Source organism: Gorilla gorilla, chromosome 12, assembly GCF_029281585.2.
Source record: "Gorilla gorilla gorilla isolate KB3781 chromosome 12, NHGRI_mGorGor1-v2.1_pri, whole genome shotgun sequence".
Lineage (NCBI taxonomy): Eukaryota > Metazoa > Chordata > Mammalia > Primates > Hominidae > Gorilla > Gorilla gorilla.
Genome location: NC_073236.2, coordinates 113,751,141 through 114,039,498, shown reverse-complemented (window position 1 = coordinate 114,039,498; position 288,358 = coordinate 113,751,141). Strand labels below are relative to the sequence as shown.

Below are 288,358 nucleotides of genomic sequence, written 5' to 3'. Positions count from 1 at the left end.
TATATGGGGGGTGGGGTGTGTGTGTGTACGTGTGTGTATGTGTATCTGTAGTTGATGCTGTGATGTGCCACCTAGCTGCCCTTTCAAGACTGAAGGACTTATTTCCCTAGCTTCTAGGGGTACTGTTGAAGAAAACTACCTTATCCAAGGTCATGCTACATTCCTGTGACAGCCTGTGTCCAATGACTGATGGATATGGAGAATATAAAGGCCTGGCCCCTCTGCCCCACTGTAGGACAATAACAGTGAGCCATCCCAGTTTCAGAGCTCTCAGTGGAGAAGAATGAGGCCTTTGTTGATACTGCATCAGACCTCAAATTCCCCTTCTGCCCAAATTTACTTCCTTTCCTTCCCCCACAAGTGTTGCTCCTGAGAGAACTCTCCAGTAAGTTTCCTGTACACTGACCTTCATTTTAGAGTCTGCTTCTTGAAAACCCAGTATGTCATCATGGCTTTATTAGAGTGGGGGCATATGTTGGTCATATGGAGTCCTGGTCCAGCTCTGACTCATAGTGAATCCACAGTTGGGTCCACCTGGTAACTGTTTCTCCTGCAGCAGCCAAAAGAGTAAATCAAAACAAGATCCCAACCCAGGGAAAATGGCATCCCTAAAGACCTAAAGTATTCACGGGTCTAGTCCTCACCATGTTTCTGTTTAATTCATTCACCTTGCCCCTACAAAAGCCCAGTGGATGCTGAAAGATGACAGTAGACTACCTCGAATTGAATTCATTAGTAATTTCAGTTGCCACATATGGTGAAAAATAATACACTTTTGGAGAAAATAGCTCCTGGCATAATATTAAGCCCTAGTATAGATGGAGCACTTGACCATGCAACTAGAAAACTGTACCATGAGCTTATTTCTGTCAGTCATCTCCACCAAATCATAAGGTCAGATGGGCTCACTAGCAACCCATTGTAAGATGGAAGTGGTACATCTGGAACTGTGCACAAGCAGGCCAGAGAGCACTAGAAAGCTGCATCAACAGATGATCCAGTTCCCATTTCATGCTCCACTGTCACCTCGACGCCTCTCCTTCAGCTCACGTTATGGCTGCATGGGAGATTTTCCTATGACCAACTAACAGAGGAGAAGAAAAGCCAAGCTTGATTCATGGATAGGTCATCTTGGTATGTAGGTGTGATATGGTTTGGATTTGTGTCCCCACCAAAATCTCATGCTGAATTGTAATTCCCACTGTTGGAAGAGGGACCTTGTGGGACGTGATTGGATCACGGAGGTGGATTTCCCCCTTGCTGTTCTCATGATAGTGAGTGAGTTCTCATGAGATCTGGTTGTTTAAAAGTGTGTAGTTGGCCGGGCACAGTGGCTCACGCCTGTAATCCCAGCACTTTGGGTGGCTGAGGCAGGCGGATCACTTGAGGTCAGGAGTGGTCTGGGACCAGCCTGGCCAACATGGTGAAATCCCGTCTCTACTAAAAATACAAAAATTAGCAGTGCGTGGTGGCGGGCGCCTGTAATCCCAGCTACTCGGGAGGCTGAGGCAGGAGAATTGCTTGAACCTGGGAGGCGGAGGTGCAATGAGCCGAGATCTCGTCATTGCACTCCAGCCTGGATGACAGAGTGAGACTCCGTCTCTTAAAAAAAAAAAAAAAAAAAAAGGTAGTACCAGGGGGTGGGGGGCTAAGGGAGGGATACCATTAAGAGAAATACCTAATGTAGATGACAGGTTGATGGGTGCAGCAAACCACCATGGCATGTGTATACCTATCTAACAAACCTGCACATTCTGCACATGTATCCCAGAACTTAAAGTGTAATAAAAAAATTAAATTTCTTTTAAAAAGTGTATAGCACCTTCCCCTTCACTCTCTTTTCCTCCTGCTCCAACCATGTAAGAGGTGCCTGCTTCCCTTTCACCTTCCACCTTGATTGTAAGTTTCCTGAGGCCTCCCCAGCCATACTTCCTGTACAGCCTGTGGAACCATGAGACAATTAAACCAATTTTCTTTATAAATGACCCAGTTTCAGGAATTTCTTTATAGCACTGTGAGAACAGATTAATACAAGGTGCAAGATGAAAATGGACTTCACCAGCCTTACAGTCCCATTCAAGAATAGCTTTGAACAACAGGAATGAAGGGACAGCCTTCCAATGTGCAGAAGTTCAGGCAGTGTACTGGATTATCTACTTTGTGTGGAAAGAGAAATGGCCCAAGGTCAGAATATAAACGGATTCATGGTAGGTGGAGAATAGCTCAGCTAAGTGGTCAGGGTCATGGAACAAAACAGACTATAAGATCAGAGGTAATGAGGTTGGGATAGAGATATGTGGATGGACCTATGAACACAAAATATGAAGATCTCATGTTTAATGCTCATATTAATACTCACCAGAAAGCGTAGAATAACATTGGCTGAGTATGGTGGCTCACACCTGTAATACCAGCACTTTGAAAGGCTGAGGTGGGAGGATCACTTGATGCCAGTAGTTTAAGACCAGCTTGGGCAACATAGCAAGACCCTGTGTCTACAGAAAATAATGTGGTTTTTTTCTTTTTTTTTTTTTCTTTGAGACAGAGTCTCGCTCTGTCGCCCAAGCTGGAGTGCAATGGCGTGATTTTGGCTCACTGCAACTTCTGCCTCCTGGGTTCAAGCGATTCTCCTGCCTCAACCTCCTGAGTAGCTAGGATTACAGGTGCATGCCACCATGCCTGGCTAATTTTTGTATTTTTAGTAGAGACGGGGTTTCACTGTATTGGTCAGGCTGGTCTTAAACTCCTGACCTCATGATCTGCCCGCCTCAGTCTCCCAAAGTGCTGGGATTACAGGTGTGAGCCACTGTGCCCAGCCGAAAATAATGTTTTAAAAATTATCTGGGCGTGGTGGCATGCGCCTGTAGTCCCCACTACTCAGGAAACTGAGGCAGGAGGATCAGTTGAGCCCAGAAGGGTGAGGCTGCAGTGAGCCATGATCACACCACTGCATACCAGCCTGGCTGACAGAGTAAGACCCTGTCTCAAAAAAAAAAAAAAAAAAAGCATAGAAGAAGCATGAAGCACTAAGCAAACAAATAGGCAGAATGACTCAGTCAGTTGACATCAGGCAGACTCTGTCACTGACCACTGCGGTGGTACACAATTCATCTGTGAACATAGTAGACATGGTGGCAGGAATGGAGGCTACGAATGGACCCAACACCGTGGGTTCCCACTCACCACTGAACTTTTACCTACTACTGCTACTGAATGTCCAATCTGCCAGCAAGAAAGATGAAAGCCAACCCCCTGATTTGACACCATCCCTCAAGTACACCAATCAGCCACTTGGAGGTAAGTTGCCTACAGTGGACCCCTTCACCTTACAAGGGGCAGCAATTCATTTTAACTGGAATATGCATCTATTTCAGGTATGAGTTTGCCTTTCCTACTAATAGAGCCTCAAAGTGTGCTCAGCCAGCACCACTTTCAAGAGCTTACAAAATATTTGCTCCATTGATATGGGATCTCGTATAACAGTGCATCAAAACAAAGAGCCCTTTTTTTTTTTTTTGAGACGGAGTTTTGCTCTTGTTGCCCAGGCTGGAGTGCAATGGCACGAACTCGGCTCACTGCAACCTCTGCCTCCAAGGTTCAAGCGATTCTCCTGCCTCAGCCTCCCTAATAGCTGGGATTACAGGTGCATGCCACCATCCCCAGCTAATCTTCTGTATTTTTAGTAGAGACAGGGTTTCACTATGTTGGCCAGGCTGGTCTCAAACTCCTGACCTCAGGTGATCTGCCTGCATCCGCCTCCCAAAGTGCTGGGATTACAGGTGTGAGCCACCGCTCCTGGCCATAAAGAGCCCATTTTATTTATTTATTTATTTATTTATTTATTAATGATTAATAGACTATTTAGGCAGGAATACATATAGTCATCATTGCCAGACTTAATATGAAAGGTTAAATGTTCCATCCAATTTTCCTTCCCGGATAAGTTTTTCTTTCCTATCTCTGTCAGTTTTGAAAACATAATACCAGAAGAAGAGGGGCCTAAATCCACACAGAGTTCCCAAGAGTGAGTTTTTAGGAGTGGGTCTGAAATTTGGATAGACATTTGCTGATCTTGGATAGGTCCAACGAATCAAGGCAGGATCTTCGATGACCCCTCGGCAGTTGGGTTCGTTGTACCGAAAGCAGGTACTCTCATTTCAGCTGGGAAAGAGCCCATTTTATAACAAAGAAGATATGGCAGTGGACACATGACTTTGGGATCTTCTGGTCCCAGAGGCTTTATTTTTCAAAAAGTATATAATTCTTCAAGTCATGTAGCTATTGAAGATACTAATTGAATTTACAGTAGTCTACTGTCATCCTAACTACGCAGAAACTTTTGGCCTGATTGAGCAATGCCATGGCCCACTCATGGCGCACTGAGAAACCAGGGCAGAGATGTACCCTGTGAGGACAGACACCACCCTCAAAAACACATTTAGCCGCTCTAAATCAATGACCAACCTGTGGTGTTTTGTCCCTAATAGGTAGAATACATGGGTCTGGAAACAAAGGGGTGGAAAAAGAAATGGCTCAGCTTTATGCATCCCATCCCCTCAGCTCTGGGCTCTGTGAGTTTAGAAATTCTGATTTCCAAGGGGACTGTTTCCACCAAGAGGCACAGCAAGAGTCTCACTGAACTTTACGGTTGCTGCCTGAGCACTTCAGACTCCTGTGTCAAAGGACCAGACAACATAAAGAGAAGTCACCACGTTGTCGGGGTAATTGATCCTGATCATCAGGAGGAAGTAGGAGCCATGCATGGTGACTCATCCATGTAATCCCAGAACTTTGGGAGGCCAAGGTGGGCAGATCACTTGAAGTCAGGAGTTCAAGACCTCATGGCCAACATAGTGAAACCCCATCTCTACCAAAAATACAAAAACTAGCCAAGCGTGGTGATACATGCCTGTAGTCCTAGCTACTCAGGAGGGTGAGGTGGGAGGATCACTTCAGCACAGGAGGCAGAGGTTGCAGTGAGCTGAGATTTTGCCACTGCCCTCCCGCCTGGGCAACAGAGCAAGACCCTGTCTCAATACAGAACAAAACAAAGAAACAACAAAAGAGGAAGTTCAGATTCTGTTAAACCATGGAAGCTGAAAGGACCCTGTTAGCTGTCCTGAAGGGATCCCCTGAAGGGATCCTCTTAGCTGTCCCTGAGTACTATCTTACCCAATTTTGTTAGTAAATGGTACATCAGCCATAGCTTTAACAAGGATTGTTGACCAGGCACGGTGGCTCACACCTGTAATCCCAGCACTTTGGGAGGCTGAGGTAGGTGGATTGCTTGAGGTCAGGAGTTCGAGACCAGCCTGGCCAACCTAGTGAAACCCCATCTCTACTTAAAATACAAAAATTAGCTGGGCGTGGTGGCGAGCGCCAGCTAGTTGGGAGGCTGAGGCAAGAGAATTGCTTGAGCCCAGGAGGCAGAGGTTACAGTGAGCCGAGATCGCGCCACTGCACTCCATGATTGTTAGCAGGTGCTTAGGCCCTTTGGGCATGAAAGTCTGGGCTGTATCACCAAGTAGGCCACCTAGACCAGCAGAGGCACTAACAGGGGAAGAGGAATCTGCATTTGGGTAGTAGAGGAGGGAGACAATGAGTAGAGTTGCAACCTTGCGATCAACTGCAGTGGTGGAGGCTGTCTTTCCCCCACTCTCCTCTCCTTATAAACTTCCCTCAGGGGAAGAGGCCCACCAGAATCCAGGAGGAGCTGCTCCCAGAACCCACACAATAAGTGGTTCCAAGTGGACTATATGTAAAACTCGGATTCACTTCCCATCCTCCCCTTCAGGACTGAAATACTTACTCCCCCAGCTGTTGGGAATTTTCTCTGAGACTTTCCTCAGCTGAAGAGAGCCATTCTGCTCAGGTTCACTTCTGAGGGCAGCTTGTATCCAATATGTTGGGGTATAAAGGCCTGGCCACCTCACCTTGACTCAGGATGACCCTGAGGTGCTAGCCTGGCTTCAGAGCTCCCATGGAGTTGGCTGAAACATTTGCTGAAAGTGTAGCAGAGTCCACCTTCTCCATCTGCTCAATCCTGCTTCCTTCACTTCCTCCACAGGTGTTGATCCTGAAGGCATCTCTAATGAACTTCCCACATGCTAGCGTACTCTGCAACCATGCTGGTGGGTACAAATAAAATTTCTGGAAGGATACACAAAATAATGTTAAAAGTAAGTATCTAAGGGTAGTGGGACTGGAGTTTGGAATTATGAAAAGAAGACTCTTTCTTTCTTTTTTTTTGAGACGGAGTCTCACTCTGTCTCCCAGGCTGGAGTGCAGTTGCACAATCTCTGCTCACTGAAACCTCCACCTCCCAAGTTCAAGTGATTCTTCTGCCATAGCCTCCCGAGTAGCTGGGGCTACAGGCGCATGCCACCACGCCTGGCTAATTTTTTTTGTATTTTTAGTAGAGATGGGGTTTCACCATCTTGGTCAGGTTAATCTCGAACTCCTGACCTCGTGATCCACCCACCTTGGTCTCCCAAAGTGCTGGGATTACAGGCATGAGCCACCACACCCGACAGTGATGGTCAATTTTGTTATATACTTTTTTACCACGATTAAAGGTTTTTTTTAAAAAAAACTTTTTAAAGGCCAGACGCAGTGGCTCACGCCTGTAATCCCAGCACTTTGGAAGGCCGAGGCGGGCGGATCACCTGAGGTCAGGAGTTCGAGACCAGCCTGACCAACATGGACAAACCCCATTTCAACTAAAAATACAAAAAATTAGCCAGGCGTGGTGGCACATGCCAGTAATCCTAGCTACTAGTGAGGCTGAGGCAGGAGAATCACTTGAACCGGGAGGCAGAGGTTGCGGTAAGCTGAGATCGTGCCATTGTACTCTAGCCTGGGCAACAGGAGTGAAACTCCATCTCAAAACAACAACAACAACGACAACAACAAAAACCTTTTTAAACATTTTTAAGTATACAGTTCAATAGCATGAAGTATATTCACATTGTTGTACAATAGATCTCCAGAAGTTTTTCATTTTGCAAAACTGAAACTCTGTATCCATTAAAGAACAACTTTCCATCTTCCCCTCTCCTCAGCCCCTGGTAACTTATATCATTCTATTTTCCATTCCATGAGCAATTTTTTGATCGGTGATTAGTAATGCTTACTTGAGACCTTGGCAGTCTTAGAGCCTATTTTGTGAGGGCAACATAGCTCCCATAGAAGTCCATTTTCTCACATTCACAATCAAGATGAAGCACAGTACCTATTTTGTAGTTTGGCTCCCGTTTGGATTCAAGGCTGGTATCCATTGCCAGCATTCAAGATTAGGATGCTATATTACTCACCATTGTCTTTTTAGGTCAGTGAAGAATACCTGGCACAGTGGTCCACAAACTTCTGGATGTTATGGACAAATTAATTCTTTTTTTTTTTTTTTAGTCAGTAGTAGTGATGTGTGCCTGGAGGCCCAGCTACTCAGGAGGCTGAGGTGGGAGGATCTCTTGGGGCTAGGAGTTTGAGGGTGTAGTGCATTATAATCATGGCTGTGAATAGCCACTGCACTCTAGCCTAGGCAACATAGCAAGACTCTGGCTCTAAAAAAAAAAAAAAAATACACACAAACACAATTTTTTTAAACAGATGACTGACATAAGATGTTCAACTCTTTATACATATAAGTAAGCATATTTTTTGTTTGGTTTGTTTCATTTTGAGACAGGGTCTCACTCTGTCACCCAGACTGGAATGCAGTGACACAATCAGAGCTCACTGAAGCCTCGAACTTCTGGGCTCAAGTCATCCTCCCACCTCAGCCTCCCGAGTAGCTGGGACTACAGGTGAATGTCACCACACCCAGCTAATTTTCTAATTTTTTTGTAGAGATGGGGTCTCACTGTGTTGCCCAGGCTGGTCTCAAAATCGTGGCCTCAAGTGATCCTCCTGCCTCAACCTCCCAAAGTGCTGGGATTATAGGTGTGAACTACAGCACCTAGCCAGTAAACACATTTTAAAAAATTGACTCCTATCTATGATCTTCATAATTTTAGGAAAGGAAAGACATTTAACAGCAACAAGCTAGAATAAAAGTTAGAAGAACATAAGCTCAGACCAAAAGACAATATGTTGTTTTTTCTCCCCTTCTCTCTCCAATTCTGTCTCATGGCATTGCAAAGACAATTTCTTTTTTAAGGAAAATTCTGTACCCTCACAGATAGTAGAACCAGTATCAATTCCAGGGGGACATTGATTGTTTTAAAAATGCGATATTGGACGGGCGTGGTGGCTCAAGCCGGTAATCTCAGCACTTTGGGAGGCCGAGGCGGGCGGATCGCCTGAGGTCGGGAGTTCGAGACCAGCCTGGCCAGCAAGGCGAAACCCTGTCTCTACTAAAAATACAAAAATTAGCCGGGCGTGGTGGCAGGCACCTGTAATCCCAGCTACTTGGGAAGCTGAGGCAGGAGAATCGCTTGAACCAGGGAGGCAGAGGTTGCAGTGAGCCGAGATCGCGCCACTACACTCCAGCCTGGGCAACAGAGGGAGACTCCATCTCGGAAAAAAACAAAACAAAACACAATTTAGATGGATGCGATGGCTCACACCAGTAATCTTAGCACTTTGGGAGGGTTAGGCAGATGAATTGCTCGAGCTCAGGAGTTCAAGACCAGCCTCCTATTTAATAATAAATAAATAAGCAATATTAAGTGGCATAATATGAATATGCCAGAGCACAGGGCTGCTGAGGCCCTCATTAACTCTGCCCTGGCCACAGACTTTAGCTTTGACCAGTTTACCATCTCATTTCCGTCTTAAGTTATGTCATGACCAGGAGACAGGCTATAGGTGGGCCCCATTCAAAGTCCTTGTATCTGATCTCCTATGGGTCAATAGCAGTGACCACACAGAGTAAGAGGTGCTAGAATCCAACTGCCTGGACTGCAATTCCTCCACGTGAGTATATTCTACCTACGAAAACTTGGGCAAACCGCTTCTTTCTTCCTTTATTTTATTTTATACAGGGTCTCACTCTGTTGCCCAGGCTGGAGTGCTGTGGTGTGAACACAGCTTACTGCAGCCTCAACCTCCTGGCCTCAAGTAATTCTCCCACTTCAGTCTCCCAAGTAGCTGTGACCACAGGTGCATGCTACCACACCTGGCTAATTTTTTAATTTTTTGTAGAGACAAGGTCTCATCATGTTGTCCAGGGTGGTCTGAAACTCCTGGGCTCAAGTGATCCTCCCATTTTGGCCTCCCAAAGTACTGAGGTTACAGGCATGAGCCACCACACGTGGCCTTACCTAACTTCTTTAAATCTCAGTTTCCAGCCAGGCACGGTAGCTCATGCTTGTAATCCCAGCACTTTGGGAGGCCGAGGCGGGCGGATCACCTGAGGTCCGGAGTTCGAGGCCAGCCTGGCCAACATGGAGAAACCCCGTCTCTACTAAAACTACAAAATTAGCCGGGCTGGTGGCACATACCTATAATCCCAGCTACTAGGGAGGCTGAGGAAGGAGAATCACTTGAACCTGGGAGGCGGAGGTTGCAGTGAGCCAAGATCGTGCCATTGCACTCCAGCCTGGGCAAAAAAAAAAAAAAAAAAATTCTCAGTTTCCTCTGCTAAGTTTATGATGATGTCTGGATGAGGTACTACATGTAAAGTGTTTGGAATAGTGCCTGGTATATTGTAAGCCATTGATAAATGTTCGCTATTGTATTTTTGTTGTGGTTGCTGTTGTTTGTTTTTTGAGGCAGAGTCTCGTTCTGTCACCCAGGCTAGAATGCAGTGGTGCAGTCTCGGCTCACTGCAACCTCTGCCTCTTGGGTTCAAGCAATTCTCGTTCCTCAGCCTCCCAAGTAGGTTGGATTACAGGCAAGTGCCACCATGCCCAGCTAATTTTTGTATTTTTAGTAGAGATGGAGTTTTGCCATAATGACCAGGCTGGTCTCAAACTCTTGACCTCAGGTGATCTGCCTGCCTCGGCCTTCCAAAGTGCTGGGATTACAGACGTGAGCTACTGCGTCTGGCCTGCTATTGTATTTTGTATATTATACATGGACAGTAAAGAAGGCAGAAGTAGACCTTCTCTTCTTCCCTCCTGCAGAATGTTTGAATACCTGGCTGTCACCATTTCTCTACTAAACTGTTATCATTCCTCCACTTTTTAATTTTGTATTAATTTTTTTTCTTTTTTAGAGATGGGGTCTTGCTATGTTGCCCAGACTGGTCTGAAACCCCTGGGCCCAAGCATGCTCCTGCTTCAGCCTCTTGAATACCTGAGATTACAGGCATGTGCCACCAAACCTGGCCATTTTTGTACTAAATGCAACAAGATTTAGCTTACTTGGTGACCTGGCCGGCAGAAGCCTAGAGGAAAAGAGAAGAAAGCAATTAACTCCTGATTGCCTGGCATATACCAGACAATTTATATGAGGACATGAAAATTGAGGAACTTCTCAAGAAACATTTCCTTTAGGGACAATTTCTCCCAACTAGTACGATGACCTTGAAATAATCAAATCAAGTCAATTAAACAGATTAATTTAGTATCTTTCAACCTTAAGCTAAATACCAAAGACCAGAAAGGAGTATAAGATTGCAAAGCGGTGGCCAGGTGCGGTGGCGCACACCTGTAATCCTAGCACTATGGGAGGCCAAGGCGGGCGGATCATGAGGTCAGGAGTTCAAGACCAGCCTGACCAACATGGTGAAACCCTGTCTCTACTAAAAATACAAAAATTAGCCAGGCATGGTGGCACACACCTATAATCCCAGCTACTCAGGAGGCTGAGGCAGGAGAATGGCTTGAACCCGGGAAGTGCAGGCTGCAGTGAACCAAGATTGTACCACTGCACTCCAGTCTGGGCAACAGAGTGAGACTCAATCTCAAAAAAAAAAAAAAAAAAAAAAAGACTGCAAAGCAGTAGGTGTAGGGACAGTGTCTGCCATGTTCATTATTGTATTTGCAGTGCATCTTGTGATACTTGCTTTTTTTTTTTTTTTTTTTTTTTTTTTGAGATCTGTCTCTCCAGCCTGGGCGACAGAGCAGACAAAACCTCTTCTCTACCAAAAACACAAAAATTATCCAAGCATGGTGGCGCATACCTGTAATCCCAGCTTGGGTGGCTAAGGCTGGAGAATCGCTTGAACCCGGGAATTGGAGGTTCAGTGAGCTGAGATCATGCCATTGTACCTCAGCCTGGATGACAAGAGTGAGACTCCATCTCAAAACAAAACAAAACAAAACAAAACAAAAAAGCAAGGTCTCCCTCTGTTGCCCAGGCTGTAGTGCAGTGGTGCAATCTTGGCTCACTGCAGCCTTGACCTCCCAGGTTCAAGCAACCCTTCCACCTCAGCCTCCCAAGTAGCTTGGGACTACAGGTGTGCATCACTATGCTGGGCTAATTATTGTATTTTTTATAAAAATCTTGTCTCCTTATGTTGCCCAGGCCGATCTCGAACTCCTGGGCTCAAGCAGTTGGCCTGCCTCAGCCTCCCAAACAAAGCTCAGGGATTACAGGTGTGAGCCACCATGCCTGGCCTCCTGCATTCTTATTGAACGCTATTGGCAGACATGAACTAGTCCGCCTCATGGGCATGAAGGGAAAATCAGAGGCTGTCTGAAACTGTACTACAGTGCACGTGGCCAAAGGTTCAGAGACTGCAGGAAACAGGAGGGAAGGCAGAGGAGTTGGAGGCCAGCCAGGAGCAAGCTGGGAACAGCCAGGCCGTGCTGCTCCTTAGTTACTGCGGGCTTTGTCCTGCCAGATGTCCTCAGCATCTCCTTGGTTTTTGGCCTGAGGAATTTGACTATTCATCCTGAAGTTGTCTTACATGCTCTTCACATTCACAAATACTCTTCAGAGGCCAAATCCATTTTTATATAAATGGGGATATAGCCTGGACCTAAATAGACTTAGGTTTATTCCAACTTTGTTATTTACTAGCTGAGTGAACTTATGCAATTTATTTGGATTCTCTGATCTTCAGTTTGGGAATAATTTACTTAATAAATCTTTTTTTGTTTGTTTTTGAGATGGAGTCGCCCTCTGCAACCTCTGCCTCCCAGGGTCAGGCAATTCTTGTGCTTCAGCTTCCAGAGTAGCTGGGACTACGAACACATGCCACCATGCCTGGCTACTTTTTGTATTTTTAGTAGAGACGGGGGTTTCACCATGTTGACCAGGCTGGTTTCCACCTCCTGACCTCAGGTGATCTGCCTTCTTCAGCTTCCCAGAGCGCTAGGATTACAGGCATGAGCCACCATGCCTGGCCAATAAATCTTTATTCTTGTATGCCTACTATGTGACAGACTCAGACTTGGGTGTTGAGAATACAGAATTAAATCGGGTAAGGGAGGCCCTGCTGTCACGGAGCTTGCTTTTTTTTTTTTTCTTTTTTTTTGAGACAGGGTATTGCCCTGTTGCCCAGGCTGGTCTCCAACTCCTGGGCTCAAGTGATCCTCCCCACCTTGGCCTCCCAAAGTGCTAGGATTATAGGCATGAGCCACTGTGCCCAGCCTGTCATGGAGCTTTATTCAAGTAGAGATGAGAGAGAAATAAATAGACAAGACAATATGGGATATTTATAAATTCTAGGAAGACAGTAAAACAAGCTGATGTGAAAGACAATGACTGGGTGGAGGCATTGTTAGATGACAAGAAAAGCCTCTCTGAGAATTTGATATTTGAGCTGAGACAGAAGTAAGGAAGACAAAAAGCAACTAGCCCTCTAAGGATCAGGGTATGGAGCATTCCAATGAGAGGGAAGGGGAGTTTCAAAAGCCATAAGGCAGAGGAGAGAGTTTGGAATGTCAACAGAACCTAACAAAGATCTAGAATGGAGTGAAGCGGAGAGGGATCTGGGAAGATGTGGGAGAGGTAGGCAGGACTGAGGAAGTGGAGGAGGAGGTGGGAGATTTGCAGAGAGAGAGAATGTGTGAAAAAGTTGCTTTGGAGAATGGAGGAAAGAATGTATTGGGGAAGTGTAGTGGGACTGCTTGGCAGCGTTGACAGTCCTTTTGAGATGTGTGGTCCTGAATTTAAACTAGAACTAATTGGCATAGTAGATGTTCTGAGGATTAGGTAAAATGAACGGGAGGTTTGGATTCATAGCTGATGCTCAAAAATGTTAACTATCATAAGATGTAGAATATATTAGAATGAAGGAGAGGAAACCAACCCATTTATTTTTGCTACCATTTGCAACTCAGGAAAGGTAGATAACACGCTGTGTGTTCTGATCTTAGATTTAAGACTAACTTTTTCTTCTAAAGTGAGATTTTTGCTTCTGGATTTTTATTTTATTTTATTGATTTTTTTTTACAGAATCTTGCTCTGTCACCCAGGCTGGAGTGCAGTGGTGCAATCTCAGCTCACTGCAACCTCCGCCTGCCTCCTGGGTTCAAGCAATTCTCATGCCTCAGCCTCCCAAGTAGTTGGGACCACAGGCACGCGCCGCCACACCCAGCTTATTTATTTATTTATTTATTTATTTATTTATTTATTTATTTATTTATTTATTTTTGAGAGAGAGTCTTACTGTGTCACCCAGGCTGGAGCGCTGGAGTGCAATGGCGCGATCTCGGCTCACTGCAACCTCCACTCACTTGAACCTCCCGGGTTCAAGCAATTTTCCTGCCTCAGCCTCCTGAGTAGCTGGGATTACAGGCACGTGCCACCACACCTGGGTAATTTTTGTATTTTTAGTAGAGACGGGGTTCCACCATGTTAGCCAGGCTTGTCTCAAACTCCTGACCTTGTGATCCGCCCACCTTGGCCTCCCTAAGTGCTGGGATTACAGGCATGAACCACCGCGCCCGGCCTAATTTTTTTTGTTGTTGTTTGTTTCTGAAGACAGAGTCTTGCTCTGTCGCCCAGGCTGGAGTGCAGTGGTGTGATCTCGGCTCACTGCAACCTCCACCACCCGGATTCAAGTGATTCTCCTGCCTCAGCCTCCCGAGTAGATGAAACTACAGGCACGTGCCACCATGCCCGGCTAATTTTTTTATTTTTAGTAGAGACGGGGTTTCACCATATTGGTCATGCTGGTCTCGAACTCCTGACCTCGTAATCCACCCGCCTCGGCTTCCCAAAGTGCTGGGATTACAGGCATAAGCCACTGTACCTGGCCTTAATTTTTGTTTTTTTGTTTGTTTGTTTTTGAGACAGAGTCTCGCTGTCGCCCAGGCTGGAGTGCAGTGGCGCGATCTCGGCTCACTGCAAGCTCCGCCTCCCAGGTCCACGCCATTCTCCTGCCTCAGCCTCCCAAGTAGCTGGGACTACAGGCGCCTGCCACCACGCCCGGCTATTTTTTGTATTTTTAGTAGAGACAGGGTTTCACCATGTTAGCCAGGATGATCTCGGTCTCCTGACCTCGTGATCCGCCCACCTCGGCCTCCCAAAGTGCTGGGATTACAGGCGTGAGCCACCGCGCCTGGCCGTAATTTTTGTATTTTTAGTAGAGACAGGTTTTTGTCATGTTGGCCAGGCTGGTCTTGAACTCCTGGCCTCAAGCAGTCCACCCACTTCAGCCTCCCAAAATGCTGGGACTACAGGAGTGAGCCACCTCACCCTGCCTGCTTCTGGATATTTTTAACCTGGGTGTTTTTACATACTTAATGCAAAATGCTATGATTTTTGTTCTTGTGGTCTTAATAAACGGGAAGTGAGTATCTTTTTTTTTTTCTTTTTTTTTGAAATAGGATCTCTCTATGTCACCCAGGCTGGAGTGCAGTGTTGTAACCTTAGCTCACGACAACCTCAAAGTCCTAATCTCAAGAGATCCTCCCACTTCAGCCTCCTGAGTAGTTGGGACTACAGTCGTGCACCACCATGCCTGCTAATTTTTTATAATTTTTTTTTTTTTTTCGAGACAGACTCTTGCTTTGTCTCCCAAGCTAGAGTGCAGTGGCAGGATCTCAGCTCACTGCAACTTCCGCCTCCTGTGTTCAAGCAATTCTCCTGCCTCAGCATCCCGAGAAGCTGGGACTACTGGCGCCCACTACCACACCAAGCTAAATTTTGTATTTTTAGTAGAGACAGGGTTTCACCATATTGGCCAGGCTGGTCTTGAACTCCTGACCTTGTGATCCACCCGCCTCGGCCTCCCAAAATGGTGGGATTACAGGCGTGAGCCACCGTGCCCGGCCTTAATTTTTTATAATTTTTGTAGAGACAAGGCATTACTTTGTTGCCCAGGCTGGCCTTGAATTCCTGAGCTCAAGGAATCCTCCCACCTCAGCCTCCCAAAGTACTGGGATTACAGGCATGAGCCACTGCACCCAGCTTGGAAGTGAATTTCTTTGATCAGTCCTTTGTAGAACTAGTTCCTTGTATTCCAAATACAGGAACTTGTTTCATTTTAGTATATACACGAAATTTGCTTCTCTAGCTTTTTCAGTGCTCAGACAAAATAAAGATGTCTGCTGGTAAACTTCTAAGATGTTGTAAAATGTTAATTCACAACATTTGGTACCTGGGAACAACTCTGCAGCCTAGGATATCACATCTATTACAACTTTAAATATAATCTCCTTCACAATGCAGTAATAGAAAAAAATCACACCTGAGATTTCCTGTAATTTCATCTCACTGATGAGATCTTTTTGGACAAACCCCTTTTTGAACCTCCTTAAGGTTTAATAGTTGTGATTTCAGAAAAGCACTTCTTATGGAGCAGAAAAGCAGAATGAACGAGAGTTGAACAGAACAGGATCTGGAGAAAGCCTTAAGGATAGGATGTTTTATCACTGGGGACCTAGGGAAGAGGGGCTGGGAGACAGCTAGGTGCTGAGAGGTGAGAATGACAACTGGTTGGCAGGAGGCTAGTGAGGAGTTCAGCAAGGGATAAGTGGGTACACCAACCAGAGGGCAACAGGCAATGGCGAGGAACCTGAGAGCAAGAAATGTGTGGGATTCTAGACACAGAGTCTGACAGCAGCGCTTAGACAGTTCCAGAGGTTGAGATGAATAAGGAAGGCCCCCACTGGGCATGGCGGCTTACGCCTGTAATTCCTAGCACTTTGGGAGGCCGAGGCGGGTACATCACCTGAGGCCAGGAGTTCAAGACCAGCCTGACCAACATGGTGAAACCCTGTGTCTACTAAAAATACAAAAATTAGCCGCACGTGGTGGTGCACGCCGGTAATCCTGTCTACTCAGGAGGCTAAGGCACAAGAATTGCTTGAACTCAGGAGGCAGAGGTTGCAGTGAGCTGAGATTGTGCCACTGCATTCCAGCCTGAGTGACAAAGGGAGACTCAGTCTCAAAAAAAAAAAAAAGGTAGGCCCCCAATTTCAGAGTCTCTGATAGCCCCACCTCTGTGTTCTGCAAACTCTTCCCCTAGGTGGTATTGCCTCTCAGAGGCACCATCCACTCCAAAATTCTTGCTTCCTCACAAAAACCTCCTTTCCATCTCCCCCACCTCCACCCCACATAATATTTATAAATCGGAGAAAAAGAGGTTCTGACGTTGTAGCAAATGCTGCTGTCCCCTGTTGTATCCGCCCAGCACTCGCTGTTTCTATATATGCTGACAGCTTCTTCCTGCAAGTGTCTGGGACTCTCTGCCTGGGAGTTTTCCCTGATCACTGGAGCAGGCTTGACTCATGAGCAGGGCAGGCCAGAAAAGCCAGGGTTTTCACGTCCCCAGGAGCGACTGCCAAACAATGATTGACTGGAGTTGGTGTATATTATTAATATATGCATTTCAGTTGCCTATTGCTGGTAACAAACCACTCCAAAATCCTGTGGCTTAAGACACCAACGATTTGTTATTTCTCATGATTCTGTGGGTAGGCTGGGTGGTTCCCCTTTGGTCTTGTCTTGGCTCACTCATGGAGCTGTTGCATTCAACTGCAGAGTGGCTATGCTGAGAGGTCCAAGCTGGTATTGCTCGCATGTCTTGCAGTTGATGCTGGCTGTTGGCTTGGGACTCTTTTTTTTTTTCAGACGGAGTCTCGCTCTGTTGCCCAGCCTGGAGTGCAGTGGCACAATCTCGGCTCACAGCAACTTCTAACTCCAGGGTTCAAATGATTCTCCTGCCTCAGCCTCCCAAGTAGCTGGGATTATAGACACATGCCATCACGCCCAGCTAATTTTTGTATTTTTAGTAGAGATGGGGTTTTACCATGTTGGCCAGGCTGATCTCGAACTCCTGGCCTCAAGTGATCCTCCCGCCTTGGCCTCCCAAAGTGCTGGGATTACAGGCATGAGCCACCACACCCGGCCCACTTCGGTATTCCTCCACATTGCCTTTTATCCTTTACGAGGCTAGTCCTGCTTCCTTATGTGGCGATCTGCACATTATCCTTACGTGGAGGCTGCAAGGCATCTCAAGGCCCAGGCTCTAAAGCTGTTACAATATCACTTCTGCCATTTTTACTGGTCAGAGCAAGTCACAAGATCATCCTAGAGACAACTTCCATTAACTCACCTCTATTAGTTTTGTTTAGATATTGTCACTGGCTACCACCTTGAAGAGTCAGTAACATAATGGACTTAATGTGGGATACAAGTAGATCAGAGTGGAACAAGGTATATTGTACCCTGCACACCTTCCCTTGGCATAGGACTCCTTACTCTCATGCCTTTTTCCTGCCAGCACCTATAATCCTTTGCCTGGTGGCTTTCTGTGGCCATAAGTACTTTTTTTTTTTTTTTGAGACAGAGTTTTACTGTTGTTGCCCAGGCTGGAGTGCAATGGCACAATCTCGGTTCACCACAACCTCCGCCTCCTGTGATTCTCCTGCCTCAGTCTACTGAGTAGCTGGGATTACAGGCATGTGCCACCATGGCCGGCTGATTTTCCTTTTTTGTAGAGATGGGGTTTCTCCATGTTGGTCAGGCTGGTCTCCAACTCCCAACCTCAGGTGATCCACCCGCCTCGGCCTCCCAAAGTGTTGGGATTACAGGCGTGAGCCACTGAACCCAGCCGGCCATAGGTACATATTTAGCCCACACTTGAGGCAGACTGCAATCACCATGATGTTAATGTACTCAGAAGGAACTTTCCACCAATAGCTAAAAGGAGTTGGTGTATAGTAAATACCCCAACTTATTTATTTTTTGAGACAATGTCTCACTCTGTCCCCCAGTGTAGAGTGCAGTGGCACAATATCAGTTCACTGCAACCTCTGCGTCCTGGGTTCAAGCAATTCTCCTGCCTCAGCCTCCTGAGTAGCTGGGATTACAGGTGTGCACCACCACGCCCAGCTAATTTTTTGTATTTTTAGTAGACATGGGGTTTTGCCATGTTGGCCAGGCTGGTCTCGAACTCCTGGCCTCAGGTGATCTGCCCGCCTCGGCTTCCCAAGTTCATTCTGGGATTACAGGCATGAACCTCTGTGCCCAGCCTATATATTTTTTACAGTTTTTAAAAATCCTGTTCTATTTCTTTAGTGATGTAGATTATTAAAAATGGCTCCTAATAATTTGAACAATAAAATAAATAACTCAAAGCATAAAATAAATATCCATTAGTCCATACTGATATAAATGACTGAAAAATAAATAAATGGGAGAAGAGACAAATTTCCTGTGAAAAATAATTCCAGATAATTTATTAGATGATCCTTCACCCTTAAGGAGATGGAGCATATCTCCCACTGCTTGTGTGGTCTCCTCATACTGGCTTCCTTCCAAAGAGCACAGTAAAGAAAGTAAAAAAGAATAACTTTCAGCCAGGCGCGGTGGCTCACGCCTATAATCTCAGCGCTTTGGGAGGCCGAGGCAGGTGAATCACGAGGTCAGGAGTTTGAGACCAACCTGACCAACATGGTGAAACCCCATTTCTACTAAAAATTAGCCGGGCATGGTGGCAGGCGCCTGTAATCCCAGCTACTCGGAAAGCTGAGGCGGGAGAATCGCTTGAATCTGGGAGGCGGAGGTTACAGTGAGCTGAGATTGCAGCACTGCACTCCAGCCTAGGCGACAGAGCGACATTCCGTCTCAAAAAAAAAAAAAAAAAAAAGAACTTTCCAGTGGAGAAACCTAACAATCACTACCCTCAGCCAGGTGCTCAAGGTCAACATCAACAGTGATAAGTCATGTTGATAGTATGTATATGATGTGATGAAAATGGCACTTTGGGGAAGAAGACCTCTGTGGTCTTCTTCCCAAAAACCTATAATGTAATCATGAAAAAAACATCAGCTAAAGCCCAATAGGAAGAACTTTTTTTTTTTTTTTTCCTGGAGTCTCACTCTCTCTCCCAGGCTAGAGGGCAGTTGTGGGGTCTCAGCTCACTGCAACCTCCACCTCCCAAGTTCAAGCAATTCTCCTGCCTCACTCTCCTAAGTAGTTGTGATTACAGGTGCACACCACCACCCCTAGCTAATTTTTTGTATTTTTAGTAGAGTTGGGGTTTCACCATGTTGGCCAGGCTGTCTTGAACTCCTGACCTCAGATGAGCCACTCACCTCAGCCTCCCAAAGTGCTGGGATTGTAGGCATGAGCCACCACACCCGGCCAGAAAGATATCTGGCCAGTACCCCTCAAAACTGTGAAGGTCATCAAAAACAAAGAAAGTCTGAGAAACTGTGACAGTCAAAAAGAGCCCAAGGAGGCGTGCCAACTATATGGAATGCAATATTCTGAATGGGATCCTACAACACAAAAAAGACATTAGGTAAAATCTAAGGAAATTTGAATAAAGTATGGCCTTTAGTTAATCACAATGTGGTTAATTCATTGCGACAGATACACCACACTAATATAAGATGTTAATATGGGGGGACTGAATGTGGCATATGGGAACTCTCTGAACTATCTGCACAATTGTTCTGAATATCTAAAACTGTTTTATATGTGTATGTTATATATACATATATACATATACATACATTTATTATATTTATATATATATATATATATATATATATATATATAAAGGATATATATCCTTTTTTTTTTTCCAAGAGATGGGTCTCACTATATTGCTCAGGCTAGACTCAAACTCCTGGGCTTAAGTGATCCTCACACCTCAACCTCCCAAGTAGCTCAGCCTCATCACTACACCCAGCCTTAAAGTTTTTTTAAAAAGAAAGAAAAATGGCTCCCTGTGTTCATACTTCTTTATAATATATCTTGCCCTCCTCTCATCAAAAAAGAATCTGTTTTTCTCGCTGCTTAAATATAAGCTGGCCTTGTGAATTGGTTTAGCCAACAGAACGTGGTGGAATTGATGTTCTGAGACTCCTACGTCCAGGTCTTAAAAGGCTCTATAGCTTCCAGTTTCATTCTTGGAAGCCTGCTGCTATGTAAGGAGTCCAGCTAACCTAAGATCGCCATGCTGTGAGGAAGTCCAAGCAAGCCAGAGGCAGAGGCCATGGGGAAGCAAGGCACCCCAGCATGTAGCTGAATGCAATTGTCTGAGTGACTCCAGACAAGACAAGAACCACCTAGGCAACCTACAGAACCATAAGAACTAATAAAGTTTTGGGGGTAGCCTGTCATACAGCAATACTTCACTGAAACACTTAGGGAGGAACTTTATTCTGGGAGTTAAAAAGCCTAAGTTCAAGCCCCAGAGTAGCTATTAGACCTTGGTGGGTCGGTGGGGGAGGAATGAAAAAAATACTAATCACTAATGTAGAGGCTTGTTATGAGGACTGCATGTGATAAGGCAAATGAAAATGTTTTGTAAACTTCCAAATGTCACACAAATTTAAGAGACATTATGGCTGGGCGTGGTGGCTCACGCCTGTAATGCTAACACTTTGGGAGGCCTTCATCTTAGACTTCCCAGCCTCCAGAACCATGAGCAATACATTTCTTTTCTTTTCTTTTTCTTTTTTTTTTGAGACGGACTTTCACTTTTGTTGCCCAGGCTGGAGTGCAATGGCGTGATCTCCGCTCACTGCAACCTCTGCCTTCGGGTTCAAACGATTCTCCTGCCTCAGCCTCTCAAGTAGCTGGAATTACAGACATGTGTCACCACACCCAGCTAATTCTGTGTTTTTAGTAGAGATGGGATTTCTCCATGTTGGTCAGCCTGGTCTCGACCTCCTGACCTCAGGCGATCCGCCCACCTCTGCCTCTCAAAATGCTGGGATTACAGGCGTGAGCCACCGTGCCCAGCCTACATTTCTATTATTATTATTATTATCATCATCATCATTATTTGAGACAGGTTCTCTGTTACTCAGGCTGGAGTGCAGTGGTGCTATCTCAGCTTACTGAAACCTCCGCTTCCTGGGCTCAAGCCACCTTCTGGAGTACCTGGGACTACAGACACACACGGCACCACGCCCAGCTAATCTTTTGTATTTTTTTGTGGAGATAGGGTTTTTCCATGTTGCCTGAAATTAATAGAAATAGTAATTTCTATTATTTGTAAATTACCCAGTTGATGGTATTTTATTATAGCAGCAGGAACAGACTAAGACAGAGAAAGGTCAACCCTGAGGAGGCTGAATTTTATGCCCTCTGTGAGTCTAAGGGTTGGAGCCACAGCTCAGCCCTTATCAAGTATATCTCATCTGTCAGGCTGGCCTTCAGGATTCCTGGGAGATAAACTGGTGCACATTTTGGGGGCCAAGAGCCCCTCCCGTGCAAATCCATAGTGAAAGGCTACTCTTGTGTCTTTGCTTCAAACTGTGGGTAACACAGTACCCCCCAGGAAGCAGGGCTCAGCCTAGGAAAAGCATCAGGTGGCTCACTCAGCTTTTCCCTCCAGCTTGTGTCTGTGAGTGGTGTGGTGATCAAATCTAATGACACATCAAAGAAAGCCAGAAAAAAAAATGAATGCTTGTTATAATGGTAGCTACTGTTCTAGGCAGTGTTTCTCTTTCTCTTTCTCTCTCTCTCAACCTTTCCTTATTAAAAGTTCCAAATATAGGCCAGGCACGGTGGCTCACGCCTATAATGCCAGCACTTTGGGAGGTCAAGGCAGATGGATCACGAGGTCAGCTGTTCGAGACCAGCCTGGCTAACATGATGAAATCCTATCTCTACTAAAAATAACAAAAATTAGCCGGGAATGGTGGTGCATGCCTGTAATCTCAGCTACTCAGGAGGCTGAGGCAGGAGAATCACCTGAACCCGGGAGGTGGAGGTTGCAGTGGGCCGAGATCGTACCACTGCACTCCAGCCTGGACAGCAGAGCGAGACTCCATCTCAAAAAAAAAAAAAAGTTCCCAACTACATACAGAAGTATAAAAAGTAGTATAATGGGCCAGGCATGGTGGCTCACGTCTCTAATCCCACCACTTTGGGAGGTCAAGGCAGGTGGATCACCTGAGGTCAGGAGTTCAAGACCAGCCTGGCCAACCCATCTCTACTAAAAATACAAAAATTAGCCAGGTGTGGTGGCATGCGCCTGTAGTCCTAGCTACTCGGGAGGCTGAAGCAGGAGAATTGCTTGAACCTGGGAGGTGGAAGTTGCAGTGAGCTGAGATTGCACCACCACACTCCAGCCTGGGCAAAAGAGTGAGACTCCATCTCAAAAAAAAAAAAAGAAAAAAAGTATAATGACTTCCCATATATCATTACCCAGTTTCTTTCTTTTTTTTTTTTTAATTAAAAAGTAAACTTTAATGTCAAAAATGCAAACTTGGGGAAGGAAGGCAGAAAGATCACACACAAGGCTGTCACTTCACACTTGGAGGGCATTACCCAGTTTCAACAAGTATTCATACATTCATGACCACCCTGATTTTATTTTTATCTCTGCCCTCTCCTGCCCCCTCTATATTATATATATGTATGTATGTGTGTGTGTGTGTATGTATATATATATATATATATATATATATATTTTTTTTTTTTTTTTAGATGGAGTCTCACTCCGTTGCCCAGGGTGGAGTACAGTGGTTCAATCTCAGCTCACTGCAGCCTCCACCTCCTGGGCTCAGGTGATTCTCTGCCTCAGCCTCTCAAGTAGCTGGGATTACAGGCGCACGGCCAGCTAATTTTGTATTTTTAGTAGAGACGGGGTTCACCATGTTGGCCAGGCTGGTCTCAAACTCCTGACCTCAGGTGATCTGCCCGTCTCAGCCTCCCAGACTGCTGGGATTACAGGAGTGAGCCACCATGCCTGGCCCCCCTCCATATTATATTGAAGCAAATTCCAGATAATCATCATTTTACCCAGAAATAATATTTCAGTATGTATCTCCAAAAGATAAGGACTCTTACAACATAACCACAATGTCGTTAACATATCTTTTAAAACTAACAATAATTCCTTAATCTCATCAAATAGCCAGTCAGTATTCAAATTTTCCTAATGTGTATTTATATAGATATATATATACTATATATATGTGTGTATATGTGTATATAAATTCATCACTTCTCTTAACCATTTTTTGAACCCATCCTTACCCTTTTACATCTCTGTGCTTTTCAATTTGTCATCCCTTCTGCCTAGATTGTCCTTCCGTTCATGCCTAACTGACAAGACACAGCCTTCCAGATCTGTTCAAGTATCACCTCCTCCAGGAATCTTTCCCTAGCAAAACTCAGGAGTTACTCATTCCTACAGCACTAGCACTCTGCACTCTGCGCTGGGTATTTGTGTATATGTTTATCTGTTCTCCAGATTGTGAGCTCCTTGGAGACTTGAGCCATATTCTTGTGGCTTTCGAGAACCCCAGGTACCTAGCATGGTGCCTGGCCCACACTATTTGCTTCAAGCCAACATATTATTTCTAAGGAGGGGCTCCCACGGCCTCTTCCGTTGTTCTTGGTGTTGATTTATCCTTTTCTAAAATTCAATGTCTTTTGCAAAGATAATGTCCTCTCCACTTTTCCTATTTGAGCTGGGAGTTGACCCAATGTTTTCAATCTGAAAGCTTTTAGAAGCCACTGGAGGCAGAATTAATTGGTTCAGAGGTGGTGTTTTTGTTGTTGTTTTTTTCTTTTTTAAGATCCCAGGATTGATATAAAGCAGAAAGACTGAGAAAGAGAAAGCCACTTTGTCAGTCAGCAGTCACTCTGGTATTAATGTAGTAAGAGCTGTCCAGAATTTAAAAGAAAAAAAAAATTGTCCTTATCCTCTAATTGAATACAATCCACAAACCTTCTGGTTCTCTGAGGAGGACCTTGGAATGTGCTTGCAGTATCCAAACTTTAATTAATAACAGTTTAAATCATAGTTTTCAAGTGTTTCTTTTACATCAGAACCCCTTCCTCAGTTTTATCTGCCTGGAAAATCTGTTACACAGATAAAAGCTCTGGTGGGGCCAGTGGCACATGCCCGTAGTCTCTGCTATTTTTTTTTTTTTTTTTTTTTTTTTTTGAGGCAGAGTCTTGCTCTGTCATCCAGGCTGGAGTGCAGTGGCGCCATCTTGGCTCACTGCAACCTCCACCTCCCAGGTTCAAGCGATTCTCCTGCCTCAGCCTCCTGAGTAGCTGGGATTACCAGCATGAGCCACCACACCTGATAAATGTTTGTGTGTTTGGTAGAGATGGGGTTTCACCATGCTGGCCAGGCTGGTCTCGAACTCCTGACCTCAGGTGATTCGCCCACCTTGGCCTCCCAAAGTGCTGGGACTACAGGTCTGAGCCACCACGCCTGGCCTAGTCTCTGCTATTTCACAGGCTAAGGTGGGAGGATTGCTTGAGCCCAGGAGTTCAAGTTTGAGGCTATAGTGCACTCTGTCTGTGCCTGTCAATAACCATTGTACTCCATCCTAGGCAACATAGCCAGACTGTGGTGGAAAGGTGGTAGACAGGTCCCTGGGACTCAGTTTTATTGGACTGTCTGACACAGATCCCAGAGCAGTTGCTCGATCATTCATCAGTCTCTCAATTTTCCTCCATACAGCGATTTTTAGAGTGCCTGCTATGTGTGGTGTTGGAGGGACTGTACTGAACAAGACAGATGACTTCAATTTTCTTGGAGTTTACATTCTAGGGCAGTCATGAGAGAGAGAAGAAATAATCACTGTAAACCACTGCTATGGTTTGAATATGTCCTCCAGAAGTTCATGTGTTGAAAACTTAATTATTATTGTAACAATATTAAGAGGTAGGGCCTTTCAGAGGTGATTATCAGGCGAGGAGTGCTCTCCCCTCATGCATGAATTAATGCTATTATTGAGGAAGTGGGTTACTTATCATGGGAGTGGACTCTTGATAAAAAGGAAAAGTGTGGCCCAATTTCTGCACTGTCTGTTTCACATGTTCACTTGCCCTTCTGCCTTCTGCCATGGGGTGACCCTCTTCAAATGTCAGTGCCATGCTTTTAGACTTCCCAGTCTCTAGAACTGTGAGCCACGTAAACATCTATTTTTTATAAATTACCCAGTCTGTGGTATTCTGATGTCACCGCAGAAAATGGACTAAGAGTAGCTCATGGCTGTAATCCTAGCACTTGGGGAGGCCGAGGTGGGCGGATCACAAGGTCAGGAGATTGAAACCAGCCATGGCCAATATGGTGAAACCCCATCTCTACTAAAAATACAAAAATTAGGCTGGGCACAGTGGCTCACGCCTGTAATCCCAGGACTTTGGGAAGCCGAGGTGGGCAGATCACGAGGTCAGGAGATCGAGACCATCCTGGCTAACACAGTGAAACCCCGTCTCTACTAAAAATACAAAAAAATTAGCCGGGCATGGTGGTGGCTACCATGTAGTTCCAGCTACTCGGGAGGCTGAGGCAGGAGAATGGCGTGAACCCGGGAGGCGGAGCTTGCAGTAAGCTGGGATTGTGCCACTACACTCCAGCCTGGGTGACAGAGCGAGACTCTGTCCCCCCCAAAAAATAAAATTAGCTGGGCGTGGTGGTGTGTGCCTATAATCCCAGCCACTCGGGAGGCTGAGGCAGAATAGCTTGAATCCAGGAGGCAGAGGTTGCAGGGAGAGAGATTGCGCCACTGCACTCCAGCCTGGGTGACCGAGTAAGATTCCGTCTCAAAAAAAAAAAAAGGAAAAAAAAGAAAAGAAAAATAAAATGGACTAAGAGTGCCAGTGGTTGCCAAACTTTAATTTTCATCAACATCATGTGGAGAATTTGTTACACACAGATCTTTGGATCCCATGTTCACAATTTCTGATTCAATAGGTCTAGAGTAGGGCCTGAGAATATGCAGTTAGAACAAGTTCCCAGGTGATGCTAATACTGCTGGTCCCAGGACCACACATTGAGAGCTACTAAGGTAAACAATCAAGTAAGTAAAATATCTTCAGACACAGGTAAGTGCTATGCTTTTAGAAAATCAAATAGGGTAACAGAATAGGAAGTGATCTGGTGGTGGATAGCTACTTTAGGTCGGGTAGCCAGGGAAAGACTCTCTGAGGCGACATTTGATCTGAGCAGGCCACCTAAAAATCTGAGGGAAGGGCATTCTATGAAAAGGACATAGCAAGTGGCTGGGTGCGGTGGCTCACGCCTGTAATCTCAACACTTTGGGAGGCTGAGGCAGGCAGATCCCCTGAGGCCAGGAGTTCGAGACTAGCCTGGCTAACATGGCAAAACCCCATCTCTACTAAAAATACAAAAATTAGCTGGGTGTGGTGGTGCACACCTGTAGTCCCAGCTACTCAGGAGGCCGAGGCAGGAGAATCGCTTAAACCCAGGAGGCAGAGGTTGCAGTGAGCTGAGATCATGCCACTGCACTACAGCCTGAATGACAGAGCGAGACTCTGTCTCAGAAAAAAGAAAAAAGAAAAAAAAAAAAAGGCTGGGTGCAGTAGCTCACACCTGTAATCCCAGCACTTTGGGAGGCCAAGGCAGGCGGATCACAAGGTCAGGAGTTCCAGACCAGCCTGGCCAACATAGTGAAACCCCATCTCTACTAAAAACACAAAAAATTAGCTGGGCGTGGGGGTGGGTGCCTGTAATCCCAGCTACTCAGGAGGCTGAGGCAGGAGAATTGCTTGAACCTGGGAGGCAGAGGTTGCAGTGAGCTGAGATCTCATCACTGTACTTCAGCCCGGGCAACAGTGTGAGACTCCATCTCAAAAAAAAAAAAAAAAAGGAAAGGACATAGCAAGTGCAAAAGCCCTAAGCAGAAAACAAGCACAGCATATTTAAGAAACAAAATAAGACATTCAAAGTGCCAGGACAGCTGCAGAGGCTTTGTTTTGTTTTGTTTTTGAGACGGAGTTTCGCTCTTGTTGCCCAGGCTGAAGTACAATGGTACAATCTCGGCTCACTGCAACCTCTACCTCCCGGGTTCAAGCAATTCTCCTGCCTCAGCCTCCTAAGTAGCTGGGATTACAGGCATGTACCACCATACCTAGCTAATTTTGTATTTTTAGTAGAGATGGGGTTTCACCACGTTGGTCAGGCTGTTCTCGAACATCTGACCTCAGGTGATCCATCCTCCTTGGCCTCCCAAAGTGCTGGGATTACAGGCATGAGCCACTGCGCCCAGCCACATATTCTGAAGAGCAAAGGGTAACACAAGATTGTCATAGAAAAAGAAAAGGGCCAGGTACGTGGCTGACACCTGTAATCCTAGCAATTTGGGAGGCCAAGGGAGGAGAGTTGCTTGAAGCCAGGAGTTTGAAGCCAGCCTGGGCAACATAGAGAGACTCCCATCTCTTTTTTTCTTTTAGACAGAGTTTCACTCTTGTTGCCCAGGCTGGAGTGCAATGGCGCGATCTCAGCTCACTGCAACCTTCAAGAGAGGCAACCCCATCTCTACAGAAGAAAAATTTAAAAATTAGCTGGGTATGATGGCACGTGCCTGTAGTCCCAGCTACTTGGGGACTGAGGCAGGAGGATCACTGGAGCCTCCTTGAGCCCAGGAGTTGGGGGCTGCAGTGAGCCATCATTGCACCACAGCACTCCAACCTGGGTGACAGAGTGAGACCCTGTCTAAAAAGAAAAAAAAAAAGTAGAAAGAAATCTGATCGTGGAAAATCTTGTAGGCCACTGTAAAAATTGAGCTTTTACGGTACAATGTAAGACCACTGGAGGGTTTTAAGCAGGGCACACATATGACCTTATTTTACATTTTATTTATTTATTATTAATTTATTTATTTTTGAGGCAAGGTCTTGCTCTGTTGCCCAGGCTGGAGTAGGGTGGCATAATCACAGCTCACTGTAGCCTCTACCTCCTGGGCTCAAGTGATCCTCCCACCACAGCCTCCTGAGTGTCTGGGACTACAGGCACATGCCACCATGGCTGGCTAATTTTTTGTATTTTTTTGTAGAGACAGGGTCTCGCCATGTTGCCCAGGCTGGTCTTGAACTCCTGGGCTCAAGCAATCCTCCTGCCATGGCCTCCCAAAATGCTCAGATTACAGGCATGAACCATTGTGTTCTTATTTTACTTTTTTTTTTTTTTGAAACGGAGTCTTGCTCTGTTGCCCAGGCTGGAGTTCAGTGGCCCGATCTCAGCTCACTGCAACCTCTACCTTCCGGGTTCAAGTGATTCTCCTGCCTCAACCTCCTGAGTAGCTGGGATTACAGGGCCCCCCCACCCCAACTGGCTAAGTTTTGTATTTTTTGCAGAGATGGGGTTTCACCATGTTGGCCAGGCTGATTTCCAACTCCTGACCTCAAGTGATCCGCCCGCCTCGGCCTTCCAAAGTGCTGAGATTACAGGCATGAGCCACTACACCCGGCTTTATTTTACATTTTAAATATGAATTATTTGCTATAAAATATCTTTCTGGCTACTGTGTGGAGAGTGTACCATGGAGGATGGTGGTGTTGAGGGTGGCAGGGTGTATGTGAAAGCAACCAGAGAAACTGAGAGACCAGTTAGGAGGCTCTTGCAGTATCCTGGGCAAGATTTGATGAGGGGAGGGGAAGTAGCAATGGACATGGTGAGAAATGGTCAGTTCCGCAGCAGTGAGGGCTTGCTAATGAGAACAACATTTAGCATAACATCTTGCACGTTGTAGGTATTCAGCTAACAGTCATTGAATGAATGAATGAATGAATGAAGCCCCCTTCCTTTCTGAGATGCATGATTATAATCCTTCACTTTACTGATAAAGTGAAGAATATTGTCAATTATTCTCCAAACTGGATTCCATTTTCTCGTTGGTAACAGTGGTTTTGTATAGGTGTGGGTGGGTGGGTGTGCCTGTGTTACTTGAATTTTTGGGGATATAATATTCCCCTCCACCCTCTAGCTCACTTATTAAATATTTCACTCCTACCCTTTCCCTTTTTTTCAGATACAATGCAGGTTTCCAACAGCTTGCTAAGAGTTATTTTCCCTTTGTAAAGCAAATTGAGTGGGGGTGGCTCCAGAGCTCGGCAATTCTCTTGGGAGGTGGCAGGGGTTGGTTGGTCTCCAGGGGCTCTGGTTGCTGGGAGAGGTGAATTGTGAGTGCTGGGAGTGACGAGCAACTCTTCCTAGTGCACTGAGGGCTATAAGCAAGTTATTCCTTTAAGACTATTTCAGGGAAGTGTTTTTATTATTTCCACGGTATTTCATCCCTACTGTAACCAAAGGCAATCAACATATGTGTTTAATTTGACAAGGGGAAAGGGCCACAAACAACTGTAAATTGTCAAAACTGTGGCAGATGACAGCCCTGATCTCTGCAGTAACAAAGATGAGCCAAGCAGCCTGCTTTTGCACATCAGAGGAAGCTGTCACACTGCTCAACTGACGATGCTGGTTAGGTGTGGAAGAAAATATTTCAAACACAAGTCATCTCATGGAAGGCTAGCAAGATGTTTAGAATTCCCCTGGGGAAATAAACCATTGTTTTAGCACAAGTTTCAAAAATTAAACAATAATAAAAGCAGAAAATCTGCTTTTTTCTTTGCAGAGATGACATTGAAATCCTTCCACCAGCCAAGAGGATTCCAAGGTCGGTTTTAACTTGCTTTCCTGCCGGGGCCCTGGAGGTCTGTGGAGCGTAATGAGCCTCCTCCTGAGCCTCTTCTCAGTCTCTCAGCCACTCTATTTCTCCCTGCGCATTTCCTTTCTGAATACTGTTTTCTTTCTTTCTTCCTTTCTTTCACAGGGTCTTGCTCTGTTGCCCAGGCTGGAGTGTGGTGGTCCAGTACTGTGGGACCACAGGCGCATGTGCCACCATGTCCGGCTAATTTAATGTTTTTATAGAGATGGGGGTCTTACCGTGTTGCCCAGGCTGGTCTCAAACCCCTGGGTTCATGTGATCCGCCCGCCTCAGCCTCTCAAAGTGCTGGGATTACAGGAGTGAGCCACCGCGCCTGGCCTCGGAATGCCATTTTCTAGGTGATGTCTCAGGATAGGTTTCTCACTTATGTCTTTCTTTCTTTATCGCTTTCCTGCAAACCCATTTATTCTCTCTCCCCCTTGTATACATATGCGTTATATATCTTAAATAGCACAATATAAAACTAGCCAAGTTGCACAACTGAAGTTTTTTTTTTTTTTGAGATGGAGTCTCGCTCGCTCTGTTGCCCAGGCTGGAGTGCAGTGGTGTGATCTCGGCTCACTTCAACCTCCGCCTTCCTGGTTCAAGCAATTCTCCCACCTCAGCCTCCCTAGTAGCTGGAACTAGGCGCACACCACCACGCCCAGCTAATTTTTGTTGTTGTTATTGTTGTTTGAGATGGAGTCTTGCTCTGTCGCCCGGGGTGGAGTGCAGTGGCACCATCTCAGCTCACTGCAACTTCCGCCTCCCGGGTTCAAGTGATTCTCCTGTCTCAGTCTCCTGAGTAGCTGGAATTACAGGCGCACACCACCATGCCCGGCTAATTTTTGTATTTTTAGTAGAGATGGGGGTTTCACCATGTTGGTCAGGCTGGTGTCAACCTCCTGACCTCAGGTGATCCACCCGCCTCGGCCTCCCAAAGTGCTGGGATTACAGGCGTGAGCCACTGCGCCTGGCCTAATTTTTTGTATTTTTGGTAGAGACGGGGTTTCACCATGTTGGCCAGGATGGACTCGAACTCCTGACCTCAAGTGATCTAAGTGCTGGGATTACAACTGTGCCCAGCCATTATGCTTTTTTTTTTGTTTTTTAAATGGAATTTCGCTTTGTTGTCCAGGCTGGAGTGCAATGGCACAATCTCAGCTCATTGCAACCTCTGCCTCCTGGGTTCAAGCGATTCTCCTGCCTCAGCCTCCCGAGTAGCTGGGATTACAGGCGCATGCCACCACGCCCAGCTAATTTTTGTTATTTTGGTAGAGACAGGGTTTCACCTTGTTGGCCAGGCCGATCTTGAACTCCTGACCTCAAGTGATCCACCTGCCTCAGCCTCCCAAAGTGCTGGGATTACAGGTATCAGGCACCATGCCTGGCCTACCCATTCTTAATAGTCCCAAAAATACACGAATCAAAATATTGAAATTATTTGTCTGGGTATTGTTTAATTTACTATGTTTTAATATATTTTTTAGTATTTATAGGTATATTTTTTTTAATTTCAAAATTTTTGACTTGGCATATCTTACAATTATTATTATTATTATTTTTGAGACAGGGTCTAGCTGTTTCCCAGGCTAGAGTGCAGTGGCACAATCATGATTCACTGTAGCCCGACCTCCCAGGCTCAAATGATCCTCCCACCTCAGCCTCCCAATTAGCTGGGACCACAGATGGTTGCTACTGAGAGGTGACAGCGTGCTGGCAGTCCTCGCAGCCCTCGCTCGCTCTCGGCGCCTCCTCTGCCTGGGCTCCCACTTTGGCGGCACTTGAGGAGCCCTTCAGCCCGCCACTGCACTGTGGGAGCCCCTTTCTGGGCTGGCCAAAGCCGGAGCCGGCCCCCTCAGCTTGCGGGTAGGTGTGGAGGGAGAGGCGCAGGCGGGAACCGGGGCTGCACGCGGTGCTTGCGGGCCAGCGCGAGTTCCGGGTGGGCGTGGACCCGGCGGACCCTGCACTCAGAGCAGCCGGCCGCGGGCCCTGCTGGCCCGGGCAACGAGAGGCTTAGCACCTGGGCCAGCAGCTGCTGTGCTCAATTTCTCGCCGGGCCTTAGCTGCCTTCCCGCGGGGCAGGGCTCGGGACCTGCAGCCCACCATGCCTGAGCCTCCCCGCTACTCCGTGGGCTCCTGTGCGGCCCGAGCCTCCCCGATGAGCACCGCCTCCTGCTCCAGGGCGCCCAGTCCCATCGACCATCCAAGGGCTGAGGAGTGCAGGCGCACGGCACGGGACTCGCAGGCAGCTCCACCTGCAGCCCCCGTGGGGGATCCACTGGGTGAAGCCAGCTGGGCTCCTGGGTCTGGTGGGGACGTGGAGAACTTTTATGTCTAGCTAAGGGATTGTAAATACACCAATCGGCACTCTGTATCTAGCTCAAGGTTTGTAAACACACCAGTCAGCACCCTGTGTCTAGCTCAGGGTTTGTGAATGCACCAATCCACACTCTGTATCTAGCTACTCTGGTGGGGACTTGGAGAACCTTTGTGTCCACACTCTGTATCTAGCTAATCTGGTGGGGACATGGAGAACTTTTGTGTCTAGCTCAGGGATTGTAAATGCACCAATCAGCGCCCTGTCAAAACACACTACTTGGCTCTACCGATCAGCAGGATGTGGTGGGGCCAGGTAAGAGAATAAAAGCAGGCTGCCCAAGCCAGCAGTGGCAAGTGCTTGGGCCCCCTTCCATGCTGTGGAAGCTTTGTTCTTTCTCTCTTTGCAATAAATCTTGCTGCTGCTCACTCTTTGGGTCCACACTGCCTTTATGAGCTGTAACACTCACCGCGAAAGTCTGCAGCTTCACCCCTGAAGCCAGGGAGACCACGAACCCACCGGGAGGAACGAACAACTCCAGACGCGCCGCTTTAAGTGCTGTAACACTCACCGCGAAAGTCTGCAGCTTCACTCCTGAGCCAGCGAAACCACGAACCCACCAGAAGGAAGAAACTCCGAACACATCCGAACATCAGAAGGAACAAACTGCGAACACGCCGCCTTTAAGAACTGTAACACTCACCGCGAGGGTCCGCGGCTTCATTCTTGAAGTCAGTGAGACCAAGAACCCACCAATTCCGGACACACGACCACACCTGGCTAATTTTTGTATTTTTTGTGGAGACTGGCTATTGCCATGTTGCCCAGGCTAGTTTCCAACTCCTGAGCTCAAGCAATTTGCCCACCTCATCCTCTGGAAGTACTGGGATTAAAGGCATAAGCCACCATGTCTGGCCTATGCCCCCCTCTCTCTCTCTATACATAAAAATATATATATATACACACACACATATATATACACACACATATATATATACACATATGTATACACACATATATATACACACATATATATATATACACATATATGTATATATATATATATTTTTTTAAGAGACAGGTTCTCGGCCAGGTGCAGTGGCTCATGCCTGTAATCCCAGCACTTTGGGAGGCTGAGGCAGGTGGATCACCTGAGGTCAGGAGTGCGAGACCAGTCTGGCCGACATGGAGAAACCCCGTCTCTACTAAAAATACAAAAAATTAGCTGGGCGTGGTGGCGGGCACCTGTGATCCCAGCTACTTGGGAGGCTGAGGCAGGACAATTGCTTGAACCTGGGAAGTGGAGGTTGCAGTGAACCGAGATCATGCCACTGCATTCCAGCTTGGGCAACAGAGCGAGACTCCGTCACAAAAACAAAAACAACAACAAAAACAACCAGATTCTCGCTCTGTTGCCCAGGCTGGAGTGCAGTGGTTTGATCCTAGCTCACTGACGCCTCGAACTTCTGGTCTTAAGTGATTTTCTCACGTCAGCCTCCTGAGTAGCTGGGACCACAGGAATGTGCCTCCACACCATGTTTCGTCATGTTGGCCAGGCTGGTCTCAAACTCCTGGTTTCAAGTGATCTACCTGCCTCAGCCTCCCAAAGTGCTGAGATTACAGATGTGAGCCACTGTGCCCAGCCTGCATATTTCTTACATTTTTTTTCTCAAAACATGTCTTTTCTCAGTTATATGCCTAATTTTGTTTCATAATTTTTATCCTTTTGCTTAATGAGAGTCCCTCCCTGGTACCCCTTCCCCCAAGTCCCACAAACCTTGGCTCTGCTCCTGGCTGAGACGCTTGGACTTTGCAAAGAGACCAGAGCCTAAGGAATACAGAGCATGCACTGTGAACAGGAACAGGGCCAGTGCATACAGCTGTGGCTAGAAGGCACAGGCTAAAGTGTAGTGGTGCTATCGCAGCTTGCTGCAGCCTTGGCCTCATGAGCTGAGGCAATCCTTCCACCTCAGCCTCCTGAGTAGCTGGGATATCAGGCCTGTGCCACCACACCCAGCTAATTTTTTTATTTTTAGTAGAGATGGGGGTTTCACCATGTTGACCACACTGGTCTTGAACTCCTGACCTCAGGTGATCCACCAGCCTCGGCCTCCCAAAGTGCTGGGTGCTGGGATTACAGGTATGAGCCGCCACACCCGACTGATATAAATTATTATTATTGCCAGGCGCCATGGCTTATGCCTGTAATCCCAGCACTTTGGGAGGCCGAGGCGGGCGGATCACCTGAGGTTGGGAGTTCGAGACCACCCTGACCAATATGAGAAACCCCGTCTCTACTAAAAATACAAAATTAGCTGGGCATGGTGGCTCATGCCTATAATCCCAGCTACTCGGGAGGCTGAGGCAAGAGAATCGCTTGAACCTTGGAGGCGGAGGTTGCAGTGAGCCAAGATCGTGCCATTGCACTCCAGGCTGGGCAACAAGAGTGAAACACCGTCTCAAAAAAAAAATTATTATTATTTTGAGATGGAGTCTTGCTCTGTTGCTCAGATTAGAGTACAGTGGCACGATCTTGGCTCACTGCAACCTCCACCTCCCAGGTTCAAGCGATTCTCCTGTTTCAGTCTCCCAAGTAGCTGGGATTACAGGTGTGTACCACCACGCCCGGCTAATTTTTGTATTTTTAGTAGAGACAGGGTTTTGCCGTGTTGGCCAGGCTGGTGTCAAACTCCTGACCTCAGGTGATCTGCCCGCTTTGGCCTCCCAAAATGCTGGGATTACAGATGTGAGCCACCCTGCCCAGTCCATAAATTCTTTAACAAATAAGGAGAAGAGAAAGTTGTTGCCAGGCGCCGTGGCTCATGCCTGTAATCCCAACACTTTGGGAGGCTGAGGTGGGCAGAACACCTGAGGCCAGGAGTTCAAGACCAGCCTGGCCAACATGGCAAACCCCGTCTCTACTAAAAATGCAAAACTTAGCCAGGTGTAGTGGCCGGTGCCTGTAGTCCCAGCCAGTTCGGAGGCTGAGGCAGGAGAATTGCTTGAACCAGGAGGCGGAGGCTGCAGTTAGCGGAGATCGTGCCACTGCACTCCAGACTGGGCAACAGAGGGAGACTATGTCTCAAAAAAAAAAAAGAAAGAAAAGAAAAAGTTGCTTCTCACAAGTTAATGCCAATGAATATGTGTAGAAAAAATAACGGAATTTAAAAGCCACCGTTTGGCAATCATCATAGCAGTAATTAATTCATGCAAGAAACATCAATGAATGTTAAAACTAGTGGGTGAAATTCAGAGGATGAGTGGGGATATTTACATAGTTTCATAGTATCTCCTCACAAAATGCTTATTAATTAAAAGAGACAAATAGTAACTGTATAATAGGGAATCCTGGCAGACACCATCTTAATCAAGTGCTGAAAGTTAACATTGCCAATAATGGTTCAAGGCAATGTCATCACGGGCACCTGGTGGGATACCGTGAAAAGACCACAGCATTAGTCCTGTGCACCACCTGAATCTAATCATAAGGAGACAGTAGACAAACCTGGATTGAAAGAGTGTCTACAGGTTAACTAGCCTGTAATACTAAAGAATGTATTGTGGAACTTTATATAGGAGACTAAAGAGATATGACAATTAAGTGCAACCTATGATCCTGAGTTGGATCCTTTTGCTGTAAAGGTCATTCTTAGGATAGTTGGCAAAACTTGAATGAGGTCTCTAGATGAAGAGTATATGCAAGTTCTTAGTGCAGTATGATTCTTGCAACTGTTCTGTGAGTTTTATTTATTTATTTATTTGTTTTTGAGATGGAGTCTCACTCTGTCACCCAGGCTAGAGTACAGTGGCACGATCTCGGCTCACTGCAACCTCCGCCTCCCAGGTTCAAGCGATTCTCCTGCTTCAGTCTCCCAAGTAGCTGGGATTACAGGCACGTGCCACCACGCCCAGCTAATTTGTGTATTCTTAGTAGAGACGGGGTTTCACCATGTTGGCCAGGCTGGTCTTGAACTCTTGACCTTGTGATCCGCCCGCCTCAGCCTCCCAAAGTGCTGGGATTACAGGCATGAGCCACCGCACTCAGCCCTGTTCTGTGAGTTTTAAATTATTTTAAAAATAAACACTCGGCCAGGCGTGGTGGCTCACACCTGGAATCCTAGCACTTTGGGAGGCCGAGGCGGGTGGATTGCCTGAGGTCGGGAGTTTGAGACCAGCCTGGCCAATATGGTAAAACCCAGTCTCTACTAAAAATACAAAAATTAGCCGGGTGTGGTGGCAGGAGCCTGTAATCTAAACTACTCCGGAAGCTGAGGCAGGAGAATCACTTGAACCTGGGAGGTGGAAATTGCAGTGAGCTGAGATTGCGCCATTGCACTCCAGCCTGGGCAACAGAGCGAGACTTCATCTCAGAAAGAATAACAATAAAGTAAAATAAAATAAACACACAACAAAAACGATAAACAGTGCGTCTGACTCATCAGTCCTCATGCCTTCCAGGCCCATCTCGCCTGCTAACCATTTGTGTGACTTTTCAGAATCACTTTCCTTTTCTTGGCCTACTTTTCCTTATTGCAAAATAAAAGCTTTGGATATTAACAAATAATCACTTTAGGCCAGCATGGTAGATCATGCCTGTCACCCCAGCATTTTGGGAGGCTGAGATGGGGAGATTGCTTGAGGCCAGGAGTTTGAGACCAGCCTGAGCAACATAGCAAGACCCCATCTCTACAAAAAATACAAAAATTAGTTGGGCATGGTGGCATGCACCTCAGTCCCAGCTACTTGGGAGGCTGAGGTAGGAGGATCGCTTGAGCCCAGGAGTTGGAGGTTATAGCTTATAGCTATGATCGCTTCACTGCACTCCAGCCTGGGTGACAGAGGGAGACCTTGTCTCAAAATTAATAACAATAATAATCATCATCATCACTTTGGTTTCCTAGCCCAAAGAGGGAAGCACCCCGCCTCTCCCCCTACCCTGTTGCGAAGAAGGGAAAAGTGGCTGAGCACTGGGGTGCCTTAGAGCGGCTTTGTGCCCTCTTTGTGCTCTACTACCCAGGAGCCCAATCCTGGTGTCACACAAACAGCCGGCCCCAGCGCTGGGCCTGTCGAAGAGCAGGCCCGCTGTGAGGATGGCTCTGAATAACAAAGGGCTGGGACTGAGATTCTCACACGTTAGTGAGTGTTCATAGAAATCATCTGGTGGGGGCTTGCTGCGGTGGCTCACGCCTTTAATCCCAGCACTTTGGGAGGCCGAGGCAGACAGTTCACTTTGAGGTCAGAAGTTTGAGACCAGCCTGGCCAACATTGTGAAACCCTGTCTCTGCTAAAAAAAAAAATATACAAAAATTAGCCTGGCTCCCAGCTACTGGGGAGGCTGAGGCAGGAGAATCCCTTGAACTGAGGAAGTGGAGGTTGCAGTGAGCCAAGATCTTACCACTACACTCCAGCCTGTGCAACAAGAGCGAAACTCTATCTCAAAAAAAAAAAAAAGAAAGGAAGGAAGGAATCACCATCCAGGCGTGTGGCTCATGCCTGTAATCCCAGCTACCCGGGAGGCTGAGGCTCCTCATGAAGTCAGGAGTTCGAGACCAGCCAGGCCAATATGGTGAAACCCCATCTCTACTAAAAATACAAAAATTAGCCAGGTGTGGTGAGGTGAGCCTGTAATCCCAGCTACCCGGGAGGCTGAGGCAGGAGAATTGCTTGAACCCAGGAGGTGGAGGTTGGAGTGAGCCAAGACCGCACACTGCACTCCAGCCTGGGCAACAGAGTGAGACTACGTCTCAAAAAAAAAAAAAAAAAAAAAAAGAGGAAAAAAAAGAAAGAGAAAGAAAAAAAAAAGAAGTCATCTGGAGGTGCTCATTTAAGTTCAAGGTTGCAGTGAGCTATGATTGCACTACTGCACTCCAGCCGGGGTGACAGAGCAAGACTCTGTCACAAAAGAAAAAAAAAAGCACTTATTATCCAACATGCAATATGTTTTCTTGATTAAAGTCTTTCTCCCAACCCTAGAATGTAGGCACCATGAGGACAGGGACTTTTTTTTTTTTTTTTTTGAGACAGTCTCACTCTGTCACCCAGGCTAGAAGGCAGCGATCTTGGCTCACTGCAACCTCTGCCTCCCGGGTTCAAGTGATTCTCCTGCCTCAGCTCTCCAAAGTAGCTGGGATTACAGGTGCACACCACCATGCCCAGCTAATTTTTTTGGTATTTTTAGTAGGGATGACGTTTCGTCATGTTGGCTAAGCTGGTCTTGAACTGCTAGCCTCAAGTGATCCACCTGCCTAAGCCTCCCAAAGTGCTGGGATTACAGACATGAGTCACCACACCCAGCCACGGATTGTCTTTTCTGTTCATTGCTGTATTCCCAGCACTTAGAACATTACCTGGAACATATAGTTAATGAGTGCTTAATAAATACTTGTCAAATGAATGAATGAATGCACTTGCAAGAGGTGCGTTTGAGTTCCAGGCAGGAAGAAGAAAACAGAAGAGGAGAAAAGGATGATATCTATATCAGGAAAGCAAAAACTTTTCCAGAAATCCCTAGCAGATTTCTACTTAAATCTCCTAGCCAAAACCATGTCACATGGCAACCCATTGCTGTAAAAGAGTCTGGGAATATGAATATTTTTACCTGGGCACACTGCCCTTCTTGAACAAAATTATCTTTTAAGCAAGGAGGAAGGGAAGAATGGATATTGGAAAGGCAACCTGTAGTGTCTACCAGTGGGTTTATCCTGGACCTGATCAAGCAGAATCTGAAGATGGTAATTTTTTTTTTTTTTTTTTTTTGAGATGGAGTTTCACCCTTGTCACCCAGGCTGGAGTACAGTGGCACAATCTAGGCTCACTGCAACCTCCGCCTCCTGGATGCAAGCTATTCCCCTGCTTGTAGCTGGGATTACAGGTGCCCACCACCACATCCGTCTAATTTTTGTATTTTTAATAGAGACCGGGATTTCACCATGTTATCCAGGCTGGTCTCGAACTCCTGATCTCAGGTGATCTGCCTGCCTTGGCCTCCCGAAGTGCTGGGATTACAAGTGTGAGCTACTGTGCCCAGCCAAGGATAGTAATTTTGATCCAGGTAACTCTTGGACCACATTGTAAGAAAAATGGCCAGGGTAGACCGGGCATTGTGGCTCACGCCTGTAATCCCAGCACTTTGAGAGGCTGAGGCAGGTGGATCACCTGAGGTCAGGAGTTCAAGACCAGCCTGGCCAAGATGGTAAAACTCTGTCTCTACTGAAAAAATACAAAAATTAGCTGGGTGTGGTGGAGGGTGCCTGTGATCCTAGCTACTCGGGAGGTTGAGGCAGGAGAATTGCTTGAACCTGGGAGGGGGAGGTTGCAGTGAGCCGAGATAGCGCCACTGCACACCAGCCTGGGTGACAGAGCAAGACTCTTGTCTCAAAAAAAAAAAAAAAAAAAAAAAGAAAAGGAAAAAGAAAAATGGCCGGGGTAATAAAATGAGCCCAGATTGAAATTTTCTTTCTTTTTTACTTTTTCTCTCTTTTTTTTGAGGCGGTGTCTCATTATGTTGCCCAGTCTGATCTTGAATTCCCAGGCTTAAGCGATCCTCCTGCCTTTAGCCTCCTGAGTAGCTGGGATTTCAGGCGTGTGCCACCATGCCCGGCTCCAGATTAAAATTTTCTAAAGCCATCCTCCTGGGTGATGGACACACTGGCAAAGAACATCTGTTGTGCTGGCTGCCCAGAGCCCATTCGACTCCACTCCTACTTCCATCATCTTTTTTGAGAAATACTTTTATTTCTACCTCATCCCTCCCCCACATCTGCATGGTTACAGCCTTGGGACTCTTGGAGGTTTTGTTCGTACATCATATTCCCACCTACCTGACCCAAACTGCTAAATCAGAGTCCCATTCCCATAAATTTGGCATTGGGACCAAGATGCTAACTCTCTCCGGATGGCTGGATCATGTACCCAGAGAGCTGCTAGCAGATGTGTTTCCTACATCACGAACTGGAGCAGCTGAGGACAGAGTGTGAACCCCACACAGAAGGAAGTGTGGTGAAACAGAGAGGGTCTTTGTGGTGTTTGAGTTCCTGGTACTAGGTCATTCCTGAGGCCTGGGTCTTTCCTTGCCTTTGTGTGCCACAGCACGCCTCTGGGTCAGGCCAGCTTAAATGATTTTTTAGTGGTAGCCAAGAGTTCTAACTCACACTCACCCCATCCATCCTAAGCCAAGGGGACAAGGACAAAGGGTAGTGTTTTCTACACCCCAGCTCTAGGTTCTGAGAACAAAAAGAAGTAACTCTGTGGAGAGCAGGTGTCCAGTTTTGGAAGAAGAAGTGAAACATGGCAGTTTCCTTATCAATGAACTGTCTATCAACAAAAGACCAGAGGCCTGGGTCAAGGGAGAATTTCTACCCCCTGGCTGTTTCTGTGGGGCTCAAGAAAACCACCTGCTGTACAGGTGATCCCACTGCTAACGGAGGAATGAGCGGTTTTGTGTTGTTGTTGTTTTTTTTTTTTTGAGATGGAGTCTCACTCTGTTGCCAAGGCTGGAGTGCAGTGGCACCATGTCGGCTCACTGCAACCTCCGTCTCCCGGGTTTAAGCAATTCTCCTGCCTCAGCCTCCCAAGTAGCTGGGATTACAGGCACCCACCACCGCGCCCGGCTAGTTTTTAAAATATTTTTAGTAGAGATGGGGTTTCACCATGTTGGCCAGTCTGGTCTTGAACTCCTGACCTCAGGTGATCCACCTGCCTCGGTCTCCCGAAGCGCTGGGATTGCAGGCGTGAGCCACCGCACCTGTCCTGAATGACTGGTTTTACAATAGGACCTCTAGGCAAGGGTCTGCAGATCTGGTCTGATGCCGAACCTTGCCCATTGGGATAAATCACTCTGTCCTCTGTCCCTTGCTGTCACCACTTGGGAACCATGTATAGTGCCTGTCAGTTTTCCTGAGGTACACATGGGCTAGAGAAGTAGTGTGGCAAAGAGGGCAAAACATGGGTTCTAGAGTCTGCAAGTCCAGCTTCATCACGTACTGGGTCTTTAGCCAGTTAGTTAATTTCGCTTACTTCCATCTCTCAATCAGTCACCATAATCCTCTCACTAGGAGAATGAAATGAGTGTGAGTGTGTGTGTCTGTGTGTGTAAAGCACCTTACACAATACCTAGCAAACGCCCCCGAAGCAGCAGAGCCACTCCAGCCCTGGAACCCTGTTAGAGATCAGGGTGAGAGCCTGGCACAGAGACAGGACATCCCTCTAAGAAAACTCTCAGTGCCAAAATAGTTGGTTTACTGCCTGATTTTTGCAGCAGACAAACTTCAGTTTTTGACCCCTAGGAGTCAGGGTTCAAAGCTTTATGTTTGTTTGTTTTTTAGCAGTAACTAATTTTCATTTCCTGTAAGACCTCCACACTACAGAGAGCTAGTGGCTAGAACCCAGCAGGAGGGAAAATAGGTCCTGAGAAGAGAGGATAAGGGAAGCTAGTCTTTTCTTTTTTTTTTTTGAGACAGAGTTTCGCTCTTGTTGGCTAGGCTGGAGTGCAATGCCACAATCTCAGCTCACCGCAACTTCTGCCTCCTGTGTTCAAGTGATTCTCCTGCCTCAGCCTCCCAAGTAGCTGGGACTACAGGCGTGCACCACCATGCCTGGCTAATTTTTGTATTTTTAGTAAAGACAGAGTTTCACCATGTTGGCCAGGCTGGTCTCGAACTCCTGACCTCAGAGATCCACCTGCCTCAGCCTCCCAGAGTGCTGGGATTACAGGCGTGAGCCACCGCACTCGGCCTAGACTTTCAAGTTATTGTAATTCAGCACCCATCAGGCCCAGGCACATCTGTGTGGTTTACATGCATTCTTTCCTCCTTTAACCCCTTTGGTGGATCAATGAGGGCACAGGGAGTATGACAGTGACAGCTAATCTGGACACCACTGAGGCAGTTCTGAAATCTGCTAGTCACTCAGAATTAACTGGTTGGGGACGACCAGCCTAGAACACAAACAGCTGCTGCCATAGTCCCGGCACAGACTTCCGACTAGTGCCTGGGACCTGTTCCCCAGCCCTATTGGGCAAACAGATCTCCATTTATTAAGCAACCAGTTCTTTTCCAAAGTGCTGATAACTGCAGCTGGAATCCATATGCTCTTTTTATTTTTTTTTTGGGACGGAGTCTTGCTCTGTCGCCCAGGCTAGAGTGCAGTGGCACAATCTCAGCTCACTACAACCTCTGCCTCCAGGGTTCAAGTGATTCTCCTGCCTCAGCCTCCAGAGTAGCTGAGATTACAGGTGTGTGCCACCACACCAGGCTAACTGTTGTATATTTAGTAGAGATGGGGTTTCACCATGTTGGCCAGGGTGGTCTCAAACTCCTGACCTCAGGTGATCTGCCTGCCTGGGCCTCCCAAAGTGCTGGGATTACAGGTGTGAGCCACCACGTCTGGCTGATATACTCTTGAGCCCCTACTGGAAAAACATGGAAGAGAGAGAAAGGAGAAAATGAAACAGGGAGGGAGTAAAAGTAGGAAGAAACAAAGGGAAGAGAAGTAAGGCAGTCAACTCCGTGACGATACTCATTCCTTTATTGTCAACTGCGTTGATTGGAACAGGGCTGGGGCCTGCAAGCTGCTGGCAGCACCCAGCTGCAGGTGCATTTCAGCTCAACAGAAAGGCCTCCATCCTAAGCCAAGGGGACGGAGGGGAATGTTTTATATATATATTTATATATTACATATGTCCCGTATAGTCATATGTGTAGAGTGACAAGAATGGGCCACTGCATTGTTAACTGTTGTCCTAAATAAAGACCATAGCAACACACGAGAATTTGGTCCTAATCAAGGCCCTTACTTTGTCAATCAAATATTTGATACACCAAAAGGAAAAGGAGAGAAAGAGAGACAGAGAGACTGAGATCCAGCCACTCCTGGTGGCCCTGTTCCCAGCAGATCTTACACTGAGTGTAGAGTGTCCCCTGTGGAGGTAAACACGCACACAAACACGCACACACATACACACGTACACAAAACCGCAGGCAGGAGCTCCTCCTCCGACCATACCTTGGGCCCAGCCCTCGGACTGGGGGTGCTGATTTGGGTATATTGTGCTATAAGACTGTGAGGGAGGTGTGACAAGACAATGCAAAGGCGATGTGTCCAAGTGATGAATGAGGTGATACGTGCTGCTTTGTCCACAAACGAGAAAGAGGTCAGTGGCAGAGGCTGCTCAACGCAGCCCTGGAGGTCCCCCTGCGCTCAGGCCACCTGGTGAATTTCTACACACAACTCCTGTCCCAGCCACAGTCGAACCTCTGATCTGAATCCTGAGTCTCAAATAATCTCTTGGGCTCTGATGAAAATTGTGATTTCCTGGAAGGACAGGAGCAAATGGCAAGTGGGTGGCTCAACCCTCTAGTCCAGTAATGAAGCAGAAATGACAGTGTCGCTGAGTTAAATCAGACCCAAGCTTGATCCTCAGAGCAGAACTTGAATGATGTAAGAAGGGTTCATTTCCCGAAGGAAAGAGAATAACCCCCGCCACCACCTCCCACACCCCCCATTTCAGGCAGGTCTGTCAGTCTCACGGTTTCACCCCAACGACAGCACTCTTCATATTCTAGGAACTGGAGACTCGCACTATTAGGGCACTTTGAAATCCTAATTCACTCGCTTGCTTTCGTTATTACCTCTTCACCCGTCCACCAAAATATACACTTAAAAAGCCAGTCAATGAACATTAACCATTTTTTTTTGTAGAAATTTACTTATCACTTGAGATACCTAGAGACATTTTGGGCCATCACAAAGGAAGGTAAGGAGTATCCCCCTAGGAACCAATTTGCGTAACTAGTGAATAAAGGATCGATTTTCAACAAAATAATACCTTAAAGATGCAATTCAGAAACAAGGGTAACAGGCAAAGCTGGAAAAGATTGTGCCTGGGCTTCTGTTTCCTGTGACAGATGAAGGGAAAAAGCAATAGATGTTAATATCTTCGTTTAGCCAGGGGTAGAATGACATTGACTCCTCCCACTGAGAACGGGGCCTAGGCAGGTGCAGGGAGAAATGATCGAAGCAGGCAGGAGCAGCCTCTTGAAAATGGGGAGTTGCCTTGAGTGCCTGTCGACCAAAATGACTCCTCGGAGGGGACAGAAACAAAGGAATCCAGTGGAGAGACTTCCGTTGATGACTGTTCAAGTTGTCCCAATTGCTGTTCCATTTCCTGCAGGTTCCAAGGTGATGGTAATTGGTTGGTCCACAGTTCCCATCCAAGGTGGGCAGAAAGCAGAGTTTGGGAAGCCGTGAGTTCTTGTCAAAGCTGAAGGGCATGAGCTATGTTGGTGAGGTTATTAATGTCCTTGAAAAGGAGCCCAAGAGGCTGAATGAGGTTGTCTGAGGCTCAGAAAGTGGAGAGTGGGGCTGTGTCCATGGGGAGCAGATGCCCAACACTGTCAGGATGTCTCTTGTCCTCAGGGAACACCAAGCAGTCTCCCAGTCCCAGAAAGTGCTCAGGGGCTGCTCGCCATCAGTGTGGGAGAAGATGGAGGTTATGGAGTGCGGTGGGTAGAAAAGGGACTGTCTTCTCAGGCACTGGCTACCTTCCCTTCTGGAGGCAGCTGACAGGGGGACAAGCCTGAGATCTGACTGGGGGAGCTCTCAAGTCAGAAGAAAAAGAGGCTACGCAGTGACCACGGTAGTACCAGACGGCTCAGGCGAGGGCATCTCCCCAACACGAACTGAGCTCCGCGAATAAATAACATGAATTAAATAAAGGAGGCGAAGAAGAGCAGGCAGAGGCACCATCTGCCAGATTCTCACCCCTGCACACACGCACACGCACATGCACGCACACGCACACGCACCAAGCGGCAGATGAGATGAGCCAGGGTTGGCTGCCCCATCCCAGGAGTCTATTGGATGGGCAGCCTGACGTGATGGTTGTCACTCATGGTCCGCCACTGTCGCGGGGCGCAGAGAAGCAGAGGCCAGGGAGGCATGTGTGGTGGAAGGTGGAGGCTGCTGAGGACTCTGGCACCTGCAGGGGAGATGAGGCAGGCGAAAGGGGAGGTTAGGGAAATACAGGAAACAGGAAAGTGAGTCCTCTCCTTTGCCCCATCCTGTTGCTGCAGGAATCCCTCTGACATCCCCAGTCACCCCTTGCCCTTCCTGCCCGTCGGGTACCAGCAAAACCCTCTTTAGCATCACCCAGCCCCTGCAGTTCCCCTGCCTCCTGGGTCCAGTGCGCCTTGGACCATGGAGGTACTGACCAGGATCTGGACTTTCGGACTTTAGACGTGGAAGGTCTTTCCAGAAAGCTGTCCAATCGCATGAGCCTCTCCATGTGTAGCGCACGAGGGTCTTGTTCTTGGTCATGAGAGAATTCCATCTCAAAGACAGCTGGAGGGGACACATCCAACTCCAGAAACATTATGTTTTCAGCCTGTGGTGGGAATATCATGCCAGGCTTGAACAGTGCCCGGTCACTGTGCCTTCTAGGGACTCAGCCAGTCTTGGGTGTAGCAGGGATGATGAGGTGGTTAGGGGAAGCAGAGGCTGTGAGCATCCCCTCCCATAAGCTCTTTTTTTTTTTTCTTCTGAGACGGAGTCTCACTCTGTTGCCCGGGCTGGAGTGCAGTGGTGTAATCTCGGCTCACTGCAACCTCCACCTCCCAGGTTCAAGCAATTCTCCTGCCTCAGCCTCCCAAGTAGCTGGGACTATAGGCACCCATCACCATGCCTGGCTAATTTTTGTATTTTTAGTAGACACGGGGATTCACCATGTTGACCAGGCTGGTCTCGAACTCCTGACCTCAGGTGCTCCACCCGCCTCGGCCTCCCACAGTGCTGGGATTACAGGTGTGAGCCACCTCGCCCGGCCTCCCTCCCATAGGCTCTTTCTCCCCTCTCCGCTTCTTACCCTGTACCTGGGGTGGGACCCCATTGCCATGGCAACCCGAGCATACTGGCTGATAGGCCTCTTGTAGCCCACTGCAGATGTTGGCCGCTTCTTCATCTGGCTGTTACTGCTGTAGGGAAGAGGCTATATTAGAAAGGATTTCTGTGGAACACAAACAGCAAATGACATCATGAGGACCTAAATATCATTCAGGTAGCTAGGAGGCCCTGCAGACTGCAAGTTCTGGAATTTTCTTCTCCTTGCTCTAATACAGCTTGACAACTGAAGCTAGTGCAGTTGTCCCCCTCATCCGTGGTTTCGCTTTCCACAGTCTCAGTTACTGTGGTCTGAAAATAGGCAAGTACAGTACAATCAGATGTTTCGAGAGACAGACACCACACCTGCATCACTTCTATTAGAGTATATTGTGTTTTTGTTGTTGTTTTGAGATGGAGTCTCACTCTGTCACCCAGACTGGAGTGCAGTGGCACAATCTCAGCTCGCTGCAGCCTCCACCTCCCAGGTTCAAGCAATTCTCCTGCATCAGCCTCCCGAGTAGCTGGGATTACAGGCATGCACCACGACACCTGGCTAATTTTACTTTATTTTTTCTTTTTTTGAGATGAAGTTTTGCTCTTATTGCCCAGGCTGGAGTGCAATGGCATGATCTTGGCTCACCACAACCTCCGCCTCCCGGGTTCAAGTGATTCTTCTGTCTCAGCCTCCTGAGTAGCTTGGATTATAGGCATGTGGCACCATGCCTGGCTAATTTTTTGTATTTTTAGCGGGGTTTCTCCATGTTGGTCAGGCTGATCTCGAACTCCCAACCTCAGGTGATCCACCCACCTCAGCCTCCCGATGTACTGGAATTACAGGCGTGAGCCACCATGCCTGGCCTAACACCCGGCTAATTTTTGTATTTTTAGTAGAGATGGGGTTTTACCACGTTGGCCAAGCTGGTCTCAAACTCCTGACCTCAAGTGATCTGCCTGCCTTGGCCTCCCAAAGATCTGAGATTATAGGCATGAGCCACTGCACCCGGCCTTATTAGAGTATAGTGTTATAATTGTTTTGTCTTATACATCTCATGTACCCCATAAACATATACACCTGCTATGTACCCACAACAATTTAAAAAAATTAATAAAATTTAAAATAAACCTCATAGCATATATAGGGTTTGGTACTAGCTGCAGTTTCAGGCATCCACTAGAGGTCTTAAAACGTATCCCCTGCCAGGTGCAGTGGCTCACACCTGTAATCCCAGCACTTTGGGAGGCTGAGACGGGTAGATCACCTGAGGTCAGTAGTTCGAGACCAGCCTGACCAACATGAAGACACCCTGTCTCTACTAAAAATGCAAAAAATTAGCTGGGCATGGTGGTGCATGCCTGTAATCCCATCTACTCAGGAGAGTGAAGCAGGAGAATTGCTTGAACCTGGGAGGCGGAGGTTGTGGTGAGCCAAGATCACGCCATTGCACTCCAGCCTGGGCAACAAGAGCAAAACTCTGTCTCAAAAACAAACAAACAAACAAACAAACAAAAAACAAAACAAAAAAAGTATCCCCCGTGGATAAGTGGAGACTACTGTGTAACACAAAGAGGTACATATTAATATTTCTTCATTCCTGTTGCTTTAAATTGTTTCTGCAGTAGAAAGGACTGATTGAAGGCTGAAGTGAAATCCAGTCTCACTTTAGCTTGTAGCTTTATATACTTTTTTTTTTCAAAGTCTTGCTCTGTCACCCAGGCTGGAGTGCAGTGGTGCGATCTCAGTTCACTGCAACCTCCGCCTCCTGAGTTCAAGCGATTCTTGTGCCTCAGCCTCCTGAGCAGCTGAGATTACAGGCAAACACCACCACACCCGGCTAATTTTTGTATTTTCAGTAGAGGACAGGGTTTCACCATGTTGGCTGGTCTCGAACTCCTGACCTCAAGTGATCTCCCTGCCTCGGCCTCCCAAAGTGCTGGGATTATAGGCATGAGCCACTCCACCCAGCCTATTTTTCTTCATAGGAGTTAGCATAATAAAATGGTTAAAAACTCAGGCTTGAAATGAAAAGGAACAAAGTTAGAAGCCTCACATTTCTCAGTTTCAAAACTTATTACAAAGCGCCAGGTGCAGTGGCTCACGCCTGTAATCCCAGCACTTTGGGAGGCCGAGGCAGGCGGATCACCTGAGGTCAGGAGTTTGAGACCAGCCTGGCCAACATGGTGAAACCCTGTCTTTACTAAAAATACAAAAACTAGCTGGGTGTGGTGGCACACACCTGTAGTCCCAGCTACTCGGGAGGCTGAGGCAGGAGAATTGCTTGAACCCGGGAGGCAGAGGTTGCAGTGAGCTGAGATCTGGCTACTGCACTCCAGCCTGGGCGCCAGAGTGAGACTCCATCTCAAAAACAAAACAAAACAAAACAAAACAAAACTTATTACAAAGCTATAGGAACCAAGATACTATAGAACTTGCATAAGACGAACATATAGATTAATGAAACAGAACTGAAACTCCAGGGCCAGGCACCATGGCTCATGCCTGTAATCCCAGCACTTTGGGAGCCCAAGGCAGGTAGACTGCCTGAGCTTAGGAGTTTGAGACCAGCCTGGGCAACATGGTGAAACCCCGTCTCTAGTAAAATACAAAAAATTAGCCAGGCGTGGCAGCATGTATCTGTAATTCCAGCTACTTGGGAGGCTGAGACAGGAGAATTGCTTGAACCTGGGAGGCAGAGGTTGCAGTAGGCCAAGATCACGCCATTGCACTCTAGCCTGGGTGACAGAGTGAGACTCTGCGAGACTCCGTTTCAAAAAAAAAAAAGGGCAAAGGATCTCAATAGATATTTCTCAGAAGATATACAAATGGTTGATAAGCACATGAAAAGATGCTCAACATTATTAGTCATATAGGGAAATCTAAATCAAAACCACAATGGTGGCTGGGTGTAGTGGCTCACACCTGTAATCCCACCACTTTGGGAGGCTGAGGCATGTGGATCCCTTGAGCCCAGAAATTTGAGTCCAGCCTGGGCAACATAGCAATACCCTGTCTCTACAAAAAATACAAAAAAAAATTAGCAGGGTATGGTAGCACACACCTGTAATCCCAGCTACTCGAGAGGCTGAGGTGGGAGGATCACCTGAGCCTGGGAGGTCAAGGCTGCAGTGAGCCGTGATCATGTCACTGCACTCCAGCCTGGGTGACAGGGTTAAGACCTTGTCTCAAAAGAAAAAAAAAAACCACAATGGATACCAGTTCAGATCCACTAGGATGACTATAATTTAAAGACAGACAGTAACACATGTTGGTGAGGATGTAGACAAAATGGAACCCTCATACACTATTAGTGAGAATGTAAAAAAAAAAGTTAAACATAGACTTACCATATAACCCAGCACTTCCACTACTAGGCATATATACTCAAGAGAACTGAAAACATGTATTCATATGAAAACTTGTACACAAATGATCATAGCAGCGTTATTTATAATAGCCAAAAAGCGGAAATTACCGAAATGTCCACCAACTGATGTGTTGATAAACCAAATGTGGTATATTCATAGAGTGGAATATTACTCACCAATACAAAGGAATGAAGTACTGATGAGTGTTCCAACATGGACGAACCTTGAAAATATTTTGCTAAGTGGAAGAACTCAGTCACAACGGACTACATATTGTGTGATTCCATTTACATAAAATATCTGGAATAGGTAAAGCCATAGAAACAGAAAGTAGATTGGCAGTGGTCTAGGTCTGGGGAAAGGGGTTTTGAGGAGAATGAGGAGTAACTGCTAATTGGTTCAGGGTTTCTTTTTGGAGTGATGAAAATGTTCTGGAATTAGGCTGGGCGTGGTGGCTCATGCCTATAAACCCAGCACTTTGGGAGGCCAAAGTGGGCAGATCACTTGAGGTCAGGAGTTCGAGACCAGCGTGACCAACATGGTGAGACCCTTTCCCTGATAAAAATACAAAAATTAGCCAGGGGTGGTGGTGGTGCATGCCTGTAATTCCAGCTATTAAGGAGGCTGAGGCAGGAGAATTGCTTGAACCCGGGAGGCAGAGGTTGCAGTGAGCCGAGTCGCACCCCACTGCACTCCAGCCTGGGAGACAGAGCGAGACTCCATCTCGAAAAAAAGAAAAAGAAAGAAAATGTTCTGGAATTAGATAGTGGTGACGGTTGTACAACTCTGAGTATACTAAAATCCACTACATTATTAAGCAGTAGAGCTAAAAAAAAATCCACTGAATTGTACACTTTAAAATGGTGAACTTATGATAGGTCAACTACATCTCAACAGAGCTGTTATTTAAACAATGAACAAACAGGCCAGCCTCAGAGACTCATGCTTGTAATCCCCACGCTTTGGGAGGCCGAGGTGGGAGGATCATTTGAGGCCAGGAGTCTGAGGCTGTAGCGTGCTATGATTGTGCCAATGAATAGTCACTGCACTCCAACCTGGGCTACAGAGCGAAGATCCCAGCTCTAATTTAAAAAAAAAAAAAAGTTTATGGCCAGGCGCAGTGGCTCATGCCTATAATCCCAGCACTTTGGGAGGCCGAGGTGGGTGGATCACCTGAGGTCAGGAGTTCGAGACCAGCCTAGCCAACATGGTGAAACCCCGTCTCTACAGAAAATACAAAAATTAGCCGGGCACGGTGGCTCACACCTGTAGTCCCAGCTACTTGGGAAGCTGAGGCATAAGAATCACTTGAACCTGGGAGGCAGAGGTTGCAGTAAGCTGAGATCACACTGCTGTACTCCAGCCTGGACAACAGAGTGAGACTCAGTCTTAAAAAAAAATAAATAATAAATTTTTAAATGCATATTCTTTGACCCAAATTTCTCCTCCTAGGAACTTCACTAAGCAAATAATCAGAGGTAAAGAGAAAAATTTACATGCAGGGGTATTTGCTGAAGCCTTTTTTTTTTCTATAGACAGAGTCTTGCTCTGTCACCTAAGCTGGAGTATGATGGCAACATCATAGCTCACTGCAGCCTCAAATTCCTGGGCTCAAATAGTCTTCCTGCCTCAGCCTCCTGAGTAGATAGGACTACAGGCAGGTGCCACCACACCTGGCTAATTTTGTTGTTTTTTTGACAGGGTCTCACTATGTTGCCCAGGCTGGTTTTGAACTCCTTGCCTCAAGCTATCCTTCCACCTCAGCCTCCCAAAGTGCTGGGACTTTAAGTGTGAGCCACTGTGCCTGGCCCTGAAGCATTATTTACAACTGCAAAAAATTAGAAACAACCAAAATGGGGTTGGTTAAATTATTAGGACCCAGTTACATTACTATTCAGTCCTATGAAGGAACTTTATGTAGTCAATAAAATTTTTATGTGGCTTGGCTGGGTGCAGTGGCTCACGCCTGTAATCCCAGCACTTTGGGAGGCCAAGGTGGGTGGATCACGAGGTCAGGAGATTGAGACCATCCTGGCTAAGATGGTGAAACCCCATCTCTACTAAAAACAAATAAAAAAAAAAAAATTAGCCAGGCATGCTGGCACGCACCTGTAGTCCCAGCTACTCGGGAGGCTGAGACTGGAGAATCGCTTGAACCCGGGAAGCGGAGGTTGTAGTGAGCCAAGATCACGCCACTACACTCCAGCCTGGGCAACAGAGTGAGACTCAGTCTCAAAAAAAAAAAAAAAAAAAAAAAAAACCAAACCAAAACAAAAAAATTTGTGTGTGGCTCTACATACATGCAGAAAGACTGCCACAATATATTAATAAAAGAGCAAATAAAAAGATGAAGTTTTGTTGGTATTTTTAAATTTTTTGTAGAGATGGGGTCTCGCTATGTTGTCCAGGCTGGTCTCAAACTCCTGGCCTCAACTGATCCCCCAGCCTCAGTGTCCCCAAATGTTGGGATTACAGGCATAAGCCAGCATACCTGGCCAGTTTTAAGGAAATGCGTGTGTGTGTGTCTGCTTAGGAAAAAGTCTAGATATTCAACAAAATGTTGACAGTTATAATCTTTGAATTGTGTGATTATGGGTGATTTTTATTTTCTCTCTGCCTTTCTGCAATGTCTCAAAAAATTTTTGCAATGAATATTTATAACTTTATAGTAATTAATTAGTTCAAACATCCACAGGAAATATGTATCTGTACGCCTGCCATCCAGTTTTGTAAAGAATGCTGCTGTGAACATTTCTAAAGGTATTTTCATGCTTATATTTAACATTTTCCCTGTGGTATGGATCCAGGAATGGAAGTGCTGCATTGCAGGGTATGTGGATTTTCAGCTTTACTTGATATTGTCAATTGCTTTTCAAAGTGGTTACACTTAGAAAGTTTCCATTGGTCTACATCCTAGAGAGCTCATTGAGTGCTTTTCACTTTCAGCAATTTGGTGAGTGTGATGGATTATTAAAATACTTTTACTACGCTGAACAAAAACAAACAGAAAAAAGAAAGGAAAGAAAACAAGAAAGCTACTTCCATTTAAAAAAATAAAAGAACACAGGTTTTGGAGTAAGGCAGACCTGGGTTTGAATGCTGGCTCTGCCCCTTCAAGCTCTTTTACTTGGGGAAGTGGCTTACTATCTCTGAGCCTCAGATATATCATCCCTATCATACAGAATTTCTGAGATTAAACAAGACAAGCACTTCGCACAGTACGCCCGCCACAGGGCTTAACACATGGCAGCTGTGATTATGATTTATTTTCAATTCCACTTGCTAATTTCACATGGGGATACAAATGAAATGAGCAAGGATAAAAGTCAAAGGGCGACAGTTGGAAGAGGAGAAGAAACAGGCTGAGTAACTCAAAGCTTAGGACATTCTGTCCTTGAACAGCAGAACAAGCTGTGCAGGGGCCCACAGAACAATGGCTGCCTTCTGCAGCTGGCAGTGATGGGAAATAACATTCTTGTGGTTTAGTTTATGATGCATATAAAAAGGTGCCGTACCCCATTAGTGGTCCCTGCTGACCCTCTCTATAGATGAAAACAAGGAAAGATAAGGCTCCAGAAGCCCCAGCTGGGTCTGCAGCTGAGCTTACAGGATGCTGGGAGGCGTGCCCGTGAGGAGAGGCAGCCTCAGTGGCAGTGGCAGCAAGGAGACAGTCCTGCTGCAGACGCTGCTGGAAATGCAGAGCCATCCCCTCTAAGAGGGGAGTGGGAAAATTAGGAAAATGGCAACTTATTTACAACGTGCTTCTACACAGTTCATCTGAACTTAACAACCTCCAGAGGTGTGGATAGAGCAAAGAAGACTGAGGCTCAGGGAGGTGCAGCGCCTTTTGTGTCCAAGGTCATGCAATTAGGGAGAGACTAGGAATCTGAATCTTCCCATATACTCCTTTTAAAATTATTATTGGCCAGGCGCGGAGGCTCACGGCACGCCTGTAATCCCACACTTTGGGAGGCTGAGGCAGGTGGATTACCTGAGGTCAGGAGTTCAAGACCAGCCTGGCCAACATGGTGAAACCCTGACTCTACTAAAAATATAAAAATTAGCTGGGTGTGGTAGCATGCACCTGTAGTCCCAGCTATTCAGGATGCTGAGGTGAGAGAATCACTTCAACCCGGGAGGCGGAGGTTGAGTGAACCGAGATCATGCCACTGCACTCCAGCCTGGGTGACAGAGCGAGACTCTGTCTCAAAAAAAAAAAATTATTATTATTTTGTGGCTGGGCACAGTGGCTCACACCTGTAATCCCAACACTTTAGGAGGACAAGACAGGTGGATCACCTGAGGTCAGGAGTTCAAGACCAGCCTGGCCAATTTGGTAAAACCCCCTCTCTACCAAAAATACAAAAATTAGCTGAGCATGGCACATACATGTAACCCCAGCTACTGAGGAGGTTACTCAGAGAATTGCTTGAACCTGGGAGATGGAGGTTTCAGTGAGCTGAGATCGTGCCACTGCATTTCAGCCTGGGCGACAGAGTGAGTCTGAGTCTCAAAAAAAAAAAAAAAATTATTTTGTGAAATTTTTGAATCGGGCAACACCTCATTCTATGCCACAGGATGGGGGTTCCCCCCAAGGACTCTAGTATCATCTCTCAGGAGGACACTGGGCCAGAACAGATGGGCCAGTGAGTGCCTTTGAAAGCTCAGGCGCTGGGAACAGGACAGAGGGACAGGGCTGGGTGAGCAGAGGATCAGCGCAAATTGGCAGCCTGACCCAATAAAGATGCCAGGGCTATTCTGGGTGGCATGTGGGAGAGAAGGGTTGGGGGAAGGGAGTCTGTAATTGGGGCACCGAGCTTCCCATCGGCTCCCTCTTCTGCCCCAGGCCTACTTTCCATGATTGATCCTCTGTAGGAAGCAGGTTTTGGCAGCCTGGAGCTGAGGCCTGGGTCTGCGTTTATGCACCCCTCCCTTTAAGCACCCCTCCCAGCAGGGCCCCACAACCACAGTTATCCTGCGTGCAGTACATCTGACGCGTTCTCCTAGGACCCTCCCTCCGTAATTGGCTACTATCATTTTTTCCCCTTTAATATTAAAAAGTCATCTCTCAGCTCCATCTCAGGGGTTGATATCATTCTCTTTCCTGGCTGTTTGATCACTTCCTTTCCCCTCTCCTTCCTCTCCTTCCTTCCTGCTCTCCCTCTCTCCCTCCCTTCCTCACTCTGTCACCCAGGCTGGAGTGCTGTGGCAAGATCTTGGCACACTGCAACCTCTGCCTCCCAGATTCAAGTAGCTGGGATTACAGGTGAGAGCCATCACATCTGGCTAATTTTTGTATTTTTAGTAGAGACGGGGTTTTGCCATGTTGGCCAGGCTGGTCTCGAACTCCTGGACTGAAGTGATCCACCTGCCTTGGCCTCCCAAAGTGCTGGGATTACAGGTGTGAGCCACCGCGGCTGGCCTCCCCCTCTTGTTCTGAAAGCAGGCATCCGACATCATCGGGTGTGTTTCCTTCTAGTTCTTTCCTGTGCATTCAACACTTACAATCAGGCTTTCCTCTTCGATCTGGCTGCTTTCTCCTGGCAGGCCATCTGTCCACCTTGTTCCACTGCCCTGCTTGTCTGAACTCTCAGCCTTCCCATTTCCCCTCCATGCTGTCCCCGACCCGCCTGGGAAGCTGCAACTGCTCCCTGCTTCACACTGTCTTCAATTCTCACAGGTCTGTGAAGAAATCCAGGGACTCAACGCAGAGCTAGGAATGTTCTTACTGGGGTGAACTTTGCCTCTGTGACAAAACCAGTTTAACTTTCTTTCCTGATTCTATTTATAGCAAGAAACACTCTCTTTAAACCCAGAGGCAGAGCCTGGGCGAGGTGGCTTACACCTGTAAGCCCAGCACTTTTGGGAGGCCGAGGCAGATGGATTACCTGAGGTCAGGAGTTCAAGACCAGCCTGGCCAACAATGAAACCCTGCCTCTACCAAAATACAAAAATTAGCTGGGCATGGTGGTGCACCCCTATAATCCCAGCTACTCAGGAGGCTGAGGCACAAGAATCGCTTGAACCTGTGAGGTGGAGGTTGCAGTGAGCCGAGATCGTGCCACTGTACTCCAGCCCGGGTGACAGAGTAAAACTCTGTCTCAAAAAAATAAAAATGAAAATAAATAAATAAATAAAATAAACCCAGAGGCAGTTTAACAAAAAATCAACATCTAAAACAAAAACAAAAAGTCAAACTGCCTTTGTAGGGCACTTCTAAGGGATAGAGCAGGCCGGTTTCTCCAGAGTCCCCATAATTAGAATATTGGTTTATCAGTATGAGTGCAACTCTTCATTGATCATCTCCTCCGCACCAGGCACAGGCCTGGAACCTTACATTATTTCATTTCAACCTTGACAGTCCTGCAAGGGACATATTGTTATCCCCACTTTACAGATGAAAAAATTTGGGTTCAGAGAGGTTAAAAAACTTACTCAAGGCCAGGCGCATGGTGGCTCACGCCTGTAATCCTAGCAGTTTGGGAGGCTGAGGTGGGTGGATAACCTGAGGTCAGGGGTTTGAGACCAGCCTGGCCAACATGTTGAAACCCCATCTCTACTAAAAATACAAAAATTAGCCAGGCGTGATGGCGTATGCCTGTAATCCCAGCTACTCTGGGGGCTGAGGCAGGAGAATCACTTGAACCCAGGAGTGGGGGGTTGCAGTGAGCTGAGATCACGCCACCGTACTCTAGCCTGGGCGACAGAGTGAGACTCCATCTCAAAAAACAAAAAAAACAACAGAAAAAAACTTACTCAAGGCCACTAGTAAGTAGCAGAGCAGGGGCTAGAATTCAGAATGTTCTTTTTTTTTTTTTTTTGAGTCTCGCTCTGTTGCTCAGGCTGGAGTGCAGTGGTGCGATCTCAGCTCACTGCAACCCCCGCCTCCCAGGTTCAAGCGATTCTCCTCCTACCTCAGCCTCTGGGTAGCTGGGATTACAGGCGCCCACTACCACACACGGCTAGTTTTTGTATTTTTAGTAGAGACGGGGTTTCACCATGTTGGCCAGGCTGGCCTCAAACTCCTGACCTCAGGTGATCTGCCCGTCTCAGCCTCCCAAAGTGCTGGGATTACAGGCGTGGGCCACCACACCCGGCCAAATTCAGAATGTTCTAAATCCAAAGTCTAGTCTCTCTCTACTGCACCACGATGCCTTTAAAAAGAATCTAGGGGCTGGGCACAGTGGCTTACGCTTGTAACCCAGCACTTTGGGAGGAGTTCACTTGAGCTCAGGAGTTCAAGACCAGCCTAGGCAACATAGTGAGACCCCCGTCTCTACTAAAAATGAAAGTAAATTAGCTGAGTATGGTGGTCCATGTCTGTACTGTGGTCTAAGCTACTCGGGAAGTTGAAGCAGGAGGACACTTGAGCCCAGAAGGTCAAGGCTGTAGTGAGCCATGATTGTGCCACTGCATTCCAGCCTGGGCAACAGAGTGAGACCCTGTCTCAAAAAAACAAAGAAAAGAAACAAAGAAAAGAATCTAGGGTGGCTGGGGTTACAAAGGTCAAAGGGCTAAAGTTGCAATGGAATTTTGTGTACCATAAACCACAGGGTATGGATACTGTCACATATATAACCCTTTAGAAGACAATTTTGTGGGGCTGGCTCACACCTGCAATCCCAGGCTGAGGTGGGTGAACTGCTTGACATCAGGAGTTGGAGACCAGCCTGGGCAACATAGTGAAACCCTGTCTCTATTTAAAAAAAAAAAAGAAGAAGACAATTTTACCTAAACACAATTAAAAATAAAGTCTAGGCCAGGTGTGGTGGCTCACGCTTGTAATCTCAATACTTTGGGAGGCTGAGATGGGGGTATCACTTGAGTCCAGGAGTTCAAGACCAGCCTGGGCAATGTAGTGAGACCTCATCTCTAAAATAAATAAAAAATTAGTCAGGCATGGTGGCACAACCCTGAGGTCCCAGCTACCCAGGAGGCTGAGGTGGGAGGATCACTTGAGCCAAGAAGGTGAGCCAAGATTGTGCCACTGCACTCTAGCCTGGGCAACAGAGTGAGACCTTGTCTCAAAAAATTAAATTAACTGGGCCTGGTGGCATGTACCTGTGGTCCCAGCTACTCAGGGGGCTGAGATGTGAGGATTGCTTGAGCCTGGGAGGCAGAAGTTTCAGTGAGCCAAGATGATGCCATTGCACCCTAGCCTGGGTGACAGAGTGAGACCCTGTCTCAAAAAAATAGATAAAAATTAAATAAAATTTAAAAATCTAGGTTGGGCACAGTGGCTCATGCCTATAATCCCAGGACTTTGGGATGCCGAGACAGGCGGATCACCTGAGGTCAGCAGTTCGAGACCAGCCTGGCCAGCATGGAGAAACCCTGTCTCTACTAAAAATACAAAAATTAGCTGGGCGTGGTGGCACATGCCTATAATCCCAGCTACTCGGGAGGCTGAGGCAGGAGAATAGCTTGAGCCTGGGAGGCGGAGGTTGCAGTGAGCTGAGATCACGCCATTGCACTCCAGCCTAGGCGACAGTCTATTATGAGAAACTAAAAATGAAAGGTTGTACTTGTAAAATATTTATTGCTAGACCTAGTTGCAAAAAAAAAAAAAAATTTTTTTTTTTTGAGATGGAGTTTCGCTCTTGTTGCCCAGGCTGGAGTGCAATAGCATGATCTTGCCTCACTGAAACCTCTGCCTCCTGGGTTCAAGCGATTCTCCTGCCTCAGCCTCCCAAGTAGCTGGAATTACAGGCATATGCCACCACACCTGGCTAATTTTGTATTTTTAGTAGAGACAGGGTTTCTCCATGTTGGTCAGGCTGGTCTCGAACTCCCGACCTCAGGTGATCTGCCCGCCTTGGCCTCCCAAAGTGCTGGGATTACAGGCGTGAGCCACCGCGCCAGTGCAAAAATGTTTTTTAAAGTAACTTTAATATTATACAAGATTATGACTGTGGAAGGCACCTCACCTTATATTATTTTATATCAAATGATGGCTACATGGAGATGGTAGAGAAAAAAAAGAAAGGGCTAAACTTCCAAAATAAGTTGATTAGGAATACTTCTCAAGAGTTGCCTGACAACTCCTTGTTTGAGAGAGAGGCACCGGTCAGAGGGTGGGATGGATGCTTAGAGCTGGAGTAGGTGGAGGAAGAATGTTTTTTGAACAGAAGCTTTCTAATGGGACAGCATGACTTCAGGTAATTTCTTACAAACAATGTTTTTTCCTCTCACTTCGAGCAGCTGTTAGTGTTCTCATCCCCAGAATACCACAGGCCGAAATAAAGCAAAATATTCCACACTTGAGTTGAGCAAACGGAACAACGCCCTAATTAGTTAAATATGCTTTGGAGAGAAATAACTTTTCTGTTTGTTCTTTAGCCCTAATTAAGTGATGCGGCAAGTGGTGGGATCCAATGCTGAAGAAAGGACCTTTTCTCTGGGGAGTGGAGAAGTTTGCTTCACAGCTGCAGCCTCAGACCCCATGGTTCCTGAAATGAGGAAAGCTGCCTTGTTCAAGGACCTCCCTGCCCTCAACCTTCTGTGGTGAAATGAGGGACATGGGGCAGATGACCTCAGAGATCCAGGCCAGCAGCTCCCTGCCCCCTACTGTGCCCCACCAGGCTCTCTCTGCTAAGTCAGAATCACAACTGGGATTTCAATTACCGTGGAATTGTTTTTACTTTATTCTAACCATCTTATCTTGGCTTTAAAAAGAGTAATTTTAAAAACTTGTTTCATATAAAAAATCCTAGAACTGGCCGGGCACGGGGCTCACGCCTGTAATACTAGCACTTTGGGAGGCCGAGGTGGGTGGATCACCTGAGGTCGGGAGTTCGAGACCAGCCTGACCAACAGGCTGGAGATGGAGAGTAGAGATGGAGAAACCCCGTCTCTACTAAAATTACAAAATTTGCCAGGCGTGGTGGCACATGCCTGTAATCCCAGCTACTCGGGAGGCGGAGGCAAGAGAATCACTTGAACCTGGGAGGCAGAGGTAGGGGTGATCCAAGATCGCGCAATTGCACTTTAGCATGGGCAACAACAGCAAAATTCTATCTAAAAAAAAAAAAAATCCTAGAACCATTTTTTACTTGCCTTTTCTATTTTTGTATTTTTTAAAGTTCTGAAATAAATATTAAATACTGCAAATTGCAGTCATCAGACATAGCAAAGTGGACAGTGACAAAAAAATGAAAAAGAAAAAGAAAAGAATATATTCATGATTACCTGATATTTCTTTCTTTCTTTTTTTTTTCATAGGTATGTAGTCTTGCTCTGTGGCCCAGGCTGGAGTGCAATGGCATGATCTCGGCTCACTGCAACTTCTGTCTCCCAGGTTCAAGCGATTCCCCTGCCTCAGCCTCCCAAGTAGCTGGGATTACAGGTGTGATCCACCGTGCCCAGCTACCTGATATTTCTTAATAACTGTTTTAAAGTAATTTATTTCTTGGAATTCTTTATTATATTAGAGCATTCTGTAATTACTGTTCATATAATTTGTATTTAAGTGTAGTAGAGAACATTGGTAAATCATAATTGCCTTTTTTTTTTTTTTTTTTGAGACAGGGTCTCACTCTGTTGACCAGGCCAGATGGAGTGAAGTGGTATAATCACAGCTCAGTGAAGCCTCAACCTCCTAGGTTCAAGCAATCCTCCCACCTCAGCCTCCCAAGTAGCTGGGAGTACAGGCATGTGCTAATGCCTGGCTAACTTTTTGTATTTTTTTGTAGAGATGGGGCCTCGCTATGTTGCCCAGGCTGGTTTCAAACGCCTAGGCTCAAGCCATCTACCTGCTTCAGTCTCCTAAAGTGCTGGGATTACAGGCATGAGCCACTGTACCCAGCCTATAATTGCCTTTTACCCTACCCAGATGTATTTGCATATTTTCTTCACATATGTTGTACTTGGTCTTTATTCTGAACAGGTACAAACATATTCTGTATAAAATAGCATGGTTAAGTTATGAATATACTTAACCATAATTTCGGAAAACCTTGTAAATCTATTTATAGCTTTAAATTTTCAATATAAGAATTTCAGGGAGGCCGGGCACTGTGGCTCACGCCTGTAATCCCAGCACTTTGGGAGGCTGAGGTGAGTGGATCACCTGAGGTCAGGAGTTCAAGATCAGCCTGGCCAACATGGCGAAACCCCGTCTCTTCTAAAAATGCAAAAATTAGCCAGGCATGGTGGCGGGCACCTGTAATCCCAGCTACTCAGGAGGCTGAGGCAGGAGAATCACTTGAACCCGGGAGGTGGAGGTTGCAGTGAACCGAGATCACACCATTGCACTCCAGCTTGGGCAACAAGAGCAAAACTCCATCTCAAAAAAAACAAAAAACTTAAGGGAACACTGTCCAATTGGTGTTCATTTAGAAGAGTTGCCAACACAAACTTACAAATGCAAAGTGGAAACAACTATATGCAGATTTAAATTAATGGGTATAATGAGTGTGTGTTAGGACTAATTCTTTGCAAGAATCTTGGAAAAGAAAACACTATAAAAGCTGCTCTACTTTATAGTCTGGTAGTTAAAATCCTGTCCTTTCACAGCTGCAGACTGGGTTCAATTCTTGGTCTGGGTAGTCCCTTTACAAAGGATAAAACTAAGGCCAGGTTCGGTGGCTCAAGCCTGTAATCCCAGCTACTTGGGAGGCTGAGGCATGAGAATTGCTTGAACCCAGGAGGCGGAGGTTGCAGTGAGCCAAGATAGTGTCACCGCACTCCAGCCTGGGTGACAGAGTGAGAATATCTCAAAAAAAAAAAAAAAAAAAAGAATAAAATTTAAGGCCAGTTGCATGCAGTGGCTCCTGCCTGTAATCCCAGCACTTTGGGAAGCTGAGGTGGGAGGATTGGCGTGAAGCCAGGAGTTCAAGACCAGCCCAGGCAACACTGAGCTATCATGGTGCCAGTGCACCGCAGCCTGGGTGACAGACGAGACTCCATCTCAACAACAACAGCAAAATAATACAACTTAACACTATGGAGGTAAATTTAAAGCAAATAGTCTTTGGATGTGCGCAGTGGCTCACGCCTGTAAATCCTAGCACTTTGGGAGGCCGAGGCAGGAAGATCACTTGAGGTCAGGAGTTCAAAACCAGCCTAGCCAACATGGCGAAACTCCATCTCTACCAAAAATACAAACAAATTAGCCGGGCATGGTGGTGGGTGCCTGTAATCCCAGCTACTCAGGAGGCTGAGGCAGGAGAATTGCTTCAACCTGGGAGGCAGAGGTTGCAGTGAGCTGAGATCATGCCACTGCACTACAGCCTGGGTGACATAGCGAGATTCCGTATCAAAAAATAAATAAAATAAAATAAAATAAAATAAATAAAAATAAAGCAAATAGCTTCTGAGGAAAAATCAGAGTTTTCCAGTTTTCCACTGGCAAAGAACTGACTCTCTTTTCACAACTTTCCCTGCTCAAGGACAGTGGGAAGAATCACAGAGAGGAAAGGTGGGGGCCAGGTGAGGTGGCTTGTGCCTATAATCCCAGCACTTTGGGAGGCCGAGGTGGGCGGATCACTTGAGATCAGGAGTTCCAGACCAGCCTGGCCAACATGGTAAAACCCCGTCTCTAGTAAAAATATAAAAACTGGCCGGGCACGGTGGCTCACGCCTGTAATCCCAGCACTTTGGTGGGCGAGGTGGGCGGATCACAAGGTCAGGAGTTTGAGACCATCCTGGCCAACATGGTGAAACCCAGTCCCTACTAAAAATACAAAAATTAGCTGGGCGTGGAGGCACATGCCTGTAATCCCGGTTACTCAGGAGGCTGAGACTGGAGAATCGCTTGAACCCGGGAGGCGGAGGTTGCAGTGAGCCAAGAGTGCACCACTGCACTCCAGCCTGACGACAGAGCTAGACTCCATCTCAAAAACAAAAAACAAAAAATTGGCTGGGTGTCGTGGTGTGCACCTGTAATCCCAGCTACTCGGGAGGCTGAAGCTAGAGAATTACATGAGTCTGGGAGGTGGAGGTTGCAGTGAGCCGAGATCGCGCCACTGCACTCTAGCCCAGGGACAGAGCGAGACTCCATCTCAAAAAAAAAAAGAAATAAGGCTGGGCGCAGTAGCTCACGCCTGTATCCCAGCACTTCGGGAGGCCGAGGTAGGCAGATCACCTGAGATCAGGAGTTCAAGACCAGCCTGGCCAACATGGTGAAACCCTGTCTCTACTAAAAATACAAAAAAATTTAACCAAGTGTGGTAGTGGGCGCCTGTAATCCCAGCTACTGGGGAGGCTGAGGCAGGAGAATTGCTTGAATCTGGGAGGTGGATGTTGCAATGAGCCGAGATTGTGCCATTGCACTCCAGCCTGGGCAACAAGAGCAGAGAGCTTTTGGAGACATACATTAGAACCCTTTAATAAAGAGCACAAACTTGCCTTTAAAGCAGAAGATCAGGGTAAAAAAGACAATGGGCTAGAAATTGGCAACATTTACACAGTAAAGAAAGATCTGTATTCTAGCAAGCTTCTTTCTTTTTAAAAAGTTACTACAGGGGCCCGGCGCAGTGGCTTGCGCCTGTAATCCCAGCACTTTGGGAGGCCGGGGCAGGCAGATCATGAGGTCAGAAGATCAAGACCATCCTGGCTAACATGGTGAAACCCTGTCTTTACTAAAACTACAAAAAATTAGCTGGGTGTGGTGGCAAGCACCTGTAGTCCCAGCTACTCGGGAGGCTGAGGCAGGAGAATGGCGTGAACCCGGGATGTGCAGCTTGCAGTGAGCCGAGATAGCGCCACTACACTCCAGCCTGGGTGACAGAGCAAGACTCTGTCTCAAAAAAAAAAAAAAGTTATTATAGGTATTGCTGTAAAAATTAATTAAAGTATGCTGTTTTAAGGTAGCTATTTTAATTTTTAAAATCTGTGAATGGTTTTTTTCAGCATATACAAACCATTTTAACTCTCAAAAAGGAGAAAAGTTTATGTATAAAAAAAGAAAAGATGGTGGAAAGTTCATATCCAATTGTTAGTAAACACTACTACTAGCTAGATGGAATTTTCATTCTTTCTATGTTTATTTAAATTTTCCATAATGAAAACATTGTTTGCAATTGAAGTAAGGGTTACTTAAAAGGAAGAAAGTAAATTTAAAAAATTTTTTTAGAGATGAGGTCTCATTCTGTCGCCCAGGCTAGAGTACAGTGGCATGATCCTAGCTTACAATAGCCTGGGCTCAAGCAATCTTTCTGCCTCAGCCCCCAGAGTAGCTAGGATTACAGGCATGAACACCTGGTGGAAGAAAGCAAACTTTTAAAAAACATTTAAGAAAAAATGAGCTGGCCATGGTGGCGACTGCTTGCTGGTTCAAGCTACTTGGGAGGCTGAGTGGGAGGATCACTTGAGCCCAGGAGGTCAAGGCTGCAGTGAGCTGTGATCACACCACTGCACTCTAGCCTGAGTGCAGACAGAGCTAGACTCTGTCTCAAAAATAATACAAATAAATAAATAACATAAATAAGGAGGGGAAGTCCAGGCTGGGTGGGGTGGCTCATGCCTGTGATCCCAACCCTGGGAGGCAGTAGGAGGGGGATCGGTTAAGCCCAGGACTTCACGACCAGCCTAGGCAACAAAGTGAGACCCTGTGTCTACAAAAGATAAAAAATTTAGCTGGTGTGGTGGTGCATGCCTGTGGCCCCAGCTACTCAGAAGGCTGAGGCAGGAGGATCACTTGAGCCCAGGAGCCCGAAGCTGCAGTGAGTTATATACTCCAGCCTGCGTGACAGAGTGAGACTCAAGAAAAAAGAAAGCAAGAAAGCAAGCAAGGAAGTAAGGAAGAAAATAAAGAAAGGGAGAAAGAGAAAGAAAGAAAGAGAGAGAAAGAGAGACAAAGAGAAAGAGAGAAAGAGAGAGAGAAAGAAAGAAAGGAAGGAAAGAAGGAAGGAAGGAAGGGAAAGAAAGAAGAAAGGGAAGGAATGAAGGGAGGGACGGAGGGAGGGAAGGAAATTCATAATCATTATGCAGAAAGCTCATTCTAACTTCAGGTAAAGCACCCGCCACACTTTGAGTCTGGATCATGTGCTTGAGGCAGTCAAGTCAAAATTGCAGAGTGTTTTGAGAAATGAATAAATTCCTCTGAAGCAAGAAACTGCTAAACTCAAGTCAAAATCCCTTCTCAGTTCCACATTAAAGACCAAAGGGTCATGACAATTAAATGAAATGCATGACTGCAGGTGGGGAGGGAGGGAAATCATCATAAAGGACACTGGCAAATTTTAATATTGCCTATATAATAATATTGTGACAATACAAAATTTCCTGAGTTTGATCACTGCACTGTGGAACACGAATGTTCTCATTCTTCGGAAGTACAGGTAAAAGGTCAAAATGTCTGCAACTTAATCTCAAGTGGTTGGGGGAAAGTTAAGGCAAGATATGGCAAAATGTTAATAATCTGGTGAAGGGTATATGAGAATTCTTTATACTATTCTTGCAATTCTTGTTGTCAAAATAAAAAGCTGACGTGGCCAGGCGCAGTGGCTCACGCCTGTAATCCTAGAACTTTGAGAGGACAAGGCAGGCAGATCGCTTCAGCCCAGGAGCTCGAGATCAGCCTGGGTAACATGGCAAAACCCTGTCTCTACACAAAATACCAAAAAAAAAAAAAGAAAAAAAAATTAGCTGGGAGGAGGATCACATGAGCCTGGGGAGGCTGAGGTTGCAGTGAGCTGTGATTACACCACTGCACTCCAGCCAGCGTGACAGAGTGAGACCCTGTCTCAAACAACAACAACAACAAAAGTTAATGCACACCTTCTCAAAGCCTCTCCCATCCCACAACTAGTTGAGCACATTGTTGGCACTACTACATCCAATGTAAAGAAATTCCTTCACCTGCAAACTTTAAACTCAAGAACTTTTCTAAGGACTGGTGCAGTGGCTCATGCCTATAATTCCAGCATTTTGGGAGGCCGAGGCGGGTGGATCACTTGAGCTCAGGAGTTCGAGACCAGCCTGGCCAACATGGTGAAACCCCGTCTCTACTAAAAATACAAAAAATTAGCCAGGCGTGGTAGCACGCACCTGCAATCCCAGCTACTGGGGAGGCTGAGGCTCGAGAATCGTTTGAACCCAGGAAGCGGAGGTTGCAGTGAGCCAAGATCACACCACTGCACTCCAGCCTGGGTGAAAGAGCAAGTTTCACTGCAACCTCTGCCCCCTGGGTTCAAGCGATTCTCTTGCCTCAGCTTCCCCAGGAGCTGAGACTGCAGGTGCATGCCACCACACCCGGCTAATTTTTTGTATTTTTAGTAGAGACGGGGTTTCACCACGTTGGCCAGGCTGGTCTCAAACTCCTGACGCCAAGTGATCCACCCGCCTCGGCCTCCCAAAGTGCTGGGATTACAGGATTACAGGCATGAGCCACCACGCCCGGCAGAAAGACCTTTTCTTTTCTTTTCTTTTCTTTTTTTTTTTTTTTTGAGACGGAGTCTTGCTCTTGTTGCCCAGGCTGGAGCGCAATGGCGTGATCTTGGCTCACTGCAACCTCCACCTCCCGAGTTCAAGCGATTCTCCTGCCTCAGCCTCCCTAGTAGCTGGGATTACAGACGCCTGCCACCACGCCCAGCTAATTTTTTTTTGTATTTTTAGTAGAGATGGGGTTTCACTATGTTGGTCAGGCTGGTCTCAAATTCCTGACCTCAGGCCATCCACCTGCCTCAGCCTCCCAAAGTGCTGAGATTACAGACTTGAGCCACCACGCCCGGCTAGAAAGAACTTTCCTAAGCATAAGATAACCCTTCAGAGTGAAGCCTCGCCAGCATCCAACTCCGGCAAATGTCATTGGAGCAGTGGTTTTCTAGCCTGGCTTCAAATGCAGAATCACAAAACCTAAGACCTGGGACCCTTTAAATCAGACTCTCTGCAGGCATTCTAGCTCCAGCCAGGGTGGAAAACCTCTATGACAGCTGACGTACTGTTGAGAATCTCTACCTAGATTGGAAAGGTGGATTGTAGGTGCAAAGTAATACCATTGAAAAGTCCTCTATTCATGTGCTTGCCACTTACAAACTTATGTGGTATCACCTTAAGTAAAACCAGCCTTTAAGAAAGATCAAATAGGCATCTAAGCTATAGTTGTTAAAAAAAAAAAAAAAGAAGAAAAGAAAAGGAAGAAAGGAAAAAAAATAACCAAGTAGGCATCTGATGCTTCAGTGAGAAACAGTAGACCTCTTGCTAGCTTCCCATCCCAGATTTAGGGAGACTCTTGCCCTATTTTAACATTAATATTCTAGAGAGAGCAAATAATCTCCAGGAAGGTGCATTGGTGTCCAGCCTCCTAAGCACCTCTCTATATATATTTGCAATTAAGGGCCCATGGTTCAGCCGGGCAAGGCCTCACTCTGTTGGGATGTTCTTCACGGCCACCAGCAGAGGGAGCCACACACCCAGCCAATGGCCGCAGCTGCACCCAAGGGCTAGGACATGGAAACAGGTGGAAATGCTGAAATCACCCGGATGAGCGAGCACACTGAGATTGGATCACAGTTCTATCACATCATGATCTGATTACTTATTTCCCACTGGACTGTGAGCTCGGACCATGTCTAATTTATCTTCTGTCTCCTGAGTCTTGCACAGCATCCGGCACACAGTAGCGCTTGGCAAATATTAACTGTGGTTGCTATTTCGGGCATCTGACAAATGAATATTCACCAGACCTGGCCAGATGTTAGCATTCGCTAGGATTGTCAAGAGACTGAGATGCTCTTCCTCCCTCCCGAGATCCCTCATAAGGTATTTTCTGCATCCCAGGCCAATGAGACACTTTTTTTCCCAGAACACCCTTCCATCATAGAGTCCCCTACAATTAGATCCTGAGAAATTCATCCCCCATTGGCATCCTCCCCATCTTTTCCCCAATCCACAAAACATCTGTCTCCCTGCAGGCAAGGCCTCAGGCCCCTCACCAGCCCCGACCTGGAGTGGACCCACAAGTCCCCCAGCCCAGACAACTGGGTTAGAGACTCACACGCCGGCTGGCACCAGTGGCTGGAACTTCCACTGCTCCTCCTCACAGTCCAGGAAAAGCCGGTTCATGATCTTGTTCTTCTCCTCTGGTGGGATGAAGTTCTCGATGATTAGGTACCTGGGAGCAGGAATGAAGGAGTGATGGGAAAATGGGTGAGCGAGAGACCACGCGGTGCATGTGAGGGTTGAAGGATTAGAAGCAACAAGCCAAGAGGCAGAGGTGGCCGGGCGCGGTGGCTCACGCCTGTAATCCCAGCACTTTGGGAGACCAAGGCGGGCGGATCACAAGCTCAGGAGATCAAGACCATCCTGGCTAACACAGTGAAACACCATCTCCGTCTCTACTAAAAATACAAAAAAAAAATTAGCCAGGCGTGGTGGTGGGCACCTGTAGTCCCAAGCTACTCGGGAGGCTGAGGCAGGAGAATGGCATGAACCTGGGAGGCAGAGCTTGCAGTAAGCTTAGATCACACCACTGCACTCCAGCCTGGGCGACAGAGCAAGACTCCGTCTCAAAAAAAATAAGTTAATTAATTATTTATTTATTTTAAAAAAAGAGGCAGAGGCAATGTGGAGGTGGGGAAAATAAAGAAGTTAAGGGGAAAGGATCCCTACAGAAATACTGCAGCTTGAAAAATCACTGCTTCTAATAAGTACACAAAAATAGAAAAATGAATAAATACTTTTATTTGATAGCACAATAGGGTGACTATAGTCAATAACTTAATTGTATATATATGTGTGTATGTGTGTGTGTATATATATATATATTTTTTTTTGAGTCAGTTTTGCACTTGTTGCTCAGGCTGGAGTGCAATGGCGCGATCTTGGCTCACTGCAACCTCCACCTCCTGGGTTCAAGTGATTCTTCTGCCTCAGCCTCCTGAGTAGCTGGGATTACAGGCACACGCCACCATGCCCGGCTAATTTTTGTATTTTTAGTAGAGATGGGGTTTCACCACGTTGGCCAGGCTGGTCTCAAACTCCTGACCTCCGGTGATCCACCTGCCTCGGCCTCCCAAAGTGCTGGGATTACAGGTATAAGCCGGCAAATTGTATATTTTAAAATAACTTAAAGAGTGTAACTGGATTATTGTAACTTGAAGGATAAATGTTTGAGGGGATGGATACCCCATTCTCCATGATGTGCTTAGTTCACATTGCACACCTGTATCAAAACATCTCATGTGGCCAGGCGAGGTGGCTCATGCCTGTAATCCCAGCCCTTTGGGAGGCCGAGGAGGACAGATCACCTGAGGCCAGGAGTTTGAGACCACCCTGGCCAACATGGCGAAACTCCATCTCTACTAAAAATGCAAACATTAGTCAGGTGTGGTGGCGGGCGCCTGTAGTCCCAGCTACTCAGGAGGCTGAGGCAGGAGGACCGCTTGAACTTGGGAGGTGGAGGCTGCAGTGAGCCAAGACTGCACCACTGCACTCCAGGGTGGATGATAGAGCAATATTCCATCTCCAAAAAAAAAAATCGAATGTATCCCATCAATATTAATATATGCACCTACTATATACACACATTTTTAAAAATAATTTTTTAAAACAAATTTAAAAATAATTTTTTTTTTGAGACAGAATCTTGCTCTGTCGCCCAGGCTGGAGTGCAGTGGCTCCATCTCAGCTCACTGCAAGCTCTGCCACCCAGGTTCACACCATTCTCCTGCCTCAGCCTCCCAAGTAGCTGGGACTACAGGCGCCTGCCACCATTCCCGGCTAATTTTTTATATTTTTAGTAGAGGCGGGGTTTCTCCGTGTTAGCCAGGATAGTCTCGATCTCCTGACCTCGTGATCCACCTGCCTCAGCCTCCCAAAGTGCTGGGATTACAGGCATGAGCCACTGCGCCCGGCTTTTTTTTTTTTTTTTTTTTTTTGAGACGTTGTCTCGCTCTGTCGCCCAGGCTGGATTGCAGTGGCATGATCTCGGCTCACTGCCACCTCCACCTCCCAGGTTCAAGCAATTCTGCCTCAGCCTCCTGAGTAGCTGGGATTACAAGTGCGCGCCACCATGCCCGGCTAATTTTTGTATTTTTAGTAGAGATGGGGTTTCACCATGTTGATCAGGCTGGTCTCGAAATCCTGACCTCAGGTGATCCACCTGCCTCGGCCTCCCAAAGTGCTGGGATTACAGGCATGAGCCACTGCGCCCGGCACTAAAAATAATTTTTAAAAAATTTAAAATCACTGATTCTTATGCAAAGATGGTAGCCTCAGGGCCTTCGGAGTTACTTTTGGCCAGCACCTAGCGTCCATTTTGAGGGGTTCATCAAATACAGGCAGAGGAGGTAGAAGAAACTCCAGCACGTGGGCCCATCCCTCAGCCCTCAGACGCATTTTATTCCTAAAGGACTCATGGGAGAGGAGACAGTCAGGATGAGGCCTTAGGGGAGGAGAGGCCTGAGTAATGATGGCTGGCTGTGGGGACCCGGGAGGAAAAGAGCTGCGGGCCCTACTTGAGCTTGAGTTCGCGGGTCTGCTCGTTCTGCGCCTCCTCCAGGTCCTGCCGCACGCGGATGTACTCATCATGCTGGTCCTGGATCTCCGCCTTCACCGCCTGCAGCTTGGCGTAGAGCTGGGTGGGGACAGGTGCCACTCAGAGGCTGCTTGGTGTGGCAACGAGGCCCCAGTCACCCAGCCTGGGCCGCAGGGCTGCAGGCTCAGAGTCTACCGACTCAGTCCAGGATGAGGCTGGGGGTCCTTTTCTGAACTCCCCGCTGTGCCCAACCCACCACGAATTGGGCTGGGCTATTTAAAGTAGTGCCCCGCCCTCCTTCACTGAGGCCTGTGACCATTGCCTGCTCTTTCTCAGCTGCTATCAGCATCGTGGAATGTTCAAACGGGAGGGGACCCCAGGGACCTTTTGGTCCAATACCCTCCTTTCATAGTTGAGGAAGCCAGGCACAGACTTGCTCAAGGTCACACAACCAGCCAATAGAAGAGCCGGAACTAGGACCCGGGGCTCATTTGGAGACCCAGCTCAGGAAGCAGGAAGCCTGAACGAGTTTGGAAGGTGACCCCTCCCACTCCAGTCTCTTCAGGGGCTCTCAAATGTGGGGTGTGGAGGTAGCATGGCCATCCTGCTCCTCTCCAAAGCCACTGAGGGCTGGGTCCGTGGTAACTGCCACAGTGGCAGTGCCTCTGCCAGGCCTGCCCCTGGGCAGCCACATCACCCACCCCGAAGGGCCTCCAGGTTTTTCCCAGAATCCAAGCTAGAGCTTTGCTGCTTCCTGCCCTAGACCCCCCTCACATGTACATGTCTTTCCCTTGCCACGGGCTTTGCAGGGTTCTGGTGAGCGGCTATTCTCATCCCTTGACATGTCCTTGAGGGCCTTACGCTCCCCACCTGAGCTTCCCGGGGTTCCAGTCTCCTCCTCAGCCTCTCTGTATTCCCCTGGCCCTGCTCCAGGCCCAGCTATCCCAACTGTGACTCACTGCTGACACTGAACGGGGTAATCACCCAGGACCATGAAGATGGTAACGCTGGATACTGCAAGTGACAGAGTTGCAGCCTGTCATAGCCCACCCTGGCCCAGGAGAAAAGGCTCTACTCCACCCCCAGCCCCCGCCTCCTGCCTCCCCCTGTTGCTCACCCCCGAGGCCAAGCCATGTCACTAAGGGGTTCAGCAGTTCCAGCCAAATGGGGAGGAGTCCCTGAAGCACACACCCCTTGGGCAGAGACTGCTGGGCCTCCAGCACACCATAACCGGTCCTGCTGCAGCGTCTCACCTTCTTGAGTTTCTTGGTTTTGACCTCCACCTCCTGCTGCAGGGATGTGTAGGTGCCCCGGAGCTCCATGGTCTCCTCGTCCCGGAGCATCATCTCCTGCTGCATCTCCCGCTCACGACGTTTCTAGGCCAAGGACGGGCAGTGTGGCTCAAAGGAGCAGTGCATACTTGGGAGGGCCAGGAAAGCTCAGGGGACTGGCTCACTCTGCCTGTCTCGGGACCTGGCTTCACCATGGCCCATGGCCCACATCCACTGCTCCCACCCAATCCTGCAGAGCCCCTGGGAACCCTCCTCTCAGTTCCCAGGGCCATGCCTTTGCCAGGCTCTGCCCCATGTGGATGGAGACTCCAGCCCCTAAGAGCTGGCCTACTCCAGAGGAGGCACATCACACTGCCTTCCAAGCTGCCTCACCCTCTCCCCAGGTAGTGTAATGGTTGATCGGTAAGACCAACAAATTGTGGTTCTTGATGATTTAGGGAAACAGTCATACAGTTGGCAAAGAACTCACACCACCTTGTGGAAGGCCCAGGAATTAGTACCAGGTGGCTTGTGGAGGCTGATGTTATGGAGAGCTATCACGTCCTCTCGCCCACCAGCTGGCAGTGCCCCTGCCAAAGGGAAGACCCTGGGCTAGTAGACCTGTGGGACCCAGGGTGGCATGTCTGAGATTCTCAGCACTGTAATTCCAGAGATCCAGAGTCCACCATGGTTTACGGCCCTGCACCTCCCACACAAGAGCTGCAGGCCACACTCTCCAAGGGGACCTGGCACCTGGAGGCCCTACCTGCTCGGCAATCTCCTGCCTCTTCAGTTCCAACATCTTCTGCTGTTCGTTGGTGTGATCCATGATGTTCCTGCCCCCGATGAGGAGCTTGCTCTCCATGGCCTGGGGACACAGAGGGGTTGGGAGGTGGGCTTTGCAAAGGGTCCACAACATTGCTAGCTGGAGAGATTTTGCTTCCCTGCTCTGTGGTCCTTCTGGGAGTGGACACAAGATGTGTCCCAGATGGGGCCTTGTGGCTTTCAGGGAGAATGGAGTTTTCCCCTCTAGTGTCTCAGGTCCCAGCACAAGGCTCTTATTGTCAGCAGGAACACTAGGGAGGCAGAGAGGGTGCCCCTCGGGGAATCTAGGGCAACTGATCTGTTTGCTTTGGGTACACAGGAAAGGTTGGTTCACCAGGGCTAGGAGGAGGATGGGGGTGGCAACCTAATCCTGGCAACCAGGACCCAGCTGGTGTTGAGGATTGGGAAAGATAAGATACAGTCACCAGGTAGCCCAGCCTTTAGCTAACTGGCTTCCAACTCAGGAAGACAGCTCTCAACACAGGCAGCAGGAAAGGGTCTAAATCTTCAGCTGATGTGGAAAGCAGAAGAAAAGCCAAAGGGAGCAGACTGCACAGCAAGAAGGAACAGCACGGGCCCAGCACAGCAGGAGCTTTGGAGAGGGCCGGGAAGACTTGGTTCTACCCACTTACCTCGAGGCTTTGGGCAAATTAATCCCTTCAGGTCTGTCATCTACAATATTGGAACACCGCCTATGTTCCAGGATGGCTGGCAAACATTTGCGGAGCGCTAAGTATCTATTAGATGCTGAGCTAAGCCTTTAACACCATGGTTTCCATCCCCCCCTAAGAGGGACTATTCTCCTCCCCATTTAATAAATGAAGACATTGAGAATGACCAGCCCAAGGCCATGCAGCTACTGAGTAGCAAAGAGGAGAGATTTGAACCTCGCACCCCCAGTCTCACTCTGTGAAAGCCCCTAGTCAGTGCTTTGGAATCTGAAGCTGAAATAATGTCAGATTTGTGTAAACTGTGACTACATAAAATGTATTTTCAAGAGGGTGCTGTCGGCAGCCTCTCAAAACCTATTCTGGTTTGGGGGGGTGCCCGATTTGAAATTTTAGAAAATGAAAATAAAATAAGAAGAAGGTGCTGCCCCAGGGTACCCAGTTGTCCTCTGGCTTCATCACGGGCCTCCTGGAAGGTTGAAATCACCTTGAACCAGTGGAAAAAGCTGGCTGCTTCTCCACTGGAATTTTTCCCAGTGGAAACAGCTGACCTACCTGAGGGATCTCAAAGCAGGGGGTGCTGTCAGACTTGGGGAGCAGGAGACCACCTGTAAGAGCCACATCACTGGGAACACAGCCAGACAGGGGTTAACAGTGGCTTTCGGGAGGTCAAGGAATGGGCTGTGTGAGGCTTTGTCACCCAAAGACGCTGAGCAAGTTGGGCCCGCCAGAGAGGCACGAGCTTCATTCCAGCCCCACACAGCCTCAGAGGCCAAGGCAGGAGGAAGAGGCCTTGAGCCCTGGAGGCTGTCCATGCTGCCACACTGCAGCTGCCTGCGCTCCTGGTTAATGATCTCCCCTCTTACCGCATCGCCTTGCCACAGACCTAAACCCATCCTAGGCTCGTCCTTCACACTCCAGGTCAGCATTTGCAGGACCATGAGAGGGAAGAATCCCTTACACTGCATCCTCAGCGACTCATCTGCCTCGCCTCATCCCTGCCCTGCCTCTCATCCGTTGCATCTGGCCAGTGAGTCAAGGCCATCAAATCTGCTCCTCAGTGCGGCTCCCACCACCCCCCATTTTTCATTCTCACTGCTACCTGCTGGCTTCATTGCAGCCCCCACAACTCTCCTGGACCACTGCTGTGGTCTCCCCACTGCCTCAGTGTCCCCTTCCACCCCTCTGCCACATGACACCCAGGCAGATCCACTAAAAACACAACTCTGGGCTGGGGACGGTGGCTCACGCCCGTAATCCCAGCACTTTGGGAAGTTGAGGTGGGCGGATCATCTGAGGTCAGGAGTTCGATACCAGCCTGGCCAACATGGAGAAACCCCAGCTCTACTAAAAAGACAAAAATTAGCTGGGTGTGGTGGCGTGCACCTGTAGTCCTAGATACTCAGGAGGCTGAGGCAGGAGAATCGGTTGAACTAGGGAGGCAGAGGCTGCAGTGAGCCGAGATCACGCCACTGCACTCCAGCCTGGGTGCCAGAGTGAGACTTCATCGCAAAAAACAAAAAACAAAAAACAGCACAACTCTGAATGCTTGCTCCTTGGCTTCAAACTACTGAATGGACCTCCATTCCTTGCAGGATGAAATCCAAGGTCAGCTGCAGTGACAGGCCCCGGGAGCTGGCCTGGCCTCCCGGTTCTTCTTACTACTCATGCTCCGTGTATGCTCTGTACTCCAGCCTCACCAAAAGAATTCCAGCTCCCTGGGGGCCCGGTGCGGTGGCTCGCGCCTGTAATCCCGGCACTTTGGGAGGCCAAGGCAGGCGGATCACCTGAGGTTGGGAGTTCGAGACCAGTCTGACCAACATGGAGAAACCCCATCTCTACTAAAAATACAAAATTAGCTGGGCATAATGGCACATGCCTGTAATCCCAGCTACTCAGGAGGCTGAGGCAGAAGAATCGCTTGAACACGGGAGGCGGAGATTGTGGTGAGCCGAGATCACGCCATTGTACTCCATCCTGGGCAACAAGAGCAAAACTCCGTCTCAAAAAAGAAAAAAAAGAATTCCAGCTCCCTCAATGGGCCATGGCATTTCACAAGCACCTGGGTTCCTCCTCCCACTCCACATCTAACTGGAAAACTGCCACTTTTTCTGCAAGACACACTTTGACCATTGGGAAATTTTCCCTGATCCCCTTGAAATTGCTCTTTCGGGCCCCCTCAGTAACCAGGCCATATTCCTACTATTTCTCATAATAGAATAATTATTCATTTACATGCTGTCCCCCCTGTGAGCTCCCTCACGGCAGCAGTCATATCTTACTCACATCTCTGGGTCCCTGGACTTAGCTCAGTGCTTGGCAGATAACAAGTGCTCAATACGTATTTGATGAACCAAACAGAATCCTTGGGGGTTGTCCCAGAGTGGGTTCCAGGTCCCTTCCTTGGGCTCTCTTTTTTTTTTTGCAGTGGCGCAATCTTGGCTCACTGCAACCTTCACCTGCCAGGTTCAAGTGATTCTCCTGCCTCAGCCTCCCAGGTAGCTGAGACTACAGGCACATGCCACCACACCCAGCTAATTTTTGTATTTTTAGTAGAGATGGGGTTTTGCCATGTTGGCCAGGCTGGTCTCGAACTCCTGACCTCAAGTGATCCGCCCGCCTCAGCCTCCCAAAGTGCTGGGATTACAGGTGTGAGCCACTGCACCCGGCCACCTTGGGCTCTCTTTATCCCAGTTTCTCCTCCCATTCATCAATCCACACTCACTGTCATGGGGCCCGATCATCTGGGGAACCTGGCAGGAGGGGTGGGGTGGGTGTGAGAGAAAAGAGAAGAACCACATGGAGGAGGCCCCTACTGTTGTGGACCATGGATACCTGATCCCCTAACTACTGGGTCACAGGTCTTCAGGAGCCTCCTGTCTGGCCTGGCCTCTGAATCTGGGACACGCTTGTCCATTTCAACCCTGAGACCCTTCATTTTCCCCAGCATTTTATGTGGCTCTAGCATTCTTTATTCTTTATAATCAAAAGACACTTGCTCTCAAATTTCGCTGCATGTTAGAAACACCTGGGGAGCTTTTGTAACACTCCAGAGCCAGGTGTGGTGGCTTATGCCTGTGGTACCCATTGTTTGGGAGGCTGAGGCAGGAGGCTCACTTGAGCCCAGGGGTTCAAGATCAGCTTGGGCAACATAGCAAAGCCCTATCTCAAAAATAAATAAGCAAATCAAATAAGAAATTCAGACCTAGTGAATTGAGATCCATATTGTACTGAGATTCCCAGGTAATTTGGATGCACATAAATGTCTGAAAAGGACTGGTGTAAGGGGCATGCATATTATTAGCACTATCATTTTTCCAGTGAAAGCTCACAGAGGTTATATAACCCATCCAAGGTCACATGATGGCCCCCTCAGTAACCAGGCCATATTCCTACTATTTCTCATGATAGAATCATTATTCGTTTACATGCTCTCTCGCCTGTAAGCTCCCTTAGGACAGCAATCATATCTTACTCGTATCTCAGGGTTCCTGGACTTAGCACACTGCTTGGCAGATAACCATCTGTGAGCTTTCACTGGAAAAATGATAGTTATATGCCTCTCATTAAATTTAAATGGAGATCCAGCTGAGCAGGATGGCTTATGCCTGTAATTGCAGCACTTTGGGAGGCTGAAGTGGGCAGATCCCTTGAGTCCAGGAGTTCAAGACCAGCCCAAGTAACATGGCAAAACCCGTCTCTATAAAAAATATAAAAATGGGTCGGGCATGGTGGTGTGGGCCTGTGGTCCCAGCTACTCGCAAGGCTGTGGCAGGCGGATCACTTGAGCCTGGGAGGTTGAGGCTGCAGTGAGCTGAGATTGCGCCAATGCACTTTAGCTTGGGCAACAGTGAGACCCTGTCTCAAAAAAAGAAAGAGAATTAAAAACAAAAAACTTAAATGGAGACCTGGCCCAGGCCTGCCTGGCTCCAAAGCCCAAGCTCTTCCTATTGCAGGGGCTGTGGTGACTCCTTTAGGAAGCAGAACCTGCTAAAGGAAATCAACATGTTTCCGGCAAGAGGAAATGGTGTCTGACTAATCTCCGAGAGTTCTTTCAGAATGGGACGGAATAGGTTATTACAGCACATGGGGAAGCCAGTGACCAGAACTCTGGAGGTTAAAGCGCTCCTGGCAAGGCTGCACATCAGAGGTTATTCAAAGTTACATGGGGACTGAAGAGATGGAGAAAGGAGAAGTGAACTAGGGAAAGGAAACAGAAATAAACAGGTATTTCTCTGGATGGAAAGCACTCAAGTGTGAAACAACAGGACTAATCTCTGAAGCTGTGCAAGAAGGAGTGCATGGGTGAAATACCCAACTTCACAGACACTCCCAAATCCTCCTAGGTGGTAAAGTACAAGAGAATTTCTAGCCTATGTGAGCTGACAAAAAATGGCAGATGAGCATCAATTACAATTTTACATTTTGGGGAAAAGGAATCCTAACTCTACTAATTAAATGATAGCCATGGGCAATCAGTTATAAGCCCTAAAAAGGGGAGGAGCAGGAGGAATAACACTCCACTGTTCCCAGAAGACACTGGCTGAATATGCTGCCACAGCTAAAAAAGTCAGTAGCATCTGCCCAGGCACCATCATGAAGGCTTTTTAGAAACAAAACATTGTACCCTCATATAAAACCATGATGTGGCTGAATCGGGAGTACTGTGTGTAGTTCTCTTACTGCATCTCCAGAGACATAAAGGAGAGAGAAGATCAAGAGAAGGGAGGCTTAGGCCGGGCGCAGTGGCTCAAGCCTGTAATCCCAGCACTTTGGGAGGCCGAGGCAGGAGAATCGCTTGAACCCGAGGCGGAGGTTGCAGTGAGCTGAAATCGTGCCACTGCACTCCTGCCTGGGTAACAGAATGAGACTCCATCTCAAAAAAAAAAAAAAAGACTCTTTGTTCTGAAAAGACAAAGAAAAGTTAAGAGGATAAGTCTGGAAATGAAACAATCAAAACTGGGGATGAAAAGGAAAGATCCAGGCTTTTCCAATCCATCCTGGCACATAGAGTAAGAGCTCATGTCTTGAGGTTTGACAGCAGCAGTTTTTAGGACAAACAAAAAGGAGTTTTACTGTTTATAGAAGGTAATACATTTATGAAATTTGTTACTTCAAGAGTTAACCCTGGAGGAAATACTTACCAGTCTATTAAAGAATTCTGGGGACACGTTTTTAACCCTTTATTGTCTTTCTCTCCTTTCAGAAAAAAAGAATTGCACAAACATCAAAATCACCAAAGAAATAAAATGACAAATGCCACATATTCCCTACCATGGCTACTTGGTTTCTTTCATTTTCCCTGTTTTTTTTGTTTGTTTGTTTTTGTTTTTTTGAGACGGAGTTTCGCTCTTGTTGCCCAGGCTGGAGTGCAATGGCACGATCTCAGCTCACGCAACCTCCACCTCCTGGGTTCAAATGAGTCTCCTGTCTCAGCCTTCCAAGTAGCTGGGATTACAGGCGCGCACCACCACACCCGGCTAATTTTATAGTTTTGTAGAGACAGGGTTTCTCCATGTTGGTCAGGCTGGTCTTGAACTCCCGACCTATGGTGATCCACCCACCTCAGCCTCCCAAAGTGCTGGGATTACAGGCATAAGCCACCGTGCCTGGCCCTTTTCTCACCTCTATGGACATAGTATAAACACAAGCTTATGTCTTGCTATTTCCACTTTACCTAATATATATAATATATATATAATATATATAAAATATATGTTATATATATTATATATATAGTGTATAAATATATATACACACACATATGTGTATATATACATATACATGTGTACATAGATACATGTATATGTATATATACGTATATGTGTGTGTGTGTGTATATATATGTGTATATATATATATATATATATTTTTTTTTTTTTTTTAAAGATAGAGTCTCACTCTGTCACCCAGGCTGGAGTGCACTGGTGCAGTCTCAGCTCACTGAAACCTCCCGCCTCCCAGGTTCAAATGATTCTTCTGCCTTGGCCTCCTGAGTAGCTGGGACCACAGGCACCCACCACCATGCCTGGCTAATTTTTGTATTTTATTGTAGAGACAGGGTTTTGCCATGTTGCCCAGGCTTGCTCAAGGGATCCACCTGCCTCAGCCTCTCAAAGTGCTGTGATCACAGGTGTGAGCCACCACTCCCAGCCTAATTTTTTGCTTTTTTAGGTGACTTTCTTAGAAAGGAATTTCAGAAGAGGACAAAGGGTTATAAACATTTTGTGTATCTTGGAACATATTGTCAATTATCATTCTAATGACTTAAACTACTGCCAGCAGTAAATAATGGAACCATTTTTATTACCGCATCATAGGCATGAAGTATCATTATTATTATTATTATTTTGAGACAGAGTCTCACTTCGTTGCCCAGGCTAGAGTGCAGTGGTGTGATCTCGGCTCACTGCAACCTCTGCCTCCCAGGTTCAAGCGATTCTCCTGCCTCAGCCTCCTGAGTAGCTGGGATTACAGATGTGTACCACCACACCTGGCTAATTTTTGTATTTTTAGTAGAGATGGGGTTTCACTATGTTGGCCAGGCTGGTCTCGAACTGCTGACCTTGTGATCCGCCCACCTCAGCGTCCCAAAGTGCTGGGATTACAGGCGTGAGCCACCATCCCTGGCTCCGCATGAAGTATTATTATTTTAAAAATTTGTTATGGCTAGGCACAGTGGCTCATACCTGTAATCCCAACACTTTCGGAGACCTAGGCAGGTGCATCATTTGAGGCCAGGAGTTTGAGACTAGCCTGGCCAACATGGCAAAATCTCATCTCTACTAAAAAGACAGAAATTAGCTGGGCATGGTGGCGTGCACCTGGAATCCCAGCTACTCAGGAGGCTGAGGCACAAGAATCGCCAGAGGTTGCAGTGAGCCGAGATAGCACCACTGTACTCTAGCCTGGGCCACAGAGCAAGACTCTGTCTCAAAAATAAAATAAATAAAATAAAATAAAAATGAACATTTGTTATAATAATAGATATAAAATCGAGCCTCTGCATTCATTTTATATTCTCCATACCTTTAAGGTGGTCTTATGGAGGCCTGAGCTTTCCTTTCCCAACATACTCTATATTGTGTTTTTAAAACCTTTTTGGTGATTTTTCTTTTTCCATTAGAGATGGGGTCTTGCTCTGTTGCCCAGGCTGGAATGTAGTGGCATGATCAGAGCTCACAGCAGCCTCCAGCTCCTGGGCTCAAAAGATCTTCCCACCTCAGCCTTCTGAGTAGCTGGAACTACAGGCATGTGCCAGCGTGCCGGCTAATTTTTTTGGTGATTTTCAAGTGAAGAGATGGACCTCAGATTCAAAATGAAATTTTTTGTTTATTCAGCCCCCACCTTCCCCAGCTATCCACACCTAGGCCCAAGTCCTTCTCACTCAAAGGCTATCAACTCACCCAGTTCTTGAAGCCACCTGGACACTATCAGGCATAATTTGAGCTGCCAGTCAGGCCTGGGGTCTGATGCATTAGCCAAGCATGACTGCTGAGTCCCCAAGTCCCAGCCCTCTTTCCTCCCTCTTCCCCATTACAGGAGTCTCAAGACCAGCTCCTGGGCTGGTTTCTGCTCATCTGCTTCCGCGATGGATCTCCTCTGTGGACCTAGAACTCTGCTTCACAATCTCTCCTGCGGGCTGGGCCCTGGGCTCCATAAAGAGAATCCTGGATGATGACTAACTGGCCACTATCACTCCACCCGTCTGTCCAATGCCCCTGTGTTTCTCTGCCAGCCCTGCCGGGACCCAGCATAGACGTGGTCTGAATGACAACTGAATTTGCCTTATCAGTCACTGGCCAAGTCTTGCCCACTTGCTCAAACCCACACTCTCAGCCAAGCCTGGCTGACAGACCAGTCTTGTGCTGGGAAGATGGGGCTGGCTCTGGCATGAAATCTGTGGGTGGGCCTCAGTCCAGGTGCAGGGTCTCTGCTCCCTCCTTCTCCCCAGTCTCACCCCATGCTGTCTGCTTCACTCCCATGCTCGGAAATATGTCACACACGAGATTCCTTTCTTGGCTTAGAAATAGATTTTTTTCCTCTACTTTTTTATTTCCACATTTGTCTGAGGATACCAGTGGCCATCTCCTCCTTTCTCTCAGAGATCTTGAGCCTTTTCTTTTCTTTTGAGACACGGGATCTCGCTCTGTTGTCCAGGCTGGAGTTCAGTGGTTCACTGCAGCCTGGATGTTCCAGACTCAAGAGATCCTCCCACCTAAGCCTCCCAAATAGCCGCATGAGCCACCACACCCGACTAATTTTTTTAGAGATCTCTATCCTTAACCATCACCTATGAGGGCAGGGAGGGACAGGGATGCCTGAAATCCCTGAGCCTAATTCAGTCTAGAATATACCAAGCAGAGGACATGAGAATGTGGAGTTCCTAGTCTTCAAGAGAAGTTCCCTGAAGCTCTCAGCCATTCCAGTCAATGCTTCTTTTGTAATATTTCAGAGCAAAAGACTATAGGTGGGTGGGCCTGGGGACAGGACTGGGTTTGGTTCTGCTGATTCTAAACAAGTCCAGTGTAACTAAAAGGCCAGCACAGGCTGTGGGGGTGGAAAAGACAGGGCTGGGAGCTCCAGGGCACCATAGTCTCTCGCTTGAGAGACGGATATGAAGGGCAGGGTAACCAAGGGGACTTTGGGAATCATCAACCCCAACCCCCATGCTTTATAGATGGGAAACAAAGGCCTAGAAGTGGAGTCCTTGAAGCCTGAGTCTCCTAATTAAGGAATCTTTGTCTAGATGCTTTTTTTTTTTTTTAAGACAGTCTCATTTTGTCACCCAGGCTGGAGTGCAGAGGCACAATCTCGGCTCACTGCAACCTCTGCCTCCTGGATTCAAGCAATTCTCCTGCCTCAGCCTCCTAAGTAACTGGAACTACAGGTGCCTGCCACCACGCCCAGCTAGTTTTTACATTTTTAGTAGAGATGGGGTTTCACCATGTTGGCCAGGCTGGTCTCGAACTCCTGACCTTAAGTGATCCACCCACCTCAGCCTTCCAAAGTGCTGGGATTACAGGCGTGAGCCACCACGCCCCACCTGTCTAGCTGCTCTTATATTGACTATGTGCTTTCCAAATAACTTCCCAATTTGACTAAGGCTCTGATTCCAGGTATCAGAGGCAGGTCAGCTGCTGTGACAACAGCCAGGTCACTACAGGGACAATGCCAGCTTGTAGACACAGCCGGGGATACTCAGAGACTCACCTTTAACTATTCCAGGAGCAAATGGAGTGCAAAACCAGAGTGGGGAGAAAGGAGGCCCCAGTACTCATAAAGCACTGACGTGGAAAGCTAGAATGGAGACAGCCAGGCCCAGCCAGCCACTCTTCTGGAAAGATAGCATCAAGTATGATTTTACAAGGACAGAGAAGCCAAACAGGCTCTGCCCTGCCACTGCCACCTATCTGTGACATTCCGCAGGAGACAGGAGTCTCAGATGCAACTGGCCATGTGCCTCAACTGGGTTAACTCCTTTTTACCTTAATCGTCCTATCTGATGCTCACAAGAACCTTATGAGAAAACGGTTATGATCCCCATTTGACATAAAAGAAAACTAAGGCCCAGACAGGCAAAGTGATTTGCTCAAGGTTTGGAGCCAGTAAATGGCAGAGTGATATTTGACCACCACCGCCCTAACTCCAAGCCCAATGTCCTTTTCTCTGTTCCATGGCTTTCTTCCAGGTTCAGACAGGAAAGCACCTTGGAGAGAAGCAGCATTTGGTATTTGTACCTTTGCCAACTCAGGAACCATCAGGAAAGCTCAGAGCCTCCTTGCTTTCTCTTTTGGCTGAAATAGGCAGGGCTCTGCTGCTGCTGCTTCTGCCTGTGTGAGAGTCTTATGGGGGTCTCTGAGATAAGTGGGTTAGAGCTCTTAACTGTGTGCTGGCAGGGAGGTTGTCAGGATCCCTAGAGTCCCAGAGAGAGGCTAAAAACTCTGGGAAAATATTTGTGGGAAGGGCCCCTGCACAAGTTCTGTGGTGGAATGATATAAAGGTGGCTGGGTGTGGGAGTCAGGGTGCTCCAGTCGGGCTACACACTCTGCCACTCTCTTTGCTACAAAACCTAGCTCTTCAGCCCTTTGGACTTCCACTTTCTCATCTGTAAAATGGGGAGAATACCTGCTACCTTTCAGGCCTTGGGTAAGAACAGCAAGTTGGGCTGGGTGCAGTGGCTCACGCCTGTAATCCCAGCACTTTGGGAGGCTGAAGCAGGCAGATCACTTGACCCCAGGAGTTCAAGACCAGCCTGGGCAACATAGTGAGACCCCATCTCTACAAAACATTTATTTTAAAAATTAGCCAGGCGTGGTATTGTGTGCCTGTAGTTCCATTTCTGTAATCTCATCTACTTGGGAAGCTGAGATGAAAGGATTCCTTGAGCCCGGGAGGTGGAGACTGTAGTGAGCTGAGATTGCACTACTGCATTCCTGCCTAGGTGACAGAGTGAGACCCTGTCTCAAAAAACAAAACAAAACAAAAAACGGAAACAAAACAAAATAACCAGCGAGTTTGAGAATAGATGTGAAAGTGTTGGTAAGTGATAAATTACACCCAAATGGTAGTCGTTACTCGCTGTTTCGGTATCTCATTGGTATTTTACCCACCACTTGCCACAAAAAGCAAAACCAAAACAACAATCTCAACAGACCCCGCTTCCATCTCTTAGAAAATATATCCACCCCTTCCTTCACAGACCTATTTCTCCTTTTCCAGCGCCCTGATTGTACATCTTGAGGAGTCAGCAGTAAGGGAAGAAGAAATGAAAGAGACAATGGGGAGGGATGAAGAGTACCATTTTCAGATGAATAATGCTATTTTCAATGACATCCTTCCCTGGGAGACAAAAATCAGGAGACTGAGTCTGAGTCTCCGCCTTGGATGGCTCAAAACACAACAAAAATGACGAATGGTTCAAGTGCTAGGAATTTCCTTATCAAGAAGAAAGAACAATTTGAGATCAGGAAACTATTGGCCAAGGGATGAGGCGAGCTGGACTCCAGTACCAGCCTTATACTGAACAAGGCAAGGATGCCCAGAAGTGCCTCAACTCACCTTGAAGAAAAGCAGGAAGGAAACTAATCAGCCCTTCTACTTTAGTGAAAAAACCATGAGCCCCTCAGATCAATGCTTATCTTCACCTTTCCGCCCTATTTCCCTCGCTTATTTGTGGCTTTCTAGAGGGTTTCTCTTCAGCAAATCCAGACAACAGAATGTTCCAGTGTCAGAACTGGATGAACCTAAGAATATATATAGTGTAGTCTGAGCAGTTTACAGATCAGGTGCGGGGCCCAGAGGGGTTAGGTTCGTGGTCCTGGGTCACACAGCCTCTAGGCTCCCAGTCAAGGCTGGGTCATTCCTCTCTGTCCTTCACTCAGGCTGGTTTCTAACCCTGGCCTGCTTCCAAGGTGAATCAGCAAATGGTACAGAAAGCAAGGAATCATCTTTTTTTTTTTTTTTTTTCTTTTTTGAGACAGAGTCTTGCTCTGTCACCCAGGCTGGAGTGCAGTGGCGTGATCTCGGCTCACCGCAACATCCGCCTTCCGGGTTCAAGTGATTCTCCTGCCTCAGCCTCCTGAGTAGCTAGAATTACAGGCGTGTGCCACCACACCCAGCTAATTTTTGCATTTTTAGTAGAGACAGGGTTTCGCCACGTTGGTCAGGCTGGTCTCGAACTCCTGACCTCAGGTGATCTGCCTGCTTTGGCCTCCCAAAGTGCTGGGATTACAGGCATGAGCCACCACGTCCAGCCAGGAATCATCTATTGGTCATTCCTTACAGCACCTGGGAGGGAAAGTGACTTGTCCAAGGTCACAGGATTACCAATAACTGAGTATAATTGAGCATTATTATCAACCCTGGATTTTCCTCAATTATTCATTACCTTTAAGCAAATCTTCCAACTAGGCATTAACATATATCTTTTATATGTCCCCCCCATCTTTTTTAAACCATAGAACCCTGACAAAGGGCTTTTTCCTTTAAAAAGTTCAGATTAGTTTTTGTTTAATTTTTTAAAAGTGGGTGATGGGTGCACCAAAATCTCAGAAATCACCACTAAAGAACTTATCCATGTAACCAAACACCACCTGTTCCCCCAAAACTTTTGAAAAAATAAAAAAAAAGTCCCAGATGACTTTTTAAAGTATTACATGCTTATTGTGAAAAATAAAATAAAAAGGTATAAAGTGAAAAATAAAAATTCCCCTCCATATTAAAATCCCTAGCAATAACCATTATTGCAAGTTCTTATGATTCCTTCCAGAAATTTAAAGAATTTAAAGATGAAGTTAACTATACCTACTGATTTATATCCTTGGCCATGGTTACTTAAAAAGATTTGTTGGGTTTTTTTTTTTTTTTTTTTTAAGACAGAGTCTCACTCTATTGCCCAGGCAAGAGAGTGGCGTGATCTTGGCTCACTGCAACCTCTGCCTCCTGGATTCAAGTGATCCTCCCGCCTCAGCCTCTGGAGTAGCTGGGACTACAGGCACACGCCACCATGCCCAGCTAATTTTTGTATTTTTGGTAGAGACAGGGTTTCGCTATGTTGGCCAAGATAGTCTTGAATGCCTGGCCTCAAGTGATCTGCCCACCTCGGCCTCCCGAAGTGCTGGGATTACAGGCGTGAGCCACTGCACCCGGCCAAAGATTTGTTGATTATACGAACGAATGGTGCTGGGCTGAGGTTAGAAGCTGGGGGTTTGCATCATACAGAAGGACAAAGATGAGTTAAATATCTCAGGAGACAAGAGTTCCCACTGGGGCTTATTAGTCAGAGATCTGGCATAAATCCTTCCTGTCTGAGCTGGCATTACAGTGTGGAGGTGAAGATCATGGGTTATGGAGTCAGGCAGACATGGGCTCGTAACTCTGGCCCTACCACTTTCTAGGTGTGCAAACTTGGAATGTTCATTCCTTAATGTGCCTCAGTATCCTCACTAGTCAGATGAAGATTCACGCTACCGTGAGGATGAAGCAAAATGATACACATAAAGAACACATCAGAACACATCAGGCCAGGCGCGGTGGCTCACGCCTATAATCCCAGCACTTTGGGAGGCTGAGGCAGGCGGATCAGCTGAGATCAGGAGTTCGGCGCCAGTCTGGTCAACGTGGCAAAACCCTGTCTCTACTAAAAATACAAAAATTAGCCAGGTGTGGTGGTGGCCACTATAATCCCAGCTACTCTGGAGGCTGAGACAGAAGAATTGGTTGAACCCGGGAGGTGGAGGTTGCAGTGAGCCGAGATCACGCCATCACACTCCAGCCTGGGAAACAAGAGTGAAACTTTGTCTCAAAAAAAAAAAAAAAAAAAGAACACATCAGAGTGGTTGGCATTAAGCACGCATGGAAGAAATGGTAGCTATCATTATTACCATCACTGTTGTTATTTTTCTGATGGCCCACCTGAAAAAAGGAGAAACCCTGCATGTACATTAGCTAGTGCTATAGAAGTAGCTCAGCCCGGCAGGGCATGGTGGCTCATGCCTGTAATCCCAGCTCTTTGGGAGTCCAAGGCGGGTGGATCACGAGGTCAGGAGATCGAGACCATCCTGGCCAACATGGTGAAACCCTGTTTCTATGAAGAAAAAAAAAAAAAAAAAAAAAAAGGGCCGGGCACAGTGGCTCATGCCTGTAATCCCAGCACTTTGGGAGGCCGAGGCGGGCGGATCACAAGGTCAGGAGATCGAGACCATCCTGGCTAACATGGTGAAACCCTGTCTTTACTAAAAATACAAAAAATTGGCCTGGCGTGGTGGCGGGTGCCTGTAGTCCCAGCTACTCGGGAGTCTGAGGCAGGAGAATGGCGTGCAGCTGGGAAGCGGAGCTTGCAGTGAGCTGAGATCACGCCACTGCACTCCAGCTTGGGCGACAGAGCAAGACTCTGTCTCAAAAAAAAAAAAAAAAAAATAGCAGGACGTGGTGGCACGCACCTGTAGTCCCAGCTACTCAGGAGGCTGAGGCAGGGGAATCGCTTGAACCCGGGAGGCAGAGCTTGCAGTTAGCTGAGATCACGCCACTGTACTCCAGCCTGGTGACAGAGACAGACTACATCTCAAAAAAAAAAAAAAAAAGAAAAAGAAAAAAGAAATAGCTCAGCCCAGGGCCTGGGACTCTTCTGTTGAGTATATCTGGGAAGAAAGTGAGACAACTAGAAAGTAATTTTTTAGTATGAGGTGGAGTTAATGCCCAGGAACTTCTCAGGATATTAAAAATTCTAGATATACCAAACCACAAGTGTGGGTGTCCTATAAGGTCTGAGCATGAGGGTGTGCCTTGTACAGCCTCTATAGCTGCAGAGCTGGATCTGTGGAAAGAGAGACCATTTTGTTTCATTTTCTTTTTTTGTGAGTTGGGGTCTCGCTCTGTTGTCCAGGCTGGAGTGCAGTGGCAAGATCAAGGCTCACTGAAACCTCGAACTCCTAGGCTCAAGCCATCCTTCCATGTCAGCCTCCTGAGCAGCTAGGACTACAGGTATGCACTACCATGCCTAGCTTTTTTTTTTTTTTTTTTTTTTACTTTTTTGTAGAGATGGGGTCTGGCTTTGTTGTCCAGTCTGGTCTCAAACTCCTGGCCTCAAGTGATCCTCCTACCTCACCCTCCCAACATACTGGGATTTCAGGCATGAGCCACTGCACCTGGGGAAGCATTTCCTTATTCATTCAAACATGCCACCTGGTTCAGCAGCTCCAGAAGAGGTGCCCCAGACTGGCCAGGCGCAGTGGTCTGGCAGAGAAAAGTGCGCCTCTCTATCTGAATTCCAGCCCTTTCTTCCTAGTCTTCAGAGCACAATGAGAATATTGTCAAAGCCACTTCATCCAATCTTGTGCTCTGCGGAGGCTGGAAATGACTCAGGGCAGTATGATAATACCCTCCTCCAGCCAACACATAGCACGAGAAACCTAACACTGGACCAAAAGGCCTGCTGAGCCTCAATGTCACTTGAAGCCCAGAATCACATATGGAAATCCATTAGTGTCATATACTTCCCACTAGTCAAATCTTTGTGTTACAAAATGCCCCCAGGACGCAACGATTCTGTTAACTGACCACACCCACCAGGGATGAGAAGGAACACAAGACACTGCTCTCACCAACACCAAGAGGTCACGGACTGTGACCTGGATCCAAACCCAGCCTGGAGTATGGGTCACTTGTTATCTCAAGGCTTCTTTCAAGGGTCTGATCATACAGGACTCAGCTGATCACACAGCCCCACAAATCTCAGAGTGTCTAGCATGGGGCTGGTGTCCTTGGGGACATGTGGATGGAACCAGATCAGCTTTGTGGAAGTCTCTGGAGACTGGAGATAGCCCTATTTGAAGACTAACATTAAGATCAGGACAGTGGAATGATACACAGTATTTCACTCTCTCCACTACAGCACTTCCTCTCCCAATCGAGGTTTCTTCTTCCCAAAAACCCTGTCGTCCACAGCTTTACCCACTCTACCTCCCCACCTGTTTCTCTTTCCCCTCTTTATTGTCCCCCTCTATTTCTCTCTTGCTTTTCTCCTATTTTCTTCTCTTTCTCTCTTCTCTTCTTCCCATTGTCTTTGACTCTTCTCTAACTGGTTATGACAGAGAGCTGAAAAACATCCTCTATTATATTATTGTTTGAATTCATACTATATTAAAATTTAAATCTTCTGGTCTTAATTTTCAGAAAGCTAAATATTTTCTATTTTACTGTTTAAAAAATACCATTTTAAACAATTAAGGGCCTTTAAGAGAAAGGGATTCTGAAGATCATCTGGTTCAATGGCTTTTCTGATACATCAAGCCCTTAGTGCACCACTGACATTCTGTCTCTCCTTGAACACTTCCAGGGATGGGAGCCCATGACTTTATTGGGGCATGATTGATGTGTAAAAAGCTGTACATATTTAGGTCAGGCACGGTGGCTCACGCCTGTAATCCCAGCACTTTGGGAGGCTGAGGTGGGTGCATCACCTGAGGTCAGGAGCTCAAGACCAGCCCGGACAACATGGTGAAACCCCATCTCTACTAAAAATACAAAACTTAGCCAGGTGTGGTGGCATGCACCTGTAATCCCAGCTACTTAAGAGGCTGAGGCAGGAGAATTGCTTGAACCCGGGAAGCGGAGGTTGCAGTGAGCTAAGATCGTCCCACTGTACTCCAGCCTGGGCAACAGAGTGAGACTCTGTCTCAAAAAAAAAAAAAAAAGCTGTACATATTTAATGTATACAACTCAATGAATTTGGGGACAGGTATACAACCGTGAAATCATCACCACCATCAAGGCCACCTATTTCTTCTTGAAACAGCCCAATTTTAACTGTTAAAGAGATCTTTAAATTAAGCTTAACCTGCTTCCGTAATTCCTACTCCCTGGTTACCAGCAACAATCCAGGACACAAAAACAGTGCAATCAGCAGTAGGATAGGGAGGCCCATGTTGATTTCAAAGGAAGGGGTAGAACAGCTGGTGCAGGGTTTTCCTATTGGAGTAACCGGCTTGGGCAGGCAAGATAGAAGAGATGCATTGCAGTCAGACTCTGAAGCGCCTTGAATGCCAAACTAAAATGTGATGTGTTTAATATATCAGGAAGGTGGCCAAGTGAAAACATCTATTAGGTGGTTTGACATAGCAATAATAATTATTTACTTAACACTTGTGTGCCAGAAACTGTGCAAAGTGTTTTATGTTCATTCTCTTGTTTAATTCTCTTTTTTTCTTTTTTGAGACGGAGTCTCACTCTGTCACCAGGCTGGAGTGCAGTGGTGTGATCTCGGCTCACTGCAACCTCTGCCTCCCGGGTTCAAGCGATTCTCCTGCGTCAGCCTCCTGAGCAGCTGGGACTACAGGCGCGCGCCACCAAGCCCACCTAATTTTTGTATTTTTAGTAGAGACGGGGTTTCACCATGTTGTCCAGGCTGGTCTCAGTCTCCTGACCTCGTGATCCACCCACCTCGGCCTCCCAAAGTGCTGGGATTACAGGCATGAGCCACCGCGCCCGGCCTTTTTCTTTTTTTCCTAGAGACAAGGTCTTGCTATATTGCCCAGACTGGTCTTGAATTCCTGGGCTCAAGTGATCCTCCTGCTTCTGTCTCCCAAAGTGCTGGGATTACAGGCATGAGCCACTGCGCCCGGCCCTTGTTTAATTATTTCAATAGCACTGTAACAAAGATACTATTACTATCCCATTTTATAGCTAAGGAAACTGGTACTCAGAGGCCTCAGAACTGGTAAGTCACTAAATCCAGACCTGGCTGACTCTGATGCCCATGCCCTGAACATAGCACTTCATATAATAAGGCCAGCAGAGAGACCAGAGAGGAGACCTCGATCTGGGAGTCATTTACACAGAGGGATAGAGTGTCAAAAATAGAGGGGCAGGGCTGGGCACGGTGACTCATGCCTATAATCCCAGCACTTTGAGAGGCTGAGGCAGGTGGATCACCTGAGGTCAGGAGTTTGAGACCAGCCTGACCAACATGGAGAAACCCCATCTGTACTAAAAATATAAAATTAGCTGGGTGTGGTGGTGCATGCCTGTAATCCCAGCTACTCGGGAGGCTGAGGAAGGAGAATCGCTTGAACCTGGGAGGCAGAGGTTGCGGTGAGCCAAGATCACACCATTCCACTCCAGCCTGGGCAACAAAAGTGAAACTCCATCTCAAAAAAAAAAAAAAAAAAAAAAATTAGACCCAATCTCCATTTCCAGTCTTGGGCTTGCTTCTAAACTCCACTGGCCCAACTCCAGCTGCCCACTGGACTCTGTCACCTCAAATGTGACACATCTACAGCAGCTCCTATCAGTTTTCTTTTCTTTCCTTTTTAAGACAGGGTTCCTCTCTGTCACACAGGCTGGAGTGCAATGGTGCAATCAAGGCTCACTGCAGCCTCAACCTCCTGGGCTCAAGCGATCCTCCCACCTCAGTCTCCTGAGTAGCTGGGACTACAGGTACACACCACCATGCCTGGCTAATTTTTTGTATTTTTTGTCAAGACAGGGTTTCTCCATGTTGTCCAGGCTGGTCTGGAACTCCTGGGCTCAAGGAATCCACCCACCTTGGCTTCCCAAATTGCTGGGATTACAGGTGTGAGCCACTCCTACTCCTATAATTTGCCCAGCCTACTCCTATAATTTTTCAGCACCTCCTCAGGAACCAGTTCCCAACCTGATATTCCTAATTTTTTAAGCCTAAAAGAGCATCAGATTTTGTGTCAAATCCAGCTGGGTTTACATAGTTTTACTATACCAACCATGTGGCCTTGGGCAAGTTATTTCACCTCAATGGAGCTCTGTTTTCTCATCTATAAAACAAGAACAATAAGGCCGGGTGCAGTGGCTCAGGCCTGTAATCCCAGCACTTTGGGAGGCTGAGGTGGGTGGATCATGAGGTCAGGAGATCGAGACCATCTTGGCTAACGTGGTGAAACCCCATCTCTACTAAAAATACAAAAAGTAAGCCGGGCGTGGTGGTGGGCGCCTGTAGTCCCAGCTACTCGGGAGGCTGAGGCAGTAGAATGGCGTGAACTCAGAAGGTGGAGCTTGCAGTGAGCCGAGATCACGCCACTGCACTCCAGCCTGGGTGACAGAGTGAGACTCCGCCTCAAAAAAAAAACAAGAACAATAATAGCACCTTTCTTGGAGGGTGCTCGTGTGGAATAAATGAGATAATCTGTATATAGGATAGCACTTGGCACAAAGCAAGTGCTCAGTAAATGTCATTATTATTACTGTTACTGTTGTTGCTCAGGCTTGAAACATTCTCTCTTGCATTTATGGTTAATCCCCCTGCTGAGGGGTGGGAGAAAGCAGGACCCACAAAAGGGACAATACAATTTCAACACAGTTCGCATTCCTCCTTATGACCGCATCCCTCTGGCTTTTGGGGCTGCTTCTGCAGGGTCTCTTTTCTACATTCACCACAGGGAGAGTGGGCTCCAGCCAAGAACCCCAGCTCTTCTCCCTCCAGACCTACTTATTGGGGATCACATCCGATGCTGTTGTTTCTGTCTTCAATTCGTGCCTGCATTCTGTATCATCTGTATACAAACACTCTTTTTTTCCTTTAAGTAGCTAAAATCAAAGTTTTAGGAATCATCTAGTCCAACTCCTTGAAAAAATTAACTAAGCCAGATGCAGTGGCTCATGCTTGTAATCCCAGCACTTTGGAAGGCTGAGGTGGGCGAATCACAAGGTCAGGAGATCGAGACCAGCCTTGCCAACCTCATGAAACCCCGTCTCTACTAAAAATACAAAAAATTAGCTGGGCATGGTGGTGGGCACCTGTAATCCCAGCTACTAGGGAGGATGAGGCAGGAGAATCCCTTGAACCCGGGAGGCAGGGTTGCAATGAGCTGAGATCGTGCCATTGCACTCCAGCCTCAGCAACAAGAACGAAACTCCATCTCAAAAAAAAAGTTAATTTCAAAATTAAAGCAGTCATTTAAAAATTGTCTTGCATGATTACATTTGAATAAAGTAGGCCTTCTCCCAACCAATCTACATGTGTTCACCTGTCCTCACTGCAGTATGTATACTGCGCACAAACATTTGGGTTTTCACTGCGCAGTACCAAATATTTGAGGTTTTCACTGTGCATTGTGGGTCTGTGATGTTACCTATTCCTCCTACCTCACAGGCCTAGTATGTTATCAAGCCCCCACCAGCATTTCCTGCCCACACCCTCCCTCCCCCAGACACTACATAAGTATAAATTGCTAATGATTACTGATAAACAGGACACTGATCACAATCACAAACTCTCACACATTTGCACACCCGAACATCCCCTGACGCCCACAGTAAACAAGAAAGGAGGGATGAAACGAGATTCCAAGGAGACAGGCATGGTGTTTGTGCACAGTGAGGGGAGAACAAAGAGAACAGGGAGCCTGGGAGGTGGCAGGCAGGGAGAGCTGGCGAGACAGACTATGAGATGAGTCAGAGAGAGTGAATGAGGGCACTGGGTCGCATCAACTACCACTTAGCTGCCCCCAGAGGGTGGCATGAACTGGAAGAAGGGAATGGGAGCTCGTCGGGGAAGAAGCGGAGTTGATGCCATAACTCAGAAAGAGGGGACAGGAGTGAGCTGCAGATGGGGAGCCTGCCTTCTGAAATCTCCTAGACCTCTCCTGCCTGGTTCTACTCCCAGCAGCTGCAGGGTTATGGCAAGGCAGCTGGGATGGCAGGGTAAAGAAGAAGTCAAGCTAACAACAAAGATGTCTGTCCTGGAGATCACTGGACCCCAGCTTGGTGGACAGAAGCCACCCCATAGCTGCTAATGCCTTCCATGTATTTGGTGCTTTCAACTTATTTTAAATGCCCTCGTGCTAATGATCTCATTTAATCCTCAACCCTGGGAAATAGGCAGGACTGGGGTTGGTATCTCTAACATGCTCCTCCCCTCTTTACCCTGTAGATTCCTCAAGAGCCCTCAAATTGTTTCCACCAGCCTAGAAACATCCGACACTGAACCAGGCAGTGCCTTGGGGCTATGGGGAACTTGGGTCCTCTGTCTAGGTTCCATTCTGGGTTGCTGGCTGCTGACTGTCCTAGGCTGAGTGTGATGAGAAGTCACAGGGTATGGAATCATTCCTGTTGTGGAATTTCCCAGGCACTCCTCCCCCTTTGCTTCCATCTGAACACCTGGTACATAGTGACTGTTTCACCCACTCCCCAGGGAGCAAGGTCAGGCTTCTCCTCCTCATTAGGTGAATGGAAGCCTGAGGGCTGGAGAGGGAAAGGTGGTTGCCCTGAGTCACACAGTGAGCAAACATGGAGGAATCTGAGATGCCTTGGAAAGAGCACAGGGCTGGGGGCATCAGAAGACCTGGGTTCCAGTCCTGGCTCTGCTGCCTATCACCCAGGGTCACGAGCTGATAAGACACTCACTCCACCTCCCCAGCCTTAGTTTTCATAACTGTTGAATGGAAATAATAGTACCCACCCCTTGGGGTTGTTGGGAGGATCGAATGAGATTAAGATGTCAACGGGTTACATAAAAATGAATTACTCTCATTATCAAGTAGCACAGGTAACATTAGGACTCAAGCAGTGGAAAGAGGCTGGGCTCTTCCATATATAAAGGGGCTAGGCTCTCCTCAACTCACCTGTGTGGCCCTGGGCAAGTCCAGGCCTCAGTTTTCCAAAGCTCCTGCCAACTCTAAGACTGTGATATTTTGTGGGCTATGCCTCTGGTGCAAGAATTCTGGTGCTGGCTGCCCTGATCTCTTGGCCGTTCTATCATCTGTGCCCCATACTGCCTTAGATCCAAGGATCTCACTGAGGGAAACTGGTCAGTTCCCAACAACGGAAACCTTCACCCCATCCCTCAGGCAGCTGAAGTGTGTTATTGCATTTTCCTCCCTTCTTAGCCTTTGTTGCCTTCCAGCTTTCAGGGAGGTGGGGGGTCTTCTTAGCAAAATCAATGGCAGATTGACCAGGTAAGCAAACACTGGATTCCCTCCCTCCTAGGGAGGGCTTCAATCTAACGGCCCTGCCTCTAATATCTTGCTTCTCTCAGGATGTCCCTAATGGTTCCAGGCCCCTGATCCTTTCCTTGAGGAAACAGCTCAGCATAACTCTTCCTGGGCTCAAAGAAGTGAATTAAATATTAAATATGTAAGGCCAGAGCCCCTGCTGCAGCAGCACATTCCCAAAACAGACAATGGCATACAGCTCATCTGTCACTCTCCCAGTGGCTGTAGGCTGGGCCCCCCTGCTCCCCAGCCCACATTCCTGAGAAGGAATAAGAAATGGCAATATTTTGCTCTTCCCAGCAAGCTTATGGCTTCCTGTGTCCTTCCTTCAACCCCTAGTGTTGACGGCTCCAGGGGCCTGGAAATGCCTGGAACATTGAGTTGTGGCATCCTCAGCAATGCAATGTAATAGGTCTATGACTGGACAGGGAGGGGCCTTTGTAGTTAGCCCCATTAGGGCCTGGAAGATCCCGGCAGGGAGGAAACAGCTCAGGAAGGATGCTGAGGTCCTGACATCTCTCAGGGTTATGGGGAATTGGATATTAACTGTGATGAGGCCTCGGGGCAGAGGTCGGTTGGTTTGCTGCTCAGATTAATATAGGCCATAGAATTGTCAGATAGGTAGAGCCTCAGAGATCACCCAGGCCAACCCTCTATTTTACAGAAAGGTAAACTGAGGCCTGAGAAAAGAGAGAAGCAACTTACACAAGGCCACTCAATGAGCTGTAGGATAGCTAGGCCAGTCTCTTGGTCTCTGGTATAGAGTTTGGTGCTTTTTCCACCCTACCTCCTGCATAACCCCCAAATCTCTTTCCTAATGATAGCAAGCAATGGCTCCTGCACTGTAAGGCCCAGGGGACCATTTTCCCAGGGAGCAGAATCTGTTCATGGTCCCACTTTGCCCAGCTAAGAACTGAAACAGCATGAGGTCCATGGGTTCCAGCTCAGCTCTGCCACTTCATAGGATGGAACCTTGGTCACGTCACTTCTCCGAGCTTTAATTCCTCACCTCTGAAATGGGGATTTCAGAACTGTGACCCTGGATGGCCAAAGGATCCAATGAGATCATGTATGGATCATATATATGGGGCATTTTGTAAAATGAAGCACTAACCAAATGATATTATTAAAACGACGTGAGGTTTGAAGATGCTGCAGAGGGAGGAAGCCTCAGGGGAGGAGGCTGTGAAGGAACAAGAACCCACATTCACAAGAGGCTGCCTGGCCATCCCACAGACCTGACTGATCCTGAGGCAGGAAATGCCCACAGCAGGTCAGACCACCCCAAGCTCACTGGCTTGAGAGACCGCCTGTCCACTTTGCTTCGTGTGTGTGTGCCTGTGCATGTGCCTGGCAGTCCGGTATCACAGCAATTTGCCTGGCTGCTCTGGGGGCACATTTGGCAGGAGAGCAGTGTGCGGTGCTGAGGGAGAACCTCCACTTCAGGCCAGGTCACAGACTCTCGAAGAAGAGCCTCCTTGCCGGGATCCCCTGCGGGGACCTCTCGAGTGCCCAGCTCCTCTGGGGCCCTTACCTTGTACTTGGCCGCAAGCAGCTCTGTGGCCTGCTGTTCCCGCCGCAGGTCCTCCAGCATCTTCTCCTTCTCCTCCAGCAGCTTCTGCTTCTCCTCGCTCACCAGGCTGCGGTCATCCTGGATGGCTGCCTTCTCCTCCTCCAGCCGCTCCTTCTGTTCCTGCAGGTAATTCTCCATGTTCTTCTCCAAGGCTGACTCCAGGATGGGCTGGGGCGGGCGGTGGTTGTTGTTGTTGTCATCCTCCTCTTCTGCCACCCAGGCCTCAATCACTGGGCCCTCAGGGTACCCAGGCGGGGCGGACACGGCCTTCTTCCTGCGGCTGCTCTTCCTCCGGGGCCGCTTCCCCAGCATCCCCCTCTTCTCCAGCTGGGCCTTCAGGCGGGCAATCTCCTCTTGGAATTCCCGCAGCAGTGTGTCCTTGGGGTCCTCATTCACCCGGGGCTTGTTCTTGATGTTCTTGGCTCGGTTGGCAAAGCGCAAGGTGGAGAGGCTCTCATCGTAGCTGTGAGAAGCTGGCCCCAGTGTGGCTACCATGATGGTCTTGGCATTCCCCCCCAGGGAGTCCTGGAGCAGCCGGGTCAGCTTGGAGTCCCGGTAGGGAATGTGGGTGCTCCTGTTGCCCGCCAGGGCAGCAATCACGTTGCCCAGGGCAGATAATGAGAGGTTGATTTTGGAGGCTTCCTTAGGCCTCTCTCCACCAGCACCGCCACCACTGCCTCCACTGCCACCACCGCCACCCGAGGATGGTGTGGCTGCCCCTCCCGCTGTGTTGGGGCCTGCCTTGTTCTGCCTCTCGCTGCCAGCCAGGTCCACGAGGTTGAGCTTGCCCACTCGGATGTGGTCCTGGCCATCAGAGCCACGTTCGCTGCACTCCACAGTGATGATGAAGATGGCATGGGAGCGGGAGCTGACCTCGTTCATGTGGGTGCTGCCCACAGCCCGGGTCTGGTTCCCCAGGTTCATCACATGCTCAATCTCCTTGACATTCTTGGTGACGAAGGAGGAGAGGTCCTTGATGTAGACGCCAGTCTCGGGGTTCTCTTTCAGCTCTAGCCTCTTGCCCGGCTCCTTGGAGAGCAGGTCTCGAATCTCTTCCTGGTAGATCTCCAAATAGGAGGCCCGGACCAGGTACTGTTGGTTCTGGGAGCGGGAGATGTGGGTGAAGATGTGCTCAAAGGCATTCGGGATGACCCCGCGCAGCTCGGGCTCCACCCAGGTCCCCTGCATGGTATAGGTCTTGCCAGTGCCCGTCTGGCCATAGGCAAACACCGTGCCATTGAAACCCTGGAGCACGGAGTCTATCAGGGGCCTCACGGTTTCGTCATACAGGTCGGCCTGCTTGGAGCTGGCATCATACACGGCGTCAAAGGTGAAGGTCTTGGGCAGCTCCCCCGGGGCAGCGCGGGGGTTCCGCAGGGTCACCTGGCCCAGTTTCACGTCCATGGTCAGGATCTGCTCGTGACCAGCAGCCTCCTCCTTCCTGCTGAGGGGGCGGCACCGGGCCACCACCTTGAGGGCCTCGCTGGCCTTGGTCTTACTGGCCATCTTGCTGCTCTGACCTTCCTGCCCCCGAGCCCCTCCGCAGCCTGGGCGGTCCTGCTATCCTGCTCGCTAGGTCGGGATCAGCGGGGCCGGCCCAGCCCCCAGGCGCAGCTCTTCAATCCGCATGCAGCCTCCTAGGGTGGGGACGCTGGGAGGTGGCCCCAACGCTGCTGCAGTCCGGGCCTCCACCGCTCTCCGGTCCTCTCTGCACCGGCTGGGAGGTGAATTAGGCAGAATACCCCAGTCGCCGCGGGAGCAGCGCCTGCCGAGCAGCCGTGCCCGGAGCCCGCCCCATGCTGGAGCAGAGGGAGCGCTGCCGTAAACAGCTTCGGCAACAATGAGATAAAGGAAGAGGAAAATGGGATGGGGGTGGGCGGCGAGCTGTCTTCTCCTCCTTCCTCTAGGGATCCATAGCGTGGGCTGCCGGTCGTGGGCGGCCGGGGGTCCCGGGCCTCCCGAGGGCAGAGGCTCACCTGGAGTCCTCCCCCCAAGCTGGGGGATCATTCATTGCAGCCAGCGCGGCTGCTGCTGCCTCTGCCTCCGCCTTCCCCGCCGCCGCCACTGGAGAATGAGAGAGAAAAACAGAAGGGGATGGGGCGGAGCAGCGGCAGCGAGAGTGATGTTGCCGCCGCGCTGCGGCCCCAGCTAAGCCTCCCGGCTGGGGTGGGGCAGGGGGCGGGGCCGCGGGGCGGGAGGCGCGAGCCCGCAGCGGCCCGGGTGCGGGGGACAGGGGCGCATCGCCGTCTCTGCACCCCCGCCGACCGCTCCTGGATGACAGGCTCCGGTGCCGACCCAGGTCCTGCGCCCACCAGTCGTGTGCAGCGCAGCCACCGCCCGCCGTCACCCCACCGAGCCCGAGCATGTCGGGAACTGTAGTCCTGCCTTTGTTAACCGGGTTCTGGCAGGTTGCTAATGCCTTTCCCGGTCCCCCAGTCCGGGAGGCGCCTCCCTCATCGGCATGCCACCCCTTGAGTGACTGCTGAGCTTGCACCACCCATGCCTGGTCCCTCCGAGCCACCATCCTCGGACACCCCCCTGCTCCTGCCTTTCTGCCTGCAAATGGGTGCGCGTCACCCCTCCCCGTCAGGGTGTCGCCAGGCCTCCGGGAACCGAACTCCTAAATGTTCCTTGACTCTGTCCTTTCCTCCTCCTGTCCCGGTCTACTTCTGGCCTTCCTCTTCTCTCTGCTGGAGCCCACCTTCCAGCTGATTCTCTCGCACCTCATGTCCGCACAAGCACCCGGGAGTCCCCTCGCTCCTCCTCCACCGCCTTCCTTGTGTGAAAGCCTCTTCATCTTCCGCCTTCGCAGCCTCACCGCCACTACTCCTGTATAGAAAAATCTGTGTTCCAGACAGCCATTTCTTCAGTTATCCAGCGCCTGCTGAGCCCCAGGCCCCATTCTAGGATCTGGGTCCTTCCTGTCCTCAAGGAGTGCACATTCCCGGAACCGTGTTTTGTTTCTTTAACTGGCTTTGCTGTGCAGCATCTTTGTGCTTTTGCCCAGAGGCCTTGTCACCCTTCGGCACTTAGTGCCCTGCCACTTGGGCAGTTCAAGCACCTCCTCCTCCACGAAGCCTTCCCTTAGCAATTTTTTTTTCCTATAGTGAAAGAGGCACAGAATTTACCTAAGACAAAACCTGGATTGAAGTTCCAGTTCTGATGGCCATCCAACGGAGTGGCTTTGAGCAGTCACTCCCCTTGCTCCAGCCTCATTTATTTTTTTAAAAATTCGAGGCGGGAAAGAAATAATTAACAAGTACTTCATGGAATGGTTGGGAGGCTCAAATGAAATAATGAATCATGAAGTACTGTACCATGAGAAGTCCTGCCCTGGCTTGGATTGCCTGACAGCTCCTGCTTCCTTGAGTATCCTGGATAGACCATGTCTGTGCTTGGCGTTCCTCTACGGGAGTCTTAATCTTTTTTTTTTTTTTTTCCCTGTAGGATACAAATCAAGTGTAATTCCACAAGGCCAAGGACCAAGCCAGAGTCCTATCCATGGTCCACTCTGCAGAGGGCAGTTGAGTCTGTGGACTGAGCCCAAGCTGTCCTTACTCTCCATATGAGAACCAGACTGAGAGGTGCTGTTATCTGAAACCTGGAGACCCTTCTTCATAGAGGCACCAGAAGAGTCTTTCCACAAAACATTTCCAAGCATGTTATCCTCTAGAGGACCCAATTGTTTAGTTTTCCAACTCAACAACATTTACCTCCTTAACTCTTCCCCATCCCAGAACTTTAGCGTGAGCTGGACTAGAGGCTTGAGACTTAGCTGAGAGCTTGCCCGTTTCTGAAGTTCCCTGGCCTCCCTCCACCCTCTCCTTGATTAAGCTCCACTGCTTATGATTAACATGGCTTTTGGACCAATTACGGGGTGGGGTTTTGGCTCTGTAGACTAACCCCTCTTGGCTCTCACAGCATGATTTCTGGATGGAGCCTTTAGTTCTTCAACTATTTTCTGGATGCATTCGGCATTGGGTTTTGAATACCCTTTCTCTGCTTAGGCTAATGTATCTGACACTACAGCGCTGGATAAAAGGGATTCTCACCCTGTTCTCCCCATTTGATGTCACCACCTGGCAGGGGACTTACCCAGATCCTCTTGTGTGAGAGGGAGATTGGAATCGCATTGCTTACAAGATGTGTGATCCTAGGCCAGGCGCGGTGGCTCACGCCTATAATCCCAGCATTTTGGGAGGCCGAGGCGGGTGGATCATGAGGTCAGGAGATCGAGACCATCTTGGCCAACATCATGAAACCTCATCTCTACTAAAAATACAAAAATTAGCTGGGCATGGTGGTGCACGCCTGTAGTCCCAGCTACTTGAGAGGCTGAGACAGGAGAATAATTTGAACCCAGGAGGCAGAGATTGCAGTGAGGCTAGATGGCGCCACTGCACTCCAGCCTGGCGACAAAGCAAGACTCCATCTCACACACACACAAAAAAGATATATGATCCTGGGGAAATTATTTAACTTCTCTGAACAGCTGTTTTTTCAGTGGAATAAATGAGGATAAGAATGCTTACATTGACCAGGTGTGGTGGCTCAAGCTGTAATCCCAGCTATTCAGGAGGCTGAGGTAGGAGGATCACTTAAGCCCGTAAGTTCAGGGCTGCAGTGAGCGATGATTGTGCCACTGCACTCTAGCCTAGGTAACAGAGTGAGAACCTGTCTCTGAAAAAAAAAAGAGGGCTTACCTTACACATCAGGATTAAGTGAGATAATGTATGCAAAAACTCCTACGACATAGGAGGCACTCCAGAAATAGCAGTTTTCTTTTCTCTTGTCCTTTGCATTCAAGGCTGTTCACTTCGGCGTCTCCATTTTCACCATTGTCTTCATTTTTCCTTCCTCTTACATACTCAAGTCTCCAGCCACTCTGATTAGCTTAAGTCCCCCAAACACACCCCACTTTTTCGTGTCTCCTTGTCTTTGCTCATGCTGCTCCTCTGCCCGAAATGTCCTAACTTTGTTTTTATTTCAATTAATTTATTTGAGAAGGGGGTCTCATTCTGTCACTCAGGCTGGAGTGCAGTGGTATGATTATGGCTCACTGCAGCCTCAAACTCCTGAGCTCAAGCTATCCTCCTGCCTCAGCCTCCCGAATAGCTGGGACTACAGGTGCATGCCACCACACCTGGATAATTAAAAACAGTATTTTTTTAGGCCGGGCACGGTGGCTCACACCTGTAATCCCAGCACTTTGGGAGGCCAAGGCAGGGGAATCACAAGGTCAGGAGTTCGAGACCAGCCTGACCAACATAATGAAACCCTGTCTCTATTAAAAATACAAAAAATTAGTGGGGCATGGTGGTGGGCACCTGTAATCCCAGCTACTTGGGAGGCTGACGCAGGAGAATCCCTTGAACCCGGGAGGTGGAAGTTGCAGTGAGCTGAGATTGCACCAGCCTGGGTGACAGTGCAAGACTCTGTCTCAAAAAACAAAAACAAAAACAAACAAACAAAAAACAATATTTTTTAACATTAGCCAGGTCTCACTCTGTTGCTGAGGTTGGTCTCAAATCCCTGGACTCAGGTGACTCTCACACCTTGGTCTCCCAAAGTGCTGGGATTACAGACATGAGCCACTGCACTCAGTCTTCCTAACTGTGTCTGTTTCTGTCTACATAGCCTCAGCTTCTATTCATTCCACTGCTCAATCTCACATGACTGGCCCAGTGTGGTGGTTCACACTGTAATCCCAGAACTTCGGGAGGCCGAGGTGGAAAGCATTTAAGGCCAGGCGTTCGAGACCAGCCCCATCTCAATTAAAAAAACAAACTTATATGGCTTCTCCTCCCACTACGCAATAGAGACCTCTCTTACCGAGGACATCAGTGAGTTCCAGTGCCGCCCTCTAGTGTCATTATAGCTTATGGCTTCCATTATTGTCTATATAGTTCCTAGATTTGTATCTCCAGTCCAGACCTCTCTTCTGAGTTCTAAACCTCTATATCCGACTCTGTAATGGACAGAGCCACTTTGGTGGCTCTCCAGGTACCTGAATTTCTACTTGTTCACACTGAACTCATTATCCTCCCCTCCAAAAATATTACCTAGCTCTGTAAATAACACTTCCTTCAGTCTCAGTGTATCCATTTGAATACATTGAATCCATTTGAATACGAAATTCTGCCAACTTCCTGCGTATTTCTCAGATTTATCCATTTATTTTCTACTTCCATAGGGGCTATCATGACCAAGCCATCGTATTCTCTGGCCTGACCTCCTATAGTAGCCTCCAATCTGGCCTCTCTGAATGGGGAGATTCAGAGTCTGCTCTTACCCCTATGTATTCATTCTTTAGAAAGCAATCTTTTTGACTGGGCACGGTGGCTCACGCCTATAATCCCAGCACTCTGGGAGGCTCGGGTGGATGGATCACCTGAGGTCAGGAGTTCAAGACCAGCCTGGCTGATGTGGTGAAACCCCGTCTCTACTAAAAATACAAAAATTAACCTCGTCTCTATTAAAAATACAAAAAGTAGTGCACGCCTGTAATCCCAGCTACTCAGGAGGCTGAGGCAGGAGAATCACTTGAACCCTGGAGGTGGAGGTTGCAATGAGCTGAGATTGTGCCATTGCACTCCAGACTGGGTGACAAAATCGAAATTCTGTCTCAAAAAAACAAAACAAAAAAAAGAAAGTAATCTTTTAAAAACATCTATCTGGCCAGGCACAGTGGCTCATGCCTGTAATCCCAGCACTGTGGGAGGCCAAGGTGAGAAGATGGCTTGAGGCCAAGAGTTCAAGACCAACCTGGGCAACATAGTAAAACCCTATCTCTAAAAAAAAATTTGTTTTAAAAGCTAGATGTGGTGGTGCATGCCTGTAGTCCTAGCTACTTGGGAGGCAGAGATGGGAGGACCCCTAGAGCCCAGGAATTCAGGGGTGCAGTGAACCATGATCATACCACTGCACTCCAGCCTGCGCGACAGAGCAACACCCTGTCTCTAAAATAAATAAATAAATAAGTGTAAAAATCAGCCGGGCACTATGGTTCATGCCTGTAATCCCAGCACTTTGGGAGGCCAAGGCAGGTGGATCACCTGAGGTCAGGAGTTCAAGACCAGCATGGCCAACATGGTGAAACCCCATCTCTACCAAAAATACAAAAAAATCAGCCAGGTGTGGTGGCACAGGCCTGTGATCCCAGCTACTTGGGAGGCTGAGGCAGGAGAATTGCTTGAACCCGGGAGGCAGAGGTTGCAGTGAGCCAAGATCACACCACTGCACTCTAGCCTGGGAGACAAAGTGAAACGCTGTCTCAAAAAAAAAAGTAAAAGTAAAAACACCTATCTGATCATGTCACCCCATGCTTAAAAAGCTTCCAGGCCGGGTGCGGTGGCTCACGCCTATAATCCCAGCATTTTGGGAGGCAGAGGCTGGCGGATCATGAGGTCAGGAGATCGAGATCATCCTGGCCAACATGGTGAAATCCCGTGTCTGCTAAAAACACACAAATGAGCCAGGTGTGGTGGTGCACGCCTGTAGTCTCAGCTACTTGGGAGGCTGAGGCAGGAGAATCACTTGAACCCGGGAGGCAGAGGTTGTAGTGAGCCAAGATCGCGCCACTGCACTCCAGCCTGGGTGACAGAACAAGACTCCGTCAAAAAAAAGAAAAAAAAAAAAGCTTCCAATGCTTCTCATTGAATTTTTTTTTTTTTTTTTTTTTTTTTTTTTTTTTTTTTTTTGAGATGGAGTCCCTGTCTGTTGCCAGGCTGGAGTACAGTGGCACAATCTTGGCTCCCTGTAACCTCTGCCTCCCGGGTTCAAGTGATTCTCGCTGTCTCAGCCTCCTGAGTAGCCAGGACTACAGGTGCCCGCCACCAAGCTCAGCTAATTTTTGCATTTTTAGTAGAGACGAGGTTTCATCATGTTGGCCAAGATGGTCTTGATCTCCTGACCTGGTGATCCGGCCACCCTGGCCTCCCAAAGTGCTGGGATTACAGGCGTAAGCCACCATGCCCGGCCAGTTCTTACTGGTCTTAATGTAAACTCCACATCATTAACGCAGTCAGCAACACCCTGCACAACATGGCACCTGTGCACATCTCTGTCACATCACATGCCACTCTCCATCTTGCCCCTCGTGCTCTAGTTACAATGACCTTCTTCAGCTCCCTTCCAGCTTCCTGTCACAGGGCCTTTACACATTGTGTCTCTGCTTCTAGAATATTTATCCTCACCATCTTTGCCTAGATACCTCCTCTTCATCCTTTGGATTTCAGCTTGAATGTCCCTCCCTAAGGATATTTTTCTTGATTTACCAACCTAGGTATGTCCCTCTGTAATAGGTTCTCATCCTTCCCTGTACTTTCCTTCATAGAAATTAGTATAAGTATAATTAAATCATAATTTGTCTACCTCCTCTGGTCTGTGAGGTCATAACATGTCTGCTTTATTCATTTTTGTGATCACAAAGACTAGTGCAGCTTCCAGTACATAGTTTGTGCTCAATAAATATTTTTTCAAATAAATAAAGTCCCATATGAGCATCACCTCTTCTGGGAAGACTTATTTGACTCCCCTGACTCTACCAGAATTATTTTTCCTTTTGGCCAGGTGCGATGGCTCATGCCTGTAATCCCAGCACTTTGGGAGGTTGAGGCCAGTGGATCACTTAAGCGCTGAAGTTCAAGACCAGCCTGGGCAACATACTGAAACCCCCATCTTTTAAAAAAATTAATTAATTTGTAAAAAAAAAAAAAAAATTTCCTCTCTTCATGTTGCTATAGCTCTCTGTTTAGCTAGACCCCTAGTACTCATCACAGTTTGACTTGTACTGTGGCTAACTGAGTCTGTCTCTCTCACCATAAAGTGTTGAAGACAAGAGCCATGGTTTTTGTCTTTGTGTCTCCTTTTCCCATACCCAACACAGTTCTGGCTGCAATTAAGGTAGTTAGTATTTGCCCGAGGGCGGTGGCTCATGCCTGTAACCTCAGCACTTTGGGAGCCCAGGCCAGTGGATTGCTTGAGCTCGGGAGTTCGAGACCAGCCTGGCCAACATGCCAAAACCTCACCTCAACAAAAAACACAAAAATTAGTCAGGTGTGGTGGCATGTGCCTGTAGTCCCAGCTACTCAGGAAGCTGAGGTGGGAGGATGGCTTGAGCCCAGGAGGCAGAGGTTGCAGTGAGCCAAGATTGCATCACTGCACTCCAGCCTGGGCAACAGAGTGAGACCCTATTTCAAAAAAAAAAAAAAATATATATATATAGTTAATATAGTTATTATATAATATTGTTATATAGTTAATATAGTTAATATTGGCCATTAAGCAAATGAATTAATTTTTTTTTTTTGAGACAGAGTTTTGCTCTTGTTGCCTAGGCTGGAGTGCAATGGTGCGATCTCGGCTCACCACAACCTCTGCCTCCCAGGTTCAAGTGATTCTCCTGCCTCAGCCTCCCAAGTAGCTGGGATTACAGGGATGCGCCACCACATCCAGCTAATTTTTTGTGTATATTTTTAGTAGAGACAGGGTTTCTCCATGTTGGTCAGGCTGGTCTCAAACTCCCGACCTTAGGTGATCCACCTGCCTCAGCCTCCCGAAGTGCTGGGATTACAGGCATCAGCCACCGCACCTGGCCATGAATGAATGTTTAAAGACCTTCAAGGCAAGAATAAATAAATAAATAAATAAATAAATAAATAAATAAATAAATAAGTATTAAAAAGGCCGGGCGTGGTGGCTCACGCCTGTAATCCCAACACTTTGGGAGACCGAGGTGGGGGATAACAAGGTCAGGAGTTCAAGAACAGCCTGGCCAACATGGAGAAACTCTGTCTCTACTAAAAAATACAAAAATTAGCCGGGCGCCTGTAATACCAGCTACTCGGGAGGCTGAGGCAGGAGAATCGCTTCAACTCGGGAGGCGGATGTTGCAGTGAGCCGAGATCGTGTCATTGCACTCCAGCCTGGGCAGTAAGAGCGAAACTCTGTCTCAAATAAAAGAAAAAAAAAACCTTCAAGGCAAGAGAATGGAAAGGTGACACAAAGAAATCACAGTAATAAACCCTTAGATTAGTAGTGTGATTAACAGTTAATAAAGTATTATCACATTTGTTACTCACTTGATCTTCACATAAATCCCAGGAAAGGAGAAAATATTAATATCCTCACATTATAAGGAGGACCCTAAGCTTCAGACTGATTAAGTGACTAAGAAAGGAAACGCAGCCAAGTGGCACAGTCCACAGACTCCAAACCTGCAGCCCTCCTAGTGTTTCCCCTGTGCCACGGGGTGAGCTTCCTATGATGGTAAGGTACAGATCAGTTGCTTCCCAGTCCTGGTTTGAATGACAACTTCATTGAATACAGACCCGTCACTGGCTTGGTGGGAGGAAGAAGCTCCTTTGCTGCATTTCCTTTGATAATGAAAGTTCTTGGCAGGGCGCAGTGTCTCACGCCTGTATTTCCCTGCATTTTGGGAGGCCAAGGCAGGCAGATTGCTTGAGGTCAGGAGGTCAAGACCAGCCTGGCCAACATGGAGAAACCCTGCCTCTACCAAAAATACCTTAATTAGCCAGGTGTGGTGGTAGGTGCCTGTAGTCCCAGCTACTGGGGAGGCTGAGGCAGGAGAATCGCTTGAACCTGGGAGGCAGAGGTTGCAGTGAGCCGAGATTGCGACCCTGCACTCCAGCCTGGGTGATGGAGCGAGACTCTGTCTCAACAACAACAACAACAAAAGTCATTTTTCCACAGGGGATTCCCGTTCCACCACCTTCTTCCAGTGTGGTCCCAGTGACAGCCACAGTAAGATTATACAAAGAAGACAGAGTTCACTCTTTGGTAATCCTGGGGTCTACAAATGTTCAAATACAAGTAATTCAGGTTTGGATTTACCCTACAAAAACCAAGTTCTGGCTGGGTGTAATGACTCACACCTGTAATCCTAGTACTTTGGGAGGCTGAGGCAAAAGGATCCCTTGAGCCTGGGAGTTTGAGACCAGCCTGGGCAACAGAGGGAGACCCTGTCTCTAAAAAAACAAAACAAAAAACAGGCCAGGTGCGGTGGCTCACCCCTGTAATCCCACCACTTAGGGAGGCTGAGGTGGGTGGTAAATCACCTGAGGTCAGGAGTTCAAGACCACCCCGGCCAAAATGACGAAACCCTGTCTCTACTAAAAATACAAAAATTAGCCAGGCCTAGTGGCACGAGCCTGTAATCCCAGCTACTCAGGAGGCTGAGGCAGGAGAATCACTTGAACCTGGGAGGTGGAGGTTGCAGTGAGCCGAGATCGCACCACTGCACTCCAGCCTGGGCGACATCTCAAAAACAAAACCAAAAACAAACAAACCAAGTTTTGCCAGCAGAGGGAGACATGACTATGTGACAGAATTACTGGATGAGCTCCAATTTCTGGGCTATCAATCGTTATGCAATTACCTAACTGTATGAGTTATTACCTAACTATAGGAGTCTACCAAATGTGTCCAAGCTTGATTTCTCATTGCGCCTCTTTCCCCTGCAGCTTCCTGTCTACAATCTCTGCTGTAATTTCTGGTGAACAGGATTTGTCAACCTAAATAAAAAAAAATCATAGAAAAATCTGAAAATTAAGACTCTGGATATTATAAAAAGAACAGTTCATAGTTGTTCCCCTTTACTGAGAACCTAATGGGTGGGTCACAGATGTTTTATCTAATCTTCACATTCACTTACCTGGTAAGTGGCTGCACTGGAACTTGAGCCTAATTCCTCCCACTCGAAGGACAGTGTTTTTCCTACCACCCTGTCCTAAGCCCTGAGGCTCAGCCCTCAATCCACCTGGTCTAACTCTACCTTCCTCTTTCAACACGCCCTGCCTCCTCAGTAAAGACCTGCCTCCTCCAGACCTAGGGGCCTCTTCCTTTCCTTACCTTCTGGGGCAATTTGTACAATGTGCAATTACCATCTGCTTTTTTAAATGGTGCTATCCATCCGTCTATGAAAATATTGTGTCTCCCCAACTCGATTTCTTCTAATTTGCTATAAGTAAGTGTCTTGTTCCAAAAGTAATTTAAGAACATTTTTAAAAGAGTTTTGACCAAACTATATATAGAATTGTCTCAATTCTGTTTTAAAGCATCGTACATATTGACTCCTCTTCCTCTTACCCTAAATGCAATTCATCAACAAATCCTATCCCGGTTCTACTTAGAAAATCTGTTGATCCTGATTCCAAAACTCTCCACGCTACCACCACTACCCTCTTAGTCCATGCCTCCTACATCTCTCACCTGCACACTGCAGTAGTATTTTAACAGGAACCCCTGGTTCCACCCTTATCCTCCTACTCTCCCTCTGCGACAGAACATCTAGAGTCTTCCTTCAGAACTACACATCAAATCATCCTACCTCCTCCTCTCCATCCTCCAATGACGTCTCATCCCTCTCAGAACGAAATCCAGGCTGGGCGCACTGGCTTATGCCTGTAATCCCAGTACTTTGGGAGGCTGAGGTGGGCGAATCACCTGAGGTCAGGAGTTCAAGACCAGCTTGACCAACATGGCAAAACCCCGTCTCTATTACAAATACAAAAAATTAGCCGGGCGTGGTAGTGCATGCCTGTAATCCCAGCTACTTGGGAGGCTGAGGCAGGAGAATCACTTGAACCCGGAAGACGGAGGTTACAGTGAGCCGAGATCATGCCACTGCACTCCAGCCTGGGTGACAGAGAGAGACTCCGCCTCAAAAAAAAAAAAAAAAAAGAAAGAAAGAAAAGAATGAAGTCCAAAGTCCTTGTTGGGGCACGTACACTGTACTCGATCAAGCTCCTGGTCACTTCTCCTGTGTCATGTGTTCCTATTCCCCCCTTCCCTACTCTCATCCAACAACACTGGCCTCCTTGTTCCTCAGTCCTGCCAAGCACCTTCCAGCTTGAGGGCCTGCGCACTTGCTCTTTCCTCTGCCTGCAAGCTCTCTCTCCCAGCGTCTCACTCGGCTTCCCTCCTTCCTGTCATTCATTTGTATTTGCAAATGTCATCTCCTCAGAGAACCTTTTTTCCGTGCTTCCTAAAATACTTCTTTGTCATTCCCTATATCCTTACTCCATTTTGTTTTTCTTCACAGCACTTACCACAATATGACATTCTAGATATTTCTTTATCTGTTTATGTTTTCTTCTTCCCATTAATGTGCAATGAGATAATTTCTCCCAGTGCCTAGAAATATGCCTGGTTCAGGCCCGGCACAGTGGCTCATGCCTGTAATCCCAGCACTTTCGAAGGCTGAGGCAGGCAGATCATGAGGACAAGAGATCGAGACCATCCTGGCCAACATGGTGAAACCCCATCTCTACTAAAAATACAAAAATTAGCCGGGTGTGGTGGCGGGCGCCTGTAGTACCAGCTACTTGGGAGGCTGAGGCAGGAGAATCACTTGAACCCGGGAAGCGGAGGTTGCCATGAGTGGAGATGGCTCCTTTGCACTCCAGCGACAGAGTGAAACTCCATCTCAGGAAAAAAAAAAAAAAAGAAATATGCCTGGTTCATGGTAAGCCCCCAGGAGATATTTGCTTAATGAATAAATGGTGAATTAAGCTATTAATAGTTTTCACAACCATCTTTTTTTCTTTTCCTTTTTTTTTTTTTGAGACAGGGTCACACTCTGTCACCCAGACTAGAGTGCAGTGGTACAACCACGTTTCACTGCAGCCTCGACCTCCTGTGCTCAGGTGATCCTCCCACCTCAGCCTCCCAAGTAGCTGGGACTATAGCACCACGGCACCCCACTAATTTTTTTGTTTTTTATTTTTTGTAGAGATGGGGTTTCACTATGTTGCTCGGGCTGGTCTCAAACTCTTGGACTCAAGCAATTCGCCATCTTTGGCCTCTGAAAGTGTTGGGATTACAGGTGTGAACCGCAGTGCCCAGCCACAACCATCATTTTGAATGGCTGCTTAACTTAATGTAATTTTTTTTTTTTTTTGAGACAGAGTTTCGCTGTTGTTGTCCAGGCTGGAGTGCAACGGCGCGATCTCGGCTCACCACAACCTCTGCCTTCCGGGTTCAAGAGATTCTCCTGCCTCAGCCTCCCTATTAGCTGGGATTACAGGCATGTGCCACCATGCCTGGCTAATTTTGTATTTTTAGTAGAGATGGGCTTTCTCCATGTTGGTCAGGCTGGTCTCGAACTCCCGACCTCCGGTTATCCACCCGCCTTGGCCTTCCTAAGTGCTGAGAGATTACAGGCGTGAGCCACCGCGCCCAGCCTTAGTAAATTATTTTGTGTGTGTGTGAAATACTGGGTTGAATCACATGAATTCTCATTTTGTAGGTTAATAATGACGGCATATTGACTTCAGGCCAGATCGCCGGATATCAGCTGAGTGACTCTTACAAGTCCTTCTAGATCCTGAAGTGGATTAGGTGTCGCAGTTGCTGCTCGTGTTGAATCCAGAACTGTAGCCAGACATAGGACTGGAGGACGAGAGAAAGATGCTGACCGAGTCCGGAGATCCTAAGGAGGAGGAAGAAGAAGAGGGGGAATTAGTGTTTCTACATCAGGATCCCCTAACAACAGTGAGAGAGCAATGCCAGCAGTTGGAGAAATGTGTAAAGGCCCAGGAGCGGCTGGAGCTCTGTGATGAGCGTGTATCCTCTCAATCACATACAGAAGAGGATTGCACGGAGGAGCTCTTTGACTTTTTGCATGCAACGGACCATTGCGTGGCCCACAAACTCTTTAACAACTTGAAATAAATGTGTGGACTTATTCCCCCCAGACTTCATCACCTGGGCATCAGGATATTTCCTTATGGTTTTGGATATGCCATTTGTTTCTTATTTCTGTAACTGTAAGTTCACATGAACCTCATGGATTTTGGCTTAGTCTGGTAGCTTCTATGTAATTCGCAGTGATTTCATCTTAATAAAGTTCTGTGATCTGCAATCTGCAAAAAAAAAATGACTGCATATTGGTAATTACACATAGTTTAATCTAATAAAACACATTCAGAAAGGTGCATGGTACATAAACACACGGCTTAAAAAATTATTATTATTTGAGATGGAGTTTCACTTTTGTTGTCCAGGCTGGAATGCAATGGCCCAATCTCAGCTCACTGCAACCTCTGCCTCCCTGGTTCAAGCAATTCTCCTGCCTCAGCCTCTCAAGTGGCTGGGATTACAGGTGTGCGCCACCAGGCTCAGCCAATTTTGTATTTTTAGTAGAAACAAGGTTTCACCGTGTTGGTCAGGCTGGTATCGAACTCCTGACCTCGTGATCCTCCCACCTCGGCCTCCCAAAGTGCTGGGATTACAGGTGTGAGCCACCATGCCTGGCTCAGAATTATTATAAGACAATATCCATGTGCCCATTATCCAGGCCAAAAATAGGATATTGCCACCATCCTAGAAGCCCCCTGCAGGATTTTCTGCTGTCAGGAATTCTCCCTTACTCGTTAAAGGTAACCACTATCCTAGCTTTTCTGGTAATTCTTACCTTTTCTTTGTTCTTTTATCACCTAAAGATTATGGTTTTGGTTTGCCTGCTTTTGAACTTTATATAAACTTATATAGTGTGTATTCTTTTGTACCCGGCTTTTTCCTTTTTATTTTTCCTTCCTTATTTATTTATTTATTTATTTATTTATTTATTTATTTATTATTTTTAGTAGAGACAGGGTTTTACCATGTTGGCCAGGCTGATCTCGAACTCCTGGCCTCAAGTGATCCACCCACCTCGGCCTCCCAAAGTGCTGGGATTACAGGTGTGAGCCACAGCGCCCAGCCATGTACCTAACTTTTTTCTTTTCTTTCTCTTTTTTTTCTTTTTATTTGAGAGATTTATCTGTGTTTGTTTTATCTATCTATAGTCCATTCATTATTACTATATAATATCCTATTTTATGAATATACTACCCATGATCGGCTCCTGATGGACATTTGGGTTGTTTCCACTTTGGGATTATTACAAATTATGCTGCCATGAATATTCTTGTCCATGTCCCCTGTGTAAGTTGAACACATATCTGTTCGGTATTGTCTTAGTTGGTTCTGGTTGCTGTAACAAAATACCATAGTCTGGGCAACTTATAAACAGCAAACATCTATTGCTCACAGTTCTGGAGGCTGGGTTCAAAATCAAGGCACCAGCAGATTTGGTGACTGGCGAGGTCCTGCTTCTTTCATAGATGGCATCTTCTTACTGTGTCATTATATGCTAGAACAAGCAAAGAAGCTCCTTCAGCCTCTTTTATTATAAGGGTGCTAATCCCATTCACGGGGGCTATGACTTCATGATCTAATCACCTTCCAAAGGCCCTACCTCTTAATACTGTCTGTCACCTTGGGGGTTAGGATTTCAACATATGAATTTTAGGGAGACACAAACATTCAGACCATAACAAGTACATACCTAGGAACGGAATAGCTGGGTCACAGAGAACGCATTATTTTCAACTTCAGATGATGTCAAACTGTTTTCCAAAGTGGGCATAACAATTTGCACTCCCAGCAGTGCAAGAGGTCCAGTTGCTTCACATCAGCACCAATACTTAGTAATGTCATTCTTAGTTTTAGATATTTGGTATCTCGTGCTTTTAATTTAGGTTTCCCTGATAACAAACAAAATTGAGCACTCTTTCATATGCTTTTTGGCATTTCCATATTTTCTGTGAATTTCCTGTTCAAGTCATTGCTCATTTTTTGACTCAGTTGCCTGCCTTTCTTATTGCTTATTTTGGATTTCAGCCTTCTGTTGCTTATATGCATTCCAACCATCATCTCTGTGGCTTGACTTTTCATTCTGTTCATAGTGCCCTTTTATAGCCAGGATTTCTTAATTTTAATGTAGAAACATTTATCAATCTTTTATTTGGCTTGGCACTTTTTGGATCTTGCTTAAAAACTCTTCCTATACCCCAAGGTCACAAAGATATTCTTGTATATTGTTTTCTTTTTTCTTTTCTTTTTTTTTTTTTTTTTTTGAGACAGAGTCTCACTCTGTCTCCCAGGCTGGAGTGCAGTGGCACATTCTTGGCTCACTGCAACCTCCACCTCCTGGGTTCAAGTGATTCTGCTGCCTCAGCCTCCCCAAGTAGCTGGGACTACAGGTGTGCACCACCACGTCTGGCTAATTTCTGTATTTTTAGTAGAGATGGGGTTTTGTCATGTTGGCCAGGCTGGTCTCAAACTCCTGACCTCAGGTGATCCACCTGCCTCAGCCTCCCAAAGTGCTGGGATTACAGGCATGAGCCACCGCGCCCAGCCAAACTTTGCTCTTTCTTAAATCTCAGAGTGGGACTGCCAGTGCCAGCCTGGCATTCCCTCTTGAAATCATCACCTATTTCAGAGGAGGCTGCTACAGCGGGAAGTCAGGACAACAAGGTTGGGGCCAAACCCTGGTCTCCCAGGCATTTCACCTTGATAGGAAAAGTGCCTGAATCTGTCCTCCTCATTTGGCTCATGTGCAGAACAAGGCACAAAGCCCTGCGTCTCCCGGCTGCCTGTCCGATGCCCTTTTCCCTGACTCACCATCAATCAGCAGTCAGACCAAGGTCCAGGCTCTTGCCTCCTGGAATGTTGCAAGGGTGGTTTCCCAGTGTGATTCACAAACAGCAAGAATGTTTCAGGCTGACTTGGAGACCACTTGGGGGTGGTATCCTCAGCCAGGAAGCTTCCTCAGGGCCTCTGAGTCCCAGAGAGCGCTATTTGTCTCTTTCTTTTTCTTTCTTTCTTTCTTTCTTTCTTTCTTTCTTTCTTCCTTTCTTCCTTTCTTCCTTCCTTCCTTCTTCTTTCTTTTTCTTTCTTTCTTTCTCTCTTCCTTCCTTCCTCTCCTTCTTTCCTTCCTTTCTTTCTTTTTCTTTTCTTTCTTTCTTTCTCTTTCTTTGCCTTGCTTTTCTTTCTCTCTCTCTTTCTTTCCTCTTTCCCCCTCCCTCCCTTCCTTCCTTCCCTCCCTCCCTTATTTTTCTTTCTTCCTTTCTCTGTCTTTTTTTTTTTTTTTGAGACAGAGTCTCGCTCTGTCGCCCAGGCTGGAGTGCAGTGGCATGATCTTGGCTCACTGCAACCTCCAACTCCCGGCTCACTGCAAGCTCACACCATTCTCCTAACTCAGCCTCCCCAGTAGCTGGGACTACAGGCGCCCGCCACTATGCCCGGCTAATTTTTTGTGTTTTTAGTAGCGACAGGGTTACACCGTGTTAGCCAGGATGGTCTCGATCTCCTGACCTCGTGATCCGCCCACCTCAGCCTCCCAAAGTGCTGGGATTACAGGTGTGAGCCACTGCGCCCAGCCCTTTTTTGTTTTTGTTTTGAGATGGAGTCTCACTCTGTCACCCAGATTGGAGTGCAGTTTCGTGTTCTTAGCCCCCTGCAACCTCCGCCTCCTGGGTTAAAGTGATTCTCTGGCCTCAGCCTCCCATGTAGCTGGGACTACAGACACATGCCACCATGCCTGGCTAATTTTTGTATTTTTAGTAGAAACAGGGTTTTGCCCTGTTGGCCAGGCTGGTCTCAAACTCCTGACCTCAGGAGATCCACCCGCCTCGGCCTCCGAAAGCGGCAGGATTACAGGCGTGAGCCACCGCGCCCGGCCTCTTTCTTTTTCTTTCTGTCTCTCTTTCTTTTTTTTTTTTTCTCTGTCTCTCTTTCTTTTTCTCTCTCTTTTCTTTTTTCTTTCTCTCTTCCTTCCTTCCTTCCCTCTTTCCTTTCTTCTTTCTTTCTTTCTTTCTTTCTGTCTTTCTCTCTCCCTCTGTCTTTTTCTTTCTTTCTTTCTTTCTTTCCTTTTCTGAGATGGAGTTTTGCTCTCATTGCCCAGGCTGGAGTGCAATGGCGCGATCTCGGCTCACCGCAACGTCTCCCTCCCGCGATTCTCCTGCCTCAGCCTCCCGAGTTGGGATTACAGGCATGTGCCACAACACCCAGCTAATTTTGTATTTTTAATAGAAACAGGATTTCTCCATGTTGGTCAGGCTGCTCTCAAACTCCCGACCTCAGGTGATCCTTCCGCTTCTGCCTCCCAAAGTGCTGGGATTACAGGTGTGAGCCATCACGCCCAGCACTCTCTTTTTCTTTCTTTTTTGACTTTGGACGATCTTGTCACCCAAGCTGGAATGCAGTGATGCAATCACAGCTCACTGCAATCGCAAGCTCCCGGGCTCAAGTGATCCTCCTGCCTCCACCTCCCAAAGTGCCGGGATTACAGGCGTGAGCCCCATGCCCAGCCCCAATCTCTGCATTTCTGAGAGCTCATAGCATCTTTCATCCAGGGCCCTCGTACCATCTTCTTTGCTGTTATCCTCATGTGTGGTATTGTTTCTCCGACTGTGAGCAACTCCAGGTCAGGGAACACCCATGGATTTCCTTGCCTAGCCCTAACCCTGGATACCACTAACCCTCAGTAGCTGTGAGATTGAGCCATCAATTTTATGGAGTCCTTAGGCATTCTGCAGCCTGTATGGTTAGAATCACACTTGGAGGAAGGCTTCCAAGATGGTCCAAAATGAACACCTGTGACCTGGCTGTTTGCTGACCACTATCACAAGGAGTGATAAAGGAGCCTGGCAAACTCACGAGCCTGGGTTGAGTCGATTTTTAAAACCCAAACCTGGGCCAGGCGTGGTGGCTCACGCCTGTAATCTCAGCACTTTGGGAGGCCAAGGCTGGTGGATCACTTGAGGTCAAGAGTTCCAGACCAGCCTGGTCAACATGGCGAAACCCCATCTCTACTAAAAATACAAAAATTAGCTGGGAGTGGGGGTGCACACCTGTAATCCCAGCCACTCGGGTGGCTGAGCCATGAGAATCACTTGAACCTGGGAGGTGGAGGTTATAGTGAACTAGGATTGTGCCACTGCACTCCAACCTGGACAACAGAGTGAGACTCTGTCTCAACAAACAAACAAACAAACAACCCAAGCCTGTCTCACTGGCAAAGGCTCAAGTGTCCTCTGAATTAGCTGCACCCAAAGACCATGCTCACTGCTATGGAGAAGTGAATCCCCCTAAAGGAGATCCTGTCTGTGGGCTCCGAAGGTTTACAATCTAAACAGAACAACAGCTGGTCAATGCTGGGAGCAGAGCAGCCCCAAGAGCTGGGAGCAGGTCCCCAGTTGCAGTCAGGAAACCTGAGCTCAGGCCTGGCTCAGCCACAATATGCCGCGTGATGCTGGACCTCTGACGTCCGGAACTTGTGGTGACTTTACCCCTCTGAGCCTGTGCCCTTATATGCCCAGCAAGGGGCAGCCCTGCCCAGCCACCCACACAACGATGGTGTCAGGAGCAAATGACACAATACGAATAAAAGTACTTTGAAAAGCTTAAGGTGCAATAATGACACGAAAGGTTATTAGAAAGAGAAGCTCTGTGAGATGAAAGGGGCAGGTCTGTAACACTTGTCAAGGTAATATACTCAGTAGTAGGAACAATGCCTTATTTGTTCGGTATTTGATAATTTACAAAGGGTTTCTAGATTCTTTATCTCCCCTGAGCCTCATAATAACCCAGTAAGGTAGGCAGGGCCGGATTGTTCTCTTTGACCACTGAACAGGGGAGGAAAAGGAGGCTTAGAGAGGAGACATGATTCTCCTGAGGTCACAGAGCTGGGACTGAACGCCCCTCCCTTTTTTTTTTTTTTTTTTTTTTTGAGTCTCACTCTTGTCACCCAGGCTGGAGTGCAGAGGTGCAATCTCTGCTCACTGCAACCTCCACCTCCCAGGTTCAAATGATCCTCCCACCTCAGCCTCCTGAGTAACTGGGATTACAGGCACGCACCACCACGTCTGGCTAATTTTTGTATTTTTAGTAGAGACAGGGTTTCACCATGTTGGCCAGGCTGGTCTCCAACTCCTAAGCTCAAGTGATCTGCCCGCCTCAGCCTCCCCACATGCTGGGATTACAGGCGTGAGCCACCACGCCCAGCCCCCCACCCCCTTTCTGTAGTTCCCCCATGCTCCTTATGATGGGCCATTATGGTGCTACCTCTGTTTCAGCTGCTGCAACCCCATGGGGCAATTTCCCACAAGACCTGTGTGAACATATCCTACTAGGCCCTGGAACCCCAGTAAGGCCGGACCGGCAGGGAGGGAGGGGGAGAGGGGCTGATCTAAGGAGCAACAGGAAATTATCAAAAGGTTTTAAGCAGAGAAATGATACGATCAGGGTTATGTTTTTAAAAAACTACTCTCCTCCACCTCCTTCTTCCTTTCCCACTCTTTCTTCTCTTCTCCTTTTCCCCTATTCTTTCTCCTTTTCCTCTTTATTGTTCACTTATGTTATATAATTCCCTAGGAAAGAAAGAAAGCAAGACTCTGGGACCTTCTATTGCCAGAACCCGTGGGCGTTCAGCCAGCTGGAGCCCTGACTGGTTGGCTCCTTACACTGTAGGAGGCCAGTGTTTTGCCCAGAATCCGGGGACCTGCTCAGAGACTCCCCTTTCCAGGAGTAGTCCTGGGAGTGGCATGCTCCAGGATCAAAGCCAAGGACTCAGAAAAGGAGGATGAGGTGACAGGCATGTTCCTGGGGCTGCTTGCCCCTGGAAAGGCTGGCACCAGGCCCCTGGGGTCCTCTCTCACCCTTTGGGAAGGGCCTTGGCTCAAGAACTGCCTGAAGTGGCCCAGAACCTGAGACCCTGGCAGGGTGCCCTTCTCCACTGGGTGCTTCCCATTCAGAGTTATGCACTCCCTGGGCCACTAGCAAATAAGCACGTCCTGGGGTGCCCCTTCTGGGCTGTCTGCCCCCTTTCCTCCCCAGTTTCCTTTGGCTTCCAGCCCAACTTCCTTCCCATTTGTCTGTGTCCCACACAGATCGCATGCCTGGCAGCTGGGCCCCAAGTCAGAGGCTTTGGGGAGGATGTTAACAGAAAAAGTGAACATATATGCTTGCATGCATGTGCATGTGTGTGGCGCCTTGGGTAGGAGAAGTAGATGCTGCCTTTACAGAGAATCTTTAACTCATCAAACTTGTTCAATATTGTATCCCCAGTATTGGGGATACAATAAGTAGTCGGGACCTAACAAATATTTGTTGATGTAAATGAATGAATGAACAATGAATGAATGAAATAAGATTACAACTGAAGAGTATCTGTTGCCTGGCTATAGCAACAAGAAAATCCTTGGAGACACTGCTAACCCGTTTCTAAGGTGTGTCGGCAGGGTGGGCCTGGTGTTGACGATGGAGGAGTGTATAGGAGGTGAGCTAGGGGGCACGGGCGGCTTTTAAGGAGTTTGGAGTGAGGAAAAGGAGTCTGGAGGGGCCAGGGCAGTGGAGAGGATGGCACAGCCTGTTTGAGCCTGAAAGGAGGAACCCCAAAGAGAATGCCATTGGCCAGTAAGGCCTTCTGTCATCCTCATCCGGCATTGCTCATTCTCTGAACTTCACCTTGTTGTTTCCCCTTCCCAAATGAAAATCAGTCTCTTCTTTTGCTATCCTTGAACACAGATCCTACGCCTTGCTGACCCCAGGCCTGGGGTGACCGGGGTCCTCCTTCACCCAGTTCATGGCCTGGAGACTCTTTGGATGCCCTGTCCAGCTGGCATGCCCTGCTCAGCAGCTTCCTGCCCCACGGGATTCTCAGGGCACTCCAGCTTCTGCCAGGTCTGCCCTCCCTACACGGAAGCAGAAGAAACAGATGCAGAGAAGAACAGAAGGAAGACCACGTGCCCTGAAGTTACAGAGGGAGGAGCTTCCGGTTTGGACTTTCCAGTTCCCCATCTTGAGCTAGCATGAGTAGGCTTCTGCTGCTTCCAACCAGATGATGCCAGACTCACAGCTTGGACTTGATTTGATTTGAACAAATTCAAAATGTAGCCACCACCCACCTTAATACCCCTACCCTAGACCGGCCTCTCACTCCCAATTACCCTGTTCCTGTCACCATCACCAGCATTTGGAGTTACATTTTCCTCACATCCTTGTTCCCGTTCTCTGTGAGGCGCCTCTTACCTTCCCATCCCCCTCCCCGACAGTTCCCACTGTCCCACTCCATACCTTCTTCAGCCCAAGCTCTCATCTCAGCACCAGCTTCCTTTCCACATCTGACTCCAGGGTCTCTCTTCTCCATCCCATTCAGCAGATCACCACCACTACATCATTTATTTTCTTTTTTCTTTTTAAAAATTATAAATGACAACCAACCAACCCTACCTATGTATAAGGGTAAAAAAATAATAATAGGCCGGGTGCGGTGGCTCACCCCTGTAATCCCCGTGCTTTGGAAGGCCAAGGTATGCAGATTGCCTGAGGTCAGGAGTTCAAGACCAGCCTGGTAACATGGTGAAACCCTGTCTCTACACCCAGGTGAAACCCTGTCCTGCCTGGACAACAAGAGCACAACTCTGTCTCAAAAAAATATAAATGGCTGGGTGCGGTGGCTCGCGCCTGTAATCCCAGCGCTTTGGGAGGCTGAGGTGGGTGGATCACGAGGTCAAGAGATTGAGACCATCCTGGCCAACATGGTGAAACCCCGTCTCTACTACAGATACAAAAATTAGCCGGGCGTGGTGGCGGGTGCCTGTAGTCCCAGCTATTCAGGAGGCTGAAGCAGGAGAATCACTTGAACCCAGGAGGTGGAGGTTGCACTGAGCTGAGACTGCGCCACTGCACTCCAGCCTGGCGACAGAGTGAACAGAGTGAGACTCCGTCTCAATAAATAAGTAAATTAATTAATTAAATTAAATTAATAATAATAATAATAATATGAATGGTTGGGCGCAGTGGCTCATGCCTGTAATCCCAGGACTTTGGGAGGCTGAGGTGGACTAGCCTGGGCAACATGGCGAAACCTCATCTCAAACAAAAAATATATACATATACAAAAGTTAACTGGGTGTGGTTACAGCTGTAGTCCCATCTACTCAGGAGACTGAGGTGGGAGGATTGCTTGAGCCAGGGATATGGAGGTTCCAATGAGCCAGGATCACATCATTGCGCTCCAGCCTGCGTGACAGAATGAAACTCTGTCTCAAAAAAAAAAAATGATAAATTACATCATGTATGTATTCAGAAGTACATACAAAACATATCAGCATAATTTAGAATGAATGTATGTGGGGAGCTAAAACCATCCCCCATGTTAAGAAACAGAACACAAGGCTGGGCGCAGTGACTCACTCCTGTAACCCCAGCAGTTTGGGAGGCCAAGGCAGGTGGATCACAAGGTCAGGAGTTCAAGACCAGCCTGACCAACATGGTGAACCCCCGTCTCTACTAAAAAAATACAAAAAATTAGCTGGGCGTGGTGGCACACGCCTGTAGTCCCAGCTATTCAGGAGTCTGAGGCAGAAGAATCGCTTGAACCTGGGAGGCAGTGAGTGACAGAGCAAGACTACGTCTCAAAAAAAAAGGGCTGGGCACGGTGGCTCACGCCTGTAATCCCAGAACTTTAGGAGGCCGAGGCAGGTGGATCATGAAGCCAGGAATTCAAGACCAGCCTCGCCAATATGGTGAAACCCCATCTCTACTAAAAGTACAAAAATCAGCCAAGCGTAGTAGCACGCGCCTGCAGTCCCAGCTACTTAGGAGACTGAGGCAGAAGAATCACTTGAACCCAGGAGGCAGAGGTTGCAATGAGCCGAGATCATGCCACTGCACTCCAGCCTGGGTGACAGAGTGAGACTCCGTCTCAAAAACAAAAAAAAAGAAAGAAAAAAGAAACAGAAGTACTCATTATCTTCTTTAAATGTCTCATTTAAATTGTTCAAGCATGGCCAGGCGTGGTGACTCACACCTGTAATCCCAGCACTTTGGGAGGCCAAGGCAGGCGGGTCCCTTAAGCTCAGGAGTCTGAGACTTGCCTGGGCAACATGGCGAAACCCCATCTCCAAAAAAAAAAACAAACAAACAAACCACGAAGTGTTCAAGCACCTTTGGTGACTCCCTGTTTCCTATTCTAGCTTCCCTAGCCTGTTTTTCAGTCAGGCCCCATCACACTGGCCTTGGCGTTCTCCTCACTGCCTCTTCCACCCCACCTTCACTCTGGCCATTACACTTCGTCTAAGAGCACAGGATCAGAAACATAAAATCTGTGTTCCAGGCCCCTCTTTGTCATTTATTAGCTGTCTGAATTCAAATAGATTGTTTAAGCTTTCTGAATTAGTCAGTACTCTTTTGGTAGCAAGTAACAGAAACCAAATTCAAACTGGCTGACGTAAAGGAGGAGACGTAATGGCTTATCTCAGACAAATTTTAGGATAACTCAAGCTTCAGGCACAGCTGGATCTAAGGACCCGAACCATGTCACCAGGAAATGGTCTCTTGGCTGTTTTCCTCTGGGTTGGTTTTGTTATCATCCCCCATTGTTTCAGCAAAGGTTCTTTTTTTTTTTTTTTTTTTTTTGAGATGGAGTCTTGCTCTGTCGCTTTGTTGCCCAGGTTGGGGTGCAGTGGCACGATCTCGGCTCACTGCAAGCTCTGCCTCCCGGGTTCATGCCATTCTCCTGCCTCAGCCTCCTGAGTAGCTGGGACTACAGGTGCCCGCCACCACGCCCAGCTAATTTTTTGTATTTTTAGTAGAGACAGGGTTTCACCGTATTAGCCAGGATGGTCTCAATCTCCCGATCCCCTGATCTGCCTGCCTCGGCCTCCCAAAGTGCTGGAATTACAGGCGTGAGCCATCGCACCCGGCCAGGTTCTTTTTTTGTTTTTTTTTTGTTTTTTTTGAGATAGAGTTTCATTCCTGTCTCCCAGGCTGGAGTACAATGGCGTGATCTCAGCTCACTGCAACCTCTGCCCCCCAGGTTCAAGCAATTCTCCTGCCTCAGCCTCCCAAGTAGCTGAGACTACAGGCGCCTGGACCACCATGCCTGGCTAATTTTTGTATTTTTAGTAGAGACGGGGGTTCACCATGTTAGCCAGGCTGGTCTCGAACTCCTGACCTCAGGTGATCCGCCCGCCTCGGCCTCCCAAAGTGCTGGGATTACAGCTGTGAGCCACCATGCCCAGCCTCAGCAAAGGTTCTGACTGTGAGTCTCATTGGCCTACTTGAGTCACATACCCATTTCTGGAGCCCTGGCCAGTGGTAGGCCAGGCCTGGTTATGCCTACCCTGGAGTTTGGATGGAGTTAGACCCTGGTTGGTGTGAGAGTGAAGAGACAGGCTTTTCCAAGGAAAACCAGGGTTCTAATTGCAGACAAAGGGAAAAGGGATGTTGAATAAACAACATTAACAGATACTCTCAGTTCTCACTTTCCTTGTGAATGGGAATCTCTGTTCTGCCAAATGTTCAAGCCTGCTGAGAAGATAAAAAAAAAAATTAGAGATATGAAGTTTCATTGAAAACTTTAAAGTTCAACAAAAATGGAAGTGATTTTGAAGAAGATAATCTCTTTGACTTGCCTCCAACTGTTTACCTGTCAGATGCGCTTTGTCTAGCCAAGCCTACCCTTCCTTCAGCCCCCAGCCCAGTAGGAATTGGACTTTTTCCAGCACCTAGAGCCTCTTGGGTACCTGGAGACCTTCTCAGCATTTAGATGGGCCACATAGTTTAGCATTTAATTAGATATGGACTGGACCTGGTGGCTCACACCTATAATCCCAGCACTTTGGGAAGGTGAGGTGGGTGGATCACTTGAGGTCAGGAGCTCAAGACCAGCCTAGCCAACATGGTAAAACCCCATCTCTACCAAAAATACAAAAATTAGCTGGGTGTGGTGGTGCGCGCCTGTAATCCCAGCTACTCAAAAGGCTGAGGCAGGACAGTAGCTTGAACCCGGGAGGCAAAGGTTGCAGTGAGCCGAGATTGTGCCACTGCACACCAGCCTGGGTGACAGAGTAAGATCCCATCTCAATAATAATAATAATTAGATATGGTCTTTCATTGTCTAGGTTGTTTTTTAGGAATATTACAGTTGAGCCGGGCATGGTGGCTCACACCTGTAATCCCAGTACTTTGGGAGGCCAAGGCAGGAAGATCATTTGAGCCTAGGAGTTCAGGAGCAGCTTGGACAGCACAGTGAGACCTCATCTCTATTTGTGTGTGTGTGTGTGTGTGTGTGTGTGTGTGTGAGAGACAGAGTCTCGCTCTGTCGCCCAGGCTGGAGTGCAGAGGTGCAATCTCAGCTCACTGCAACCTCCACCTACCTGGTTCAAGCAATTCTCCTGCCTCAGCCTCCTGAATAGCTGGGATTACAGGTGCACACTACCATGTCCAGCAAATTTTTTTGCATTTTTAGTAGAGACAGGGTTTCGCCATGTTGGCCAGATTGGTCTCGAACTCCTGACCTCAGGCAATCAGCCCACCTGGGCCTCCCAAAGTGCTGGGATTACAGGTGTGAGCCACTGCGCCCAGCCCTCTATTTTTTTTTTTTTTTTTAAGAATATTACAGTTTATTTGACAATTATCTCATGGATCATCAACACTTACAGATGAAATGGAAACAATGTTGAGTCTCAAGATAGCTCCTCCTCTCCTCCTGCCATGTTTAACACTCTCACTGTTCCCAGCTGGTGTCTGCTCAGGGAGTTCATGCTAATTTTAATTTTCTCTAGTTATTAGCTTCTTTGAGAGAAGAACTTGTGCCTATTGTTCTCTACTCCTTATAAGGGCCTAACCCACTGTTGAACACATTTTAAGTCTGCAGTACATCTTTGTTGGTTGTTTTAAAAATGATCTTCTGAGCTGGGTGCAGTGTGCATACCTACAGTCCCAGCTACTCAGGAGGCCAAGGTGAGAGGATTGCTTGAGCCCAGGGGTTTTAGACCAGCAGGGCAATATAGCAAGACCCTGTCTCTAAAACAAAGTAACCAAAAGTAATCTTCTGGCTGGGCATGGTGGCTCATGCTTGTAATCCCAGCACTTTAAGAGGCCGAGGTGTGTGGATCACCTAAGGTCAGGAGTTTGAGATCAGCCTGGCCAATATGGCAAAACCTCATCTCCAATAAAAATACAAAACTTAGCAGGGAATGGTGGCGCATGCCTGTAATCCCAGCTACTCAGGAGGCTGAGACAAGAGAATCACTTGAATCCGGGAGGCGGAGGTTTGCAGCGAGCTGAGATCGCGCCACTGCACTCCAGCCTGGGTGACAAAGTGAGACTCCGTCTCAAAACAAAACAAAACAAAACAAAACAAACAAACAAACAAAAAGACACCACATATAGGAATAAAATGTAATGAGGAGACAAAAGAGTGTCAACCCAAAGATCTCTTTCAGAGGGGTTCCCTTAACTCTGGCAGGCCATGAGGATGATGCCTGGGAGCCCCAGGATTCTCCTGTTACTTTCTTGTGCCCTCAGAAACCACCCTGGTGACTCAGTAACACAAACCTAGGGTGTTGAGTGGGTGGGGCACCGCTTCCCATCCCAGTTTATCTGGTTTTCCCAGGCAGAATAGTACACTGAAGCTGTAGGCAAAGAGGAAGCCCAAGATAGGGGAAGGCCAGGGTGTTGGTTCCTCAATTTGTTGAAATCAGAGTCATGAAGCAAGACAAGCCAGGGCTTGCTCAGCATTTCTCCTTCCTGGCATGGGTTCACCTCAGCCCCAATTCAGTGGCAGCTCTGTTGGTTCAGAGGGGTGAGGTATCCAAGAGGAGGAAGCTTGTACAATCCTGCTAGCAGGGGAGGGCTGATGGTGGGGTGGAGTTTCAAAGGAAGCCTCTGACATCTGACAAAGGCTGAGTCAGTTATATTGCCCCATCTCTGAATCTGGCTTCTCCTGCTCCTCTACCCTACCCATCCTGCCTTCCAGACACACCAAAGTTCTTTTTATCCCTGACCATGACAGGCATGGCTGCTGTGTGCAGCTTCATAGGTTGTGCACTGCACAGTTCCAGGAGGTGTTATTCCCATAGACAAAGGAGTGAATAACAACTCCAAGAATCATGCACAATTGTACCAGGCAGCCCCGAGCCAAGCCCTTTTATGACTTCCTTCCTTTCCACATATTGCTTCCCCTGCCACAAATGCCCTTGTTTGCCTTTCCTCCCCCTATTTCTTTATATGGTGCAACATCTAACACTTAGTTCTCAAATTCTGCCCAAATATAATCCTGGTGAACACAAACATAACAGAATGCATATGGAAGACCTGACATACAGGAGTCTCGAACTGGCACATTGCCAGCTCATTAAGCTTGGTAGTTTTATTATGCCTGTGGGGTGTTCTAAAAGGTAATGTAAGTAAAGTCCATTAGAATGGCTAAGATGAAAAATACACAATACTAAGTGTTGGTGAAGATGTGGAGCAACTGAAACTCTCATACATTGCTAGTGGGAGTGTAAACTGGATAGCTACTTTGGGAAACTAGTGGTATCTACTAAAGTAGAAGAGATACCTAGTCATGTATGATCTAGCAGTTCCTAGAAATACATACACACGTACTCCTAGAAATATGCATACATACATAGGCTTCAAAAAAAGTGCAAAAATGTTCACAGCAGCACTATTTATAATAGCCCCAAACTAGAAACAACTCAAATACCCATCAACCTTAGAATAGATGAATAATATGGTATATTAATAAAATGGGGATGGGCGCAGTGGCTCATGCTTGTAATCCCAGCACTTTGGGAGGCCAAGGTGGGTGGATCACCTGAGGTCAGGAGTTCGAGACCAGCCTGACCATCATGGTGAAACCCCATCTCTACTAAAAACACAAAATTAGCCGGGTGTGGTGGCACATGCCTGTAATCACAGCTACTTGGGAGGCTGAGGCAGGAGAATTGCTTGAACCCGGGAGGTGGAGGTTGCAGTGAGCTGAGATTGTGCCATTGCCCTCCAGCCTGGGCAATAAGAGCACAACTCCGTCTCAAGAAAATACAAATGGCTGGGCATGGTGGCTCACGCCTGTAATCCCAGCACTTTGGGAGGCCAAGGCAGGCAGATCATGAGGTCAGGAGATCGAGACCATCCTGGCTAACATGGTGAAACCCCATCTCCATTAAAAATACAAAAAATTAGCCGAACGTGGTAGGGGGCACCTGTAGTCCCACCTTCTCAGGAGGCTGAGGCAGGAGAATGGCGTGAACTGGGAGGCGGAGCTTGCAGTGAGCCGAGAACTTGCAAATGCACTCCAGCCTGGGTGACAGAGCAAGACTCCATCTCAAAATAAATAAATAAATAAATGAATAAAAATAAAATAAAATAAAATAAAATAAAATGAGATGTAGGCCGGGTGAGGTGGCTCATGCCTGTAATCCCAGCACTTTGGGAGGCCTAGCTGGGTGGATCACCTGAGGTCGGGAGTTCGAGATCAGCCTGACCAACACGGAGAAACCCCGTCTCTACAAAAAATACAAAATTAGCTGGGTGTGGTGGTGCATGCCTATAATCCCAGCTACTTGGGAGGCTGAGGCAGGAGAATCGCTTGAACCCGGGAGGCGGAGCTTGCAGTGAGCCAAGATTGCGCCATTGTACTCCATCCAGCCTGGGCAACAAGAGTGAAACTCCATCTCGAAAAATAAATAAAATAAAATAAAATGGGATGTTACATAGCAGTGAAAGGAATTATTTCTTCACACAACACACAGAAAAGGTCAGACACAAAAGAATACATACTGCAAGTTCAAAAACAGGCACTATGGTGTTAAAAATTAGAAAAGTGGCTCCCCCGTGAGGATGGGTAGTGATTGGAAAGGAGCATGGCGTTTCTGATGTGCTGGTAATATTCTATTTATTAATGTGAGAGGTGGTTGCACAGGTGTGTCCATTTTGTGAAAGTTTATTGAGCTGTATACACTTAGGATTTGTGTGCTTTTGTGTATGTGTGTGATGCTTCAATAAAAACAATTACTTAACAGAAGAAGACAATGTCTACTTTTTGCCATGATGAAGGAATGGGGTCTAGATTTATCCTCTCCTTAATCAAGCAAAAAATTGAACGAAATATATGAAACAGTGGTTTTAAGACATTGGTCATTGGTCAACAGGGAACTCAGGACAGTGATCCTTAAGAGAAGGGAAACCAAGGAGGTGAGCAGAGCAGATGTCCCAGCTGGAGAGAGTGTCCAAGCTATAGCACAGAGAACGTGGGCTCCTGGAGACCTGCAGAGGAGTCCCCTGACTTTTTTATTTTTGAGACAGGGTCTCACTTTGTCACCGAGGCTGGAGTGCAGTGGTGCGAATATGGCTCACTGCAGCCTCAACCTCCGGAGTAGCTGGGACTATAAGTGCAAGCCACCACACCTGGCTACTTTTTGTATGTTTTGTAGAGACAGGATTTCATCATGTTGCCCAGGTTGGTCTCAAACTCCTGAGCTCAGGTTATCTGCCTGCCTCAGCCTCCCAGAGGGCTGGGATTACAGGCGTGAGTTATTGCGCCCGGCTTCCCCTGATTCTTTGGGTTCCAATCAGTCACGTGTGTGAAGAAACTACTGACACACTGGGGAAAGGAACCCTGGAGAGGAGGAGGAAATGGATCCGTCAGCAGAGCTTACACAGGCTGGGAAGAGCTGGTGTTCGCATTAGCTAGAGTAGAAAGACCTTCCAACCCACTGGGCATAGAGTGACACACACTGAGGCTGTGAGGCTAAACCTGCAGCAGTGAGAGAAGTAGTGGGTCTTAAGTCTAAACACGGCCTCTCAGGGGCAAGGTCAGACTAGAGGGAAATTTGATCTGCTAAATCCTCTGAGATTGAGCTAAAGCTTCTTAAGTCTTCCTGGTATGCATGAGACAGGGAGGGTCTTAGAACCTCGGGTACAGCTGAGCCTGTGTGCAGGAATTCAGTAACCCCAGGTGTGGACTATCAGTCTGCAGTTATCTATTGATATGTTTGTTTTTCTCTTATGCGTCATCCCCTCATCAGCGCGTGCACTCTGTGAGGATAGAGATCTTATCTGACTGTGTCACAAGGGCTCCAACCAATGCCTGGCACGTAAATGGCACTCAATAAATATTTGTTGAACTGATGTTGAATGAATAAACTCACTCTAAACCAAACCCACAAGGGAGAAACCGGATGCAGCATTATTCATTCATTCTGTGAAATGTAATTGACAATAGGCCCGAAGAAACCCCTGTCAGCACATTCCTTGCTTTGTGGAAGGCACACTTCAGAAGCTCAAAGTATATCCAAGAGTCACTTTGTAAATACAGAGTAGGGCTAAGGGGACTTGAAAGATCTTAAGAGCCTGTGTCACTGAGCTATGGCACCCCGATGAGTCATGCTTTCCCACACAGGGACAGACATCCCTTGCCAAACAGGATCCTGCCTTGCCCAGCGCTGGCCTCTCTTCCCTGTCACCGTGGGAGAAACACTGACAGTCTGTCCTCTCCCACTTCTCTTCTCGGTACTCCTTATCAATCATAATGCTTCGGTCCTTTCTACTTGACCTCACATAACAATGTCTTAGATTACACAGTGTCCCTTGTTACATTTTCCATGTGAATTTGGCCACAATTTCATACATCCTGCAAAAGACAAAATAACCTAGACATGGATCAAGACCTCTCACTATCTAAGTTGCAAAGTCCCTCAGTCACTGTCTCTCGATTTCCCTATCTTTAGAAAATGAAATAATGTACCTTTTCCATCTAGCCTACAGGGCTGTTAAGCAAAAACAAACAAACAAACAAACAAAAAACTGAAGAACATGAATATGAGTGGCTCAGAAGTTGTGATTTAGGCCAGGCACGGTGGCTCACACCTGTAATCCCAACACTTTGGGAGGCCGAGGCGGGCGAATCACGAGGTCAGGAGTTCGAGACCAGGCTGGCCAACATGGCGAAACCCCATCTCTACTAAAAATACACAAAATTAGCTGGGCGTGGTGGCAGGTGCCTATAGTCCCAGCTACTCGGGAGGCTGAGGCAGGGGAATCACTTGAACCCGAGAGGCAGAGGTTGCAGTGAGCTGAGATCGCACCACTGCACTCCAGCCCAGGTGACAGTGGGAGCGAGACTCCGTCTCAAAAAAAAAAAAAAAAAAAGTTGTGATTTAACCTTTCTAATTAAAGTTCTATACTAGATTTGCCACTAATGAACTACATGACATGAAATCATTTTGTCAGATGCTTAGCCCAGCATCTTATTCTTAACAAGCCTCCAGGAAATATTTATTATTGACATGGGCTCTATTGCCATGAACTGAGATACCTCCCACTTTCCCAAGGAGCATGCTTGAGGAAAAATAGTCAGTTGCTTTTTAGGTAACTATTGTGCTTTTGTTTTGTTGAATGCAAATGATATGAGGTGATAAACTTGGGACCATAACTGAATGGTCTGGAAGAAAAGAGGGAATTCAGAAGTTGTATACAGAAAGAGATGAAGGGAGGAAAGTTGGCAATATGGTAGTAAGGGAGAAAACTTTTGGAGGGAGAACAGGTTTAGCTAGTGGAGTGGAGGGATCTAATTAAGCTTTGCTTTATGGTGTGTGATGTAATCCTCTTCTGTCTTCCCATGAAGCCTTCAGTAAAATCTCCTTAGTCATAGGTATTTTTGAATTTGGATGTATTGGAGGGGATGCAAACAAAGTTCTCAGTTTGGACTTGAGTTGTATAAGGAGTGAGAGCAAAGACCAATCATCTCCTGGTTATATTATCAATTTTAAAATGAGGAGATGAGGCCGGGCCTGGTGGCTTATGCCTGTAATCTCAGCACTTTGGGAGGCCAAGGCAAGCAGATCACTTGAGGTCAGGAGTTCAAGACCAGCCTGGCCAACATGGTGAAACACCGTCTCTATTAAAAATACAAAAATTATCTGGGTGTGGTGGCAGGTGCCTGTAATCCCAAATGCTCAGGAGCCTGAGGCAGGAGAATTACTTGAACCTGGGAGGTGGAGGTTGCAGTGAGCTGAGATTGTACCATTGCACTCCAGCCTAGGCATTGCAGTGAGACTATGTCTCAAAAAAAAAATATATATATATATATATATACATAAACACATATATATACACACACACATATATATACACAAATATATATATATATAGAGAGAGAGAGAGAGAGAGACAGAGAGACAGAGAGAGAGAGAGAGAGAGAGAGAGAGAGAGACAAGATTTCCACCCAGGCTGCAGTGCAGTGGCACAGTCTTGGCACACTGCAACCTCTGCCTCCTGGTCTCAGGTAATCCTCCCACTTCAGCCTCCCAAATAGCTGGGACCACAGGCATGCACCACCATGCCCAGCTGATTTTTTTGTATTATTAATTTTGTGGAGATAAAGCTCATCACATTGCCCAGGCTGGTCTCAAACTCCTGGCCTCACATGATCTGCCCGCCTTGGCCCCCTAAAGTGCTGGGATTACAGGTGTGTGCCACCGCTCCCGGCCCACACATTGCAATTGGTTGAAAGTCTCTTTTATCTACAAATCACCCCTCTGACACTTTTTTTTTCCTCGCAATTTATTTGTTAAAGAACCAAAGTTATTTATAATAGTGATAAATTGATGAATTATTAAAGTTAGGCTGGGTGTGGTGGTACATACCTGTAATCCCAGTACTTTGGGAGGCTGAGGCAGGAGGATCATTTGAACTCAGGAGTTCAAAAACAGCCTGGGCAATATGGCAAAACCCTGTCTCTACAAAAAATACAAAAATTAGCAGGGTGTGGTGGTGTGCTCCTTTAGTCCCAGCTACTTGAGGGGCTGAGGTGGGAGGATTGCTTGAGCCCAGGAGGTTGAGGCTACAGAGAGCCGAGACTGCGCCACTGTACTCCAGCCTGGGCAACAGAGTGAGACCCTGCCTCAAAAACATAAAAAAAAGTTTTTAAGGAATTATTAAAGTTAGATATTATTAAGTCAGCTATATCAGTACAAAATGTGGAGACTTATCTGCAGTTTGTGAAAAAAGGCCTAGGATTTTCAGCTGGCCACAAACCTATTAGAGCAAACATCATGACACAGTTGCCAAAATCCTAATCTACACTTAGGTTACATTAACCCCAGTACATGTGTACAATGAAAAATGTGGTTGTCTTTTCTACTACACCAGGTCAAACCATGCGTGGCATATCATGCCTGATTGTGGCTCCCACACTTTGAGAGATATTGAAAAACTGGTGTGATTAGTCAAAGTCCTGACGCTGGTAAGAGAGCTATAACATCCCTCCCCTGGCAGGGGAGCCTGGAGGAAAGAAGGGGAAGGGGTAGAGCTGGCTGTTTGCCTGCGGGAGACTCAAGACAGTGGGTCCTTAGCAATGAGAATACACAAAAGGCAGTGATGGGAGAAGGGGCCCTGGAAAACCCACCTTCAGGAGTTTTAAGGCTAAAGAAAAGGAGGAAGAAGGGAATGAGTTAGTGAGAGAGTACACAGAAATTATCAGATCCAACTGTGTGGTAGTAGCCAGTGGGACAGACACAAATTAAGAATGCATGGAATTATGAAGGGCTGGACACGGTGGCTCACGCCTGTAATCCCAGCATTTTAGGAGGCCAAAGCGGGCAGATCACTTGAGGTCAGGAGTTTGAGACCAGCCTGGCCAACATGGTGAAACCACGTCTCTAATAAAAATACAAAAGTCAGCCGGGCGTGGTGGCGGGTACCTGTAATCCCAGCTACTTGGGAGACTGAGGCAGGAGAGTCGCTTGAACCCGTGAGGCGGAGGTTGCAGTGAGCCGAAATCGTGCCATTAAGCTACAGCCTAGGACACAGAGTGAGACTCCATCTCAAAAAAAAAAAAAAAAAGTGCATGGAATTATGGAGTCAGGACTGTGGTGTGGTCTGGGCTGGCAGACGATCAGAAAACAACTGGCCCATGTAGGTATAAATACAATTTATTGGAGACCATTGGTTTGGACTGAGCTCCTGCACTAGGTCCAACAGACCAACCAAAATGAAGTTACTCATGCTGAAGTTTCATGTCACCAAGCTGAAACTAAGTTTATCTGACCTTCTAAGAAATCAGGAGAATGAGAGATAATAGCCAAATTTCCAAAAAGGCCAGTTTTAGCCAGCGTGATAAGGAAGTCCCCTCTGCTTTAACCTTTATGAGAAAAGTAACTTTGAAATGACGAATCCACTTTTCGTTTTGTTTCTGCTTTCTGTCTCTAAAACCAACCTCCTCTGCTCGGCTCATGGGAACATTCATTCTGCCTTGTAGAATGAGATATTGCCCAATTCTGGAATTTCAAATGAAAGCCAGTTAAAATGTTTAAACTAAATTTGTTGGAATTTTGTCTTTTGACATGGGAATCAGTGGGAAGGTATTGGGACTCCGGTGTGAATGCCCAGAATCAAGAGTGGAAAGCTGGGCAGAGCTTGGTCTCAGGCCTAAAAGCTTTGATATCAGTACAGTTTGAATAAGAGCTGTTCCCAAGGAACAAGGCAAAGTGAAAGACACTGATTTTTTTTTTTTTTTTTTTTTTTTTTTTTTAGATAGAGTCTTGCTGTGTCGCCAGGCAGGATTGCAGTGGCGCAATCGCAGCTCACTGCAACCTCCAACTCCCGGGTTCAAGCAATTCTCCTGCCTCAGCCTCCTGAGTTGCTGGGACTACAGGCACATGCCACCATGCCCAGCTAATTTTTTTAATTTTAATAGAGATGGGGTTTCACCATGTTGGCCAGGATGGTCTCGATCTCTTGACCTTGTGATCTGCCTGCCTCGGCCTCCCAAAGTGCTGGGATTACAGGCAGGAGCCACTGCACCCAGCCTTTTTTTAAAACAAGGTCTTACTCTGTAGCCTGGGCTGGAATGCAGTGGTATGATCTCAGCTCACTGCAACCTCTGACTCCTGGGCTCAAGCAATCCTCCCACCTCAGCCTCCTGAGTAGCTGAGACTACATGCGTGCACCACTGCACCTGCCATTTTTTTTGGATTTATAGAGAGGGGGTTTCGCCATGTTACCCAAGCTGGTCTCAAACTCCTGGGCTCAAGCCATCCTCCGGCCTCAGCATCCCAAAGTACTGGGATTATAGGCATGCACCACTGCACCAGGCAAGGACACAGATTTTTATTGTTCACCCACAAAGTGCTTCACATGCACTACTTTGTCTGACCCTCACGACAACCTGCAAGGTAGGTATAGTATTCCTACTGTACGGATGAGAAAAACTGAGACTCACAAAGGTTAGTTACTAGCTCAAGATCACGTATGCCTCAGTGGCAGGGCCAGGATTCAGAGCAGGGTGGCCTGGATGTCTGAGGTTGGAAGCAGGTGTCACCTTAATGACTTAGCAATGAGGTCAGTGTCTGTGTCCTCCAATTATGGTGCCAGGCTCAGTCTCTACCAATGCCTGGAGAATATGTCAGCACTTACTGTAGCTTCATGTTTAGGCCAAGAAAAGGCTGAGATGAGATGATCCATGAGAGTTTTTCACAGAAACACAGACCAAACACAGAAGCAAAATCTTGGTCTTCATGTTGCCCCAGCCTTGTTCTCTTCTGGGACTGAACCTAGTCCCAGAGGAATAGGGGGGTGTCTTTACATTTCATTCTGGTTATTTGCCTAAAGCAAATCCCAGAGATACCCAGAGAGGGAAGACTTTCCTCTGCAGATGGTGGAAGATGCTGGTGCCCAGGCCATCCTATGTCATCTATATCCAGACACAGATTCCAGATCCCTGTTCATGCCTCTGAGGACATGGAGTGGGCCTTTTAGCTCTCTTCAGAGCTAGAGTTTCAGGCATATGGTTGCTGCCCTGGATGACAAGGGTAGCACATGGGTGGGAACTCCAGATGCATGTAAAGGAGCAAGAAGCTGCCCACTGAGGAGGATGCTGGGATAGCACAGGGCTGGGCTGGCCCAACTAGTTCAGCCCAGCCAGGAAAGGGCAGGTCAGATCTGGCTCAGCAGGGGAGGCTGTGTAGGGGAGTGGTGCTGACTCAGGGCCTGGTGAGTCAGGTGACAACCAAGGACAGCTGTTGCCTGGGTGTTTTTAGAAAACTTTGGCTGCCAACCACTCTCTCATGGGTGCTTCTGCACCTACTCAGAAGCAGGCAGAAAAAAGGAGGGCATCTTCTGTATAAGAAGCTCTGGGTGAGGGGTATTAATATCTGGCTCTACTTATGTTGATCCTTCCCATGAAGTACCTAGAAAACGGAGCAGAAATTAATTGAGAGGCTTCCAAATCCCTTCTGAATTCTCTGAAAATCACTTATCTTTTCTGCTTAGCTCTTTTTAGGCACCTTGCCAGGTATCCAGCATAGAGGTTAAGAGAGCAGGCTCTGAAGTTAGGAGGGCCTGGGATCAAAACCTAATTTCATCATTTATAGTTGTATGACTTAGATCAGACTAAAAACAACTTTTAATTATGGAAAGCTTCAAATATATATGAATGACACACATTAGTATGATGAACTTCCATATACTTATCATCCAGCTTGAATAATCATTAACCCACTGTAACTTTATTTCATCTATACTCTACTTATCCCCCTTACTCCCACTTATTTTGAAGGAAATACCAGGCATCATCACATTCCATCTCTTTTTTTTTTTTTTTTTTTTTGAGATGGAGTCTTGCTCTGTTGCCCAGGCTGGAGTGCAGTGGTTCAATCTCAGCTCACTGCAGCCTCCTCCTCTTGGGTTCAATGATTCTCCTGCCTCAGCCTCCTGAATAGCTGAGATTACAGGTGCCCACCACCATGCCTGGCTAATTTTTGTATTTTTAGTAGAGATGGCGTTTCACCATATTGGCCAGGCTGGTCTCGAACTCCTGATGTCAGGTGATCCACTCGCCTCAGCCTCCCAAAGTGCTGGGATTACAGGCATGAGCCACTGCACCCCACCTTCCATGTCTTTTAACATCTTTTTCTTTTCTTTTCTTTTTTTCTTTTTTTTTTTTTTTGAGATAGAGTCTTGCTCTGCTGCCCAGGCTGGAGTGTGGTGGTGCAATCTCGGTTCACTGCAACCTCCGCCTCCCAGGCTCAAGCAATCCTCCCACCTCAGCCTCCCTACCAGCTGGGACTACAGGCGCGTACCACCGTGCCCTGCTAATTTTTGTATTTTTTGTAGAGACAGGGTTTCACTATGATGCCCAGTCTGGTCTTGAACCCTGGGCCTCAAGCAATGTGCCAGATTTGGTCTTCCAAAGTGCTGGGATTACAGGTGTGAGACACCATGCCTGGCCTCTTTTAACCTATTTAAACACTTGTTTCTTCATCTGAAAATGGGGATGATCATAGTTCCTACATCAATGTATTATTGTGAAGTCATGCCTCTAAAGGGCCAGAACAATGCAGGAAATCCATAAATGAAAACTCATGTTGTTAGATAAAATATAAAAATACCCCAGGCATGGTGGCTCACGCCTGTAATTCCAGAACTTTGGGAGGCTGAGGCAGGAGGACTGCTTGAGGCCAGGAGTTCAAGACCAGCCTGGGAAACATAGTGAGACCCCCATGTCCACTAAAAAAAAAAAAAAAAAAAAAAAAAAAATTAGCTGGGTGCAGTGACTCACACCTGTAATCTCAGCTACTTGGGAGGCTGAGGCAGGATGATCACTTGAGCACAGGAGTTTGAGGCCACAGTTAGTTATGATTGAGCTATTATATTCCAGCCTGGGTGACAGAGTGAGACCCGCCTAAAAAAAAAAATTAGCTGGGTGTGATGGCACACACCTGTAATCCCAGCTACACGGGAGGCTGAGGCAGGAGAATCAGCTTGAACCCAGGAGGCGGAGGTTGCAGTGGGCCAAGATGGTGCCACTGTACTCCAGCCTGGACAGAGCAAGACTGAGTCAACAAACAAACAAACAAACAAACAAGCAAACAAACAAAAAAGGGAGCCTCTGCAACTTTCCTATCTCTTTGCCTGTGTCCCTCTTTCCTCCTGGTGACCCTCCCTTCCAGCATCTGAGGACTCTGCCCTGCCAGCACGAGGCTCACTGCTGACATCATGACAGGGTTAGGATGACTGCCCAACCTGTCTAGGCCTCAGGATGGGCTGGGAGCACAGGTCACCTGAACCTGGGGTAGAGGGGGCTAGAAAGAGGCAGTGGAGACCCAGGAAAGAGGAACCGAGGCTGCAGCAGCCTTGGAGGGCAGGCAGGAGCCAAGTTTCAGCAGAGGTGCAGCACATTCAAGTGGCAAGGTTAGCAGAAGGTGGGAAAGAGGAAGTGGACGTGCACAAATGTCAGGTAGAGCTGGAGTCATCCTGGGAATTTTACCAGAAACAAGTGTATCAGTCATGGGTTTTGGTTGCAAGAGAAACTGATATTTGGCATTTAGAAGCAGAACATACATTTACTGAAAGGCTATTGGGAAGCTCTCAGAATTACTGGGAAGGCTAGAGAAACAGGCTCAGGGATCTGGGGAAAGAAACAGGCCACAGATTCAGTCTGTTAGGCCAAGCAGTGAGTCCATCACTGCCCCTGCCGGACCCCAGAGAGATTCTGTAGCCTGTAGCACCATGGTGGCCAGCACTGGACTTGGGATCCCATCCAGCTCTGGGGTCCAGAGGTGGCCCAGAAACCAAGTGCTACTGCTCTCAGTCGCCCTCACTGTGCCTGCTTCTTTGTGTAGCTGTACACCTGTAATCCCAGCTACTCAGGAGGCTGAGGCAGAAGAATGACTCGAACCCGGGAGGTGGAGGTTGCAGTGAGCTGAGATTGTTTCACTGCCCTCCAGCCTGGGCGACTGGGTAAGACTCCATCGCAAAAAAAGAAAAAAAAAAAAAAAAGAAAGAAAGAAATAGCATCCCTATTTGGCCTTCAAGGACACAGGGCAGGTTTGCCCTGTGGACACCAGTGCCCTGAGGGAGGGCAAAAGGTAGTGGAACGCTGAATGCATAAGCTACATGGGCAAAAGTCTGGCTTCCTCTTGGGAGTATTTTTTCTTTTATTTTTATTTTCAATGTTTGTGGGTACACAGTAGGTGTATATATTTATTGGGTACATGAGATGTTTTAATATAGACATGAAATGTGAAAGAAGCACATCATGGAAAATGGGGTATCCATCCCCCCAAGCATTTATCCTTTGAGTTACAAACAGTAAAATTATACTCCTTTAAGTTATTATTATTTTTTGAGACAGAATCTTGCTCTGTCACCCAGGCTGGAGTGCAGTGGCACGATCTCAGCTCACTGCAACCTCCACCTCCCAGATTCAAGCGATTCTCCTGCCTCAGCCTCTGCAGTAGCTGGGACTACAGGCGCACACCACCATGCCCGGCTAATTTTTTGTATTTTTAGTAGAGACAGGGTTTCACCATGTTGGCCAGGACGGTCTCGATCTTCTGACCTCGTGATCCACCCACCTTGGCCTCCCAAAGTGCTGGGATTACAGGCGTGAGCCACTGCGCCCGGCCCCTAAGTTATTTTTCTTGGAGGTATTTTGGACAACAGAGATGGCTGCTTTTAGATATTGTCTTGACAGTGACTGACTCAATTATCAGGTGTGTAAGGGCTTTTGATAACCTATACTTCTACTCTTTCTTTGGCTCCAGGAAAAAGGTGAGGTAGCTTGCAAATAACTGGATTTTTCCAAACAGCTAGCACCAGACAGGGAGGGGAAAGAGCTGACAGCTGAGAGTTGAGCACCAAGCTTCAGAAACTGACAATTCCATAAAGTCCATGGCCAAGTTCATATGATGAAATAAATCTGTCACATTTTTAAATTTGCATAACTATTGTTATGCTATGTGGCAGTTAGGCATAAAAGAAACAGCCAGAATCTATATTTTTTGTATTGATCCAAACCAAATATTTAAGGTTTTTCTTCTCATTTTGATATTTTTCTGCAAATGATAACTATAAAGAGTATCAATATCAATGTCATCTACCTCCATGTGCAATTTGATCTTCTCAATTTGTTTAAAAATTTAGATCTGGGATGCTGAGCACTGAGTTAATCACATTCCTCACTTTCTAGCACATTGACCACTGACTATGTGGTCTGTGCAAGGTCCTACTCATTTTATATTTTTCCCCCTTCTTTTTTTTTTAAGACAGAGTCTCACTCTGTCACCCAGGCTGGAATGCAATGGCACGATCTTGGCTCAATGCAACCTTCACCTCCCAGATTCAAGCAATTCTCCCGCCTCAGCCTCCCGAGTAGCTGGGATTACAGGCACCTGCCATCATGCCCAGCTAATTTTTGTATTTTTGTAGAGACGGGGTTTCATCATGTTGGCCAGGCTGGTCTTGAACTCCTGACATCAGGTAATCAGCCCGCCTCGGCCTCCCAAAGTGCTGGGATTACAGGCGTGAGCCACTGTACCCAGCCTATTTTTCCCCCTTCTTCCCTCTCATTGCCTTCTTCTTCCATAGGTTTCATGTGTAATATGTTTGATGTATGTTATTAAACGTGTGAAACCTCATAAAAGAAAATTGTTGTTTGTAATTTACCTGAATGGCATTGTATTATAAATCTTTTTTTTTTTTTAATGAGATAGAGTCTTGCTCTGTCACTCCCGCTGGAGTGCAGTGGTATGATCTCGGCTTACTGCAACCTCCACCTCCCAGGTTCAAGCAATTCTGTCTCAGTCTCCCGAGTAGCTGCGATTACAGGCGCCTGCCACCACATCTGGCTAATTTTTGTATTTTTAGTAGAGATAGGGTTTCACCATGTTGGACAGGCCAGTCTCAAACTCCTGACCTCGTGATCTGCCTGCCTAGGCCTCCCAAAGTGCTGGGATTACAGGTGTGACCACCACGCCCAGCCTATAATTCATTTTCTGTTTCCTTTGTTTCAGTTCACTATGTTGCTGAAGGTGCAGCTAGTTAGGGGCTTAATAGTGCATGTGGGATAGGCCACGGGCAAGCCTGCTATCGGCCCAATAATACAAGAAACTTTCTTATATGGTATACGGTAGGCTCTTGAATGCTGACCTGGCCTCCTCCTGAGGTTAATCCTACAAAAAAAAGCTAGTCCCAGGCTGGGCGCGGTGGCTCACGCCTGTAATCCCTGAACTTTGGGAGGCCAAGGTGGGTAGGTCGCCTGAGGTCAGGAGTTTGAGACCAGCCTGGCCAACATGGTGAAACCCCGTCTCTACTAAAAATACAAAAATTAGCCGGGTGTGGTGGCACGCACCTGTAATCCCAGCGCCTTGGGAGGCTGAGGCAGGAGAATCACTTGAACCTGGGAGGCGGAGGTTGCAGTGAGCCGAGGTCACACCACTGCACTCCAGCCTGGAGAATAAGAGCGAGAATTCGTCTCAAAAAAAAAAAAAAAAAAAAAAAGCTAGTCCCAACTCTGACCTCATTAGACCAGTTTTCTCCCTATGAATGTGGGATAGGCCATGGGTAAGGCCTGCGGTGATCACCAGAACTTAGGCATGCTTCTGTGAGGAACTAGAAAAGCATTGTTCTTTGCTTATTTGTGTTCTTTGCTTATGTGCTTATTTCACATTGCATGCCTGTATCATTGTTCTTTGCTTAGCTTGTTTGCCAATTTATTATTTTTATATATTTTTTTGAGCGGGAGTCTTGCTCTGTCACCCAGGCTGGAGTGCAGTGGCATGATCTCAGCTCACTGCAACCTCTGCCTCCTGGGTTCAAGCGATTCTCCTGCCTCAGCCCCCGGAGTAGCTGGGATTACAGGCCTGCACCACCACGCCTGGCTAATTTTTTTTTTATTTTTAGTAGATACGGGGTTTCAGCATGTTGTCCAGGCTAGTCTCAAACTCCTGACCTCAATTGATCCACCCGCCATGGACTCCCAAAGTGCTGGGATTACAGGCTTAAGCCACTGCACCTGGCCCCAGTTTATTAATAAACAGAAGTGCTAACAACCTTAACTTGGGTCTGAGTTGTCATAATAGCCAATTTTCAAACCCAAGCCAACCCTTTCTGATCTGCTCTAACTCAGTGAGCATCCATTGTATTTTATTTACTTATTCTCCTAGTAATAGATGCTTAGATTGGTTCCAATCCAACATCTAGCTACGACAAAGCAATGATGAACCTGTGTGGGAATTTCTCTTGGACGCCCCCAGGAATAGTGCTGTTGAGTCACAAGTATGTACATTATTTATTAAATATTGCCTTGTTGCTTCCCAGAATGGCTAGACCAGATTGAATTCCTGTCAGCTATGCATGAGAGTTCTCATCTCTTCACATCTTTACCAACACTTGGTATTATCCATTTTTCTAATTTTTGCCATGCTGATGGATGGAAAATATTATCTTATTGTTTAATTTTAATTTCTCTGGTTACAAACTTGAATATTTTGTTTCAGAACATTTCTTCATATAGTCATACACTTCTGTTAATTGCCTGTTCTTCTTCTTAATTTTATTTTTTTAGAAAAGGTCTTCCTTTGTCTCTCAGATTTGAGTGCAGAGACACCATCACAGCTCACCGCAACCTTGAACTCCTGGGCTCAAGTGATCCTCCTACCTCAGCCTCCTGAGCAGCTAGGACTACAGGTGTGAGCCACCATGTCCAGCTAATTTTATTTTTTGTAGAGACAGGGTTTTTTTTTTTTTTTTTGAGACAGAGTCTCTTTCTGTTGCCCAGGCTGGAGTGCAGTGGCGCTATCTCGGCTCACTGCAAGTTCCACCTCCCGGGTTCACACCATTCTCCTGCCTCAGCCTCCCGAGTAGCTGGAACTACAGGCGCCCACGACCAGATCCAGCTAATTTTTTTGTATTTTTAGTAGAGACGGAGTTTCACCGTGTTAGGCAGGATGGTCTCAATCTCCTGACCTCGTGATCCTCCCGTCTTGGCCTCCCAAAGTGCTGAGATTACAGGCGTCAGCCACCGCACCCGGCTGAGACAGGGTCTTGCCATATTGCCTAGGCTGATTGGGATCAAGTGATCTTCCCTCCTCAGCCTCCCAAAGTGTTGAGATTACAGGCACGAGCCACTGTGCCTAGCCTTCTTGGTCTATTTTAAATTTGTAAATGTGAAATGTAATTTTAATCATAATTTATTGTATAGCTCTTTAGTTACAATGCAGTTAACCTGGAAGGTGGTTTTGAAACCATCTTCGTCTTAGATATTTCTACTACCTGCCAGTGGTAGCTTGATCTGGTTATTTCCATGGGATTATGCCCTCAACTCAAACATAATGTTCAATTATGGGTGTCATACTCTAAGAGAGACATAAGCAAAGCAGAATGATGGTGATGATAGTTTTCTGAGAATCGTCTTATATGAAAAGAGTTTCAATACCTCAGAAGGGGAAGAAAAAGAGAGAGGGTTAACTTGAAGCAGCCTAGAGGAAAACACCAATACTATGTTCAGATAGTTAAAGCACTGTCATGTGAAATTAGGGAAAGATTTATCCAGTGTTGCCCTAGAGGATGGAATTAAAACAAATGGGTGATGTTATAGACAAACATAGTTACTCTCAGTCTGTGGAATGCTTTTTTGTCACAAATACCTAGCCCTGCAATCAGCTGTCTGCAAGGCAAGCTCACTGGCCATGTTGACATAGAGGCTGGTTGGGGCATTTTTTCATGGAGCAGGAAATTAGTTACAACTTCCAACATTTCTCCCAATATAGATATAATTTAATTTAACTAAAGTTTATTGAGCTCCCACCACATGCAAGACACTGGGCCAAGGTAGGAGGATTACTTGAAGCCAGGAGTTCAAGACCTGCCTGGGCGACATAGTGAGAACCTATCTCTACAAAAAAATAAAATAAATTAGGCATGGTGGCACATTCCTGTAGTCCTAGCTGCTTGGGAGGCTGAGGCAGGAGACTTGATTGAGCCCAGAAGTTTACTGTGGGAATACAGAAGATAGTGTGGGAAAGAAGTCTCGTTCAGCTTCTCTGAAGATTAGCATATGGAAGCTAGGATAGAAAATAAGACTTGTTGGCGAGGGCCTGGAGCCCCTCAACAGCCAGCTGAGATCAGCATTTCAGAACTGAGGCATCCTTGGCAGTGGATTAGAACAAACATATCCAAAGGACTGGGGAAGACTCCCGGGGCAATCATTTTCTTTTCTTTTTTTTTGAGACAGAGTCTTGCTCTGTCACCCAGGCTGGAGTGCAGTGGCACGATCTCAGCTCACTGCAACCTCTGCCTCTTGAGTTCAAGTGATTCTCCTGCCTCAGCCTCCCGAGTAACTGGGATTACAGGCACGCGCCATCATGCCCGGCTAATTCTTTTTTTTTTTTAGTAGAGACAGGGTTTCACCGTGTTGGCCAGGCTGGCCTCGAACTCCTGACCTCGTGATCTGCCTACCTCGGCCTCCCAAAGTGCTGGGATTACAGGCGTGAGCCAGCGCACCTGGCTTTGTTTTTTTTTTTTTTTTTTTGAGACAGGGTCTTGCTCTGATGCCCAATCTGGAGTACAGTGGCGGGATCTTGGCTCACTGCAACCTTGACTTTCCAGGCTCAAGCAGTCCTCCTGCTTCAGCCCCCTAAGTAGCTGGGACTACAGGCATGTGCCACCATGCCTGGTAGGGCAATTATTTTCTAACAAGAGGAGGCCTAAGTCAAGATATGCAGGCAGAGCAGAATACTGACGGGCTGCCAGCCACTAGGCAATCAGTACTTAGCATCAGGAAAGTCTAACCAAGATCTATCCTCATGAAGTCCCTGCAGGAAGACTGTGGGTGTGAACACAGGAAATAAGCAGTAGTAAATACACAAAGTACTGGAGACTGGAGGGGAAGGTTTTACAGCAAAGTGATGACGTAGCAGTCGGCTGGCCTTTCAAGTGAAGACTTGATTCTCTCTTTTTTTTTTTTTTTTTTTTTTTTGAGACGGAGTTTCCCTCTTTTTGCCCAGGCTGGAATGCAATGGTACGATCTCGGCTCACTGCAACCTCTGCCTCCTGGGTTCAGGCAATTCTCCTGCCTCAGCCTCTCGAGTAGCTGGGATTACAGGCATGCACCACCACGCCTGGCTAATTTTGTATTTTTTAGTAGAGACAGGGTTTCTCCATGTTGGCCAGGCTAGGCTGGAACTCCCGACCTCAGGTGATCCGCCTGCCTCAGCCTGCCAAAGTGCTGGGATTACAGGCGTGAGCCATCACGCCCGGCCTGGAAGACTCAATTCTTATGAAGAACACGGAGAGCAAGTTGGGGACGGATAAAAGAGTAAGAAATCAGCTATAGAGACTGAATATGCATGGGAACAGTGGTAAAGATGATCCTGCCTCAATATCTTTTGAGGCAGGAGTTTTTTATAAGGTAGAGGCAGGTCCTAAAAGCTTAAGTTGAAGACTAGAACCATGAACTGGTCAGCTATGCTTTTTCTAGAAAAATATAGAGATAATACCTTAATTGATAGTATAAACATATAAATATGCCTCTTTTTTCTTGGCTTTGCAAATATTTGGACTACTACTTTCTCTTTTCCTCCCTCCCTCTTTTATTTATTTATTTATTTATTTTATTTATTTATTTTTTTGAGACAGAGTTTCGCTCTGTCGCCCAGGCTGGATTGCAGTGGCACGATCTTGGCTCACTGCAAGCTCCGCCTCCCAGGTTCACGCCATTCTCCTGCCTCAGCCTCCCGAGTAGCTGGGACTACAGACGCCCATCACCATGCCCGGCTAATTTTTTGTATTTTTAGTAGAGACGGGGTTTCACTGTGTTAGCCAGGATGGTGTTGATCTCCTGACCTCGTGATCCACTCGCCTCGGCCTCCCAAAGTGCTGCGATTACAGGTGTTAGCCACCGCACCCAGCCTCCCATTTATTTATTTATTTTATTTTTTATTTTTATTTTTATTTATTCATTTATTTATTTTGGTTTTGAACCTTTAATGAGAAAAAAATATATAATATCGAGCTCAAGAACACTGTGTGTTTGGTGTCATTGGGTCAAGGGTTGGGGATACACACGGCAGAATTCGGAAACGGTATATATCAACAAAAATACACACAGTAAATAACAAGAAAAACTGGCGCCTGGCACAATCAACTCTCAGTTTCCTCTTCACTCGGCAGCATGTTGGGGATCCCGTGGCTGATGGGGAACATACGTCCAGATTCTGGGCACTGCAGGGTGCCCTCTATCACTTCCACCTCCAGCAGCAGGTGGTGCATGGTCCTCAGAAACTCTTCATTCTCCTCATATCCCTCAACCGGCCCTTTAGGCACCTGGATCAGGCGCAAGCTATCGGCCGCCTCCAGGAACGCCGACCACTCCACCTTAGGTATCATACGTACCACGTATGATACGTGCCACGTATGATGTCACGTAAGTTGGGGGTTGAACTCCACAGGGCAGATACCGACCTCGGTGGCCTGGAGGCACAGGGGGAAGCCATGGGACCCCACCCCCCGCACATGCGAGCTCAGCAGATTGTGGGTGAGCAGTTTCATGTCGCCACACAACTATTTTTTATTTTTTGAGACGGAGTCTCGCTCTGTCGCCCAGGCTGGAGTGCAGTGGCGTGATCTCAGCTCACTACAACCTCTGCTTCCCGGGTTCAAGCGATTCTGCTGCCTCAGCCTCCTGAGTAGCTGGGACTACAGGCGCGAGCCACCAGGCCCAGCTAATTTTTGTATTTTTAGCAGAGACAGGGTTTCACCATGTTGACAAGGATGGTCTCGATCTCTTGACCTCATGATCCACCCGCCTCAGCCTCCCAAAGTGCTGGGATTATAGGCGTGAGCCACTGTGCCCAGTCTATTTTTTTGACAGTGTATCTCACTCTGTTGCTCACGCTGTAGTGCAGTGGTAGGATCATGGCTCACTGCAACCTCAGCCTCCCAGGCTCAAGCAATCCTCCCACCCCAGGCTAATTTTTTCTTACTTTTTTTAGAGATGGGGCTTCACCATGTTACCTAGGCTGGTCTGGAACTCCTAGACTCAAGCTCTCTGCCTACCTTGGCCTCCTAAAGTGCTGGGATTACAGGCATGAGCCTCTGCGCCTGGCCTGGACTACATTTTTTGTTGTTGTTGTTGAGATGGAGTCTCGTTCTGTCACTCAGCCTGGAGTGCAGTGGCGCGATCTCGACTCACTGCAACCTCGGCCTCCCAGGCTCAAGCGAGTCTCCTGCCTCAGCCTCCCAAGTAGCTGGAATTATAGGTACCTGCCACCATGCCCGGCTAATTTTTGTGTTTTTAGTACAGATGGGGTTTCACCAAGTTGGCCAGGCTGGTCTCAAACTCCTAATCAAGTGATCCACCGCCTGGGCCTCTCAAAGTGTTGGGATTACAGGCATGAGCCACTGCACCTGGCCTCTGGACTACATTCTTTATTGAGCAATTTTGAAAAAAGCATAACCCCTAAACTAGCAGTAGATTGACATTTTTTTTCACTGTTTCCACTTTTATGAAATATTTCTTCATAACTCTAGGTTTATCCTTTAGGCCTGTGTAGATCCCCATTTTACTCTTCCTTTCTAGAGTCAGAGATCTTCCATACCTTGATCACTTCTGCTTGCTTCACTGGCAGATATAGCTTGATGCTTAGTCCTCACTCCAGCAAAACCTTTAATTAACTTTAGAGAATCCAAATGCTAAGTACTGGCCGAGCCTCTCAATCCTCGCAATTCTCACCTTGAGGTAATACGGTGTCCTGTGGAGGTTTTCTTCTCTTTTCCCTTGCCCGTATAGTCCAGGCTCTGCACTAACAGTGTGACCCCTGGGAAGGCCCTAACTTCTCTGAATCTTAGACTCCTCATCTGTGAGTTACGTGCAGGGGTCAAATTATGATTTAAAATATATGGTGGGGTATGTTGGCTCACACTTGTAATCCCAGCATTTTGGGAGGCCAAGGCTGGCGGATTGTTTGAGCCTAGGAGTTCAAGACCAGCCTGGGCAACATGGCAAAACCCCGTCTCCACACAAAATACAAAAATTAGCTGGGCGTAATGGTGCACATCCGTAGTCTCAGGTACTCGGGAGGCTGAAGTGGGAGGACTGCTTGAGCCCAAGAGGCTGAGGCTGCAGTGAGCCATGATCGTTCCACTGCACTGCAGCTTGGGCGACAGAGTGAGACCCTGCCTCAAAAAAAAAAAAAAAAAGGTATGATCCTGGCCGGGCACAGTGGCTCACGCCTGTAATTCCAGCACTTTGGGAGGCCGAGGAGGGCGAATCACTTGAGGTTAGGAGTTCAAGACTATCCTGGTCAGGCATGGTGGCTCACGCCCTAGTTTAGGGCTTATGCTTTTTTCAGAATTGCTCTATAAAGAATGTAGTCCAGGGGCTGGGCACGGTGGCTCATTCCTGTAATCCCAGCACTTTGGGAGGCTGAGGAGGGCGGATCACTTGAGGTCAGGGGTCTAAGAGCAGCCTTGCCAACATGATGAAACCCCATCTCTACTAAAAATACAAAACTTAAGACAGGTGTGGTGGCGGCGCCTGTAATACCAGCTACTTGGGAGGCTGAGGCAGGAGTTTCACTTGAACCAGGAGGCAGAAGTTGCAGTGAACCGAGATTGTGCCACTGCACTCCAGTCTGGGTGAAAGAGTGAGATTCTATCTCAAAAAAAAAAAGTCTATGATCGATAATTTGTTAATAAATGTAATAATTCCTAAAGTTTCAGAATATGAGTTCATGGGGAAAGGTTTCTAAGTGATAAAATTGTTGGTTACAGGATAAAAAATAAAGTGAAAAAATCTTTTTTACTGATATATATTTGTACATATTAATGGAAGTACATGTGATATTTTGATACATGCATACTGTGTGTAATGATCAAATCATTACAAATGAGGTTATCCATCACCTCAAACATTTAACATTTGTGTTGGGTTTTTCAAATTTTTCAACTGTCCATTATCCCCAAAATTTACGTAGTGGTATTACTCTCCAAATTAGGCTTTTTTTTTTTTTTTTGAGATGGAGTCTTGCTCTGTCACCAGGCTAGAATGCAGTGGTGCAATCTTGGCTCACTGCAACCTCCAACTGCCTGGTTTAAGCGATTCTCCTGCCTCAGCCTCCTGAGTAGCTGGGACTACAGGTGCATGCCACCATGCTCAGCTAATTAATGTATTTTTAGTAGAGATGGGATTTCACCATGTTGGCCAAGATGGTCTCGATCTCTTGACCTCAAACGATCCACCCACCTCGGTCTCCCAAAGTGCTGGGATTACAGGTGAGAGCCACTAGGCCCGGCCCAAATTAGGCCTTCTACAGGAAAAAGTCTTGGCTGGGCCTGTTGGCTCACACCTATAATCCCAGCACCTTAGGAAGCCAAGGTGGGAGGATCGCTTGAGGCCAGGAGTTTGAGGTTGCAGTGAGGCCTCCACACTCCAGTCTGGGAAACAAGCAAGACCCTGTCTTAAAAACAAACAAAACCTTTAACACTTCATTTTTTCACAGATGGAGTCCACTCTGTTGTCCAGGCTGGTCTCAATCTCCTGGGGTCAAGCAATCCTCCCTCCTCAGCCTCCTGAATAGCTGGGACTACAGGTTCAGTCACTGTGCCCAGCTTAAAAACTTTCAAGACTTTTAAAATACTTTGTAACATTGAGGCTTGAGTTAATCTAACTTATTTTGAAAGGAATAATCAAGGTAACAAGATTTTCCTTCTGACACTGAATTGACGACACACCTGTGCTGCACTGACCATCACTCACTTTGTGATTTGCATAGCTAGTCTATTTTAGAATTGTTATTATCATAAGGCATTCCCGACTAGAGTCAGAATGATTCATAGAGGATAAGGTTTAAGTGAGGCCAGGTGCAGTGGCTCTCACCTGTAATCCCAGCCCTTTGGGAGGCTGAGGCGGATGGATCATCTGAGGTCAGGAGTTCAAGACCAGCCTGGCCAACACGGTGAAACTCCGTCTCTACTAAAAATATAAAAATTAGCCAGGCTTGGTGGCACGCGCCTGTAATCCCAGCTACTAAGGAGGCTGAGGCAGGAGAATCACTTGAACCCGGAAGGGTTGCGGTAAGCCGAGATTGTGCCACTGCACTCCAGCATGGGTGGTAGAGTGAGACTCTGTCTCAAAAAAAAAAAAAAAAAAAGTTTAAGTGACAAGACTAGGAGCAATTGGAGAAAACAACTGAAGAGAAAGCTGTATTAGTGAAGACAAGTATCTTCGGTAAGGACGCTTTAGGGGTGGTTGAGAAGAAAGGAAAAATGTAAGACAAATATAAGACGGAAATGTAAGACGGAATTGCCTGAAAGTCTAACTTTAATTACATATCAAATACACATTTTGGTGATTTGGCGATCGTGGGGTGGTGTGTGTGAAAATGTAGTTTTTACTTCTCTATCCCTGTTTCTTGCTTTCCACATACTTCAGCGTTTTCCACTTTATCAGGTTGAACCAGCTCACCAGGTTCAACTCCTGTGCCATCACACCTAGGTGTGCTTTGAGGGATGGATGTCCCTGAGAATGGAAGGTCAGCAGCATGCATATTGCAACTACAGAAGGGTAGGAGAGAAAAAGGGTGGCCCAAACAGGACTGATGGGGAGAGAGAACAGAAGGTAAAGCAAATGCAAAGAAAATGCGAGGGCCCGGGCGCGGGGGCTAACGCCTGTAATCCCAGCACTTTGGGAGGCCGGGGAGGGCGGGTCACCTGTCAGGAGTTCGACACCAGCCTGACTAACAGGGTGAAACCCCGTCTCTACTAAACACAAAAAATTAGCCGGGCGTGGTAGCACATGCCTGTAATACCAGCTACTTGGGAGGCTGAGGCAGGAGAATCACTTGAACCCAGGTGGTGGAGGTTGCAGTGAGCAGAGATTGTGCCATTGCACTCTAGCCTGGGCAACAAGAGCGAAACTCCATCTCAAAAAAAAAAAAAAGAAAGAAAGAAAAGAAAAAAAGAAAAAGAAAATGCGAGGAAGCAGGCTGTGTCGGACTGGGGGTAGGCTTGACCACCTTTCAATTTTCAACCCAGTGGTACGACTCTGGCGGCAGGCAGAGGCCCCACCTCCTCTGCAGAGAGCTCTCGGATTCTCCCGGATTCCTAAAGGACGGCAAAGGCCTGAAGCAGGTTCTCTGAGCACCGCACAGAACCTTCCACTTCGCAAGGAGGTTCTTCCTGCGCCCAGGTATTCCTCAACCTTCCTCTCCTCGCCCAGGAAGAGGTTGTGAGGATTACCTCATCCCAACCCGAGCAGCGTGGCCAGCTTTTCCATCTCAAACTCTTGCTCTTGAAGTCAATCCGGATGGAGCGCTCATGTTTCCCCGTCAGGGCTGGCCCTGGAGAGGGGGCACGCCGGGAGGCGTCTCGTTCTAGCAAAGAGGCTATTAAATGACCCAAGGCGCGGCTTTTTCTCGCGTTTACGAGCTCCACCTACACGGGAACACATGGCCACCCAAGCCCGTCGCTGCGCCAAGACCTCCAGCTCAACACACCCGACAAGAGCTGTGCAGAGAAACCGCAGCGCAGTCCAGCGGGAGACCCCGGGAGGGGAAGGAGGTGCTGAGCTCTGTAAGGGTGTCCCGGGGAGCCGGGAGCGGGAGGCGGGAGGCGGGGGCGGGGGGGGGGGCGCTGCGCCTGCGCAGTCGCTAGGCAGCTTCTCCCCCCGGGGCGTGCTCGTAACGCCGCGCACCCTATCAGGCGGCCACAGGGAGCGCGCCCGCGGCCTCGCCCTTTCTCGCCCCTCCCTTCTCCCCTCTGGGTCCAGCCTCAGACTGAGGCTTGGAGACCGGAGCATTCCACTCGCCACTTCGGCGCGCCCCCATGCCCTCTTGTGCGCGTGCGCAGAGGCGGACCGCAAGGCTAGGGCGTGAGGGAAGGGCGGGCGTACGTCCTTGCGTGCGTCTCAGGCAGCGCGCACGCCGGCGTGAGAGGGCACGGGGAAAAGGTGGCTCTGGCCGGGGTGGCTGGGTTTCTTGGGGCTATGTAACTGAGCTCGTCGACTTGGGGGTCCTTCTTCGCTGCCCTCGCCGCGTGCTAGCAGGGAGTTTCCGCTCGGGAGAGAGACTGTCCTCACGCCCGCTGCGCCTCCTCGACGGCAGAGCAGGCTTGCTCGCCCGTGGGAGCGTCCCGGCCGAGAAGCCCTGAGGGGGGAGGGGAGGCCATTTTGTCCCGACCGACTCCCCGGAACCGGGCGGAGCGGCTGGGAGAGGCTGCGGAGCCGCGGTCGCCGCCCTCGCCGCCCTCGGAGGCACTGGACGCCGCCACTGTCGGGGCTTCCTCAAAGCTGTTCGTAGGTCGCCCGCGCCCTCTCGAGCCTTTTTCCCACGCTTCCCCGGTCCTCCGGCCTGAGAACGCCCGAGTGAGGAGTTGGCCGTAGTGAGAGGGACCGATCCCTTGGGGCCGCCGGCGGCGAGAGCCCGAGCCGCTCCTCCCAATGGCGAAGAAGACGTACGACCTGCTTTTCAAGCTGCTCCTGATCGGGGATTCCGGAGTGGGGAAGACCTGCGTCCTTTTTCGTTTTTCGGATGATGCCTTCAATACTACCTTTATTTCCACCATAGGTAAGACCTGTGGGAGGACAGTGTACGGTCTCGGTAGCTGCATACCGTTTATTTTACTCCAGACATCTTGCTTCCCGTAATATACGCCTTTGTTTCAGTGATTCCGATTCCAAACGACACATCCAAGTTACTGTTTGAATCGGCATCGAGCTTACTGGGGCGGGGTCTTCCCATGATTTCCATCCGGTCTTTTGCTTTCGAGTCTCCCACTATGCTCAGTGCCTTCTGTTACAAAATATGCATCATTTAACCATGTTCCAGAACCTTATTTCTTCAGGCGACTGGACTGGCTTTTTCCACATTTGCGTGGAATTAGATGTGTGATATTTTTAAGGTATTTATTTCAGTGGTTGCGATTGAAGCAGTACTAGCTATTTGGGAAAGGCCTGAATTTATACTTTGGGGCAAAGAAAAGATTGCATATGGTGATAACTTAAGAGTAAACTTGAGGGTTTCTGAGAAGAATAATTAAGGTAAATTAGAAGGTAAGAGTGAGTAGCCCTCATTCACTAATCCATTGATGTGTCAAACAATCGAGGCTCTTCGCGCTTGGGATGGGACTGGCATATTTGCCTCAGTGCTTTTCGAGACATCAACAGAAGCAGTAATCTGAGGGAGATGATCAGTTTCTGTCCTCAAACCCAACGGAGTGAAGTCAAGTTCTCTCTTCTATTTTATTTGACTCTAGTATTTACAGGAAAGTATTTTGCCAGTCATAGCCCTATGGACTTATAATGCACTTTCACCATGTTTCAGAATTACTTAGTATGGAAGTAAGAGCTAAAGAGTGACCTTTTTAATCGAATTTCCCGTTTAGGAAAGGAAAAGGGAAGGCTCTAGGAAAGTCCCTTTTGAATCTGGTTAGAAAATTTAAGTGGCATTGACACTAATTGTGCTATATTAATTGTGAAACCCATCCTCTCCGCAATAAATTTCTTAAAAGACACATGGCTCTCAGCATTGTGGCGGTGCAGTTGAACCCATTTTTAAATGTACTTTTATATTGAGACGCTTTTAAAAAGCAGCTGCAGTCGTCTTTGAACTCTGGGAATTGTCAAAATTAAGCTGATTTGAAACAGTTTGTATAGCGTTACTGAAATATTTGGTTTGGGTTTTCTTTTGTGACAAATACCTGCTTCGTTCTCACAAAAGAAATTATACTGAAATTAAATTGGACAAGTGATTTTTTAAATAGATTTTTATTTTGCTTACCTTTTTTGGGAGGCAAATTATCATAATCCTTATTTCCAGAGTATCATACTGTTTTCTTGGTCTGTCATAAATTTCATGAAACTTAGAGCTTGCTCTCTAACTTGTGGGTTAGAGAATACTAGCACTTAGCGCTAGCACTTCCCTAGCACTGTTTGCTTTTAACACTCCACTTTTAGCTGTAGCTGGCTAGGGTTAGGTGATCAGATTTGTCAGCAAATATTTATTGAGCACCTAATGCTGGGCACTGTTTTTAGGCACTGGGAATAAATGATGAACACAACAGACCCCTTGAGGAGCATTCCAGTGAGATCAATCATAATAGTGTGGAAGATGCTACAATAGTAAGCACAGGGAGGAAGAGTGGCTAGTCTAAATCGTGAGGAGTTTGGGTAGGCTTTTGTAGAGATGATACCTAAAATGAAGTCTGGGCCGGGCGCGGTGGCTCATGCCTGTAATCCCAGCACTTTGGGAGGCCTTGGCGGGCGGATCACAAGGTCGGGAGGTCAAGACCAGTTTGGCCAATATGGTGAAACCCCGTTTTTACTAAAAATACAAAAATTAGCTGGGCGTAGTGGCAGGCACCTGTAGTCCCAGCTACTCAGGAGGCTGAGGCAGGAGAATCGCTTGAACCTGGGAGGCGGAGGTTGCAGTGAGCTGAGATTGTGCCACTGCACTCCAGCCTGGGCAACAAAGCCAGACTCCGTCTCAAAATAATAATAAATAAATGAAGTCTGAAGGACTAATAGGAATTGAGTCAGAGGGGTAGGATAGGGCCTTTCTGGAAAAGGGAGCATAGAACAAATGTATAGTAAGGTTGAGGATTTAATTCATTTGGTCAACTTTATTTATTTATTTTGAGACTGAGCCTCGCTCTGTCGCCCAGGTTGGAGTGCAGTGGTGTGATCTCGGCTTACTGCAACCTCTGCCTCAGGGGTTCAAGCAATTCTGCCTCAGCTTCCTGAGTAGCAGAGACTACAGGTGCCCACCACCACACCTGGCTAATTTGTGTATTTTTAGTAGAGATGGTTTCACCATGTTGGTCAGGCTGGTCTTGAACTCTTGACCTCAAGCAATCCACCGCCCCAGCCTCCCAAAGTGCTGGGATTACAGGCGTGAGCCACCACGCCTGGCTGTGTGGTCAACTTTAACCTATCCTTAGGAACAGTGTGGAGTAGGAAGCAAAACATTAACTCTGTCTACTCCAATCTTTTTGTAAAGGGTGCATGCCCCCAACTAAAACTCAATCCTGTAAGATAATGGTATAATCTTTTTGTAGCCCTTTTACTTGGGAAGATGTGTGATGATTTTGGATCAAGTCTGCTGGGTTGGAATCTTGTTTCCACAGGTTACTAGCTGTGCAACTTTGGCAGATTACTTAACCTCTGTTGGCTTCAGGCTCTTTAAGAGTGTTAAGGCTGGGCACGGTGGCTCACTCCTGTAATCCCAGCTCTTTGGGAGGCCGAGGCAGGCGGATCACCTGAGGTCGGAAGTTCGAGACCAGCCTGATCAACATGGAGAAACCCTGTCTCTACTAAAAATAGAAAAATTATCTGGGCGTGGTGGCGCATGCTTGTAATCCCAGTTACTCAGGAGGCTGAGGCAGGAGAATCACTTGAACCTGGGAGACAGAGGTTGTGGTGAGCCGAGATCGTGCCATTGCACTCCAGCCTGGGCAACAAGAGTGAAACTCTGTCTCAAAAAAAAAAAAAAAAAAAAAAGTGTCAATCATAATATCTACCACATAGGGTAGTTGTGAGGATTTTAGGGGTTAGTGAGAGTAAAGCACTTCACATGGTGCCAGGGCCAGGTACTTTGTAGGAGCACAGTGCATATTAGCTATATATAGAATATGTGACTCTTCTGCTGTGGAGGTGTGGCAGAACATGTTATTTTATGGATTGAACATCCTGCACACCGTGGTACCCAAGTATTTGTTGGTGCTCCACTAAACAATTTTTTTTTTTTTTTGAGACGGAGTTTCGTTCTTTTTGCCCAGGCTGGAGTGCAATGGTGTGATCTCGGCTCACTGCAACCTCCACCTCCCTGGCTTAGGTGATTCTTCTGCCTCAGCCTCCCAAGTAGCTGGGATTACAGGCATATGCCACCACACCTGGCTAATTTTGTATTTTTAGTAGAGATGGGGTTTCACCATGTTGGCCAGGCTGGTCTCGAACTTCTGACCTCAGGTGATCTGCCTGCCTCAGCGTCTCAAAGTGCTGGGATTACAGGCGGAAGCCACCACACCGCCCTCCATTTTTTTTTTTTTTTTTTTTTTGAGATGGAGTTTCGCTTTTGTTGCTCAGGCTGGAGTGTAGTGGCACAATCTCTGCTCACTGCAACCTCTGCCTCCCAGGTTCAAGCGATTCTCCTGCCTCAGCCTCCTGAGTAGCTGGGATTACAGGCGCGCACCACCACGCCTGGCCAATTTAGTATTTTTAGTAGAGGTGGTGTTTCATCATGTTGGGCAGGCTGCTCTTGAACTCCTGACCTCAGGTGATCCACCTGCCTCAGCCTCCCAAACTGCTGGGATTACAGGCATGAGCCACTGCGCCCAGCCTAGACTCTGACATTTTCATACTTTCAGGTAAAAATGTTTTCATATATAAGATGTTGAATAGTGTAAGTTGAGAAAATAAATGATTCTGAGTACAGCTTGAACACATACATGTATTAGCTCTGTGCACAGGTTTAAAATACCATTGGGCGGGGCGCGATGGCTCACGCCCATAATCCCAGCGCTTTGGGAGGCTGAGGTGGGTCGATCATGAGGTCAGGAGATCGAGACCATCCTGCCAAACATGGTGAAACTTCGTCTCTACTAAAAATACAAAAAATTAGCTGTCCGTGGTGGTGGGCGCCTGTAGTCCCAGCTGCTCGGGAGGCTGAGGCAGGGGAATGGCATGAACCCAGGAGGTGGCGGAGCTTGCAGTGAGCTGAGATCGCACCACTGCACTTCAGCCTGGGCAACAGAGCGAGACTCTGTCTCAAAAAAAAAAAAAAAAAAAACTACCATTGTGTTCAACCAGTGCCGTTCAAAAGAAATAATGTGAGCCACATATATTACTTTTAATAGCCAGTTTTTTTTTTTTTTTTTTTTTTTTTAAGATATGGAGTCTTGTTCTGTTGCCTAGACTGGAGTGCAGTGGTGCAATCTTGGCTCACTGCAACCTCCGCCTCCTAGGTTCAAGCAATTCTACTGCCTCAGCCTCCCAAGTACCTGGGATTATAGGCGTGTGCCACCATGCCCAACTAATTTTTGAATTTTTTAGTAGAGACAGGGTTTTACCATGTTGGCCAGGCTGGTCTTGAACTCCTGACGTCAGGTGATCCGCCCACCTTGGCCTCCCAAAATCCTGGGATTACAGGCATGAGCCACTGTACCTGGCCAAATAGTCACATTTTAAAAAGTAAAAAAATTTTTTTTCTTTTTGAGATGGAGTATCGCCGTGTTGCCCAGGCTGGAGTATAGTGGCGCGATCTGGGCTCACTGCAACCTCCGCTTCCCAGATTCAAGCAATTCTCCCTGCCTCAGCCTCCTTAGTAGCTGGGATTACAGGTACCCACTACCACGCCCAGATACTTTTTTTGTATTTTTAGTAGAGATGCGGTTTTGCCATGTTGGCCAGGCTGGTCAAGAACTCCTGACCTCAGGTGATCCACCCACCTCGGCCTCCCAAAGTTCTGGGATTACAGACGTGAGCCACCACACTTGGCCTAAAAAGTAAATTTTAATAATATATTTTAACTCATATCTAGAATATTACTTTATTGTGTAATCAAGATTTAAAAATTGTTGAGGGCAGCCTCAGTGGCTCACACCTGTAATCCCAGCACTTTGGCAGGCCTAGGTGGGAGGATTGCTTGGGCCCAAGAGTTCAAGACCAGCCTGGGCAACATAGTGAGACCCTGTCTGTATGAAAAAAAAATTAAAATTGTTGAGATATTTCACATTCTTTTTCTCTGGTTTGTAAGCTATGCTTACAACTCATCTCAATTTAGATTAGGCGTATTTCTACATGGATGTATATTATGTAATGAAAAAATAAATTTTAAAGAGGCATATTTCAAGTGATTAATAGCTACATGTGGCTTGTAGGTACCATACTGGATGGTATGTGTCTAAACAATGTAAAGTAGCCAGTTGGTCAACGTGCAGATGACTAGAAATACTTTGAATGTAGACTACTTTCAGGAATGTGTTAAATGTTATTAAGTGACGAGGGTTTGTTGTTGTTGTTTAAAAGATTAAATCTCACTCTGTCACCCAACTTGGAGTGCAGTGGTGCAATCATAGCTCACTGTAGCCTCGAACTCCTGGGCTTAAGCAGTCCTCCTTCCTCAGCCTCTCAAGTAGCTGGGACTACAGGCGAGCACCATCGCGTCTGGCTGTGTTGTTTTTAAAATCTAGAGCATTCTCTATAAATGATAATGAAATTTTTGAGTAGTCACTTGATTGTTAAAACATCCTGAGGACTGGGCGTGGTGGCTCAAACCTGTAATCCCAGCACTTTGGGAGGCTGAGTTGGGAAGTTCACTTGAAGTCAGGAGTTTGAGACCAGTCTGGGCAACATAGACCCCCATCTCTGCAAAAACAAAAAATTAGCAGGACATGGTGGCATGTTCCTGTAGTTCTAGCTACAGGGGAGGCTGAAGGTGGGAGGATCACTTGAGTCCAGGAGTTCAAAGGTGCAGTGAGCTCGGATCACACCACTGCACTCCAGCCTGGGTGACAGAGCGAGACCGTGTATGATAAAACAAAAACAGAAAACATCCAGAGGTTTGTATAGAAGTAGTTATCTTGCAGGTGTTGAGAAGGACCTGACTGCCAAAATAAGGCAGGCCCTCATTATTTCAGGTGCAGTCATTTAAGTTTCTTATTGGCTGTTGGTTTTTTGAAGAAATAATTTTTATAGATTTATAGGATGGTGTTCACAAAGACTACTGTATTTGAATTTTTCTATATATTTTCAATTCTCATACATCCATATTAGAAATTATGTATTGTATTTATGGTCAGATTTATTGGAGACTGCTGCAAAAAACAAATTACTGGTATGGTACACTCAACCAATCTCAAAACGAATCCAAGGGCACCAGAATATAAGTTGCACAAAGGCAGAAATCTTTGTTTTTTTTTTTTTCTCATGTGTGCTAAACACCTGGAAGAGTACCTGCATTTAATGGGTGCACCATAAATAATGAATGAAGGCAGGCAGGTAGGCAGACAGGTGGTACAATCAGGATCCTCTTAATATGAATTGGGGGTAGTTTATGTAAAATTTTTCCTTTTTACCTACTTTCTGATCATTATATGAAGTAGATTAGGATCGGACTTACCAATATTAGCTGTGGCCGGGCGCAGTGGCTCATGCCTGTAATCCCAGCACTTTGGGAGGCCAATGCAGGTGGATCACCAGAGGTCAGGAGTTTGAGACCAGCCTGGCCAACATGGTGAAACCCCGTCTCTACTAAAAATACAAAAATTAGCTAGGCATGGTGGTGTGTGCCTGTTGCCCCAGCTGCTTGGGAGGCTCTGAGGCAGGAGAATTGCTTAAACCCGGGAGGTGGAGGTTGCAGTGAGCTGAGCTCGTGCTGCTGCACTCAAGCCTGGGCGACAAGAGTGAGACGCTGACTCAAAAAAAAAAAAAAAAAAAAAAAAGAATGTTAGCTGTTTGGCTTAATAGGGCAAGACTGCTCTTAGAAATTGAAAGGTTGGGGCCGGGTTTGGTGGCTCACGCCTGTAATCCCAGCACTTTGGGAGGCCAAGGCGGGCAGATCACCTAAGGTCAGAGTTCGAGAACAGCCTGGCCAACATGGTGAAACCCTGTCTCTATCAAAAATACAAAATTAGCTGGGCGTGATGGCGCATGCCTGTAATCTCAGCTACTCCAGAGGCTGAGGCAGGAGAATCGCTTGAACCAGGGAGGCGGAGGTTGCGGTGAGCCGAGATCGTGCCATTGTAATCCAACCTGGGCAACAAGAGCAAAACTCTGTCTCAAAAAAAAAGAAAAGAAAAAGAAAAAGAAATTGAAAGGTTGTTTGAAAAATAGTCTTAAGAGAGTTACTGCTTTTGGATGAGAAGATTTCAGTGGTTGATTTGACCATAACCATCTTGGTGTAGTATGAGCTCAGGAATGCGTTACTTATTAGTGATGTGGAAATTACATGGATTTGTCCCCAAAGCACAAGCTTTTAGTGGGCTGCTTCTATACTGGATGTGCTACCTTTTGGTGTCATTAATCCTTTCTCCACCACAGGCTTACTCATTTTTTAACAGGGAATATTTTTCATTGGGAATTGGAGTCTCTGGGCTCCATGTAAGAAATCAAGTTGGTAAAGGCTCTTGTCCCTAAGAGAGGTATAATACATACATTTTGTTGTCAGGATGATTTTGCTAAGTTTTGGAAGAGTAGGTTGGTTCCACTAACCTGCATTTAAGAAATGATTGATTAGGCTGGGTGCTGTGGCTCACACCTGTATTTCCAACACTTTGGGAGGCTGAGGCAGGAGGATAGCTTGAGCTCAGGAGTTTGAGACCAGCCTGGGCAACTTAGCGAGACCCCATCTCTACAAAAAAAAAAGCTTTTAAATAAAAAATTAGCTGGGTGCAGTGGTGCACACCTGTAGTCCCAGCTACTCAGGAGGCTGAGATGGGAGGATCACTTGAGCCCAGGAGTTTGAAGCTGCAGTGAGCTATGATTGTACCATCTCACTCCAGCCTGGATGATAGAGTGAGATTCTGTCTTAAACAAAAAACCCCAAAAGACCATCCAGAGTGCTTGTCTCGGTAGCATATATACTAAAATTGGAAGGATATGGAGAAGATTAGTATGGTCGCTGCGCAAGGATGACACGCAAATTTGTGAATTGTTTCATAATTACTATTTTAAAAAAAAACCTCTGTAGGTATTTCTCCAAAGAAGCTAAGCAGATGCCCAATAAACATATGGAAAGATGTTCAGCATCACTAATAATTAGGGAAATGCAAATCAAAACCACAGTGAGATGTTATTTTGCGACCATTTAGGATAGTTATAACAACAACAAACGACAAAAGCAAGTGATGAGGTTGTAGAGAAATTGGAACCTTGGTGCATTGCTGGTGGGAATGTGAAATGGTGCAGCCACAGTGAGAAACAATAGGGTGGTTTCTCAAAAAATTAAAAATGAAATTACTATATGACCTAGTGATCTCACTTCGAGTTATATCCAGGGTAATTTAAATCAAAGATTCAAACAGGGCCAGGCAAGGTGGCTTATGCCCGTAAATCCCAGCACTTTAGGAGGCCAGATCACTTGGGCTCAGGAGTTCAAGACCAGCCTGGGCAACATGGTGAGATCCTGTCTCTACCAAGAAACCCCCCAAAATTAGCTGTACATGTTGGCGCATGCCTGTAGTACCAGCTGCTTGGGAGGCTGAGGTGAGAGGATCACTTGAACCCGGGAAGCGGAGGTTGCAGTGAGCTGATAATCATGCCACTGTACTCCAGCCTGGATGACAGAGCAAGACCCTGTCTCAAAACAAACAACAACAAAAAAGACTCAAACAGCTATTTGTACACCAGCATTCATAGTAGCATTATGCACGATAGCTGAAAGGTGGAAACAACTCACATGTTCATCAGTGGATAAATGGATAAACAAAATGTGGTATACACATAGAATGGAATATTATTCAGCCTTAAAAGGGAGGGAAATTCTAACATGCTACCACATGGATGCACCTTGAAAATAGTTTACTAAGTAAAATGAGTTGGACACAAAAGGACAAATAATGTGTGAGGTACCTATAGTAGACAGAGTTAGTGGAATAGTGGTTACTGGGGCCTGGGGGACAGAGTCATGGGGAGTTATTGCTTAATGATCACAAAGTTTTAGTTTGGGAGGATGAAAAAGTTCCAGAGAGGAATAGTGATGATAGTTGTATAACAGTGTGAATTAATTTAATGCCACTGAATTGTACACTTAAAAATGTTTGAAATGCATGAAAAGACAAATACTATGTGATTTCATTTATATGAATATGAGGCTATCTAAAGTCAAATTCATAGAAACAGAAATAATGGTGATTACCAGGGGCTGGGGAAGAGGGAAATAGGAAGTTGTTTAATGAGTATAAAACAACGCATTACAGTTTTGCAGAATGAAAAGGCTCTGGAGATCTGTTGCACAATGGTGTGATACACTTAACACCTACTGAACTGTACACATTAAAAATGGTTAAGATGGCAAATTTAATGTTATGTTTTAGAAAATGGTTTAAATGGTAAATGTTTTAGATATATTTTCCCCACCGCTCAACAAAACCCAAAAAACTAACACTCGACCCAGTTCTCTAAAAGAGCATTTGATCACAGATGGCCCCTCCTGTTCCAGGTGTTAGCTACTGTTAACCAGTGGTTGTGAATCAAGAGGATCCTTTATGGTACTTTCCCATGCTTTAATATCACTGGTCTGTACTTTCAGTTGTTGAAGGCAGATTTGTCTTTTTGTTGTCTGTATTTGCATAGACCTTCTTGGAATGTTAGAATCACAGAATGTTAGTGCAGGAATGAACCCTTAAATGAATTTTCAAAGTGGGAAAACTGAGACCGGTGAGGTGAAGTAACTTCCAGAAGGCCAAAAGGCCACATGGCTAATTAGTTTTTTTTTTTTGAGATAGAGTTTCACTTTTGTTCCTGAGGCTGGAGTGCAGTTGCGTCATCTTGGCTCACTGCAACCTCCACTTCCCGGGTTCAGATGATTCTCCTGCCTCAGCCTCCCGAGTAGCTGGGATTACAGGCATGAGCCACCACTCCTGGCTAATTTTTGTATTTTTAGCAGAGACAGGGTTTCGCCCTGTTGACCAGGCTGGTCTCAAACTCCTGACCTCAGGTGATCCACCTGCCTCGGCCTCCCAAAGTGCTGGGATTACAGGTGTGAGCCGTTGCGCCCCGCCAGGAGTTTTTATTAGAATCCACAGCCAATCTTACTCATAACCACATTGCTCATTCTGAGAATTTCATTGTTGTGTTTAAAAAAATCAATGATAGTTTTCCTGCTCATCAATTTCAATTTGAAAAGTAGAGTTGCTGTGGTTTTGTTTTTGTTTGTTTTTTTTTTTGGAGGGGCACGAATAGGTAAGTAACAAGTCTTAGAATAAAATATCAAGGATTTTGTTCGGGTTACTTGTCCTTTGCCATCTTAGCGCATAATAGAGAAGAGCCGATGATGTTTCTTTTCAAGAATTGTGGTGTATAATGACGCACAAGCACGGCAAAGGAAATACTGGTATTCTCGTTTTGTTTGCAAAAGGGAGAGGCTAATAGGAGAAATACTGGCAATCTCTTTCAACTTTTTTTTTTTTTTTTTTGAGACGGAGTCTCGTTCTGTCGCCCAGGCTGGAGTGCAGTGGCACAATCTCGGCTCACTGCAAGCTACACTTCCCGAGTTCACGCCATTCTCCTGCCTCAGCCTCCCGAGTAGCTGGGACTACAGGCGCCCGCCACTGCGCCCGGCTAATTTTTTGTATTTTTAGTAGAGGCGGGGTTTCACTGTGTTAGCCAGGATGGTCTCGATCTCCTTACCTCATGATCCACCCGCCTCTGCCTCCCAAAGTGCTGGGATTACAGGCGTGAGCCACCGCGCCCGGCCGTCTTTCAACTTTTAACAGTATAAGGTTGCCCAGGCAGAGCTGTGGTAGCAGTTGTGAAGAACGGAGGAGTAGGAGCTTGTTGAGTGTTGATTTACAAGTAAGAGACCATTATTTAGCACAAAATATAAATTGTATGATTAGCTGAAGAGATTTGCCTGGGAAAACTGTTTATTGAGATTGTTAAGTCATAAAGGAGGAGTTTCATTTTTATTTGATTTGATTTTTGTAGAGACAGGGTCTTGCTGTGTTGCCCAGACTGGATCAAATTCCTGGGCTCAAGCAGTCTTCCTGCCTCAGCCTCTAAAGCCACCAAGGCCAGCTTTTTAAAACTTTATTTTATATATAAAAAAGGAGTTTAAAGGAGTTACAAAGGATGTTGAGGTTAACAGGACATCTGAACCCAGAAGACTAAAAGTCTTGTAAAGGTCATAGAGGTGGGTCCTTCAAATAGATGAATAATTGAGGGTTTATGAAATTAGTTCATTAAATTTGGATTATAAGAAAAGGAATTTGAGGCCCGGTGCGGTGGCTCACGCCTGTAATCCCAGCACTTTGGGAGGCCAAGGCCGGCGGATCACCTGAGGTCGGGAGTTCGAGACCAGCCTGACCAACATGGAGAAACCCCGTTTCTACTAAAAATACAAAAATTAGCTGGGCATGGTGGCGCATGCCTGTAGTCCCAGCTACTCGGGAGGCTGAGGCAGGAGAATTGCTTGAATCTAGGAGGCAGGGGTTGTGATGAGCTGAGATCACGTCATTGCACTCCAGCCTAGGCAACAAGAGTGAAACTCCGTCTCAAAGAAAAAAAAAAAAAAGAAAAGGAATTTGAAAAGTTGATTAAAATGAAATTTTAGTGACGAAAACTCAGTCTTAAGGGAAATCTGAAATGAGAAAAACGTTTTTATTTGAAGACAGTGCAGTGTATTTTGGGTTGCAAGCATAAGTGATTGCTTGATGTTTATTCTTCTTTCCAGAGCTGAAAAATAATATTTTTGAGGAAAACAGCAACTATTAATGGAATGCTACATTTCTTTTTTCATTATTATTGTTTACTATTGATTAAAAAAAATTAATAGAGATGGGGTCTCGCCATGTTAGCCAGGCTGGTTTCGAACTCCTAGGCTCAATCAGTACTCCTGCCTCAGCCTCCCAGAGTGCTGGGATTTATAGGTGGGAGCCACCACCCCTGGCCTAGAATGCTGTGTTTCATATATGACCCAGAAACAGAGCTTCCAAGGTTTAAAACATTAGAAAATGGAAAAACCATTATTCTGGAGACCCAAAAAGTACATCATATCAAAATTAGAACAAAGGACAGTGTTGATTTGTTTCTTTCATATAATTAGCAATGCTTCTGTACAGACTTTTTTAAGTTGAAATTTTTATTAAGATAATTGTAATTTCTCATGCAGTTGTAAAAGATAATACAAAGGGATCTCTTGTATACTTTGCCCAGTTTCTTCCAATGGTAGCAGTTTCGGGAAACTTTTATAACATCACAACCAGAATATTGACATCTGGTGTAGTACACCAGCCTTATTAAAATTCCCCAGTTTTATTTTTATTCATTTGTGTGTATATTAAATTTGGTACAATTTTGTCACTCATAGGTTCATGTATCCACCACCATAGTCAATATACAACAGTTCCAAGGAACAAGGACCCTTTATGTTCTTTTGTAATTATAGCCTCCCGATATTTCTACACTCCAAACCTTGGTAACTATGAAACTGTCCTCCATTTCTAAAATTTTGTCATTTTACAAATGTTGTATAAATGGAATCATATAGAATGTAACCTTTTGGGATTGGCTCCCCCCCACCCCCCAACTCAGCATAATTCCCTGAAGATTAATCCAAGTTGTGTGTATCATTTGTTTTTTTTGTTTGTTTTTTGTTTTGTTTTGTTTTATTGAGACAGAGTCTTGTTCTGTCGCCTAGGCTGGAGTGCAGTGGCACGATCTCGGCTCACTGCAACCTCTGCCTCCCAGGTTCAAGTGATTCTCCTTGCCTCAGCCTCCTGAGTAGCTGGGATTACAGGCACCCACCACCATGCCCAGCTAATTTTTGTATTTTTAGTAGAGATGGGGTTTGACTACATTGGCCGGGCTGGTCTTGAACTCCTGACCTCAGGTGATCTGCCTCGCCTGCCTCGGCCTCCCAAAGTGTTGGGATTACAGGTGTGAGCCACCATGCCTGGCCTGTTTTTTTTTTGAGACAGAGTCTCACTTTGTTGCCCAGGCTGGAGTGCAGTTGCACAATCTTGGCTCACTGCAACCTCTGCCTCCTGCGTTCAAACGATTCTCCTGCCACAGCCTCCCAAGTAGCTGGGACTACAGGCGTGCACCACCACACCCAGCTAATTTTTTTGTATTTTTAGTGGAGATGAGGTTTCACCATGTTGACCAGACTGGTCTTGAACTCCTGACCTCAGGTGATCTGCCGGCCTCGGCCTTGGCCTACCAAAGTGTTGGGATTACAGGCGTGAGCCACCGTGCCGGACCCATTAGTTTTTTTTTTGTTTTTTTTTTTTAAATTGTTGAGTAGTATACTTCATGGTATGTACCAGTTTGTTTAATCTTTACCCATTGACTGACATCTGGGCTGATTCTAGTTTTTAGCTAATATGAATAAAGCTGCTAGGAATATTTTGTGTACAGGTTGTGTGATCATAAATTTTTGTTTCTTTGGAATAAACACCCAAAACTGCAATTGTTGGGTCACATAGTAATTGCATGTTTCGTTTTATAAGAAACTGCCAGACTGTTTCCAGAATGGCTATACCATTTTACACCCCCATCCTCAGCAGTGTATGAGTGCACTTTCTCTGCATCCTCACCAGCATTTGATAATGTTATCATACTATTTTGTACTTTAGTCATTCTGATAAGTGTGTAGTGATAATCTCATTGTGGTTTTTAATTTGCATTTTCCTGATTGCCAAAGGTGTTGAAAAGTCCTTTTATGTGCTTATTTGCCATCTTTGGAAAAATGTCTGTTCATGTGGTTGCCAATTTTCTAACTGGATTGTTTTTTAACTGTTGAGTTTAGAGAGTTCTTTGTACATTTAAAATTCTAGTCTTGACCAGGTGCAGTGGCTCACACCTGTAATCCCAGCACTTTGGGAGGCTTAGGTGGGTGAGTTGCTTGAGACTAGCTTGGGCAACATGACGAAACCCTGTCTCTACAAAAAAGAAAAAAATTAGCTGGATGTGTTGGTGTGCACCTGTAGTTTCAGCTATCTGAGAGACTGAGATGGGAGGATCAGCTGAGGCCAGGGAGGTTGAGGCTGCAGTGAGCTGTGATCACTCTAGCCTGGGCGACAGTGAGACTCTATCTCAATACAATAAAATAAAATTCTAGTCCTTTGTTGGATATGTGGTTTACAGATATTTTCTTCCAGTCTGTAGCTTGTCTTTTCATCCTCTTCACATGGGCTTTCACAGGGCAAACATTTGGAACTTTGATGCGGTCCAATTTATAAATCATGCTTTTGGACTTTCCTCTCTTTTTGTGGATCATGCTTTTGGTATTTAGGAACTCTGTCCATCATAGATCCCAAATATTTTCTCCTGTGTTTTCCTAAAAGTTTTATAGTTTTATATTTTACATGTGACCCTATTTTGAGTTATTTTTGTATATGGTGGGGGGTTTAGATTGAGGTCAACTTTTTTTTTTTGCTTGTGGAAGGGATGTCTGATTGCTCCCGTACCATTTATTTAATATGAAGGCCTTTTCCCCTCTCCTAATTTCATATAGTTAATCAGATGATGTAGGAGTTCTCAAGATTTCAGAGATTCTGTATGACCTGACAGGAATGAAAATTGACTTAGTGGTTGACTCTTGCCATAATTTACACTGCGCTTTCTGAAAGTTTTTTTTCCCTCTTTTTTTTTTTTTTTTTGAGATGGAGTTTAGCTCTTGTTGCCCAGGCTGGAGTGCAGTGGCACGATCTCTGCTCACTGCAACCTCCACCTTCTGGGTTCAAGCGATTCTCCTGCCTCAGCCTCCCAAGTAGCTGGGAGTACAGGCATGCACCACCACGCCTGGCTAATTTTTGTATTTTTAGTAGAGATGGGGTTTCACCATGTTGGCCAGGCTGGTCTCGAAATTCTGACCTCAGGTGATCCTCTTGCCTCAGTCTGGGATTACAGGCATAAGCCACTGTGCCTGGCCTAGATGAGAATTTTAACCTTTTATAATCTCATCCCACTCTCTGTTTCAGTTCTTTGTTAAAATGGTATGCAGTGGTTACATTACTATGCCTGTATAAATATTCCATTTAGTTAAGTAGCCTACTGTATTTCCTTTGTTCTGAAGTTAAAAATTCCTCTTTATTTGATTAATCTCCATCTTCCTATGTACTCCAGCAACCTCTCAGAATGAATTTCCACATAGCCAAACCACCAGATAATAATCTTTTGGTTTCTGTTGTTTTCCTGGACACCTCTCTGCTAGATACTTTCTCTGTCCTGCTTCAATAATGGACTGGTTATTAATTATGCCTGGTTGCACAATTAATGCCTTGGGAATTTCCTAAGGGTCTCTCCTCTATGCGATACCCTGTTTTTTTGCAATACCTTTCTTTGTTGGTTTACTGCCTTTGAGCATATCATCCTATCGTAGCTTTTTGCTAAAAGGGTACGTGGTAAAGGAAATTTTTTGAGGCTTTCCATGTTTGACAAAGTCTGAATTCTTCCCTTTTCACTCAGTTGAATGTTTGACAAGGCATAGAGTTCTAGGTTGAAAACAGTTTTCCCTTAGGACTTTGAAAACATTACTCCATTGTCTTCTAGTTGCTGACAGTTCTGATACCATTCTGATTCTTTATCCTTTATTTGTAGGATAATTATTTATTTATAGTAGCCTAGTTTATCTTCGGAATATTTCTAATTTTTTAAATTCTTAATAAAAAATTTCATAATTACGTACCTTGGTAGGTGGGTCTTTTTTATAAATCTGTTGTTCTGGGTACTGGGTGGGCCTTTCCAGGTCCTTCCAACTTTGTTAATTTGTTCTACTGCCTGGGAGATTCCTTTGACTTTATCTTTTTACTTTTATATTGAAGGTTTTCAGCTGTCATATTTTTAATTTCTGGTAGTTTTTTCTTGTCTATTCCTTAATTTTTTTTTTTGGAGACAGGGTTTCACTCTGTCACCCAGGTTTGTGACAGCCTTACTGCAGCCTCAACCTCCTGGGCCCAAGCAATCCTCCCACTTCAGCCTCCTGAGTGGTTGGGACCACGGGTGCATACCACCACACGTGGCTAATTTTTTCTCTTTTTTTTCTATACATGGGTCTCATTTTGTCTCCTGGGCTCAAGTGATTGTCCCACTTCAGCCTCCCAAAGTGCTGAGATTACAGGTGTGAGTCCTTGTCCCTGGTCCTTAAATTTTTTTGTTTGATTTTTCTTTTTAGAGACAGAGTCTTGCTCTGTCTCCCAGGCTAGAGTGCAGTGGCGTGATCAGGGCTCTCTGCAGCCTCAACCTCCCGGGCTCAAGAGATCTTCCTGGGTTCAAGTGATCTTCCCACCTCGGCCTCCTAAATAGCTAGGACTACAGGCATGTGCCGCTGCATCTGGTTAATTTTTAAATTTTTTGTAGAGACTGGGCCTCACTATGTTGTCCAGGCTGGTCTTAACTCCTGGGCTCAATTGATCCTCCTACCTTGGCCTCCCAGAGTGCTGGGATTTTAAGTGTGAGCCATCATGCCTGGCATAAATTTGTTTTTTAAAATTCTTGTTTTTTGAATATCCTATTTTCTCTTCTTGGAGGATAGCTTATTTGATGTTTTCTTCTATTTCTTACTTTCTCTTCCCTTCCTTCAAGTCCTCCCTTTTTGCCCCCTCCCCCTTGTTTTATTGTAAATTTTTTTTGGAAGCCTTCCTCAAATGATTGTTGATTTCAGACTGCACATTCATAATTAAGACTGAGTCATTAAAGGCCAGGCACGGTGGCTCACGCCTGTAATCCCTGCACTTTGGGAGGCCAAGGCGGGTGGATCACGAGGTCAAGAGATCGAGACCATCCTGACCAACATGGTGAAACACCGTTTCCACTAAAAAAAAAAAAAAAAAAAAGCCGGACGTGGTGGTGAGTGCCTATAGTCCCAGCTAGTCGGGAGGCTGAGGCAGGAGAATCACTTGAACCCAGGAGGCAGAGGTTGCAGTGAACCGAGATTGCGCCACTGCACTCTAGCCTGGGTGACAAAGCGAGACTCCGTCTCAAAAAAAAAAAAAAAGAGTTATTAAGGCCAGGTGAGGTGGCTCACGCCTGTAATCCCAGCACTTTGGGAGGCTGAGGCAGGCGGATCAGGAGGTCAGGAGTTCCAAGACCAGCCTGACCAACATGGTGAAACCCCGTCTCTACTAAAAATACAAAAATTAGCCGGGCATGGTGGCACGCACCTGTAATCCCAGCTACTCAGGAGGCTGAGTCAGGAGAATCACTTGAACCCGGGAGGCGGAGGTTGCAGTGAGCTGAGATCCCGCCACTGCATTCCAGCCTGGGCAACAGAGTGGGACTCAGTCTCAAAACAAAAAAACAAACAAAAAAAAAAACAAAAGTCATTAAAAAGATGTTTGCAGCAGGACGTGGTGACTTATGCCTGTAATCCTAGCACTTTGGGAGGCTGAGACAGGAGGATTGTTTGAGCCCAGGAGTTTGAGATCAGCCTAGGCAACATAGGGAGACCCCCGTCTCTACAAAAAATTAAAAAAAAAAAAAAGTAACTGATCATGGTGGTTCACGCCTGTAGTCCCAGCTACTTGGGAGGCAGACGTAGGTAGATTGCTTGAGCCTGGGAGGTTGAGGCTGTAGAGACCCATGATCACGCCACTATTCTCCAGCCTGGGCAACAGAGTGAGACGCATTCTCAAAGAAAAGATGTTTTCAAGGTCTAAACATGGGCAGGGCTTTTCACTGGTGGGCTCTGCTACAAGATGATGGAACCGTGGGCCAATTTTTTTTTTTTTTTCACTGAGAGAGATTCCAAGCATTAATGTTTGTTGGTCTTGTTTCTGGAGCCATTCTGTTTCTCCAGAGAAAGACTCAGATCACCTGCCTCGAATTTGGGGAGGAGAATGTAAGCTTGACTGCCTGCTTTCTTGAATCTGAGCAGCTAAAGGAACTTGGGTGGGCAGGTGTGGGGTTAACTTTAGTTTCATTGTACACATTTGTATTTAATCTTATTTTTTCAAATCTCCTATCTGTAGTCTCATTCCCATACTCCATTTAGCCTGGTGTTGCCGAGTGTATCTGTTGCAGATTTTCTAGAGAATGAGCCTTTAGACACCTGCCTGGTCTTGAGGGATGACAATATTGGTATGTGAGATGGAAGCTATGTGTTGGGTTGTCCTTATATACACCCCTCACTTTCTGCCTTGGTGTCTGATATCTCTTACTGCTAAACCCTCCCAAATGAATTGACTTGTTCCTCTTTGATGTCTTCAGTGGGCCTTGAAGTCATAAACTTGTTTTCATCTACTGTGGTTACAGTTGCAATGTCTATTCATTGAAATGGAGGAAAAGTTTATATTTCTTGTTTTCTCTATGTTGGTGTGACTTTGGAGAGAAGGGGTTAGAAAGATCTCTCTGCTGTCTCAACTGGAGGTTGAGGTAATTTTTGACTTCAAATGATTTTTGACTCCACTTTTTTAAAACTCGTAACATTAGTAGAGTTGGGGTGAATGATATTTTGCTATTGTTTTTGTAAATATCCAGTCCTCCTTCAAAATAATGAGATTTTTGTTATTTAGGATAGTGGAATGTAGTATTGAGTCCAAGTAGTTCCACCACTATCCAGATCAGTGACATTTAAAGGAGACAGCTTTAATTTAGATGTGTAATTTTTAGCTGATTTACTTGGGGGGAAATGGAGTATTTTTGCTTTTTGAACAAAGTAGAACTGTAGTCTTAAATTTCAATCTTATGCTCTTGATGGATACTATTTTATAGAATACTGAACAGCAAGTGATTCAGCAAATTCATAATCTATTAGAGGATTTCAGTGGGTCCTATATATCATAGCACTTGGCATTGAATAATAAGTTATCATTCTTGATTTTTTGCTGGTTTGAAACCTGGTAAATATTTGTGCTTACAAAGTGGGAGTATTGTTCATCTACCTCTTTATATATTCTTAGTCTTACGTAAATGCTTTTGCTTTCCTTAAATTAGATATTAATGGACAAGTGTATATTTCTTTTTTTTTATTTTTTGAGATGGAGTCTCACTCTTGTCACTCACGCTGGAGTGCAATGGCACAGTCTCGGCTCACTGCAACTTCTGCCTTCCAGGTTCAAGCGATTCTCCTGCCTCAGCCTCCTGAGTAGCTGGGATTACAGGCGTGTGCCACCACGCCCAGCTAATTTTTGTATTTTTAGTAGAGACAGGGTTTCATCATGTTGGCCAGGCTGGTCTAGATCCTCCTGCCTCAGCCTCCTTAAGTGCTGGGATTACAGGTGTGAGCCACCACACCCGGCTTCTTTTTCTTTTTTTTTTTTCCTTCTATTCTTTTTTTTTTTTTTCCTGTTTTTTTGAGCTGGAGTCTTGCTCTGTCGCCCAGGGTGGAGTGCAGTGGCGTGATCTCGGCTCACTGCAACCTCTGCCTCCCAGGTTCAAGCAATTCTCCTTCCTCAGCCTCCCAAGTAGCTGGAATTATAGGCGCCCACCGCCATGCCCAGCCAATTTTTTTTTTGTATTTTTAGTAGAGACAGGGTTTCACCATGTTGGCCAGGCTGGTCTCAAACTCCTGACCTCAGGTGATCCGCCCGTCTTGGCCTCCCAAAGTACCGGGATTACAGGCTTGAGCCACCGCGCCCGGCCTAATGTTTGTATTTTTAGTAGAGACGGGGTTTCACCATGTTGGCCAGGCTGGTCTGGAACTCTTGACCTCAGGTGATCCACCTGCCTCGGCCTCCCAACATGCTGGCATTATAGGCGTGAGCCACCACACCTGGCCGGATAGGGGTGTAATTCTAAAAAATCTAGTAGTTTCTTTTTGCATATTTTAGTGTGGGGATATATATTCAGCATAGTAAATAGGCAAGAGTGCTATGGAAGGTAAATATAATATCAGAATAGTTGTTCAAACATTAACTCTTCAAGAGATTAAGCATTTTTAAAACTTTTTCATTATTTTGAAAAATTTCTAACCTGCAGGAAAGTTAGAACACTCATTACGATGAATCCCCTTAGATCTTCCAGATTCACCAGTTGTCAGCATTTTGCTACATTTGTTTTTATATCTCTCAAGAGAGTTTATTTTGCTTGTGATGTAATGTCTGATTCAAGATAGATTAAATTAACCAAGTCTGATGGCACACGCTTGTAGTCCCAGCTACTTGGGAGGCTGAGGTGGGAGGGTTGCTTGAGCCCAGGAGGTGGAGGTTGCAGTGAGCTGAGATCACGTCACTGCACTGCAGCCTGGGTGACAGAGTGAGACCCCGCCTTAAAAAAAAAAAAAGATTAAAGATCTGCATTTTGAGATGAGCATAGTCTTTTTTTTTTTACGAACTAGAAAATTAAGTTATAATCCCCTGTGTTTGCCATTTATTGAAAAAAAAATTGAGGCTTTTAATATGTTAGGCACCCTCTACTAAGCACTAGGGATGCAATGGTGAGTAGTATACAGTTGGTGGCTGCTCTTGTCTAGTTTCAATTCTAGTGGAGGATTGTTAGAAGTGCACTAAAATCCAACTACTTTCTTATCATCTGAAGTTAGAATATGATTCTCAGTATCTTTGTTGCTCTTCTAAGACATTTTACATTGTGGGAAATACAGGCTTTGTGCCTTTTAAGTCACTATTTTTGTTTTTTGAGACAGTAGCTGGGATTACAGGCATGCGACACCACACTTGGCTTTTTTTTTTTTTTTTTTGGAGATTCTCACTCTTTCTCCCAGGCTGGAGAGCAGTAGTGTGATCTTGGCTCACTGCAACCTCTGCCTCCCGGGTTCAAGTGATTCTCTTGCTTCAGCCTCCTGAGTAGCTGGGACTACAGGTGCACACCACTGCACCCAGCTAATTTTTTGTATTTTTAGTAGAAACGGGGTTTCAACATGTTGTCCAGGCTGGTCTCAAACTCCTGACCTCAGGTGGTCTGCCTGCCTCAGCCTTCCAAAGTCCTGGAATTACAGGTGTGAGCCACCCTGCCCAGCCTAATTTTTGTGTTTGTAGTAGAGATGGTGTTTTGCAGTGTTGGCCAGGCTGGTCTCAAATTTCTGGCCTCAAGTGATCCACCTACCTTGGCCTCCCAAATGCTGGGATTACAGGTGTGAGCCACCATGCGCCTGGTCTGTGTTTTTCTGTTTTGTTTTCTTACCTTACATAGTTATTGTTGATGTACCTCCAGAAAGATGTAGAACTTTTTTTTTTTTTTTTTTTTTGAGACAGGGTCCCACTCTGTCACCCAGGATGAGCGCAGTGGCACAATCACAGCTCACTGCAGCCTCAAACTTCCAGGCTCAAGCGATCCTTCCACCTCAGCCTCCCAAGTAGCTGGGATGACAGGCACACACCACCATACCTGGATTAGTTTTTTTTAGTAGAGATGAGATCTCTCTATGTTGTCTAGGCTGGTCTCGAACTCTTGAACTCAAGGGATCCTCTTGCCTCAGCCTCCCAAAGTGTTGGGATTACAGGCGTGAGCCACCGTGTCTGGCCTTTCTTTTTCTCTTTTTTCCTTTTTTTGAGACGGAGTCTTGCTCTGTCGCCAGGCTAGAGTGCAGTGGCGTGATCTCGGCTCACTGCAACCTGCACCTCCCGGGTTCAGGCAATTCTCCTGCCTCAGCTTCCTCAGTAGCTGGAACTACAGGTGCGTGCCATCACACCCGGCTAATTTTTGTATTTTTAGTAGATATTGGGTTTCACCTTGTTGGCCAGTGTGGTCTCGATCTCCTGACCTCATGATCCACCCACCTTGGCCTCCCAAAGTGCTGGGATTACAGGTGTGAGTCACCGAGCCTGGCCCTTTGTTTTAAGATGTAGAATTTTAAACACTCGGTTTAGTAAGACTACATTTATCTAGAAATTAGTCTTTTATCAATCTCTGAGTACAATCCAGACTCAAAATAAACAAGATGTATTTTAATGTATTCCCTAAATTATTTATTTTTCTTGAGACAGATTCTAGGTCTGTCACCCTGGCTAGAGTGCAGTGGTGTGATCATAACTCACTGTAACCTTGAACTCTTGGGCTCAAGCAGTCTTACCCATTAGCCTCCTGAGTAGCTAGGACTGCAGATGCATGCCACCACACCCAGCTAGATTTTTTTGTTTTTTGTAGAGGCAGAGTTTTGCAATGTTGCCCAAGTTGGTCTTGAACTCCTGGCCTCAAGCGATCCTCGTGCCTCCTAAAGTGCTGGAATTACAGGTGTGAGCCACTGAGCCTGGCCCTAAAAACTGTGTGGTGCCAACTATGAAGGACTCTGTTTGATCTGACAATAAGCTTGTACTTTGCTATATAGAGGCGTCGTGAGTGGCAGCATTAGCTCTATGCCACGTATTTCTGGTACTGCCACTGGCTGGGCCAATTGGTGCCATTAACTTAGGGAATATGCAAGAAGGAGCAGATCTGAGAGGCATGATATTCCACCCTGTGACATGTGCTTGTAGGATATCTAAGTTAATGTGTCCAGTAGACATTTGTATGTTATGTCTGGGAGGTAAGGAGTAGAATCTAGTCTTGAGAAATAAAACTACTTGAAGTCATAGTGGCTTCAATGAGCATGGAGTGAGAAGACCTCCAAAAGCTAAGGAAGCTGGGCATGGTGGTGGGTGCCTGTAGTCCCAGCTACTGGGAGACTGGAGGCAGGAGGATTGCTTGAGCCCAGGAATTCGAGGTTGCATTGTGCACAGTTGCGCCTGTGAATAGCCATTGCATTCCAGCCTGGGCAACATAGACAGTCTCTAAAAAAAAAAAAAATTAAAAAATAAAAACTATAAGGAATACTAACATTTAAGGTGTAGACAGGATAGGAATCCAGCCAAGAAGTTAAGAAGCAGTGGCTAGAGTGGTTGGGGGGATGGTGTAGAGAAAAAGAACATGGATTAGTTAAAATTTGTTTTGTCCCTTGTTTGACTAAAGGCAAGTTTCTTTCATTCATTCATTCATTCATTCATTCATTCATTCATTCAGAGACGGGGTCTCACTCTTTCCCCAAGGCTGGAGTGCAGTGACGCGATCTCTGCTGACTGCAACCTTCACCTCCCGAGTTCAAGTGATTCTCTCACCTCTGCGTCCCCAGTAGCTGGGATTTACATGCAGGCGCAACCACACCCGGCTAATTTTTGTATTGTTAGTAGAGATGGGGTTTCACCATGTTGGCCAGTCTGGTCTCAAACTCCTGACCTCAAGGGATCCACCTGCCTTGGCCTCCCAAAGTGCTGGGATTACAGGCGTGAGCCACCATGCCCGGCCTAAAGGCTAGTTTTAAAGTCTCTCTGAACTTCTTTTTTAGATAGGGGCTGATAACCCCTACTTTGAAAAAATTGATTGAATTAAATGGAATGATGTGAAGTGTAGTACAGAGCCTGGACCATAGTAGATACTCAGATATTTGTTAAGAAGACTAAAAATCTTGGAGGTACCCTTGATGCCTCCTTCACTTGTATCTCACATTAGCAGATTCTTTTGGATTAACCTCCAGAATTTCCCTGCTTCTCATTATCTCCACTGCTACCAGCCTGGTCCATGACACCATCATGTTGCCTGGATTATTGTAAGTTCTTAGCTGGTCTCCTTGCTTTCTTTCTTGTCGTCTACAACCCCTTCTTGACAAGGGGGCACCTATAATGATTCATTTAAAGTTGAATTCATATATGTCACTCTTCTACTCCTCTGCTTAGAGCCTTTAGTGGCTTTCAATCTCAGAAAGAACATGTAAGGCTCCGTGTCCTTACATGATATCCTGATGCTTTTTTCTTTTCTTTTTTTTTAAATTGAGACAGGGTTTTGCTATGCTGCTCACTCTGGCCTGGAATTCCTGGGTGCAAGCAGTCCTCCCACCTCAGCCTCCTAAGTAGCTAGGATTACAGATGTATACCACTGTACTGTGCCCCGGCTAAATCTGATACCTCTTTGCTTTGAGCTTCAACTCCTTAGATTGTTTGTTTTGTTTACCCTGCAGCAATTCATCTTTGCTCTCTTTTGAACTTGCCAAGCACACTCCTGCCTCAGGACCTGTGCACTTGTTGTTCTCTGGCTGTAGCCACTCTGCCTAGGTACTTAACTTGCGTGGCATATTCTCTCATTTCTTCCAGGTTTCTGCTCAGATAGCATTTTGTCAATGAAGTCTTCCCTTTCTATCCTATAATAAAATAGCAACAGCTCCCCTCTTCCAGTTCAGATCTACCATTCTGCTTACCTGACTTCTACACAGTAATTAATATGACTTCTGATTAAGTTTTACTTGTTTTTTTAATTGGCCATCTCCTTTAGAATCTGAACTGCTGAGGGCAGGGATGTCTGCTCACCTCTATATCTCCCTAGGACAATGCCTGTACATTGTCAAATATTTGAAAGACAAAAATGATTTAATATCTGTTTCTAGTGATCTCTAAATCATAGACCACATTTAACAGTTCTGTATCTTAAATACAGTTCCTTGTATATAGTAGGTGCTTTATGAAAGTTGATGTTGCAGTGTGAAGTATTACACTAATTGCTTTACCAGTTTGGAAATCTGTACTTGATCATTACAGTGGACTCTTTATTTAGGAGCCCCAACAAACTTAAAGTTGGAGATGCAGTATATTTTTGTTTTGCTAATGCATTCATTCATTCGAATGTTTGAATAGTCCAGTATGTGCTAGATATTGGGGATATGGCAGCAAAGTTCTTGTCTTATGAAATTTTATTCTAGTGGGAGAGACAGATGTATCAAATAAACACAATGTACTAGAATATAACTTCTAACATTTAGTAGCATAAGCAAGCATACATTAGAATAACCCTTAGTTTAGGGATTTTGTTTTTTTAACCTAAATGCAAAATTTGAGAAGCACATGGTAAGTAAATATTTCAGAAATTTGTTGGGGTAAAAATTGTGAGTACTTTGGTATTAAAATTATAATCACTCAACAAATTAAAAATGGAATTACCATACGATGCAGCAATCCCACTTCCAAGTATATATCCCAAAGAACTGAAAGCAAGGTTTTGAGATCTTTGCATACCCATGTTATAACAGTGCTATTCACAATAGCCAAGAGGTGGAGACAACTTAACTGTCCATTGGTGATTATCAGGAGCTGGGGGAGGGAAGGGATGAAGGGGAGTTGTTTAATGGGTATGGAGTTTCATTTCTGCAAGATGAAAAAGTTCTGGAGATATGTTTCACAACACTGAAAATTGCTACTGAACTGTACACTTAAAAATTGTTAGTGGTAAGTTTTAATAGCTTTGATGTGTTTTAAATTATGTGTTTTTTTTTACCACAATAAAAATATTAAAAGATTGTCATAACTAGGTTGGGATTGCATAGCATAGTTCAGGCCATACCATCGTGGTCATGTTCTAAGAACACATAATAATAGCTAGAAGTGGAGGTAGAAGCAGATTACTTATAATGCCAGTCTTTTAAAATCCTCCTTAATTGGCAAGAGTTTGAAGAAGCTTGTTTGGATTTAGAATTTGTGAATTCGTGTGAATGCCATGAATTCTCTAATATGGAGGGGGAAGAGAAGGAAATTATTGAACAACTGCTGTGTGCCTGGCACTGTGTGAAGTGCGTTTATATCTATTACTTTCATTTTGTTCTCACAGTAGTTCTTTTTTGTTTTTTTGTTTGTTTGTGTGTTTTTTCAGACGGAGTCTCGCTCTGTTGCCCAGGCTGGAGTGCAGTGGCACGATCTCGGCTCACTGCAAGCTCTGCCTCCCAGGTTCACGCCATTCTTCTGCCTCAGCCTCCCGAGTAGCTGGGACTACAGGCGCTCACCACCACATCTGGCTAATTTTTTGTATTTTTAGTAGAGATGGGGTTTCACCGTGTTAGCCAGGTCTCGATCTCCTGACCTCGTGATCTGCCCGCCTCGGCCTCCCAAAGTGCTGGGATTATAGGCATGAGCCAACGCGCCCGGCCTGTTCTCACAGTAGTTCTCTGAGGAAAATTGTATATCCTTATTTCGCCAGTGAGAAAATTTTGGATTAGAAACATTAGGTAATTTATCAAAGAAGGTTATGTAGCTAATAGTAAGTGGTAGAACTAGAATTGCTAATCCAGGTCTGTCAGACTCCAGAAACCATATTCTTTCTATCACATTATGCCAGAGAAGCTGGAAATAGATATTTTCTTTTAAAAAAGTAAAACTTACTAGTTACAAAAACACAACAATAAAAAATCTGCTGGCCCGACTTAAATGTCTTTCAAGATGGCTACAGAGCTTCCATTTTGCTACTTGAAAAAAACTTCGTTGAAAAATAGCTTCTAGATGAGTGATTTCTTCAGTTACATATAATTTTGGGAGTGGTTATAGACAGACTAGATGTAGTTTCTTTATATACAATAACTTGATTTGCTTCTTTAAAAATATAGGTTGAAATAGCTGATACTCAGTTGAAATTTTTTTTTTTCCATTTATCTCTCTCTCTTTTTTTTTTTTTTTTTTGTTTGTTTTTTGAGACAGGGTCTGGCTCTGTCACCTGGGCTGGATTGCAGTGGTGCCATCTCAGCTCACTGCAACCTCTGCCTCCCGGGCTCAAGCTGTCCTCCCACCTCAGTGCCCCCGAGTGGCTTGGACCACAGGTGCACACCACCAGGCCCGGCTAATTTTTTGTGATTTTTATAGAGACGGGATTTTGCCATGTTGTCCAGGCTGGTGTTGAACTCCTGAGCTCAATTGATTTGCCCACCTATGCCTTGCAAAGTGCTGGGATTACATGTGTGAGCCACTGTGCCCAGCCCTGTTTTCTTTTGAGAGACAGGGTCTTGCCCTGTCACCCAGACTAGAGAACGTGGCACAGTAATAGGCCACCACAGCCGTGTTGGCTGCCCATGTAGCTAATATTACAGGTGCATGCCACCATGCCTGACTAATTAAAAAAATTTTTTTTTTGGTAGAGACAGGGTCTTGTTAGGTTTCCCAGGCTGGTCTCGAACTCCTACCTTCCATTAATCCTCCTGCCTTGGCCTCCCAAAGGGCGGTGATTATAGGTGTGAGTCATTGTCCCCAGTCTTATTTTTCTTGCTTAACGGTAATTTTAAGCAGTCATCTCTCTTCACTTCATATCTGCTCCCCACCCCGCCCCCCCCTTGTTTTTGAGACATAATGTCATGCTGTCACTCAGGCTGGAGTACAGTGCTATGATTTCGGGTCACTGCAGCCTTGACCTCCTGGGCTCAAGTGCTCCTTCTGCCTCAGCCTCCCATGTAGCTGGCTAATTTTTTTTTATACAGGCAGGGCCTCACTTTGTTGCCCAGGCTAAACATCATATGCTTTTAAAGGAACCTGCTGAAACAGCAAAGTCTCTTACCATGAACAGTTGATGGTTCTAGGAGCTTGGGGAAAAGGGGTGGAGTTGGGGTTTCTGTATGTGATGTCTTTTTTGGTTCAGAATAAATTTTTTTTGTGTGTGGTAAGTTACTATAGTAAGGGTAATTTCCCATAATAGGCAATAATATATACATCTGTTTTTGTTGGAATTATATTTATTTAAACTTAAATTTTAAAAAGTAGTGCCTGTTAGTTTAAAAACATAGTAATAGATTGTATAGCATAGAAAGTATAAATACTATAATCCTTCATTGCAGCCCATCCTCTGCTCCATAGCCTTAGTGTAATTTTGGTGGCAATACTTTCTCCAGCGGATCTATGTATTATGATGCTTTTATTTGGAAGTGATAGCCCATCCCCTCCTCCCCAAACAAACAAAACTACAAAAGTGCTGCTGGGCATGGTGGCTCATGCCTGTAATCCCAGCACTTTGGGAGACTGAGGCCGGCAGATCATTTGAGGCCAGGAGTTTGAGACCAGCATGGTCAACCTGGTCAACCCCAACGCTACTAAAAATACATAAAATAAGCTGGACCTGGTGGCGCATACCTGTAATCTCAGCTACTCGGGAGGCTGAGGCACGAGAATTGCTTGAACCACGGAGGTGGGGGTTGCAGTGAGCTGAGATCATGCCACTCCACTCCAGCCTGGGCAATAGAGCGAGACTCTGTCTCAAAAATAAATAAATAAATAAATAAATAAATAAATAAATAAATAAAGGAAAGGAAAAAAACCCTTCAAACTGGCTTAAACAACAACAAAAAGTTTAAAGAACTTTAACCTTCTAAAGAATTGCCACTTCTAGGGTTAGTTTGTTGAGCAGCCTCAAGAATCTAAGTTATCTTGGCCAGGTGTGGTGGCTCATGCCTGTAATTCCAGCACTTCGGGAGGTTGTGGCGGGTGGATCACCTGAGGTCAGGAGTTCGAGACCAGCCTGGCCAACGTGGTGAAACCCCGTCTCTATTAAAAATACAAAAATTAGCCGGGCATGGTGGCAGGCGCCTATAATCCCGGCTGCTCGGGAGGCTGAGGCAGGAGGATGGCTTGAATGCGGGAGGCAGGGGTTGCCGTGAGCCGACATCACACCATTGCACTCCACCTTGGGTGACAAGAGTGAAACTCCATCTCAAAAAAAAAAAAAAAAAAGAATCAGGAATCTAGTTCTCTTTAAAATCTAATGGTCAGTCTATTAGACTGTCCTCCTCAGGCTTGCTTTCTTGTGTAGATAGCCTTGGCAGTTTTAGACTCCAGTCATGTTGGACGGATCGTCTGGGAGAAGAGGGACCATCTGTTCCTTATGTCCCTTTTCCCTTTCAGCTTTTTATTTTGAAAAGTTTTATACCTACTGATACTCTGGAAAAATTGTGCAATTGAACATATACCCTTCATGTAGATTTTCTCATTACCATTTTATTACATTTGCTCACTCACATTCTTTGTGTGATTTTTTTTTTTTTTGCTAGACCATTTGAAAATTTGAAAAGTAAGCTACAGATGTTTTGACACTTCATCTCTAAATACTTTAGCATGTACCTCTTCAAAACAAGAACATTGTCTTACATAAGCACAGTATCATTACATGCAAGAAGTTTAATATTAGTAAATAATATATACTTTATAATCTTTATTCAAGCTTCCTCAGCTTTTTTGCATTTTGGCAAGTGGTGGTTCTGGTAAGATGTCTAGAGTTCAATTCAGGATCATGCATTGAATTTAATTGCCTTGTCTCTTTATATTCCTTAATCTAGAACAGATCCAGTCATTACATTGACATTTTTGGACGAGTCTTAATAGAATGTTTCACATTTTGTTTTCTCACCATTTTTTTTGGAGAGACAAGAGTCTCACTCTGTCGCCCAGGCTGGAGTGCAGTGGCGTGACCTCAGCTCGCTGCAACCTCTGCCTCCCGGGTTCAAATGAGTCTCCTGCTTCAGCTGCCCAAGCAGCTGGGACTACAGGCGTGTGCCATTATGCCTAGCTAATTTTTGTAATTTTTAGTAGATAATGGGATTTCACTATGTATTGGCCAGGTTGGTGTCGAACTCCTGACCACAGCTGATCTGCCCGCCTTGGCGGTAATGTCTTTCTCAATTCATCCAGTAGGAGCTGCTTAATGTCCTTTTGTTCTATTTTTGGAGATAATAAATTTGAGCTTTTTGGTAGGATATAGCCTGCCATATTTCTTCATTGAAAGTACTCTTCCCCTTTGTAATTAATAAATAATAATGAGGTCCAAATCCTGTGATAAAGCCAAGGATGTATAAGCACGGAAGCTTTTGCTTTGGTGATTACAGACGTTTATTTTTGCTTTAATGAATACAACTGTTCTTGAAAATAGTTTTTGTAGAGTGTTTGTTTTTGTATTTTGAGATGGGGTCTCATTCTGCCACCCAGGCTGGGATGCATTTCTGCTCATTGCAACCTCCACTTCTGGGCTCAAGCAATCCTCCCACTCAGCCTCCTGAGTAGCTGGGACTACAGGGGTGTGCCACCATGCCTGGCTAATTTTTTGGGGGAAAAAAAATTTTATTTTTCATTTTTTGTAGAGATGGGGTGCACACCATGTTGCCCAGGGTGGTCTCAAACTTCTGAGCTCAAGTGAACCGCCTGCTTTGGCCTCCCAAAATGCTGGGGTTACAGTGCTGGGAGCCACTGTGCACAGCCTGAAAATAGTTTTTAAATAGGTAAAAATGAACAAATTATTCAACAGATGAACAAATATTTCAACAAATTATGTAATCATTTTAACACCCTCTTTCTCTTTCAAGAATGTTTCAATTTGGGCTGGGTGTGGTGGCTCATGCCTGTAATCCCAGCACTTTGGGAGGCTGAAGTGGGAGGATCTCTTGAAGCCAGGAGTCGGAGACCAGTGCAGTCAACCTAGCAAGACTCCTGTCTCCACACATGTGCGCACACACTCACTGTCTTAGCTGGGTATGGTGGTGTGTACCTGTAGTCCCAGCCACTCAGGAGGCTGAGGCAGGAGGATCACTTCAGCCCAGGAGTTCGAGGCTGCAGTGAGCTCTGATCGCGCCACTGCAGGCTCTGTAGCCTGGGTGACAGAGCAAGACGCTGGCTCTTTCAAAGAGTGTTTCAGTTTGGATAATAAGTCACATGGTCATTCCAGCCATTAGGCATTCTCAGTTTTTCATTGTGCCCATAGTGAGTATTCAGTGTGTTTGTTGACTGACCAAACAGCAGTGCTTGTTAAAAACATGACTCTAAGAAGAAAGAAAAAAAGAAAAAGAAAAAAAACCATGACCCAGGTAGAATCATTCTTTGTGCATTTTCATGTGCCTTTATTAGCTGTATCTCTAATGCCATGTTCCTTGTGTTTTTCTGGATTGTCTTCTCCACTATGGCTATATATATTTAATATAATTTTTTACAGCCCTCTAAGTTGTATTTTATGGTTGATAAGTTGGAAATGGTCAACACTTTCATTTGGCACTTCCCTGTTTGCAAGCTTTTGTTTTCAACAACTAGAATTTGCCAAAGACTTCAAAACCTGAAGTTTTTTTTTTTGTGGCACTTCAGTTTATTGAATACTTTGATTGAATATTTCCAACTGATTAGAAAATATTTAATGATTTTAAAAAACATTCAACCAAAAATCAGAAGACTCATTTATAAAACTTGATACCATTGTAGGACACTTAAGTTGATTTATGAAGTAGTTCTTCAAAGGCTCAAACATTTCCAAAAATATCATTGACATGTAACAGAAATCACATGCTGTCATTTATATGTATTTAATATGTAAATTGTCATCTTGATCACAGATTTTATAGTTCAGTTACTATGTATATTTGTACATTTCCACATCTACAGCGTATCTTTCAGTTGGTAAAATATTATAGTCTTTTTGCATATAGCTTTGAGTAATGTATACTCCATAATCATTTCAAGTATATTTTTTGTTTTACCCTTTTTTTGTTTTAGCTTAGTGGGAATATTGTTTTTACCATGACAGTCTACTTAACCAATATTTGTATTCTCATCATCACTAAAACAAAAATTTTATCTTCAGTGTTACATGTTTTTAAACAATTCACAACATACACAGTAATATGAGATGTTTTACTTTGAACAGAGTTAACTTTCAAAAGCTTTATTTTGATTCCATGAATTGGATGAAAGAAATCAAGCAGTTAATGTGATGATGGTTTTTCTACGGAAGAGGTCTCATGATAGTGATAAACTTGGATCAGTTGTCTCTGGGAATTTCTGCTAGTGAAGCCAACATGAACAATTACTGATTTTTTTTTTCCAGTGGACAAGAAAACTTGGAATTGAAAAAAAAAGATTAATTTAGAAGAACAGTCATTAGATCTAATTACAAGTTATGTTTCACAGAATGTTTTGTAAAGGCATCTTTTACAGCTGCATGTATTGTCATTTTCAGACACAATTTTACAATAACTGCTTATTGCCTTTGAATGAAATGTTGATTGTATTAGTCTGTTCTCATGCTGCTATGAAGAAATACCAGAGACTGGGTAATTTATAAAGAAAAGAGGTTTGATTGACTCACAGTTCCACATGGCTGGGGAGGCCTCAGGAAACTTACAGTCATGGTGGAAGGCAGGGCGGCAGGAGAGAGAATGACAGACGAGCGAAGCCCCTTACAAAACCATCAGATCTTGTGAGAACTCGCTATCATGAGAACAGCATGGAGGTAACCACCCCTGTGTTTCAATTACCTCCCACTGGGTCCTTCCCATGACACTTGGGGATTATGGGAACTACAGTTCAAGATGACATTTGGGTGGGGACACAGCAAAACCATACCATCAATTTTTTTTTTTTTTTTTTTTTTTTTTTGAGACAGAGTCTCACTCTGTCACCCAGGCTGAAGTGCAGTGGCACAATCTCGGCTCACTGCAGCCTCCAGCTCCCAGGTTCAAGTGATTCTTCTGCCTCAGCCTCTTGAGTAGCTGGGACTACAGGCACACGCCACCACGCCAGGCTAATTTTTGTATTTTAGTAGAGATGGGGTTTATCCACGTTGGCCAGGCTGGTCTCCAACTCCTGACCTCAAGTGATCCACCTGCCTCAGCCTCCCAAAGTGCTGGGATTATAGGTGTGAGCCACCATGCCGCTCTAATTTTTGTATTTTTTGTAGAGACGGGGTCTCCCTATGTTGCCCAAGCAGGTCTCAAACTCCTGGGCTCAAGTGATCCTCCTGCCTCAGCCTCCCAAAGTGCTGGGATTATAGGTGTGAGCCACCATGCCGCTCTAATTTTTGTATTTTTTGTAGAGACGGGGTCTCCCTATGTTGCCCAAGCAGGTCTCAAACTCCTGGGCTCAAGTGATCCTCCTGCCATGGCCTTCCAAAGTGCTGGGTTTACAAGTGTGGACCACCTCACCTAGCCAAATGTTGATGCTTCTTCAGATTTGCTGCTTGAAGTCATTGTTACCACTTTAAATATATACTTGAGTGCGTTGCTATCTAAAGGGCTTATTTCAAAATACATAGATTAGTTGTAGATATACACTGTGTAACAATGAAAAGGTCATTGTAGCAAAAGGGTTTTATACTGTATCTGCATACTCTATGAAAGGACCACTCATACACATTTCTTATGTATATATTTTTTCCATGTTTCCTACTGATCTCACTGACAGTATTTTGATGGCTTCTTGTTGGCTGAGGAACTGGCCATGGCACAGATGATGGATGGGGGCAACAGCCTTGAATATTCTCCTTCCAGCAACTGTCAAGACCTGAAGGAGGGAGTTAGCTGACTGTTACCATACTTGATATTGACTTGGTGTCCTAAAAAGGAAAATGTCAATTGTTTCAAATTTGTAAAGGGTTAAGAAAAGAGGCAGACTACCACTAGTCATCTTGTTAGATTTAATCATGTGTTAAAATGTGATAGCTGTTTACAATGCACATCTCACATGACTACTGTGTAAGACCTTGTCAGAAGTTAGAAACACCAATTCAATGTCTGTGAAACCATCAATACTTATTTTGATGCAACTTTGTTAAAAATGTAAAGTCGAAGACAGTAGATTTGTACACGATGTTTGGAAACACCAATCATAAATGAAGACTTGAGGTCAAACAGACTTATGGTCACCATACTTGCAGCAGAATTTGCTGGGGGGGTGATATATGTTCATCAAGTAAACAGAAACATCAAACCAGAGTAGTTCTCTAGTTAGTGAAATGAGAATAAACAGGTTATTAATTAATCTATTTCAGAGGATGGTCAGGTGGCCTAGAGAATGCTGTCCTGGGGAAATGACGTTTATACTGCTACATGAGATATGATTAGAAGTTAGGTAGAAGAACATCATTCCAGGCAGAGGAAGTGGGCACAAAAAGGTCCTTAGTAAAGGAGCTTTTTGAGTTCAAAGAACTGAAAGATGATGTGTGTTGCAAATGTGACTTGTGAGGCTAGCAGAAGCAATAGATGTTGAAGAGGTGGGTTTGAGCCAGATTGTGCAGAGCCTGGTAGTCCTTGCTAAGGATTCGAATTCCATGGAAGGTTTGAGCAGGGATGTGACATGGTTAGATTCAATTTTTAAAAGATGGTTGGCCCAGAAAATGTGCAAAATGGATTGGAGTTGGAATTTTCTAATTAAAGACTTATCAAAGATGTATTTAAACTCTTACTGTATATTATTTAATCTTTAAGGATTATGAGCGATTATATGTGAAAATACCTGTCAGTGACTGTGACAGTGAGCCTTTAATTTTTTTTTTTGAGGTGATCTTTTTAGTGCCAAATACATCAGACAATCCTGAGCCAAGAGACAGAGTTCTAATCATAGTTAATTTGGTTTGTGAGCTTGAGCAAGTCATTTAAACTCTGAGCCTCTTTCTTTATCTGTAAATTGGGCATGTTTGAGAAACGTATGCTTAACTTTAATTCTGTTAATTGCTTAACTCTGGTTAACATATGGACTGGGTCTTGCTGAGTCATTTCCTCAGACATTGTGGGCAAGGCTTAAAACCAGCTAAGCAAACTTAGTGACGACACATTTTACCTCTTCTGTAGAAGTCAGATGAAAGAGATGTTTCAAAAATGTTTCATTTATTGTTTTCATGCAGATTATCTCTTCGTGGGGGAGAGAATACAGTACACATAGCTCAGGAACTACTGATGCACTGCCTTCCATTTTAGTGGCAGTTTGAATTTAAGAATTTCTAGTTTGTCTTAAGCTTTTCTGTAATCTCTCACATATATATTCTTAATTTCAACTGATAATTTCTTTCTTAATGTCTAATATAGCCTATTTGCCCTCTGAACAGCATTGAGATGCTTTGAAATTTTAATGCCCAAAAAGTTGGCTTTGGTAAGGTGGTTTTCATTTCTGCAGTAGAACCATGGTTGAGGCTAATGGTCCCATCAGCATTAGCAGGCCTTTGGCTAGTTGCACAGTAAACTGCATGTTTCCCACTAGTAAAAGAGATAACCCCAACAGTTTTAGGATTAATGCTGAGTCGTAGTGTTCTTTGAGATTTACAGATTTTTTTTCTATAATTTAAACTTTTTGAGACATATCTTGAGGATAATAGAAGGGCATTTAAAAAAACTTCAACTGGCTGGGCTTGGTGGCTCACACCTGTAATCCCAGCACTTTGGGAGGATCACAAGGTCAGGAGTTTGAGACCAGCCTGGCCAATATGGTGAAACCCTGTCTCTACTAAAAATACAAAAATTAGTTGGGCATGGTGGTGGGCGCCTGTAATCCCAGCAACTTGGGAGGCTGAGGCAGGAGAATCACTTGAACCCAGGAGGCGGAGGTTGCAGTGAGCCCAGATCGCACCACTGCACTCCAGTCTGGGCGACAGAGCGAGACTCTGCCCCCCTACCCCCCCCAAAAAAAAAGAAAAAAGGAAAAACAACTACTCAGATACTTTTTTTTTTGAGATGGGGGTCTCACTCTGTTGCCCCGGCTGGAGAGCAGTGGCATGATCTCATCTCACTGCAACCTTCACCTCTCAGGTTTAAGTGATTCTTCTGCCTCAGCCTCCCAAGTAGCTGGGACTACAGGCACGTGCCACCATGCCCCACTAATTTTTGTGTTTTTAGTAGAGATGAGGTTTTGCCATGGTTGGCCAGGCTGCTCTCGAGCTCCTGACCTCAAGTGATCTGCCCTCCTCGGCTTCCCAAAGTGCTGGGATTACACTTTGGGAATCCCACGCGATGGCGTGAGCCATCGCACCTGGCCTCCGATACTTTTGACAATAATCTTGGTTTGGGGGAGCTGTGTGTGTGTCAGTCTTAGATTTATATTCACTCTGCATTGTGTGTTATATTGAGCTATAATGGATGTGCAGCTACACGAATTCTTCTAGAGATCCTTGGACTTGAAGTTGTGCGTCCTTGGCTTTATCACAGGATGTGGCCTTCTTGGCCTCGGTTTTTCAGAGTAGAGAATTTGCTTTTGGCTCTTCTAGGACGTGTGCAGATGAGAACTTGCTACAGGCAGATAGGCTTGAGAGCTCAAAAGGAAATGGTGGGAAAAGACTAGATTAAATCAAGTAGTTGTGTGATTTCAGTGAAGTAGTATTAAATCTGGTTTTATCTGTTTTTCACCTGTTTTAAAACAGATAGGTACATTTTCAGTCACTTAAAGTGACTATCTTTTTGAACCTCAAGGATTTTTTTATTCTTGGAATTGAATTTTGTTTGTTTCATCGTACTTAAAATAGTTTAAGAAAAATTTTAGAGTACTGTTTTCCTTCTTGTGAACCTTGTGCAATATTATGAAGAGGGCAAGCTACGTAGGTAACTATTATCATTTTACAGGTAAGGAAGCAGAGTTTAATGACCTGCCCTTGATAATATGACAAATATATCAGAGCCAAATCTTAAACATAGCGATGGAAAGCTTTGTAATTATAGAAACATTTGGATTTGTCTTTTGGTTCCACCTAAATTTTCTTACAGTTTAAAAAACGTCTTTTAAGATTATTGCAAGGAGCAAATGAATACATAATAGAAGCATCCCATTGTATGGCATGTAAATTCTCACCAAATGTAATTGTTTCTCAGTGGTTTTCAACATGTGGATCCCCACTGACCACCACCTAGGGAGTTTTTTTGACCAGAAGGTCAAAACTTTTCATAATAATTCTAAGACATTTGCCTTTTTCACTATGTTGATGCTTGTACTGATGATACAGAAGCAATGGTATGTAAAATTGCTGACCTTAGCATGAATCAAGACAATGGAACCAAGCTGGACTAGTAGTCGTTGTATTTACCACCGTGTACTCACAAGAGAAAACTAAAATAATTTTCCTCAAGAATATCCTTGATGAAGTAGAATTAATTTTTATTAAATCTTGACCTTTGAGCATATGTCTTTTTGGTGTATGATGAAATGGGAAGTAAATATAAAGCACTTCTGCCTCATTTTGAGACAGTGATGGTTGTCTCAAGCAAAGGCACTTGTGAAATTGTTTGGATTGGCCACCATTTTTATAGAACATCATTTATCCTTGAAAGAACAACTGGCAAACTATGGGTTATTCAGACTTGAGTCCTTGGCAGATACTGTCTTGAATGAATGAAGTGACAGTATTTGTTGCCACTGATAAAATTTATGCTTTTAAGATTGGAATTTTGGCCAGGCGCGGTGGCCCACTCCTGTAATCCCAACACTTTGGGAGGCCAAGGCGGGTGGATCGCCTGAGGTCAGGAGTTCAAGACCAGCATGGCCAACATGGTGAAACCCCATCTCTACTAAAAATACAAAAATTAGCCAGGCATGATGGTGGGCACCTGTAATCCCAGCTACTTGGGAGACTGAGGCAGGAGAATTGCTTGAACCTGGGAGGCGGAGGTTGCGATGAGCCAAGATGGCACCACTGCACTCCAGCCTGGGTGACAGAGTGAGACTTCATCTCAAAAAAAAAAAAAAGGAAGTTTGGAATTTTGAGCCAGTCAAGGTCACTCTTGCCTGTAATTCCAGCTACCCAAGAGGCTGAAGCGGGAGGATTGTTTTAGCCTGGGAGTTTGAGCCTGAAGTGAGCTGTGATTACACTACTGCATTACAGCCTGGGTGACAGAGCAAGACTCAGTGTCTTAAAAAAATAAATAAATAAAATATATTTGGAAAACTTGTGTCTGCTGCTGTGAGTGTGACAGCTTTTCTGTACATACTCTCTTGATGAGGTCCATGGTGATAATATTATTTTTTTCATATTGTATAATGAAATACACCAACATTTGGAAGAACTGTGTTAATGAACTGTTAATTTCCAAATGACCAATACATGCTGTTATAAAATTGTGCGCAGATAAAAAGCCCTATTCAGAGTGCAAAGTAACTGATGGATTTTAATATAATAGAACATGGCTGGGTGCGGTGGCTCACGCCTGTAATCCCAGCACTTTGGGAGGCCGAGGCGGCTGGATCATGAGATCAAGAGATTGAGACCATCCTGGCCAACATGGTGAAACTGGTCTCTACTAAAAATACAAAAATTAGCTGGGCATGGTGGCACCCACCTGTATTCTCAGCTACTCGGGAGGCTGAGGCAGGAGAAGCACTTGAACACGGGAGGTGGGGGTTGCAGTGAGCTGAGATCAAACCACTGCATTCCAGCCTGGCGACAGAGTGAGACTCCATCTAAAAAATACATATATAATAATAATAATAATAAAAATAATAACAGAACATGAAAACACCATTGACAGGGTTTCAGATTCTACCTTGCAACTAATGTTTAAGAAATTACTGCTTGTTCCTTGTGACTCATGCGAAAAAAGAAGAAAAAAAATTACTTGCTGAGCTTTGTAGTGTTGAAGAATAATATTTAGGATTAGCTGAATAGGTTCTTAAAATACTCCTCCCTTTTCTAGCAACATATCTGTTTGTAGCTAGATTTTCTTCATATACTTCATATTCTTTGTATGCTTCATCAGCCAAAACAGCATATTACAACAAATTGGATGCAGAAGCAGGTATAATCCAAGTGTTATCTATTAAGCTAAACATTAAAGTTGCAGTTTTGTTTTGGAAAATATAGTAATTTTAAACAAAATGTCATTTATGTTAACATGGATTGGATTTATTTTAAATTGCATTAAAAAATTGTTTTCTTAGTTTTAATTTGTAATATGGTAAATATGAATTTGTAGAACCTACACAAAAGTTTGTTGAGATCCTCAGGAACTTGAGGAGTGTAAAGGAGTTCGCAGAACAAAAAATTTGAGAAGCAGTGGTGTACTTCTTTCATTGCTTCTATGTAATAGATTTGATCCAAGTTTCAGTGATGAGATTTATCTCAAGCTTATCTCTTAAGCTTGAGAGAGTAAGAGATTTGGTGTGTATTGGTAGTTAGCGTCCCATCAGAAAAACAGGAACCACTTCAGGTTTGATTTGGGAATAGTGTTGTTGATTTTAAAAGTAGAGAAGGATTTAATGCAGGAATTGTTTCAAAAGTGATGGAAGGGCTAGAGGAACAAATGGGAGAAGGGGTTATTAACCAGAGATCAGCAAACTGCTGTTTTGTCTGGACTGGATCTCCCTAAACCTGTACTTGTTGCTGAGCTGCTAGAGGTATCCCTTTGCTGATTAAGCAAGAACTGTTCTCGTTGCTACTACTGGTAAACTATTGGGCTGTTGCCATTGTACTGGGCTTCCCACCATTGTGTTGCCTATGAGCTCAAGCCACAGCCACTGACTATGTTGTAGCTGTCACCAGGATCAGATGGATTTTCCTTTTGTCCTACTTTTTAATTTTCTGCCAGTTCCTTTCATTGGCAGAACCTACCCAGAACTCAGCTTGCAAGGGAGTCTGGGAAATGTAGTTTGTAGGCTTTCAGAGCTTGGCAGCATAGATAAGAAAACAGAAGAGTAAATTCAGTGCTAAGAGCATTGGATAGTTACAGTCGGCTATGAACACTGCATAAATAAGAAAGGACTCCACAGTTACCTTCCAATTCCTAGTCTGGTTGCCATATTACACTGTAGTAAAGGGAGGAAAAAGTACAGAAGGGAATGATTCGAGCTCAAGTGTTATGAAGAAAACTAAAAATGGATGTAGATAAGATTTGACTGAATAGAAAGAATCGGAGGGTTTGTAGGCAGTTAGTTGATCAATATGAATAAAGGGAGATTACAATGGGTACATTGATTACAGTTTAGAGGATGTTATATATTTTAGAGCAATGAGAAATCAGGTTGAATATGTAGACCAGAGGCAGTTTATGTGGAGTGCTGTGAAAAACTGGCAACGGAATTTGGACTTTGTCTAGTAGAAACGTCAGCAAGATTGACATGATGAAAGGCATCTTATATTAAGATCAGAATGTTGAGAAAATGCAGGACAATACAGAAGAGGAGACAGTATCAGGAAGATTGCCTTGGAGGTCATTGGTAATCTGAGCCTGAGATGATGGTATGGTAGTGGAGAAAAGACCCTTACAAAGAGTATTTTGAATGAAACAGATTTGAGAACTTTCTAGATTATAAATGGTGGAATGAAGGCAAATTAGAGATGACTTAAAATATTTTAAACTGCTTATCTCTAATCAAATTGTATAGTTGGGATTGGAAGCAAGTGATTGTGGAATTGAGGGCCTAGAAACGGTGAGAAGTGTACTTTTAAAGTATTTTATTTTTTTAATTTTAATTTTTTATGTTTTTGAGATGGAGATTCACTCTTGTCGCTCAGGCTGGAGTGCAATGGCATGATCTTGGCTCACTGCAACCTCTGCCTCCTGCGTTCAAGCAGTTCTCCTGCCTCAGCCTCCCGAGTAGCTGGGATTACAGGCATCTGCCACCACGCCCAGCTAATTTTTGTATGTTTGGTAGAGATGGGGTTTTACCATGTTAGCCAGGCTAGTCTCAAACTCCTGACCTCAGGTGATCCACCCGCCTTGGTCTCCCAAAGTGCTGGGATTACAGGCGTGAGCCACTGCACCTGGCCTTTAAATGTTGAAAAAAGTGAGAAGGAGCGTTCATAGTTAAGAGCATGGGTTCTGGAGTCGAACTCATGTCACTTATTAGCCTCGTGTGCCTGAATAAGTTTCTTAACTTCCTTCTGCCTTCGTTTTTCTCATCTATAACACTCCTTAAGAGCTGTTAAGAGGATCGAATGAGTAAATGCTTGTAAAATGCTTGGAACGCGTCTGGCATGTAGTAAGCACTATAAATGTTAATAAAAACAGTAATAAAAGCCAAGGACTTTTGGGAGGGACAAAAACTTGGGAAAGGTCGAAGTTCTTCTCTCACATTTCTTGGGAGTAGAAAATAAGATTAATTGGTAGCTCTTGGAGAGACTGGACTGGTTCTAAATTTTGGAGCAGCTAGATGGAGTATTATCAGAGTACAGGCTTCCTGGAGAGCAAAATACAAAAGATGCCAAGGTGAGATAAGTTGAAGGTAAAATATTGGTAAGGAATTAAAGAACATTGTGTTCAATTTTTCCTAGTACCTTTCTGTCTCTTTTTTTCCCAGTCATACTTTCTTAGCAAATCATTGTTCCCTAAATTCTTTAGTACCAAAAGTAGAGCTATTCTTTCTTTCTCCAACAGGGAGAACAGTCCTTATCTCCTCCATTAAGTCATGTATTGCCCGATACTGTTTGAAGATACTTCCCACCCACCTCCTCCCTCTTCTTTGTTGGAATGAACTGTTTTTGTGCTTTGACTGGAGGGGTCTTGAATGGATAAGCACAGGTTTAACTTGTTTAAGCAGATGTTTTGTCTCTCTGGTTAAAAAAAGCTCAAGAACAGTTTGCTTGAAAGGCTTTACAAAATTTTTTTAAAAGGAAAACATAAAACCTGAACTGAAAGCTAGAAGGGGAGAAGGAAGGAGGTAAACAAATCAGCAGGAATTTTAAAGTGGTTATGTTTCTTCTAATACAGAATAATCATGACCAAGGGACAAGTTGTCATGACATTATGTGGGAAGTAAGCATTATGCACTAATAAATTTGAAACAGTTAATCAACAAGTCTTGGATTCTGAGGATTTGGTGGCTTTTAAGGATAATATCTGAATTCATTTTTCAGTGATGTAGAAAAATATGAAAACTTACAAATGTCCTTAAAAGGTGGAGGGTTAGGGGGTGGAAGACAAGCAGGGGGTTAGGAGATAAGTAAGCAGGTTCTGAGAAAATTGAGAATAGAGTTGCTGACCTGAGAGTCATGGTGTTTGGGATACAGTTTGGGCTGGATCATGGAGGTGTATCAATAAGGGCAGGCCAAAAAGAAGACAGACATTTGGCTCACTAGTGGCAAAGGGATGGATTGGGAGAAGGCTGAAATTGAGTAGCTAGAGTAGTATCCAGAAGCAAGGGAATTTAATAGCTTAATTGAGGGCTGTTTATGTACCCAGGCCCTGTCCTAGGCTTCCTACACATGATCTCATTTAATCCCCATAGCATATTGGAGATAGAAATGATAATACCCACTGTAGGTGGGGAAAACAGAGACCTGGAGAAGTTAAAATTTCACCTGATGCCACAAAGCTAGAATGTGGCAGAGCCAGAGACCATGTTTTTCTGAATTCTCTTAATTACTACATTCTGTACTGCTTTTCTTAATTCTGAAAGTGAATCTACTGTTGACATTAAACTTGTATTTGCTTATTGGTGTGTAGTTTATAACCAGACACCATCACAATTTTTTGGGAGTAGCTTTGTAGGAATCCAGGTAGTTATTTGAGGCAGGATTACTCTTGATGATCTCCTCCTGATAAGGACATAAGATACTGCCATGTTCTGGAGAGCACCTTCTTTTGGAAGGTGCCCCCAAAGTATTAGATAGTGGAGGTGACAGCAAAAGCGGCAAAATGGGGTTTCATCGCAGAATCTACTTACTCAGTTCTTTTACACAAAAAAGTTTCTCCTATATTTAGAAAAGTGTCAGAAGAGGCCAGGCACGGTGGCTCACACCTGTAATCCCAGCACTTTGGAAGGTAGAGGCGGGCAGATCACCTGAGGTCAGGAGTTCAAGACCAGCCTGGCCAACATGGTGAAACCCCATCTCTACTAAAAATACAAAAATTAGCTGGGCGTGGTGGCAGGCGCCTGTAATCCCAGCTAGTCGGGAGGCTGAGGCAGGAGAATCACTTGAACCCGGGAGGCGGAAGTTGCAGTGAGCCGAGATCACACCATTGTACTCCAGCCTGGGGGACAAGAGCGAGGGAAAAAAAAGGAGAAAAAAAAAAAACAGGAAAAAAACCCAGAAAAGTGTCAAAAGAGCACTATAAAGAGAGCTCAGAAATAACAGAAATGAATTCATTAGGAACTCAAGGAATTAATTACACATGCCAAATTTAAAACCACCTCTGGATATACATCTTAGGACTTTTGTGAAATCTGCATTAATTTCTACTACACTAATTTTGAATTCAAAATAATTCAGACATATGATTGTGTTTTACTTTTTCAAAGCATTTGATTTTTTAAAAAATCATGTGAAATGTAAATTATTTTTTTGTTGAAAGTACATGTGTATTACAAATATAGATATTAAAGGAAATTTTAAATTGTCAAATGAGAAAATTTCTTGTTTTGGTGGAATGTGAAAGTCAACACGTCTTTTGTGCATAGAGAAACACATTAATTTCCTGCTTTTGTGGTGTTGCTTCTCTTGCTTTTGTATTATTGTCCATTAGCTGGTACTGTGGAATTCATCAGATTTCTGAGAATCTTAATGACCTTATGAATCTTTCTAAAATAATGCGTAACAAACAAGACTTTCTTTATTCTGACTTACATCTATGGATTCAACAGTTTTTAGGCATTAAGAATTTATGATACATTACTGTGTAATGTCAGCTTCTTTTGTTTACTTGGATGACTTTTTTTTATTAGAATGACTTTTGTTTTAATTTGTAATACAATTTTAATGCCGTATAATGTGCAGGAACTTGAGAATAGAATTGCTACCCTGCTTAAAGTCTGTAGATGGGAGGCTGGGCACAGTGGCTCAGGCCTGTAATCCCAGCACTTTGGGAGGCTGAGGTGGACGGATCACGAGGTCAGGAGACAGAGACTATCCTGGCTAACTCAGTGAAACCCCGTCTCTGTTAAAAATACAAAAAATTAGTTGGATGTTGTGGCACTCACGTGTAATCCTAGGTACTCAGGAGACTGAGGCAGGAGAGTCACTTGGTCCCGGGAGGCGGAGTTTGCAGCGAGCCAAGATCGCGCCACTGCACTCCAGCCTGGGCGACAGAACGAGACTCCGTCTAAAAAAAATAAATAAAAAAGGTAAAGGTCTGTAGATGGGATATACAAAAATCAGTTGTGTTTCTGTACACTAGCAGTGAATCATCCAAAAATTAAAGTAAGACAATTCCATTTACAGTAGCATCAAAAAGAATACCTAGGAATAGATTTAACACAAGAAGTATAAGACTTAATGAAAACTAGAAAGCATTGTTGAACGAAATTTTAAAAGATCTAAGTAAATGGAAGGGCAGCCAATGTCTGTAGACCAGAAGACTTAATATTGTTAAGATGGCCATGCTACCCAAATTGCTCTATAGAGTCAATGCAATTCCTATCAAAATTTTTGATTACAGAAATTGACATATGGCTCCTAAAATTCATATGGAAATACAGAGGACCCTGAATAATGAAAACAGTCTTGAAAAAGAAAAAGTTGGAAGCCTCAAATTTCCTGATTTCAGTACTTAAAAGAAAGCTGTGGTAATAAGACAGAGTGGTGCTAGCCTGAGAACAGATGTACAGATCAGTGGAATAGAATTGAGAATCCAGAAATAAAACTGTAGATTTCTGGTCAGCTGATTTTTGACAGGTATTTACTGGTCAGTAGGTAGGACTAGGGTGATTTCTGAGGTGATACGTGTAATTGGAGTCTAGGAAAAGAGGGGAGGGATTGTGGAAAAAGTATGAAGAAATAATGGCCAGCTAGAGTTTCCACATATGATGAAGGCTATAGACCTGATGAACCTAGGTAGGGTAGATACGAAGAAAATCACATTGAGGTACATCCTAGTCAAGTTACTAAAAGCCAGAGTAAAAAAAGAACATATTATATAGAGGAGCAAAGATAGGAGCTGTTGACTTTTTTCTCAGAAACACTGCAAGCCAACAAATGAACAGCGTAATCACACTGAGGAAGAATAAAAGAATAAAAGAAACTTTGGAAAATATTTTGACTTGGCCAGGTGTGGTGGCTTACACCTGTAATCTCAGCACTTTGGGAGGCCGAGGTGGGCAGATCCTGAGGTCAGGAATTCAAGACCATTCTGGTGACATGGTGAAACCCTGCCTCTACTACAAATACAAAAATTAGCTGAGTATGGTGGTTCCCGCCTGTAGTCCCAGCTACTCTGGAGGCTGAGGCAGGAGAATCGCTTGAACCTAGGAGGCGGAGGTTGTGGCGAGCTGAGATTGTGCCATTATGCTCCAGGCTGGGCAACAGAGAAAGACTCCATCTCAAAAAAATTTTTTGTGAACTACATACTGTAAGGCTAAAGAGAAAAAACCACGTACACGTATTTTATTCTAGTTAGTAAATCTGGTTCCTCACAGGGTGGGGGGTAGGAGCTAGCAAGTTTGAAACACACACACACACACACACGTTATATACACATACTAGGATTAAACATTTAAGTAAAAATTTGTAGATAATGACAGCTGGGTTTCTCATTGTTGAAGAAAGAAGTTGAAAGGAAGAAGGCTAGAATGAACTGTGGTATTGGATTGGAATTGGAGGTATCAGTATGAACTCATGGTTCAATATAGATATGTAAATGTAAATATTTCCTCTCTCTGCTGGGAAGTCATAGAAGAAATGATGCTGAGGTAGCAGTGAAGACACTTAATGCCCAGATCTTGGACTATAAATACAATTCTTTCCTCCATCCCTCCTCCCTTTTCTCCCTCCCTTTTTTTCTCCCTCCCTTTTCTCTTCTTTCTTTTCCTTTCTTGACAGAGTCTCACTCTGTCACCCAGGCTGGAGTGCAGTGGTGGGATCACAACTCACTGAAGCCTCAACTTCATGGGCTCAAGTGATCCTCCTGCCTTAGCCTCCCTAGTAGCTGGGACTACAGGCATGTGCCACCATGCCTGGCTAAATTTTGCATTTTTTGTAGAGACGAGGTCTCATTATGTTGCCCAGGCTGAACTCCTGGGCTCAAGCCATCCACCTGCCTCAGCCTCCCAAAGTGCTGGGATTATAGATGTGAGCCACTGCTCCCGGCTTAAATACAATTTCTTAATAAAAGGAACTAGGGCTCCCTGAAGAACTCGTTTATTTCAGAGCTGGGGTAGGAGAAATACAGAATGATCCTGGAACATCTTGTGATCCTAGAAAACAAAGAAGTGCTCAGAAAAGGATGGGACATGTTAGAAGTACACAGGAGCTGGCTTGAAGGAGCTGTTAATGGCCAGAGCTGGAATGAAATAATGGTAGTATTGAATTATAACCAATAGAATAAAATATCTTTGAGTCCATAGTAGCAAAAATAAATAATTGAATAAACAAATGAATGGGGTGGAAGAAACAACTTGCAAAAGCAGAATTTCAATTAAGAACTGTAAAAAGAATGAGAGAAACACCGAATCACTGTTAGGCAAATACTACACTAAAAATTGTTGCGGCAGGAGCCAGGAATGGAATGTAAAATCAGTGGGCAAAAATATGATGAGAAACATGATAATTATTTAGTCTGAAAGGATCTTCTCCAATAATTTTTTTTTGTCGTGATACATTCCTGACTTCCCCACCCCCAAATGCAAGCAAACCTAAATTGAGGGAAATTCTATGGAATACCTGACCATTATTCATCAAATGTACACAGGAGTACAGTGACACAATCATGGTTCACTGTAACCTTGAACTCTTGGGCTCAAGTGATCCTCCTGCTCATCCTAAATAGTTGGAACTACAGTCACACACTACCACACCTGGCTAGTGTTTTGTTTCGTTTTGTGTTTTGTTTGTAGAGATGGGATCTTGCTATATGTTGTTGCCCAGGCTGGTCTCTTTAACTCCTGGCCTCCCAAAGCAATGGCATTACAGGCGCTTGGCTCCCAAGAAATTTATTAATTACCAAGTGGAAGACAGTAAATTTGCAATAGAGAGAAACTCTGTGGATACCACCTTAACCAAGTATTTGAAGTGTATTCAGGGTTAATAGCACTAGTAATAAGACCTGTTGATATGGTCTGGCTGTTGATATGGTTTGGCTGTGTCCCCACCCAGATCTCATCTTGAATTGTAATTCCCACAGTCCCACATGTTGTGGGAGGAACCTGGTGGGAGGTAATTGAATCATGGGGACGGGTCTCTCCTGTGATAGTGAATAAGTCTCATGAGATCTGACGGTTTTGAAAATGGAAGTTTCCCTGCACAAGCTCTCTCTTTGCCTGTTGCCATCCATGTAAGATGTGACTTGCTCTTCCTTGCCTTCTGCCTTGATTGTGAGGCCTCCCCAGCCATGTGAAATGTTAGTCCATTAAACCTCTTTCAATAGTAAATTACCCAGCCTTGGGTATGTCTTTCTCAGCAGCGTGAAAATGGAGTAATAGATCTGTTCATAGTTTGTACTCCCTGATATGATCAACTGAGAAAGGTAAAACTTCATATCTGTGATGTTCTGTGACATTCCTGACTCCTCCACCCCAAAATGCAAACAAACCTAAATTGAGGGAAATTCTATGGAATACCTGACCATTATTTGTTAAATGTATGAAGGTCATGAAAGAAAGGGAAAGACTGAGGGACTGTCTTAAGTTGGAGGAGACTAAGGAGACATACAGCTAAATGCAATGTGGGAACCTGAATTGAATCCTGAAACATAAAAAAAGTTAAAAAAAAAAATCTGGCGAATTAGGTTTGTAGTTTAGTTAATTGTACCAATGTTATTTTCCTGTTTATGATTGACGTACTTGGGTTATATAAGTTGTTAACATCAGGAGAAGTTGGATAAAGGTATTTGTGAACTGCGTACTATTTTTTCAACTTCTCTGGAAAGTTATTTCAAAATAAAAAGTTTCTTAAATTTACTTTCAAAAAAGGAATTTAAAAAAGGAAACAATGTAAGCCACAAGACAATGGAGTAATATTTAAGTTCAGAAAGGAAAAGCTATCAATTTAGAATTCATTCCTGACAAAAATATCATTAATAAAGGCAAAATACATTTTTCAGACAGACAAAAGCTGAGAGAATTTTTTACCTGTGCTTTTAAGAAATGTTGAAGGAAGTGTTTTAGCCTGAAAAAAATTATTCCAGATGGAAATCGAAACTTACACGAAAGGAATGAAGATGACAGGAAATGGTAAAAATGTGTGGAAATAGAAAATATTTCTTCTCAATTTTTAATTTATTTAAAAGATAATTGTTTACAGTAAAATATTTTAATGTTTTATAGGATTTATAGCACTTAGCAGTAAAATGTAGAAGTGTAACAAAGAAATTTTAAAAAACAATAATAGCCCAATGATGGGAGGGGGAAAAATGGAAGTATAATTCTGTAAGGTTCTTATATTATGTTAAAAGTGGTATAATACCATTTGGAGGTAGATGGTACTAGTTACGATGTTTATTATGAACCTTAGAGAAACTACTGAAAAATATACTGGGCACATCTAATCAGCGACCAAATCTTAAAGTTGGAGTGCTATATTAATATTAGACAAGGTGGATTTTAGAGCAAGGAGTATATTTCTAGAAATAAAGAGGATCTTTTTATAATGATAAAGGGGTCAGTTTGTCATGTATACCTAATAACAGAATATCAAAATACTTGAGGCAAAAACCGACAGAATTGGAAGGAGAAATAATCTATAATTGTATAGTTGGATATTTTAACAGTCCTCTCTTAGTAATTGATAGAATAAGTAGACATATATTAAAGAAATGAGATCTTAATTTAAAACCTTTCTGAAAGAAACCTCAGGCCCAAATGGCTTCACTGGTGAATTATATCAAATGTTTAAAGAAGAAATAATATGAATCTTAAACTCTTCCAATAAATGCAAGAGGGTATGCTTTCCAAGTTGTTTTATGGGATCAGCCTTGTCTTGGATACTAAAACCAAAGATATGACCTATCCCTAATGAACATAGAGATTTTTTTCAAGAACATAATAATTATTAACTAAATAATTGCAAATCAAATCCAGGAATTTATGAAAAGAATAATACATCATGACTCAAATGGACTTTATTCCAGGAATGCAAGGTTGGTTTCACATTTAAAATCAAAGTAATTAGCTGCCTTAATGGAGTAAAGAAGAAAAATCATACCATCATAGTAGGCATAGACAAAGCATTTGATGAAATACACCTCATGATAACTCAGGAATCTAGGAACAGGAACATTTGTTTAATGTGCTAAATTTTGTACAGTTAACACACTTTAATGGCAGAGCATTTAGTCTAGAGCTTCCTAAGGTCAAATAAAGAACAACAGTATATTAGAGGTTGTAGATAATAAAATAAAGCAAGAGAAATAAGTCAAGATGTAAACGTGCCTTTATTTAGACTGTGTTGTTATATACATAGAAAATCCTAAATAACCTACCTTCTCCACAAAAAAAGAGCAACTAGAATTAATAAGCGAATGTAACAGGTTGCAGGATACAAGGTCAGTGTACAAAAACCAATTGTATTATTTTTCTTTTTTCTCTTTTCTCTCTTCTCTCCCCTCCCCTCCCTTCCCCCTCAGCCTTCCCCTCTTCCCTCCCCTCCCCCAAAACCTTCCCCTCCTTTCTCCTTTCCTTCCCTGTACTTTCCTTTGTCTCACTCTGTCACCCAGGCTGGAGTGCAGTGGCACCATATCAGCTCACTGCAACCTCCGCCTCCCAGGTTCTAGCAATTCTTATGCCACAGCCTCTGCAGTAGCTGGGATTACAAGTGTGTGCCACCACACCCGGTTAATTTTTTGTATGCTAGTAGCTGGGATTACAGGTGTGTGCCACCACACTGGGCTAATTTTTTGTATCTTTAGTAGAGACTGGGTTTTGCTGTGTTGGCCAGGCTGGTCTCGAACTCCTGGCCTCAAGTGATCTGCCCACGCCGTCCCCACAAAGTGCTGGGATTACAGGCATGAGCAACTGCACCTGCTTAATCAATTGTAGTTCTGTGTTTAGCAGCAAACAATGAGAAAATGAAATGTAAAAATATATTATTTACAATAGCATCCAACAAATGAAAATGAAATGGGGATAAATTTTAAAAATATATGCAAGGCTTAGACATGGAAAACTACAAAATATCGCTGAGAGAACTAAAGACAGCCCAAATAAAGAGAGCTATACCGTATTCATGGATTAGAAGGCTCACGTCACTCTGCTCAAAATGCTCCCTATGTTTTTTGAACATGCCAATCATATTTGCATGTCAAATCCATTGTACTTGCTATTTTCTCTGCCTGCAACACTCTCCCCAAATAGTCACATGGCCTGTTCCCTTACCTTTAAGGTCTTTGCTCAAATATCTCTCAGTGAGTCATTCCTTGACCACCTCATATAAGATAGCTCTTCCTCCTGTTCTTGTTCATAGGATTTATTATTACTAACATCAGAGATTTGAAATTGGAGGGAATGGGTAATCCCCTTTCATAAGTTCCCCCAACAGAAGGACTTTGCCTTATTCATTGCCAAGTGTGCAGTAAGTGTGGTTTACCCTACTGAAACTCATGTTACTATAATGTGAATTAGCTTATAGCCAATTGTTAAAAAGTGAACGATATGGCAAATAATGAGGAAATCATGTTGGGTCATATGTGCTTTTCCCTAGTGTTATTATGTTTTGGTACATGGTACACCATGTTTTGGTACATGGTACATGTTTTTGGTACATGGTATACCAAGTACATTATTATTACAGTTGATTGCAGCAGTATGTCCCAGAGGAATACAAAAGTGTGCACATGGAATTCATCCCTCAGCCTTGCCATTGGTACAGTTTGGCCAAGGGAAGTTTATAAGGTTCTATGTAATTTTTGTACATTTTACCCCTTCTTTCATAGTTCTGCAGTTTCAGTCCTTATATCCCTTTTCATCAAGTTACCTTCATCTTTTTTAAGGGTAAAATTTGATACTTATTATGGTTGCTTCTTTATTAAGAATTCATGTATTTTTAATAGTGCTAGTATTTTTAGTTTTCTGGACAAAGTTGCTTATGAGTAACTACCTCAAACCTAACTTTTCTTATAAGCCTGATTATTTTTAATTTGTGATTTTGCAGAACTAAAGGGTTATTTAGGAATGTGTATATTGCATGGTACTAGAAATGCTTGTATTATCCCCAGTTACAACTAGTCTCTTAGTTGTAGTTGGCAAAAGTTCAATTTAGCTTTGATTCTGTCACCCAGAATTTTTCAGTATCAAGGAACTTCTTCCATCTCAACCCATTTCAGAAATCAAAATGAGTGGAGCTACAGCATGTGGCAAAAGGAATAATGGATAAAATAATTGGACTTCATCAAAATGAACTCTTGTGCATCAAAGGGCATATTAAAGTGAAACAACAGGCTGGGGGCGGTGACTCAACGCCTGTAATCCCAGCACTTTGGGAGGCAGAGGCGGGTGGATCACTTGAGGGCAGGAGTTTGAGACCAGCCTGGCCAACATGGTAAAACCTCATCTCTACTAAAAATAAAAAAAATTAGCCGGGTGTGGTGACGCACGCCTGTTATTCTGGCTACTCGGGAGGTTGAGGCAGGAGAATCGCTTGATCTGGGAGGCAGAGGTTGCGGTGAGCTGAGATTGCGCCACTGCACTCCAGCCTGGGCGGCAGAGCAAGACTGTGTCTCAAAAAAAAAAAAAAGTTACGCGAAAAGACAGCACTTTCAGGTCACCAGCTTGACCTTCTTCCAAGTGTATTTTCCTTCGCTTTGTTCCTGCTCTAAAGCTTTTTAATAAACTTTCACTCCAGCTCTAAAAAAAGAAAAGAAGTAAAAAGACGGTACAGAATGGAAGAAAACATTTGCAAGTCATGTATCTGATCAAGATTAAGATTCCAAAATATATAAAGAGACTGGGCGCAGTGGCTTACACCTGTAACCCCAGCACTTTGGGAGACTGAGGCGAGTGGATCACCTGAGGTCGAGAGTTCGAGACCAGCCTGACCAACGTGGAGAAACCCTGTCTCTACTAAAAATACAAAAAAATTAGCTGGGCATGGTGGCGTATGTCTGTAATCCCAGCTACTTGGGAGGCTGAGATAGGAGAATCACTTGAACCCAGGAGGCAGAGGTTTCGGTGAGCTGAGATCACACAATTGCACTCCAGCCTGGGCAACAAGAGCAAAACTGTCTCCAAAAAAAAAAAAAAAAAAAAAAAAGTGGGCAAAGGGGCCCGATGCGGTAGCTCACGCCTGTAATCCCAGCACTTTGGGAGGCTGAGGAGGGTGGATCACCTGAGGCCAGGAGTTCAAGACCAGCCTGTCCAACATGACAAAACCTCATCTCTACTAAAAATACAAAAAAAAGTAACTGAGTCTGGTGGCAGTCACCTGTAATCCCAGCTACTTGGGAAGCTGAGGCTGCGGTGAGCCGAGCTTACACCATTGTACTCCAGCCTGGGCAACAAGAGCGAAACTCCGTCTCATAAAAAATGGGCAAAGGACTTGAGTGGAGTTCAAAGACGTACAAGTGATCAACAGACACATGGAAAGTTCTCAACATCATTAGTCATTAAAGAAATGCACATAAAAAACCACAATGAGGTATCATTTCCTACCCACTAGGATGGCTATTTAAAAACACAAAAGGAAAGTAACAAGTATGATTGAGGACGTGGAGAAATTGGAGCCCTTATACGTTGCTCATGTGAATGTAAAATGGTACAGCCACCATGGCAATTCCTTAAAAAGTTAAACTAAGGTTTCCCATGTGACTCAGCAGTTCCACCTGTTGTGTATGCCCAAAAGAATTGAAAACAGATACTCAAATACATGTATATGCATATTCATAGCAGCTCTATTCATAAAAGCCAAAAGGTGGAATTTAACAGCTCTATTCATAAAAGCCAAAAGGTGGAAACAATTTAGATTTCCATCAGGAGATGATTGGATAGACAAATTATGGTGTACGCATACAGTGGAGTATTATTCAGTCATAAAAACGGTATACTAATACGTGCTGCATAATACGGACGGACCTTAAACATACTAAGTGAAAGAAGCCAGACACAAAAGCTTACATGTTGTTTGCTTCTATTTCATGAAGTATCCAAAATAGGTAAATCCACTGAGACAGAATACAGATTAGTGGTTTCCAGGGACTGGAGTGGAGGGGAGAATGGGAAGCTGCTGAATGGATATGGGATCGTTTTGAGGTGATGAAAACATTTTGCAACTAGATAGAGGTGGAGGTTACACAACATTATGAATTGTTCACTTTATTTTTTTCTTTTTTTTTGTTCGTTTTAAAGTGATCAGTTTACTGTGAATTTTACCTCAAAAAATAAAAATGAACAGAACTTAGTGTAGGTTAAAAGCATGCATGGTATGAATCAGACATGGTACTGAATACTGGTTCTGCCATCTGTTAATCCTGCAACTTTAAGTAAATTACCTTGAACTCCCTGTTTTATAAAATAGGCATATTGGTACTCTCTCAGGATTTTTATGAATAGTGAGACAGTATATGTGAAATGCTTAGCACTCTTAGTAATTACCTAGTAAACATTAGTATTACTGCTGTTACTGCTGCTGCTGCTGCTGCTGTTGTTGGTGTTACTATTATTATGACGAATTTTCGCTCTCGTTGCCCAGGCTGGAGTGCAATGGCGCAATCTCGGCTCACCGCAACCTCTGCCTTCTGGGTTCAAGTGATTCTCCTGCCTCAGCCTCCCTGGTAGCTGGGATTACAGGCGCTTGCCACCATGCCCAGCTAATTTTTGTAGTTTTAGTAGAGACAGGGGTCTCACCAGTTGACCAGGTTGGTCTCGAACTCCTGACCTCAGGTGATCTGCCCACCTTGGTCTCCCAAAATGCTGGGATTACAGGTGTGAACCACCACGCCCAGCCTTTCTGCTGTTACTTTTTATTTTGTTCCTCATTTGCAGAAAGGAAATAATACTATGAACTAGGATTATCCTGAGGTTTTAATGAGTTAATCCATGCAAAGATCTTCTAACAGTGCCAGGCACATTGTAAAATGTTAACTACGCTGTTACTATTATTACACAAAAGGATCTTTAGAGGAAACTTTCACATTCTACATTTTCACATCTGCATACAGATAAAGAAACAAATACCCATATTGGAAAATGACCTTTTCAAAATGTATACTGTTAGTAACAAAGCTAAGACTAGAACCTGGTCTTGAAATCCAATGCCTAAGCGGCATTCAAACGATATAGGTGTATGATTATTTCCTTTCCAGGTAGGTGGAAAACTTGATTTTCACTTGTTAAAAACCCCAGAAATTGATCATTTAACTATAAATGATGGTTTGGTTATTTGGTTGGTTGGTTCTGCTTGCATTAATTACTGTGTATTGATAAGTCATCAGAAGCCAAGCTCTGGAAAACTGATATTTAGAGTGGCTAGAGGTTGCAGTTACTCCTCTTGCCACTGGATGGTGCTTCTGCAACATCATTAAGGCAGATATGGTGGCTGATACTGTTTTCCTCTTGAGCAGCTAAAAATGGAAATACTCTTGAGCTGGGCCCTAGGAATCTGTAAAAAGTGAGGATTTCCTTTAATGTGTTTTTACATAAGCAAAACCAAAAAAGGAATCACTGTTTGGATCAAACCCTGTGATTTCTGTGCTAATTTAGCAAATGATAATGTTGCAGGAGAGTCTGATTATTTCTTCTGATAGAATTTCAGAGGGTGGTAGGTTTTTCTAGCATCTCTTATTAGCTGAGCTATTGACTTTCCTCTCATCTCTCAATTTTATAAGCTTTTCCACCCTGTTCATCTTTAGTTTAACTTGCCACCCCCCCCCCCGCCCCAAGATGGAGTCTTGCAAATCTTGCTCTGTCGCCCAGGCTGGAGTGCAGTGGTGCGATCTCGGCTCACTGCAACCTCCGCCTCCCCGGTTCAAGTGATTCTCAAGTGATTATCCTGTCTCAGCCTCCTGAGTGGCTGGGATTACAGGCGCCCGCCACCATACCCGGCCAATTTTTGTATTTTTAGTAGACACAGGGTTTCACCGTGTTGGCAAGACTGGTCTCGAACTCCTGACCTCGTGATCCGCCCACCTGGGCCTCCCAAAGTGCTGGGATTACAGGCATGAGCCACCACACCCGGCTTATCTTCAGTTTTTCTTAGGTGTTTGCATGTGGGTATATATGGTGGGGGAGGGTGGAAAGTACACACTAATGAAACCATGATATTTACTTGAAAAAAGTTTAGCGCTATGAAAGTTGTGTTTGAATGTGACTACAGGAGAAAAACTGGAGGGAATAAGACTGGAGAGGTGGCTTGGGGCCATGCTCAGAAATATATTTATTCATAGAGAGTGATGATTGAGGCCGGGCACGATGGCTCATGCCTGTAATCCTAGCATTTTGGGAGGCCAAGGTGGGTGGATCACTTGAGGTCAGGAGTTCAAGACCAGCCTGGCCAAAAATGGTGAAACCCTGTCTTTACTAGAAACAAAAATTAGCCGGGCATGATGGTGGGTGCCTGTAATCCCAGCTACTCAGGAGGCTGAGGCAGGAGAATTGCTTGAACCCAGGAGGTGGAGGTTGGAGTGAGCAGAGATTGCACTGCTGCACTCCAGCCTGGGCGACAGAGTGAGACTCTGTCTCAAAAAAAAAAAAAAAAAAAAAGAGAGTGAGAGTGATGGATTGAATTGAAGTGGTTAAGCAGTGGAGAGAATGCATTTGTAAACATACCTCCTTCTCTGTTAGCCTAATTTTTATTTCTATTAATAGGTACAGATTTTTAGAAGTCCTATTACTTCAGGGCTGTGACAGTGAAGCAGCAACTGCAACAACAAATTCTTGCCCTGTATGCACCTGTGCCTTACCTTTCCCAAACATTTTTAGGCTTTTTCTTCTGTTATTCAACTCCATATTCTCTAGTCATATGTTTCTAAACTTTAAAAAAACCTAGTCTTAGAAACACTCTTCTTGTTATGGAAGATGAGAATTTAATACTCTTACACCACCAGATATTCCTGGCATCTCTTTCTTAATCATTTCAATTAGTAATAAATATTTTGGTTAACTGCTAAGCCAAGTAGTGTACTATAATTGCATTTTCTTTTTCGGACAACTTTTTGTTTTTATTGTAGTTTACAGTTCGTTGTTACATTTGCCTAGATTTCAAGGCACTGTCTCTTATTTATCTCATGTAGAATTGTCAGATCCTTTTGTTTTTCATATAAATTCTAATAACCGTTTCCTCCTTCCCACTCCCAGGAAACATCCCCCCTGGAACTTTTCTGTTCCGAACTGGTTGCTCTCTAGGCAATTTTGTCTATCCTTTACTTCACACTGTTGAATGGATTTCATTTCTTCCTCTTTGTTGGTTTGGTAAAGCAATTTCTTAGTGCTATCTTAGAAAGGATGCATGGGAGCTAAATATTTTGAGATCTTCCGTGTCTGGGAATGCCTTTCATTTGGTTTTGGCTGGATATAGGTTAAAAGTATTTTTAAAAGATACTGTCATTTTGTCTTCTGGATTTTAGTGTTATTGAGAAGTTGAGAGTTGATCTTTTAAGGTGGCTTAGTTTGTTTCTGTGCATACTTTTATAAACTATTTCTGGTATTTTGAAATTTCATTGTGATGTACTTTGGTGTAAGTTTTATGCTTATTGTTCATTATGCTAGGTTCTTGGTGGGTTTTTCAGTTTAGAAGTAGATTCTTTTAGTTCTGTTTTCTTGCCTATTTTTTTTTTTGTTATTTTCTATATGTCACTTTCTCTGTTCTTTTTCAAACTTCTGTTAGATGTCAGACCTCTTGGTTTGCTTTTCTAATTTATTATGTCTCACACTACCTCTGTTAACTTTTTTTTTTCCTTAATTGTTTTGATATCTGGCCGGACGCAGTGGCTCATGTTTGTAATCCCAGCACTTTGGGAGGCCAAGGATGGCGGATCACATAAGGCCAGGAGTTCAAGACCAGCCTCCCCAACATAGTGAAACCCCCTCTCTACTAAAATTACAAAAGTTAACTGGGTGTGATGGCACAGGCCTGTAGTCCCAGCCGCTCTGGGCACTGTAGCAGAAGAAAGGTTTGAACCTGAGAGGTGGAGGTTGCAGTGAGCTGAGATCGTGCCACCGCATTCAAGCCTGGGCAAAAGAGTGAGACCCTGTCTCTCCCCCCCCCCCCCCCAAAAAAAGTTCTGATATCTCATTGGAACCTTTGGCCTGAGGCGCTAAAAAGCTGATGGAAAGCAGAGTAGAAAAGGGTGGGGCTTGTCAAGTGATGTTTCAAATTAAGGGCAAAGCATTTTTCTCAGGGACTCTTTAATTTCTCCAGAAAACATCATTTATCTGTTTATTCGACAGATATTTCTTGGATTGCCTGCTAAATGTCAGGTATTGTTCTAGGTGTGGGGAATTTAACTCAATTAGATAAAAATCTCTACCCTTTTCAGTCTCACATTTTGGCAATGAGAGATGAATAATAACAGAAATAAGGACACGTTAAAGTTTAAAAGTCAGGAAGAAGGTTAGAAGTGTTAATAGACAATGGGTGGGAAACATAGAGAAATATTGCAACTTAGGGTAGCTAGGGGAAAGAGCCATGATGGATGAGAAAGGTAGTCAGAGGTTAGGGGAATAGTACCTTTATGGAAAGGTAGTGAGAGGCGAACCAGGCTGTCTTGTGCATAGAGCAACAAAAAGGAAGTCAATACAATTAGCTAGATCAGAGTGAGATGATGTAGAAAATGTTGAGGGCAGGGTAGAAAGGGGGAGGTGGGAGAATATGTAGGGCCTTATTTATGGATTTAAAGAGTTTTCCTTTTAGTCTTTGTAAGAGATGGGATATGGAGATAACTAATAAGCAGTTTGGGTATCTTGTGTTTGGAGTTCAGGGGAGAGTTGAGGTGAGAGATCATCAGTGTGTATGTGGAATTTAAAGCCATGAAACTAGGGAATGCATCAAGATAGAAAAGAGAAGTCCACTTCAATTTTTAGGGGTCAGAGAGATGAGGAGAAACCAGCAATGAAGATTGATGAGTGGCTAGAAAGATAGGAGAGTCAGGAGTTTTCATGCAGAAAAGAGTGAAGAATTCCTTCATCTACAGCTAGTAAGATTAGATGAGGACCGGGCATGGTGGCTCATGCCTGTAATCCCAGAACTTTGGGAGGCCAAGGTGAGTGGATCGCCTGAGGTCAGGAGTTCGAGACCAGCCTGGCCAACATGGTGAAACCCTGACTTTACTAAAAATACAGAAGTTAGCCATGTGTGGTGGTGCGTGCCTGTAGTCCCAGCTTCTCAGGAGGCTGAGGCAGGAGAATTGCTTGAACTTGGAAGGCAGAGGTTGCAGTGAGCTGAGATAGTGCCACTCCACTCCAGCCTGGATGAAAGAGTGAGACTGTGTCTCAGAAAAAAAAAAAAAGAAAAAAGATCAGATGCGGACTTAGGAGTGATCATTGGATTTGGGAACGTGGAGATCATTGATCATAGTGAGAGCTGTGTGTGTGTGTGTGTGTGTGTGTGTGTGTGTGTGTGTGTGTTGGGGTGGTTAATAATAACAACAACAACAAAGCCTGTTTGGAAAGGATTCAAGAGGTGAGAGGAGAAAAAACTAGAGACAGCACATATAGGTAACTTCGAAGAAGTTTGGTAAAAACAAAAAGTGAAATGGAGAGGAAACTCAGTGAGGAAGGATCCTTAACCTCCAAATTTAAAAGGTTTAGTAATAGAACCTAGTAGTTGTGATTATTGACTAGAAGAAATGTGAGGGAAACTCAAGGAGTCCAAAATGAGGCTTCTATCTTGACCAGTTAGATTAAGTAGGTACCTGAAAACAGCCCAAATTCTTAGACATTTTCCAGTGATGCCTAGTTTCCATCCCAGGGGGTTTAGAGCTTTCAGATTGTATCCTTATTTCATCTTTCTTCAGGCAAGTTTCCTGAAATAGTATCAGTTGTCACACTTGTCATTAAGATTAATTAATAAATTGTATACCTAGCTGAAGTTGTTGGTCATGTTCAGAGTTAGTCTAGACAGCCGGGTCATTTTAGGATGATTTTCTGAGAAATTCTTAAAGAAAAACAATATGGACTGTAGAAATAGGGTTAGGTTAAATGGTGGGTAAATGACCCTTTTTTCTTTTGATTGTGTATGAGAAACATAATGGGGCAAGCTGAAAGATTTTGACTGATTAAAAAGCAGACTGGCTCAAATTAAGAGGGGAGCAATAAGGTAAACCCAAGAGTTTGAAGGGATAGGGGCATTATTGTAGATTCTAGGGATAACAGGTTTTGTTGAAGGTTGGTGTTAAACCATTTCTTGGTGAGAGGTTAGTTATGAAAAATGAGATGCAGAGTAGAGCTAAGGTATGGGCAGGAAACTCACTGAATGATATTGTTTCTTCCTTTTATATGGTGCGCATTTCCCTACCCCAGGACCTCTTTGCAGAAGTTTATGGGCAAGGACTTTGTTTTCTTTTTTCTTCCGTGGATCCCCAGAATATTTGGACCAAAAATAATTTTTTCCCTGGAAAAATGTATGAAGTCTTTATTTGAAGTTTTAATTATTGGTGTATACTATCATCCATCTGCCATGGAAAGACAATGTCAGCAATATGGATCAAACCAATATTCTTTAGAAACACATAACAGGTTTTAATTATCTCATATATATATGTATTTAAGATTGCAGCACATATTTTCTTCTGAAGTTCGATTTACCTTTAGGTCTGTTTATGTATTTAGATTGCTTAATTAAATGTTCACTATCAGTTGAGGCTTGCATAGATACCTCTTTTGTGTTTGTTCCACAGGAGCAAAACTGAATCTCGAAAGATAAATGAAGTTTACCAGGAAAAGAAAACTGGGATGAGGAGAGGATTTAGGAAGTAGCATATGCTAAACGAGAGACATGAGAAAACATGATGATCAGGGATGTCATGTAGACTGAAGACTTTGATACTAAGAGGCATTTTCACAATTTTATCCTGAAAGCATAGAGAAAACAAATCAACTTGTCATTTTCAAAAACTTACTCTGGCTGTAATCTCAATAAAAGGACATCTTTTAAAGTCAAGCTTTATGAAAAATTTACTACCTTGTTTTTGTTTTTCTCATGTTTATTATTTTATTTATTTTGAGGTGTGGGGTGTTAACTATGTTGCTCAGGCTGGAGTGCAGTGGCATGATCACAGCTCACTGCAGCCTCAACCTCCTGGACTCAGGTGATCCTCCCACCACAGCCTCCCAAGTAGCTGGGACTACAGGTGTGCACCACCATGCCTGGCTAATTTTTTTGTAGAGATGAGGTTTTGCCTTGTTGCTCAGGCTGGTCTTAAACTCCTGGACTCAAGCGATCCTCTTACCTTGGCATGCCAAAGTGCTAGGATTATAGGCATGAGCCACCACACCCAGCCTTTTTCCTTACTTAAAAAAAAAGCCCCCTTATTTTATCTATTTCATTTCATTTCATCTCATTTTTTGACTTCCTTTTATGTTTTTGAGACAGAGTTTCATTCTTGTCACCCAGTCTGGAGTGCAGTGGCACGGTCTTGACTCACTGCAACCTCCACCTCCCGGGTTCAAGCAATTCCCCTATCTCAGCCTCCCAAGTAGCTGGGATTACAGGCGCCCACCACCACACCCGGCTAATTTTTATATTTTTAGTAGAGATGGGGTTTCACCATGTTGGCTAGGCTGGTCTCAAACTCCTGACCTCAGGTGACCCTCCCGCCTCAGCCTGTGAACGTGCTGGGATTACAGGCGTGAGCCACCGCACCGGGCCGTATTTATTTATTATGTATTTTTTTGAGACATAGCTTTGCACTGTTGCCCAGGCTGGAGTGCAGTGGTGCGGTCTTGGCTCACTGCAGCCTGCGCCTCCCGGGTTCAAGCAATTCTCATGCCTCAGCCTCCCGAGTAGCTGGGATTACAGGCACATGCTACCATGCCTGGCTAATTTTTGTATTTTTAGTAGAGACGGAGTTTCACCACGTTGGCCAGGCTAGTCTTGAACTCTTGACTTAAAGTGATACCCCCGCCTCAGCCACCCAAGGTGCTGGGATAACGGGCATGAGCCACTGTGCCCGGCCCCCCTTAGTAATTTTAATGATGTTAAGTAATTATTGCATTTGAAAATTTGGGGGTTCGGTTGTCTTTGTTAACTTACTCAAAATGGTAAGTTTTATGTGGCATTTAATGTTTCTTAATTTAATGAGCTAGTATTAAATAGAGTTTTATTTGTGGGAATCCTGTAGGGTCTGAAGAAAGGATTTGTACCTTCAGACAATTTTTACGTTTGCTGTTAATAGCCAAGGATCATTTTTTATGTATTCGGATTGTCAAATCTGAACCATGAGGCCTGGTATCAGAAACTTCCTTATGATCGCCCTTTGCCAGTGAATAGTTGTGTTTTGTTTTTTTCCCTAGGCAACTCTCACTAAGATTGTAGTCCTTTCTGGGTTTCAGGCAAAGAGTGTATTGGTTCCAATTACTTAAAGCCTCCAGACCTAGACCTTTCATCGTGTTCTCAGTATGGCTGTTAAAAATGCAAGCTCAGGCCGGGCGCGGTGGCTCACGCCTATAATCCTAGCACTTTAGGAGGCCGAGGTGGGCGGATCACGAGATCAGGAGATCGAGACCATCCTGGCTAACACAGTGAAACCCCATCTCTACTAAAAATACAAAAAATTAGCCAGGCATGGTGGCAGATGCCTGTAGCTCCAGCTAGTCGGGAGGCTGAGGCAGGAGAATGGCATGAACCCGGGAGGCGGAGCCTGCAGTGAGCTGAGATAGCGCAATTGCACTCCAGCCTGGGCGACAGAGCGAGACTCCGTCTCAAAAAAAAAAGCAAGCTCAGGTTGGACGCAGTGGCTCACGCCCGTAATCCTGACATCTTGGGAGTCTGTGGCAAGAGGATCACTTGAGCCCAGGAGTTGGAGCACCAGCCTGGGCAACATATTGGGACGTCGTTTCTACAAAAAATACAAGAATTAGCTGGGCAGGGTGGCACATACCTGTAGTCCCAGCTACTCAGGAGGCTGAGGTGGGAGGATCACCTGAGCCCAGGAGGTCGAGGCTGCAGTGAGCCATGACTGACACTGCACTCCATCCTCGGTGACAGAGCGACAGCCTGTCTCCAAAAAACAAAACAGAACAGAAAGCAAGCTCTTTGGTTTTGTTCTCACAGCCCTGCCACTGCCGAAGTTCAAGTAATGCCTATTTCTGGTGTACAGCAATTTCTCTTGGAGAAATTTATTGCCAGTGTGCTTGATATATGAAACATTTCTGGATGTTTTGTAGTGAAATAAGTTTCAGTTTATTGGGACTGCTCTATTGCTGGGATTGAATAACTCAAATTTGTCTGCAAATTTACTTAATATTCCTTTTATAAACAGATGTTAGCCCTGTCTTTCACTTTGCTTTTTACTGTCTTTTTACTCCACTTATTGCCTTCAAGTCAAATGGACTATTGCTGTCATTCATAACATGATACAGTCACAGAGCAGCTTCAGAGTTCTCATGTAGAAAGTGTAAGGATGTATGCCAGAACTTTAGAGTATTTTTGTAGCATCTTTGCCATAGTGGGTGGGTGGGTGGGTGGATGGGTGGATGGGTGGATGGATGGATGGATGGATGGATGGATGGATGGATGGATGGATGGATCTTCTAGTAATGTTTAGTTTGCGGCTTATGCCTTTTTCTGGATTGACTTTGTTTTGAAGGTACCTTTTTCTTTCTCTAGTAACTTCTTTTCTACTCTGTCAAGTTAAGCCCTATAGGGAACTACTTTTGAAAACTTGGCTTTTTTGATCTTTGGAACATACTTTAAGAATTACTGACTTAACCTGTTCTTTTGGTATTTGACCCCTTCTGAAACAATGCTTGAATTTTGTTACAGTTTTATTTCCTAATGTGAACTATGAATACTAATATAATACTATGAATTTCTCTCTGAAACATTGCTTTAGCTGTATCCTACAAATTTTGATATTCTCATTTTAATTCATTTCAGAAATTTTCTAATTTTCACTATAATTTCTTTTTTGGCCATGAATTTCCAAATATTTGGGAGTTTTCCCAGATGTGTTTCTGTTATTGATTTCCAGTTCAGTTTTGTTGCAGACAGAAAACATACTTTGGGCTGGGTGCGGTGGCTCACGCCTGTAATCCTAGCACTTTGGGAGGCCAAGGCCGGTGGGTCACTTTGAGCGTTCGAGACCAGCCTGGGCAACATGGCAAGACCCCGTGCCACAAAAAGATACAAAGCTTAGCTAGACATGGTGGCTCGCGCCTGTGGTCTCAGTTACTTGGAAGGCTGAGGTAAGAGGATCACTTAAGCCGGGAAGTGGAGGTTACAGTGAGCTGAGATCATGCCACTGCACTCTAGCCTGGGTGACAGAGCAAGACCTTGTCTCAAAACAAACAAACAAACAAAAAACCAGAAAACGAAAACATACTTTGTATGACCTCAATACTCTTTTCTTTGTTTTTGAGACGGAGTCTCACTCTGTCGCCCAGGCTGGAGTGCAGTGGCGCGATCTCAGCTCACTGCATCCTCCGCCTCCCGGGTTCAGGTGATCTTCTGCGTCAGCCTCCCGAGTAGCTGGGATTGCAAGCATGCCCTGCCACACCTGGGCATGGTATTTTTGTGTTTTTAATAGAGACGGGGTTTCACCACATTAGCCAGACTGGTCTCGAACTCCTGACCTCAGGTGATCCGCCTGCCTTGGCCTCCCAAAGTGCTGGGATTACAGGCGTGAGCCGCCGTGCCTGGCAACTTCAATACTGTTAAATGTGTTGAAACTTCTTTTACGACCCTTATGTTTTCTGTTGATACGTACTCAGTCTGCACTTGAAAATGGTATGTATTCTGTTGCTGTTAGATGGAGATTTCTGTATACGTCAGTTATGTCAAATGGGTTAATATAGTGTGGTTTAAGTCTTCTGTATCATTATTGATTGTCTACTTAAAGAAATCTGGTTTTGAGGGAAAGGATGTTGAAGTCTCCAACTATAATTGTAGGTTTATGTATTTCTCTTCGCAGTTCTATTAATTTTTGCTTCATGCTAAACATTTGTATTTTTATCCCTTCCTAAAGAATAGACTGCTTTATCATTATGAAATGACCCTCTATCCTTGGTAGTTTTCCTTTGTTCTGCAATTTAGCGAAGGCAATATTTTTCCCCCAGTAGGAACCTTTTTATTCGTATGTGTTAGAATATTAGATATTTTAAATTTTACTTTCTTATATCCTAATTTGTAAAAACTCACTTTTTCTTCTTTTTCTTTCTTTTTTCTTTTTCTTTCTTTTTTTTTTTTTGAGACATGGTCTTCTTCTGTTGCCCAGGCTCAAGTGCAGTGGCACAATTAAAGGCTCACTGCAACCTCTGCCTCTTGGGTTCAAGGGATTCTTCCACCTCAGCCTCCTGAGCAGCTGGGACTACAGTTGTGTGCCACTATGCCTGGCTAATTTTTTGTGTTTTTAGTATTTTTGTATTTTTAGTAGAAACAGGGTTTCACCGTGTGCCCAGGCTGGTCTCGAACGCCTGGGCTTACACCATCTGCCCACCTCAGCCTCTCAAAAGTGCTGGGATTAGAGGCATGAGCCACCATGCCCAGCCCAAAACTTGGTCTTTTCTGTATCTATTTTTCCTCCTATCCTGGATCTTGTATTACTCAGGTTTAAAATTGGATACATTTGCTCAGTGTTGCATACTTGGTGAATATCTGGAATGAAACAAACACAGACAAGTTTAAAAGGTGTGAGCGTTTTTACTGTGATTAATTTTAGTATAGCCAAATGTAAAGCCACAGTTACAGTTTACCTTTTTTTCTGCATTGTAGGAATAGACTTCAAGATCAAAACAGTTGAATTACAAGGAAAGAAGATCAAGCTACAGATATGGTAAGTGATGCTAATTTACTTTATGTAGCAGAATGCCAGGTTCCTTAAGGTTTCACAGTGAAATTCTTTTTTGTCACAGGTTTAGATTCTGTGAGACTTTTGTTTTTAAAGCAGGCAGTCAGGTGACCTTTTTGTGCAGTAAAATCCATTGCATGGACTTAAGTCCATGAGATCTAATAATCTTTTCTACTTACCGTGTGAACTGAGGCAAGTTTTATACTCATTATTAGGCTTTTTATCTTCATATGTAAAGGGAGATAGTAACACCTGTCTCAATGGATTGTTATAAGGATTACATGAAATAATATATGCAAAGTTTTTAGTGAAATGCATTGCGAAAATGTTTGTTTTCTTTAATATGTTTTTAACTTTTTATGGGCATTATTTTTATTAGTTTGTGTTAGGTTTGCCTGAAGAAGTACAAACCTTTGAATTTGTATTTGTCTGAATCATAGAATTTAGAATTATAATGGCAATATTTTCCAGCAAATATTATGTGTTTTATGTGTATTATGTATATTAACCCATTAATTACTAAAAAGGACCCTGTGAAATCTGTTACTCCTTTTGAGAAAACAGCTTTATTGAGGTATAATCTAACTGATATAGAATAAGTGCGCATAAAGTGTAAAATTTGTTAAGTTTTGACATACGTATAAACCTGTAAAACAATCACCAGTCAAGATAATGAACATATTTGTCACCTCAAAAGTTTCCTCAAGCCTCTTTGTGATCTTTTGTAATCCCTTCTTCCCTGCTACCCCTGGTCCCCAGGCAGCCACTGTGCTTTCTGTCACTGTATTTCTGTTTTTTTGTTTTTTTGGTTTTTTTTTTTTTTTTTTTGAGGTGGAGTCTCGCTCTGTCGCCCATGCTGGAGTGCAGTGGCACTATCTCGGCTCACTGCAAGCTCTACCTCCCAGGTTCACGGCATTCTCCTGCCTCAGCCTCCCAAGTAGCTGGGACTATAGGTGCCCACCAACACACCCGGCTAATTTTTTTTGTATTTTTAGTAGAGACGGGATTTCACTGTGTTAGCCAGGATGGTCTCGATCTCCTGACCTCGTGATCCGCCCGCCTTGGCCTCCCAAAGTGCTGGGATTACAGGTGTGAGCCACTGCGCCTGGTCAATTTTTTTTTAACATTCTAGATCCCATTTTCATTTATGTATTTCAAACTTTTATACTTTTCAACATGACTGTATCTACCCCGCAGAATGACCTAGCTCCTTGATTTTAAAGTATCCTTTTCCTGGGTCTTGTCCTGGGTCCTACCCGGACTCTGATTATACCATCCCCCACCAGTTGTTAAGGCAATCAATAGTTTATTTCAAATCAGGGAACAGGGTCCTTGCCTCACTATTTCTAGGCTTACTGATGATCTTTGCCCAGGGCTAAAAATAGCCACAGCTGCTTGTTTATTGGTGACATTATTTTTAGGTTTGCATACACACATATGCCCAAGTCTAATCCAGTCCAGCAGGTCAAATCCAATAAGCAAAAGAAGGTGTTAATTATCTGAAGGGACAATTAAACATTGTACGTGTTCACAGTATCTTTTTATGTCACCATAATACAGGTTTCTAAACCTGCTTTCAAAACTACTCTTATCCTCTGCCATTAAAAAATTATTCCCTGACAGTCTACTTAGTAAGATCAAGTTTCTGAAATTACAAGACAATGAGAATAGAATTTTCCTTACTTAAAGTAATAAATAGACAGCCAATAATTGCTGTGAAATCCTACTTTTCCCACTGACATTATAAAAAAGAAGTGATATGTTTCTAGGAATTAAAAAGGTATATTTCCTTAATTGTTAGTACCACACTTGGGGTTGGGGAAGCTGTGTACTCTGGCTGTTATTGTGACAGTTATTTTTGGTCTGGGCACTGACAAAACCAGTACAGGCCAGAGGCATATCAATCTGCTCTGCAAGGCAGAGACCCCAAATTTCATAACTCTGTGTTTTTTGGTAACATAATGAAGTTATTCCTTACCTTATAAATTAGGATGTCAAATTTCTCATGTTGCATTTTATTTTAAGAAGACCTGGATTTCTTTAGAGATAAACAATTTGTCTATACCCAAAATACCATGAACTTAAATTATGTTTGTCTTCATTCAAGGATTTTTTTTTTTTTTCCCCAAAAGTAGACAGCCTGACACCTGCCCTGTCAGAGCTCACACCCATAGGGACAGGAGCAAACAAGTAAATAAATATATCACAAATTGTGATAAATGCTAGCAAGGTGAATAGGATAAAGTGATGGAGAATGGGGTAAGGATAAGGGAGGAACTGATCTAGATAGAATGATCAGGGAGGTCGTCTCTATAGAGGTGATGTTTAAGATGAGAAGTGAAATACGAACAGTAAGCAACCAAAGTTATTTAGTCAATAAATGTTTGTTGAGTATGTATTTGCCAGGTGTTGGTGGTAGGAATATAAGCATAAATCGGACAGATAGGAGCCCTGCCTGCAAAAGCTTACATTTTAGTGGGGTAAGTCTAGATCTTACTATGCTATTTACCATGTTGCCCAGGCTGGACCCTCTCCCTTTTCAGAGTCCTAGTTAATTCACTATATTTTTCTTGTATAAAAGCACTACATAGCAGCCACAGCTGGAGCCTGGGTCTTCTTCATGGAGACTCCAGTATGGGTCTTGCAAGATGGTCAGTGAATTCCTGATAGGGAGACTCATTGAACATGTTGTCTTTCTTGAGGTGTTGGGGATGAGATAGCTATAGGTCTTGAAGATAGTATTAAAGGTGACCTTGGCAAAGGTGCCTAGGGTAGCAGTGTAGCTCCTGGTGGAGGTGTAGCAGTCATTGATAGGGGCCATCAGCAGCAGCTTTTGGGCACAGGGGCGGGCGGTGCTTCTAGGGACTGGGATGAGGCCACTAGCACAGAGCTGCAGTGGTTACCTGGCAAGGGACTGTGGGTCTTAATGATCTTGTTCCCCAGGTAGCTTCACTGCACATGGGAAATGGAGAGGTTGGCCAGTGAATGGTGGCCCTGCAGATGGCAGGGACTACTTCCTTGGAATACCTAACACACAGACTGATGTGACTCTTGTCCCTGACTGTGACAAATCCCTTGAACCTGGTCCACTGGCCAGCATAGGTCTCTTTTTGCATGGGCATAATCTTCAAAACCTCATCTTTGAGGACATCCTTAGGAAAAAGTGAACAATCTCAGACTCCTTGATGGGCGGGGAGAAGAGAGAGATTTCCTCCAGGAACTTGTCGTGTCTTTGATCAGGTAACCCACCTTGGTGACAGGGAGCTATTCCTTGTCCTTGTCCTTGCCTCCTTGAGCTCCTAGGCCTCAGCAGCAACCCTGGCCCAGTCACCACTCCTGAAGCCTCCCAGTCTAGGGCCCCTAGTGCCTTCACACCCTCCCATAGTAGTGGCAGGATCTGTCATTTGGTATTTTCTCTGAGAAGGCTTAATCTCTTTTCTTGCTCTGCTTTCTGTTTCCTTAACACTTAATAATTCTCTGACATTCCATAATGTTTTATTTATGTGTTTATCTTCAATAGGCAGGAATTTTTATTTCATTTACAGCTTTATCTCTTGTGCCTGGAATAATGTCTAGTGTGTAGTACTTAATAATACTGGTAGAATGAAAGAATGGGATATTGTCTTATTTTCAAGGGCAGATCTATATATTTTGAGATGAAATGAGCAAGTGACAGGGCTGTGATTTTTTTTTCTTTTTTGTTTCGTTTTTTTTTTTTTTTTTGAGACGGAGTCTCGCTCTGTCACCCAGGCTGGAGTGCAGTGGCGCTATCTCGGCTCACTGCAAGCTCTGCCTCCTGAGTTCATGCCAGTCTCCTGCCTCAGCCTCCTGAGTAGCTGGGACTACAGGTGCCTGTCACCACACCCAGCTAATTTTTTGTATTTTTAGTAGAGACAGGGTTTCACCGTGTTAGCCAGTATGGTCTCGATCTCCTGACCTTGTGATCCGCCCACCTCGGCCTCCCAAAGTGCTGGGATTACAGGCGTGAGCCACCGCCCCTGGCCAGGCTGTGATTTTCTTAAGATTAAAAAGTCCAAGTCTTTCACTTAGCTAAAAACCATTTTATTTTACTTACATAGAAATAGGCTACAGGCAAAGCCAGGGTTTTCCTTGTGAAGCAGCTTTGAGTACTGCGCAAGCACAGATAAATATTAACTTGAGAGCTCTTAATACCATAGAGCATCTGTCTGCAAAGATGGTCTTGACTTAGAGCATTGTTAGGACATCTTAAAAACATAGAATGAAATTTTGAGTCTCACGGTGACATTATTGCAGCTTTGCATATTTTTATGGAAAATATTTCTTATTGTTCATTATCCCTCCTTATTGTTTATAAGTGAAAACAACAACAACAACTACTAAGGTCCAAGGAAGCTAAGTACATTCAAGGTCACTAAGCTGGGAGGGGTAGAACCTGAGGATAAACTTAAGCCTGACCCCAAACCCATGTTCTGTGTATATTCTTGCATAATGCCCAACCTATAGTAGACATTCAGTTAATATTTGGATTGATGGATAAATGAATAGATGGCAGATATGTGAACATGCTAAGTGCATTTAAGATATGAAAAGATTTTGAGAATCCAGTCATATGCAGGTAGTGGGAACAGATCTTGCAGAAGCTCTTAGTAGGAACAAACTTACGAATTTAAAAATGGTTTCTAGTGATTAGGGAAAAGAGTACCTCAAAATGAGAGGGGCTGGAGAAAGGTTTAAACTACTATAAGGCTTTGTAATCCCCAGAATAAAGAGTTTGGAATTGATTCTGGTTATAATGAGTTTTTATTGGAAGTTTTCTGTTTTTACTTTTATTTTTTTGGAAAGCCTAGTCATATTTTCAGCTTGTTTTATAATGACTTTTTTATACATAATTCACATACCATACAATATACCCATTTAAAACAATTTAATAGTTTTTAGTATATTCACAAATTTGTACAACCATCGTTACCATTTTAGAACATTTTTATCTCCCCTACAAGGAAACCCCATACCTGTCACTCTTTATCCTCCCAATCCCCTGGCCAGGGAAACCACTGATCAACTTTGTCTGTATAAAATTTCTTTATGTGGACTTTTCAAATAGATGGAATCATATAATATATGGTCTTTTGTGACTAGTTTCTTTCACTTAGCATGAGGTTATCAGGGTCTGTCTGTGTTGTACATGAATCTGTACTTCATTCTTTTTTTAGTGGCTGAATAATACTCCATTGTATGGATATACCACATTTTATTTATCCGTTCATTAGTAATGGACCTTTCAGTTGTTCTACTTTTTGGCTATTATGAATAATGTTGCTGTGAACATTCGCATCTACGTTTTTGTGTGGACGTACAAGTTTTCATTTCTTTTGGTTATATACCTAGAATTGTTGGATCATATGGTACCTCCATGTTGAACATTTTGAGGAACTACCTGACTGTTTTCTAACATGGCTGCATCATTTTACATTGTCACCAACAGGGTATAAGGGTCCCAATTTCTCTACATCCTCGCTAACGTATATTGTCGTTTGGGTCATAGCCATCCTGTGGTGGTGGGGAGCTAGGTTGGTATCTCATTATGGTTTTTATTTGCATTTCACTAATGACTAAGGATGTTGAGCATCTTAAGTGTTTATTGGCCATTTGTGTATCTTCTTTGGATAAATGCCTGTTTAGATCTTTTGCTGATTTTTAAGTTTGGTCATTTGTCCTTTTATTGTTGAGTTGTAAGTTATTTGTATATTCTGCATACACAAGTCCCATATCAGATACACAAGTTTGCAAATAGTTTCTTCCATTCTGTGGGTTGTCTTTCCACCTTGTATTGTTCGCTGAAATACAAGTTTTTAATTTTCATGTCCCATTTACCTGTTTTTTCTTTTGTTGTTTGTGCTTTGGTGACATGTTTAAGAAACAGTTGTCAAATCCAAGATTTGAAGATGACCCCTATGTTTTCTTCTAAGAGTTTTTATAGTTCAGCTGTTGGATTTAGGTCTTGATCTGTTTTGAGGTAATTTTTTTTTTTTTTTGAGATGGAGTCTTGCTCTGTCGCCCAGGCTGGAGTGCAGTGGCGCTATCTCGGCTCACTGCAAGCTCTGCCTCCTGGGTTCATGCCATTCTCCTGTCTCATCCTCCTGAGTAGCTGGGACTACAGGTGCCCACCACCATGCCCGGCTAATTTTTTGTATTTTTATTAGAGTTGGGTTTTCACTGTGTTAGCCAGGATGGTCTCAATCTCCTGACCTCGTGATCCACCCGCCTCGGCCTCCCAAAGTCCTGGGATTACAGGCGTGAGCCACCACGCCCTGCCATTTTGAGGTAATTTTTATATATGGTATGGGGTAGAGGTCCAACTTACTTCTTTTGCATGGATATATTCGGTTGTTCCAGCACCATTTGTTGGAAAGCCTGTTTTTTTCCCCAATGAAGATATTAGAAGTTTTAAGCAGAATAATATGATCAAACATAACGTTTAAAGAAGATCACTCTGGCTGGTGTGTGGAGAACGGCAGTCCATCATCTCTGAATCTTAGAATGCCAACAAAAGGTATTGTGAACAAGCAGCCAGTGACTTAGAATGAAGACCAGAAACTTATCCAAAGAGTCATGAGAATAAAGTGTTACAAGAAGAGAATGCAGTCAGCTGGGCGCAATGGCTCACACCTGTAATCTCAGCACTTTGGGAGGCCGAGGCAGGCAGATCACCTGAGGTCTGGAGTTTGAGACCAGCCTGGTCAACATACATAGTGAAACCCCATCTCTACTAAAAATATTAAAATTAGCTGGGCGTGGTGGCACACACCTGTAATCCCAGCTACTTGGGAGGCTGAGGCAGGAGAATCACTTGAACCCGGGAGGCGGAGGATGCAGTATGCTGAGATTGTGCCACTGTACTCTGTGAGACTCCGTCTCAGGAAAAAAATAAAAAGAAAAAGGAGAATACAGTCAACTGTGTAGAATCCTACTTAGTGATTAAGATGCAGTCATACAGTGCATAATGATACTTTAGTCAGTGACTACATACACAATGGTTGTCTTATCAATATTGTAATACCACATTTTTACTGTACCTTTTCTATGTTTAGACATATTTAGATACACAAATACTTATTGTGTTACAGTTGTCTACTGTATTCAATATAGTCACGTACTCTACAGGTTTGTAGCCTGGGAGCAATATGCTATATACCACATAGTGCAGGTATGTTGTAGGCTCTAATCATTTAGGTTTGTATAAGTACGCTCTATGATGTGTGCACAATGATGACATAGTCTAATGATGCATTTCTCAGAACATATCCCTGTCATTAATAGGTGGATAATATATAAAGAGGAAATAGCTATTGGATTTGGCATCCAGGTTATTGGAGACCTTCTGAAAAGGAGTTTTGGTAGAGTAATCAGTAATAGCAATCCTATTAGAATCAGTTAAGGACTGAAAGTGGGAAAACAGCCACTAGAGAAAACTCTGTAAAGAAATTTGCTGGGAAAATTTTTATGTAAATATAGACAAGCTTATCCTAGTATTTATATGGGAAGGCTAGGGTAGCTAAAACAATTTGACAAAGTAAAATAAGTGGGAAGAATCAATCTATCTGGTTGTAAAACTTTTTATTTAGCCATAGTAATCTAAGACAGTATGGTAATGGAGGAGGCCTAGACACATAGGAGATTGCAACAGAATAAAGAACCCAGACACAGATTGAACTGTGGTATGGCCTGCAGATTTTTGACAAAGGTACAAAAGCAATTCAGTGGAGCAAGGTTATTACTTCGACATTTCGAGCAAATGGTGCTTGAGCAATAGGACATTCATAGAAATGTCCTATTTGAAATTAACTCAAAATGTACCATCGGTTTAATAAAACCATAAGGTGGCTGGGCACAGTGGCTCACGCCTATAACCCCAGCACTTTCGGAGGCTGAGGCAGGTGGATCATCTGAGGTCAGGAGTTTGAGATCAGCCTGGCCAACATGGCAAAACCCCGTCTCTAGTAGAAATACAAAAATTGTCCAGTGTGGTGGCGCACGCCTATAGTCCCAGCTCTTTGGGAGGCTGAGGTCGGAGAATCTCTTGAACCCAAAAGGCAGAGGTTGCAATGTGCCGAGATCACACCACTGCACTCCACCTGGGCGACAGAGCAAGACTCTGTCTCAAAAAAAAAAACCCATAAGGCTTTTAGAAGAAAATACAGGAGAAAATCTTTGGAACGTAAGGCTACGTGAAGAGGCTGGGTGCGGTGGCTCACGCCTGTAACCCCAGCACTTTGGGAAGCTGAGGCGGGCAGATCATCTGAGGCCAGGAGTTCAAGACCAGCCTGGCCAACATGGCGAAAACCCATCTCTACTAAAAATATAAAAATTAGCTGGACGTGGTGGCACGTGCCTGTAATCTCAGCTATTCCAGAGGCTGAGGCAGGAGAATCTCTTGAACCTGGGAGGCAGAGGTTGCAGTGAGCCAAGATCGTGCCACTACACTCCAGCCTGGGTGACAGAGCGACACCCTGTTTCAAAAAAAAAAAAAAAAAAAGACTAGGTGAAGAATTCTTAGACATAACACTAAACACATGATCTGTAAAAGAAAAAAAAATCAGTAAATTAATTAGACTTTCACAAAATTAAAAGCTTCCTCTCTACAAAATACCCTGTCAAGGGAATGAAAAGACTAGCTACAGACTTGGAGAAAATATTTACAAGCCAGTGTATCTGACAAAGGACTTCTGTATAAAAAGAACTTTCAAAAGTCAGCAGTAAAAAGCCAAAAAACTGACAATCCAGGCCAGCCACAGTGGCTCACGCCTGTAATCCCAGCACTTTGGGAGGCTGAGGCGGGCTGATCACCTGAGGTCAGGAGTTCGAGACGAGCCTGGCCAACATGGTGAAACCCCATCTCTACTAAAAATACAACAGTTGGCTGGGCGTGGTGGTGGGCGCCTGTGATCCCAGCTACTTGGGAGGCTGAGGCAGGAGAATCACTTGAACCCAGGAGGCAGAGGTTGCAGTGAGCCGAGACCGTGCCATTGCACTCCAGCCTGGGCTGGATAGATCAAAACTCTATCTCAAAAAAAAAAAAAAAGAAACCCAAAAACAAAAAACTAACAATCCAATTAGAAAATGGGCCAAAAAAACCAGACATTTCACCAAAGAGGACATGTGGATGGCAAATAAACACATGAAAAAATGTTCACCATCTTAGCCACAGGGAAATACAGATTAATGTGATGATGAAATGTTACTATATGCCCTCTTAGAACTACAGAAATAAAAAATAGTGACAGCATCAAATGCTGGTGAGGTTGCAGAGAAACTGGATCTTTTATATGTTGCTAGTGCAAATGTCAAGTGATAGAGCCACTCTGGAAAAAGTTGGCCAGTTTCTTACCGTTATACACTTACCATATTACCCATAAATAACATTCCTGGGCATTTATTTCAAAGAAATGAAAAGTTATGTCCACATAGAAACCTGTAAATGAATGTTCTTCGAACTTTGTTATAGCCAAAAACTGGAAACAACCCTGAATGTCCTTCCATGGGTGAATGATTAAGCAAATTGTGATACAGACATACCATAGAATGCTACTCAGCAATGAAATGGGACAGACCAGGATTATGTGCAAAAACTTGGAGAGGACTTCAAGAGCATTATGGTGAAAGAAGTGTTAAATGCCGATTTCAAAAGGTAGCATACTACATGATTCCACTTACGTAACATTCTGGAAATGAAAAAAATATAAACATAGAAAACAGATTATTGATCAGAGTTTAGGGACTATGGGGAGTAAAAAGGTGATGTAATAGTTCTTTGTCTTGTGGTAGTTACACAAATCTGTACATGTAATAAATTGTAGAGAACTATATATACACACATACACAAATAAGTGCATGTAAAAAAAAAAAAAACCCTGAAATCTTAATAAGGTCTGTAGAATGTATCCAATGTCCATTTTCTGGTTTTGCTATTATGCTGCAGTAATATAAGATGTTATCATTAGGAAAAGCTGGGTGAAAGGTACCCAGGACCTCTCTGCACAGTTTTGTAACTTCCTGTAAGGCTGTAATTATTTCAAAATAAAAGTTTTAAAAATATTAACTCAAAAGAGGAGCAGGGATAGTTGGAGAGATACCGGGTTGAGATTGGGGTTTTTTTGCTTTATTTTTATTTATTTATTTATTTTGAGACGGGGGCTCGCTCTGTCACCCAAGCTGGAGTGTAGTGGCACCATCTTGGCTCATTGCAACCTGTGCCTCCTGGGTTCAAGCAGTTCTCTTACCTCAGCCTCCCGAGCAGGTGGGATTACAGGCACGTGCCACCATGCCTGGCTAATTTTTGTATTTTTAGTAGAGATGGGGTTTCACCATGTTGGCCAGGTGTCTTGAACTCCTGACCTTAAGTGATCTACACACCTCAGCCTCCCGAAGTGCTGGGATTACAAGTGTGAGCCACTGCGCCTGACCTTATTTTTGCTTTTTTAAAAAAGATACTAAAACATGTTTGTAAGCTGATGAGATGATCCATAAAAGAGCAAAATGATGATACAAATGAGAGGGCATAGTTACAGGAGCAAAATACATCTTACACCTTTGGCTTTAAGCATTAAATAATGGAAAATACTACTATTTACATTTCTGTCTTATTATTTATAAGTGAGGTTATCTTTACAACTTTTGGTTAATGATTCTAAATGTAAATATGACTGTACTATGGTATAGTTCTCTAATGTTCTAAAAATCCTACCTACTTTTGTGTTACATTATGGAACTAAATTATTAAATAAAATGAAATTTTAAGAGTTTCTATGGTGTTTGCTAGTGCTTATTCAATAACCTTGAGTTTTATGTGTCACTTCCTACTGTTTTCCCTTTCAGATTTTCATCCAGTATGGGTAGGTTATTAATTTCCTTCAACTAAAAAGTTTTTATATATACTTAGGAAAAACTATTCTTGTTTTGTCCTTTATGTGAAATGTAGTAATATCAAAATGCTTAATAGAAATTATTGGCTGTTTATTTCAGGGATACAGCAGGCCAGGAGCGATTTCACACCATCACAACCTCCTACTACAGAGGCGCAATGGGTATCATGCTAGTATATGACATCACCAATGGTAAAAGTTTTGAAAACATCAGCAAATGGCTTAGAAACATAGATGAGGTAAGACCTAGAACTTGTATAAACCCTTCATGAACACACATTTGTGTGCTTGGTTAGGAAGAATAAATATTCCAACTGATCTTCAGGATATAATGTACTGTTGAAGTCATTATTATTGAAGTATTTCTATTTTCTAAAAGTTAATGTTGGCCGGGCATGGTGGCTCATGCCTGTAATCCCAGCACTTTGGGAGGCTGAGGCGGGAGGATCACCTGAGGTCAGGAGCTAAAGACCAGCCTGGCCAACATGGTGAAACCCCATCACTACTAAAAATTACAAAAATCAGCTGGGCGTGGTGATGTGCACCTGTCGTCCCAGCTACTCGAGAGTCCAAGGCAGGAGAATCTCTTGAACCTGGGAGGTAGAGGTTGCAATAGCCAAGATTGTGCCACTGCACTCCAGCCTGGGCAACAGAGCAAGACTCCGTCTCCAAAAAAAAAAAAAAAAAAAAAAAGTTAATGTTGTTATTTGCTAATTTTTTCTTAAGTTTTTGGACAGTCTATCTAGAGCCTCATTCAAGACAATTAGTAAATTACTCCAAAACTCTGTATAGCCATCTTACAAGATGACCCCAAATAGAAGCTACCAGTGATTTTACAATGATTTTCTGGAAATGAATTTTTTCTTAATAAATTTTTGTTGAATGAATGAATGAAATGTCCAGTAGTAATTTTTTAGAACTTTATTTTTCATGTTATAGAAATACAATATTGCTTCTAGGCATTTTGAAATATATGGAATACTAATATAGTAAAAACCTAACTAAGAAAATAGTTCCATTGCATGTGAAAATGTTGGGTTTTTTCTGTATTTTGGGTTTTTTTGAGATAGAGTCTCACTTCATCACCCAGGCTGGAGTGCAGTGGCACGATCTTGGCTCACTGCAATCTCTGCTTTCTGGGTTCAAGTGATTCTAGTGTCTTAGTGTCTTGAGTAGCTGGAATTACAGGTGTGCACCACCACACCCGGCTAATTTTTGTATTTGTAGTAGAGATGGGGTCTCGCCATGTTGGCCAGGCTGGTCTTGAACTTCTGGCCTCAAGTGATCTGCCCACCTTGGCCTCCTGAAGTGCTAGGATTGCAGGCGTGAGCCACTGCACCCAGCCTGATGTTACTTTTTATAAGTTAAAATTATGTATCAAAGCATGTCTGTTTCTTTGCTACAGCATAGGTGGCTTCTTGTTAAGAGTTGTTTTTCATGCCTTATTGCTACCTTCTAGGCTTTGAGTTTTGTTAACAGTAACTCTTTGAAGCAAATTTTGGCCAGATACACAAAGACCAAGTCTTAAACCAATATTAGACCCAAGATAATGCCCCTAATGGTAGCAATCCTAAGGGCTCATTACCACTTTTTTGTTGCTACAATAAATCTTTGGGAGAAGCTTACTATTTTTTAATAATTATTTAAAGATACACAGATCTTGGCTGGGCGCGGTGGCTCACGCCTGTAATCCCAGCACTCTGGGAGGCTGAGGTGGGCGGATCACCTGAGGTCAGGAGTTCGAGACCAGCCTGACCAACATGGAGAAACCCCTTCTCTACTAAAAATACAAACTTAGCTGGGTGGGGTGGCACATGCCTGTAATCCCAGCTACTTGGGAGGCTGAGGCAGGAGAATCACTTGAACCCAGGAAGTGGAGGTTGCAGTGAGCTGAGATCACGCACCATTGTACTCCAGCCTGGGCAACAAGAGCGAAACTCCATCTCAAAAAAAAAAATACAAATCTTAAAACAAAAAAGCTTTATTTTGATTTCCTTATTCTTTATTTTATTGTTCAGGTAAGTAGTCTGTAGTAAGAGCAGTTTAGAGATTTTGCAGTGTGTTTCCAACAACCACCAATTCTCTGATTCTACCACATGAACTGGTGTCCTGCTATTCAATCCTATTCTGACACTGACTACCCTGAATTAGTGTCAGACTCCACAAGTTTAAGGACTCATTCCTACAAAATTGCCCTCACTTGAGATGCCATTTGCAAGTCCTGGGTCCCCAGGCTTACCCACATTTCTGCCTTCTGTCCAAGCTGGCTATAGATTTTGGGGATGCCAACAATGCCACTCCATGTGATCATTTGCTAGAGTGAGTCATAGAACTTAGGAAAATGCTATACTTAGGATTACAGTTTTATTATAAAGTATACAATTCAGGAACAGCCAAATGGAAGAGAGGCATATGCGGGGAGTAGCAGCAGGGCTCCAGAGCTTCCATGCCCTCTCTGGATACGCCACCTCTCCCAGCACCTTGATGTGTTCACCAAATTGGAATATTCCTTACCCTCAGTTTTTCAGATTTTTGAATTGAAGTTCCATCACTTAGGCATAATTGATTAAATCATTGACTTCTGGTGATTGAGTGTAATGTCTGTCTCCCTTCCCCTTCTAGGAGGTCAGGAAGTGGGACTGAAATTTCCAATCCTCTTATCACTTGGTTGGTTCCTCTGGAGACCAGCCCCCATTCTGAAGCTAGATAGGAGCCTTGTCATCAGTCACCTCATTAGCATAAACTCATTATAGTCAAAAGAATCTTGTTATGAATAACAAAAGACAACCCTGTCACTCAGGAAATTGGGAGGTCAGTGACAGGAACTGGGAACAAAGACCTAATATATGTTTTTATTATACCACAGACTTAAACATCTGACATGGTAGACTGGATGGTTTGTTTCCCAAGATAAACTGAGAAACATACAACCCAGGTATCAAAAAGGAAAATTGTGGGTGTGGTGGTGCACACCTGTGGTCCCAGTTACTTGGGAGGCTGAGGCAGAAAGATTGCTTGAGCCCAAGAATTCAAGGCTGCAGTGAGCTATTATTATACCACTGTGCTTCAGCCTGGGTGACAGAGTGAGACTCTGTCTCTGAAAAAGAAAAGAAGTAAAGTTATTTAAAAAGAAAATCTTGGCCAGGCGCAGTGGCTCATGCCTGTAATCCCAGCAGTTTGGGAGGCCGAGGCAGGCGGATCACCTGATGTCAGGAGTTTGAAACCAGTCTGGTCGACATGGTGAAACTCTGTCTCTATGAAAAACACAAAAAATTAGCCGGGCATGATGGTGGGCACCTGTAGTCTCAGCTACTCAGGAGGCTGAGGCAGGAGAATCACTTGAACCCAGGAGGCGGAGGAGGCTGCAGTGAGCCAGGATTGCACCACTGCACTCCATCCTGGGCAGCAGAGTGCAACTCCGTCTCAGAAAGAAAGAGAAAATCTTGTTTCTCTGATGTATTAAAGGATTATATAACATGATCAAGAGGAACTTACCCAGGCATGCAAGGGTCAGAACCTGTCAATGTAATACACCATATTAATAGAGGACAAAACCATACAGTTATCTCAGTTCACACAGAAAAAACATTTGACAAAATCCAACATTCTTTTATGATTAAAACAGTCAGCCAGACGCAGTGGCTCACACCCGTAAATCCCAGCACTTTGGGAGGTCGAGGCAAGTGGATCACCTGAGGTCAGGAGTTCGAGACCAGCCTGGCCAACATGGTGAAACCTCATCTCTACTAAAAATAACAAAAATCAGCCAGGTGTGATGGCAAACACCTGTAACCCCAGCTACTCGGGAGGCTGAGGCAGGAGAATCGCTTGAACCCAGGAGGTGGAGGTTGCAGTAAGCCAAAATCGTGCCATTGTGCTCCAGCCTGGGCGACAGAGCAAGACTCTGTCTCAAAAAAAAAGTCAACAAACTAGGAATAGCAAAGAACTTCCTTAATCCTGTAAGTGACATCTATAAAAATACCACAGCTATTATCGTACCTGTCCCCTAAGATCAAGAGCATGGCAAGAATATCTACTCTGGCCACTTCTGTTCAACATTATGCTGAGATTCCAGCCAGAGCTAAAAAAAAAAAAAAGAAAAAAGAAAAAAAAGAAAAAAAAGCCATCCAGAGTGAAACAACTATTTATAAATGGTAGAATATTTTATATAGAAAATCCTTAAGAACCCACAAACATATACCCAGAAAACTCTTAGAACTAATAAACAAGTTCAGCAAGGTTACAAGAAATGAGATCAACATATAAAAATCAGCTTTATTTCTGTACACTAGCAATAACCTAAAAATTACATTGAGAATAAATTTCCATTTGTAATAATATCAAAAGGCAAAAAATACTTAGGAGTAAATTTAACCAAAAGAGTGTAAGACTTGTACACAGAAAACCACAAAATATTGTTGAAAGAAATTAAAGATCTAAATAATTAGATAGCCATTATTTGTGAATTGGAAGACAATATTAAGATGGCATTACTACCCAAAGTGATCTACAGATTTAGTGCAATCCCTATCAAAATCCCAATTGCTTTTTTTTGAACTCCCCCCCGTAGAAATTGACAAATTGACCCTAAAACTAATATAGACAGGCAAGGGACCCAGAGTAGCCAAAATAATCTTGAAAAGGAAGTACACAGTTGTAAGATTTACACTTTCTAGTTTTAAAACTTAACCGCAAAGCCACAATAATCAAAACATTGTGATACTGACATAAGGATAGTCATAAAGATTGATTGAATAGTATTGAGAGTCTAAAAATAAACTCTTACATATATGGTCAGTTGACTTTTAACAAGATGGCTAGACAATTCAATGGGCAAAAGAATAGTCTTTCCAACAGATGGTGCTGGGAAAACTGGCTATCCTTGTGTGGAAGAATGAAAGTTAGACACCTACTTCATACCATACAGAAAAGTTAACTCAAAATGGACCACGAAGGTTGGGTATGGTGACCCACACCTGTAATCCCAACATTTTGGGAGGCCAAGGTGGGTGGGTCGCTGGAGCCCAGGAGTTTGAGACCAGCCTGGGCAACATGGTGAAACCCCATCTCTACAAAAATATACAAAAAAAAAAAAAAAAACAATTAGTCGGGTATGGTGGTATGCACTTGTAGTTCCAGCTGTCTGGGAGGCTGAGGTGAGATCACTTGAGCCCAGGAGGTCGAGGCTGCAGTGAACCATGATTGCATTACTACACTCCAGCCTGGGCAACAGAGTGAGACTCTGTCTCAAAAAAAAGAAAAAAAAAAAACAACAACAAAAAGGATCATGGACCTACATGTAAGATCTAAAGCCATGAAGTGGCAAAAGAAAAGAAATGGATAAATTGGGCTACATCAAATTTAAAACCTTTGTGCTTTGAAGGTTCTACCATTTAGAAAGTAAAAAGCCAACCCACAGAATGGAAGAAAAGAGGACAGACTAACAAGCGTTCACAAAGATGGAGAGAAATTGTAACCCTCATATATTGCTGGTAGAATTGTAGAAAGATGCAGCTGGTTTGGAAGATATTTTGGCAGTTCTCAAAATGGTTAAACATACAGTTACCTTATGACCAGCAGTTCTACTCTTAGGTATTTACCCAAGAGAATTAACAATATATATCCACAAAAGGTGTACACAAGTATTTATAGCAGCATTATTCACAATAGCCAAAAAGAAAACCAGAAACAACCCAAACATCCATCAACTGATGAATGGATAAATAAAATGTGTATATTCATATAAGGGAGTATGTCTCAGCCATTAAAAGGCATGAAGTACTGATACTTGGTACAGTGTGGGTGAACCTTGAAAACCTTATGAAAGAAGCCAGACATAAAAGGCCTTACATGATTCCCTTTAAATAAAATGCCCCAAATTGACAAAAACATAGAGACAGAAAGTAGATTCATGATTGCCAGGTGCTGGGGGTGATGTTTGGAGAGAAAAGAGTGGTTGCTATGAGTACAGGTTTATAGGGGAGTGATAAAAATATTATAAAGTTAGTAGTGGTGATAGTTGAACTGCCTCGTAAATAACTAAAAAACACTGAATTGTATATTTTTACAGGGTAAATTTTATGATATGTAAATTATAAACTCAAAACTGTTATTTTTTTAAAAACTGAACTGAGCTTTAATACCTTTCCTTACAATTACAGTTGACCCTTGAACAATGTGGGTTTGAAGTACACAGGTAGAGTTGTTATTACTGTTTTTTTTTTTTTTTGAGACGGAGTTTCACTCTGTCGCCCAGGCTGGAGTGCAGTGGCGCCATCTTGGCTCACTGCAATCTCTACCTCCCTGGTTTAAGTGATTCTTCTGCCTCAGCCTCCTGAGTAGCTGGGACTACAGGTGCATGCTGCCACGCCCGGCTAATTTTTTTTTGTATTTTTTAGTAGAGATGGGGTTTCACCATCTTGGTCAGGCTGGTCTGGTCTTGAACTCCTGACTTCGTGATCTACCTGTCTTGGCCTCCCAAAGTGCTGGGATTACAGGCATGAGCCACTGCGCCCCACCAGTTGTTAATTTTTTTAATTAAAAAATATTTTTGAGATGGGTGTCTCACCATGTTGCCCAGGCTGGTGTTAAAACTCTGAGCTCCAATAATTCTCCCATCTCAGCCTTCCTGGTAGCTAGGACTACAGGCATGTGCCACCATGCCTGACTCACAGGTCCACTTAATATACATTTTTTTCAACTAAAGGCAGATTGAAAATATGAATTTTGATACTCACATATAATATAGAGTGCTGTGGAGCCTTCTTTGTATATGTCTGTTTCACAGGGCTGGCTGCAGGACTTGAGTATGCGTGGATTTTGATAAAGGAAGTAGGGTCCTGGAACCAATCAGCCATTCCCCATGGAGACTGTATTTGTTTTCTTTCTTTCTGTCTTGTGTTTGTTTTTTTTTTTTTTTTTTTGAGACGCAGTCTTGCTCTGTCACCCAGGCTGGAGTGCAGTGACGCTGTCTCAGCTCACTGCAAGCTCTGCTTCCTGGGTTCACACCATCCTCCTGCCTCAGCCTCCCGAGTAGCTGGGACTACAGGCACCCGCCACCGCACCCGGCTAATTTTTTGTATTTTCAGTAGAGACGGGGTTTCAACGTGTTAGCCAGGATGGTCTCGATCTCCTGACCTCATGATCTGCCCACCTCGGCCTCCCAAAGTGCTGGGATTACAGGCGTGAGCCACCACGCCCAGACTTTTTTTTTTTCTTTTTCTTTTTTTAAGAGAGAGGGTCTTGCTGTGTTGCCCAGGAGGCTGGTCTCAAATTCCTGAGTTAGCTGGACTTCAGGCGTGTGCCACTGTGCCACTCTGTATTTCTTTAGCAAAAGGAGACAAATACAAGTTTTCTGTTCCTTGGAATAGAGATAAGAAGAATTTATATACTCTTAAATCTGTGTTTTCTGAAGCGTGTTCTACTTTTTAGTAGTATTACTTGGCATACGACATTCTGTGGACAAATACGTTAAATAGGTATTTTTATTCAATTTTTATATGCTTTAGTGTGTTGCGAATGTCCAAGAGGGGGAGTTATTATATGAAGGTTTTGAAACTTGTTGAGGTGAAACTTTACATCAAGGGACAACTCTTGGGATCAGTGTTTTTGAACTAGGCTGGGGATGCAGCGTGAACAACATAAATGATCCCCTACTTAGTGTTAAAGAGTTGGGAAGGTCCGGGCGCGGGGGGCTCATGCTTGTAATCCCAGCACTTTGGGAGGCTGAGGCTGGCGGATCACCAGGTCAGAAGATTGAGACCATCCTGGTTAACACGGTGAAACCCCGTCTCTACTAAAATAAGAAAAAAAATTAGCCGGGCGTGGTGGCGGGTGCCTGTAGTCCCAGCTACTCAGGAGGCTGAGGCAGGAGAATGGCGTGAACCCAGGAGGCGGAGCTTGCAGTGAGCCGAGGTCGTGCCACTGCACTCCGCTCCAGCCTGGGCGACAGAGCGAGACTCCGTCTCAAAAAAAAAAAAAACAAAAAATCAAAAGAGTTAGGAAGTACAAAGTTGTTAACATGTAAATAAAACAAGTACCTAACTAACATAGCCTGGGAGGTGAGAGGAGCGACTTTAAACTGAGACCTGAGGAGATGAAAAGTTACCCAGATAAAGATGGGACTGATAAAAAAGTGCAGTGGATTCCAATTTAAGACAGATCATATATGTTAATTTACTTTGGGTAACTGGGGAACATAACTACCTTGGCTATAGGGATATTTAGAGAAACGTACTTTGGACCAAATAACTTAGCTTAGGAAGGACAAATCCTTAGGAAACCCAAGTCTCAGATTATTTCTCTAATAGATATAAAAAGATGTTCTTTTTTTTTTTGAGACGGAGTCTTGCTCTGTTGCCCAGGCTGGAATGCAGTGGCGCAAATCTCAGCTCACTGCAAACTCCACCTCCCGGATTCAAGTGGTTCTCCTGCCTCGGCCTCCTGAGTAGCTGGGATTACAGGCGTGTGCCACCACGCCTGGCTAATTTTTGTAATTTTAGTAGAGACGGGGTTTCACCATGTTGGTCAGGCCAGTCTCGAACTCCTGACCTCATGGTCTGTCATCCTCAGCCACCCAAAGTGCTGGGATTACAGGCGTGAGCTACCACGCCGGCCAAAAAGATGTTCTTTTAGCTCCAATTTTTACAAAGTAACATCCCCTCCTCCCCCTTTTTTTTGAGACCGGGTTTCACTGTTTCCCAGGCTGGAGTGCAGTGGTGCGAACACAGCCCACTGTAGCCCAGACCTCCCGGGCAAATAAGTGCTTTAAAAAAAACAAAGGCCGGGGTTGGGGTGGGGGTGGGGAATTAACAGGTTCTCATGTACCTAGTCAAATATCAGAACAACTATGAGGCTTATATTTGTGAAACATATATTGGTTTCTGAATGGTTTCATTATTATTAAACTTCAACGTCCTTTTAAAGTATTTGTTGTTTCTATTTAATGATAGACAGTGATCTCTAAATCTGTGATTCTCAGTCAAGGACAGTTTTACATTTGTCAATATGTGGAGATATTTTTGGTTATCACAGCTTGGGTACAAGAAGAATGCTGACCCAAAATGTCTGTATGGCCGAAGTTGAGAAACCTTGGTCTAAATGCACCTCTCTGTATTAGTACCTTGGGAAAATTAACCATATTTTAAGCTAGTTACAGTCTGCATGTGTAATTCATAGAGATATGTGTCCTCCTGCATAAACATGTCTCTTTATGGATATGTCTGTGTGGTGCAACTACCAATCTTTCTTTGGGTGTTTTTGCCTTAAGTGGTTGTAAACACAATGCGTATCCGACTGAAAAAAGATTAATGTGCATGTTGGCATAAGAAAATGTATGAGAGAAGTTCTATGTATTCTGAGCGCTGTTTTATTGGTCCCCTGGCTCAGCAGTGAAGTCTTTAACCTCATCATGCTTGCTGCTTATTGTTAGTAAGATCATCCAAGTAAGGATGATCTTAGCTGTGAAGATATGTATAGGGCCGTGCACGGTGGCTCACACCTGTAATCCCAGCACTTTGGGAATCCGAGGTGGGAGGATTGCTTGAGTTTAGGAGTTCGAGACCAGCTTGAACAACATAGCAAGACCTCATCTCTACTAAAAAAGTTTATTTTTTAAAGTCAGGTATGGCGGTGAGTACCTGTAGTCCCAGCTATTTGGTAGGCTGAGGTGGGAGGATCACCTGAGCCCAGGAGATCAAGGCTGTAGTGAGCTATGATTATAGCAGTGCATTCCAGCCTGGGTGACACAGCGAGACCCTGTCTCAAAAAAATAAAATAAATTTTAAAAAGAGTTGTATAATACTATTTTGACCTTTTTCTTAGTTTTTGTGTTTTGTTATTTAAAGAAGCGTATCCCAGGTCTTTTCAGGTCTTAGCTTTGCTTTTTTTTTTTTCTTTTTAAAGACAGGGTCTCACTCTGTCAGGTTAGAGTGCAGTGGCACAATCACAGCTTACTGCAGCCTCTACCTCCTGAGCTCAAGCTATCCTCCCACCCTAGCCTCCCAGGTACCTAGGACCACAAGCGTGCTCTGTCATGTCTGGCTAATTTTTATTTTTGTAGTGATGGGGTCTCACTACGTTGCCCTGGCTGGCCTCAAATTCTTGGGCTCAAGCAATCTTCCTGCGCTGGCTTCCCAGAATGTTGGGATTATACACATGAGCCACTGTGCCCAGCAGGCTTACTTTCAAATATATTTTTGAGCTAGAATTATATTTATGCTCTGAAATGGTACACATGTATAAAGAATTATACCTATTTCCTCACTAGCCCCAGAATACTGATGTGAGTTGGCGTGGAGGTGTAGTAGGTTGTAAATTGGTGGTCAGATTGCTAAAGCTTTTTTAAAAAACAGGCTGAAAATATCTTAACACTTATAAATTTATATATAAGGTAATTTTCCCTTTTTTATACTTCATTGATCATTTATTTATTGGCTTTGGCTTCGTTCCATCAGCCTGCTTGCACCTAACTTACAGGTGTTCTTAATAGAAGAGTGACTTCTAAAGCTACAGATAATTTATCTTCTCTTTGAGTGGAGGTTCATGTTAGTGGCTCTGGTAACTTGCAGTGTTTAGGATGTGGGTAGATTATTACAGGTCACTGTGATAATTTGTCCATTTAGCAGCTGGGAGCTTTTAAAACCATGCTTCTGTACTTCTTTGGGATCATGGACCCCTTTGAGAAATTAGAATCTTACCAGAATGATGTACTTATACAACTTGCAAAGTTTTATGTGTGCTCCTTGGAATTATTGATGTCCCCGAAGTCCATCCTTAGATTCTGAGATCAAAATGCCTCTTACTTTTAGCACATGGCAGGATTTTAGGAGCACCTGGTATATTGCTGCTTATTACTGGATATTTGCCAAGTTGCCTTTATTTTAGCAGTAACATAAATTAAGAGGCACTAAATTCAGATAAGACCATGGAATCCCTAAATAGGGAGTTTCTTTTTTTTTTTTCTTGAGACGGAGTCTCGCTCTGTTGCCCAGGCTGGAGTACAGTGGTGCTATCTAGGCTCACTGCAAGCTCTACCTCCCGGGTTCACGCCATTCTCCTGCCTCAGCCTCCTGAGTAGCTGGGACTACTGGGCGTCCATCAACACACCCAGCTAATTTTTTGTATTTTTAGTAGACACGAGGCTTCACTGTGTTAGCCAGGATGGTCTCAATCTCCTGACCTCGTGATCCGCCCGCCTCGGCCTCCCAAAATGCTGGGATTACAGGCGTGAGCCACTGCATCCAGCCAGCGAGTTTCTTTATAGTATATTATAATTTTTTTTTTTTCCGAGACAAAGTCTTGCTCTGTCACCCAGGCTGGAGTGCAGTGGTATGATCTCAGCTCACTGCAACCTCCACCTCCTGGGTTCAAGTGATTGTCCTGCCTCAGCCTCCCAAGTAGCTGAGATTACAGACGTGCACCACCACACCCGGCTAATTTTAGTAATTTTAGTAGAGACAGGGTTTTGCCATATTGGCCAGGCTGGTCTCGAACTCCTGACCTCATGCGATCCACCCGCCTCAGCCTCCCAAAGTGCTGGCTTTACAGGCGTGAGCCACCACATGCGGTATAATTTTTCTTTGTTAAGCTTGTGATTCTACTAAGGGTATCGTCCTTGCAACAAAAGAGTTGTTTCCTCCCTAATCCCACCTTTGTCTACCCCCTTTTAAACTGTCATTGACCCTTGAACTGCAGGTTCACTTACACATGGATATTTTTGTTTAAAGAGATGGGGACTCGCAGTGTTGCCCAGGCTGGTCTCAAACTCCAGGGGTCAAGTGATTCTTCCTTCTCAGCCTCCCAAGAAGCTGGGATTACAGGTGTGTGCCACCACACCCAGCTCTATAAACAGGTTTTTAAAAACAAATCTTTTGGAAAAAATGTTAGAGACTTGCAACAATTTGAAAAACTCACAGACAAGCCACATAACCTAGAAATATTGGGGGGGAGGGAGATTAAGAAAAAGTTAAGTATATTATGAATGTCTAAAGTATATGTAGATACTAGTCTATTTTATTACTACCATAAAACATACACAGATCTATTATTAAAAGTTTAAATTTATTAACACTCAAACACACAGAGCCCATACATGGCACCTTTTGCATCAAGAGAAATGTAACAGAGATGCAGTATTAAATCATAATTGCATAAAAATAACTAATACATACTGTACTACTGTGATAATTTTGTAGCCACCTCCTGTTGCTATTTTGGTGAGCTCGTATGTTTCCAAGTGTCTGCTTAAAACACCATGTGATGCGGATCATCTCCCCATGAACAGTTTGTGTCTCCAGTAAATCCCATTTTGCAATCAAAAGAGGTCTTTTGTGGTTCTTGCGTGTTTTCATCGTGTCTAGTGCAATACCATAAACCTTGAATAACACCATCAGACCTATACAAAGTGCCACTAGTGATGCCAGAAGCAATCCTGAGAAACAGAAAAGTCATGACATTACAAGAAAAAATTGAATTGCTTAATATGTACTGTAGAATGAGGTCTGCAGCTGTGGTTGCCTGTTATTTCAAGATAAATTAATCCAGCATAAGGACCATTTTAAATAAAAGAAAATTTGTGAAGCCATCACTGCAGCCACAGCAGGAGGTGTGAAACCTTGCACTTTTTACAGAATACCTTTTCATCTCATGTTGAAAATGCAGCTTTTATGTGGGTACAGGATTGCTATAAGAAAGGCATACTTGTAGGCTGGGCGCGGTGGCTCACGCCTGTAATCCCAGCACTTTGGGAGGCCAAGGCGGGCGGATCACGAGGTCAGGAGATCGAGACCATCCTGGCTAACACGTTGAAACCCCATCTCTACTGAAAATACAAAAAATTAGCCGGGCGTGGTGGCGGGCGCCTGTAGTCCTAGCCACTCAGGAGGCTGAGGCAGGAGAATGGTGTGAACCCGGGAGGCAGAGCTTGCAGTGAGCTGAGATCACACCACTGCACTCCAGCCTGGGCGACAGAGCGACTCTGTCTCAAAAAAACAAACAAAAAAAGGGCATACTTGTAGACTATGATATTCAAGAAAAAGTGAAGTTATTATATGACAACTTAAAGCAAAACGGAAGAGAAGCTAGAGGAGTTAATGCCAGCAAAGAATGGTTTGATAATTTTAGAAAGAGGCTTGGCCTAAAAATGGCAGGCTAACAGGAGAAGCAGCTTCTGCTGACTAAGACACAGCAGACAAGTTCCTGGGCACCGCTGAACAAGTCTTTAATGCAATTAAAAGTGTCCTATTCTCGGGGTGGCAGGGAGGGGGGCAGGCCACAAAGGACATGAGTGTTAGGAAAAGAAGAAAGCACAGGGAATTAAGGCAGGAAGGGATAGGCTAACTACTGTTCTGTGCAAATGCAATTGGGTTTATGATCAGGACTGACTGCCCTTACGTATAAAGTTGCTAACCCCCAAGACTTGAAGGGAAAAGTCTTTTGAAGCTGCCAGTTTTTTGATCATTCAACAAGAAGACCTGAACACTGAGAATCCTTTTTCTGGATTGGTTCCATCAATACTTTGTCCCTGAAATCAGGAAATACCTTGCCATTATGGGACTGCCCTTTAAAGTTCTTTTGATGTTGGACAGTGCCCCTGGCCACCCAGAACCCCATGAGTTTAACACCGAAAACATTGAAGTGGTCTACTTGCCCCCGAACACAGTCTCTAATTCAGCATCTAGATCAGGGGGTCATGAGGACCTTTAAGGTTAATAACACACGGTACTCTAACCTCAATAGAACATCATGAAAATCTGGAGGAATTAAACCGCTGAAGATGCCATCGTTATAAAAAAAGCCGTGAAAGCCATCAAGCACAAAACAGTAACTTCCTGCTGGAGAAAACTGTGTACCGATGTTGAGCATGATTTCACAGGATTTGTAGCAGAGCCAGTCAAGGAATTTATGAAAGAGACTGTGGATAAGACAAGAGCTAATAGACATCAACCAGAGGAATCAACAGAAGATGATTTAATGAAGATGCCGTTTGGTGCTTCCAAACCAGTGTTGGACGATAAGGAAGAAGGCAAAGAAGTAGTGCCAGAAAACAAATTGACTGTAGACAATCTGGCAGAAGGGTTCTGATTATTCAAGACTGCTTTAGACTTACTGTACAACATGGACCATTGTGTGATACAGGCACTGAAACTGAAGCAAATGATGAAAGAAGGATTGGTTTTGTATAGAAATATTTTTAAAGAAATGAAAAAGCAAAAAAGAAATTACAATGTTTTTCCGTAAAGTTAAACTGAGTGTGCCTGCCTCCCCTTCCACCTTCTCTACCTCTTCTGCCTCTGCCTTCCCTGAGACAGCAAGACCAACCCCCTCCTCTTTCTCCTCCTCAGCCTACTCAGTTTGAAGACATTGAGGATGAAGACCTTTATGATGATCCACTTCCACTTAATGAATAGTAAATATATTTTTCTTCCTTATGATTTTCTTAATAACATTTTCTTTTCTCTAACTTTATGGTAAGAATACAGTGTAGAATACATATATAAAATATATGTTAATCGACTGTTACTGATAATACTTCTGGTTAGCAGCAGGCTGTTACTAATTAAGTGTTTGGGGAGTAAAAGTTATACATGGTATCCCCTTACCCCCATTGTTCAAGGGTCAACTGTATGTTGTTTTAAATCAGCATATTTTATAACTCCTAGTTTTTTTTTTCTTATAGCTACAGGAAATGAAGTAACCGCAGCCATTTGGCAGTTTTGTTGTTGTTGTTTTTCTTATTGTTGTTGTTGCTTTTTTTTTTTTTTTTTGGAGACAGGGTCTTGCTTTGTTGCCCTGGCTGGAGTGCAGTGGCGGTGATAATAGTTCACTCCAGCCTTGAGCTCTTGGGCTCAAGTGCTCCTCCTGCCTCAGCTTCTTAAAGTGTTGGGATTACAGGCATGAGCCCCCGTGCTCAGCCTGTTGTTGTTTTTGAATACTTTTTAAAATTGTGGTGAAATACATACAACATGAAATTTTCATTTTAACTATTATTTTGGTGTATAGTTCAGTGGTGTTAAGTACATTCTCCTGTTGTGCAACCATCACCACCATCCATTTCCAGAACTTTTTCATCTTTCTGAACTCAAGCTTTGCATCCATTAAACAATGATTTCTGTCTCCCCCTTTCCCCAGCTCCTGGCAACTGTCACCATTCTATTTTCTATGAATTTGACTGTTATAGGTACCTCATATAAGTGGAATCATATAGTATTTGTTCAATTTGTAAGTAATTTACTTCATTTAACATAAAGTTTTCAAGGTTCATCTACATTGTAGCATGTGTCAGAACTTGTTTATTTTTTAAGGCTGAGTAATATTCCATTGTTTTTATATGCCATGTTCTGTTTATTCATTCACCCATTGTTGGATATGTGGGTTGTTTTCGCCCTTTTACTATTGTGAATAATGTTGCTGTGAACACTGGTGTACAAATATCTGAGTCCCTGCTTTAAATTCTTTTGCGTGTATACCCATGAGTGGAATTGCTGGATCGTATGATAATTCTATGTGTAACCTTTTGAGGAATCACCAGACTTTTCCACAGTGATTGCACCATTTTACATTCCTACCAACAGTACACAAAGGTGTCGGTTTCTCCACATCCTCGCCAATATGTGTTTTCTGTTTTTTTAATAGTAGCCATACTAATGGGTATGTAGTGGTATCTCTCATTGTGGTTTTTGATTTGCATTTCCTAATCTTAGTAATATTGAGCATCTATTCATGTACATATTGTTTGTTTGTATATCTTCTTTGAAGAAATGTCTATTCAAATCCTTTGCTTGCTTTTTTTTTTTTTTTTTTTTTAATTTTTTCCAGACAGGGTCTTGCTCTGTTCCCCAGGCTGGAGTACAGAGGCATGATGATCATGGCTCACTGCAGCCTCAACTTCCCAGGCTCAAGTGATTCTCCTACCACAGCCTCCTAAGTAGCTGGGACTACAGGCACACACCACCATGCCTGGCTAATTTTTAAATTTTTTGTAGAGATGATGTCTCACAGTGTTACTCAGGCTAGTCTCGAACTCCTGGGCTCAGGCAATTTTCCCGACAGCCTCCCAAAGTGCTGTCGTTTTTTGTTGTTGTTAGGAGTTTTAGGTGTTTTTTATATATTCTAGGTATTATTCCCTTTCAAATACATGATTTACAAATATTTTCTCCTTTTTGTGGGTAGTCTTTTCATTCTCTTGATAGCGTCCTTTGTTGCACAGTAGTTTTTAACTTTGATGAAGTACAGTTTAACTACTTTTTCTTTTATTGCCTGTGCTTTTGGTATCATATCAAAGAAACCATTGCCAAATCCAGTGTCCTGAAGCTTTTCCCTATGATTTCTTCTAAGAGTTTTATAGTTTGAGGTCTTTGATCTATTTCAAGTTAATTTTTTTATATGGTTTAAAATAAGGATCCAGCTTCATTGTTTTGCATGTGGATATCTGGTTTTCCTAGTGCTATTTATTGAAAAGACTGTCCTTTCCCTATTGACTGATTTTGGCATCCTTGTTGAGGATCATTTGACTAAGTATGTGAGGATTTATTTCTGGGCTCTCTATTCCATTCCATTAGTCTGTGTATCTGTCTTTATGCCAGTTCCACACTTTTTGATTTGCAGTAAGTTCTGAAATTTGACTCCCCCAGCTAATATTATTTTGGCTGGGCTCAGTGGCTCATGCCTGTAATCCTAGCCCTTTGGGAGGCCGATGGGGGTGGATCACTTGAGGCCAGGAGTTCGCGATCAGCCTGGCCAACATGGCAAAACCCCCCGTCTCTACCAGAAAACTACAAAAATTAGCTGGCATGGTAGTACACACACCTGTAGTCCCAGCTACTCACAGCTACTCAAGAGGCTAAGGCAGGAGAATCGCGTGAACTCGGGAGGCGAAAGTTGCAGGAAGCCCAGATCACGCCATTGCACTCCAGCCTGGGCAACAGAGCAAGGCTCTGTCTCAAAAAGAGAGATTCTTTTGATGTGAGATTCCATATGAATTTTTGGATAGATCTTTCTATTTCTGCAAAAATTGTCATTGGGATCTTAAGGGGACAACCACTTGTTTTTAACTGATTTTTCTGCATGGACCTCCTTGTGCCATAGCAGCACAGCTATTTGAGAGTTTAAGGGCTCTATAAAATTTTTAATTAAGGCTTCTATAGGGTAGTATGCATTATAAAATCTGAAATGATCCAGCCTGGATTTAGATTATGCAAGTTTCTTTGCTTGTATCTTCTCTTTTGGTAAGAAAGAACATACCTAGAAAGTAGACAGCCTCCTTTAGGGAGGAAATAGTATTTGACATGGATATGTCTTGGGAATTGCGTTTCTTTTGCTAGGTAATCTAAGAATTTGTGTAGGCTTTTAGTATGGAGTAGTTTTAGGGTGACTGCTTTAAAACTTTAAAGCTATAGAAATGACCCTCTAAATTGAGAGAATAAAGTCACTTTTAAAGACTGTTAAGCCGTAATTCATGGTAGTATGTAAAAGTAAAATGTTATTTCATTTTAGCATGCCAATGAAGATGTGGAAAGAATGTTACTAGGAAACAAGTGTGATATGGACGACAAAAGAGTTGTACCTAAAGGAAAAGGAGAACAGGTAAAAATCTGAATTAAACTGATATTCTGCTCTTTCTTTGTAAAGGTAATGCTACTTTTGATTATTTTTATAGTAATAGTGATCGAATGCACTAAGCTAATTACATAGTTTTTAAAATGCTTGTTGGAAATAATATTTTATCATTTGAGTGAATTTTTTTCAGTGCATATTTAACATGTATGGGAGAATCAAATGTGCCCATAGTATTTTTAGCCTTATTTAAACTACAAAGAGAGAAAAATATAAGTCATTAATCCTTAGTTTTTAAACTTAGGACTTTAAGGAAATGTATCAATTAGTATGGTTCTAAAATGTGACAATCAGGAGGCTATGGTGAGCAGAAATTAGACCCTGAGGAGTCAGGTTGAGCTTCTCATAAGTTTGCCCCCAGTGTGAAGTATCTGACTTAGAATATCTGAAATAAACTTCTGGGGTAAGGAGATTACTTTTCTTTTGTTTGTTTTATGAAAGAGCTTGACTTGCTGAAATATTCTGTGTTATATATTCTAGTTGGGACCACTGCCTTCAGAATAAGATTAATATTTAAGATGTTAAAGTCAGCAGTTGGCAACCCATGCTTGATAATTTTATGATGATATTTTGTTTCTGTTTTAGATTGCAAGGGAGCATGGTATTAGGTTTTTTGAGACTAGTGCAAAAGCAAATATAAACATCGAAAAGGCGTTCCTCACGTTAGCTGAAGATATCCTTCGAAAGGTAAGTTCCTGTTTTTACATCCTGCCAGGTACCTGAGTATCTCTGTTGAATATTTTGTCTATTCTGAAGTACTGGATTTACATACAGAATTTGAGTTTGGGTGGTATTGTTTCTGTAGGGCAGCAGTCCCCAGACTTTTTGGCACCAAGGACTGGTTTCATGGAGATAATTTTTACATGGACCGTACTGGGGGGTAGTTTCACCTAGAAACTACCCCACCTCAGATCATCAGGCGTTAGATCCTCCTAAGGAGCATGCAACCTAGATCCCTTGCATGTGCAGTTCACAGTGGGGTTTGCACTCCTATGAGAATCTAATGCTACCACTGATCTGATGGGAGGCGGAGCTCAGGTAATAATGCTTACTCACTTGCTGCTCACCTCCTGCTGGGTGGCCCCGTTCTTAACAGGCCACGGACCGGGAAGAGTCCACAGCCCCGGGGTTGGGGACTTCTGCTGTAAGGAACTGGGGAAACAGAAAGCCATCTAGAAATCTGAAGGATCTAGTCAGTGGTAACCATTAATATTCTGAGCTCCACAGTCACTGTCTAGTCCCTAGTTCAATTATTTTTTCCAGCTTTTTGTCTTTTCTAGCCTTTTTACTCTTGGACTCATTTCTCTTAATGAGTACTTTGCATTCTCAAAGATAATTTAGGAAATTTTAAGATAAGAAATGAATCTATTAGTTATTGCCACAGAATTGCTATTCTGCCATATTAGTCACTTCTCAGGCAAATAAAGGGCGTGTACATATTCTGTACGTACTGAATAAAACCTATTATGTAAGAAAATAAATAATGCTGAAAATGTGATCTTGGGGAATTCATATTTTACCTCAGGTTTGTTTCTGGGTTTAAGATTTGTGACTCTCAATATTTGCTAGTGTAAGTAACATGTAGTCAAATTAGGAAATCGGATTTTCGTGTTTTCCCTCAAGTGAATAGGTATAATGCATGGATTTGGTTATGAGTCCTGAATTCTCTGTTCAATCTGTTGAAATTTTAAATGCAAATAAATACAGATAAAATCTGACATACATTGGCCAGGCGTGGTGGCTCACATCTATAATCCCAGCACTTTGGGAGGCTGAGGCGGGTGGATCACGAGGTCAGGAGATGAGACCATCCCGGCCAACACGGTGAAACCCCATCTGTACTAAAAATACAAAAATTAGCTGGGTGTGGTGGCACGTGCCTGTAATCCCAGCTTCTTGGGAGGCTGAGGCAGAAGAATCCCTTGAACCAGGGAGTCAGAGGTTGCAGTGAGCCGAGATCACGCCACTGCATGCCAGCCTGGGGACAGACCAAGACTCCATCTCAAAAAAAAAAAAAAAAAAAAAAATCTGACACACACCCTAAAAGAGAAGCAGATGTTGTATAGGAGAAAATGTAATTACATTTGGTAACCTTTCTATTTTTATATTGGAAATATTAATATATTTTTCTAAAACCAACCTATACATAAAAGGTCAATGTTTGTTTTTAAATTTTCTTAACCAACCAGTTTTCTTTCTCCACTTTGGAAGGACAGAGACATTAGCTGTAGTAGAGGTGGTATGTCACATATAAATCTAGTGAAATCTCTGAGCAATTATAAGAGATTGAGTTGAGATATTTACATTGAAGTAAATTATATAGAGGCATTAAAACTAAGGGACCTAATTTTTAGAGTGAAATGTAGGTATCTGTTTACTACAATTGAATATTCAAACTGGACAAAACAGTCATCAGTTATTGCTCTTCAATGGGACTAAAAAATTGGTGCCCTTTTGAGTCTGCCAGCTTCCTTGCATATCATATTTTGGGATTTCCTGCTTTAGGAGATGTTTTTCTATGAGAATCCAGTCAGATCAAAAATTGAATTTTATTTCAGAGAATGAGAGAGGCTGACAGCAATTAAAATAAGTATAAAAGATCTCCATAGTGTATTGAGTGATAAAAAGCAAATTAGGATATAATATGTGAAGTGATCTCATTTTTCAAGATTATATGATACCAAACATACATATGTACAGGCAGATACATTTTGTTATTTTTAGCAACTAGAGAACTGGAAGGGTAGATACCAAAGTCTAAATAGCACTCCAAGAGAGTGATGGTGGTAAGGGGGAGGGATCATAGGGCAGATTCATTTACCGACTATAGGCAGTTTAGTTTTGAAATTTCAACAGGTTTCTTTTGTGAATTATAAAAACAATTTTAAGATTTTTTTTGAAAGAACAGTCTTTCACAATTGAGTTAAGGTGAAACCCATTAGAATTTCTTGAGAAAATAAATCTATATTATTTATTGTTCTTTTGAAGAACAAAAGAATAGAAGAATACAACTAGGAAAAAATGTGTTTCTTTCTTTTCCTTTTTTTTCTTTTTGCGACAGGGTCTCACTATGTTTCCCAGGCTGAAGTGTAGTGGCTGTTGGCAAGTGTGATCACGCTGGCCGTAGCCTCAAACTCCTGGCCTCCAGTGATACACTAGTAGCTGGGACCACAGGGGTATGCCATCAAGCCTGACTTGGTCTCTCTCTCTTTTTTTTTTTTTAATTGATGGGGTCTGACTGTTGCCCAGGCTAGATTTGAACTCCTGGGCTCAAGCCATCCTCCTGCTTCAGTTTTTTGAGTAGCTAGGACCACGAGGACACATCACCATCCCTCACTAATTTTCAGATTTTTTGGTAGAGATTGGGGGTGTCTCAATGTTTTGTCCAGGCAGGTCTTGAACTCATGGCCTCAAGTGATCCTCTCACCCTGGCCTCCTGAATTGTTGGAATTACAGGTGTGAGCCACGTGCCAAAAATTGTATTTTTAATTAAATGAAGGGAATAAAAGAAATAGAAAAATGCTTGTTTTAAACTTGGTGGAAGGTACTTTGTATTTCAGACATTAGTGGGTCAGGATGAAACATTATCCAGTATTCACAATCGAGTTAAAAACCAGGATAAGACTGGCAGGAGTTACCGCAAGACCTAGTGAAACACTCTTGTCTCTGTGTCCTTTCTCTTTCTGGGCTTTTTGGTCTTCGTGGTTTCTGCTTACTTTCTGTCTATACTGTGTCCTTTGATCTTCTCATCAGTCTTGGCTTTTTTTTTTTTTTTTTTAATAGTGCTATATAGCCATTATATATATAATTTTGTGCCCCAGTGAGATAGAGCTTTCCTTATTATCATCATTAAAGGTTAAAGTATGAGTATACTATTAAATAAAGATCTCAGTCTAGACTTGCAGGGGTGTCCAATCTTTTGGCTTCCCTGGGCCACAGTGGAGAAGAAGAATTGTCTTGGACCACATATAAAATACACTAATACTAACCATAGCTTGTACGCTAAAGAAAAACATCACACACAACAAATCTCATCATGTTTTAACAAAGTTTACGAATTTGTTGTATTGAGCTGTGTGCAGCCTGCAGGTTGGACAAGCTTGGTCTAGAGTTTTCCCCAAGTAAGCAGGCCCAAATACTAGGTAGTAATTTTTTTTCATACACATCCATACACTTAGATGTGGTGAAGTTATGAGTTAAAACAGCAAGTGTAAACTTCCTTCACATTAGAATTAACTTAAAATGAAAGCAATTTAAAACATCTTTTAATTTAATTATTTGGCTACATGATTCATTCTCTTGCTTCAAACATTTTAAAAGGAGAAAAAAAAAGGATACAGAAATTTCCCACCTTGTTCCCTTTAATTCCTTCAATGTTACCAATTCCTCATTTCCCCCTTACTCCCCAGGTAACTGATGTAATTAATTTATCAGTTATTACTCTGAGTAAATATGAATATATATTTTTGTCCCACCCTACCCCCACAACCTTTTCTTTTTAACAGATGAGGTAACATACTCCACTGATTGTCACTTTGCTTATTTCACTTACTATAAGCAAAATAATTTTACTTTTTAAATAATTACATGCTATTCCTTTGATTGTTTATATCATAATTGAAGAAGTCTCCCAGTGAGGGACATTTAGATTATTTTCAAACTTATGTGCACATTAACTGTGTGTGTAGTACATAATCTTGTATTTAAATTATTTTCCACACGCACATACATTTGAAGGACGGATTCTGAGAATTGGCCAAAGAGTGTACATGTATGTACATTTGCAATTTTGATAAATACAGCCAAAGTCTGTCCTGAGGGTTATACCCATTTACACACCCACTTGCAGTATATGAGAATATGTGTTATTCACACCCTGGTCAGCACAGTGGATTTACAGGACTCAGATCTTTCCCAGTCTAACAGGTTAAAAAATGTAGATTTAATTTGCAGGTAATTTCTGAGTAAGGCTGAGCATTTAAAAACATTTGTTTGTTTGTTTTGAGACGGAATTTTGCCCTTGTTGCCCAGGTTGGAGTGCAATGGCACGATCTCGGCTCACTGCAGCCTCTGCCTCCCAGGTTCAAGAGATTCTCCTGCCTCAGCCTCCCAAGTAGCTGGGATTACAGGAGCCTGCCACCACGCCTGGCGAATTTTTATATTTTTACTAGAGACAGGGTTTCAACATGTTGGCCAGGCTGGTCTTGAACTCCTGACCTCAGGTGATCTGCCCACCTTGGCCTCCCAAAGTGCTGGGATTACAGGCGTGAGCCACCACGCGTGACCTGAAAACATATGTTTAAGAATCACTTTTACATTTCCTTTTCTGTAGTTTTTTTTGTTTGTTTATTCCTTTGCCCAATTTTTCTATTTGGTTATTGGCCTTTTCTTATTCTTAGCTAGGAGCCAGCCTAAAACTTTTAATAAACTTAATTAAAACTCAACTTCAACTTAATAAATATTTTGGCTGTAAAAGATTTTGCTCCACAAGAGATACCCCCCCCCCCCTTTTTTAAATCTGTTTCAAGGATCTAAGTTAAATTCTAAAAAGATAAGCAAATCAGTGTAGGAGCCTCCCTGGTTGTCTTTAACCTGACTCATACCTGGAAGTTCCCAGAGAGAGAGTATTTTCAGTGCACCTGTAGTTTTTTTTCTTGCTGGATGCTGGTCTGCCCCTTTTTCTTCTTGACATTTTTCTCAAAGATCTGTATTAGGAGCCAAGTCACTTGTACTGGAAACCCCACAGAGGTCTTCTTAATGCATAATTTGCTGCTTTAACGTACATGGAGGAGAAGAATCCCAATTAGGCAGTGGGAGTAAGTAGGAGAGCTCTAAGGGCAAGTAGCAGTGTCACTTCAGTCTGAGTTAACTAGGCTTGTCTTAGGCTACTTGAGGTTTTAAAATATTTTTTAAATATTTTAATTTTTTCCCCCTTGGGCTACAAAAGCCCTTAACTTTATATTGTTTCCATGAGAGAATAAGTTCTCAGGTACGTCCTAGCTTTCAAAATGTTGTGATGAACTACTGTTCTATACAATAGCATCGATAAATCTCAAAGACTGATACTGAGTGAAAGAAGTCACGGAGAAGAATATATTCAACTATGGTTCCATGTATATGAAGGTTAGGAATAGAAAAAAACTAATCTTAGATGATAGAAATCAGAATATTGGGTAACTTGAAGAGAGCAGTACTGGCAGGAAAGGGGCACAAGGGAGCCTTCTTGGGAGTATTATGTTCTATATCCTGATCTGGTAGTTTGACAATATATACTAAAAATACATCAGGCTTACACTTAAGCTTTATGTACTTTTCTGTATGTAAGGTATCACTTTAAAAATATTTTTAATATATAAAAATGGGCCTACCCTTTTAAAATACTGTATTCTTCTGATTTTTTTTCTTTTTCTTTTTCTTTTTTTTTTTTGAGATGGAGTCTCACTCTGTCGCCCAGGCTGGAGTGCAGTGGCGGGATCTTGACTCACTGCAACCTCTGCCTCCCGAGTTCAAGCGATTCTCCTGCCTCAGCCTCCCGAGTAGCTGGGATTACAGACGTGCAACACCACACCCAGCTAGTTTTAGTAATTTTAGTAGAGACAGGGTTTTGGCATGTTGGCCAGGCTGGTCTCGAACTCCTGACCTCAGGTGATCCACCCACCTCGGCCTCCCAAAGTGCTGGGATTACAGGCCTCAGCCACGACACCCGGCCCTTCTGATTTTCAAAGTAATATTTAGTGTTGGGAAAAAGCAGAATTATACTAAGAATAAAATTAAATCAACCATAATTTTACCACCTAAGGGTTGCTACTGTTAGTATTTTGTTGTATCTCCTTTGGGGTTTTTCGGTGTTTTTAGGGGAGTTGGGAGGAGTCTTACTCTCTTGGTCTGTTGCACAGGCTGGAGTGCAGTGGAGTGATCATATCCCACTGCAGCCTTGAACTCCTGGGCTCAAGTGATCCTCTTGCCTCAGCCTCCTGAGTAGCTGGGACTACAGGCTTGAGCCACTGTGTCCAGTTAATATTTTAAATTTTTTATACAGATGGGGGTCTTGCTGTGTTGCCCAAGGTGGTTTTAGCTCCTGGCCTCAAGTGATCCTCTCACCTTGGCCTCTGAAAGTGCTGGGATTACAGGCGTGAGGCACTGTGCTCAGCCATCTATATCCATTTTTAACATGAATTAGATAACTACATTTTGCTCCACTCCTTTTGACTTAATCAGTTGAGGTTGCCTTTTTAAAACTATGATACAGTAATAAAATTAGTCTAAAAAGGCAGATAACAGAAAAGGGCAGTTTTATTTCTGTGACATTACATATACCTAACACTGGTTTCATACAACTTGCTCCACAATGCCTTTTAAGTACTAAACATATTCAGAGGTCAGGGCTAGAAGATAACAAAATCTATTTAAGAGTTAGAGCTGAGAAGATTTCAGAAGCTTTATAAAGGCATGCCAGGAAATGTCTACAGTATTTCACAGCTTGGAGGAAGCAGGCAAAAAGAAAATCAAAACAAAGCTTCCAAATCTTTACTTTGCACGGAGGGGAAACCTATCTCCTGTGATTGTAGTTGTATTTTGTTGTATAAATTGACATGAGAATATTCCTGTTGAATCTTGATTTTATCCATGGCAGTGTTTTTTCATGAGTTATTTTCCTTGTGTGTTTGTTGCAGACCCCTGTAAAAGAGCCCAACAGTGAAAATGTAGATATCAGCAGTGGAGGAGGCGTGACAGGCTGGAAGAGCAAATGCTGCTGAGCATTCTCCTGTTCCATCAGTTGCCATCCACTACCCCGTTTTCTCTTCTTGCTGCAAAATAAACCACTCTGTCCATTTTTAACTCTAAACAGATATTTTTGTTTCTCATCTTAACTATCCAAGCCACCTATTTTATTTGTTCTTTCATCTGTGACTGCTTGCTGACTTTATCATAATTTTCTTCAAACAAAAAAATGTATAGAAAAATCATGTCTGTGACTTCATTTTTAAATGTACTTGCTCAGCTCAACTGCATTTCAGTTGTATTCTAGTCCAGTTCTTATCAACATTAAAACCTATAGCAATCATTTCAAATCTATTCTGCAAATTGTATAAGAATAAAGTTAGAATTAACAATTTTATTTTGTACAACAGTGGAATTTTCTGTCATGGATAATGTGCTTGAGTCCCTATAATCTATAGACATGTGATAGCAAAAGAAACAAACAAAAGCCAGGAAAACACTCATTTTCGCCTTGAATATGTAAATGGGATTAATTTTGTCCTGTGCCTTATGTGGAAAGGAACTTCTTTGGTTTTCCTTTTTTGTTCTGGTGGAAGCATGTGCAGGAGACATATCATCCAAACATAAACCATTAAAATGTTTGTGGTTTGCTTGGCTGTAATTTTCAAAGTAGTTAATTGAGGACAAAGGGTAATGCAGAAGTGATAGCTTTGGTTTGCTGAGTCTTTCTTGTTTTAAGTGGCCTTGATATTTAAAACTATTCCTGCCACCATTTCTTCTCCTTGGCCACTTCTTCCCTGTGTCTCCCTGCATGCTGCTTTATTTGCTTCTCCCTCCCCAGCCACCTTATGGTATATTTAAGAGTGAAAGGGACAAACTAGTAGGTTTGTCAAGTTTAATATAAAGCACTGATGTAACTTGCTAGGTAAACGGAAAGATAAGTTCTAACTGCCTACTATCCAATGTCAGTTAATTGGTGTCTTCCCCGTCATTTGCTCTCTGCCCTAAAATGTGTCCCAGATGCCTTCATTTGCTGTTTTACTTCTATGTTCTGCTTTTCCTCCTCTCTTTGTTCCCTTCCTGTCTATCCATTGAGTTTATGAAATGGAAGAGTTAACTGCATGCACTAGTGTTTGGAGGGTGTTGTGGTTTGTCTTTCTAATTAGGTGTATAGCCTATTCACTTTCCTAGAATAAATCTCTTAACCTAAATTTGAGTAGTCTGCATTTTGGCAACTCCTCTAGCAGCTTGGTAGCCTAGTACAGGTTTTTTTTTAAAAAAAGAAAAAGCAGGAAGGAGGAGTGAATTTTATTAACATGTTTGCCAAATGTATTGAGATTTGGCCTCTGAAGAACACTTTTTCAGTGTTAAGTTTCTTTACCTTAAGATTCAGAACTACTTTAGAATATTATTAATTTTAAGTCCTGTCTTTACATCCTTTTGGAAAACTTGTATTACCATGGGTTTGGAAAAAGGACAACGAAAGGCTTTTCATGTAAAGATAAGATCTTTAGCTATCTATAACCCTGTCCTTTTTTTCACTGCATTTTTTCTAGTTTTGCTTCATTGCTTATCATTAGGATAGGGTAAGTGAAGTTTGCTATGCTGCTAGCATCCTAAGATGATACCTTTGTTGAAAGAATTGTGAATAGCATGATTCATTTCTAGCAGAGGCTGAGTTTAGGACAGCAGCTTCCATTGAGAAGTCTTTCTGTGTCGTGAATAGCATTTTAATGACCTCTTGGCTCACATAAGCAAACAACATAGGGACGTATCTGCTATGAAAATCCACAAATTTTTCAGATAGTGCCCTAAAAACAATTTTATATGCCTCACTGGTTGTTATTCTTAGGTTATTCCCACACTTGACTTTATCATTGTTTACTACTAGTAAAAAGCAGCATTGCCAAATAATCCCTAATTTTCCACTAAAAATATAATGAAATGATGTTAAGCTTTTTGAAAAGTTTAGGTTAAACCTACTGTTGTTAGATTAATGTATTTGTTGCTTCCCTTTATCTGGAATGTGGCATTAGCTTTTTTATTTTAACCCTCTTTAATTCTTATTCAATTCCATGACTTAAGGTTGGAGAGCTAAACACTGGGATTTTTGGATAACAGACTGACAGTTTTGCATAATTATAATCGGCATTGTACATAGAAAGGATATGGCTACCTTTTGTTAAATCTGCACTTTCTAAATATCAAAAAAGGGAAATGAAGTATAAATCAATTTTTGTATAATCTGTTTGAAACATGAGTTTTATTTGCTTAATATTAGGGCTTTGCCCCTTTTCTGTAAGTCTCTTGGGATCCTGTGTAGAAGCTGTTCTCATTAAACACCAAACAGTTAAGTCCATTCTCTGGTACTAGCTACAAATTCGGTTTCATATTCTACTTAACAATTTAAATAAACTGAAATATTTCTAGATGGTCTACTTCTGTTCATATAATAACAAAACTTGATTTCCAGCTGTGTGGTTTGGTTTTCATTTATTTATGGAATTGGAAGATTACTTCTGAAAAAAATGTGGAATCGCAAACTAAAAGAGTTGACAAAAATGGGAAATCACTGTCAACCTATGGAAAACTGGAAAGGCGATTTCAAGAACTGTCTTTGCTGAGAAACTACATTAAAAAATAGAATTATCTCTGGGATCCTAAAGCGGAATCATCCTTGTGCCAAAATAGATGCCACGATCCTAATCACACCTGGCTTACACTAGTTGGATGTGCCAAAGGCCACTATAGCTGAAGTCACCTGATTCCTCAGGGGGACCAAGCTGGGCTCCTCATACTGGAGGGTAAATCCTTGTTTTAGCAGCAGCTGGCCTCTTACTAAGAAACAAAGTATTGGCCAGGTGCGGTGGCTCACGCCTGTAATCCCAGCACTTTGGGAGGCCAAGGCGGATGGATCACGAAGTCAGGAGATGGAGACCATCCTGGCTAACGTGGTAAAACCCCGTCTCTACTAAAAATACAAAAAAATTAGCTGGGCGTGGTGGCGGGCGCCTGTAGTCCCAGCTACTCGGGAGGCTGAGGCAGGAGAATGGCGTGAACCCGGGAGGAGGAGGAGGCTGCAGTGAGCCGAGATAGCGCCACTGCACTCCAGCCTGGACGACAGAGCAAGACTCCGTCTCAAAAAAAAAAAAAAAAAAGTATTGGCTGGGCGCTGTGGCTCACGCCTGTAATCCCAGCACTTTGGGAGGCCGAGGCGGGTGGATCACCTGAGGTCAGGAGTTCAAGACCAGCCTGGCCAACATGATGAAACCCCGTCTCTACTAAAAATACTAAAAGCTGGGCGTGGTGGCGCACACCTGTAATCCCAGCTACTCGGGAGGCTGAGGCAGGAGAATCACTTGAACCCAGGAGGCAGAGGTTGCAGTGAGCCGAGATCACACCACAGCACTCCAGCCTGGGCGATAGAGCAAGACTCCATCTCAAAAAAAAAAAAAACAAAAAAAAAAAACAGTATTTCCTGCTTTTGTTATACATAGCAACAGCCTTGTCTTTATGTGTAGGGAAAAGAAATGTTTGATCCTATATTCAGGCTTTATTAGTCAATAATAAAGATAAATATTTGTTGACAAGATTGTCTCTGCTGAAAGTATATGTAGGGTTTTTCTCAGATGCAGTGATTTTAAGAATCACATGGAGTGTTTTTAATGTTCTATTCCTTTTCCCCAACATACTTGTTTTGTTGGGACCTACAATTCTGCCTTTGCTGGGTGCGGTGGCTCACGCCTATAATCCCAACACTTTGGAAGGCCAAGGCAGGTGGATCACCTGAGGTCAGGACTTCGAGACCAGCCTGGCCAACATGGTGAAACCCTGTCTCTACTAAAAATACAAAAATTCGCCGGGCATGGTGGCGCATGCCTGTAATCCCAGCTACTTGGGAGGCTGAGGCAGGAGAATCGCTTGAACCCGGGAGGCAGAGGTTGCAGTGAGCCGAAATCATGCCACTGCACTCCAGCCTGGGTGACAGAACAAGACTCTGTCTCAAAAAAAAAAAAAACAAAAAACCAAGATTGGTGTAGGGAAATAGGATATGGTCTCCCCCCTTAAATCGATGGTCTAGTTTAGAAAACAAAAGTAATTCATCAAGTTAAGCATATACAAGAGCCAAATAATTGTAATCTGGATTTTAATTGCTGTATTAATATATCAAGTTCAGTTGGTGAGAATAGTTGGGATTGCTTTTTGGCGGAGGAGGGACATTAATTGGTTCTTCGAAATGTCAATTCACTGGCTAGGGCAGATGGGGAGGTCATTGTAAGAAGCGACCACAGAGACTAGACAATGACAGGCCCTGGGGAGTCATGGTAAACTCGAGAGTGGCGAGAGCAGTGTGTTTGTGGAAAGCAAGTTTAGATGGATTTGAATAGGAGAAACAGGGGTTCTAGAGGTCACATGGGAAGTCGTGTTAATCAAGGTTTCAATAAGACCGGGCTAAAATGGCAGAGGGAAATGCAGGGTTGAAGGCAAAGGTAGTGTGTGAATGGGGGCGCGGTGTATTTCTGGTGAGCCTGCTAGGTGCTTTTTTGGCACTGCTCTAGGTACTTTGGGTTAGGTCTTCAACGTCCTTGTGAATTAGCACCCAAGAAGAAACGGCCTCAGATTAAGTCATTTGCTTAAGGTTGCACAGCCAGTTGGTGCTGGAGTCGGATTTTGAAACCAGGCCAACACCGCTGTCCCTCCTGTGTTCACTTCACCTTATCACAGTTCTCAGGAGGGCCTGGGGTAATGAACAGGTGGCAGAGACAGCAGGAAGAGTCTGGAGTGGTTATGTGACCATTTAGCCCAACCTTGGCACCTTCTAACAAAGAGTAATACCCTCGAAGTATACTTCATTTACTACTGTTTCTGCTTTATATTATGCCTCAGCATCTCACGCAGAAGCAAGCAAAGGGAAGCAATGGGGCATCTGATTGGTCTGAGAGCTCCAGATAGCCAGCAGGTACTTGAAGGCTGCAAGCCAGCTTGAGAGCAGTGGCTGGAACTGGAAGGGGTGTGCACACTACCAATAGCAAGTGAGCAAGAGAGACCCACAATAAACTGAAGGTTATTACAGTACTACAGTAGGCTCTAAGAAAGTCCCTTCTCCCACTCTAAGACAGGGCTTTTTTTTTTTTTTTTTTTTTTTAACTTTTAAAGGAAACAATTCATTTGCTAGAAAAACCTAAAAAAAAAAAAAAAAAAGATTATATACAAAATGGTTGTCTGAATGTGGATTTTGTACTGCAGCAAAAGCAACCCAGCTCTGGAACTCTATTCGGCTTCCTCAGTTATCAGGTACATCATGCTGCTGATGAAGGTGAAGGCGAAGGCCACCCACGCCAGGATGTAGGAGTAGCCATAGCTGCCTTCTTTGGTCAGGTAATAGAAATCCGTGGTTTTATCGCGCCTGTCTGTATAAATGGAGGCTGCAATCATGAGGCACAGATATGACATTGTAGCATGGTGTACTCTTTTTTTTTTTTTTTTTTTTTTTTTTTTTTGAGACGAGTTTCGCTCTTGTTGCCCAGGCTGGAGTGCAGTGGCACGATCTCGGCTCACTGCAACCTCTGCCTCTCGGGTTCAAGCGATTCTCCTGCCTCAGCCTCCCGAGTAGCTGGGACTACAGGTGTGTGCCACCACACCCGACTATTTTTGTACTTTTAGTAGAGATGGGGTTTCTCCATGTTGGTGAGGCTGGTCTCAAACTCCCGACCTCAGGTGAACCGCCCGCCTCGGCCTACCAAAGTGCTAGGATTACAAGGCGTGAGCTACCATGCCCGGCCGCGGAGTGGGGTACTCTTTTTTTTTTTTTTTTTTCTTTTTTTGAGACGGAGTCTTGCTCTGTCGCCAGGCTGGAGTGCTGTGGCGCAATCTTGGCTCAATGCAACCTCCAAATCCCTGGTTCAAGCGATTCTCCTGCCTCAAGCCTCTTGAGTAGCTGGGATTACAGGCACACGCCACCACGCCCGGCTAATTTTTGTATTTTTAGTAGAGACGGAGTTTCACTGTGTTGGCTAGGCTGGTCTCTATCTCCTGACCTCATAATCCGCCTGCCTCGGCCTCCCAAAGTGCTGGGATTACAGGGGTGAGCCACCGCGCCCGGCCCATGGAGTACTCTTTAAAGCTGTCATTGATTACTGTACAATTCGTGTTTTTGGTACATATTCTCCAGACATCTGCAAAAAACTCATTTCCTACCCACCAGGCATTGTCGATGGTGGCGATGAACAGCAAGGCCGCAGAGGTGATGTGGAAGGCGACGGTGAAAGTAAGAAGCACCAACATTTTCATAGGGCAGGGCGAGGCGAGGGGTCACGTTTAAAGCCCAGAGCGGGATGTGCCGGCGCTGGCCGCTACGCAGGCTGCTGGACCGATGGACCGGCTGGGGTGCGAGGCAAGGCCGCCGGGCTGTTTTGAAGCTCTGGGCTAGGACTGTGCACCCTCCCTCCTCTGAAACCAGGGCTTCTTGAAATGGCAGATTCCAAGTTTGTGTCAGGAAAGGGGTAAAATGAGCCTGAAATAGCTGATTACATCAGATCTCAAACTCAAAATCTAGGGATGTTATCAAGATGGCTTGGGAGTTAACTTGAAGATGCTCACTCTGGCTAAAGATGGGACGGTCTGAACCCGTTGAATATGTGTAAATCCATGAGTTTATGATGATACCAAACACACATGCACACACCCCTAATTGGTCACTATTGGAGAATGCCAGGGAAATAGCTCTTCCCTCCCCCTACAACTCCTCTGGTGGTAAGTAAAAGAATCAATAATTAATCTTACCTTCCTTATATGAACTATACCACTGCGTAACTGAATAGTCAACAAGATGAAGTTTCCCTGTACAGAAGTATTCCAACAACAACCAAAAAGAAGAAGTAATAGAATCTTATCTCACAACCTCTGATGAATTCATGGATCTAGGCAATGGTCAATGGCTACTAACATCACAAAAAGATCCAACAAAACAGACATTTATGTTCCTTCTGACCAAGAGCACCATGCTTATGAGGAAGCCATGCCTGATCAAAAGATCAGATCTGTAGTTTAGAGCCAACTGCTAATTTATAGGAAAAACAAGCACAGAACATGTTATACTAAATCAATCAACAAAATCCAGACCGTAAACTTCACAGGACAATTGCTTCAGCCTCTTCAAAATTCAGTTTCAATAGGTAGAGAGAGAAAAGCAGGCAAAGCTGAACTATAGTGCATTTAGGAAAGTACAGCATAATATACTAATGTAAATTAAGAAAATCATTATCCTAGAAGTCAGGATAGGGCTATTATTATTATTACTATTTTGAGACAGAGTCTCGCCCTGTCACCCAGGCTGGAGTGCAATGGCATGATCTCGGCTCACTGCAACTTCTGCCTCCCAGTTTCAAGTGATTCTCGTGCCTCAGCCTCCCCAGTAGCTGGGATTACAGGCACCCACCACCACGCCTGGCTAATTTTTATATTTTTAGCAGCGATGGAATTTCACCATGTTGCCCAGACTGGTCTCGAACTCCTGACCTCAGGTAATCGGCCTCCCACTCAGCCTCCCAAAGTGCTGGGATTACAGGCGGGAGCCACTGCGCCTGGCCAGGATAGGGATATTCTTAGCAGAAGGTTCCTAGGATAGCAAAATCTTTTCACATGGATATTGGTTGCAAGGGGGTTTGCCTTATAACAATTCATTAATCTACCCATTTGTTTTATGTAAGTTTTAAAATTTGTATTATAAGGGCTGGGCGTGGTGGCTCATGCCTGTAATCTCAGCACTTTGGGAGGCTGAGGTGGGAGGATTGCCTGAGCTCAGTAGTTCTAGACCAGCCTGGGCAACATGACGAAAATCTGTCTGTACAAAAAATAACAAAAATTAGCCAGGCATGGTGGTGTGCATCTGTGGTCTCAGCTGCCTGGGAGACTGAGGTGGGAGGATCAGTTGAGTCCTGGAGGTTGAGGCTATAGTTAGCCAAGATTACACCACTGCACTCCACTCCACACTCCAGCCTGGTTGATAAAGTGAGACCCCATCTCAAAAAAAAAATGTATTATAAGTTTAGCCCTAAAGGGCTGTGAATGTGTGTGTCTACGGTTATACTGGGTAGCTCCTAGTCTCTAAGACCATAGAACCAGTCTTAAAGGCTGTGCACCAAGATCCGGGTGTGCCCTCCAAAACAACAACAAAAAAGATTGTGCATCAAGACCAGTGCTCAAAATTAGACTTAAAAGAATTGGTCTGCTAAGGCCCTGTAGTCACTGCTGATCAACACAGACATCACGCCCCAAGAATTGTCCCTGCTACCTCTGAAAACCGGCTGCTGCCAGTGCCAAAACTCCTGCAAAGGTGGATGGATACTGTATGGATTCTGCTTTGTTTCAGTGGCTTCTTGTTCACAGTCTGGATGGTTATTGGTTGGTGAAGCCCAAAATACATGCCCCTGCCCCACGTGCCAGGGAAGTGGGGAAAAGGGAGAATCTCTTGTTTTCAGCTTCAATAGTGGAAGGTGAACTCTGACTCTAAGATGGGGGATTTAGGTAACTGGATGGGCAAAAAGAGTGACAAATATCTACTATGCCAGTGGTGTGCAAACTTTACTGCACATTAGGGGAGTGCTTTTAGAAACACAAGCACTGGCTCTGTGCAGTGGTTCATGCCTGGAGTCCCAGCACTTTGGGAAGCCGAGATGGGAGGACTGCTTGAGGCCAGGGGTTCAAGACCAGCCTGAGGGTATAGTGAGACACTTTCTTTACACAATAAACAAACAAACAAATGCCAAGGTTGCACCCCAGAATTCCTGAGATGATAGTGGCTTTTTGTTCGTTTTTAACTTCCTATGTGATTCCCATGTGCAGCCAAGTTCATGAACCAGTTCCCACACCCTTGCTACTCAAAGTGTGTTCTTCAGATCACCTGCATGGGAGTCACCTGGGAGCTTCTGAGAACTGCAGCTGCTCTGCACAATTTGCATCTATGATTACACAAAAGCCCCAGAGGAGTCTCACACATATTACAATTTGAGAAAGGTGGCCCTATGCTATTTTCCCAAGGCCAGCCTGAATCCCACCAGCAGGTATATTCCCCACTTCTGAGCAGAGAAGTTGCCTTTCTCTTCTAAATCCCGAGAAGAATACATTTGGCCTGCTTTTCCGTTGGGCATTTATTGCCTACTTCCTTGTTTGTGGTTAACTGGCTTATCTCTTTAATGGATTGTGAGCGAGTGGTGGGCAGGGACTCTAGTCCTTTTTGTGTTTTCACAGATCTTATTGCATTGCTGTCCACGCAGCAGGTGCTCAGAACATGCAGTGAGTGAACCGGTGACGTTCCTTCAGCTTCCCTCTCCCACCACATTCAAGCAGGGGATGCAGCGGCCTCCTTTTCCCCACCCCCACTTCCATACATTCACAGTTCCATCTTGATTCAAAGGCAACTTCAATGATAACTTTTAGGCTGGGCACAGTGGCTCACGCCTGTAATCCCAGCACTTGGGAGGCCGAGGCTGGCGGATCACTTGAGGTCAGGAGTTTGAGACAAGCCTGGCCAACATGGCGAAACCCTGCGTCTACTAAAAATATAAAAATTAGCCTGCTGTGGTGGCACGTGCCTGTAATCCCAGCTACTTGGGAGGCTGAGGCAAGAGAATCACTTGAACCCGAGATAGGTTTTAGTGAGCCGAGATCATGCCACTGCACTCCAGCCTGGGCAACAGAGCAAGACTGTCTTAAAAAAAAAAAAAGAAAGAAAGAAAGAAAGAAAAAGAAAAAAGGCGGGGCCTGGTGGCTCACGCCTGTAATCTCAGCACTTTGGGAAGCTGAGGCGGGAGGATCACGATGTCAGGAGTTTCAGACCAGCCTGACCAACATGGTGAAACCCCATCTCTACTAAAAATACAAAAATTAGCCAGGCATGGGAACGCATGCCTGTAATCCCAGCTACTCAGGAGGCTGAGGCAGGAGAATCACTTGATCCTGGGAGGCGGAGGTTGCAGTGAGCCGAGATCACACCACTGCACTCCAGCCTAGGCAACAGAGCGAGACTCCGCCTCAAAAAAAAAAAAAAAATTTAAAGTTCAAATTTATTCTTACTACTTCCAGGTATTGGATACATTAGTTGACTCCTGTGAATCATTTCCTTGTCTCTAAAGGAGATGGACTAGAAAGCTCTCTGACAGTTCAATGGAAATATTCTACAATTCTGTAGTCCACCTTGCTGGATTAGCCAGGACTCCAATACCCCAACTCTTGTGGGGTTGGCAGTGGGGCTTGCATGGAGAAACTATAAATTAAACGTAGGGTCGCTCCGCCACCGTGTGACCAATCCTGGAAACTGCATTTCTTCAGTGTGCCATGAGAGATTTCTCAAAAGCCCATCAAGATTTTAGGGTAATATAGCCACACAAAATTAAATGATCTCTCCCTACCCCCACCAGCATGGCAGACACGGAATTTTAAAAGTATAAACCTACAAAGATAAAAATTAGGGAGCAAGAGACATCAGCAAGTGAGAATTAAAATTTTTATGTATGTAAATATTAGTCTTTAAAAAATGGAAGATGGAAAACAGAGCTAACTGACATGGAGCATAAGTTACAACCTCAATGTTTTCAAAGGGGGATGCCGATAAGAAGTGGGTGTATTTTCTCTGATGGGATCCCAAGAATTCCAGGATTTATAGGTACCAGTTACCATGGACAACTGAGGCATATGGCAATGGGCTAAAAATGGAGCAAGGAAATAACGGATCCCAAGTGTCCCTTCCCACCCCTTACAGCCAGGAGTTGCTGTCACCCCTCTTCAAGCCTTATTATTTGCAGAAATGAAACTATAGAGGCTTCAGACCTGAGGCCACCAGGCCCAGAGAGAGGTGGAGGTGAGTCATAGTATCAAAAACAAGGAATGAAGTGGACGTCTGTCTTGAATGATGGGCTCCTAAGCTTCTTTCCTTCATTCTTCCTTCCCTTTCCCAGAATTTTAGCAGCCAAATACGTGTACTCAGGCAGAAGATTAGGAAGTCCTTCTGTCACATGGAAGTTCACCAACAAAAAGGCCCCTCATAGCAGATTCCTCCAGTTCTGAGGACATATAAACACATACAAAGTTTCCAATCTACCAAAACCGTATATACGAAATCAGTCAACATAAAGAAAAGTATAGGAAAATTAATAACAATCTACAGAAAAAAATAGCCGGGCATGGTTGCACACACCTATAATCCCAGCCACTCAGGAAACTGAGGTAGGAGAATTGCTTGAACCCAGGAGGTGGAAGTTGCAGTGAGCTGAGATTGTGCCACTGCACTCCAGCCTGGCAACAGAGCAACAATGTCTCAAAAAATAATAATAATAAAAATAAATAAATAAATAAAATAAATAAAAATAACAATCCACATACCTGACACCCAGATTGAGTCAGATATTCAGTTCTTCATGTTGACATAAAAGAGACCGTAAAACAACTAACAAACATAAAAAGGAAACTTCCGGGGAAAAAAGGTAAGGAAAACCAAAGAAAAACCCCAAACTCACTTTAAGCAATATTTTTGAATGACATGGGATCCATAAATTAAGAATAGGATGCTATAAAAAAGAACAAATAATGAAAAAATGATCTCTAAAATAAAAAGTATCCACTGAAATAAAATGATTCAAGAGAAGAATAGGCCAGGCACAGTGGCTCCTGCCTGTAATCCCAGCACTTTGGGAGGCCCAGGCAGGCAGATCACTTGAGGACAGGAGTTTGAGACCAGCCTGGCCAACATAGTGAAACCCCATCTCTACTAAAAATACAAAAATTAGCTGGATGTCGTAGCATATATTTATAGTCCCAGCTACTCGGGAGGCTACTCTGGAGGCTGAGGCAGAAGAATCGCTTGAATCCAGGAGGCGGAGGTTGCAGTGAGCTGAGATCGAGCCACTGCACTCCAGCCTGGGCAACAGAGCAAGACTCTGTCTCATTAAAAAAAAAAAAAAAAAAGTGGGGGAAATAAATTTCTGTTCTTTATAAATTAGCCAGTCTATAGTATTCTGTTATAGCAGCACGAAACAGACTAAGACATAAAGTAATTATCAGAGAGAAAATACAAAAATAGAAAAGGAACTTACTTGTCAAATGTAAAGGCAAAATAAATGACATATTCAGATATGCAAACAGGTAAATGTTTTTTTTTCCCTTGCTGTCCTTCTCAGGAATCTACTCCAGGAAAAGGAAAGAGTACACCAAGGTAAAGAAAAGCCAGAGACTCAGAAAACAGGGACTCAAGTGTGGGCCAGTCCTGGAGGGGCTATGTAGTTGGACTTGGAAGCAGCCTATCCAGAGGGGAGCAGGAAGACAGTCTCCAGGAAAACCAGTGGAAGAAATAATATTGATAGGTGGGTGATATAGCTGAGGGACAGTGCAAAATCATGAGGATAAAAAACAAAACCTTTCTATCTGCTGGGAGCAGCTCTCTGAGAGCTAGGATGAAATCTGTCCTGTCTCACACAGGATCCCCAGTGCCTGACTATTCCTGGCACATAGTAGGTGCCCAAGAAATTTTGTTAAATGAGGCCAGGCATGGTGGCTCACACCTGTAATTCCAGCCCTTTTGGAGGCCAAAGCAGAAGGATCTCTTGAGCCCCTGAGTTTGAGACCAGCCTAGGCAACATAGGGAGAGTCCATCTTTACAAAAAATAAAAAATTAGCTTGGTGTGGTGCTATGTGCCTGTGGTCCCAACTTGAGGTGCTAAGGTGGGAGGATCACTTAAGTCTGGAGGTCGAGACTGCAGTAAGCCATGATCACACAACTGCACTCCAGCCTGAGCAACAGAGTGCAGACCCTATCTCAAAATATATATATATGTGTGTGTGTGTGTGTGTGTGTGTGTATATATATATGCATAGTTAGATGAGTGAATGAATGAATGCATGAAGGAGAGCAGATCAAGCTTCCCATTTGTGCTTTAAGCCGGGTGCTAAAGCAGACCAGCTAACCTGAGCACCTGAGCGCCCCTCCTCCACTACAGATACCTTAGAAATACAACATCAGTATAATTTTGAATGCATAATCAAGTCCTCAAGAAAGCAAAGATAATCTGAAGGAGAAACAGGTCACTTACAAATCATTTTTGTTTTGTTTTTATTGTTGACATATAAAAAAAACATACATATATGTACACATCTTTATGTATACAGACCCTAATAGATCTGCCTTGCCCACAGGCTTTTTTTTTTTTTTTTTTTTTTTGAGACGGAGTCTCACTCTGACACCTCGGCTGGAATGCAGTGGCGTGATCTCAGCTCATTTCAACCTCCGCCTCCCAGGTTCAAGGGATTCTCCTGCCTCAGCCTCCTGAGTAGCTGGGATTACAGGCACATACCACCATGGCCGGCTAATTTTTGTATTTTTTGATAGAGATGGGGTTTCACCATGTTGGCCAGGCTGGTCTCAAACTCCTGAGCTCAGGTGATCCGCCTGCCTTGGCTTCCCAAAGTGCTGGGATTACAGACACCTCTTTGTGGTCTCTGCTCAAATGTCCCCTTGTCATTGAGACCTTCCCTGGCCACACTGCATAGGACAGGAACAACACCTCTCCCAGTCCTGAATTCGCTATCCTTTTCACTTGGCTTTCTTTTTTCCTCCACAGCTATTTCCACCACCTGACATATTAACATTTACTGTTCATTTGTTTATTGCCTGTCTCTGCTAGGATAGAAGCTCCAAGTGGGCAGGGGCTCTTTCTGTCTTATTCATGACTCTGTCTTCAGCACCTAGAACAGCACCCACTGCATGAACGATGCTATTTGTTGAATGAATAAACCTGATCTCTTGTGCCCCTACTTCCTACTGGGAAATCTACAGTGAAGAGAGGAGAATAAAACTAACATTTTTGCAGCATTTTCTTAGGGTCTTGGAGGGATTCCTAGTGTCCCAAAGGTGCTTGTCTGAGTCCTGAAAGTGAAGGGGCTATTTGTAGTAAACAAACAAACAAACAAACAAAAAACCCACTTTAGGACATAATATAGGAAGTGGGCTGGGCTCAGTGGCTGGTGCCTGTAATTCAGCACGTTGGGAGGCTGAAGTGGGAGGATCACTTGAGCCCAGGAATTCGAGACCAGCTGAGGCAACAGTGAAGTCCTATTTCTACAAAAAATTAAAAAATTGGAGGGGTGGGCATGCATGGGATAAAGGGAAGTGAAGCCAGGGCTTGGGACACTTTTTCTGCCCATGAAGTCTCAGATTCATTCTTAAGGAACTGAGAACTTAATCTTCCAAAATGTCAAAAAGACCATCTTATGCCCCAACTCCCACCCCAGCTCCTGCAACACAAATGTCCAGTACACCAGGGTTTGTGGGATAAAATCCTTACAGTCATCTCACCTACAACAACTACAGGCTGGGAGGCAACCCAGGCACCAATAGCCGGGTCCCAGCGTCCTTTGGTATTATGATTCCAAAACCCCCAAAGCCACCAGATAAGCCGCTGATGCGCTACATGAGGTACAGCAGAAAGGTCTGGGACCAAGTAAAGGCTTCCAACCCTGACCTAAAGTTGTGGGAGACCGGCAAGCTTATTGATGGCATGTGGGGAGATCTCACTGATGAAGAGAAACAAGAATAAACAAATACAAAGCAGAAAAGATAGAGTACAATGAATCTATGAAGACCTCTAATTCCACACGAACCTTGCTTACATAAATGCAAAAAGTCATGCAGAAGCTGCTTTAGAGGAAGAAAGTGGACAGAGGCAGTCTCGCATGAAGAGAGGAGAACCTGACGTGAGCATTCAGCTTGCTGAAGATCCAGATAATTGTGACGATGGCTTTTCATTTTTTTTTTTTTTTTTTGTGACAGAGTCTCGCTCTGTCGCTCAGGCTGGAGTGCAGTGGCGTGATCTCAGCTCACTGCAACCTCCGCCTCCTGGGTTCAAGCGATTCTACTGCCTCAGCCTCCCCAGTAGCTGAGATTACAGGCACGCACCACCACGCCTGGCTACCTTTTTAAAAAATCTTTAGTAGAGATGGGGTTTCACAATGTTGGCCAGGCTGGTCCTGACCTTGTGATCCACCTGCCTCGGCCTCCCAGAGCGCTGGAATTATGGGCGTGAGCCACCGTGCCGGGCTGACAATGGCTTTTCAGTGGAGCATACGGACACCGCCCGTTTCCAGAGAAATCATGGCCGCATCAGTGAAATCCTTAGTGACAGTGTGGTGCCAGACATTCCGTCCGCTGTCACAACAGCTAGAATGCAGGTCCTCAAGCGACAGGTCCAGTCCTTAATGGTTCATCAGCGAAAACTAGAAGCTGAACTTCTTCAAATAGAGGAACGGCATCAGAAGAAGAAGAGGAAATTCCTGGAAAGCACGGCTTCATTTAACAGTGAACTTAAAAGGTTGTGCGGTCTGAAGGTAGAACTGGATATGGAGAAAACTGTAGCTGAGATTGCACAGGCAGAGAAACAGGGCCGCAAAAGGCAGGAGGAAAGGGAGGAGGCGGCAGTGCAAGCTGAGCCAGTCAGAGCAGCCTCGTTCCTGAGGAAGAGCAAGCGGGCAACAAAGGCGAGGAAAAGAAAGACGACATGAACCTTCCAAGGGAGACAGAGGAGACACACTCTGAAGAAGAGCCAACAGAACAGTGAAGAAGGCATGTCTACTCCTGAGGACAAGGAGAGTGGGTAGGAGGGGTCGACTGTATGGCAGAGAAGGAACAAGTGATAGTAACACTGGCTTGGAGAGTAACAGCCAACAGTGGAAGAGCCACCAACAGATCTCATACCAAGAGACGAGAAAAAAGAATAAATGTGGCCTTGTTTTATGTGTTCTAAATACTTTTTTGTTTGTTTTTGTTTTTTTGGAAACAGAGTCTTGCTCTGTCGCCCAGGCTGGAGTGCAGTGGCCCGATCTTGGCTCACTGCAACCTCCACCTCCCAGGTTCAAGCTAGTCTCCTGGCTTAGCCTCCGGAGTAGCTGGAATTACAGGTGCCAGCCACCACGCCCGGCTCATTTCTGTATTTTTAGTAGAGATGGTGTTACACCATGTTGGCCAGGCTGGTCTTGAACTCCTGACCTCAAGTGATCCTCACCCACCTTGGCCTCCTAAAGTGCTGGAATTACAGGCATGAGCTACTATGCCTGGCCTTAAATACTTTTCTATTTTTATTTTTATGTTATTATCTTATTTTATAATTTTATTTTTATTTTTGAGACAGAGTCTCACTCTGTCACCCAGGCTGGAGTGCAGTGGCCAGATCTTGGCTCACTGCAACCTCTGCCTCCCGGGTTCAAGTGAATACATACTTTTTTTTAATGAAAAAATGTTTTTTGGTTTAAAAATAAAAAAACTGGCCAGGTGTGGTGGTTCACGCCTGTAATCCCAGCACTTTGGGAGGCTGAGGTAGGTGGATTACTTGAGGTCAGGAGTTTGAGACCAGCACGGCCAACATGGTGAAACCCCATCTCCACAAAAAATACAACAATTAGCAGGGCATGGTGGTACGCACTTGTAATCCCAGCTACTCGGGAGGGTGAGGCAGGAGAATCACTTGAACCCGGGAGGCAGAGGTTGCAATGAGCCGAGATTGCACCACTGCAGTCCAGCCTGGGCAACAGAGTGAGACTCTACCTCAAAAAAAAAAAAAAAATTAAAGAATTAGCCGGGCATTGTGGTGCTTGCCTGTAGTCCCAGCTACTTGGGAGGTTGAAATAGAAGGGTCACTTGATCCCAGGAGTTTGAAGCCGCAGTAACCTATGATCACACCACTGCACTCCAGCCTGGGCAACAGAGTGAGACCTTGTTTCGAAAAAAAAAAAAAAAAAAGTCCATATACTATATTATCACTGGATATGCAACTTTACCCTGAACCATACAAAAGTATATTATATACAACTGATTAGAGTTTATAATTTCTTTTTTCAGAACTAAATGTTTTGTTAACATTTAATTTCCCATAATATTATAATATTAAATGTTCACATAAAGAAAAACCAGAAGAGACTATGGACATTTATAAAATAGGATTACACTAAACAGGTTCCAATAAGTTTTAAAAGATTAAAATCATAAAAAGTATCTTCTATGACCACAATAGAAAGTAGAAATCAATAGCAGAAAGAAAACTGGAAAATTTACAAGTATGTGGAAATTACATAACATATGTGGAAATAACTAATTAGTCAAAGAAGAAATCACAGGTGAAATTATAAAATTCCTTGAGATAAATAAAAACTAAAATGCAACATACTAAAACTTATGGGATACAGCAAAAGCAGTGCAAACAGGGAAATCTATAGTTGTAAATGCCTATATTTAAAAATGAAGAAAGATCTCAAATCAGCAATTTAATTTTACACCTCAATGAACTAGAAAAAGAACAAATTAAACCCAAAGTTAACAGAAGGAGAGAAATGGTAAAGATTAGAGTGGAAATAAACAAAATAGAGTATAGGGAGACAATAGAAAGAAAATCAACAAAACTAAGAGTTGGTTTTTTGAAAATAACAGCAAAAGACAAACCCTTAGCTAGATTAAGAAAAAAAAAAAGGCTCTCCCTCCTCTCCCTCCTCTCCCTCTCCCTCCTCTCCCTCTCCCTCCTCTCCCTCTCCCTCCTCTCCCTCTCCCTCCTCTCCCTCTCCCTCCTCTCCCTCTCCCTCCTCTCCCTCTCCCTCCTGTCCCTGTCCCTGTCCCTCTCCCTCTCCCTCTCCCTCTCCCTCTCTTTCCACGGTCTCCCTCTGATGCCGAGCCGAAGCTGGACGGTACTGCTGCCATCTCAGCTCACTGCAACCTCCCTGCCTGATTCTCCTGCCTCAGCCTGCCGAGTGCCTGCGATTGCAGGCGCGCGCCGCCACGCCTGACTGGTTTTCGTATTTTTTTGGTGGAGACGGGGTTTTGCTGTGTCGGCCGGGCTGGTTTCCAGCTCCTAACCGCGAGTGATCTGCCAGCCTTGGCCTCCCGAGGTGCCGGGATTGCAGACGGAGTCTCGTTAACTCAGTGCTCAATGGCGCCCAGGCTGGAGTGCAGTGGCGTGATCTCGGCTCGCTACAACCACCTCCCAGCCGCCTGCCTTGGCCTCCCAAAGTGTCGAGATTGCAGCCTCTGCCCAGCCGCCCCCCCCCCCCCCCCCCCCCCGTCTGGGAAGCGAGGAGCGTCTCCGACTGGCCGCCCATCGTCTGGGATGTGAGGAGCCCCTCTGCCTGGCTGCCCAGTCTGGAAAGTGAGGAGCGTCTCTGCCCGGCCGCCATCCCATCTATGAAGTGAGGAGCACCTCTTCCCAGCCGCCATCACATCTGGGAAGTGAGGAGCGTCTCTGCCCGGCGGCCCATCGTCTGAGATGTGGGGAGCACCTCTGCCCTGCCGCCCCGTCCAGGATGTGAGGAGCGTCTCTGCCCGGCCGCCCCGTCTGAGAAGTGAGGAGACCCTCTGCCTGGCAACCGCCCCGTCTGAGAAGTGAGCAGCCCCTCCGCCTGGCAGCTGCCCCATCTGAGAAGTGTGGAGCCCCTCCGCCCAGCAGCCACCCCGTCTGGGAAGTGAGGAGCATCTCCGCCCGGCAGCCACCTCGTCCGGGAGGGAGGTGGGGGGGTCTTCCCCCGCCCGGCCAGCCGCCCCGTCTGGGAGGGAGGTGGGGGGATCAGCCCCCCGCCCAGCCAGCCGCCCTGTCCGGGAGGTGAGGGGCGCCTCTGCCGGGCCGCCCCTACTGGGAAGTGAGGAGCCCCTCTGCCCGGCCAGCCGCTCCGTCCGGGAGGGAGGTGGGGGGGGTCAGCCCCCCGCCCGGCCAGCCGCCCCGTCTGGGAGGGAGGTGGGGGGGTTAGCCCCCCGCCCGGCCAGCCGCCCCGACCGGGAGGGAGGTGGGGGGGTTAGCCCCCCGCCTGGCCAGCCGCCCCGTCCGGGAGGTGAGGGGCGCCTCTGCCTGGCCGCCCCTACTGGGAAGTGAGGAGCCCCTCTGCCCGGCCAGCCAGCCGCCCAGTCCGGGAGGGAGGTGGGGGGGTCAGCCCACCGCCCAGCCAGCCGCCCCCTCCGGGAGGGAGGTGGGGGGGTCAGCCCCGCGTCCGGCCAGCCTCCCCGTCGGGGAAGTGAGGGGCGCCTCTGCCCGGCCGCCCCTACTGGGAAGTGAGGAGCCCCTCTGCCCGGCCACCACCCCGTCTGGGAGGTGTACCCAACAGCTCATTGAGAACGGGCCATGATGTCAATGGCGGTTTTGTGGAATAGAAAGGGGGGAAAGGTGGGGAAAGGATTGAGAAATCGGATGGTTGCCGTGTCTGTGTGTAGAAAGAGGTAGACATGGGAGACTTTTCATTTTGTTCTGTACTAAGAAAAATTCTTCTGCCTTGGGATCCTGTTGATCTGTGACCTTACCCCCAACCCTGTGCTCTCTGAAACATGTGCTGTATCCACTCAGGGTTGAATGGATTAAGGGCGGTGCAAGATGTGCTTTGTTAAACAGATGCTTGAAGGCAGCATGCTCGTTAAGAGTCATCACCACTCCCTAATCTCAAGTACCCAGGGACACAAACACTGCGGAAGGCCGCAGGGTCCTCTGCCTAGGAAAACCAGAGACCTGTGTTAACACATGTTTATCTGCTGACCTTCCCTCCACTATTGTCCTGTAACCCTGCCAAATCCCCCTCTGCGAGAAACACCCAAGAATGATCAATAAAAAAAAAAAGACAATATACCTTAAACAGTAAAAAAAAAAAAAAAAAAAAAAGACTGAAATAATAACTAAAATTAGAAATGAAAGGAAACTTCATAAATGATGCCACAGAAATGGAAAGAGACTATGATGAATAATTATATGTCAACAAACTGGAAAACTTAGAAGAAATGGATAAATTCCTAGAAACATATAAGCAGCATGACTAAATAATGAAAAAATAGAAATCCGAACAGACCTCTAAGTAGTAAAGACATTGAATTAGTAATCAAAAGCCTCCCAAAAAAGAAAAGCCCTGGACTGGATGGCCTCACTGGAGAATTCTACAAAACATTTAAAGTAGAATTAACAATTCTCAAACTCTGCCAAAAAAAAATTAAAGAAAAAGGAACATTTTCAGTCTCATTTTATTAGGCCAGCATTATCCTGATACCAAAGGCAGACAAGGATCCTATGAGAAAACTACAGACCAATATCCTCGATGAATATTGATGCAAAAATCTTCAACAAAATCTTAGCAAACTGAATTCAACAGCACACAAAAAGTTCATACATCATGACCAAGTGGGATTTAGCCCTGGGATGCAAGGATGGTTCAGCACACAAAAATCAATAAATGTAATACACAGAATGAAGGACAACAATCACATGATCATCTTAATTGTTGCAGAAAAAGCACTTGACAAAATTAAACACCCTTTCATGATTAAAAAACACCCTACAAACTAGGATTATAAAGAAATTACTGGCTGGGTGCGGTGGCTCATGACTGTAATCCCAGCACTTTGGAAGGCTGAGGTGGGTGGATCACCTGAGGTCAGGAGTTCGAGACCAGCCTGACCAACATGGTGAAACTCCATCTCTACTAAATACAAAAAATTAGCCAGGCATGGTGGTACATGCCTGTAATCCCAGCTACTCAGGAGGCTGAGGTAGGAGAATCACTTGAACCTGGGAGGCGGAGGTTGCAGTGAGACAAGATTGTGCCATTGCATTCCAGCCTGGGCAACAGAGTAAGACTCTGTATCAAAAAAAAAAAAAAAAAAGAAGAAGTTTTCTCAACACATTAAAGGTCATATATGAAAAGCCCACAGCTAACAGCATACTCAAAGGTAAAAAAAAAAAAATGAAAATGGAAAAGGTTTCCTTTTCTTAAAGGAAAATTTAGGATCTGGAATAAGGCAAAGATGCCCACTTTGGCTTCTTCTATTCAACATAGTACTGGAAGTCCTAGCCAGAGCAATTAGACAAGAAAAGAAATAAAAGGCATCCAAACTAGAAAGGAAGAAGTAAAATTATCTTTATTCACAGATGACATGCTCTTAAATGTGGAAAACCCTAAAGATTCCACAAAAGATTCTAACAAAATAACTGTTAGAGCTAACATACAAATTCAGTAAAGTTGCAGGATACAAAATAAACACTTGTATACAAAATAGTCATTTGTATTTCTATATACTAACAATGAATAATCTGAATAGGAAATTAAGAAAACAAAACAATTTACAATAGCATCAAAAATAATAAAATACTTAGGAATAAACTTAACCAAGGAGGTGAAAGACTTGTAACTGAATACTACAAAGCATTGCTGAAAGAAATTTAAAAAGACAAATAAATGGAAAGACATCCCATATTCATGGGTTAGAAGACTTAATATTGTTAAACTGTCCATACTACTCAAAGTACTCTACAAATTCAATGCAACCCCTCTCAAAAATCCCCATGGCATTTTTTTTGATAAATAGAAAAAAAAATTAAAATTCATGAGTAATATCAAAGGACCCAAAACAGCCAAAAGAATTACAAATTTGGAGGATTTACACCTACTTTCTGATTTTAAAACTTACTACAAAGCTACAGTAATCAAAATAGTATGGTATTGGCATAAAGACAGACATATAGACCAATGGAACAGAATAGAGAGCCCAGAAATAAAGCCTCATGTTATATGGTCAAAGAATCTTTGACAAGGGTGCCAAAGCTACACAATGAGGAAAGATTAGTCTCTTCAATAAATGATGCTGGGAAAATTGTATATCCACATGCAAAAGAATGATGAATCCTTATCTTATACTATATACAAAAATTAATCCAGAATAAAGGCCTAAATATAGACCTAAAATTATAAAACTCCTAGAAGAAAGCATAGGGGAAAAATCTTCGTGACATTGGACTTGGCAATGCTTTCTTGTATATGACACCAAAAGCACAGATAACAAAAGCAAAAATAGGACAAATTGAACTACATCAAACTTAAAAACTTTCACACAGCAAAGGAAACAATCAAAAGAGTGAAAAAGCAACCTACAGAATGGGAGGAAAATATTTGTAAACCATATATCAGATAAGGGAATAATATCCAGAATATATAAAGAGCTCTTATAACTCAATAATACAAAACTAAATAATCTTATTTTAAATTGGGCAACAGACTTGAATAGACATTTCTCCATAGAAAATATACAGATGGTCAGCAAACACAAGAAAAGATGCTCAACATCACTAATCATCAGGGAAATGCAAATCAGAACCACAATGAGATACCACTTCATCCATTAAGAGGCTCACTATAAAAAAGGAAAAAAAAAACAGAAAATAATAAGTGTTGGAGAGCATGTGGAGTAATAGGAATCCTTGCGCATTGTTTGTGGGATTCTAAATGGTGCATTTGCTATGGAAAACAGTACAGCAGTTTCTCAAAAAATTAAAAATAGAGCTCTCTCCCTCTCCCTCTCCCTCTCCCTCTCCCTCTCCCTCTCCCTCTCCCTCTCCCTCTCCCTCTCCCCACGGTCTCCCTCTCCCTCTCTTTCCACGGTCTCCCTCTGATGCCGAGCCGAAGCTGGACGGTACTGCTGCCATCTCAGCTCACTGCAACCTCCCTGCCTGATTCTCCTGCCTCAGCCTGCCGAGTGCCTGCGATTGCAGGCGCGCGCCGCCACGCCTGACTGGTTTTCGTATTTTTTTGGTGGAGACGGGGCTTCGCTGTGTCGGCCGGGCTGGTCTCCAGCTCCTAACCACGAGTGATCTGCCAGCCTCGGCCTCCCGAGGTGCCGGGATTGCAGACGGAGTCTCATTAACTCGGTGCTCAATGGCGCCCATGCTGGAGTGCAGTGGCGTGATCTCGGCTCGCTGCAACCACCTCCCAGCCGCCTGCCTTGGCCTCCCAAAGAGCCGAGATTGCAGCCTCTGCCCGGCCGACCCCCCGTCTGGGAAGCGTGGAGCGTCTCCGCCTGGCCGCCCATTGTCTGGGATGTGAGGAGCCCCTCTGCCTGGCTGCCCAGTCTGGAAAGTGAGGAGCGTCTCTGCCCGGCCGCCATCCCATCTGGGAAGTGAGGAGTGCCTCTTCCCGGCCGCCATCCCATCTAGGAAGTGAGGAACGTCTCTGCCCGGCCGCCCATCGTCTGAGATGTGAGGAGCGTCTCTGCCCGGCCGCCCCGTCTGAGAAGTGAGGAGACCCTCTGCCTGGCAACCGCCCCGTCTGAGAAGTGAGCAGCCCCTCCGCCCCGCAGCCGCCCCGTCTGAGAAGTGAGGAGCCCCTCCGCCCAGCAGCCACCCCGTCTGGGAAGTGAGGAGCGTCTCCGCCCAGCAGCCACCCCGTCCGGGAGGGAGGTGGGGGGATCAGCCCCCCGCCCGGCCAGCCGCCCTGTCCGGGAGGTGAGGGGCGCCTCTGCCCGGCCACCCCTACTAGGAAGTGAGGAGCCCCTCTGCCCGGCCAGCCGCTCCGTCCGGGAGGGAGGTGGGGGGGTCAGCCCCCTGCCCGGCCAGCCGCCCCGTCCGGGAGGGAGGTGGGGGGGTTACCCCCCCGCCTGGCCAGCCGCCCCCGTTCGGGAGGTGAGGGGCGCCTCTGCCTGGCCGCCCCTACTGGGAAGTGAGGAGCCACTCTGCCCGGCCAGCCGCCCCGTCCGGGAGGGAGGTGGGGGGGTCAGCCCCCCACCCGGCCAGCCGCCCCGTCCGGGAGGGAGGTGGGGGGGGTCAGCCCCCCGCCCGGCCAGCCGCCCCGTCCGGGAGGGAGGTGGGGGGGTCAGCCCCCTGCCCGGCCAGCCGCCCCATCCGGGAGGGAGGTGGGGGGGTTACCCCCCCGCCTGGCCAGCCGCCACCGTCCGGGAGGTGAGGGGCGCCTCTGCCCGGCCACCCCTACTGGGAAGTGAGGAGCCCCTCTGCCCGGCCAGCCGCCCCGTCCGGGAGGGAGGTGGGGGGGTCAGCCCCCCACCCGGCCAGCCGCCCCGTCCGGGAGGGAGGTGGGGGTGTCAGCCCCCCGCCCGGCCAGCTGCCCCATCTGGGAGGGAGGTGGGGGGGTTAGCCCCCCGCCTGGCCAGCCGCCCCGTCCGGGAGGTGAGGGGCGCCTCTGCCCGGCCGCCCCTACTGGGAAGTGAGGAGCCCCTCTGCCCGGCCAGCTGCCCCGTCCGGGAGGGAGGTGGGGGGGGTCAGCCCCCCGCCTGGCCAGCCGCCCCCATTCTGGAGGTGAGGGGCGCCTCTGCCCGGCCACCCCTACTGGGAAGTGAGGAGCCCCTCTGCCCAGCCAGCCGCCCCGTCCGGGAGGGAGGTGGGGGGTCAGCCCCCCGCCCGGCCAGCCGCCCCGTCTGGGTGGGAGGTGGGGGTGTCAGCCCTCCGCCCGGCCAGCTGCCCCATCTGGGAGGGAGGTGGGGGGGTTAGCCCCCCGCCTGGCCAGCCGCCCCGTCCGGGAGGTGAGGGGCGCCTCTGCCCGGCCACCCCTACTGGGAAGTGAGGAGCCCCTCTGCCCGGCCAGCCGCCCCGTCCGGGAGGGAGGTGGGGGGGTCAGCCCCCCGCCTGGCCAGCCGCCCCCGTTCGGGAGGTGAGGGGCGCCTCTGCCCGGCCACCCCTACTGGGAAGTGAGGAGCCCCTCTGCCCGGCCAGCCGCCCCGTCCGGGAGGGAGGTGGGGGGTCAGCCCCCCGCCCGGCCAGCCACCCCGTCTGGGTGGGAGGTGGGGGGGTCAGCCCTCCCGCCCGGCCAGCCGCCCTGTCCGGGAGGGAGGTGGGGGGGTCAGCCCCCAGCCCGGCCAGCCAACCCGTCCAGGAGGGAGGTGGGGGGGGGTCAGCCCCCCGCCCGGCCAGCCACCCCGTCCGGGAGGTGAGGGGCGCCTCTGCCCGGCCGCCCCTACTGGGAAGGGAGGAGCCCCTCTGCCCGGCCACCACCCCGTCTGGGAGGTGTACCCAACAGCTCATTGAGAACGGGCCATGAAGACAATGGCAGTTTTGTGGAATAGAAAGGGGAGAAAGGTGGGGAAAAGATTGGGAAATCGGATGGTTGCCGTGTCTGTGTAGAAAGAGGTAGACATGGGAGACTTCATTTTGTTCTGTACAAAGAAAAATTCTTCTGCCTTGGGATCCTGTTGATCTGTGACCTTACCCCCAACCCTGTGCTCTCTGAAACATGTGCTGTATCCACTCAGGGTTGAATGGATTAAGGGTGGTGCAAGATGTGCTTTGTTAACCAGATGCTTAAAGGCAGCATGCTCGTTAAGAGTCATCACCACTCCCTAATCTCAAGTACCCAGGGACACAAACACTGCGGAAGGCCGCAAGGTCCTCTGCCTAGGAAAACCAGAGAACTTTGTTCACTTGTTTATCTGCTGACCTTCCCTCCACTATTGTCCTGTGACCCTGCCAAATCCCCCTCTGCAAGAAACACCTAAGAATGATCAATAAAAAATAAAAAATAAATAAATAAATAAATAAATAAATAAATAAAAGAAAAAAAAAATTAAAAATAGAATTACCATATGATCCAGCAATCCAAATTCCGGATATATAGCCAAAAGGATTGTAAACAGCAGATATTTGCACATCTATGTTCACTGCAACATTATTCACAATAGCTGATATGTGGAAACAACCTAAATGTCTATCAATGAAGGAATGGATTTAAAAAATGTGTTATGTACATTACAGTGGAATATTATTCAGCCTCAAAATAGAAAGAAATCCTGTCACATGCTGCAACATGGATGACATACCTTGAGGACAGTATGCTAGATAAAATAAGCCAATCACAAAAAGACAAATAGCCAGGCGTGGTGGCTTACACCTGTAATCCCTGCACTTTGGGAGGCTGAGGTGGGCAGATCACCTGAGGTCGAGTTCAAGACTAGCCTGGCCAACATGGTGAAACCCCGTCTCTACTAAAAATACAAAATTGGTTGGGTGTGGTGGCACATGCCTGTAATCCCAGTTACTTGGGAGGCTGAGACAGGAGAATTGCTTGAACCTGGGAGGAGGAGGTTTTGGTGAGCCAAGATCGCACCATTGCACTCCAGCCTGGGCAACAAGAGTCAAACTCCGTCTCAAAAAAAAAAAAAAAAAAAAAAAAAAAAAAGACAAATATTGCATGATTCCACTTATATGAGGCATCTAATATAATGAAACTCAAAATCAAAAGCAGAATGGTGGCCAGGGGCTGGGGGGAAGGGAATGGGGAGTTGTTCATGGGCACAGAGTTTCAGTCATACAAGATGGAAAAGTTCTAGATATCTATTGTACAACAATAAGCATTTAATTAACAATACTGTACTGTACACTTAAAAATTAAGAGGGTAGGCTGGGCACAGTGGCTCATGCCTATAATCCCAGCACTTTGGGAGGCTGAGGTGGGAGGATTGCTTGAGCCAGGAGTTAAGAGATCAGCCTGGGCAACACAGTGAGACTCCGTCTCTACAAAAAAAAAAAAAAAAAAGAAAGAAAAAGAAAAAGAAAAAACTAGCTAGGTGTGGTGGCACATGCCTGTACGGGAGGCTAAGGCAGGAGGATTGCTTGACCCCAGGAGGTCGAGGCTGCAGTGAGCCATGATCACGCCACTGTACTCCAACCTGGGTGACAGAGCAAGACCCTGTCCCCACTAAAATAAAATTTAAAAACAAAAATAAATTAAGAGGTTAAAATTTTGTACTTTTTACCACATTTTTTATTTTATTATTTATTTATTTATTTGAGACAGAGTTTGCTCTGTTGCCCAGGCTGGAGTGCAGTGGCACAATCTCGGCTCACTGCAATCTCTGCCTCCTGAGTTCAAGGGATTCTCCTGCCTCAGCCTCCCAAGTATCTGGGATTACAGGTGCCTGCCACCATGCCTGGCTAATTTTTGCATTTTTAGTAGAGACAGGGTTTTGCCGTGTTGCCCAGGCTGGTCTGGAAGTCCTGAGCTCAAGTGATCTGCCCACCTTGGCCTCCCAAAGTGCTGGGATTGCAAGCGTGAGCCACTGCAATCGGCCCACAATTTTTAAAAATTAACAAAGAAAAAATTTTAAAAATTTAAAAAAGACAAAGAACAAAACACAAGGCAAAAGTTTTAAATAGACATTTCTAAGGAAGATAGACAAAGGGCCAAAAAGCACATGAAAAGATGTTCTATATCATTGGTCATTAAGGAAATGCAAATCAAAATTACAGTGAGAGACCACTTCACTCCCATTAGGACGGCTATAACAAAGCCAAACCAACAAACAGGCAAACTGTAAATTAAAAACCAGAAGACAGGCTGGGCGCAGTGGCTCACGCCTGTAATTCCAGCACTTTGGGAGGCCAAGGCGGGCAGATCACGAGGTCAGGAGATCAAGACCATCCTGGCTAACACGGTGAAACCCCGTCTCTACTAAAAATACAAAAAAATTAGCCGGGTGTGGTGGCGGGCACCTGTAGTCCCAGCTACTCGGGAGGCTGAGGCAGGAGAATGGTGTGAACCCGGGAGGCAGAGCTTGCAGTGAGCCAAGATCGTGCACTGCACTCCAGCCTGGGGAACAGAGCAAGACTTGGTCTAACAACAACAACAAAAAAACGGAAGACAACAAGTGTTGATGGAGATACAGAGAAACTGGAACCCTCATATGTTGCTGATGGGAATGTGAAATTGTTCAACTACTACTGTGGAAAACAGTTTGATGATTCCTCAGTAAGTCTAACATAGAATTACCAAACAACCCAGCAGTTCCACTCCTAGGTATTTACCCAGAAGAACTGAAAACAGGTATTTAAGCAAAAACTTGTAAAAGAATGTTCTTATCAGCACTATTCACAATAGTCAAAAGGTAAAACAACTCAACTGTCCGTCAACTGCTGAAAGGATAACACATATGGTATATCCATACTTTAGAATATTATTCAGTCACAAAAAGTAACATAGTATTGATACACACTACATTATAGATGAACATGGAAAACATTATGGTAAATGAGTGAAGCCAGACATAAAAGGCCGCTTGTTATATGATTCCATCATATGAAATAGCCAGAAGAGGTACATCTATAGAGACAGGAAACAAATCAGTGGTTGCGAGGGCTGAGGATTGAAATGGGGAGTGACTGCTTAATGGGCACGGAATTTCCTTTTAGGTGATGAAAATGTCCTGGAACTAGTGAGGATGATTGCACAACATTGCGAATGTACTAAATGCCACTGAATTGTACCTTTTTTTTTTTTTTTTTTTTTTTTCAGAGACAGGGTCTCTCCCTTTCACCCAGGCTGGAGTGAAGTGGCTTGATCATAGCTCACTGTAACTTCAAACTTTTGGGCTCAAGTGATCCTCCTGCCTCAGCCTCCCTAGTAGCTGGGACTACAGGTATGTACCACCACACCTGGCTAATTTTTCTATTTTTTGTAGAGACAAGGTCTTGCTATATTGCCCAGCCTGGTCTCAAACTCCTGGCCTCAAGCAATCTTCCTGTCTCAGCCTCCTGTCTCAAAGTGTTGAAATTACAGGCATGAGCCACTGTGCTTAGCCTAAATTGTAAATTCTTAAATGATGAAGTTTAAATTTGTTGTGAATGTAAATTTATGTGAATGTTACCTCGATTTTAAAAAATAGTGTTACATAATTTAATCAATAGTTCATTAGTAAATTAAACAGTTTCGTTACTGATGGAAGATATCTGAGTTACCTGGAGTTACCCACGGTGAATCTGTACGGATCTGCGGCAACCTCAATTCTTGCCTCCTTGGAAGAAAGAATTCAACCGAGGGGCATAGGGCAGAAGAGACAGAGGCATGTTTCAGAGCAGGAGTGGAAGTTTATTAAAAAGCTTTAGAACAGGAAGGAAAGGGAAAAAAAAGAAGGAAAGTACAACTTGGAAGAGGGAAGTGGGATGACCTGAGAAACCAGTGTGCAGCTTGACCTCTGGACTTGGGGCTTTATATATTGGCATACTTCTGGGATCTTGCATTATAACTTCTCCCCATTCCTGAGATCTTACTGGGAAGCTGCTGATCAGTTTCAGGTATTTTCTATCTATTAGGAAACTGTCCTTCCCTGGCACCAGCTGTGACCAATTATTACTTTAGAGAAACAGGTGGCTGGGCACAGTGGCTCATGCCTGTAATCCCAGCACTTTGGGAGGCCGAGAAGGGCGGATCACCTGAGGCCAGGAGTTCAAGACCAGCCTGGCCAACATAGTGACACCTCCCCCCACCATCTCTACTAAAAATGCAAAAATTAGTCAGGCTTGGTGGCTCGGGCCTGTAGTCCCAGCTACTTGGGAGACTGAGGCAGGAGAGTCGCTTGAACCCAGGAGGCAGAAGTTGCAGTGAGTCGAGATCATGCCACTGCCCTCCAGCCTGGGTGACAGAGCAAGACCCTGTCTCAAAGAAAAAAAAAAAAAAAAAAGAGAAATAGTTAACAACCACCTGACCATCACCTGCCGGTCTCCCAACACGCCTGGTCTATGTGTTGGTGGGGAGCACTCTGCTGCACTGCTCATACCTGACTAGCTACCTACTGTAACAATTTGACTTAATAAGATTCCACTGACTGGCCGGGCGCAGTGACTCCCGCCTGTAATCCCAACTCTCGGGGAGGCCAAAGTGGGTGGATCACTTGAAGTCAGCAGTTCGAAACAAGTCTGGCCAACATGGTGAAACCCTGTGTCTACTAAAAATACAAAAATTAACCGGGTGTGGTGGCACAAGTCTGTAATCCCAGCTACTTGGGAGGCTGAGGCAGGAGAATCACTTGAACCTGGGAGGTGAAGGTTGCAGTGAGCCGAGATTGTGCCACTGCACTCCAGCCTGGGGCACAGAGCGAGACTTTGACTCAAAAAAATAAAAATAAAAATAAAAAATAAAAAAAAGAAAAAGAAGAAAAGATTCCACTGACAGCACAAATAAATTGAAATCTGTAATTTGATTAAAAAGTAGAGATTCTCACGTCATGTAATAGTGATTTCACAGTGAGTTTTTAGTTTACACTGGGTTTACTAGTGAGGTCAGGACCATAACATGAAAGATAATCCAATTGACCATGAAGGCGTTCTCATCAGTTGTTCAGTCACTCTGTAGGTGACTGGGTGGGGGCTTTCCCACAACTTCTGGAAACTCCTTGGTGGGCGGATCACCTGAGGCCAGGGGTTCAAGACCAGCCTGGCCAACATGGTGAAACCCCGTCTCTACTAAAAATAATTTTAAAGAAAGTGAGCCAGGCGTGGTGGTGCATGACTGTAATCCCAGCCACTCGGGAGGCTGAGGCAGGAGAATCGCTTGAACCCAGGAGGCGAAGGCTGCAGTGAGCTGAGATCGCGCCACTGCACTCCAGCCTAGGTGACAAAGCCAGTGAGACTGTCTCAAAAAAAAAAAAAAAAAAAGTACCAATTATGCTATGGTTTTGTGCTGGGAACAACTCTATTTCCCCAGGAACTAGGGGATCTCGCTCCTTTTCCTGTTCTGATTCCAATGGAATGCCAGTGTGTCAACTCCTAGGATTTGCTGTCATCTTCAAGACATCAGGTCTTAAATCAGGAGAGGGAAGCTACACCACGCTTTTGGAGCCATGCATATTATCCAGGTCTATCTATTGCTCAGATTGGCAGAGGAGTGCTTTTGGTGTTTATCTTAAAGTAAGTTGTCACCCAACCCAAGGTCACCTAGATTTTCTCTTGTGTTATTCTCTAGGAGTGCTATTATTTTATATTTTACATTTAGGTCTATGATCCATTTTGAAATAATTCTTGTGAAGGATGTAAGGTCTGTGTCTGGATTAGTTTTTTTGTTATATGTATGTCCAATCGTTCTGGAACCATTTGTTGAAAAAGACTGTGCTTTTTCCATTGAATTGCCTCTCCTCCTTTGTCAGAGATCAGTTGACTATATTTGTGTGGGTCTATTTCCGAGCTCTCTATTCTACTCCATTGATGTATTTGTCTTATTGCACAGATTGGAATTTCAGGGGAATTGTTGGACAATCTGTTTCAGGCGACAAAGGCAAAGCTGTTGGATCCCCAGCTAATTATTGACTTGGCTCACAGAAAAGATGTTGGATTATTTCAACCGGTTTTTTTTTTTTTTTTTTTTTTTTTTGTGAGACAGTCTCGCTCTGTCGCCCAGGCTGGAGTGCAGTGGCGCGATCTCAGCTCACTGCAAGCTCCACCTCCCGGGTTCACACCATTCTCCTACCTCAGCCTCCCGAGTAGCTGGGACTACAGGCGCCCGCCACCACACCCAGCTAATTTTTTGTATTTTTAGTAGAGACGGGGTTTCACTGTGTTAGCCAGGATGGTCTCGATCTCCTGACCTCGGGATCTGCCTGCCTCGGCCTCCCAAAGTGCTGGGATTACAGGTGTGAGCCACCTCGCCCGGCCTATTTCTACAGTTTTACTCCATCATTTGCAGTCACTTAAGCCCAGATGACGCCAAGTCCATCTGAGATGTTCAGGCAAGTGTGATTCTGAAATGGTGTGAAAGACCACTGACACAAAACCTCTCTTTTGGGAAACAGTTTGAATAATTTTTTTTTTTTTTTTTGAGACAGAGTCTCGCTCTGTTGCCCAGGCTGGAGTGTGGTGGCATGATCTCAGCCCACTATAACATCTGCTTCCTGGGTTCAAGCGATTCTCCTGCCTCAGCCACCCGAGTAGCTGGGATTACAGGCACCCACCACCATGTCTGGCTAATTTTGCATTTTTAGTAGAGATGGGGTTTCGTCATGTTGGTCAGACCACCTCGGCCTCCCAAAGTGCTGGGATTACAGGTGTGAGCCACCATGCCCAATCCAAATAAAGTAATTTTTAAAGGATTCTGAAACTTGCCATGTTTTGAAAGTAAAGAACACCATTTAAAAAGCAAGAGATCGGCTGGGTGCAGTGGCACATGCCTGTAATCCCAGCACTTTGGGAGGCCGAGGCGGGTGGATCACTTGAGGTCAGGAGTTTGAGACCTGTCTGGCCAACATGGTGAAACCCCATCTCTACTAAATACAAACATTAGCTGGGCGTGGTGGTGCACGCCTGTAATCTCAGCTACCTGGGAGCTAAGGCATGAGAACTGCTTGAACCTGGGAGGCAAAGGTTGCAGTGAGCCAAGATCGCTCCAGCTGGGGCGACAGAGTAAGACTCTGTCTCAAAAAAATAAAATAAATAAATAAATAGGAAGAGATGAAAAGGATAATAAAGCTTCAGTTTAAAAATGTCTTAGAATGAAGCATGCATTTTTGTTCTTGCGCCCAGCTTCTTCTCGCCTGGCACCTTAGCTTCCTGGTGTTGGAAGAAGGGACCGTCCTCTTCCTTGTCCCGGCCCCCTAAATCCCGCCATTGAAAGGGTTGATTGGTGGGGACCGGAGGTGTGCTCAGCAGCAGCAGGGGTCCCCAGATAATCGATGCCAGAAGTAGCAGTTGCTAGAGAAGCATTCTGCCCGCTTCACTATGGCGGCACTTCCTCCAGACTCCTGGCAGCCACCCAATGTTTACTTGGAGACCAGCATGGGAATAATTGTACCGGAGCTGTATTGGAAGCACGCTCCAAAGACCTGTAAGAACTGCTGAGATGACTCGTCGAGGTTACTACAGTGGCACAAAATTCCACAGAATCATCAAAGATTTCATGATCCAAAAAGGTGACCCAACAGGGACAGGTCGAGGTGGTGCATTTATCTATGGCAAACAGTTTGAAGATGAGCTGCATCCAGACTTGAAATTCACGGGGCCTGGAATTCTCGCAATGGCCAATGCAGGGCCAGACACCAATGGCAGCCATTTCTTTGTGACCCTCGCACCCACCCAGTGGATCGACAGCAAACACACCATTTTTGGCCAAGTGTGCCAGGGGATAGGAATGGTGAATCGAGTAGTAATGGTAGAAACAAACTCCCAGGACCGCCCTGTGAACGCTGTGAAGATCATTAAGGCATACCCTTCTGGGTAAACTTGCTGCTCTCTTGAGCAGGTCTTCTGAGATGGCCCCAGTGAACCAGCTTCCCAATGACCTAGAATGACATGTAATGCTAAATTTCATTTTGGCCTTGCAAATCACGATGCTTAGGAAGCCTGCATCCTAAGGTGAGTTAGGGATGGAAGTGCATTTTAATAGGATGCTTCTTTTCTCTTCCCCCATTGCCTAGGTTGACAGAGCATTTGCACAGATGCCCCTGTTTATCCATAGGTTACTACTTACTGCACATGACCCATAATGCTCCTTGTGCCTGGCTGCTCTGATATTCTTGGAACAAAATGCAGCAGACGCTGTCATTTCTCAGTGTTTTTGCCTAACCAAACTTCTTCCTGATTTATATTCTGGCCTACACTGCAGTCTTTGATGGCTGACAGTCATAGAATTCAAAACCAAGTAGTAGCAGTGTCTATCAGCCCTCTTAACTTTGTGCACACCATATTTCAGTCTCCTATGTTTGTTCTTCTAGGGGATGTATGCATCTGTCTCTATATTTTCCCTCTCAAAACCAGAACATCTGCCGGGCACGGTGGCTCACGCCTATAATCCCAGCACTTTGGGAGGCCGAGGTGGGCGGATCACCTGGGCTTAGGAGTTAAAGACCAGCCTGGCCAACATGGTATAACCCGGTTTCTACTAAAAATACTAAAATTAGCCAGACATGGTGGTGCATGCCTGTAGTTCGAGCTACTGGGGAGGCTGAGGCCGGAGAATCCCTTGAACCTGGGAGGCGGAGGTGGCAGTGAGCCAAGATCGAGCCACTGCACTCCAACCTGGGTGACAGAGCAAGAATCCGTCTCAAAAAAAGAAAAAGAAAAAAAAAAAACCCACAAAAGCCAGAACATCAACCCTGCTGTTTCTGACACCTAGACATCCCATGCAAAGCCACACTGACTTTTTGCCAAATGAAAAACATATCCAAAAATCAAGTTTCTAAGAAGTGGGGAATAATAATCTGTAATAATCAAGAAATGAATTTATTAAAAGGAAGCAGAAGAATTGACCATCTTTGTCCCAGAGAAGAGGGAAATCTGTAGTGAGCACAAGGACAGACTATGAATTCTCCGTAAAAAGTAGTACTCTCAAAAAGGAGAGGTGTCACTTAAGTTTTCTTAACCTAAGACTTTAGAGAAATTAGATATGAGATTTTCATACATTAAGTTGTTGGACTTTTTTTTATTCTTTCTGGATTTTGGAGGGAGGAGTAGAAGAGGAAGAAAGTTAATATAATACCTATGTAATACATAGAAACTTCTAAAATAAAATGTCATCGATGGTTGAAATTGCAAACAAACAAAAATGTCTTAGTGATTACAGAGCTTAATTAAAATCAGTTTTACAAAACTAAAAATATAGAATGAACCAGGTGCAGGGGTGAGTGCCTGTAGTCCCAGCTCCTTGGGAGGCCGAGGCAGGAGGATTGTTTGAGACCAGGAGTTCAAGGTCATCCTGGGCAACAAAGTGAACCTCATCTCTAAAAAAATAAAAATTAATTAAATTAAAGTAAATAAAATTTAGAGTAATGAATATAATGAAACATTATAATTTATGACATTTTCCCTTAAGTTTAAAATACTATTTCGAGACAAAGGTTTTATTTGTTTTGGCTAAACATGCATTATTTGCTTAAAAATAATGGACTTGGATAATATTCATGGCTCCAAAAGCATGGTATAACCTCCTTCTCCAGATTTAAGACCTGATGTTTTGAAGGTGGCAGCAAGTCCTAGGAGTTGACATACTGATTCCTTATATAACTGGGACCTATTTCTGTTGCCCATTTCAGGCAACTGCCATGGTATTGTAACTACAAACCCTGCTGCCAACCCGAGGACATCAGCTGACAGCCATCTGAGGACACAGTCACAATTCTGAGTCTGTACAATGTCCAGCCAGAGTTGCTCAGTGGGGTAAATAATTACCTCAATCATATACCCCATACACTGTCTAATCCTTAATCTTGTAAAAGAGAACCTGGAGGAGAATAGAAAATACAGTTTGAACAAAATGTTAAAACTGTATCCATGGAAATTACTTAGTGATTGTGAATGAAATGAAAGACAACTCCAAACAAATCAAAAGGTAGGTTATGTATGTTCGGTGCAAGTAATGAATGCCTATATTTGAAATAAAGATGTAGTGAAAGACTTTCTCTCAGCAAAGAAACTTAGGGTGAATGAGGGCACAGTGGTCACCTCCCTGGGTGACCTTTGAGGTGGCCAGCTGGCTGTGCCCTGCTGTGGAGGACCCGCCATCCCCACAGACTCGCATCTTGACCCGTTTCCCAGGGACTCTGCCCAATAAGCCTTTGCTCCAGTGGGGAACAGCTGGGCTGTGAGGCCCAGTGCTACCATTCTTTCTTTCTTTCTCTCTCTCTCTTTTTTTAATTTTTTGAGACAGGATCTCGCTCTGTTACCCAGGCTGACAGAGCCTTGGCTCACTGCAGCCTCGACTTCCCTGGCTCAAGTGATCCTCCCACCTCAGCCTCCCAAGTAACTGGAACACAAGCTTGCACCACTACACTTAACTAGTATATATATATATTTTTAGAGATAGGGTCTCGCTATGTTGCCCAGGCTGGTCTGGAACTCCTGGGCTCAAGCGATCCACCTGCTTCAGCCTCCCGAAGTACTAGGATTACAGGCATGAGCCGCTGCACCCTGCTATGAGGACTCTTTTAATTCCTATTTTACAGTGAGAGACAGTGGTGTGCTGGCAAATGTTTTACAACCATACTCCAGAAAAAAAAAAAAAAGAGTCCTGATTCGTAAGATTTGCCAATTTCTGTAGTGTAAATACACCCACCATGGTCAATTTCAAGCTATCAACATGCTATCCCTGGACACAGAGCTGGGAAGAAATGGATAGTAGCACAACATTATATAGCTTTTCTACTGTGCAGATATGATGGACATAAATAACCCCAAGAGCATAGAAAATAGTAAAATGGGCCTAGTGCAGTAGCCCAGCTGTCATCCCAGCACTTTGGGAGGCTGAGGTGGGAGGACTGCTTGAGCCCAGGAGGTCAAGGCTGCAGTGAGCCATGACCGGGCCACTGCACTCCAGCCTGGGCAACACAGCAAGACTCTGTCTCGAAAAAGAAAAGAAAAGAATAGAATGTAATAAAATAATGAGGAAATGATGAGTCAAATATTTATTATGGTTGTCATATAATTTACTTGTAACTTTTTATAATGTAATTTAAAATAATGGCTATCTTTAATAATCTACTTGCAAAATTCCTGAAATTTTGACAATTAGCTTTTTTAAAAAATTACTATTTATTTATTTATTTATTTATTTATTTATTTATTTATTTATTTATTTTGAGACAGAGTCTCACTCTGTCACCCAGGCTGGACTGCAGTGGTATGGTCTCTGCACTGCAACCTCTGCCTCCCGCGTTCAAGTGATTCTCGTGCCTCAGCCTCCCAAGTAGCTGGGATTACAGGCGGGTGCCACTATACCCAGCTAATTTTTGTATTTTTAGTAGAGACGGGGTTTCGCCATCTTGGCCAGGCTGGTCTTGAACTCCTGGGCTCAAGTGATGCACCCGCCTCGGCCTCCCAAAGTGCTGGGGTTACAGATGCGAGCCACTACGCCTGGCCTGACAATTAGCTTTTGCCACCACTGGGCAAGTAACTTGCACAGTCAATCATCCTTTCAGTCATAGGCCACTTTGCCTCATCTGCCGATGCCTGCAGTTAGCCAGGCACCACATTAGTCCTTGTGGGGAATCAATTTGGAATAGATACATATCTATTCTCCTACAAGGATAGACATGATGTCTGGGGAGGTGTATAGAAGTAAATGACTAAAATGTAGTATAATAAGTGTTATGGCAGTGGTGTGACATGCACCACTGATTAATCTCACCTGAGGAGAGATTAATCTGATTTATCTTGGGGAATTAGACTGTTTTATTTGTTTGTTTTATGAGACAGGGTCTCACTCTGTTGCCCAGGCTGGAGTGCAGAGGCACAATCATGGCTCCCTGCAGCCTTGACCTCCTAGGCTCAGGTGATCCTCCCACCTCAGCCTCCCGAGTAGCCGGAACTATAGGCAGGTACCACCACTTGGCTAATTTTTGTAGTTTTTATAGAGGCAGAGTTTTACCATGTTGCCCAGGCTGGTCTCAAACTCTTGGGCTCAAGTGATCAACCCGCTCAGCCTCCCAAAGTGCTGGGATTTCAGGCGTGAGTCACCATGCCTGGCTAGACAGCTTTTTTTTTTTTTTTTTTTTTTTGAGATGGAGTTTCACTCTTGCTGTCCAGGCTGGAGTGCAATGGTGTAATCTCAGCTCACTGGAACCTCCACCTCCCAGGTTCAAGTGATTCTCCTGCCTTAGCCTCCCAAGTAGCTGGGATTACAGGCACCCGCCACCATGCCCAACTAATTTTTTGTATTTTTAGTAGAGATGGGGTTTCACCATGTTGGCCAGGCTGGTCTCGAACTCCTGACCTCAGGTGATCCACCTGCCTCGGCCTCCCAAAGTGCTGGGATTATAGGCATGAGCCACTGTGCCTGGCTCTAGCTAGACAGCTTTAAAGGAAAGCATAACCAATGATCAACAGATCGCTGACATCACAAAAAGAGAAACAACCTGACATTATGTGCATCCTGATCCTGATGGAAGAAACACCATCTCCTATGACATGTTATGTCAAAAAACAAAACTCAATCTGAATTTTAAGTCACTACATTCTATTACCAATGTAAAGAAAACCAGAAGAAAGAGCAACATGTTAAGCTACCCTAATTTAAAATAATGGCTGTCTTTAATAGTCTACTTACAAAATTCCTGAAATTTTGACAATTAGCTAAGGGATGGAATTAACAAAATGCAGACTGTAGGAAACACTATAAGAGTAATGATCCAGTTTCTTTTTTTTTTTTTTTTTTTGAGATGGAGTCCAGCCCTGTCGCCCAGGCTGGAGTGTAATGGCATGATCTTGGCTCACTGCAACCTTCACCTCCCAGGTTCAAGTGATTCTCCTGCCTCAGCTTCCCAAGTAGCTGGGATTACAGGCATGCACCACCATGCCCGGCTAATTTATTTTTGCATTTTTAGTATAGACGGGGTTTCACCATGTTGGTCAGGCTGCTCTTGAACCCCTGACCTCAAGTGATTTACCTGCCTTGTCCTCTCAAAGTGCTGGGATTACAGGCATGAGCCACTATGCCTACACCTGGCTGATTGTTAGGTTTTTAGTTGTGAAATATTATTGTGGTTATAATGTAAAAAAAAAAAAGTTTCTAAGCTGGGCATGGTGGCGCATGCCTGTAGCTCTAGCTACTCAGTAAGCTGAGGTGGGAGGGTCTCAGGTTCCAGCCTAGCCTGGCAAAATAGCAAGACACCATTAAGAAAAAAAAAAGTTTCTACCTTTAGAGGTAGATATAGAGATATTTAAAGATAAAATACTGGGCTCAGTGGCCCATACCTGTAATCCCACCCACTTGGGAGGATTGTTTCAGCCCAGGAGTTCAAGACCAGCCTGGGAAGTATAGTAAGACCCTCTTTTAAAAAATACAAAGAAAGGCCAGGTGCGGTGGCTCACACCTGTAATCCCAGCACTTTGGGAGGCCG

At 44.9% G+C, this 288,358-nt stretch overlaps 3 protein-coding genes, 1 non-coding gene and 3 pseudogenes across 5 annotated transcripts; 5 read left to right on the top strand and 2 right to left on the bottom strand.

The window, feature by feature from the left end:
• Positions 1-42,549: 42,549 nt before the first annotated feature.
• KIF3C (kinesin family member 3C) lies at positions 42,550-97,009 on the bottom strand. Of its 2 annotated transcripts, none has more exons than XM_004028953.5 (8): positions 95,463-97,009; positions 71,738-71,839; positions 70,954-71,076; positions 69,681-69,799; positions 67,220-67,336; positions 45,902-46,010; positions 45,252-45,424; positions 42,550-45,019 (listed from the first exon to the last, which is right to left on the bottom strand). In XM_004028953.5, the coding sequence occupies exons 1-8, from the start codon at positions 97,005-97,007 to the stop codon at positions 44,926-44,928; spliced, it is 2,382 nt and encodes a 793-aa protein (XP_004029002.3). In that variant the 5' UTR covers positions 97,008-97,009; the 3' UTR covers positions 42,550-44,925. The 2 variants fall into 2 exon arrangements, with proteins under 2 accessions (XP_004029002.3, XP_018876985.3); XM_019021440.4 differs by having other exon boundaries at positions 45,902-46,007.
• Positions 97,010-107,130: 10,121 nt separating this feature from the next.
• Positions 107,131-110,235, top strand: LOC101142327 (cytochrome b-c1 complex subunit 6, mitochondrial-like). Its single transcript, XM_055377421.2, has 2 exons — positions 107,131-107,178; positions 109,902-110,235. Exons 1-2 carry the CDS (start codon positions 107,131-107,133, stop codon positions 110,193-110,195), a joined length of 342 nt encoding a protein of 113 aa, XP_055233396.1. The 3' UTR covers positions 110,196-110,235.
• Positions 110,236-142,885: 32,650 nt separating this feature from the next.
• LOC101124526 (multifunctional methyltransferase subunit TRM112-like protein) lies at positions 142,886-143,480 on the bottom strand (annotated as a pseudogene).
• A 5,074-nt stretch (positions 143,481-148,554) lies between these two features.
• Positions 148,555-252,428, top strand: RAB10 (RAB10, member RAS oncogene family). Its single transcript, XM_004028954.5, has 6 exons — positions 148,555-149,488; positions 213,685-213,745; positions 224,765-224,903; positions 242,158-242,247; positions 242,863-242,964; positions 249,951-252,428. Exons 1-6 carry the CDS (start codon positions 149,362-149,364, stop codon positions 250,032-250,034), a joined length of 603 nt encoding a protein of 200 aa, XP_004029003.1. The 5' UTR covers positions 148,555-149,361; the 3' UTR covers positions 250,035-252,428.
• LOC115933706 (U6 spliceosomal RNA) lies at positions 157,476-157,582 on the top strand. The gene has a single exon (XR_004069560.1). It is a non-coding gene; the product is annotated as a U6 spliceosomal RNA (small nuclear RNA).
• An 11,514-nt stretch (positions 252,429-263,942) lies between the features above and the next one.
• LOC101125263 (SWI/SNF-related matrix-associated actin-dependent regulator of chromatin subfamily E member 1-like) lies at positions 263,943-265,761 on the top strand (annotated as a pseudogene).
• Positions 265,762-282,248: 16,487 nt separating this feature from the next.
• LOC101125868 (peptidyl-prolyl cis-trans isomerase-like 1) lies at positions 282,249-282,747 on the top strand (annotated as a pseudogene).
• The last annotated feature ends 5,611 nt before the right edge of the window (positions 282,748-288,358 follow it).

What these genes read in the sequence shown, in the direction of transcription:
- KIF3C (XM_004028953.5), bottom strand. Translation starts at nt 97,007, where the DNA reads ATGGCCAGTAAGACCAAGGCCAGCGAGGCCCTCAAGGTGGTGGCCCGG. An exon ending in TGCTTGCGGCCAAGTACAAG is followed by an intron (nt 71,840 to 95,462) that starts GTAAGGGCCCCA and finishes CTGTGTCCCCAG; the next exon opens with GCCATGGAGAGCAAGCTCCT. An exon ending in GGCAGGAGATTGCCGAGCAG is followed by an intron (nt 71,077 to 71,737) that starts GTAGGGCCTCCA and finishes TCCTTGGCCTAG; the next exon opens with AAACGTCGTGAGCGGGAGAT.
- LOC101142327 (XM_055377421.2), top strand. Translation starts at nt 107,131, where the DNA reads ATGGGTGGGTCACAGATGTTTTATCTAATCTTCACATTCACTTACCTG. An exon ending in TCTTCACATTCACTTACCTG is followed by an intron (nt 107,179 to 109,901) that starts GTAAGTGGCTGC and finishes CCAGAACTGTAG; the next exon opens with CCAGACATAGGACTGGAGGA.
- RAB10 (XM_004028954.5), top strand. Translation starts at nt 149,362, where the DNA reads ATGGCGAAGAAGACGTACGACCTGCTTTTCAAGCTGCTCCTGATCGGG. An exon ending in GGCTTAGAAACATAGATGAG is followed by an intron (nt 224,904 to 242,157) that starts GTAAGACCTAGA and finishes ATTTCATTTTAG; the next exon opens with CATGCCAATGAAGATGTGGA. An exon ending in CTGAAGATATCCTTCGAAAG is followed by an intron (nt 242,965 to 249,950) that starts GTAAGTTCCTGT and finishes TGTTTGTTGCAG; the next exon opens with ACCCCTGTAAAAGAGCCCAA.